Genomic DNA, 269010 nt, shown 5'->3' with positions numbered 1-269010 from the left:
AGCAAAAGTAAAAAAAAAAAACTGCTGAATCGGTCTTTTGGGTCTCGCTGTGGGGCATAGAGAGAAGTCACAGACGCTGAATATGGCATAAAAGGGGGGAAGGGAGGAACGGGCGGTCTGCTAACAGTGGAGCGAAATTATTGTTTCGACCACAATGCTGGTTCGAAATACATATTTCGGAGTAAACACTTTACTCTGAAAAATGTATATCACCCACTATTAAAAACCAAAGTGTCGGCACCTGTAGATTCGGTAGGTGCGAACCAGCTCATCCACTCAATGCACCACTCAACATGTTGAAGCAGAGGAAAAGGGAGCGGACAACTTCCCTAGGGGACAGTCCTCATCGGTATTTAAAAAAAAAAAAAAACTATAAACGGAAAGAAGGGAGACAGGAATGTTCTCTATATAAGAAAGACCCAGGCATATGGGCTTTTGATATCTATAGCCTAACTGTCCATTAATATTAGACAGCTATAGCCTTAAGCTTTGCTAAGGGTAGAGGGATCAGTTGCTGGAGAGATGTGCTCATTCAAGTTTGTCAGAGCTTGTTAGACTATGGATGGTTTGCTGAGCTAAGGATTAATTGGGTTGAAAGAATGGTTCAAATAGTTTATTGAACAAGCAAGATGTATTATTTTGGACAATATCAAAAAATTTTTTGCAAGGATCTTTGTAAGCCAGTCTGATGAAAATACCAAATCGCAAAAATCGGCACCTCATGCTGTTAACAAGCAGTTGCATCAAAAAGACATGTTCTGTAAAAGTGATACACACTCATATGTTGGGGAACAGATCTGGTCCCAAAATTCAAGGAACCTTAAAATTTCATGCTTGGAAGCATGCAGCAAGGAGGCATTCTCCGGGACTGAAGGGAGCCTTTTTGTTTGGATTTGAGCCATTTTTCAATCTGGAGTTTGAAAATAGCAGCGGTCCATTGAGCCTGTTTCGTCTTTAAATATCGACCCAGAGACAACAGTGGCCAAAGTGCAGGTAAATTCTACCTACGGAAGAGTACCATTCAATAAGTTCTATGTTGCTGTCAGCAGACGGGCAATGGCCTACATTTAGGATGCTCTCGGAGTAGTGCTTGTTGATTACCTTGAGCACGCTCCACAATCATATGCCACAATTGCGCACAATCAATAGTGAGATTTAGCGAAATAACCCTGATGAGGTGATGAAAGAAGTTGCATCATGTCACCCTTTTCCTCAGACAACGTACGAATACAGAATTTAATTGTAATGCCTACTATTATAGGTAGTAAGCATTACAATTTCCTACAAGGAAGGAGAAGATGCTTCAAATGGCATCTTCCCCTTTCCCAAATTTCAAAAGCACTTTCGTGGATACAATACTGTGTGTGTGTGTGTCAGGGTTTTAGGAGCATTAGTAACTAAGGCCATGTTGCTCCACGTATATTGTCTGTAAATTATATGTGTTCTGAGGTAGATTTTCTGTTTTGTTGGACGAAAAACACAAATTTCTGGGGTAGAAAACCATGCCACCCTCGCCTGAGACCGACTAACTCAGCCAAGTTGTGAAAAAGGCCCATAAAAATTCCTCACATCATCGACGGGACTCAAACTCAGGTCTTTTCCACCGGGTGTGGGGAGGACGGCGATTCTACCAACTGCTACACGAGGAGTACAATACTTTAAGCTGTCTTTTTTTTGCACCAATGAAACTATGGCTATGAGATGTCAGAGACTTGTGTCTGTAAAAATCGTGTATATTATGGTCACTTTGCCTGTTCTACTAGATGAAAAATCTGGATTTCCATGAGAGAAACTCTTCCACATGGAATACAAGGTCAGCGATCATAACTATTATGTTACCCCCCAAGGTTCTCCAATAAAGATTTCATTAAAAAAAAAAAGAGGTCATGTGTGCCATGAAAGACTGGTATGAAAGACTTGATTTTTGTGTAATAAAAAGTTTTTGAATACTATGGGATAAAGCACATTGTAGTTCAGAGAAACGTTGAAAAACTTTCAAGCTGTATTTATTTATAATAATTTTATAAACTTCATATCATATCAGGCCGCAGTGCAATACCATCGATACAAATACACTGACTACGATCATCATTCTTTCATACCATATCAAAAGGTTGCGTTAGAGTCTCGTTTTAGATGGAAGGCACCAGGGCCATGCAAAAGGGAGGATGCATTGGATGTGCCGCACCAGGACCCCCGATCTGGAGAGCCCCAATCGAGGGAGCCATTAGTCTCAATAAAAATAAACGAGGTCCTCCTTAACCCCTTTTGCATCTAGGCCCCCACGTACCCTTGCACTGCCCTGGAAGGAACTTTGATGGCATGTTTTAACTCTTTGGATAAATGAACATAGGAAAGGATCCATGTTTTTTTTTTTTTTTTTAATAGAAACTCGGGCTTTTCTTTTTCAAAAGAAGGAAAGACCATGGAAACATTTATATACTCGTATATATATATATATATATATATATATATATATATATATATATATATATATATATATATATATAAACACACTGAGTTGGTGTTGCATTAGCAACACCTAACTAATACCTCGTGGGCCACCTTTTGACCGTAATATAGCCTCATACGTATTCGCATGGAATCCTCAAGTGTCCTATGGTAGTGCTACCCAAGAGTTTTGCACAATGTGACAAGTAATGACCGTACATTTTCACGTTGACAGTCATGGTCCGATTCCAGTAGTTCAGAGAAACCTGCTCAAATGGGTTGAAATCAGAGGCCAGTTTGGCGACAATGGGAGGACAGAGTATTCGTTGTCATTTTCCTGAAACCAATTACCAGTCTGCCGTGCTTTGAGGAATGGCGTGCCCTCTTGTTAATAGATGCCTGGGCATTTGGCAGAACAGATGAAATTCTTCATAAAAGGAATCATCACCACAAAATTTGTTTCCAATGTAACTACAGTACTTCCATTATTCGCCAGAAAATGGTTTTCACCCTCTCTTTACCTCCTATGTATTAACTGGACATAATTCGCTTAATGAGAAACTTTACCAATTTAGACTTTCTAATATTGTCTCCTGTCGATGAGGGCTACCTGAATACCCCCCCCCCTCACGCTCTTTTTGAATTCCACCTTTATGAAGACCTAACGACAACAGTTCTAAACTTATCTCCTAGGTATGAGGAGCTACTCATTTGATTCTATCAATAATTTTCAGATCCTTCAAACCTTTTTCAATGCTGTTTTTAATCGTAGGGAGAACTTCAGCACACAACAGAAAAATAGAAGCAATCCCAGATCACTGTGAAACCAATAGCATGCTTGACTGTAGGCGCTAAACAATGTGGCATAATTTTTTCTACAGTTGATCGTTTCACACAAACTCTATGCTTAGATCCAAAAATTTAAAATTTAGTTTCATCCGTCCATAGTACGTTTTTTTTAGTCTTCAATTATCTAATGCTGACGGCTCTTAGCTCAAACTAACAGTTCCTTTCAAAAAGTCGAAAAAAAGTTCCAAAAGTTTTGAAAGATGTAAATATGGGTTTTCGGACTCCCTACAGGACTAAGAAGTCCTGCTTGTTTAAGACGAAGTGTCACAGGATATGTAGGAGTTTCTTTGTTCATATTGAACTCAACTCAGATTTCATGTGCAATAAGTCGTCGATTGCGTCAATGTTTTATTTTGTGCTTCCTTGTTATGCGTGGTCATCGAGATAATGGTTTTTCCTTTAAATTGCCAGTCTCCTTGAATCGTCGAATAGTATTTTGTACTCCTTTAAATGAAACACAGTTTTTTGCGAATACTTTTCATGGGATAACTTTCCGTGAAATTTTCGAAATTTGAAAAATTCATGAAAATTTGTTTCGAAACAGAGTTATAATAATACTTCTTTTTTCAACACTCAGTTTCTTATTCCTTGCCATATCACAAAACACACAAAGCTTTTACCAAACACTCTTTCTGAATGAAAGAATGTTTGGTGAAATGTACGATTTTAGAAGTTACAACTCTTCCTTCTCAATTTATATTATTGCAAAACATGCTAGAATCATCTACAATCTTCTATAAAATTGAAACAACACTCCCACTTTACAGAATATTCTAGAATCGTCCACAACTTTTACCGTATTCAGGATTCTTCTACAATGCCGTCCCAAGTGTGTAAAGGGTAAAGTGTAAAGTGTTAGCTGTCTGACGGCACCAGGGGTTTCCCCCCCCCCATCTACGCATTGTATACGATGTTTGTGCATCACAGTACTCTGTGGAGGCCAGAGATTTAAAAGTGTGTATGGAGTGAAATGTCGCGTAGTGTTATGTTCTGTTATTCTTCTGATCATTTAGCTGTTAGGCCCCTATTGGGACCCACAGTTGCCCACACTTTGCCACGAGGAGGCAGGTCAGGCACCCAGTAGATTTTTACGTACTCTGGCAGGCCTTGCCACCTAGTTTCCGAAGATAGATTTCGTTGCTGCCGCTCTATCCTGAGACTGATAGTGTCACTGATAATGTCACAGCGGCAGCCATTAAAAACGTCTTTACTACAGGAACTCATTATGAAACTAAAATTTTGTGTAAAGTTACCATTTACATCTTGTGAGTATGGACTTGGCACACCCAGGATTCTGAGCTGGATATCACCATTCTTCTCTTTCTTGGTGATTCCTCTCTCTCTCTCAGGGTAACTAGGGAATTTTTTTTTCATAAGCTCCAGGCTTCCTTGCACCATATGACTAATAATAATAATATCGCTCTTGAAGACACAGACATTGTGTACCGTAATAAATACCGAACTGCCTCTTGTGAACTCATCTCCACAGAATTCAATACATCTAAACTTAATGCTCGTATTAAATCAGTTATACCCATATCAGAATATTCTTCTTGTAGCTCTATATTTTTCCTTTGCAGGTTGTTTATTCCTCTGTTAGTTTTATTCGCATACTCAACTAAATATGCTGCACATGAATATTCTTCTATGATAAATTGTAAATCCGAATTAGACTTGAGCACTCTTAAATTTCAAGAATTGTAATTATTCATAAATTTCTCTTCTATCTTGCGTTTATGAAATACACGTGGTCGTTTGATACCAGCCCTCAAAATAATTAGATATTCTTCTTCTGATTGGCATTGATTTGATTTAAGGAATTGTTCGAAATTAACATGATTATCCAATTCTAATGAGTCGTGCATTTTACAATATTTTTTGCGATAAGCTAATCTTCGTTTTCTGTATAGAATATAACGCATCTATCATTTGGATTGCTTCTTCCATCCCACCTTCTCTTTCTTCTAATGGTGCAGAGGGTGCATTGTTCATCCATAATAATATATGTGCATGTGGACTTCTTCGATGTTGAAATTCAATGCGTTTAAAGAAATTCACAACATAATATTTCCCAAAAGGACTATAGGTTTTCGATTTTAAAATTTTGAGTATACTCTCAGCAATTTTATTAAAGTATATAGCACACGTTACTGGGTCTTCATTTATTAATGTAGCTCTTTCCATGTAAGGTAGATCCATGACTTCATTAGTTGTAATTTTTCGTTTATATCTGAATTTGTACGTTGACTCCAATAATATGCTGAATTGGGAATTGATTTTAGAAATGCCAAGTTAGACTCTAATGAATTGTTTATAAATTATTTCGATTCCAATACAGAATGAGCAATGTTAGCTGTTATTCCTACTATTTAAATGCGATTTGCAAATTTTCTGCGGTACGCATTCGCATAATTTTCATTGCCATACATAGCAAATGTTGGAGAGTTACTCCACGACGATCAGATCTACCAATTTCACTCGATACCATCATAAAGGGAGTAATTTTCAATCTAATTTTAAATTTTCATGCATGTCCCAGATATATAGCTGGATAAGAAAGTTCTTTTGCATGTATATCAAATATGAAACTTGTTGGAGATGATTTCTGACACGGTGCTTTACATAAATATTTATCTTCAGACCATAATAATGTTTGTTATTGAATTATCAATAGTTCATCATCATTGTTGACAGGTTCCACAATTTCATCTGAATGTTCCTGTTCACTATCATCATTTGTCCCCAAGAAATCGTCACTCACTTTTATGCCATAGAATTTATACAAAGGTGAATTTATCACATACCGTAACCATATTTTCACTATTTTCTTCTGCACACACACCTTGTAGATATGATGATTTACGTATGAGTCTTCGTTTTATATGTATATTAATGGCATAATCGTCATCTAATTCACAATGGAATTGATGAACCATCGTATTTACGTTAACTGGTACATTTATTACTTGTCTAATGATCCCATATTGTACATGTTCATAACGTAAACAGCGAATTTGCATAACGGGTAATCGTGGTGATATCAAACGCTCAGTTATAACACCCAGTGGAGGCAAATGAGTAGGATATGTTGGATATATAAATCCATTTGACTTGGCCATAGTTGGTATCCGTCCCTCTTTAATGAAGTATGACATGTATTACACGTCATGAAAGTACTCACGTCTTCTAAATGAAATTCATTTTGAAGTAATTTTGAAGTTAGAATTTCATTATGATTCGGAATAGTTTGAATTTCTAATTTCCTTTTCTTCCGTTCACGATGTTGCTTAATTATTTCAGCTCTAGTTTTTTTTTTTTTTTTGGTGCAGTTTGAGAACTCCCAGGCATAACGAAACACTCTTGTTGAATTTCATCGGGATTCACATTTCTGCCCAACTTTCCTTACTTTATTTCAGGATATTCCTTCGAACGCCGGGCTGTGGATTTGGGCACAGTCACTCGCGTATTAATAATTATGCTGATATAACGATTGTACTTGTTGTGTACAATCGAGTTTTCTTGGGCGCATGCGTTTTACTTGTGTCACTGCACGCAACAAAAAGTACAACCCATCCGCATTTGGTTTTGTGACGATTTCTAAGTAACGTAACGCTTTTTTCCAAATGGGGAGTATTGCGCTGAATTTACAGCCGAATTGGGGTATAGGTTTAAGTGAGAGGGGTTAAATTTTGCGCTAGTTCAATTAAGTTACTTTATGTGCATACTCGGTAAGTTAAGTTTGAGTAGGGGGAGAGACTGAAGGCTGCGGGAACAGATAGAGATAAGGGGACAATAGGGAAGGCGTCTCCATGAAGATCAGTGGGGACAGGCCCTACCAGCAGAAGAGGAGGAGGCAGGGGAGAGAGGACATGTGGACATGTGTTGTGTCTTATGTACGGCGGCACCTAAACGTTAGTTCAACTCCGCCATGATGCACCGTGATGAGTACAGAGCTCTGTGTAAGATACAAGTATGGTGTTATGTCTGCAAAGTGTGTATCTTGTTCTGTTGTTTTGTTCTATCTGGCCACTTAGCTACTAGGGAGCCGCGATCACCAGGATGGATGCTCCCTAGTACCCGTCCAAGTCACGAGGAGGCCGGCCACAACAATACGCGTACTGTCAAACGAAAGTGACTAAGGTAAGAATTCTACATCCACTGGGGGAAAAATCAATTCCAATGGATGCCAGCAAATTCCGTACCACTGGGAGCCCAAACCGGTGGTACCTTTCATTTACCAGCAGATAAACGAAAAAAAAAAATAAAATGAGAAAAAAAAATAATAAAAATAAATAAATAATAATAATAAAATAATAATAAAATAATAATAATACAATAATAATAAATAATAATAAATAATAATAACACAATAATAATAAATAATAATAATACAATAATAATAAATAATAATAATTAAAAATATATAATAATAATAATTAATAATAATAATAAAATAAAAAATAATAAAAATAAATAAATAAAAATAATAATTAAGAAAAGGATAAAAAATGATAATAATAAAAAATAAATAAATAAAAAATAAATAAATAAAAAATAATAAAAATAAATAAATAAAAATAATAATTAAGAAAAGGATAAAAAATGATAATAATAAAAAATAAATAAAATAATAATAATAAAAATAAATAAATAAAAATAATAATTAAGAAAAGGATAAAAAATGATAATAAAAAAAATAAATAAATAAAAAATAATAATTTAAAAAAAGATGAAAACAAAATAATAAAAAGGTAAAAAAACCGCCAATAATAATGAATTGAGCAGTGGTCATGTAGCTTAGTGATGGGGTGGCAATCAGCAGTAGTCGAGTCGTTAGAGGAGATGGGAACCATCCACTTTAAATCCCCATCCCCTGCCTGGGGATGGGATTTAAAGTGTACAGTGGATTTTAAAGTGGACCATCAGACATGAGGCTGATTTGGGACATATCCATCATCAGTGTAGTGTCACCATAGGCATCCTTCTCTTTGTTCATTGCCTTCTCTATTTAATAATGTAAAGTTTAGGTGTCATTTCTGGGTGTCCAGTCAGTAAGGATTTGTTGATAGGGGCACCATTCCCTTACTTAGGTTCCCTGCTGCTCTTTTCTTGCTCGTTTGGTGTGGGTCTATGGTCAGCTTTGTTAATCCCCTGCGTTGTTATGCAGCGCAATCAATGTCCTCCTCCTTGTGAAAAGATCTTCTGCGACCTTACTGAACGCGTTGTATTCTTCTTCCGTGTCCAGTAAAGGTGTTCCCAGTTATGGGGAAAGTATGTAGTCTTGGTTATCAGGATGCTTCGGAGACCCTCATAGTATTCACATTCATACATTATGTGTTGCCAAATCTCTAACTCTCCGCATCCACAATTTGGGTGGTCTGCAATTCTCATGTTATTTAGCTTGGTATTTATGGCACCATGGCCCGTCAGATGGTATGTAGTGCGTAATCCTAGAAAGAACCAATTTGGAGTTCTGGGGTAGACTCTGCTGACTTGAGATATGAATTTTCTTATGATTGATTTCTTCTTTACAGGAGTTGAACCATCCCTCTTGCCATGCCTGCCACGGGGGCAGAACCAGCCGCGTTTTTTCCTGTTTCCGATTATTCGCCGGATCTAATGTGTACTCTATGAACGTCGTTTGGATTCCTTTAGAGCGCATGTACATTATCGGACAACGCACCACCTTTAGATCAAGGGGAAGCATGCCCACCAGGGTCTGTAGGGCATGGGTGCTCACCGTACAGCAGGCACGAGTTATAGTTAGTAGAATATTTCTCTGGATGGTGTCAAGAATTCTTTTGTATCACATCCTTGGTAAACCATACTGGCGAGCCGTAGGTTATTGCCGGGATAAAAATCGCTTTGTAGTAGAGTGTCAGAGTTCTTTGTTTTAGTCCCCACTCTTTTCTAGTGATTCTTGCAATCATGGTCTCGTATTTTCTCCTTCTGGTAGAGGAGATGTGGCTCGAAGGATAAGCTTGAGTCTGAAATGGTTCCAAGATACTTTAGTTGCGTGCTAAGCTTGATGGTTGCGCCCTCAATTTTAATTTGCGGGGGCCGACGAGTGTCTAGTTTCCCTTTTAATAGGATTGAGCCGTCTTTGTTGGCGACATTGTCAATGAGTGCAGCTTAGTCCATTCCAGTAGCTTTTCCAGCACCCTGAATGCCTGGATTTCCAAACGGGCCCTTGAGTTCGTTTCCATGGTGAGGATGAAGTCATTTGCAAACGCTTGACTGTTTACCTCTCCCAGGTCCATCGAAAGGAAATCATCTAGAACTACATTCCACAGGAGTGGCCCCAGCACCAGACCCTACGGGCAGCCTTGGTGTATGGGTCTAGTTATTTTCTCATATGCTGTTATAACTTCCACTTTTCTATCATGTAGGTATGATCTTATGGTCTTGAGATTCATTGGTAGGCCTGCCTCCCAGAGTCTGCCGAGGACGCTCGGCCACCAAAAGGAGTCGAACTCCTGAAAAGTCAATTGAAAGCACCAGGAAGTATTTCTTGGAACACTGTTTTGTTGCTTGGATAAGGTTTTGGAGTACATCTACTGTTGATGAGCCTGGTTTGAAACCGTATTGTCTGCCAGAGGCGAGGTTTGCTGAGTTATAGTAGCTAGTAATTCTCATGTGTAGGAGTCTCTCGAACAGTTTGCTCACCGTGGAAAGCTGAGTCAGTCAGTCTGAGGCGTAGATAGCAGGGTTTTTCGTCCAGAAAAACAGACAAATTGACCATAGAACACATGCAATTAACAGCCATAAGGCACTCAACACTGCAAGTGAATTTAATTATTCGGGTGGCCTAAAAATAAATAATAGTTTTTTTTTTTTTGGCTTATAGGAGTCTAGCATATCTGATTTCTTGGTTCGATTTTTTATAATCAGCCTCAAGTTTGCAGTTTTCCAGCTAGTTGGAAATTTTCCTCCCATGAGGCAACAGTTGAATAGTTTGGGTAGGAGGTTTGGGGCTATTTCTACCACTTTCTTGATAATCTCTGACTCCAGCAAATCTGGGCCAGGACATTTTTCGTTTCTCATTTGCGCATTTGCAGCTTGAAGTTCGTCCATTGTAAATTGTGGTTCCATCCTCTGCATGGTATATGCATCGTTTGCCTGACAGTTGGTCTGTTGTTCAGGTGTCAGCATGCTCGGTGGCTCCCGTAGAACTGTATTCAGTATGTTAGTTGTTGAGTCCTCCCAGGTTGTTGTTATAATATCTTGTGGCGTCTTTGTTGCCATTTGAACCTCTTCCCCGGGAATTTGTTAGCGGTTATTTTAAAAACCACTCCCTACGGGTCTGTGTTCCGAGTTGTGAAGACTAGCCGTTACCAAGATGCCCTCTTGTTTTTTTTTTATCCTGTCAGTGTATCTGTTCCTGGCTTCTCTATAGCGCTGATGCGGATGCTCCACCTCTGCGGCTGGCATGATCTATGCACCTGCTAGAACCCTTTCTTTTTTGCTTGGACTATAGTGACATAGTGACATAGTGTTTTTTGACAAGCGGCACCGGTGCTTTCGCACAACTCCGCATTTGAATCTCTTGTGAAGTAAGACAGTACAGTACTGTCAAGGCCAGATAGCATATGTTAGTGTATGTTCATGTTTGCTTAGTGCGGGTTATGTTGTTCATCTGGCCGCTTGGCCTAGGGTCCATGGAACACCACAGACTGCTAGTTACCTTTACTGGCACTGGGAGCTGGACCAGGTATGTGGGAAGAGAACTCTGGCTGGCCAACCCTGGGGTTTGCCTGAGCTTCCCAGGGAGAGCCAAAAAAATAAATAAATAAAATAAAATAAAATAATAATAAAATATAAATAAATAAATAAATAAATAAATAAAAAATAAAAAAAAAATATATATATATATATAAATAATAATAAAAAAATAAATAAAATATAAATAATAATAAAAAAAATAAATAAAATATAAATAATAATAAAAAAAATAAATAAAATATAAATAATAATAAAAAATATATATAAATAATAATAAAAAAATAAAAAAATAAAATAAAATAAATAAATAAATAAATAAATATATAAAAAAATATATATATAAAAAATAAAATAAAAAAAAATAAATAAATAATAATAAAAAATAAATAAAATAAAATAAAAATAAAAAATAAAATAAAAATAATTTTTTTTTTTTTTTTTTTTTTTTTTGAAATAGGAGAAGGGGTGAGAGATTGAGGTGAAGAAAGAAGGTAAGCAGAAGAAAGAGGGCGAGTGGGCTCCCCCCTTTGGGGGGAGCCCACCCTACCTCAGGAAGAAGAGAAAAGATTGTGAGGTCAAGTGACCCACAAAGTCAGATTGCCTAATAGCATGACCCTGCATTTGATGTCAAATGCCAGTCCCACTCCCAGAGGAGTATTTATTTGAGTTCCTACACAAGTAGGAAAATCAGATATTGTCCTACAACTTGAAGAGAAGAGGTGCCGGCAAGTGAGTGGGTCCCACATTGGGCAAGGGGCCCAGTGTCAGCAATTTAATCTTCTTCATCCAAGGGTGGCTTGTAGGCAATGAGCAGTGTCCCACACTGGGTAGAGGACTTGGATAATCTTCTCTTAGGGGATGAGAGGAGGCACATGGATTCGTGAAGCTCGAGGATTGCTTGGAGTTCTTGTGTCTATTGTAGAAAAGTCCTTTTTGGGTTCGTGGGTTTGTCAGATAGTTTCCTTTGTGAACGTCGAGAGATTCCTGTTAGGTCAGGATAAAGATCACTATCCTGTTTGTGTTTTCTTTGATTCCAATCAGGATATGTTCTGTGAATTGAGTTTTGGGTTCATTATAAGATGGGGTGCGTAGAACAGTTTGCTGTAGGTGAATTTGGCGCATTTCAAATACAGTCTGGGCAAAAGTAGTGAAGGCTTTGTAGTTGGTTTCGTCAATTATGTAGAGATGTTCCTGCCCACTTGGTATATTTCCAGTTCTGGTAATTAGGAGACTTCTGGGTAAATCATAAAGAGGGCAATTATACATGAGGTGAATCCAGTCTTCATTGTCAAGACATGTGCAGAGAGGAGAATCGGTGAGACCCATGAAACTTGGCCCGAAACGATCCATGACCAGTGAGGAAGAACGAGATGAAGGCCTGGTGAGTACCACGGAGGAGGTTTTGGTGCAGTTATCATAACTTGTGGAAGAAATCTTTTAGTTGTTTCACCTTTGGTTGTTTGCTCCCAAGATCTTTGCCAATGCTGGAGGAGCTTAGAGTAAATCTGTTTCATTTCGTTTTTTGGATCATTAGCTAGATCGAGTGTTATATCCAGAATGGTGGTGGGAATTCCTCTCTTTATGCGGTATGCAAGGCCGCGACGAATAACCTCCAGGTCCAGAGGAAGAGTACCTGCTAAGACCTGCAGGGCAGGATTACTGACTGTGCGGCAAGCTCTAGTCACAGTGAGTAGGATACTGCGTTGAATTGTATGTAGCTTTGCTTTATTACGGGCAATGATGGCACGAGGGAACCATATGGCTGCACCATAGCACACAGCTGGTAAGAAGATGGTTTTGTAAAGTAGCATGAGAGTCCTCTTCTTGAAACCCCAGTCTGCTCTGCTAATTCTTACGATCATGGCAGTATAACGACGTATTTTGTTGGAGAGGTAATTAAGATGAGGTAAGAATGTTAATCGGGAGTCGAAGGTTACTCCTAGATATTTTAGTTCTGTTTTGAGTTGCAATGTCTGCCCAGAGATTTTAATTTGGGGCGGTCTTCTTATGTCCAAGGATCCTTTGAGGAGGATAGTCTTCGTTTTTTCCCTAGAGATGACTAACTTGTGGTTGTTTGCCCAATTTTGGAGGATCGTTAAGGCAGGGGAGGCAATTTGCTCAAGCTGAGTTCTAGAATCAGCTTTGATAAGGAGGATGAGGTCATCTGCATAGGCCATGCAGTCCACAGGACCTAGATCCATAAGAAGGAATTCATCTAGTAACAAGTTCCAGAAGTAGGGCCCAAGAATTTTTTTTTTTTTTGGACTTCTCTCCTCAGCCCCTGGAGCTCCGGAGTACACCAGGGCTTCACATTCGATGGCGGGGTCTTTCTTTTCATCGTTGCCTCTGCCGCTGTTGTAATCATTTGGGTTATTTTTCTTTGTAGGATGTCTGGGTTTCCCTGCAAGTCAGATTTTTTTGTGCCTCGGTCCATTTGCTTTAGCTATAATTTGCTCCTGAAACAACTGCCAATTTGCTTTTTTTATTGAAAATCTATTCATCTTCAGCCTGATGGTAGGTCACATGGTTCTGTCAATTTGGTATGTTATGGTGCGATGATCAGATGTGGTCCATTATGATCTTTTGTCCTGGAAGGATGCCTTGGATAGTCTGGAGGTATCTTATAGATTGTTGGATATCCTCCCCTGGCCTACGGTAGAGCGCGATTGCGTAGAGATTGCCGATGGATACAGGTCGCAGTTATCTCTGGATTGCGGATAACAACAACTGCCCCGGGTGTATCTTCTTCGGTGTGGATCACTTTTTAGGCTAGGGGGTATCCTCTTATCTGCTTGATATGTGTATATGGTTCTTGAAGCAGGATTACATCCGCGTTTTCCTCGTCCGCCTCATTGCGGACCTGCGCAACCACTGCTCTGGCTCTCTGTGCGTTTAAATGGTGCATTTTGCTAGTATTGGGGTCCCAACGTTCAAGGGGCGCCTGACAGCCTGAAACTTATACACATATGAAGAAAATTTTAAAGGGGGTTCCAAATTGCGATTGGCACCCGGGGGAGCCACTACCATAGAAATGCTTCTGGTTCTACCACATTCAGGAGTCTTCTACAACTTTCTGCAATGTTCTTGAATATTCTAGACATTTCTTAAATATTAAGTTTTTTTCATTTATATACATAGTAGAAAATATTTAATTATGGAATCTGACTCTGGATAAAGAAAGTTGTTCCATTAGAGGCATTGACAAAAATTTAAGTGTTTCATTTGAAGGAGTACAAACTACAATTCGACGAATCAAGGAGACTGATTGTTTAAAGGAAAAATCACGATAAGGACAATCCTGTATAATAAGGAAGCATGCGATTATACCATAACACTGATTTCTAAACGGAACTGACGACTTACGGCATCTGAAATCCGAGATGAGTTCAATAGGAACACAGAAACTGCAGTGTCTACATCCACTGAAAACTTCGTCTTAAAACACTATTTATTAGGGTCACCCAGAATGTTAATTCAACTACCCATGTATATTTTGTCTGTAAACTGCGTGTATTCTCTGGTCAATTTGCCTGTTTCGCTGGACAAAAAAAAATCCAGTTTCTGTGGGGAGGGTAAAACCTTGCTATCTACGCCTGAGACCGACTAACTCAGCCACGGAGTGAAAAAACAAATACATTTCCTCGCGTCATCTACGTGAGGAACTTCAATTTTCCTTTTCTTTAACTTTTCCTCGGGGTGTGGGGAGGACGGTGACGATAGCACTGTGCTACCGCACAAACTTCGTCTTAAACAAAAACAGGGCTTGATAGTCATGTAGCGTCGGAAAACCTTTATTAACACGGGAAAATCGAAAGAAACGGTCGACTTGGGCTAAGTGCTAACAAGCTGGGACAATTTAGGAGTGCATAAACGTATTGTGGAAGATCGAATCTAATTTTGAATAAATTAGATATATTCAAAATCTAATTTATTCAAAATATTAATTTGGATTAATATATTTTTAATTCTAAAAATTTGAAGATAAACACTACTCTCACATAAACTACTCTTGGATCCAAGAGTAGAATTTATGTGAGACGATCAACTGAAGAAAAAAAGTACTACATTGTTTACTGCCTACAGTCAAACACGGTGGTGGTGGTGGTTTCATCATGAACTGGGGTTGCTTTTGTTTTTTCCAGTGAGTGACATCGTCAGAAGTAAGGCATTTTAAAAATTGGAGGGTATAAAACATTCTTGAACGTAACGCAATATCCTCTGGGTTATAACTTTGTACAAGAAATTTTATATTACAACAAGACAATTACCCGAAGCACAGCTCTAATTTGTTCAGGGACTCTCCAGCAAGTAAACAACAGAAGGTCGTATTGAAAATTAATGGTGTGGTTTCCCCATTTGCGTGACTTAAACCCAGTCGAGCTTTTATGAGATCATCTAGGCCCTCAAGTCATTGAAGTTTGCCCATCTTCAAAAAAATTTTGACAAACTTTGCAGCTCGCTTGGAATAATGTTAGTTAAGACGCTATTATAAAATTAATCGTCAGAATAACATGTCTATGCAAGACAGTGGTACAATCTTGTGAGGAGGTTTTGATGAAAAATCATTTTAATCAGTTAATATTAATTATTTCAACATTTTTGCTGTAAATTTTTAAACTAATAAAAAAAATCCTTACGTAGGTGGTCATTTTTTATACCTTGTCATAGCTAATTTTAAAAAAACTTAACAAAAACTGTGTTTATACGCAGTGATTTCAAACTTTTAAGCGGAAGTGTATCTAAGACGCTATACAACGTGTTTCAGTTAAACGTTTCAGAACTTCTAAGAGGAGTAGGGTACATCCTGACAACTCGAAATCATATAGCAATGTGGGGTCGGAAATGCTTTCCTGAAGCGGTGTTGTACACAGAAGCACCATAAAAAGAAAAGAGACCGTAAGTGAGAAATCGTTTTAATAATACATGAAAAGAAGCAAAAGGTACATGGATTAAAGTAAGTGTTCGAAGTTTCTTCCACGGGCTACAATGCACGCCTCACATCTCCGACGCATGGACATCCGAACATTCTGGAATACTCCAGGCGAATTTCGAATTTCTTCGGCAGCTACTGCGATTCTTGCAACCAGCTCCTCAGCATTGTCAACAGGGGTGTCATAAACTAGCGATTTCATATGACCCCAGAAATAAAAATCAAGACATGATAGGTCGGGTGACCGAGCAGGCCAACGCACGGGACCACCACGTCCGATCCACTGTTGACCAAATGTGACATCCAGGTAGTTACGAACATCTCCGCTATAATGGGCAGGGGCTCCATCGTGTTGGAACCACATTGTCTGTTGCGTCGATGCAGAAATCTGTTCATCTCTCAAAAGTTGTGGCAATACTTGCTGCAGAAAGATCAAGTAGATAGGTCCGGTTAGACGACACGGTAACAGGTAAGGTCCGATGAGGTGATCTCCCATAATACCGGCCCATACATTGACCGAAAATCGAATCTGTGCTGCACGACGTCGTATTGCATGCGGGTTCTCGACCTCCCAGATATGGTCGTTATGCGTGTTGAAAATTCCTTCCCTTGTCTCATCGGAAAACAACACTTCAGCAGGAAAAAGGGGATTTGTAGCACATTTTCCAAGGTACCACTGTGCGGAAGCAATACGAGGTTGAAGAAACTTCGAACACTTACTTTAATCCATGTACCTTTTGCTTCTTTTCATGTATTATTAAAACGATTTCTCACTTACGGTCTCTTTTCTTTTTATGGTGCTTCTGTGTACAACACCGCTTCAGGAAAGCATTTCCAACCCCACATTGCTATATGATTTCGAGTTGTCAGGATGTACCCTACCCCTCTTAGAAGTTCTGAAACGTTTAACTGAAACACCCTGTATATGGCTTAGGTGGTGGATGCGCCTAAAACCCAACAACAACAAAAATCCTAAAATTCCTTAGCATTCTTACAAAATTCGAAACGAGCAATACAGGACGACAGGGCTTCTCTCTTGCACTTTGAGGAAAAGGCCTAGACCGCGACTTCAGCTTCACTTCTGCTCTTGCACTTTGAAGAAAAGGCCTAGACCGCGATTTCAGCCACAAGCTGAAGTTGGTGGCAGAAAAATGTTTCCTATTCAGACAAAACTTCGACATTAATGAGGTTTCAAGATTGGTGATCAGCTATCCCTTGGCAGATGAAGCACACTTTCACTATTACAGTATTTTGTAAGCAGTTTTTGCCGCATGTGTGTGAGAGAAAAATCCTTACACAAGGATTGAAGGATTACTTCACCTAGGATACATCTAAACCTAATAACACACAGGGGCGGACAAAAAAACTGCATCACCTTAAAAAAATAAGATTTGTAGTGAACCGTAAGGCCGCCGTAGCCTAGTGTTCAGGCGCACGGGTGTCTAAGTACACGTGCCTTAAGTGACCGGGGTTCAAGCCCGTGACTACTGAATACGGTGCTGTTTCTTGTATTCAATCTATCATGCAAACTCCTCTGACCGTTTGGTCGTCCCGGAGTATAAACAGAAAATTTATAAGATTTTGATTACTGTAATTTTGTTTGTCGCAAAACAAAGTATTGCGTCACATTACTGTTACTATTATATTACTATAACGCTTCTATTGCATCAGGCAGTAATTGTAAGGTGTTGCATCAGCCGTTTTTATAAATACGGCTGATTGAAAGGGTATACACGCTCATTAGTATCCTGTTTTGCAGAAGTGTAAGCATGACTCCATATGTTCAGTTGACACCAAGAGAAAAAAGTGTAGCTGTTGCTCTGTCCCAGAAGGGCTTTGTATGCGTGCTATCTCTGATAAAATAAGCTGCCACCAGTCAATAGTATCCCGGGAGCTGAAATTAAAGCGTGAAACAAGTCATGTGAAGAGAAGACCTGGATCAGGCCGTAAGAGAGTGACTGTTCCTTCCCAATATCGATATTTGAAATGGTTATGCCTTCATAATCGCCATGCTAGTGCTCCTGATCTAAAACTGTACATTGAGTTGGCCTCTGGTGTTGAAACAAGTATCCAAAGATGGTTTTCGGAATGTGGTCTGGATGCCTATCGGCCCAAGAAGAAGTCTTTGTTGACCCAACAAATGAGGAAAAAGCGACTTGCTTGTGCTAAAAAAAATGTTTCATGGACAAAAGAGCAATGGGATACAGTCATCTTTTCTGACGAATCGAAATTCAGCCTGCATAGCTCGGATGGGAAGCAATATATCAGAAGACGAAAATCAGAGTCATACCATCCTGACTGCATAACACTGACAGTAAAGTTCCCTGCCAGTCAGATGATCTTGGGATGCATAACAAGCAAAGGAGTGGGGCAAATTAAGTTTATTAACGGAACGGTGATTGCAGAAACCTACACTGCTATCTTGAAGGAGTGCCTAAAACCGGTTAATAGGGATCACCACACAGACGTCCAAAACTGCATTTTTCAACAGGACTCAGGTTAACTTACCAAATTTGCTGTGTGCTTGCCACACAGCAAATTTGGTAAGTTTTATGCTATTTAGATTTAATGATGAGTTTGTCTTCTTATCTCACAAGGCTTAAAACATACTTACACAAATGTTTTCTCTCGTTTTTCTCCCTTAAGGTGCAGCAGTCATACCTCAGAAAGGCTGGCATTACAGTGTTGGACTGGCCCTGCAACAGTCTACATCTGAACCCTATTGAAAATTGCTGGTACATAATGTTGTCTAAAATCTCTCAGAAGAAACCAACAAGTAAGATTCAGTTTCAGGAGCGCATTGTAAGGGTGTGATACCACGAAATGGGTAACCGTATATCCAGAAGTTGATTAACTCTATACCAGATCGTTGCAAGGCTGTAATTGTTGCTCGAGGAGGAACAACAAAATATTGAGGACTTATTTTGCTGAATTACAGTACATAATACTATTACGGTATTTTGTAATTTCAGTTTGTACGCTTAAATGCAATAAATGTATGTTTGGTTGTCATGATTGCCATTTGCATGATTTCTCATATTGCCATTAATTATGTATTTTACCCATTGGGAAGATATTTATGGCAATTAGATATATCAGGTAGACTCTTTTCGTTGGATTTAATTCACAGAGATATATATCCCATCTAACAAATGCATTTCAAACATTTCTGCAACCCACAATGCAGCGCAAAACTCATTATTTGCAAAATTCACAAGTGATGCAGTTTTTTTGTCCCCACTGTACAATACTAGACCATAAGTATTTGAATACTTCCATCATTGCAGTTTTTGGCAATGTTGTCAAAAATTCGAGAAAATTTTATCAGCTATTTTTTTTTTTTTTTTTTCGGCCTGACCACTGCACAAGGGGATAACCACATTTTTATCCCTGCTAGCAAAATTCCTGTCAATAATATATGACAAGACTCCGTGAGCTGCTTTTGTAGTCTATCTACACTGCTCAGAAACTTCATATCTAACTGCACGATTATCCCCAGATCTCTTTCCTTCTCTACTTCCCTGAGGGTGGTACCGCACATTTGGTATGTTATTCTGGGGTTACTGCTACCCATATGCAATACTTTGTATTTGTCAATGTTAAACTTCAGTTGCCACCTCTCAGCCCATCTGCCCAAATTTTCTGGACCTTTTACAGTAGCGTACTGTCATTAACAACCCTGCCAACCTTCGTGTGTCGTCTGCAAACTTGGACATTCAACATGATATACAAAATTTGTATATTCATCAATATCATTGACAAATATAGAAAACAACGATAGGCCGAACATCGAACTTTGGGGGACTCCACTAATAACATTAATCTACAAAGAGCAGTGTCCATTGATTACCACTGTCTGTCTTCTTCCACTCAGCAAACCTTTTATCCATAGCAGTAACTTGCCTTAATGTCCGAATGCTTTAATTTGTACAGCAGTCTTTTATGTGCAACAGTATCAAAAGCTTTCCTAAATCACCTTTACGAAGACATAAACTCTACCCTTTACCCTGACAGTACTTACATATTTGATTTAATTCCACTTCACTTCAGTGGTCACTGCCCTCTAGTGGTTCCTATACCTGCAGATTCTTAATGCATGAGTAATCACTACTGATAATCAGATCAAGAGTATTACTTCCTCTTTTGCCTCTCGAACATGCGGCTGTAGAATACAATTATCCAATAAGTCCATGAAATTCTTGCTAGTGTGCCAGCCAATAAATGTGAATTTACAAACAGGGAAATCAGTGAAACAGAGCGGACCAGTAAATCAGATTGTCTTATAATGGGATAAGACAATCTGATTTACTGGCCAACTCTATTTCCCTGTACAGTTTTTCGTTGTACTCATCAGAGTCATTAGGCATATAACACACTGGTATTCTCAACTTTGCTCTCCGAGTGCTTATGTTACACCAAACTGACTCAACATTGCACTGTCCACCCATGTCAACTGGATGCACTTCCTCAGAATTTATGTATTTCTTAATTAAGAGCATAACCCCTCCTCCCTTCCCATCCTGTCTATCCTTTCTGTACACATTGTACTCCCCAAATTCCAGTTCGGCATTCCTTATATCTGTGTGATACCACGACTCTGATACCTCAACAAAATGTTCTGAATAGCTTCTGCTTGTCTACGAAAATAAAATAATATAATATAATGGAGGTTCAGAACACACCCTCTACCTCACGGCTGATCAAGATCGACAGTGAATGCTGTGGTCAACAACCCTCTGGTTGGATACAGGAGGACTGAAAACGAGTATGCTGATCGGATAAGTCCAAATACCTGGTGTAACTTGCTGGTGGACGCGTTCGTGTGTGCCGCAAGTAACACAGTCCATGAGCCCATCGGGCATGATGCCAAGTATCCAGGTTGGAGGTGGTGGTTGCTTAACATAGGGTGTGTTCTAGTGGCAATAACTAGGATCCCTGGTGCATATGGACCAACATTTCAGGTTGGTCCACGAACGTTTCTGGTTCGTCCAGGTTATACCAGTCACATTTAGTGGACCAATATGATACATCCCCACCTTCTAGTGTTCAAATAAGTAGTGAAGTCTTTGTCAGAGACTTCTCGTGATCTGCCTAAGCTTGCTTAACATCCTCTGTGACTAATTAAGTCACAAAGGACGATTGCAGCAAATGATTGTAAATTATCGACTGATAATTTATATGCATTCCATGCGTTTTTATTTCCTACCACTGGTCACATTTAAGTCTTAGTCTTGAACAGTATCTCTTAGTTGGTATGAAAAACCTACTAGCTTCTATAGTTACTTCCCGGAATGCTTCCCATTTAGAATTTGTTATTGGTCGTATCATCAATTGGTCCGACTGCAAAGAATTTAAAAACTGTCTGAGACCACTGTTGTTGCTATAGGGTTTTATGCGCATCAACGAAAAATCCACATTGTGCCATATGAATTGCGAATGCTTCTTGGTCGATTTTCCTCTTTGCTGGACGAAAAACCCTAGGTTCCGGGAGAAAAAACATGCTACCCTAGCTTGAGACGGACTAAAACTGCCACGTTGTGAAAAAGACCCATAAATATTCTTTGAATAACTGAGATCACTCTAATCACCTTTACGAAAGTAAAAGCACTTCCCTTTGCGCTTAACAGTAGTTAATCCGACTTCAATACGCTGTTATTAGGGCCTTAGATTTTATGTATATTTTTTAATAAACAAAACTTCCTTGTGAATAATTATGTATCCAATATTATATAAAAAGCTATCAAAATCCAGTTAATTTATAACTTGATGTTATATAAACATAAGGAACATAAAATAAAAATGGTTGCTATGGCTTATTAGAAAAAAAAAAAAAAAACTTCAACGTGTCCAAATTTATTTTCTTATCTTATCTTTTGATTAATTTTATACAATGAAGATAAATATCTTTTAGAGAAACAAGCCTTTCAATTGGAAAAATCTTTTTATAAGGGACCAAAATGAGGAAAGACAGTTGCAAAATAGATGTGCGGAAATTTGCCTTTAGCCAGCATGTGGTTGATTGCTGGAACCAACTGCCATCGGTCGTTGTGGAACTTAAATAAATTCAAGGAAACACTGGACAAACTTTTGGAGCGAATGGATGAGTGAAATGGAGAGTTCTTTTTTTTTTTTTTTTTTTTTTTTTAGCTGATGCTGTATAAGATTGCTTTCTTGAATCATATATTCTCCTAATTCTAATGCTAATTCTAAAATAAAATTTATACTAAAAGTGCATAAACATTCAAGAGAATCCATATATTACCATTTACAAATTGCAGAGGAACTGCGTTTCATAGAAGCAGGAAACGAAACGAAAACTTGCACAAACGTCGCTCACAGCATTGTGAGTTTTGGAAGCTGCTTAGGAATAGGTATAAACCTATAACAGATATATTATACCTATAATATATTCTCAGGTAGCCCTAGCCCTGTCGTATTAAGGTCACCTGAGAATAACCTTATCTACCCACGTGTATATTTTCATAAACAGTGTGCGTTTTTTGGTCAGTTTTGTTGGACGAAAAACTGTTTCCAAGAAAAAAACCATGCAACTTCGTATGAGCCTGATTCACTCAGCCACGCTATGAAAAATTCTGGCGTCATTGACTAGATTCGAACCTGGACCGTCGATAGTATTCTTAAGGAGCTGTATCTAGTTTTTTAATAATAGCTGTTTAAAATGTTCTGTTTCGTCTCTACTTAATCTTGCATGTTCATTTTTAAAGTTTACTTAATTCTAGATCCTTCTTGTATGGCCGACCGGGCTAGCCGAGTGGGTAAAGTACCTGCCCGGCAACCCAAAGGTCGCGGGTTCGATTCTCGCCTCGGGCTTGGATCAAAGTACTGCAAAAACCTTGGGAGGTGCAATATGGCCACAGAAGCCGATGCGCCAACAACTACCAAATCAAAAAAAAATCAACCTTCTTGTATGATTGAATTATTCTATATAATTATTCTTTCTGTATAATTGAATTATACTGGAAGGCATAGATAGCAAGGTTTCCTCCCCGCCCCGGAAACTCGGGTTTTTCGTCAGCAAAAGAGGAAAATCGACAAGAGAATACAGTACACGCAATCCTCAAACATTTGGGCAAATTCAAATTATTATATTAGGGCCACCCGTAATTTCTTACATATACCCATTTATGTAAATTGTCAGTAAATTGCGTGTGCTCTCTGGTCGATTTGCCTGTTTTGCTGGACGTAAAAAACCCAAGTTTCTGGGAGAAAAACCTTGCTATTTACGCCTGAGACCGACTAACTCAGCCACAGAGTGAAAAAAGCTCACTAAAGTTCCTCGCGTCATCGACGGGATTCGAACCTAGGCAATACACTTGGGCAGATGAATTGATATTCCTGGTGGCCCTAGTGCGACATTTATTTATAATATGGCGATGCATGAAAAGAAATGGGTTCTCGATTTTCAGCTGGAGCATATCAAATGGTTGTGAAAACAATAACATTTATTTATTACTAATCAAATAATATTTTGTTATCAATTTACTAAATATATACATCATGAATTATTACTATTTTCTTTTCATATTTGTTACAATAAGAACGTGAAATACTACTTGTTATCTTTCAGTTATTATTAATATCCTAAAGGAAATCAGCAAAGTACACTTGTTGCCATTTGTTTATTTTATTAAATCATATGTGATCCGTGAAATACGCGTTGCACAGTGCAGAATTCAGGTACGCGCTAGAAGGGCCCCTTGCCCGGGGAGCCACTCTTTAATGGGGCGCCAAAAACAGAAAAACAATGCAGCAAAAAAAAAATAAATAAAATAATATATATATATATATATATATATATATCTTCAGTAAATGGCGCCGAAATATCTTTCTACACTATCTTTATGCATATAATAACACTCTTGCACATTAATCTATGTGCATTACATAATTTTCTGATTTTATTTCATTTTATTTTATTTCATTTTGGAATACAACTGTGCACATTTATTGGTATTTCGAATTACGGAATTTAAAGAATCTTGATGGAAAAGAATACATGGGAGGATATGTTGTTATTTATGGTGAATCGCGGCACGTCGCCTCAAGAGAGAGTAGCATGGGTTTTTCTCTCGGAAAATCGGGTTTTTTCGTCCAGAAAACAGCAAATCAACCACAAAACACAAAGCAATTTACAGCCATATTATATACGGCGCAATATGGCCTACATTGCTGGTGCACCTAAAACCCTATAACAACATACAGCCACATAAGACAAAACCATAGGTATATACACTGTGCTGCCACTTTATTAAGTAGACCCCTGCTGTGCACACAAATGGTTTCTCCCACAACGTGGGACAAACCATGCAAGTCACATGACCACAGTTGTGGATATAAATGCATCGGAACAACCTTTCTAGTATCAGTTAAGCGTACAAACCGTAGCAAGAATGGGGAAAAGGAGTGATCTAACGGACTTCCGACGTGGCATGGTAGTAGGTGCAAGACGTGCTGGACAAAGCATCTCTGAAACGGCAGTTCTCCTTAACTTTTCACGCACCACAGTTTCAAGGGTGTATTGGGAATGGTACAACGAACAGAAAACATCTTCTCAATGGCACTCCTGTGGAAGAAAATCGCTTGTTGATGAGAGAGGTCAGAGGAGGATGGCTAGAATTGTGCAAGAAAACAGACGGGCCACAATGTCGCACATCACGTCAGAATTCAACCTTGGTGTGCAGAACAAAATATCGCAACGGACCACTAGTCGTACTTTGTCGCGAATGGCTACAACAGCCGTTATCAATAAAGAACAAGAGAGCACGCCTCCTGTGGGCACAGAAACACCAGCATTGGACTATCGAGGATTGGAAAACAGTTGCTTGGTCTGACGAGTCGAAGTTCCTGGTGCATCATGTTGATGGAAGGCTCAGAATTTGGCGAAAACAACATGAGTCCACGGACCCGTCATGTCTGATGACTACTGTGCAAGGTGGTGGTGGTGGGGCCAGTGTTATGGTATGGGGAATGTTTTTTTCTTGGCACACGTTGGGTCCATTGATACCCATAGATTCACGTCTGAATGCCACATCGTACCTGAACATCGTTGATGACCAAGTGCATCCGTTCATGTTGACAGTTTATCTTCAGTCAGATGGTTACTTTTAGCAGGATAATGAGCCGGTGCACAAAGCCCGAATCACTATGGAATGGTTCCAGGAACATGACAATGACTTATCTTTGCTGCGGTGACCCGCTTAGTCCGCGGATCTCAATCTTATTGAACATCTTTGGGATGAGATGGAAAGGGCTGTTCGCTGCAGGACTAACGGACACCTCAGTCGAATCTCAAGGAACTGCGTGACACACTCATGTCTGCATGGTACTCCATTCCTGTACAATGTTTTCAGCATCTTGTTCAATCCATGCCTAGACGAATTCCGGCTGTTTTGAAGGCTAAAGGAGGCTCAACACGCTACTAGGTAGGTGTACCTAATAAAGTGGCAGCATAGTGTATATAAGTGAATTTTATGGTAAAGTTCCCAACTTCACCTTGATTGCTTTATTACAGCCTATAAAGCAATGAGCTAGTTAAAATGGGCAGTGCATTTTTTGTGGAAGCTTTCGGGCACGATCTCTCAATGCAAAACGGTCGATGTATGCAATCAAAGCCAGGCTTAAAACATTATTCCCTCAAATGTATTACGATTACATTTTAAGATTAATATATTAATTTTCTTAAAATCTTTATCATATAAAATCATTTTTCGAATTCATGCTAATTAACTTAATATAAATTAAAACTTAACAATCCGTTTTAAAAGGAACAATTTCTTAATAATGTTGACAAACATTACATCTACAGTCTAATAAAGGAAACAAGTTTTAAACAGAGAATTGTATTTTTATCATTCTTTAGTTAAAGGATCACAACGAGAGAATTACTTCTCTTCTTCACTAGAATAATCACTGGCTGAAACTGAAAAGGGTTAGGTTAGTTAAAAAACTCTGACTTTTCTAATCTAGTACCTCTCGCTTCGAACAACTCCTACAATGACTGAATGTAAAAGTGTCACCTGTTGTAATCTGTCACTGTCAACATTAATTTCATTTCCTCCGTTGCCGGTTCCTACCATGACACTTCGACAGTAATAAAAAAATTAAAAAAATTCGAAGGAATAAGGATCCGAAATATTTTTCTAGGGGTGGGGTGGCAGTATAACGATGATGATATAAATAAATTCTGATGAAGATAAACACGATCAAAAGATAGAACGTAAGACTGTACAAGACGTTAGCAGACATTAAGGTCTTCACAAGACCTTTTAAGATTTCTTTTTTGTGAACTTTTCTTACATAGTATTACTTCTGAATTGCTAGCAAAACAGTAAAATTTTTCATCACTTGTACTATCGTGTAATTTCACAGGGATTTAGAAAGACTTTTTCACCAGCAACAGCATTATTTTTTAAATATTTTAACTTTGGAGTTGCTCGCAAAACATGCTTTTTTGTTATTACATTAGCGCGTAAGGCACCATTGCCATTTGCAGAGCTGGCTCGAGCTATTAGTATTAATACTAGACATATAGTGTAAGGAAGCCATAAGCTTTTGCAGCATCAGCCAAAAATATTAATTAATTAAAAAGTAATAACAATAAAATGTTAAAATAAAATAAACTACCTATTTGATTCCCTCCTCATATGGATATCAGTATAGCTGACCTTGGAATTTCCCCAAGTTGTCAGAATCAACGACCCAGAGAGGCAAATTATTCCAGTTATCAACAACTCGCTGGCTAAAAGAAAACTTTCTGCAATCCACTCTAAACTTATTTGACTGTAACTTGATTTATGCCCCCTAGACTTTCTGAAAGTGACAAAGCCAAAGAAACCTATAGGTGAAAGGAAATCCAAAGAAGAAAAAATTAGTCAAGAAACACTTGTCATGATGAACCGAAGACGACAAATGAAGAGCAAGAAAAACATTGACAAGGAGAAAATTGAGTATACTGAGTTATGCAAAGCCATTAGAAAGAGACTTAGAGAGGACGTAAGAAAATTTAACAAGCATTAAGGGAAAACAAAGGATTTAAATCAGCAGCCATGAACAGTGATACAGAAAGACAAAGGATATTGAAACTGAAGAATAGCGATGGTGTAATTATAAATAGCAGAAGACTACTATAGAGTTATACAAGGAGCAAGGGAATGATGCCAGCAGTAGGGAGGATGGATCGCAAATTAGTAACACATACAACATACCTGATATCCTTCCTGATGAGGTAAAACATGCGTTGAAGAAAATGAAGAATCAGAAAGCCCCGGGGAAGATGAAGTTACTGTAGAGTTGTTAAAATTGGGAGGAAGAGACATGACACAAAAACTGGCAAAACTCTTCACAAAATGCATTAGAAAAGGGGTGACGACTAAGGAGTGAAATAATGCAATAATAGTTTTGCTGCATAAGAAAGGAGATAAATCAGAAATTGGAAATTATAGACCAATTAGCTTGTTATCCCACATCTACAAGTTGTTCACAAAGATCATTACTAACAGATTAGAAAGAATACTTAATGAGAATCAACCGAAAGAGCAAGCTGGTTTTAGGACAGGATTCTCAACTATGGATCACCTTCATGTAATGTTACAGCTAATGGAGAAAGCAATTGAATATAAAACACCATTATGCCTGGCATTTGTGGATTATGAAAAGGCATTTGACTCCATAGAGCATAAGGCAATGTTTCGGGCACTGGAAAGACAAGGCATAGATACCCCATATAGTGTGATTTTGAAGAAAATATTTGAGAATGCTACCTCCTTTATTAGACTAGACAAAGACAGTAGTAAATTTAAAATTGAGAATGGAATTCGACAAGGAGACACAATATCTCCGAAGTTGTTTACTGCTGCTCTTGAGGAAACTTTCAGAAGATTAGACTGGTCGCAGAAAGGAGTCAATGTGAATGGAGAGTACCTAAACCATTTACTATTTGCAGATGACATTGTGGCCATAAGCCACGATCCCAAAGAATTAGAGGAAAATCTTAATCAGTTATGCACAGTTAGTAAGGATTTTGGACTAAAAATGAATATGGCTAAAACAAAAGTAATGATGAACAAGTATGCCACAGAAAGGGATATAATGATTGAAGGAGCAGTAATTGAAAAGGTGGAGTCATATACTTATCTGGGACAAGTCATTAGCTGTAATTATGATAAATGGCTGTAAGTTAGGAGAAGAATAAATTTTGGATGGATAGCATTCAGGAAATATAGTCACATATTGAGGAACACTATACCAATTTTTCTGAAACGTAAAATAATAAACCAATGTATACTCCCTACCATGACTTATGGAAGTGAAACTTGGGCATTCACCAAAATAATGGAAGAGAAGCTGAGAACTACACAGCGAAGAATGGAACGAATTATATTGGGAATCAGACTGTTAGATAAGAAGAGAAAAACATGGATTAGGCAGCAAACTCAAGTAAAGGACATTCTTATCAAAACTAAAGAACTAAAATGGTCATGGGCAGGACACATAGCTCGAAGACATGATGACAGATGGACTAAAAAAATAAAAGAATGGTACCCAAGAGGAGCTAGAAAAAAACTTGGAAGACAACAACGGACATGGACAGATGAAATTCATGAGTTTGTGGGTAGAAAATGGATGGCCATTGCACAAAACAGAAGGAACTGAAAAGTTGCTGGAGAGGCCTTCATACTGCAGTGGATTGAAAATGGCTGATGATGATGATGATGAGTTAGGAATCATTACACATTTTTACAAATTTCGTTCTCATTCGTTTTGATTAGTGATGTTACTTCTAAGATGGCAAGTTTCCAAGATCTGTAGCCCGTATATTCGAAGTCTTTCCTCATATGGACGCCCTTCTGCTGATCTCACCAGATGTAGGTGCATTGTCCTTCTTTCAAGACTTTCGTTGTATTTCTTTTTTTTTAAGTGTGGTCTCCATACTTGAACATTGCATTCCAAGTGTGTTCTTACAATTACCAAACTAACTAACTGTATTTTAAGACCACCCGAATAATTAAATTCATCTGCCGTGTGTTATGTCTGTAAATTGCGTGTGTTCTCTGGTCGATTTGCCTGTTTTGCTGAACGAAAAACATGAGTTGCCGGGGGGGGGGGGGAAACCTTTTGCTATCTACGCAGCCACGGAGTGAAAAAAGCCCATTAAAGTTCCTCGCATCATCGCCGGAATTCGAACCCGGGCCTTTTCCACCCAGTGTGGGGAGGACAGAGACGATACCACTGTGCTACACGCGCAGGCTTACAATTATCGTGTACAGTGGGATTATGACGCCCCTCTTTCTACAAGAAAATATTCGATAAATCATCGATAGGACACTATGGGTCTTCCTTCCCGCCAGTCTGCACCTCTCGGAGAATTTTATATTCGACTGCATCATAACTCACAAATATTTTTCTTCCTTTACTGATTTAGTCATTTTGTTTAAGTGTGGTCTCCATAGTTGAACACAGCATTCCAAGTATGTCCTTATAATTACTGTGTACAGTAGGATTGTGACCTTCCTATCTCTAAAATCTTTTTTTTCTTCCTTCACTCATTTAGTTCAACTCCAAGTGTAGGGCATAACAACCCCACTGCTGTCAATTATCTGACTATCCGTGGAGTCTAAATTATCCTAAAGACGCTCTGCTTGGCGCTGACCTTGACATCATCTGCAAATTTGGACATTACACCCTTTATCCCTTCATCGATGTCATTTAAGAAAATCAAAAATAACAGTATTAAAAGCCGCATATAAATCAACCAAAAAGATTATATCCCATAAAAGATGTGTTTGGTGGAAAAACGAGTTAACTACAATGCGCATATTTGTACATCAAGAAAGGAGGACATATTAATAGCATGGGCATTGGGCAGCTGTTAGAGTAGATCAGCTTCAAAACGAATGTTTAGAGATTAAAACTGTTATACTAAAGAAATAATAAATACTAAACGCCAAAAATGGATTGAGTTTGTGACTACAAGCAGTCCTGATCCACGGGGATTATTGTATAAAATTTCACGTCACGAGCTGTATACCGCTGATATTTATGGGACAGTGACACGACATGATGAAGAAACCATTGGAAACCATCTACTGGGAACAGATTGTTCCCGGTAGATGACTCTGAAGAAGATTTGGAAATACATAGTAATATACGATTAGAGAATCGTAGTTATGTAACTAATATGAACAATGACCCTTTTACTATGGAAGAGATGAAACTAGTTTGAAATAAAGTTAAGATTAATAAGTGTCTTGGTAAGGACATGGTTGAAAAAAAATGTATAATGAAGTTTTTTGAAGTACTTCCACAGATTCTTTTGTTACTCTACAATAAATGTTTCTTGATGGCATTTTTCCTGAAACATGGAAAATTGCTCTTATAAAGCTGATCAGGAAACTTAATAAACCACTGTCAGTTTCTATGTCGTACCGATCAGTTATCCTTTTAGCCAATTTAAGAAAAATGTTAGAGCGCCTTTAGGCTTCAAGGACATGGTGTCACTCACAACATTTCAGAAAAATGTGACATGGGCCTTTATCCTCATCCGATACACCTTGTAGAGAAAATAAAGAAATTCACTTGATCTCTAATTATAATTTCATGATCTGACGGGGGCTATCCAGGAAGACTTTGTTAATTTATTATACAGCTATATTACTACCTATGGTTGCCTATGCAGGCTGGTGCGTGGTTCCATGGGTTGCTGTTGTTCGTTATACTACAAATGTTCAACGAATACAAAGAGCTATGCTTCTAGTTATAAACATAACTTGTAAATGTAAAACCATTTCAACCTCTGCATTACAAATACTAGCCGGGCTTTAGACTTACATGTTGTCTATTGTCTATCGGGGATTAAGTTACAGAATTAAAAAACAGATCTCCACAACCTATCTGGGTATTCAATTATGCTTACAGGCAGATCCAAAGTCTGAAAAGAAGTGTTGGAATGTCCTGGTTAATATATGGCAGGAAAGATGGGATTCTTCTATGGTTTGAATGGCGATACAGCAATTTGTACCTAATGTCATGTACCTGATGAATAAGAAAACATATAAATTGTTTTCTACGAGCATGTGTACATCATTTATAATAACAGATCATGGACTATTGAATTGTAAATTGCCGACCGGGCTAGCCGGGTAGGTAAAGTGCCTGCCTGGCAACCCAAAGGTCGCGGGCTCGAATCCCGCCTCGGGCTTGGATCAAAGTACTGCAAAAACTTTGGGAGGTGCATTATGGCCACAGAAGCCGATGCGTCAACAACTACCCAAAAAAAAAAAAAAAAAAAAAAAAAAAAAGAATTGTAAATTATTGTATTTAGGATTATATAACACTGTTCTATGTAATTGCCAATGGTGTAAAAGAAGACATTGATGACACTGATCTATGTCGTTATGAATGGTTTAAAAGAAGACTGGAAGCATGTTATACGAATGTGCTTGGTATGATGTCCTTCGTTTGGAACTACAGCGTAACAACAATGGCTTTTCTTCAGAGCACGAAGAAAACTTTCTGTCTTCATGTGCTTCTTTCCAGATACTACAGGAGTTTGCCTCTAAAGTATTTGCGTGTCTGCTCGGGTAGCATAGTGGTATCATCACCGTCCTTCCAACACTGGGTGGAAAAGGTCCGAGTTCGAATACCGTCGATGGCGCGAGGAATTTTAATGGGCTTTTTTCATTGGCTGAGTTAGTTGGTCTCAGGCGTAGATAGCAAGGTTTTTTTCCCTCAGAAACTGGTGTTTTTCGTCCAGCAAAACAGACAAATCGACCATAGAACACATGTAATTAACAGTCATAAGACGCATAGGGTGGCCTAATATAATAGTTTTTTTTTTTTTTTGTTTTTGTTGTTTTTAAGTATTTGCATGAAGGAAGCTTATGATCGCCAGAAGTCAACCTTAGATGTGTATGTGCAGAGCTACCCTCTCTACTTTACGTTTGATGTTTGTTGAATATTACATTCTGCAGGATCATAAATTTTTTTCTTTTTTTTACTTAACGTGTTCTAATTTGTTTATGATTGATTAGTACAGGGTTATTTAATATAGTAAGATATATTTTTATTCATTAGATGATTAGATTAGCATTGTGCACATGGTTCATATTTCTCTCTCTCTCTCTCTCTCTCTCTCTTGAGTGGGCCCCCAAAGCACACTGCTTCATTCACTGCTATGGAACTTCTTACATGGGTGAAGATTGCCTAAAGAAAGGCAATAAAGAGTCCACTACTGAAATTGACCCACCTTCCAGCGGTATGGTTGGGTACTCAGAAGCAGCTTTCCATGTGATTGCTGATTCTGGGTAGCCAAGTGGCCAGAACAACAACAACAACAGAACATGCAAAACACACACACAAACTACATTAAACACATATCTGAACCTTTTACAGTGGTGCTGTTGTTCACAAGGGCAAGAGGCAGAGTTGAATTGACGTTTTAGGAGCTATTCTTACAATAACACATGCATACATGTACAACCACCATCCATGCAATATTTCCATAACGAACAATTTGCATAAATATGCTTGTGTTCCAATGTCTTTTGAAAAAAATAGTGCATTTAAGAAATAACTGCACCATTTCGTAATAATAAATAATAAATACATTTGTTTTATATGAATATTGGTGCTAATTTTTCTGCGGCCAAATAATGCCATGCGCGAAATAAATATATATATAAAATAAGCTAAAACAAATAAATAAAATAGGATAAAATAAATAATTGATTACTATAATTACTATTTGCAATTTTTTAAAAAAAATTTTACAGACTTCTTAGAAATTTTTGGAATCCCAAAAACTGTACGTACATTTTCAATAAAAATATTTTAGAAGTAGAGAAACATTTACAAATGCCATTATTTTCTATGAGAGTCAAAAGTCTGTACACGTATTTGTATATAAATCTAATCAGAGACAATAGCGCCACATTATCATCACAGAACTAAACAATTTCTTATACTTTCTGATTTCTGATAAACTATTTCTAATTTAACTATTTCTGAATGTTAAACTATTATATATTAAAATACACGTTTTAAAGAGGTTAGAAAAAAATTAACAAAATATTTTATTAATAACATTCGAATTTGGGATACCTAACTTTAATATTACGCTCCAAATATTTCCCTCCCCCACACATACATGCACACCTTTCTGTATATGATATTCAGTTATCGTCAATGAGGATCATAAAAGAAGATCATGAAGAAGAAAACAAGTAAAACAAAAAAATATGAATTTTGATTGGTTGCTAACTGTTACCATCACTAGAGTTCAATTCTATTTCATGCATCGTTTGATTGTGTTTATCCAAGAAGAACTAGCCTACTTAAAATTCCACTCATGTGTGCCAGAGATACATTTCCTTGATCATCCAACTCCTGAAAATGTTTCTAGCCATGATGCATAAGAGAGATTCTCTAAACCTTTACTAAGTGGAACTTTACTACTGCAGAAGGTAACACTCTTTAATAATGGATTTGCCAAATTGTCCTTAAGAAAAAAAAAAAAAGTGCCTCAGGTGTAAAGGATTTTTTTAAGACTACTTTATATTCTTCATAATGCCTCGCTGATAATGGAGTATATTTTATATATTTCCGAAACAAATGCGCCATATAAGAGTTTTCTTAGTTACGAACAATATTCAGACACGAAAAAGGAAAATTGGCGAAGAAATATTACATTCGTCGACTGGTCAAAGTAAAAGTACAATCATGCACGCCCTCGTGGGTAGCACAGTTGGTAGGATCGCCTTCCTTCCCCCCCACCACGTGGAAAAGATCTGAGTTCAAGTCCTGTCGATGATGTGAGAAATTTTTATGGGCCTTTTTCACAGCGTGGTTGAGTTCGTCGGTCTCAGGCGAGGGCAGCATGGTTTTTTCTCCCGAAAACTCGGGGGTTTTTCGTCCAACATACAAAAAATCGACATCAGAATGCAAGCAATTTATAGACAATATACACCGAGCAATATGGCATCCTTAGTCGCTGATGCTCCTGAAATCCTGACTGCACGCCACGTGTTTGAATCCACGTGATACCACAAAACAATGTAGCATTTTTGTATTTCATCTTGTAAACTTCACCGTTGCACATAGCCGTCAGGGCATATGAAGAGAGAATTTTACTCTTTATTCATGTAAGAGCAGTGAATTTCATAAATCTCAGTTTCAGTTGCTCAAAATTTTGAAATACAGTATGATAAAAAAAAAAGACGTAATGATTTATTAAAAATACATTATATACAAAAATCATTTGGAATGAAAATACTGTATTGCAAATACTAAAGAATGTGTGTGCTAAATTTAAGTTTGTTTTGTTTTTCAAATCCTTGAAATGCGGTCATTTTAATTTTTAATTACAATCATTTCTCGACAGAATCGGGATGAGGTATTTCTGCTTCTTAAGAGGCTATTCAGAAGTGTGCATACCCCGCTTTCCTCCTCTTTAACTGGTTATATCATATGAACTTGTGCCACTAATTTTCTTAAATTTTGCGTAGAACATCGAGGGGGGGAGGGGGTTTGCTTTCTTGGTGTGCCTGGATACGATGTAGATGGCTAGGATCACTGCTATAAATTATGGAAAAGTGAAATGGTTTGGGAGGAGGTGAAGGGGTCCAGTGAGATTGTTTGCTTCGGTACCCGTGCTTGTCCTTGCTGTCAAAATGACCCTGCTCTTGCAACTCTCCCAAACAAATTGCACCCAAGGAAGGTGCCTCAGTTACTACAGTTTCTCCAACTCATTAAAAATGCTAAAATTAAGGACTATTTTTCTAATAAGACAATAAATAATTAATAATTAATTGATTACAGGAACCAAATTGATTACAGGAGAAATTGATTACAGGAACCAAACTAATGCATAGGACTGAATTGCTGAATAACAATTGCGCAAAAATTATTTTTTATAATAGTTGTGTTTTAAAATACATATCAGTCGCTTGGAAAATCTACACGTTGGTATCATCAATGAATTCGAATTCTCACTTCATGCTTTAATCTTTCATTTTTTTTTTCTTTTTTTTAATTTTCATTTTCATTTTTCTTGTTTTTTTATCTTCTTTTATTTTTTCATTTTTCTTTTAGACTTATTTTGTTTTGTTAAACCTAAGTGAAAATACCCAGAATTATGAAATTAATATTAAATTAAAATTAAGAAAAATATAACATACAAACTTAAATAAAAATTATTCTTATCATTATAATTTACCATATTGATATTACCCTGTAGTCGATTGATCCCAAAGAATTAGAGGAAAATCTTAATCAGTTATGCACAGCTAGTAAGGATTTTGGACTAAAGACGAATATGGCTAAAACAAAAGTAATGATGAACAAGTATGCCACAGAAAGGGAAATAATGATTGAAGGAGCAGTAATTGAAAAGGTGGAGTCATATACTTATCTGGGACAAGTTATTAGCTGTAATAATGATAAATGGCTGGAAGTCAAGAGAAGAATAAATTTTGGATGGATAGCATTCAGGAAATATAGTCACATACTGAAGAGCAAAATCCCAGTTTGTCTGAAACATAAAATAATGAACCAATGTATACTCCCCACCATGACTTATGGAAGTGAAACTTGGGCACTCACCAAAAGAATGGAAGAGAAGCTGAGAACTACACAGCGAAGAATGGAACGAATCATATTGGGAATCAGACTGTTAGATAAGAAGAGAAACACATGGATTAGGCAACAAACTCAAGTAAAGGACATTCTTATCAAAACTAAAGAACTAAAATGGTCTTGGGCAGGACACATAGCTCGAAGACATGATGACAGATGGACTAAGAAAATGACAGAATGGTATCCAAGAGGAGCTAGAAGAAAACCTGGAAGACAAAGGTGGAGATGGATAGATGAAATTCATGAGTTCGTGGGTAGTCAATGGATGGCCAGTGCTCAAAACAGAAGGAACTGAAAAGTTGCTGGAGAGGCCTTCATCCTGCAGTGGATTGAAAATGGCTGATGATGATGAGTCGAATGTTCAGGCGCGAGGGTGCAACAGCATGTGGATTGAATCACCGTGCTTCAAGTCTGATGACTACTAAATACGGGCTACTCATCCGACCGTACTCTTTGCCCTTGAGTATAAAGAGAAAACTTACGCGTATTAAGAAAACTTTAATCTCCCTTATTTCAATCTTAGGACATTGCCCATCTCCCTCTCCACCTCCTTACCCAAACCTTAACACTTCCCTCCATCTTGGAGGGTGGGTTGCCTCTTCAGGGGTGCCCTCCGTTCCTCACCTTACTAATTCATATCCTTGAGACTTGAACTGTCACCCCCCCGGGGCTCTCGTCAAATAAAAACTTCATATTTTTATGAGCAAGTCTTGGTAAGCTTAGCCGAAGCCAGGGTTCGCTCTGTCAGAGTTGAATCCCTAATTCCTGACCGTGTCCCCTGCGTACAGGAGACACAAACTAGGGGTCGGCAGTTTTCCACCATCCCCAGACTAAGTGGCCAGATGAACAACAGAACCCAACACTTCACTATATAAACCATACAACCCCTCTTGTGGACAGAATTTGCTGGCTTCTTCACTATCGTGAAGAATGGGATTTTTTATTTTTTTTTTACCTATTTTTTTTTTTTTTTTTTATGAAAACCCCAAACACGAGAGGTATTAGAACCTATAGTACTTATTACCATGCTTGGGTTGGAGGTTGAGAAGACGAGAGAATATATTTGTTGACATTAGACTAGACTGTAATTTTCAGGAAAGACATATGAAAGAAGGTTGTTCCAGAAAACGGCAGCTGAATGAATAAACGCGGAAGATGAAAAGTTCGTTCTGTGAATTTGAAGTTGGACAGTAAATGGATGTTGGCTGGTGGCGGCACGTGTTCGAACTGTTTTGACAGAGAGAGCGGGAATTATAGAAGACAAATTCAGAAGAACAATGGAAGTATCTGTAGAAAAAGCATGCAGCAGAAACAGTAAAAAAAAACGTCTATGAGACAGCGAGTGGAGAGACTCTGTTAGAGATGAGTCATTAACTAACCTAACTGCTCTCGTCTGAATGGAATCTAGAAGCCTGAGAGAGGTTTAGGGGGCACTGCTGCAGATGTGGGAACAATATTCCATGGTAGGGCGGATTTGCGATTTGTACAGAATGAACATCTGTTTGGAAGAAATGTAACGCCGAGAGCGAAAGAGAAAACCAAGTTTTTTAGATGCAGAGGGAACAATATTTGCAATGTGCTTGTGGCAAGAGAGATTAAAAGTCAAGGTAATCCCCAAAAGAGATATATCAACTTGCCTAGAAATCGGAGTGTCACCAAAGATAAGCATAGGAGCAGAAGAATCCTTTTGGCGAAATATAAGACAAAACTAAGTTTTAGAAGGAGTGAAATCAACTAAGTTGTCTTTGCCCCACTGGAGAATTACCTGGAGATCGGCATTTAAGGAATTGGTAACGGATATTCGAGAAGTTGAAGTTTATTGAGCAGTGCAAGGTTTCTCAAAATGGAAAGTGGAATGCAATGTACTATCATCGGCAAAACTATGGATAGGATATCCAGTCAATGGAAGAAGTCATTAATATACAAGAGGAAAAGAGTGGGGGAAAGAACTGAACCTTGGGGGACGACAGCATTAGTGGAGAACTTAGAAGACAGAGAACCATCTACAATCACCCTAAGTGAACGATTAGAGAGAAAACTGGATAACCAATTACAAAAATCAGTTGGCAAATCATAAGATGGAAGCCTGTTTAGAAGACCCTTATGCCAAACACGATCGAAAGCCTTTGATATGTCAAGAGCAACTGCTTGTGTTTCACCGAAATTTTCCATTGAATTTGTCCATAAATGGGTAACATAAGCCAGATATCACCAGTCGATCCACTGGTGATCCACTGGTAACATAAGCCAGATATCACCAGTGGATTGACGCTGACGGAATCCATACTGGTGATCGTTGATCAGACGCAGAGGTAGTTTAAGAGTTGGCGCTTAATTGATTTCTCCATTACTTTAGAAAGAGTAGAAGTAATTGCAATGGGACGATAATTGGATGAGATGGATTTGTCGCCCTTTTTAGGAACGGGCTGGATATGAGCAAATTTCCAAGCAGAAGGAAAAACACCTTTGGAATAAGATTGTGAAAAAAGACGGCAAAGAACAGGAGTAAGTTCAGGAGCACAGGTTTTGAGAACAAGTGGAGAAATACCATCGGGACTTGGTTCTTTCTTAGCATCAAGATTCTTCAAAATCCTTTTGGTATCTTTTTGACGGAAGACCACAGGAAGCATTGAATAGAGTGTGTTGGGAATGGCGGGAGGTGTTTTACCAAGATCATTAATACATGAGTTGGAAGAAAAAGGGGATGCTAGCAGGTTAGCTTTGTACCCCTGGCCCAAGTGACAACACAACCATCTGGTTTTGACAGAGGTGGGAGCAGTGATGGGCAAAAGTTGCAGCCAATATCTTTGGCAAGAGACCAGAATGCACGGCTACCATTAGGGCAAGAAGCAAGTTTTTTACTCTTAGCTTGTTCAATATCTAGTTTGGACTGATTAATAACTGCTTTACAATTGTTGCAGCTTTGGTGTAGGCAGAAAATGAAACTGAAAAATTGGAAACAAGCTAATTACGATATGCAACATTCTTCTCCTGAACGGCTTTAGCATATTTATTGGAAAAACCAAGGTTTAGATAAAGGACGAGATTTTGAAGTGGAGTGAGGGATAAAGGATTCCGTTCCTATAAGAATAATTTCACTGACACTATCTGAGCAAAAGTTGACATCAGAAGTTTTGAAACAATAGTCCGGCCAAGGAAAAGAAGAAAAGAAATCACACAGGTCATCCCATTTTGCATTCTTGTAATGCCAAACAACACGAGGTTGGGAATAGCCATGAGATAAAGGTTCCATTGGAGAAGAGACAATCACCAAGTTGTGATCTGAAGTGCCTAAAGGACCTCTCACTTCAACCGTGTACTTAGAAGGGTTGTTTGTGAGAAAAAGATCAAGCGTATTGGCTGTATGATTAGAACTGTCCGGTATTCTTGTAGGTAAATGAACAATCTGTGCTAGGTCATTAGTAATTGCAAAAGCCTCAGCATCTCGACCTGCTGCTGGGTCGGTGTGACTAGAAAACGGAAGCCAGCTGGAGTTGTGAACATTAAAATCACCAAGGAAAATTACTTCACTGTTAGGAAAGTTGGACTGGAGAAAGTCAAGTTGCAAAGAGAGGAAGTCAAAGAGCTCCAAGTGATTAGTGGAGTTGGGAGAACGGTAGAGACAACAGATGAATTTGACACAATGAGGTAGAGAGATTTTAAGGCAGAGAAAATCAAAGAGAGGAGATTCCAAATTACCAAGTCTCTTACAGGGAATATCGGAACGGACATATGCACAAGTACTGCGTTTCAGGCGAAAGAAATCATACAGCGAATAGTTTGGGCAACTGAGATGAGCAGTAGTTGAATCAACCGATAACTGAGATTCTGTCAGAAAAAGTACATGGGGTTTGGTAGACTGCAAGTGGAAATAGGCATTGTTGAGATTAGAATTGAGACCACGTATATTTGTGAAATGAACTAGGACGTGTTTGGGAGGTTTAGATCTTTTCGCAGATAAGCTTACTCTATTAGTTTGACAATTCATGGTGTATTCAATAGTAAGAAAAAGTGGATGGGACATGCTGTATGAAGTAATTAAATTTTTGGATAAGGCATACTACACATGGGAAGAATATACTGAGATCCTTGACTTAACGTGGCCTCGACAATGCCCACGCAATCACCCTACTCGGACTCCCTCCAGTTACTATCTGGCAGAGTAGAGGAAGCAAGATTATACACTAGATGATCCGGAAGCCTCCTAAAGAGTTACCAATAGGTTCAGTCCAGTGTAGTAACTAGCGGACAGACGGCGAACTCCGTTTTAGAACTGTACCCTCGAAATGTAAGGAAGATTGGATCTCGCCATGATGTCCATCAGAACCTCAACAGTCATCAGTCATACTACATGATGGAAGAGATGGGGAAAGGTTGACTGGAACTTAGCTCTGGAGACTAAACATGGGTTTCACCACTTCAAGCCCCCAATAAGCAAAGTGGTGGTATTGCACCGGTTGATGAGGGTCATCTACCACCTAGTATTGTCTGGTAACACAGATGGGCGGCATTCCTCTAAATTGTGTGGGCGCCATAGTTGGCAGTTCCTTGTATCTCTTCCATTCCTGGGCTGCTATGGCAGCACAGTATACGGCTGTGTGGATCTCCTCCAGTTTTGCACTATTATTTGCCGATTGAGGTGGTCTGTAACTCTACACAGAATTCTATTGGGTCTCTGCTCTGTCATCACTCGGGTCTTCGTGGGGTCCATTCCCTCGAATTCAGTTAGGGCCTTCTTTCACCCATCTTCTGTTCTGGATATCATGACTTCATCTGTTCTGGGTTGTATTTCTTTTTGCTCTTCCTCCTCCTCTCGTTCCATTTCTCTTGGCCAAATTGCATCATGGTATCAGTGCTGAACTCGTCAGTGATGTGGGTATCCGTTATATTTATTATCATTGCTCTTATATTATTTCTCCCTGATTAGAGGTTCCACCTAGTGACAGGTATTGCTACCAAATACACAGGGTGATTGTTGTTATGTCTGGTGTTACTCTTGGTCGAGGAACCTTAAAGTCTTTACCTCATTTACAGTAAAGTATTTACCTTATTTACCTTAAAATCTTTTTTTTTATTTGCGGAATACCCTGTTCTCTTTATTTCGTATAGTGTAATCAATTTTTATATTTTTTAGAAGGGGTGGTTAGCAGTTAGTGATCTGAGATGAGATGATAATTATGACTAATGTGAGTCAAAATTAAGGGTACACATAAAAAAAAAAAAAAAAACCCTTTAAAAATATTATTTACATAAAGGGAGTTTCTTGCTTGTTTTGTTACAGGAAAAAGTATACTTAGGTTCATATCCATCATGGTTGATATAACAAACCAAGATAAAGTAATAGCATTAGCATTTGCATTAGTAGGGGCATATGATGCAAGAAAGCAAGCTTATGCAGCATCAGCCAAAAAAAAAAAAAAAACACACTCCCATTTTACCCCTCCGTTTGTTCCAAGTACTTGTCCATTAGCATTAGTAGAGGCATTTGATGCAAGAAAGCAAGCTTATGCAGCTTCAGCCAAAAAAAAAAAAAAAAAAAAAAACCACTTCCACTTCACCCCTCTGTTCGTTCAAAATACCTGTCCAGCTGAGCCTTAAACTTATTTAGGCTATCAACTTCCACGACGAGAGATGGAAGTCTATTCCAGCAACCAACCACACGCTGGCTAAAGGCAAATTTTCTCACGTCTATCCTACATCTATCTTTCCTCAATTTGAATTTATGCCCTCTCAGGTGATTATTCTGAGCAAGAGAAAGAATCCCATCAGCATTGAGCATGCTCAAACCATTCAAGGCTTTATACACCTCTATCAGATCACCTCGCCGGTGCCTAGTCTCCAGACACTGTAATTTGCAAAACGTAAGCCTTTCTTCGTAAGAGCACCCCTTTGTTCCATTCACTAATCTTGTTGCCCTTCTCTCTACTCGTTCCAGCATCTCTACATCCTTCTTGAAATGTGGCCTCCAGACCTGTATACAGTACTCTAGGTGCGGTCTGACCATTGCCTTATACAAGGGAATAATCACCTCCTTATCCCTGCTAGAAAAATTCCTATATATCATCGACAATACACCATGAGCTACTCTTGCAGCCCGTCTGCACTGCTCAGAAAACTTCATATCTGCCTGCACAACCACCCCCAGGTCCCTTTCATTCTCTACCACTGTCAGTGTAGTACCACAGAGTTGATACGTTGCTCTGAGGTTGCTGTTTCCCATGTGTAGTACTTTACATTTGTCAATGTTAAACTTCATTTGCCACCTCTCAACCCATCTGCTTAACCTTTCCAGATCCTGTTGCAATAGCATAGTGTCAGTAGTGTCCTTGACAACCCTGCCTACCTTCGTATCGTCTGCAAACTTGGACATTAAGCTTGATATACCATCATCAGTATCATTTATAAATACAGAAAACAATAATGGACCCAATACAGAACCCTGAGGGACTCCACTAATAACATTAGTCCACGATGAGCAGTGTCCATTGATTACCACTCTCTGTCTTCTCCCCCTCAACCACCCCTTTATCCATAGCAGCAATTTGCCTCCAATGACACACTGCTCCAATTTGTGCAGCAGTCTTCCATGTGCAACAGTATCAAAAGCCTTTCTAAGATCCAAGTATATAATATCAAAGTTATTTCGTGCATCCAGTTCTTTTGTGACTGTCATAGTATCCAATCAAATTGGTCAGGCAAGACTTCCCCTTAACAAAACCATGCTGTGTCTGAGCTATAACTGAAGTCTTGTCTAGATGATCCTGCAGTGCTTCTTTAACCAGTGCCTCCATTAATTTTCCTGGAACAGAAGTTAAACTAACAGGTCTATAATTACTTGTCGCCCTTTGATCCTCCTTTGTGAATTGGGGTCACATTTGCACATCTCCAGTCCATGGGTACTTCCCCTGAGTCCATGGAAGCTCTCATAATTATGGCTAAGGGTTTGCTTACTTCCTTTGCTGCCTCCTTTAATATAACTGGATAGATCCCATCCAACCCAGGTGCCTTTCTTGTGTTTATCTTCAACAATTTCTCCTCCACTTTACTCTCAGTTATTACATGATTCTCTATCTTACTGCCAGAGTTGAATACACCTCTGGCATTCCCCTCGCTGAATAACTTCTCATGTGTGAATGTCGATGCAAAATATTCATTCAGTTTGTTAGCTACCTGAGCAGGATCATCAACAGTTGACCCATCGATATCAAGTGGACCAATCTGATTCATCCCCTTCCTTCTAGAGTTTACATAAGTAAAGAACTCTTTGCTGTTTTTCTTCGCATCCCTTGCCAAAGATTTCTCGTAATCTGCCTTCGCCTGCCTAACCTCCTTTGTAACTTGGTTACAAATCAACTTGTATCTATCATAGTCTTCTGTGTCACGTGTTAATTTGTATGTATCCCATGCATTTTTCTTCTCTGCCATATGTCTCATTAGTTCATCTGACATCCACTTAGGCCTAAACCTTGAACAATATTTCTTAGTTGGTATGTAAAGCCTAGTAGCTTCCAAGATAAGTTCTTTGAATGCTTCCCATTTTGAATTTGCTGTTGGTAACATCATCAGTTGGTCCCACTGTATAGAATTTAAATACTGTCTCAGTCCATCGTAGTCGCCTTTACGAAAGCAATAACCCTTGCCTTTACCCCTAATGGTAGTTACCTCTTTGAGTAAATCCCACTTCAGCACACTGTGATCACTGCCACCTAGTGGTTCATTTATCTGCAGATTCTTAATACATGAAGAATCACTACTGATAATCAGATCAAGAGTATTACTCCCTCTAGTTACCTCCCGAACATGCTGGTGTAGAAAACAATCATCCAATAAATCCACAAAAGCCTTGCTAGTGTGTGAGTGACCAGCCCCCACATTCCAGTCAATATCTGGGAAATTAAAATCCCCCATTATAAGACTCTCTGATTTACTGTCCCACTCTATTTCCCCGTACAGTTTCTTATTATACTCATCAGAGTCATTAGGCCTATAGTACACTCCTACTCTCAATTTTGATCTCCCAGTGCTTATTTCACACCAAACTGTCTCGACACTGCACTGTCCAGCAATGTCGACTGGCTTCACTTCCTTGGATTTTATGTATTTCTTAACTAATAGCATAACCCCTCCTCCCTTGCTATCCTGTCTATCCTTTCTGTAGACATTGTACTCCCCAAATTCCAGTTCTGCATTCCTTATATCTGTGTGACATCACGTCTCTGAAATCCCCACAATATCTGCCTTTGATGTTGTGAGCAATACCTCAAATTCATCAAATTTATTTACTAAACTCCTAGCATTGGTGTATACGCAAGTATACATGCACCTGTTCCTATTCTTCGCTACCCTAACATAACCCATGTGTTTACTTGTACCTTAATGACTCCCAGCAGTCTCTGAAATATACCCTGCATCTTGTTTTCCAGGCTGCGGCTCATTCCAATAGAAGCAGTGCAACAATCACTTTCACCTTTGCCAGTGGCTACTGTTAATCTATTAGTCCTTGTATCCCCCAATCTAGCAGTTTTCCGACCCACCTAACACTGCCTCGATAGCATCAGCAAACATTCTTGCACCCTTTCTATTTAAGTGTATCTCATCCCTGTAGAAACAGTCTCTCCTGTTAACAAGTACAGACCAGGCTGAAAAAAATTCTACCCCTTGAGCTTTGCACAATCCTTCCAGGGCCGAATTGATCGACAAGGCTCTCATCATATACTCCCTCCTATCGTGTCTGGGCAGAATTGCAGACACTTTCAAATTCAACCCTAATTCACGGCTTTTTTTCAACAGTGACCTGTACTTGTTAAGTAGTTCCCCCGGTCTCCTACTCTTAATATCATTAGTGCCAACGTGTACAACTATATCACGTTTTGTGCTCTTAAAAGATGATATCCACTCTACAACGTCATCAACCTTTGCCCCTGGCAGACATACCCTGGTCCTATTCCCCCTATCCTTTTTAGAAAGCATGTTTCCCGTTTCCCTGACAATAGAGTCACGAACACCTACTCAGCTCAGTTCAGCCTTAAATTTATTTAGGCTATCAACTTCCACAACAAAGGATGGAAATCTGTTCCACCAACCAACCAACCACCCGCTGGATAAAGGCACATCTATCCTGCATCTGTCTTTTCTCAATTGGAATTTATGCCCCTTCAAATGATTGTTCTGATCATAAAATAAAATAGTAAAATTTTATTTCAAAATTCAACTCTGGGATCCCTACCGGATTTTTTTGGCTAGGGGCTGCTTTACTGAATAAATGAAAAAAGAAAAAAAAAAACATAATGAACGGGGAATTATCCCAAGAGAAAGATTTAAACCAGAAAACCAAAAATTGGTATCCAACTTTTTTGTTGACGCACCCTCTCCACTTACCATTTTCTCGAAGAATATTATACCTGTTATATTTTTTCTACAAAATTTATGTCCCGTAAATCAAAGTTCAAGGAACTCAGTTTGGAAGCTTTAATGTTGGGTTGTTGTTGTGGTAGGATTTTAGGAGCATCGGCGACTAAGGCCATACTGTTCTGTGTATATTGTCTGTAAATGCGTTCTGAGGTCGATTTTCTGTTTGCTGTACCCCGAGTTTCTGGGAGAAAAAACCATGCTACTCTCGCTTGAGATCGACTAACTCAGCCACGCTGTGAAAGAGGTCCATAAAAATTCTTCACGTCATCAACGGGACCTGGCTTCTTTTGAGGTGTGGCGAGGACTGCGATTCTACCAACCGTGTTACCCACAACGGTTAATGTTTTGGAATGCTCGGTTCTCTCTGCAGGGATTGGGAGCCCGGGGAGATTGCCTTTTATTTGGATTGGCACTGATTCAATCGGAAGTCGGTGAGTTGCATGCGCTGGCCCCCAACTAAGGATTAAGATGACAGCTGAAGAATTAAGAAACACATGACTAACCGCAATAAAAATACCATATAGATATTAAATTTTATAAATAATTTTTAATAAAGCAGATTTCGCATGCGATCCTATCCCCTAAGACTAATTCGAGAGTACTCAGCGGTATGCGAACTACCAGAGAGTACCACTGCCCTAACTATTCTGACTTTCCATTTTCTTCAAAAGGTGTTATTTATCAAATAATTAATATTTGAATGCCAGCGCTCCAAACTACTTAAATACAATTATGGATATACTTTAAGCATCTCTGGATCTAACCTTCCAAAAAAAAAAAAAAAGAAAAAGAAAATCCACAAGATCTCTTTTTTTATTTCAGTAAGAAAAAATTTTAAAAAACGTTCAGGATATTCATTTCAAAACTACGTCAAGCACTTAATGAGGGTGATTTAAATAGGCAAGTCAAATTTACAATAACGTTTCTCCAGATAACAGAAAACAAGGTAAATTTACCTAATTTTGTTCTGTGATGAGACAATGTTCAAGATCACTTGGCATGTTATGTTAAAAAAAAAATTGTGTTGATTAGGACATTGACTCTAATATTGGAAAGAATTAGTATTATTATATTGCTAATTGTTAAACAGCTATATGAACTAACATTTTCAGCGGAAATGTTAGTCAGACACAGCTATTTATCAACATTAGAATATTCTATTTAAATTTAAGGTAAAGAACCCCCCCCCCCCAATGTAGGAATAGTCTGTGCGTGTAATACCGTGGTATCGTCACCGTCCTCCTCACGTCGAGTGGAAAAGGCCCCGGTTCGAATCCCGTCGATGACGAAGAACTTTTATGGGCTTTTTTTTTACTCCGTGCTGAGTTAGTCGGTCTCAGACGTAGATAGCGAGGTTTATTCCCGGAATCAGGGGTTTTTCGTCCAGAAAAGCAGGCAAATCGACCGGAAACACTCGCAATTTACAGATAATACACATGGGTAGATTAAATTACTTTCCGGGTGACCCTAATAAATAGTTTTCATGTAGGATGTCGCTGTGACACATTATTCCATCCGAAGTTAGGAAATTCTTACGTGAAAAGTTGGCAAGCAAGTGAATCGTCGAAGTGGCCCTATCAAGAAACCGCCCATGTCATCAGATTTAACTCCCTCAAAAGATTTCTTTTTCTTCTAAGGGCTATGTCTATTTCAGAAAACATCTTACTGTAGAGTACCTAAAAACAGCAATAACTGAATAAATTCGCCATGCTATGTTCTAAAGTTGGTACACAATTGAAAGAAAGACTGCTTGGTGCATTGTGGCTAAATTATATCATTTTGAAATTTAACATCCCTTTCTACTAGTATATCATTATACATTTGTATTACTTCAGGACTTTTGTTACTTTTGTTCCATTACAAAAATGGAACAAAAGTAACTTATTTTTAATCCTTCTGAAACCCAGTTCTGTTCTTACATAAAAGAATCTAGTACTCCTGTGTTTATCTTCAATGACACTCAGATTTTTAGACAAGGTCACATATCTCTATTAGAGATTAGATTTCCTGTCCCTGATTTAAAATCTCTCTTTTGACTTAAGCACCTCTCGAATACTGCCTCTTCTGCATCTAAAAAACTGGGATTTCTCTTTCGTTCTCCGTGTTACTTTTCTACTAAACAACTACTTACAAATTTCAAATCCGCCTTACCATGGAATATTGTTCCCACATATGGGGTAGTGCCCCCACAAACTCTCTCAAGCTTCTGATTTCATTCAACAGAGGGCAGTTCGCTTAATTAATGACCCGTCTCTTGCAAAGTTTCTCCATTCTCTCATATACGTTTTATTTCTGTTGCATGTCTTTTCTATATATACTTCCATGAGCACTGTTCTTCTGAATTAGCATCTATTAATTCCACCCCTACTCTCTTCCAAACCAATCCGAACACGTGCCGTAAACAGCAGCATCCGTTTACTGTCTGCCTTCATAGGCACAGAACCAATTTTTCTTCTTCTTTCTCACTTTTTCCTTCAACTTTCTTGTTTTGCAGCAACCTCCATTCGTATGTATTTCCTGAGAATTACGATTTACAGAAATTCAAGTTTGATGTCAAGAAATATCTTCATTCTCTACCTTCAACCAAGGTACAGTACTAAGTACTATGGTTCTAATACCTTTCGTGTTTGGAATTTTTTCATAAAAAAATAAAATATAGTTTTCACTACACAAATTATTGTGTAATAGTAGTAGTACTAGTAGTGGCATGTGATGCAAGAAAGCAAGTGTATGAGCTTATGCAGCATCAGCCAAAAAAAAAAAAAAAAAAAAAAATCAAAAAATCACATTATTCCCTCCAAATGCCTGTCCAGTTCCTCCTTAAATTTATTTAACCTATCAACTTCCACAGCGACAGATGGAAGTTTGTTCCAGCAATTAACCACCTGCTGGCTAAACGCAAATTCCTGCACATCTATTCTACATCTGTCTTTTCTTAATTTGAATTTATGCCCCCTTAGGTTCGTAATCTGGACAAGTGGAAGAATCCCATCAGAATTTAGCGTGCTCAACCCATTCAAGGCCTTATACACCTCAATCAGATCACCGCGCAGGTGCCTAGTCTCCAGCCACTGCAATTTGCAGAACTTGAGCCTCTCTTGGTAAGAGGATCCTTTCATTCCCCTCACCAATCTTGTTGCCCTTCTCTGTACACACTCAAGCAAATCTACATCCTTCCTAAAATGAGGCCTCCAGACCTGTACGCAGTACTCAAGGCGTGGCCTGACCATTGCCTTATACAGAGGGACAATCACCTGCTTCTCCCTGCTGGCAAAATTCCTATATATCATTGACAAAACCCCATGACCTGCCCTGGCAGCCTGTCTGCATTGCTCAGAAAACTTCATATCTGCTTGCACAATTACTCCCAGGTCTTTTTCATTTTCTACCACCTTAAGTGTAGTACCACACAGTTGGTACGTTTCTCTGGGGTTACTTCTACTCATATGCAGTACTTTGCATTTGTCAAGGTTAAACTTCAGTTGCCACTTCTTAGCCCATCTGCCCAAATTATCTAGATCCCGTTGCAGTAGCACACTGCCATTACTGCCATTAACAACCCTGCCAACTTTTGTATCATCTGCAAACTTCGACACTAAGCCTGATATACCTTCATCAATATCATTGATACATATACAAAACCACAGAGGACCCAACACCGAACCCTGTGGGACTCCACTAATAACATTAATCCACAAAGAGCAGCACACATTAATTACTATCCTCTGTCTTCTCCCACTCAACCATCCTTTTATTCCATTGTAGCAACTTACCCTTAATACCATTCTGCTCCAATTTGTACAGTAGTCTTCCATGCGCAAGTGTCAACAACTTTCTTGAAATCCAAGTATTTGATATTAAAATTATTTTTTACATTCAGTTCCTTTGTAACCACATCATAATATCCTATCAAATTTGTCAGACAAGACTTTCCCTTAACAAACCCATGCTGTGTCTGAATTATTGCTGCAGTTTTGTCTAGATGATCCTGCAATGCATCTTTAACCAGTGACTCCATTATTTTACCCGGAACAGAAGTTAAACTAACTGGTCTGTAATTACTCGTGTCACCCTTCGATCCACCTTTGTGAATTGGACACATTTGCACATCTCCAGTCAATGGGGACCTCCCCTGAGTCCAAGGATGCTCTCATAATTATGACTAAGGGTTTCCTTAGTTGCTTTGCCGCCTCCTTTAATATAACTGGATAGATCCCATCCACCCCAGGTGCCTTTCTTATGTTTAACTTCAACAATTTCTCCTCCACTTTGTTCTCAGTTATTACAAAATCATTAAGCACCCTGCTACAATTTGATAACCTTCTGCCATTTTCAAACATTAACTCCTCATGTGTGAATGTAGATGCAAAATACTCATTCAGTTTGTTTACTATCTGAGCAGGATCATCAACAATCGAACCATCGATATCAAGTGGACCAATCAGATTCATCCCCTTCCTTTTGGAGTTTTTCTTAGCATCTTTTGCCAAAGATTTCTCATAATCTGCCTTCACCTGCCTAACCTCCTTTGTGAATTGATTACAGACTAGCTTATATCTGCCATAGGCCTCTGAGTCGCGTGATAATTTATATGCATCCCATGCATTTTTCTTCTCTGTCACGAGTCTCATTAGTTCATTTGATAACCATTTAGGCCTAAACCTTCAACAATATTTCTTAATAGGTATGAAACTTTTAGTAGCATCCACGATTAATTCCTTGAATGCTTTCCACTTAGAATTTATTGTTGGTAACATTGTCAGTTGATCCCACTGTACAGAATTTAAAAACTGTCTCAGACCATTGTACTCACCTTTACGGAAGCAAAAACCCTTTCCTTTAACCCTGATGCTAATTATATCTTTAATCACATCAGTACACTGTGATCACTGCCACCTAGTGGTTTCTTTATCAATAAGTATTGAAGCATTGTAAGTAATATCAATAAGTATTGTATGTAATTGTTATTATTATTAGTCCTTTCCTTTTTTGGGGAGAGGGACTGAATTTATTAATTAATCTAATGTATATTAAATTATTTAACTTTTAAAATAAATAAATTTTATGTTTGTATTCCGGAAGGCCACATAGGTCCCGGAAAGTTTACAACCACGTTTATTGCCAAGTATGGCCATCTCGAAGCATAAACTGAAAATTTATTTTTTTAAATTTATCACAAAATACAAGAACAGCATCGTATTTATCAGTTACGCTGCTTTAACCGCAGTCAAATGCAAATACGTAAACTACTGTAATCTCATGTTTGTCAAATGGCTACGGAGGCCTTTTAAACTTGTTGGCAGGAAACTGCAATTCCTTTGTTCCAGTTACTTTGGAAATTTCTGAATCGGTATTTAATAAATTGCCTTGTATTATTACAAACTGACTTAACCCAGCGTAGTGCCAGGCAAATTTTAAAATACTTCCTTGTACATTGGGTTTTTTTTGAAGAATACTAAACTTATAATTATTAACTGCAATTAAAATAAAAATAGAATTAGTAATACCTTTACGTATAATACTTGAATTTTTAGTTATTACTAACGTCTTTCATTAAATTGCATTACTTTATAAAACCTCTTGATGGGCAGCATCTTCGGTGGAAACTTTTCCTGATGGAGGTCTGAGTCCGCCTAGCAATGATATAAATGTTTTTGAAAAGTCGAGATTTTTGAAATAACACGCATTCTCAAAGATATTTCAGAATACGTGTTATAAATGTTAAAAGTTAATACTCTTAACATATATAACAGTAAGGGTTAGTATGGTTATACATTTAGTATTATAATTATTGGGTAGAAAAGACCTCAGTTCGAATCCCTTCAATAACGCAAGGAATTTTTATGGATCTTTTTTACAACGTGGCAGAGTTAGTCAGTCTCAGACGAGGTAAAGTCACATTTCTCGACCAGCAAACCGACCACAGAAAACACAAGCAATTTACAGACATATTCTCTACGGCGCAATATGGACTTTAGTTGCTGATACACCTAAAACCCTATATTATCAACAACAACTATAATTATTATGCTATCGGCTCTTAAGTGTAACTTATTTCTACAAACATAAGTATATTATGTTTGTAGAAGTGTGTGTTCACGGACCAATTTGCATATTGTGTTGCCTGAAAAACATAGAATAACTTACAGGGCAAAAGCCTCATTCCCACAGCCTGGCCTTCGTGGGTAGCACAATTGGTAGAATCGCCGTCCCCCTCCACACTTCTTCTTCTTCCAGTCACATAGTTCCCTGATGAGGTGTTGTGGCCACCAACAAATTCCTCCAACTGCATCGATCATGTGCTATACGAGCGGTCTCGCAAAGTGTCACACCCAAAAGTTCATTGATCCCATCCTTCCATCTAGTTGCAGGCCTTCCTTTAACAGCATTTTTTGGAATTTGTTTTGTTATGGTCTCTGTGGCATCAGATAATGTGGTGATTGCACGTGGTGGAAAAGACCTCAGTTCGAGTCCCGTCGATGAACGTGAGGAATTTTTATGGGCCTTTTTCACAACGTGGCCGAGTTGGTTGATCTCAGGCGTGGGCAGCATGGTTTTTTTTCTCCTGGAAACTCGTCCAGCAAAACAGAAAATCGACCACAGAACACACCCAATTTACTGACAGAATGTACAGAGCAATATGGCCTTAGTCTCTGATGCTCGTGAAACAATACTACTACTACCCTCCGCCTGATATTGGCTAACTACAATTTCGATTGAAGAGGACTTCAGAAATTCCTCTAGTCGCACACGGAATCGAATGTAGACCTCTTCAAACGGGAAGTGACGAAACCACATACTGTCACAGAGGACCACAACTTCTATAATACTATGCAAAGTGGACATTTTAGTTTATCCGAATTTATGCTGGATTCGGTAATCGATTTGTCTGCGACATTTGTGATCCAAGTGGATCGCAGAATGCCATGGACGACGATTAAAAAGACACAAAAATAAGGGTCCAGTTTAACGTTCGTGATTGGTTTATTTAATCTGCAAATTCTCTTCTCGGCGACATGATTTTTTTTTTTATTGTTTTCTCATTTAGATCGCTTCGTTCCATTTTTCTGTCAAAAGAATCAAAGGATAGCCACAGAGAGAGAGAGAGAGAGAGAGAGAGAGAGAGAGAGAGAGAGAGAGAGAGAGAGAGACCACGTCTGAATTTGATCACATATTTGATTAATAAAAAATATATATGAACCTCTTTTATCTTTTACGCTACTGGCCGTTATTATTGTGTTTGTAATATGCTGATTTACGATATCGATTAATTTATATCAATTAAATAATTGATGCGTTTGAATGCATCAATTATTTAATTGAAATAATTTTTCTAATTTAAAAATGAACTCATTAGTATCATAAACTCGATTCCTGATTGGGACTTCTTCTCATGATACATGGTTATCTAGGCTGACGCGGGCTACAGTGCCCGGGTCCTCAATTTTTCAAGGGGGAACCGGCCGAATTTTCAATATTACGCTTAAGTAATCAAATTCATTTTTAATAATCGATAATCGATATAAACTTAAAATAATAAAAATGTTTTTATTTTATTAATTTTTTACCTTATTGATTTATTACATATTAGAATTGACTTGTTACTTTTTAACTCTCACATCTGAGTGGACGCACGCCCACTTTGCAACGGGGCCCGCGTTACGCATGCAAACACAAGAGGGGCTGCTCGTATTTTTTATAGGGACCCCCGTTATCTGTCGTCACCCATGCATTTATAGATGAAAAATTCGTGGCCAACATTGTGAACAAACATATAATTAAGAACGATCTTTATAATGTATAATAGTAATAAATTTATTATTATTATATATAAAGTGATGCTGACTTTAAAATAGATATTAGAATATCTATTTTAGCTCTAATAGATATTATAATATCTAAAATAGATATTAGAGTTAAAAAAAAAAGCTCTAATATCTATCGTAAAAATTAAGCATTTACTTCTAAGACTTCTTATTTTAAATACGTAAAACAACCGTAAGTAACAACAGCAAAAAGCTAAGATAAAAAAACTGTAACTTTTAAAATTTATTTTTTGAATGAAAAATCATGTTTAATAATATTTGCATGTAAGAAAATTGTTGCTAGGCGTGTAAGGCATGTAGCCTTTCATGTAAGAAAACTGCCTTTTTTGAAATGATAAGGAAAAAATTTTCTTCGATATACAGTTATAATAAAATACAGTTATTTTATTACTACTACCATTAGTGTAAATGCTAAATAAAATAAATCTTTATTTTTGTTTATTCTCTCACAAATTAACGTAAAGGAGGAGGAAGAGGAGGGTGAAGGTGGTCTGTTAAGTTAAGACATACTGCAGATGGGTGGGGAATACGGTAGTCACTAGAACAGCGGGTCTTAAACTTTAGTAGTCTGAGGACTCCTTTCATTTAATTATTTATTTTTCGTAACCTGTAAATATTATTTATAAAAAAACAAAAACTATGTCTATGTAATAATGGGCAGCGGGAGAGCCAAAGCTGTTGCTAGGCGGTGTTACCAGAAAGATGTGGGAGGATAAGTCAAAATCGCATTACGTAATTACTATTAACGTTAGTATGAGTAGTGTCAAGTGGTGGTAAAATGATGCAAGAAAACAAGCTTTTTATACAGCATCACCCTCCCCCCCAAAAATTTTCCCACATCATCTGACCACCCTCCTACAGAGGATAACAACTTTGTTCCCTTTCTTGATATCCAATAAAAAAAAGCAACGTTTTTTTCGAATCATTAGGAGGATAAGAGAGGGAGGGAAGTGTTAAACAATGTTTCCAATTGGTACTGTCAGCAAATCTTTTTTAAACTTTTTGTCCAAAAATAAAACATCCGGACATTGACGATTATAATTTACTCTTATACGGTACATTCACCTACTGGCAAGGGAATATTGTTTTATAGATCATATTGTGATCTGCAGTTAACATTACGTTTTATGTAATAATGCTAATGTGTTGCCCCAAGACTAGATTATTTTGGATTGGAATAACTGAGAAAGGGTCAAACAGTATACAAAAATTTAGTTATTAAAACTGAGCGAACCAGAAGGCTATAAAAGTGATTCTGTAAGTTATAAAAACCAAAGGAAATAGCTCAAAAAATTACAATAGCGATAATGGGCACAAGCATTTGATTCATAAAGTAAATAACGTGTTTTCGTTATTTTATTATTTGGGTAGAAGTAAATTTTTTATCCTTTTTTTTTTTTTTTTTTAATTTTTCTTTCTGTTGTCTTATATTCCATTATACTCCAGCTTATACTCTGTTAACTCCTAAAATTAGCTCTAAGCTCCGGGCTAAACAGCTTCGGTGAATTTTAAACAGTGAATCTGGAAAGAGAGAATGACCGGAAAAGCCTAAGAGCGAGATCGAAGATAAGAGATGAGCTTGACTAAGTGCGCTAACATCAACGTTACAAATCCGTGTTGCTTCTTCGCTGGAATAAACTGTAGTGCATGGAGAGGAACCGGATCGTGAAAGCCTCGTCTTCTGTTCCCTCCCTTTGTGCAGCCGTTGGATATGGCAGTAGATTTATTCTTGTCAAACATGGCTTTTTATCCCATCCCACTCTTGGCACTGAATGAAAATCAGAGACGCCCACTGATTTTGCATGAGTTCAATAGAAATTTCAGGAACCTTTGTTCAACATTAACACTTTGATCTCATCGATACGCATTTCTTTCCCACGCAATTAGTGAAGTGTGTTACTGGGAGGAGCATCTGTCGCGGCTGAGCCACCACTCGATATCCGCTGTCGCGTGTCAGTATCGCGCACGGGTTCCGTAGGACGACCCAAGGATGTTGATGGGCGCTGTCAGGGATAAAGGAGAATCCAAACTTCAACAGGTAATTACGTCTTTTGTAATACAGAAAATGATATAAATGCATGAGTATGTACTAACTAAGATGAAATTTCACTTTGTGTAATAATTTCAACGAAATATAAGCGATTTCCTTGATTATTTCTTGAATGAAAAGTGTTACTTACGATTACTTACATCCCTTCGGTTTCTCCTCTGACGTCACTCGCGTCAATTCTGGGGTGGGCCATAGTCAGCGATAATTGACGCCGCCATTTTTGACGAAGACTGACACATAGGTAAGCTGCCAGTCAACTGCCCAAATCTATTGGCACACTGACAATCTTGTTTCCTTTCCACATGCATGCTCTTAGTTAGTTTCATACATTTACTTAGCTTATTCTAATTTTTGAGTTTGCAGTAACATTGATTGAATATTTGTCCAAGTCGCCTTAGGGTGAATACAATAGGCTCTTGGATTTTGTAGGAAACCCCATTCCGTTAAGCGCTTTCTCTAGACTTGGACCCTTACGGACTTTGTTACTTAATGTGTACTTTGTTTTGGCACTGTGTCTAGATGTTAATTACCCCACAAGATGATTTCGTTTATAATTAACTCTGCAGATGTTTTTTTCTTTCTTTCTTACATTTTACTATATATATTGTCTATATAATAGTTAAATATTTAATTACAGGATATTGCTTCTTTGTTGACAAACTGAAGTTCCAATGTTTTTTGTGAAATGTGTCTCCATGATTAGTTATTCCAACAATTAAATGAAAGGGAATATATTTCTGTTATTATATTTGTTTGTAGGGAAAAGTTATTTATATTTAACGAGGCACTGCATTATACCAGTGCTTGAATTTCTACCAGAAAGGAGAAGTATATATTTCGGAGAAATGTATTAAATAAAAGCCATTATTATTTTTACAGGGCAAGCGTAAAATTCTTATGTTAATTTCTACAAAAAATTGTTGAAGTTATTTATTTAATTACACTTCACGCGATTGATTTCAAAATATATACTGAATAAAAAGAAATTATAAGAACAGTTTTTAATAGTATTTTGTTCATGTGGTTGGATATTTATCAAAAAGAAGTTTTCAAAATATAATTTGCCTTCAGTTAAAAAAAAAAAAAAAATAGCAGCAAAAAAAAAAACTAGACATCATAGAATGAGTCAAATTGCTATACGCATGGTTTCGTATTTCTTTATCGTAACGGAGAGGAAGAGGAGAGTTCTCTTTTTTCACAAATTCAAGTTAAATAATCATGAATTTTGTCCGAAAGATTTAAAGTATACTCGTGAGAAATAAATAATTGAACATTGCAGCGAACTATCTTTTGTTTGTTATATTTCTCTCTCTGCACGTATATGCAGACTAAATGTTCAGACATGCTAACACGTTAGTTTGGAAATAAGTGAACTACATTGTTAGAAATATTTATGGCTGTTTCACAGCCATATTATTTCACAGCTATAATTGTTCTTCTATAGTGTACAGATTAAAAACAGTTACTTTATTTTTTTGTGATAACGATATGCAGCATTCAATTTTCCAAAGAAAACTAAAAAGAAAAAGTTCACCTGTTGAAAAAAAATGTTAACTGATGATTTCTCAGTTCTGTTTATTCCCATTTTTGATAGTTATGAATATTTCAATCCAAGGCATCAAAAGAAAATAACAGAAATTTATTGTAAGATGAAAAAAAAAAAAAAAAATTAAAAGTGCAGGTTTGTTGAATTAAATACTGTAACGACCTAAACATGCAAGTTATATTACACAGGTTAAATTGTTAAATGTATTTAACTATTTTAAATAACAGTGCTACTTGTGCCTTATGATAAAATAATATTTTTTCCTTAAACCCACTTATGCATTTATTTATATGCCATGATCATTGTCTGAATTCAAAAAATCTGACAAGGAGGATCAAGAGAAAAAAAAGATTTAGCTCCAAGCTTCTCCAGTTCCATTATTGTCAATATAAAGCCCACCAGATAACTATTAATTTTTAAATAAAATTATAAATAATGGTGCTTAACTAATTGCTTATTCTTTTGGTTTTTATTTCCATGAAGAATATTTTTTTAATAATCTCAAATTGAACTTTATTTGTTAATATTTTAACAGAGGGTCATGATTCTCTGTAAGTTATTTCATGTTTTTCAGCCTTTACAACTTGCAAGTTGGCTTATAAATATGCATTTGTACAGCTAAATAAAAGACCATACAATCTTTATATCGTTAGCATATCATATGAATTGGTATTCTATGACCAAGCAGTCATTTTGCCAAAAATTTCCAAAACAACCATCTGTAGTTCAAGTTTTGCACAATTTATTTCTGAATATCAGAGAGTTTATTAATACCAATTGGAATTCTGGTGTTCAGCATAAGATTTCTCTAGATAAGTAAGAAATATCCTTAATGCTAATTTGTATTTTGGATTTCATTTTTTAAAGTTTGGTTTTATACATTTGAGCGGTAAAAGCAAATATTCTTGAGAAAAACCTCATTACTGCAGTTGAAAACTTGGTATTGATTGGAAAATACTGCTGTGACATATTTATGATGATGTCAAAGCAGTTTTGTGGCCTCATCTGTGAGGCCACAAAACTGCTGTGACATCATCATAAATTTGTATAATGCATTAACGATATGGAATTCCACTATGCAGTTACACACGAGGTCATCTTTTTATTGTTACATACTATAAGTATTCTGCGCGTTCATAATCAAATATCCTGAACTACAAAGGCAGGTTCAGGATATTTCCTAATGGAAACAATTGTGGGATCCTACTGATTATAATTTTTTTTTTATGCAGTTATTGCACAAATTCTTATTTTTTAATTTGTGTCATACCTAAAATTGTAGAATGCAGTGAGATGGCGATCATTCCCCTGTACCTCCCTTGCTCAGCCTTTGCGCTTAACTTCCTCAAAAAAAAAAAAAAAAAAATACACACACACACACACACGTGTATCAGTCTACATACTAAATTACCATTATTGCTTACATTAATGTAATATAAAACATATAAATACGAAAACATAAATATATGTCGGTTTCTGAATGATAATACAGATGTGACTGTTTTGAATTTAAAAAAAATGGTGGTGTAGTTTTGTATGGTGAAAATAAAATAAAAGGCAGATACCTAAAATGTCTAATACATATCAGGTATGTCTGCATATTTATATATATTTTTTTTTATTATTATTTTTGCCATTCAAAACTTCATAGCCAGTTTTAAACTTCAATTTAATTTTAACCGTTCCGAATCACACATATTTATAAGAATTTTTTAAAATTTATTTTGGTATATATGTAATTCTGTTGGTGTAACTTAGAAATACCCTGTGTGTGTGTGTGTGTGTATATATATAAAATGCAAAAATAATATATTTAATAGTAAAAATAAATAAAGAAAGCGATGACTTACTTAATGCTTAATATTTTCCAAAATTTTTAGATAATATTCCTTCCATTTTTACTTCTGTCTTTATTTGTTTTTTTTCCTCATTTCCTGCTTTTTTTTGCATATTGCTTTTATATATATAAGGTGATAACAAAATAAATATTAAGTTAAAGAAAGAAAGTGAGGTAAAGAGAGAGAGAGAAGATAACTAATACAAAGGGTACTAGGAAAGTTTTGCAATACAGCTTTGTTTATTTAATTTTTTCAAAGTAATTTCCTCTACATTCAATACACCTCTCCATCCTCAGAAACCAATCTTTAAACCAGTTCTGCCAAGTTTCACTAGGGAGTAAAGCACACTCGTTGTCCCAAGCCCGTAGAAGGTCCTCATCACTGGGAAACCGCCTCCCTTTTAGCTTCATTTTCACATGCGGGAACAGTGCAAAGTCGCAGGGAGCAAGGTCTGGACTGTAGGGAGGGTGCTCGAGAAGTTTCAGTCCTGTCGTGGTCAAATATTCGGTGCAGGCTTTGGCGCGGTGAGCTAGAGCATTATCGCGATGGAGGTACCAGGTGTCCATTCTTGACTTTGGCCGCAGGTTCTTCATAGATCCAATGACTTTAGGCAGGCATTGTTCAGTATACCACTTAGCTGTGACTGTCTTCTGCGTGTCCAAAACGACACGTTCCACAATTCCACTCGATTTGAAAAATACAGCTATCATTTTCTTCTTTACAGATCGGGATTTTCTGACAATTACGGGTGTGTCGTCATCATCAAAGACCCAAACTTTGTTTTGAGCCTTGGTCGGCAGATCGTAATAGTACAGCCAAGTCTCGTCACCTGTCACGATGTTGTTCTTTAGTCAGTTGATGCGGCACCCAGAGAGAACAAAGTTTCTTCACGTGCAAATGATCTTGCAGAATCGAACGAATTGCTGGTGCATTTAGGCCCAAAGTATCCTCTATCTGTTGGTAGGTCACTCGCCTGTTTTCGTCAAGCATTTTCCTCACAGCAGTAACGTTTTCCTCCGTAACTGACGTTCGTGGCCTTCCCAGCCTCTCAGAATCCTCCAGAGTGAAATTTCCCCTTTGGAATTCTCTATACCACCTGAATATCGTTGTACGATGTGGACAATCATCATCTAGTGCAAGAGTCATTTCTTCTAAGCACTGGTCTATGGTTAAACCACGCACGAAATTACACCGCAAAACTGTCCTTATCTCATTTCGTGACCACGATGCCATCGCAAGCACTTTACACTCTCACTACTAATGAATAACAGCCCATCGACTTGGCACGGCGGCTACTATGCACGTATGAACATGTCTCAACATGCAGCAACAAGCAGCTTCCTGTGATTCATTGTTGCATCATATTGCAAAACTTTCCTAGTACCCTTTGTAGAATATGCATAATAAGAAATATATAATTACAAAATTGATAAAATAAGGATGTTGTCACACAACTTACAAAACTGGCCTCTCATCTGTTGCCAACGGCCAGGATTGAAAGCAAAATAGACCTCACTAGACTATTCCCCCATTTTTCTACCTTTTTATTTTCACTTTCTTGTTATTCTATTCAACATATGTAAACACACACTCAAAGAGAAAGCATAGTAAATAGTGTAATAACAAATAATTGAAGTTATGATTTTGTCTGTAAAGGACAGCAGTATTTTGGAGGATGCAGAATAAATGCGTTACAGAAAAAAGAAATAAACAGTGTATTATACATTTTGAAGAACTGACAAATGCCACTTCTTCAAAGGGTGGGGAAAGAGGATTTAAAATATAATAAAGAAAAACAAATTACTGCTACATGTTTAAAGTATTTTATATATCTGATTGATGTCTTTCCCATCTGCATCACTTTCTATAATTTTAACAGTGATTTATGAATACAGGGTGTTTCAAAAATGATGGTCAATAATTTAAAGGTGAAAAGTACAAACTAAAATAAGCAAAAAAGTCCCAGCGAACATCGAGCCTCAAATGAACCGTTTTCAAGATAATGCACATTTTTATGTTAAGATCCGCCACTGACTATGGGAGCACTAGTTTAGCAAAAAGCTGTGAATCCTTTGCTAAGGGTGGTTTTATTAAACATAAGATAATACATTTTTAATTTTTGGTTTCAACATCACAGGATGTTACAGGATGTTACACCCTTTCCTCAACATCAGGTGCTATGCTTCTGGGCCTACCTGCTCGTACTCCATGTGTGAAGCGCCCATATTCTCTAAGGTGTTGATGTACCCTGATGAATGTGCACCTTCTGGGCTGCCTTTGGCAGGGAAATGCTTCTTGGTACAAATGTGCAGCCTTTAGTGCACTGCTGTTGGCTTTACCATACATGAAGTGCATGTCCGCATACTCTGTTGCTGTAACTTCTTTCCATGTTGACTATCCTTTGACGAGTAGTAGTATGCTTGCTACATCTCAGAGCATCGAGAGGGGGGAAATGGAGAGAATGAGCATAACATAACCTAAAAAAACAAGTCGGTGGATTTCAACTCTGTACAGTTCACCTTGTCAGTAGTGGATCCCAACTAGAAATGTGCAATATCTCGAAAATTATTCACTTAAGGACCCATATTTACTGCCCTTTTTTTGCATATTGTAGTCTGTACAGTTCACCTTTAAATTATTGACCATCACTTTTGAAACACCCTGTATAGTTATTGACAGATACATAGGAGCCGCTTTAATTTGCTGTGCATGGAAATGTGCAGTTTATGCAGAGCTGTCCAGGATAACAAACTGGCCAAGCAGGCAGTCACCTGCTCTTAGAGTTTGGAGTTAATCCACAAAAAAGAAAAAGAAAAAAAGAGATCTGCATAAACCACGATTTGAGTGCCTTCAACATAGTGTGCCACCAGGTACTCATCAAGCACCCAGTTCCACAGTGTGAGCCCCAGGACAACTCTGTGGACAGCCTCTTTCCATAGACCTAGTGTGGTCTATATAAGATGTTTTAATGGTAACCTGTCTTCAATTAAAATAGTTTTTCAGAAGACTGTACAAGTTACCAGTACAAAGGGATGCTCTAGCCCTGTGGAGAACACTGAAAAATAAAATGCAGCCATTTTTTTTTGTCTGTTTGCACTCCCCCCCATTTCTTTAAAAGTGAAATTGATATAAAATTAGTTATTTCACTTCTGTGTTATTTACAAAGCATGAGATCTCAAACAGGAGTTTTTTTTTTGTATAGACTATGCAGTGATGAAAAGGAGAATGTGTTTTAACCCAGGGGGTTAAAATAGCTTTAAAAAAGCCCAGGGGCATATGTAGTTATTTTTTACCCAGCCCTTTAGAGATTTTCAAGAATTTAATAGAGATATCATGGAGGGGAACTTTCCTTGAAAGCTACTGTGGGTGTCATCTGGGTGAATAAAACAGTTTTAGAACACACACACACACATCACAAAATTGGAATTATTCATTATGGCGTAACCTAACTAAATAATAATTTCTTTACCAATGAACAGTTATCTCAGTGACATTATCTCTTAAAGGGGAAGTTACTCAGCAGTACTTGGTCTACTAGGTGCCTCCGTAGCCAGGTGGGAAGGAGCAGCAGTGCGTAGCACACGCTTCTTGATTAGACCGGGGTTCGAGCCCGTCACCACCAAATACGGAGGATGCGGAAAGGTCATTCAGGGAATGACCACCGCATATCCCGGAGCAATATGGCCTTAGTTGCTAATGCTCCTAAAAACCAAATAACAACAACAACTTGGTCTACTAAATAGGAGAATCTAAAATTTTGGCATATTGATATTAGAAGGTTTGCATTTTTCATAAAAATATGATCAGATACATAAAAGGAGTATTCTGAATATTTTAGAACCAAAAAATCATTTTAGATGTGTTATCCAGAATTTCACTTTATTTTTAGTGTCCTAATACTCTTTTTTTTTTTTAATGCAAAGCTATCCCAATTATTAATATTTATCTTATGCTTCCCATCCTGCTGGTCAAGTAAAAATTCCTTCAATCACAGTTATATAGAAAGTGGATAATGATGTCTGTGTTCGATTACCACCACAGGCTGGAAGCATTTTATAAAGGTTTTTGCTCTTTATACTGTAGTTAGCCAGTCTCAAGTAAGATATGTGGGTTTCACTCTGCAGAAATGCAAACTCATGAATACATGAGCCAATTTACATGTAAAATAGACATTATTCCTGGAAGAGGTAGGGAGGGGAGTTAGAAGAAGAAGAACTTTGTCTGTATAGCAGACTGATCCTGTATAAAATGGATTTAAAAGTTACATAAAATCTTGATCCAGCAGTGGAAATTAGTGGAGAAACTGAAAGCCACACCTAAAAAGTATCATGTGGCAAATTCGTTGAAAACACATTTTTAAATAGCATCCTTAGCTTAGCTTTGTATGATTGAAGTTTATTTCAACACCCTTTTTTTAATTGCATGCAAGCTTGAATATGTGAAATCACTTATACAGCATTATTAAAAATTTCATATAATTTTAATATTACTTACACTTTTTATTTTTATTTTAAAAAGCTTTTATTCCATTTGTTAATATTTCACTTTTGTTTTCTCAAACCAGATGTCAACCAAAAATTACTTCAACCAGCTGTTTTTCACAAAACTTTTTTTTGCTTCTTCAATAGCACTTGAATTAGAACTAAACGGCAGCTCAAAAAAGGCCAAACAGGGTACATAAAGTTTATTGGAATAAAATTTCTAAATAGCTTTTGGAACATCTTTAATTGTGTTAAGATGGATTTGTTTCAACATTTTTCTTTTAATGGTATACACAGAAAAGAAAATTAGCATACTGTTGTACTTTTATAAGACTACATTCTCTGTAGTTCAAATAGTAGACATGATTCTGCAGTTTGTTCTGAGTTGCACGGATAATAAGTAAGCCATAATGCTTCCATTGCAGTGACATTATTTGAACTTTGGATTGTAATAGTGAAGTTATATTTAATCTCATATCCTCTTGAAAAATGTCTTCTGAATTGTTATAAGTTTGTTAAGAAGCTAATGAAATTTGATCATGCAACATGTAATCAAAGGTTCTGTTTATACAGCCAATTAACAATAGGCCAACACATTTTTTATGGCAGCATATGTTTGAATATGTAATGTGCTTACCTAGGATCAAGAATGCTATTACACAACAACATATACCATCAAAACTCTTGAATTGCTTCTCTAATATGAGTTATGCATTCTTTGTAAGCTCTCATGAGCTTGCAAAGAATGCAAGCACTCATTAGTTGAATTGGTGTAAATAATATTTTCCTCATAGACAAGTTTCAGGGGAAGTTGTGTGCCTGATAAACCTCAAAAAAGGAAAAAAAAAAGAAAAAAAGAGACATTGTTTTCATAAAAAATTAATGTTAACAGTAAATTAGAAGGAAATTGGTCTAGGTTTAGCAAGCATATTTATATTGTGTAAAATTTAAAACTTTGAATAGAAGATTTTTTAAATTGTTTCAATAAAAAAAAAAAGATTTTTCAGTATTTTTTTTTTTCAAATTTTTTTTTCCGATTTTTTTTTTTTTTTTTTTTTTTTAACAAAAACCCTCAAACGTGAGAGAGATAGTAGAACCTATAGTACTTAGTACTGTGCAAAGAAGACAGAAGATACTTATTCACAATAGAATTGAAGTTCTGTATATTGTAATTTTTGAGAAATACATATGAAGGAATTGTTCCAGAGAATAGAATTAGAAGGGATTATGAGGAAGAAGAAAAGTTGGTTTTGTGAGTTTGGGGTTGGACAGCAAATTGATGCTGACTGGTAGCATGTATTTGGATTGGGTAGGAAAAGAGCAGGAGAATTACACATGCCAGTTCAGAAGAATAGTGTCCATGGAAATATCAGTAAAAAATCATGCAGCAGATACATACTGAATGTCTATGGAGCAGAGGCTTTGTAAGAGACTGGTCATTAATTTACCTGATTGCCCTCTTTTGAACAGATTCTAGGAACTTGAAAGAGGTTTTGGAGACACCACTCCAGTTGTGTGGGAACCGTATTCCATGGTAGAGTGAATTTGTACAGATTCAATAGCTGTTTAGAAGAAAAGTAATGCTGAGAGTGAAAAAAGAAAACTCAGTTGTTTTTTTTTATGCTGAGGAAGAGGAAGTTATATCAGAGTAATATCTAATAGAAATATGCAATCTTGTCTAGAAATCTGTGTCACTGAAGATGAGCATAGGCATGTTCGAGAAAAAAGACAAGATGGAGTTTTAGAAGGATTGAAATTAACTGTTTTCTTCACCCCCATTGGAGATAATGAATATAAGAACAGTAATGTAAGTGCTGACCAGGCTAGCCAGGTGGGTAAAGTGCCTGCCTGGCAACCCAAAGGTCGTGGGTTCGAATCCCACCTCAGGCTTGGATCAGAGTAGAAAATGCAAAAACCTTGGAAGGTGCTATATGGCCATAGAAGCCGATGCGCCAGCAACTAACAAAAAAAAAAAAGTAATGTAAGATAATATACGAACAGTGAGAGGAGATGTATACAGCAACCATGAACTTGTAAAAGTAAAGGTTCAGAAAAGCAATTGAAGGGCATCTAAATCGAAAAGTTATGTATGTTTCAAAATTAAAGGATAGGAATTAAAAGTGATATACAGTGGAACTGCAAAACAGATTACTAATATTATCTGAAAATAAGAACATAAATATAGCAGAAGATAACATGAAATAGTATGAAAGTTTATGGGAAACCTCTGATCATGTAGTGGGTTATTGTAAAAGCAAAAATGATGGGTACATATCTGAATTTAGGTTGGAAACTGAGGAAAGAAAAACTATAAGGAGAAAAAAGAATAGTACCCACACACCAGTAAAGAAGAATTTGATTCATACAAATTAATACATAAGAAAGTGAAAAATAGTGTAAGAAAACATAGTAGGTGTCCAGAAGAAATGATACAAAGATTTATACAAAATAATAAGGTGAATAAAATAATATACAAAATCCAGAAGGCCTACAAAGTCCAGAAGGAATCTTGATCATAGACATGAAGTAAAGAAGGAACCTTGATTGTAGGTATGAAGTGAAGAAGGTGTCTTAATTATAGAAATGAGAAAGATGGAGGTATATTTTAAAAATCTACTAAATATTGAAGAGGGCAAGCTAAGTCATATAGACAATATACAGTGTGCAAACTCAATTAAAAAAAGGAAGAAAAAATACAAATGGTTCTTTACAGGATGAGGAATTGCTGAAGTGACTAAGAAATTAAAAAATGGGAATGCTTTTGGGTTTGATGAAATACCTGTTGTAGTGATAGATGATTACTCATTTAATAAATAAATTTTGGGAAGAGGAACAAATACCAAAAGATAGAATTCAGGAATAATAATAATAAAATTTCGAAAATTATGTAAAAAGGAAGACTGTATTCTATGCAATACATGAAGAAGAATTGTCACAAGAAAAAAGAATAAACAACAAGCAGACACAAAAAGGAAGTTCATATGTAGACAAAATTTATATATTAAGAAATAGAATAGTGAAGAATGGCAATCATATTGCTCACTGGCTGCAATAGTGGCATAACTCAAAAATCATAATTCTGAGATAATCGATGAGAAAAATTTGGCTTTTAAAATTCGTTTCTTTAGAAACGAAGAAATGTGATTGTTGAAATATTGTGATTGATCTCATCATACCCAGTGGTACTCAAAATTATGCTGGCTTGATCAACATTTTGTTATGGGTAATTAGAATTTAACCCCCCCCCCCCTCCTTTTGAGTTTTCCCACTATTGCACCAACAGACACTCAAAAATTTTTGACTTGAGTCTCCTAAAGATCGAAGGTAATTAGGATGAAGAACAAAAAAAAAAAAAAACATTAAACAAGAACTTTGTTTATATTCATAAACTCAGGAACATATATGAACTACATTTTAATTTTTTTTTAATCTTTGAGAACATAATTGTGGTAAAGAATAAATAAGAACAAGAAGTTAGTATGAAATTATTGGTGCAGTACAAACAAGCAAAAATTTGAAAGAATAGTGGCACAATCTTAGAAAAATTTAATTCTTCTGTAAATCAACTTTTAGACTTATAAAAATCGGCTTGACATTTGGGAATTGTGTTATTGCTCAACAAACATTGGAGGTCACTGTGCTTCTTTTTCAAAATCGAAATGGGACTCTTGTAGGCTTTTTTTCAATTCAAAATCTTCAAATGGCTCCAAAGGTTTTATTGTTTTACTAGCTTTAATATTAACTGATATATAATCGTCTTGTTTGTATGATGCTTCTATTAGAATGAGCAGAAGCCTGAAAAACAAGATGCATGGTATTTCAGAGACTGCTGGGAGCCATTGTGGTACAAGTAAACACATGGGTTGTGTTAGGGTAGCTAAGAATAGAAACAGGTGCAGGTATACTTGCGTGTACACCAATGCTAGGAGTTTAGTAAATAAATTTGATGAATTTGAGGTATTGCTCAAAACATCGAAGGCAGATATTGTTGGGATATCAGAGACGTGGTGTCACACAGATATAAGGGATGCGGAACTGCAATTTGGGGAGTACAACGTCTACAGAAAGGATAGACAGGATAGGAAGGGGGGAGGTGTTATGCTATTAGTTAAGAAACACATAAAAACCAAGGAAGTGAAGCCAGTCGACATCGCTGGACAGTGCAGTGTGGAGTCAGTTTGGTGTAACATAAGCATTGGGAGATCAAAATTGAGAGTAGGAGTGTGCTATAGGCCTAATGACTCTGATGAGTATAATAAGGAACTGTACAGGGAAATAGAGTGGGCCAGTAAATCAGAGTGTCTTATAATGGGAGATTTTAATTTCCGAGATATTGACTGGAATTTGGGGGCTGGATACTCACACACTAGCAGGGCTTTTGTGGATTTATTGGATGATTGTTTTCTACATCAGCATGTTTGGGAGGCAACTAGAGGGAGTAATACTCTTGATTTGATTATCAGCAGTGATTCTTCATGCATTAAGAATCTGCAGATAAATGAACCACTAGGTGGCAGTGATCACAGTGTGCTGAAGTGGGATTTACTCAAAGAGGTAACTACCATTAGGGGTAAAGGGAAGGGTTATTGCTTCCGTAAAGGCGACTACGATGGACTGAGACAGTATTTAAATTCTATACAGTGGGACCAACTGATGATGTTACCAACAGCAAATTCAAAATGGGAAGCATTCAAAGAACTTATCTTGGAAGCTACTAGGCTTTACATACCAACTAAGAAATATTGTTCAAGGTTTAGGCCAAAATGGATGTCAGATGAACTAATGAGGCATATGGCAGAGAAGAAAAATGCATGGGATACTTACAAATTAACACATGACACAGAAGCCTATGATAGATACAAGTTGATATGCAACCAAGTTACAAAGGAGGTTAGGCAGGCGAAGGCAGATTACGAGAAATCCTTGGCAAGGGATGCAAAGAAAAACAGCAAAGAGTTCTTTACTTATGTAAACTCTAGAAGGAAAGGGATGAATCAGATTGGTCCACTTGATATTGATGGGTCAAGTGTTGAGGATCCTGCTCAGGTGGCTAACAAACTAAATGAATATTTTGCATCGACATTCACACATGAGGAGTTATTCAGCGAGGGGAATGCCAGAGGTGTATTCAACTCTAGCAGTAAGTTACAGAATCTTGAAATAACTGGGAGTAAAGTGGAGGAGAAACTGTTGAAGATAAACACAAGAAAGGCACCCGGGGTGGATGGGATCTATCCAGTTATATTAAAGGAGGCAGCAAAGGAAGTAAGCAAACCCTTAGCCATAATTATGAGAGCTTCCTTGGACTCAGGGGAGGTACCCATAGACTGGAAATGTGCAAATGTGACCCCAATTCACAAAGGAGGATCAAAGGCTGACACAAGTAATTATAGACCTGTGAGCTTGACTTCTGTTCCAGGAAAATTAATGGAGGCACTGGTTAAAGACGCACTGCAGGATCATTTAGACAAGACTTCAGTTATAGCTCAGACACAGCATGGTTTTGTTAAGGGGAAGTCTTGCCTGACCAACTTGATTGGATACTATGATGCAGTCACAAAAGAACTGGATGCAGGGAATAACTTTGATATTATATACTTGGATCTTAGAAAGGCTTTTGATACTGTTGCACATGGAAGACTGCTACACAAATTGGAGCAGTGTGATATTGGAGGCAAATTGCTGCTATGGATAAAGGGGTGGTTGAGGGGGAGAAGACAGAGAGTGGTAATCAATGGACACTGCTCATTGTGGACTGATGTTATTAGTGGAGTCCCTCAGGGCTCAGTGTTGGGTCCATTATTGTTTTCTGTATTTATAAATGATATTGATGATGGTATATCGGGATTAATGTCCAAGTTTGCAGACGATACAAAGGTTGGCAGGGTTGTCAAGGACACTACTGACACTATGCTTCTGCAACAGGATCTGGAAAGGTTGAGCAGATGGGCTGAGAGGTGGCAAATGAAGTTTAACATTGACAAATGTAAAGTACTACACATGGGAAACAGCAACCCCAGAGCAACGTATCAACTCTATGGTACAACACTGACAGTGGTAGAGAATGAAAGGGACTTGGGGGTGGTTGTGCAGGCAGATATGAAGTTCTCTGAGCAGTGCAGACGGGCTGCAAGAGTAGCTCATGGAGTATTGTCAATGATATACAGGAATTTTTCCAGCAGGGATAAGGAGGTGATTATTCCATTGTATAAGGCGATGGTCAGGCCACACCTAGAGTAGAAATGAGGCCTTCAGGTCTGGAGGCCTCATTTCAAGAAGGATGTAGAGCTGCTGGAACGAGTACAGAGAAGGGCAACAAGATTAGTGAATGGAACAAAGGGGTGCTCTTACGAAGAAAGGCTTAAGTTTTGCAAATTACAGTGTCTGGAGACTAGGCACCAGCGAGGTGATCTGATAGAGGTGTATAAAGCCTTGAATGGTTTAAGCATGCTCAATGCTGATGGGATTCTTCCTCTAGCTCAGAATAATCACCTGAGAGGGCATAAATTCAAATTGAGGAAAGACAGATGTAGGATAGACGTGCGGAAATTTGCCTTTAGCCAGCGGGTGGTTGGTTGGTGGAACAGACTTCCATCCCTTGTGGTGGAGGTTGATAGCCTAAATAAGTTTAAGGCTCAGCTGGACAGGTATTTTGAACGAACAGAGGGGTGAAGTGGAAGTGTTTTTTTTTTTTTTTTTGGCTGATGCTGCATAAGCTTGCTTTCTTGCATCAAATGCCTCTACTAATGCTAATGCTAATGATGTTTTATAAAAGAAAGTCTAAATGCTGCTTTTCTACTTTAAAGATAGTAATGTCATTGAAGTTGAATTTCACTTCATTTCATCAGTATTTTCATTAAATTTCATAGAAGTGCATTGGGCCAAATCTTTCAGGTTATAAAAATTGTCACGACTCATTTCTGTCACCTTGAAAGGGCTTCCTGTCTTTTTGGCAGTTCTAGCTAATGTATTGTGATGGGACGAATACAGGACCAGACTTTAGCATCTTTTAATATTTTTCTATATTAGTGAGTGTGCACAGCCACCCTCTTTTTGCATTTGACTTACAACAAGACATCGTTGTGCTGTTGGAGACAAAGAAAAAGGGATGTGGAAACAAAATAATGGAAGAATACTACCATTTTTGGAGTGGAGTTGATAAGAGTGAAAGAGCAAAAGCAGGAGTTTCTATTGCAGTTAAAAAGAAATTGAGACCTAACATCAAAAATTGGCAATTTATTAATGAAAGAATGATCTCATTGGATTTGACAATGCATGAGAGAGAAATATGTATTTTGAGGATATATGCCCCGACTAGTGGCAGTGCTGATACCTTGAAGGATGAATTTTGGGAGGATCTGAGAGAACTAATAGAAAAAATCCCTAAGAACAAAGAGATATTTTTAATGGGAGGTTTCAATGCAAGAGTAGGAACTGAGCAAAACAGCAAAGTTATTGGAAGATTTGGAGAGAAAGAGAGGAACGACAATGGACAATGGACAATCTATTGTCCAATGGACAATAACAATGGACAATGGCTATTCAATCTTTACGAACAGTTCGACTTGATAATAAACAACACATTTTTCCAACACAAGGATATCCATAAATATACTTGGTAACAGGAGACAAGACAAATTAGATCAGTTATAGATTACATTATTTTAAAACATTCAGGGACATGTATTGAAGATGTCAGAGTTTACAGAGGAGCTGAATGTGGATCTGACCATTTCCTTGTTAAAACAACACTGAGGTGGAACTGGGTTAAGAAAATAAGAGTGGACAACCAACTATGCAGGGAAGGAGAAATGCTACTAGTGGATCAATTTAATGTGGAACTACTTCAGGATGACAGCATTAGAAACAACTTCACCAGGAGATTGGATGCTACAATTAACATAGAGATAGAAGGTAATACTGAAGAAATTTACGAATATTTAAAAAATACTGTAAAAAAAATAGCTCATGAAATCCCAGGTAAAAAGAAGAGCCAGGGACCAAAAAAGACCTGGATTACAGAGAAAGTAAAAGCTGCTGTAGAGGAAAAGAAACTTGCATATCAGAAATGGCTAGGTGAAAGGAATAATGCACATAGGAACATTTATGTTGAAAAGAAGAAAATAGTCAATCGGTTGGTAGTAGAAACAAAAAATAAAGAATGGGAAAGGAAGTGCAGGACTATTAATAGCAAATTGGGCTTCAAGCAATCAGTGGAATCGTGAAAGGTCCTTAAAGACTTGAGAAAACAATAAATACAATGCTGGTTTGCAATTAATACCTTTGAAAGATTGGATGAAGTACTATGAAGGACTTTTAAAAGAAGACCGGGAAGAGTTCAAGACGGTGGAGGATTTCAGTGTGGAAGACTTGGACTTAAAATCTGTTAGGGAAGTGGAACTCTTACTAAAGGAGGGAAGGAATGGCAAATCACCTGGACCTGGAGGAGTTTATATGGAACTTCTGAAATATGGAGGAAGTGGAGTGGCTGTTTTGATACAAAAACTGTTAAATGATATACTGAGAGGAGAAGAAATACTGAAAGAAATGACAACAGGATATGTTACATCAATTTATAAGAAGGGCGATCGGAAAAGCTGTTTAAATTACAAAGGAATATGCGTCCCGAACTTGCTGTTAACGATTCTTGGAAAATGGACCAGGAACCATTTAATAGCCCGAATCGAGGTGTCAGAAGAACAAAGAGATTTTTAAGCCGGGAGGTCATGTATAGACCATATCTCAGCAGTACGACAGATCCTTGAAAAATGTCAATCGAAAGGTAAAGAAATCTTTATGATTTTCATTGACCTTGAAAAGGCATATGACAGTGTTCCAAGAAAACTCTTGTGGGAAGCGCTGAAAGAGGCAAATATTGGTGGACAATTGATTAACATTATTGAGACAATTTACAGGAATGATAGATGCAGAATTAAAGTGGGATCAGCTTTGTCACCTGAATTCCACACTTCAAAAGGCTTATTACAAGGCTATTGCATGTCACCAACACTTTTCAAAATTTATATCGACATCTGCCTGAGATCCTGGTAAAAAAAATGCAATAAAATGGTATTGCCGATCAATAAGAACATCTATATTCACAATTTATTTTTGCGGATGATCAGATGGTGATAGTACAAGAAGACTTAGAAGGTGCAGACTATGCATGTTGTAATTTGTTTGAGGAATATTGTTTGACATGGGGTCTAAAAATCAGTTTTAGCAAGACTGAAATGTTGTCTTCAAGATCAGAACACATTCCAAATATTGAAGGTTTTAAAATCAAATAAGTCGATAAATTCAAATATTTGGGATCATCCCAAGCAGAGATCAATAAGAGAATTGCAGACGGCAGTAAGGCTATCAGCATGTTAAATTCTGTTCTATGGAGCAGAAATATTCTAAATAAAACAAAGAAACATATTTCAAACGATTGTACAAAGTCTTTTATTGTATGTAGCGGAAACCTGGACGTTGAATAGGCAAGGGGAAAACAAATTGCTCTCCACAGAAATGGATTTTTGGAGATGCTCAGCAAGAACTTCTAGAAGAGACAGAAAATGGAATGAAGACATAAGAGAAAGAAAATGGAAGTGAAAAAGAATATTATTGATACTATCAAAGAAAAGCGTTTTAACATGGTATGGACATGTAAAACGGATGCAAGACACCAGATATCCAGATATAGAATGGATACCTACAGGAAAAAGGAGAAGAGGAAGGAGGACATGGATGGATGGAGTATGGGAGTGCATGACAGCCTGAGGTTTAACTGAGCAACACACCTTGAACCACACTTTATGGTGAGAACAAATTCCTACCAAAATATAACTTGTAGGCTGAGGAAACTCATTGTAAATGGAAACACTCCTCTTGGTGTAATGGTTTTGATTCGAAAGTTCACCACAGCATACAAATAGGCTCTTATAATAAATTTGTTCTTCTGTTGTGCCCCCCACAGTTGTCTGAATAAAAGGTAATTTCAAGATCGTCAGATTGGCAAGAAGCTGCTTTCTCTTCTAAATATTTTAGTAGGCAAGATCCTATTTCAGTGGAACCTTTTCTGCCTTCACCTTCATGCTATATGTAGCAATTTACGTCTAGTCTTTTTTTTTTTTTTTTTTTTAAGCATCAATTCACCACGGCTTGAAGTTTTGCCTTCCATAACAGAACGGTCAATGATAAACTATTACAAGAAAAAAAAAAACACTAAGTGGCCCAAAACAACATGAACTATTTTGAGTACAATAGTGGCTCAACTAAAATAATGCCAACTGATATTATAAGCAAGAAGGTTCTATTACACTGCAATACTGGCACAACTGAAAAAGGGTCACTGTTGCACACAGACCGCGCTCCATTCAGTCCCAAGATCGGGGGCACACTGAAAAAGTGCCACTGTTGACGCTTCTCAATGCAGTAAAAACTAAACTGGCATAATGACACTTGTGCCAGTTAGCAAGGAAATATTGAACTCACTTTGTACTGTTATTGCATAAATGTAGAGTTCACCATCCCAACTTCATTAGTTGTATGAACTCAAAAATTAAGAATTTTTAGTTGTGCCACTATTGCAGCCAGTGTGCGATATGTTCAGCAAACATTTATCTATTTTGTAAAGGCTTTTTTCTGCACAAACAGAGAGGCAATGGGAAATATTTTAAAATAATAGAGAATACCACGAAAAATGATTAGAATAACTCGTATTAGGATTTTGCAGCAGCAGTCAGAGTGGAAGATAGAAATGCATATTGGTTCAAAATATCAACAGGAGTCAAACAAGCCTGTGCTGGGTAATGATAAAAGCAAATTCAGGCACATGGGATTCAGCTGGCCAGGAAATAGAAAATTAGGAGAACTAGAGTATGGTGATGGCATCATACTCAATGTTTCTTGAGGTTTGTCACAGACATTGTCAGGTATGACTAGCTAGGGCTTGCCACCTGGGAGTTTAAAACACTGATGGAACTGATATTCAGGTGATACTTGAGTCAAGTGAACCAAATTTTGGCAAAGTTAGGTCATTCTGCTACAATCAAATCCTCTACTTTGCACTTTCACAATGGTGGGACTGTTAATAAACATGAAAAGAAGAATTTGATTATACCACAGTGTGCAAGTCCTGAAATACTTACACTGATTTACACCTGAGTGGAGTTGACTACTCAGGTGTGAATCAGTGTATTGCCTGGTAACACTGCCCCTCTGTGTTACCAGGCAATACTAGGTGGTAGATGATTCTCATTAACCAGAGCAATACCACCACTTTTCTTATTGGAGGCTTGGAGTTCTGACAACAAAGTTCTGACAACAAACTTGGAGCAAAGTTCTGACAACCCCCCACAAACTCTTCCATCATGCAATACAATAGATGTCTTTTGAGGTTATATGATGGGCATCATGGTAAGATCAAGTCTTCCTTACATTTTTAGGGATACAGCTTAGGGGCAGACTGGCAACTTTTTTCCTACTGGGCTCTGGTACAACTGGTCCCATGCATGATTGAACAGCCAAATTAACAAAATTATGCTCATATATATTTCATGTTTTCATTATAAACTTTTATGTATGATTGATATGATGAAGACCAAAATATTTGCGTTAATAATATATAAAATTATAATAAATTATAATTAACCAAAAAGAGTAATTGCACTAAATATCAAAATGAACAAAATTCCTGTAATAATAGTTATGGCAAATGATGCAGAAAAGCAAGCTTATATAGCATTAGCCAAAAAAAACACATACACTTAAACATTATAATAATATATACTATAACAGAAATCTGTGATGAAAGCAATATAAAACAGATCATACACAACTATCTTGTGAACGATAATTTTCTAAATGAAAAATGATTCTAAATAGATTGAGAAATTCAATGAATCAGTCAACATAATTTAGAACATTTTAATGTTAATGAGTATTGAAAAAGAAATATTATGGGATATAATAAATGAAATTGGTATAACATACTAATTTTTTGGAAATTTATTTAGATTGGAACCTTGTTGGTACCTTATACCTTTTCATTTATTATTTCCGATAATATTTCTTTTTCAATACCCATTAACATTGAATGTTCGAAATGTTGTTGATTCATTGATCTCAATCTATTTAATCTCAGTCTAATTAAAGACATAACTACTGTCAAGGGTAAAGAGAAAGGCGTTTGCTTTTGTAAGGGTGACTACAGTTTCGCAAGTGTGTTTAAAAACTCCCAGAGAGTTTAAATTCTGTGCAGCAGGACCAATTGAAGACGTTACCAACATCTTCAGTTGGGAAGCATTCAGGGATGTAACCATAGAAACTACTAGGCTTTTCACACCAACAAAGTAATACTGTTCAAGTAATACTGTTCAAGACACCTAAATGGATGTCAGATGAACTATTGAGATATGTGGCAGAGAAGAATAGTGCATGGGATGCATATAAATTATTAGGTGATACAAAAGCCAATGATAGATATAAATTAATCTGTAACAAAGGAAGCTTGAAGTTGTCGAACCCATGTTTAGTCTCTAGAGCTAAGTTCCGGTCAACCCTTCCCCATCTCTTCCATCATGCAGTATGATTGATGACTTTTGAGGTTACGATGAACATCATGGCGAGATCCAATATTCCTTACATTTCGAGGGTACAGCTCTAAAACGGTGTTTGCAGACCAGCCGCTAGTTAGTTCACCGGACCGAACCTATTGATAACTCTCTAGGAGGCTTCCGAATCAGCTAGTGTATAATCTTGCTACCACTACTCTGCCAGATAGTGACTGGAGGGAGTCCGAGTAGCGTGCATGCGGGGAGCATTGTTGAGGCCACGTTATGCCAAGGATTTGGGTATATTCTTACCATGTGTACGCCATATCCTAAAATTTCATCACTTCATACAGCATGTCCCCCCCCACTTTTTCTTACTATTGAATACCCATGAATTGTCAAACTAATAGAGCAAGCTTATCTGCGAAAAGATCTAAACCTCCCAAACACTTCCTAATTCATTTCACAAATATACGTGGTCTCAATTCTAATCTCAATGATGTCCATTTCCACTTGCAGTCTGCCAAACCCCATTTACTTTTTCTAACAGAATCTCAGTTATCGGTTGATTCAACTACTGCTCATCTCAGATGCCCAAATTATTCATTGTATGATTCCTTTTGCCTCAAAGGTGGTACTTGTGCATATGTTCATTCTGATATTCCCTGTCAGAGACTTTGCAATTTGAAATCTCCTCTCTTTGATCTTCTCTGGCTTAAAATCTCTCTACCTCATTGTGTAAAATTCATCTGTTGTCTCTACCGTTCTCCCAACTCCTAATCACTTGGAGCTCTTTGCAACTTGACTTTCTCCAGTCCAAATTTCCTAACAGTGAGGTAATTTTCCTTGGTGATTTTAATGTTCACAACTCCAGCTGGCTTCTGTTTTCTAGTCACACCGACCAGCTGGTCGAGATTAGCATTAGCATTAGTAGAGGCATTTGATGCAAGAAAGCAAGCTTATGCAGCATCAGCCAGATGCTGCATAAGCATCTGGCGAGATGCTGAGGCTTTTGCAATTAATAATGACTTTGCACAGATTGTTTATTTACCTACAAGAATACCGGACAATCCTAATCATACAGCCAATATGCTTGATCTTTTTCTCACAAACAACCCTTCTAAGTACATGGTCGAAGTGAGAGGTCTTTTAGGCACTTCAGATCACAACTTGGTGATTGTCTCTTCTCCAATGAAGCCTTTATCTCATGGCTATTCCCAACCTCGTGTTGTTTGGCATTAAAAGAATGCAAAATGGGATGACCTGCGAGATTTCTTTTCTTTTCCTTGGTCGGACTATTGTTTCAAAACTTCTGATGTCACTGTTTGCTCAGATCGTGTCAGTGAAATTATTCTTGCAGGAATGGAATCCTTTATCCCACACTTCAATTTAAAATCTCATCCTTTATCTAAACCTTGGTTTTCCAATAAATGTGCTAAGGCTGTTCAAGAGAAGAATGTTGTATATCGTAATTGGTCGCCAAGCGTTCTGGTCTCTTGCCAAAGCTATTGACTGCAACTTTTGCCCATCTCTGCTCCCACCTCTGTCCAAACCAGATGGTTCTGTTGTCACTTCAGCCAAGGATAAAGCTGACCTGCTAGCATCCCATTTTTCTTCCAACTCATGTATTAATGATCTTGGTAAAACACCTCCCACCACTCCCAACACGCTCCATTCAATGCCTCCTGCGGTCTTCCGTCAAAAGGATGTCAGAAGGATTTTGACGAATCTTGATGCTAAGAAAGCTCCAGGTCCTGCTGGTATTTCTCGACTTGTTCTCAAAACCTGTGCTCCTGAACTTACTCCTATTCTTTGCTGCCTTTTTTCACTTTCTTATTCCAAAGGTGTTTTTCCTTCTGCTTGGAAATTTGCTCATATCCAGCCAGTTCCTAAAAAGGGTGACAAATCCTTCCCATCCAATTATCATCCCATTGCAATTAATTCTACTCTTTCTAAAGTAATGGAGAAATCAATTAACCACGAACTCTTAAACTACCTAGAAACCTTCCATCTGATCAACGATGGCCAGTATGGATTCCGTCAGTGTCAATCCCTTAGTGATATTCTGGCTTATGTTACACATTTATGGACTAATTCAATGGAAAAGTTCGGTGAAACACAAGTAGTTGCAATTGACATCTCAAAGGCTTTCGATCATGTTTGGCATAAAGGTCTTCTAAACAAGCTTCCATCTTATGGTTTGCCAACTGTTTTTTGTAATTGGTTATCCAGTTTTCTCTCTGATTTCTCACTGAAGGTAATGGTAGATGGCTCTCTGTCTTCTAACTTCTCCACTAATGCTGGTGTCCCCCAAGGTTCAGTTCTTTCCCCCACTCTTTTTCTCTTTTTTTTTTTTTTTTTTTGTGTATTAATGACCTTCTTCCATTGACTGGAAATCCTATCCATAGTTTTGCCAATGATAGCACATTGCATTCCACTTTCCATTTTGAGAAACCTTGCCCTGCTCAATCAGCTTCAACTTCTCGAAAATCTACTATCAATTCATTAAATGCCAATCTTCAGGTAATTCTCCAGTGCGGCAAAGACAGCTTAGTTGATTTCAACCCTTCTAAAACTCAAGTCTTGTCTTATATCTCGCAAAAATGGATTCTTCTGCTCCTATGCTCCTATCCTTTGGTCGCACTCCAATTTCTAGGCAAAATTATATATCTCTTTTGGGGATTACCCTGACTTCTAATCTCTCTTGGCACAAGCCCATTACAAATATTGCTTCCTCTGCATGTAAAAAACTTGGTTTTCTCTTTCGCTGTCGGTGTTACTTTTCTTCCAAACAGCTGTTCACTCTGTATAAATCGCAAATCCGCCCTGCCAATGAATATTGTTCCCACATCTGGGGTGGTGCACCCAAAACCTCTCTCAGGCTTCTTGATTCCATTCAGAAGAGGGCAGTTAGGTTAATTAATGATTCATCTCTAACAGTGTCTCTCCACTCGCGTCTCATGGTCATACTGTTTCTGCTGCAGATACTTCCATGGGTGCTGCCTCTTCTACAGATACTTCCATGGGCACTGTTCTTCTGAATTGGCTTCTATAATTCCTGCTCTCTCTCTTTGAAAACAGTTCAAACATGTGCAGCCACATGCCAACATTCATTTACTGTCCAACTTCAAACTCACAGAACCAACTTTTCATCTTCCTTGTTTATTCATTCAACTGCCGTTTTCCGGAACAACCTTCCTTCATACGTATTTCCTGAAAATTAGTCTACAGAAGTTCAAGTCCAATGTCAACAAATATCTTCTTTTGTCTTCTCAACCTCCAACTCGAACCAATAGTACTAAGTACTATTGGTTCTAATACCTCTTGTGTTTGGGGTTTACAAAAAAAAACAAAGGATTTTAGGCAAGCTAAGGCAGATTATGAGAAGTCTCTGGAAAAGAATGTAAAGAAAAACAGCAAAGACTTCTATACTTGTATTAACAGTAGAAAAAAGGGCTTGAATCAAATTGGGCCACTTGTTGTATATGGGTTAGCTGTTGATGACCCTGCTCCAGGTGTGGGAAAACTGAATAGGTATTTTGCATCTACATTTACACAAGAGAAATTCTTTAGGGATGGGGATGCCGAAGTTTATTAAATTATCTCCTCCACTTTGAGTAATTTAGTTCCTCTAACGAGGAACTTAATGACTCAAAGTGGAGGAGAAATTGTTGAAGATGGACATAAAAAAAAGGCACTTGGGGTGGATGAAATCTATCTAATTATGTTAAGGGAGGCGGCAAAGGAGGTAATCAAACCATTAGCCATAATTATGAGAGTGTCCTTGGATTCAGGGGAAGTCCCTATGTACTGGATATGTGTGACTGTACCCCAATTTATAAAGGGGAATCAAAAGGCAATGTGAGTAATTACAGATCTGTTAGCTTAACGTCTCTTGCAGAGAAAATAATGGAATCACTGGTTAAAAAAGTAATGCAGGACCATCTGGGCATGCATGCAGTTATACTGGTCTTGTCTAACCAACCATTGGTCATCGAATCATAGGTTACTGTGATTCTTTCAGTGACCATGGAACTATTAAAAATAATTTTGATATCATATACTTGGATTTCAGGAAGGCTTTTGTTACTGCTGCACATAAAAGACTGCTGTACAAACTGGAGCAATGTGGCATTAAGGGAAAGTTACTGCTATGGATAAAGGGATGGTTAAGTGGAAGAAGAGAGAGAGAGAGTAGCAATCAATGGGCACGCTCTTCATGGACTAATATTATTAGTGGAATTTCCCAGGGTTCAGTGCTGGGCTCATTGTTGTTTTCAATATTTATCAGTGATATTGATGAAGGTATATCAGGCTTACTGTTTAAGTTTGCAGTGATAAAATGGTTGGCAGGGTGGTTAACAATAGCCAATCAGGGTGAGCTACTGCAACAAGATGTAGGAAAATTAGGTTGATGGGCTGAGAAATGGCAGTTGAAGTTTAACATTGAAAAATGCAAGGTAGTACACATGGGTAGCAGTAACCCCAGAGTAACTTATCAGCTGTGTGGCACTACACTCAGGTTAGTGGAGAATGAAAAAGACCTGGAGATAATTGTGCAGCCAGACATGAAAATCTCTGAGCAGTGCTGCTAGGACAGCTCATGGGGTTTTGTCAATGATATACAGAAACTTTACTAGCAGGGATAAGGAGGTGATTATCCCTTTGTATAAGGCCATGATTAGGCTGGAGGCCTCATTTTAGTAAGGATATAGATCTGCTAGAATGGGCAGATCTATATCCTTCAGATATAGATCTGCCCATCTGCAGAGAAGGGCAGCCAGACTAGTGAAGGGAACAAAAGGGTGCTCTTATCTAGAAAGGTTTCAGTACTGCAAATTGGAGCATCTCAAAACTAGACACCTGCGGGGACGTGTTTAAATTATAGGATGTTAATGGCATTTTTCCATTTGCTGAGACTATACAATGAGGGGACATGAATTCAAGTTGAGGAAGGATGGTTGACAGATAGATGTGTAGAAGTTTGCCTTCAGCCAGCAAGTGATTGATTGTTGGAACAGCTTCTATCTGTTGTGGAAGTGGATGCATTGAATAAATTCTTGGAGGGTACGGTGGGTGAATTCTGTAGTGTATTTTTTTTTTTTTTTTTTGGCTGATGCTATATAAGCTTGCTTTCTTGCATTATTTGCTATTACTACTACTACGAATTATTTATTAATTTAGAAAACGAATTTTTAGAATTAGTTTTAATTTAGAAAATGATCATTCACAAGCTACATGTGAATGATCTGTTTTTATGTTACTTTTCTAATAGAAAATTGTTCCACTCTTCTTATAGAATTTTAATGTAATAAATGATAAGAAGCACAAAATATGTAAGAATAATAAAATACATTTGGAATTCTCTCTTATGTTTGCCTATAACATTGTCCCAATTTACTCTGAATGAAGTCTGGTGAATCTTATGGCCAGTCTTCTCCTGGTACGGCTCTAAAATGGTGTTCACAAGCAAGCCACTAGATAGATAATACACCAGACTGAACCTCTGGTAACTCATTAGGAGGCAGCTGGACCAGCTAGTGTATAATGACCATGCCTCTACTCTGCCAAATAGTGACTGGAGGGAATCTGAATAGTGTGTATGTGGGTGGTATGGCACTGTCAAGGAGCTGGGTATATTCTTTCTGTGTATAAGCCATATCCAAAAATTTCATTGTCATACAACAGGCTTCTCTCCACTCCACCTTATCTGTACTGCTGAATACATCATGAATAGTCAAACTAATAGAACAAACTTATCTGAGAAAAGATCTGAACCTCCCAAGCATTTCCATGTTCATTTCACAAATATGTGTGGTGTTAGTTCCAACTTCAGTGATTCCCATTTTCACTTACAGTCTGCCAAGCCACATGTAAATTTTTTTACTGAATCCCAATTATCGGTTGATTAAACTACTGTTGTTTGTTCTGATTACTTGCCGTATGAGTCCTTTTGTTTCAAAGGTGGTATTTGTGTCTATGTCTGCTTTGATATTCCCTGTCAGAGACTTAGTAATTTGGAATCTCTTCTTTTTGACCTTCTCTTGCTTAAAATCTCTCTATCCCATTCTGCAAAATTCATTTGTTGCCTCTCTCGATCTTCCAATTCTGCTAATCACTTGGAAGTCTTTGACTTCCTTTCTTTGAAACTCAACTTTTCTAACAGTGAGGTAATTTTCCTTGGTAATTTTAATGTTCACAACTTCAGCTGGCTTCAGTTTTCTAGTCATATGGAACCAGGTGGTAGAGATGCTGAGGCGGTTGCAGTTACTAATGACCTCGTTCAAATTGTTCATTTAGACAATCTTAACTCCACAGCCAACACATTTATCTTTTTTTTTGTGAACAACCCTTCCAAGTATATAATCAAGGTGAGCAGTCTTTAGGCACCTTAGATCACAACTTGGTGATGGTCTCTTCTCCAATGGAGCCTCTTTCTCGTGACCATTCTAAGCCTTGTGTTGCTAAGTATTACAAGACTGCAAAATGGAATGATATGCGAGATTTCTATTCTTTTCTTTGGTTGGATTACTGATGTTTAAAATGTGATATCAGTATTTGCTCTGATCGTGTCAATGATATTATACTTTTAGCGATGAAATCTTTTATTCCACACTCCATATTGAAATCTTGTCCTTTATCTAAACCTTGATTTTCCAATAAATGTGGTAAAGCTGTTCAAGATAAGAATGTTGCCTATTGCAATCGTCTTGCATCCAAATCGCCAAGTTAATTTTTTGCCTACACCCAAGCTTGCAAAAATTGTAAAGCAGTTACAAATTAATCAGGCCAAACTAGATTTGGAACTGGCCGAGTAGAAAAGATACTTCTTGTTACTCATTGTCCTATATCCTACTGGTAGTTGAACATTCTGGTCTCTTCCAAAGCTACTGGCCACAACTTTTGCCCATCTGTACTCTCACCTGTGTTAAAATCTGATGGTTCAATTGCCACCTTAGTTAAATATAAAGTTGACTTACTAGCATCGTACTTTTTTTCTAACCTATATACTGACAGTAAGCTACCTCCTACCTTCAAGGTACATGCCATGCAATGCCATTCAGCTTAATCAATCCAATCAAGGCTTTAAACACCTCAATCAGATCTCCTAGCATGCGCTGGTCCCAAAGGAACTAGTAATTGTTGGTGACTTTATTGTCAGGGAAACGGGGAACATGCTTTGTAAAAAGGATAGGTGGAACAGGACCAGGACCAGGGTATGTCTGCCAGGGGCAAAGGTTGATGATGTTGAAGGCAGATATCTACCTTCAGGGTACATGCCATGCAATGCCATTCAGTTTAATCAATCCAATCAAGGCTTTAAACACCTCAATCAGATCTCCTAGCATGTGCTGGTCCCAAAGGAACTAGTAATTGTTGGTGACTCTATTGTCAGGGAAACGGGGAACATGCTTTGTAAAAAGGATAGGTGGAACAGGACCAGGGTATGTCTGCCAGGGGCAAAGGTTGATGTTGTAGAGCAGATATCATCTTTTAAGGGCACAAAAGGTGATATAGTTGTACACGTTGGCACCAATGATATCAAGAGTAGGAGACTGGCAGAATTGCTTAACAAGTACAGGTCACTGTTGAAAAAAAGCAGTGAAATAGGGTTGAATTTGAAAGTGTCTGCAATTCTGCCCAGACACGATACGAGGGAGTATAGGATGAAAGTCTTGTTGATCAATTCGGCCCTGGAAAGATTGTGCAAGGCTCAAGGGGTAGAATTTTTTTCAGCCTGGACTGTACTTGTTAACAGGAGAGATTGTTTCTACAGGGATGGGATACACTTAAATAGAAAGGGTGCAAGAATATTTGCTGATGCTATTGAGGCAGTGTTAGGTGGGTCGGAAAACTGCTAGCTTGGGGGGAGACAAAGACGAATAGATTAACAGTAGCCACTGGCAGAGGTGAAAGAGATTCTTGCACTGCTTCTATTGGAATGAGCAGAAGCCTGAAAAACAAGATGCAGGATATTTCAGAGACTGCTGGGAGTTATTGCGGTACAAGTAAACACGTGGGTTGTGTTAGGGTAGCTAAGAATAGAAATAGGTGCATGTATAGTTGCGTGTACACCAATGCTAGGAGTTTAGTAAATAAATTTGATGAATTTGAGGTATTGCTCAAAACATCAAAGGCAGATATTGTTGGGATATCAGAGACGTGGTGTCACACAGATATAAGGAATGCAGAACTGGAATTTGGGGAGAACAACGTCTACAGAAAGGATAGACTGGATAGGAAGGGAGGAGGGGTTATGCTATTAGTTAAGAAATACATAAAATCCAAGGAAGTGAAGCCAGAGGACATCGCTGGACAGTGCAGTGTCGAGTCAGTTTGGTGTGACATAAGCATTGGGAGATCAAAATTGAGAGTAGGAGTGTGCTATAGGCCTAATGACTCTGATGAGTATAATAAGAAACTGTACAGGGAAATAGAGTGGGCCAGTAAATCAGAGAGTCTTATAATGGGAGATTTTAATTTCCCAGATATTGACTAGAATTTGGGGGATGGTCACTCACACACCAGCAAGGCTTTTGTGGATTTATTGGATGATTGTTTTCGACATCAGCATGTTCGGGAGGCAACTAGAGGGAGTAATACTCTTGATTTGATTATCAGCAGTGATTCTTCATGCATTAAGAATCTGCAGATAAATGAACCACTAGGTGGCAGTGATCACAGTGTGCTGAAGTGGGATTTACTCAAAGAGGTAACTACCATTAGGGGTAAAGGGAAGGGTTATTGCTTTCGTAAAGGTGACTACGATGGACTGAGACAGTATTTAAATTCTATACAGTGGGACCAACTGATGATGTTACCAACAGCAAATGCAAAATGGGAAGCATTCAAAGAACTTATCTTGGAAGCTACTAGGCTTTACATACCAACTAAGAAATATTGTTCAAGGTTTAGGCCTAAATGGATGTCAGATGAACTAATGAGGCATATGGCAGAGAAGAAACATGCATGGGATACATACAAATTAACACATGACACAGAAGCCTATGATAGATACAAGTTGATCTGTAACCAAGTTACAAAGGAGGTTAGGCAGGCGAAGGCAGATTACGAGAAATCTTTGGCAAGGGATGCAAAGAAAAACAGCAAAGAGTTCTTTACTTATGTAAACTCTAGAAGGAAGGGGATAAATCAGATTGGTCCACTTGATATCGATGGGTCAACTGTTGATGATCCTGCTCAGGTAGCTAACAAACTAAATGAATATTTTGCATCGACATTCACACATGAGGAGTTATTTAGCAAGGGGAAAGCCAGAGGTGTATTCAACTCTAGCAGTAAGCTAGAGAATCTTGTAATAACTGAGAGTAAAGTGGAGGAGAAATTGTTGAAGATAAACACAAGAAAGGCACCCGGGGTGGACGGGATCTATCCAGTTATATTAAAGGAGGCAGCAGAGGAAGTAAGCAAACCCTTAGCCATAATTATGAGAGCTTCCTTTTACTCACGGGAGGTACCCATAGACTGGAGATGTGTAAATGTGTCCCCAATTCACAAATGAGGATCAAAGGCTGACACAAGTAATTATAGATCTGTGAGTTTAACTTCTGTTCCAGGAAAATTAATGGAGGCACTAGTTAAAGAAGCACTGCAGGATCATTTAGACAAGACTTCAGTTATAGCTCAGACACAGCATGGTTTTGTTAAGGGGAAGTCTTGCCTGACCAATTTGATTGGATACTATGATGCAGTCACAAAGGAACTGGATGCAGGGAATAACTTTGATATTATATACTTAGATCTTAGAAAGGCTTTTGATACTGTTGCAGATGGAAGACTGCTGCACAAATTGGAGCAGTGTGGCATTGGAGGCAAATTGCTGTTGTGGATAAAGGGGTGGCTGAGGGGAAGAAGACAGAGAGTGGTAATCAATGGACACTGCTCGTTGTGGACTAATATTATTAGTGGAGTAACTCAGGGCTCAGTGTTGGGTCCATTATTGTTTTCTGTATTTATAAATGATATTGATGATGGTATATCAAGCTTAATGTCGAAGTTTGCAGACGATACAAAGGTAGGCAGGGTTGTAAAGGACACTACTGACACTATGCTGCTGCAACAGGATCTGGAAAGGTTGAGCAGATGGGCTGAGAGGTGGCAAATGAAGTTTAACATTGACAAAAGTAAAGTACTGCACATGGGAAACAGCAACCCCAGAGCAACGTATCAACTCTGTGGTGCTACACTGACAGTGGTAGAGAATGAAAGGGACCTGGGGGTGGTTGTGCAGGCAGATATGAAGTTCTCTGAGCAGTGCAGACGGGCTGCAAGAGTAGCTCATGGTGTATTGTCAATGATATATAGGAATTTTTCTAGCAGGGATAAGGAGGTGATTATTCCCTTGTATAACGCAATGGTCAGGCCACACACTTAGAGTACTGTATACAGGTCTGGAGGCCTCATTTCAAGAAGGATGTAGAGCTGCTGGAACGAGTACAGAGAAGTGCAACAAGATTAGTGAATGGAACAAATCGGTGCTCTTACGAAGAAAGGCTTAAGTTTTGCAAATTACAGTGTCTGGAGACTAGGCACCAGCGAGGTGATCTGATAGAGGTGTATAAAGCCTTGAATGGTTTGAGCATGCTCAATGTTGATGGGATTCTTCCTCTTGCTCAGAATAATCACCAGAGAGGGCATAAATTCAAATTGAGGAAGGATAGATGTGCGGAAATTTGCCTTTAGCCAGCGGGTGGTTGGTTGGTGGAACAGACTTCCATCCCTTGTTGTGGAAGTTGATAGCCTAAATAAGTTTAAGGCTCAGCTGGACTGGTATTTTGAACGAACAGAGGGGTGAAGTGGAAGTGGGTTTTTTTTTTTTTTTTGGCTGATGCTGCATAAGCTTGCTTTCTTGCATCAAATGCCTCTGCTAATGCTAATGCTAGCGGATACCTTCTCTCAAGACACTGCAATTTGCAGAACTGAAGCATTTATAGGTGAGCACCCTTTTGTTCCCTTCACCAATCTGTTTGTCCTTCATTGCACCCATTCTAGCAGATCTACATCCTTCCGAAAGTGAGGCCTCCAGACCTGTATATAATACTCAATAATCACTTCTTTATCCCTGCCAAAGTTTCTGTATATTATTGATGAGCTGTCCTGGCAGCATGTCTACACTGCTCAGAGAATTTCGTGTTTGACTGCACAATTACACCCAGGTCCTTTTTATATTCTGCTATTTGCTAGTACCACACAGTTGATAAGTTACTGCGGGGTTACTGCTACCCATGTGTATTTACCTTGCATTTTTCAACGTTAAACTTCAACTGCCATTTCTCATTCCATTGAACCAATTTTCCTAGATTTTGTTATAGTAACTCACACTGATGACTGTCATTAACCACCCTGCTAACCTTTGTATCATCTGCAAACTTAGACATTTAGCCTGATATACCTTCATCGTTATCATTGATAAATATTGAGAACAACAGTGAACCCAGCACAATACCCTCGGAAACTTCACTAATAACATTAGTACATGAAGAGCAGTGCCCATTGATAATCACTCTCTGTCTTCTTCCATTTAACCATCCCTTTATCCATAGTAGTAACTTGCCTTTAATGCCGTATTGCTCCAGTTTGTATAGCAGTCTTTTATGTGCAACAGTATCAAAAGTCTTTCGGAAATCTAAATATATGATGTCAAAATTATTTTTTGCCTAGCGTCTTGGTCACTGCATCATAGTAACCTATCAGATTGATTAGATAAGACTGCCCCTTGATAAATTCATGCTGCGATTGCAGTATAATTGCATGCCTACCCAAATGGTCCTGCATTACTTCTTTAACCAATGATTCCATAATTTTCCTGGGAACAGACGTTAAGTTAACAGTCTGTAATTACTCTGTTGCCTTTGAATCTCCCTTTATGAATTGGGGATACATTCACACATATCCAGTCCATAGGGACCTCCCCTGAACCTAAGGATGTTCTCATAATTATGGCTAATTGTTTGATTGTTTGCTGCCTGCTTAATATGATTAGATACATTCCATATGCCCCGGGTGCCTTTTTTATATCCATCTTCAACAATTTAGCATTAGCATTAGTAGAGGCATATGATGCAAGAAAGCAAGCTTATGCAGCATCAGCCAAAAAAAAAAAAAAAAAATGCTCCCATTTGACCCCTCCGTTTGTTCCAAATACCTGTCCAGCTCAGCCTTAAATTTATTTAGCCTATCAACTTCCACAACAAAGGATGGAAGTCTGTTTCACCAACCAACTACCCGCTGGCTAAAGGCAAATTTCCACACATCTGTCCCACAACTGTCTTTCCTCAATTTGAATTTATGCCCTATCAGGTGATTATTTTGAGCAAGAGGAAGAATCCCAACAGCATTGAGCATGCTCAAACCATTCAAGGCTTTATACACCTCAATCAGATCACCTCGCAGGTGCCTAGTTTCCAGACACTGTAATTTGCAAAACTTAAGCCTTTCTTCGTAAGTGCAACCCTTTGTTCCATTCACTAATCTTGTTGCCCTTCTCTGTACTCGTTCCAACAGCTCTACATCCTTCTTAAAATGAGGCCTCCAGACCTGTATACAGTACTCAAGGTGTGGCCCGACCATTGCCTTATACAAGGTGATAATCACCTCCTTATCCCTTCTAGAAAAATTCCTGTATATCATTGACAAGACACCATGAGCTACTCTTGCAGCACGTCTGCACTGCTCAGAAAACTTCATATCTGCCTGCACAATTACCCCAGGTCCTTTTTGTTCTCTACCACTTTCAGTGTAGTACCACAGAGTTGATACGTTACTCTGGGGTTACTGCTTCCCATATGTAGTACTTTACATTTGTCAATGTTAAACTTCATTTGCCACCACTCACCTCATCTGCTCAAATTTTCTAGATCCTGTTGCAGCAACGTACTGTCATTTGTGTCCTTAACCACCCTGCCAACCGTCGTATCGTCTGCAAACTTGGACATTAAGCTTGATATACCATCATCAATATCATTTATAAATTCAGAAAACAACAATGGACCCAACAGTGAACCCTGAGGGTCTCCACTAATAATATTAGTCCACGATGAGCAGTGTCCATTGAGCAGTTACCACTCTGTCTTCTCCCACTCAACCATCCCTTTATCCATAGCAGCAGTTTGCCTCCAATGCTACACTGCTCCAATTTGTTCAGCAGTCTTCCATGTGCAACAGTATCAAAAGCCTTTCTAAGATCCAAATATACGATATCAAATTTATTCCCTGCATCCAGTTCCTTTGTGACCACATTATAGTATCCGACCAAATTGGTCAGACAAGACTTTCCCTTAACAAAACCATGCTGTCTCCGAGCTATAACTGAAGCCTTGTCTAGATGATCCTGCAGTGCTTCTTTAACCAGTGCCTCCATTAATTTTCCTGGAATAGAAGTTAAACTAACAGGTCTGTAATTACTAGTGTCACCCTTTGATCCTCCTCTGTGAATTGGGGTCACATTTGCACATCTCCACTCCATGGCTACCTTTCCTGAGTCCAAAGAAGCTCTCATAATTATGGCTAAGGGTTTGCTTACTTCCTTTGTTGCCTCCTTTAATATAACTGGATAGATCCCATCCACCCCAGGCACCTTTTTTATGTTTATCTTCAACGATTTCTCCTCCACTTTCCTCTCAGTTATTACAAAATCATCTAGTTCACTGCCAGAGTTTAACTCACCTCTGGCATTCCCCTCCCCTACCTGAATAACTCCTCATGTGTGAATGTAGATGCAAAATACTCATTTAGTTTGTTAGCCATCTGAGCAGGATCATCAACAGTTGAACCATCAATATCCAGTGGATCAATCTGATTCATTCTTTTCCTTCTAGAGTTTACATATTTAAAGAACTCTTTGTTGTTTTTCTTTGCATTCTTTGCCAAAGATTTCTTATAATCTGCCTTTGCCTGCCTAATCTCCTTTGTGACTTGATTACAGACCAGCTTATATCTGTCATAGGCTTCCATGTCACCCATTAATTTATATGTATCCCATTGACTTTTCTTCTCTGCCATTGGTGAATAAATTTGATGAATTTGAGGTATTGCTCAAAACATCAAAGGCAGATATTGTTGTGATATCAGAGAAGCGTTGTCACACAGATATAGGGAATGCAGAACTGGAATTTGTGGAGTACAATGTGTGTCCAGAAGGATAGGAAGGGAGGAGGGGTTATGCTATTAGTTAAGAAACACATAAAATCCAAGGAAGTGAAGCCAGTCGACATCGCTGGACAGCGCAGTGTCAAGTCAGTTTGGTGTGACATAAGCATGGGAGATCAAAATTGAGAGTAGGAATGTGTTATAGGCCTAATGACTCGGATGAGTATAATAAGGAACTATACAGGGAAATAGAGTGGGCCAGTAAATCAGAGTCTTATAATGGGGAAATTTTAATTTCCCAGATATTGACTGGAATTTGGGGGCTGGTCACTCACACACTAGCAAGGCTTTTGTGGATTTATTGGATGATTGTTTTCTACATCAGCATGTTTGGGAGGCAACTAGAGGGAGTAAATACTCTTGATCTGATTATCAGTAGTGATTCTTCATGCATTAAGAATTTCTCCCCTCCAATTTCCTTTCATTTATCACAAAGTCATTTAGCTCCTCTTTAGAGTGTGATAAACTTTTGGTATTCTCTTCCCTATAGAATTCCTCATGTGCTAATTGAGATGCAAAATACATGTTCTATTTTTCTGCAACTTGAGCAGGTTCATCAACAGTTAATCCACGAACAATCCAAGTAGCCCAGTGCAATTCAAACCCTTCCTTCTACCGGTGATATAAGCCTAGAAGTTCTTGTGTTTTTCTTTGTATTTTTTGCCATAGACTTCCTATAATCTGCCTTAGCTTGCCTAACCTCCTTTTTGATTGATTACCGACTAATGTATATCTACCATAGGCTTTTGTATCACCTGATAATTTATATGCAGTCCATTTACTTTTCTTCTCTGCCACATGTTTCAATAGTTCATATTACATCCATTTAAGTTTAAGCTTTAAATATTATTTCTTTGTTGATATGAAAAGCCTAGTAGTTTCTTTGATTACTTCCCTGAATAATTCCCATTTAGAATTTGCTTTTGTTAACATCATCAGTTGGTTCCACTGCACACAATTTACAACTGCGATGTAAATTGTGATGCAAAATTTACAACTGCACACAATTTACAACACAATGATACCTCTGTAGTCACCCTTACAAAAGCAAAAGTCTCTCCCTTTACCCTTGACAGTAGTTATGTCTTTAATTAAATTCCTAGTACACTGTGATCGTTGCCACCCAGTGGGTCTTTTATTTGCAGATTCTTCATGTGTGAAGAATCTCTGCTGATAACCTGATCAAGAGTATTCCTTCCTCTTGTTGTCTCTCTAACATGCTGTTGTAGAATATACAGTTTACACAAGCTACTGTAGAAAACAGATATATCTCGGTGAGATATTATATCTTAAATGGATCACAAAACAGCTTTGTAAGGGAAAAAATCTTAGTTTGACTAATCAGGTAAACTGATGTAGTCACAAATGATTTGCCTGCAAGAAACAATTCTGACATTATATACTTAGACTTTAGCAAAACGTTTGACATAGTCTCACATGAGAGGTTGCTGTGTAACTGGAACATTTGATTGGTAACATCCTGGGATGGATTGAGGGATGACTGAAGGCAGAGGGGTTGTTATAAATGGCCACCAGTGAGAGTAGGCCAGGGTTGCAAGTGGTTCTGTGAAAAGTGGTTGGGTGAAGGTTTGGTGCCATTCTTGTTTCTGATTTTCTTGAATGGTGATTGAAAAGAGAATAAAGAGTATATTGCTGTACTTAATGGTAAGTAGGGTGGTATGAACAATGCAAAACTGGCTGAGCTCCTTTAGAATGATTCTTATAGACTTATGGATGGTGGAGAAATGAAAGTTATGTTTGAATACTGCCAGATGTAAAGATATACGTTTGAAAATTAACAAGCTGAGAGTAAGTCATGCACTTGGGAGGGGGGAAGCAGCAATGAGTGGTGTAAGAGAGAGAGAGAGAGAGAGAGAGAGAGAGAGAGAGAGAGCAAAGTTCTGTGATAATATTATACAAGAAGGCTACCATGCAGTTTAAGCCATTAACTGATACCATGGTATATATTGTACACTAAAAACAGAAATATTTAAATATTGTTAGAATTACACCAGTGTGAATTTTAGTATTCTGCCAGTTTGGTGTTCACTTCCAAACTGCATTTTTAATTATTTTTTTATTGGAAATATATAGCTTAAAAAATTCTTTATAACACAGTGTTCATCAAAAATTGCTCATTCTTGTCTTAATTTTCCACAGAGTTTTGTTTTCTTTTATTTCGTAGTTTTGATTCTCTAAGATTTGGCCATAAGGTAGTCAGGAATTTTTTTTTATGCATAACATGACTTGTTCCTAATTTTATTTCTTGAATCTTATACAATATAATGTTAGAATTTAAAGTAAAATAGTTTTCTTATTTGTGAACTACTACTTTCATTTTTTTCCCCCCCAAATAAGGTGATGTATAAAATTCACTAGTCTCGTGTTGAATTTGAATTTGGTGCTTTTGCTAGAGGGTTAACTAGGTGGCCATGAAGGAATGTGATGGTTGTTGCTTATCAGTGGGCTTATCTTTGCACCAAAGGAGAAAGAAGTTATTGTTCTGTTATACAAGTCAGTTGTGAGACGACATTTGGAATACTTTGTTCAAGTCTGAAGGCTGCACTAAAGAAAGACAGTGAGTTAGCATTAGCATTAGCATTAGTAGAGGCATATGATGCAAGAAAGCAAGCTTATATAGCATCAGCCAAAAAAAAAAACTCTTCCCATTTCACCCATCCATTCACTTCAAATGTTTGTCTAGTTCTGCCTTGAACTTATTTAAGTTGTTGACCTCCACTACAACAGATGGAAGTTTGTTCCAACTATCACCCACCCACTGGCTAAAGGCAAATTTCCACATATCTATTCTTCAATTGTCTTTCCTCAATTTGAATTTGTGTCCCTTCGGTTGAGTAATCTGAGCAAGAGGAAGAATCTCATCAGCATTCAGCTTGCTCAAACCAGTCAAGGCCATATATACCTCAATTAGATCACCTTCAAGTTTTTTTGACAAGGTTCAAAGATGAGTAACTCATCTGGTGAGAGTAGCAAAGGGACTTTAATGTGAGGAGAGATTACAAAGGACATCTCCAGGGGAGAACTGACATGTGTATAAGGTTACTGATGGGAAAGAGTAAAATGAATGATACCAGCATTTTCAAATAGGATACTATAATAAGGTGACATAAACATAAAAAACTATGTGGAAAAACCTAATAGAGTGAACTTCAGGTAGTTTACATTTAGTGTGTGTGCATGCTAGTGACCACTGCAATAAATTGCCTCCTTTAGTCTGACAAAATTTATGGGGCAGCTGAATCAGTACCTTTTTAGATGACAGGAAGAGTATGATGAGAATGGATATAGGTTGTATAAAACTATATATATATATATATACACACACTACTACTTTTTTTCTATTCTATTAATACAGCAAAAGCATAGCTTTCTTGCATCATTTGGATACTAATAATTCATAGTAATATGTTTTGTAGAAATACAGTGTTATGTATAAACAGAGAATTCCGTATAAGTGTGGCATTAGCATTAGTTAAGGCATATGATGCAAGATAGCGAACTTATACAGCATCAGCCAGAAAAAACAAAAAAAAAAATTCCCTTCCCATTTCACCCATCTGGTCACTCCAAATGTTTGAAAAAAAAAAGGTAAACTGCAGCCATTATCAATCCACTCACTACAGGATGGAAGTCTCCTCAACAATTTATGTTGACAGAAATGGACCATAATTTGCCACGCTGGTCCAGTTGGTCCAGTGCGGGTTGGCAGATTAACCATATTTAGCAATCGGGCTTGAACCCCGGTCTACTTAAAGAGCGTGTGCTACTGCGCTCCTGCTCTTCACCACTCAGCTATGGAGGCTGTTAATGTTTGTCTAGTTCAGCCTTAAATTTATTTAAGTTATGAACTTTCACAACAACAGATCTAAGTCTGTTCTAGCAATTCCACCTATTTATCAATGATATCATTGATAAATACACAAAACAACAATGGGGCCAGCACCGAACACTGGGGGACTCCACTAATAACATTAGTCCACAAAGAGCAGTGTCAATTTATTACTAGTCTCTGCCATTTCTTACTCAACCATCCCTTTATCCATTGCAGCAACTTACCCTTAATGCCATACTGCTCCAATTTGTACAGCAGTCTTCCGTGTGCAACAGTATCAAAAGCTTTTCTGAAATCCAGGTATATGATATCAAAATTATTTTTTTGCATCCAGTTCCTTTGTGACCACATCTTAGTATCCAATCAGATTGGTCAGAGAAGACTTTCCCTTAACAAACCCATGCTGTGTCTGAACTATTACTGCAGTTTTGTCTAGGTGATCCTGCATCACTTCTTTAACCAGTGACTCCAATTTTTTCCCCAGAATAGAAGTTAAACTAACAGGTCTATAATTATTTGTGTCACCCTTTGAACCCCCTTTGTGAATTGGGGATACATTTGCACATCTCCAGTCCGTGGGGACATCCCTTGAATCTAAGGATTCTCTCATAATTATGGCTAAGGGTTTGCTAACATCCCTGGCTGCCTCCTTCAATATAGCTGGATAGATTCCATCTGCCCAGGTGCTTTTTTTATGTTTAATTTCAACAATTTCTCCTCCACTTTGCTCTCCATTATTACAAAATAATTTAGCTCCCTGTTAAGAGTTTAGTAAACTTCTGTCCTCCTCTTCCTTATAGAATTCCTCATGTGTGAATGTAGATGCAAAATACTCATTCAGTTTGCCAGCTATCTCAGCAGGATCATCAACAGACGAACCACCAACATCAAGTGGACCAATCTGATTCATCCCCTTCTAGAGTTTATACAAGTAAAAAGTCTTTGTTGTTTTTCTTTGCATCCTTTGCCAAGGATTTCTCATAATCAGCCTTCGCTTGCCTAACCTCCTTTGTGACTTGATTACAGACTAGCTTATACCCCAGGGGCTCACATCTGGTGAGTATGGGCTTGGCACACCCAGGGTCCTCAGCTGGATATCATCATTCTTCTCTTTCTTGGTGATTCCTTTCTACATCACACGTTGTTGTGATGACTAATGCAGACATCACACCACAGCACCAGCAAATGACCAAGTACCATATATAGAGTTTTTGAGGCATATAAGAAGGGTCTGCACTTCTCAGTGGTCCAAAATCTGGAAGTCACAGATAAACAAATTGCTCCAAATCAAACAAGGGCCACAATTACGGAATTCTAGTTTCAGGCAAAAGAGACACGAAGAGGTTGTTACTTGCAAGGTTACACATAGGGCATACACACCTAACACATTTTGCTTCTCATGGGGGATGATCCTCCACTGTACTTGCATTGTTCATCACTGCTCACTGTTAAATGTATACTCCTAGATTGCACTTACATTTCCCATAAACGAAAATGTACTTTTCACTCTGTACTTTTTCTACAGATTCGGTAAGAATAATGTCACGATTGCAAGAGCTCTTACCCACGTTGTAAATAGAGTAGAATGGCAGTTATCCGGAATAATTTGAAAGGCTGATTTTCCTTTTTTCTTTTTTTATTTATTTATTATTTTTTTTATTAATGGTAGTAGTTGAGACATGTTTATTACATTACGAGAGTATTTTTATCTATTTTGTTTGTTTTTTTTACTTCGTATATCTGGTGAAATGTTGGATTAGGAAGCCATGAATGGTAGTTTAGTCATTCGCTTGCATGAACCCATATTTTGTAATCTTCGTTTCATATTATGTTTAGTTTAGCTCCAGATTTGGTAATAATGTCAGCCTGAAACTGTGCAATTTATTATTTTTCTAATTTTTTTACAGTAAAAAGTCAACAAAAAGAAATAGCACTAAAATGGACAGAAACAGGAATAATGTGATATAATCAGTAATATTGTTAAGGAACTTGAGATTTGGTAGCAAAAAAAAAACAAAGGTCATGACAAATGAAACAAAAAAACAATCGAACATTATTTTAAAAAGTCACTTTAAATTTTTTCTACTTAATTTTCAGTAAAATGCCTATCCAAATATACATCATGTGTATATGTGCAAAGTTTTATGTATAAGCTATTATTATTGGTTTTTCCCCCCCCCCCATTATATTTAAGGTCTTTTTCTTTTACCTTAATACATTATAACAGAATTTATTTAATCTTACCTTGCATTCAATTTCTGGGAAATTTGGTTATCTGGAAGAAGTCTGACATTATTCTGGATAATTGGCACCCTACTTTACTGCAAATCTTTGTTTCTTCAACCAAACGAAGCCAAATTATCACAGACATGGTGTCACTCAGATATAAGGACTGCAGAATTTCAATATGGGGAGTGCAATGCATACAGAAATGATGCACAGGACAGGAGAGAGAGAGGGGTTATGCTCTTAGTTAAGAAGCACATAAAAACTAAGGCAGTGCATCATCATCATCATCATCAGCCATTTTCAATCCACTGCAGGATGAAGGCCTCTCCAGCAACTTTCCAGTTCCTTCTGTTTTGAGCACTGGCCATCCATTTACTACTCAAAAACTCATGAATTTCATCTATCCATCTCTGCCTTTGTCTTCCAGGTTTTCTTCTAGCTCCTCTTGGGTACCATTCTGTTATTTTCTTAGTCCATCTGTCATCATGTCTTCTAGCTATGTGTCCTGCCCAAGACCATTTTAGTTCTTTAGTTTTGATAAGAATGTCCTTTACTTGAGTTTGCTGCCTAATCCATGTGTTTCTCTTCTTATCTAACAGTCTGATTCCCAATATAATTCGTTCCATTCTTCGCTGTGTAGTTCTTAGCTTCTCTTCCATTCTTTTGGTGAGTGCCCAAGTTTCACTTCCATAAGTCATGGTGGGGAGTATACATTGATTCATTATTTTACGTTTCAGACAAACTGGGATATTGCTCTTCAGTATGTGACTATATTTCCTGAATGCTATCCATCCAAAATTTATTCTTCTCTTGACTTCCAGCCATTTATCATTATTACAGCTAATAACTTGTCCCAGATAAGTATATGACTCCACCTTTTCAATTACTGCTCCTTCAATCATTATTTCCCTTTCCGTGGCATACTTGTTCATCATTACTTTTGTTTTAGCCATATTCATCTTTAGTCCAAAATCCTTACTAACTGTGCATAACTGATTAAGATTTTCCTCTAATTCTTTGGGATCGTGGCTTATGACCACAATGTCATCTGCAAATCGTAAATGGTTTAGGTACTCTCCGTTCACATTGACTCCTTTCTGCGACCAGTCTAATCTTCTGAAAGCTTCCTCAAGGGCAGCAGTAAACAGCTTCGGAGATATTGTGTCTCCTTGTCGAACTCCTTTCTCGATTTTAAATTTCCTACTGTCTTTGTCTAGTCTAATAAAGAATGTAGCACTCTCATATATTTTCTTCAAAATCATAATATATGGAGTATCTATGCCTTGTCTTTCCAGTGCCCCCAACATTGCCTTATGCTGTATGGAGTCAAATGCCTTTTCATAATCCACAATGCCAGGCATAATGGTGTTTTATATTCATTTGCTTTCTCCATTAGCTGTGATATTATGTGAAGGTGATCCATAGTTGAGAATCCTGTCCTAAAGCCAGCTTGCTTTTTCGGTTGATTCACATCAAGTATTCTTTCTAATCTGTTAGTAATGACTCTTGTGAACAACTTGTAGATATGGGATAACAAGCTAATTGGTCTATAATTTCCAATTTCTGATTTATCTCCTTTCTTATGCAGCAAAACTATGATTGCATTATTCCACTGCTTAGGCATCACACCTTTTCTAATGCACTTTGTGAAGAGCCTTGCCAGTTTTTGTGTTATGTCTCTTCCTTCCAATTTTAACAACTCTACAGTAACTTCATCTTCCCCCGGGGCTTTCCGATTCTTCATTTTCTTCAATGCATGTTCTACCTCATCAGGAAGAATATCGGGTATGTCATATGTGTTGCTACTTTGCAATCCATCTTCCCCACTGCTGGTATCATTCCCTCGCTCCTTGTATAATTCTCTATAGTAGTCTTCTGCTATTTGAATTATGCCTTCTCTGCTGTTTATAAGTACACCATCGCTATTCTTCAGTTTCTGTATTACTGCTCATGGCTGCTGATTTAAATCCTTTGTTTTCCCTTAATGCTTGGTCTACTTTTCTTGTGTTAAATCTTCTTATGTCCTCTCTGAGTCTCTTTCTAATGGCTTTGCATAACTCAGTATACTCAATTTTCTCCCTGTCAGTGTTTTTCTTGCTCTTCGTTTGTCGTCTTTGGTTCATCATGACAAGTGTTTCTTGACTAATTTTTTCTTCTTTGGATTTCTGTTTCCCTATAGGTTTCTTGGGCTTTATCACTTTCAGAAAGTTGTAATATTCCTCGTCGATATCTTGGTCCTGAGCAGTCTGCAGAAGCTCAAACTTGTTCTTAAGTTCCAGTACATACTGCTTTTTCTCCTCCTCTGTTATTTCAAAGACCTTTGTATTATTTACTCGAGTCAGTTTTTTCCTTTCCTTTCCTACATCTATATCAAGTGTACATCTTACCATTCTGTGATCACTTCCAACATTTACCTTATTCAGGACGGTAACATCATTCACAATATATCTTCTGTTAGTGAGGATGAAGTCGATTTCATTAGTTGTTAATCCATTTGGACTCTTCCATGTCCACTTTCTGTTCACCCTTTTCTTGAAAAAAGTGTTCATTACTGACATTCCTTGAGATTCTGCAAATTCCACAAGTCTTTCACCTCTTTTATTTCTTTCACCAATTCCAAAATTTCCTATAGTTCCTCTTTCTGCGCTGTTTTGCCTTTTTCCAACCTTAGCATTGAAGTCCCCCATAATAATAGTGTAGTGGGTTTTCTGCTCATCTAGAAGACTCTCAATTTCAGTGTACATTTCTTCAACCTCTTCATCATCATGGCTCGATATGGCATTGCATACAGACCAGTAAATGTGAGTGGCCAGTGCAATGTTGAGTCAGTTTGGTGTTGACAGAAGCACTGGGAAAACAAAAATGATAGTACAATGTGTTATATGCTTAATGACTGATGATTATAGTGGACAGCCATATACAGAGCGGGCCAGTAAATCAGAATGTCTTATAATGGGGATTTTAACTTTCCAGATAAATATTGACCAGAACTTGTGGTTGGTTGCTCACACTAGCAAGACTTGCAGGATTTATTGGATGACTGTTTTTTTACAGCAGCATATTAGAGGCAACAAGAGAGAGAGTAATACTCTTGATCTGATTATCAGCAGTGATTCTTTGTGCATTGAGAATCTTCAGATAGAAGAAACACTAAGTAGGTGTATTGATGTGGGATTTATTTAAAGATGTGACTACTATCAAGGGAAGGGTTTTTGGTTTCGTAAAGGAGACTGCAATGGTCCCAGACAGTTTTTAAATTCCAAACAGTGGGAACAACTAATGTTACCAACAACGAATTCTAAATGGGAAGCATTCAGAGAAATAATCATAGAAGCTACTACCCTTTTTATACCAAGAAATTCTATTCAAGGCTTGGACCTTAAATGGATGTCAGGTAAACTATGAGACATGTTGCAGAGATTAGAAAAGTGCACAGACTGCGTATAAATTATTGGGTGATACAGAATCCTGTGGTATATATATAAATTTGTCTGTAATCAAGTCACAAAGGAAGCGAGACACGATAAGGCAGATTATGAGAAGTCTGGCCAAGAACAGCAGCAGATACTTCAATGCTTATAGTAGAAGGAAGGAAGGAGTTGAATCACATTTGGTCACTTGATGTTAGTGGATTAACTTTTGATGATCCTGCTCTGGTTGCTAACAAATTGAATAGGTATTTTGCCTCTATTCACACATGAGGAATTCTTTAGGGAAAAGGATGCCAGAAGTTTATTAAATTCTATCTGGGAGCTAAATTATTTTTTAATAACAGCAAGGAAAGGGGAAGAAAAATTGTTAAACTCAAAAAAAGGCACCTGGCGTGAATGGGAGCTATCCAATTATATTAAAGGAGGTAGCAAAGACCATCTATACAGAAGTGCAGTTATACTTCAGTCACAGCATTTGTTCATTTAGGGGAGATGTCTGACTTTGTTCTGCATCATAGTAACCAATATTATTGGATATTATGATGTGGAACATAGGAACTGAATGCAAAAAATAATTTTGTCAGACTTGGATTTCAGGAAAGCTTTTGATACTGTTGCATATAAAAGATTGTTATACAAAATGGAGCATTGTGGCTTGTTACTTGTTATTTGTTTTTTTTTAGGAGCATTGGCGACTGGGGCCGTGTTGCTTCGGGGATGTGCGGTGGTTGTTCCCTGACCTTTCCGCATCCTCCATATTTGGTGGTCATGGGCTCAAGCTCCGGTCTGGTTGGGAGGCGTGTGCTGTGCACTGCTGCTCCTGGCTACGGAGGCGCCCAAGCATTGTGGCATTAAGGGAAAGTTACTGCTATAGATAAAGGGATGGTTGAGTGGGAGAAGACGGGGAGTGGTTGTCAGTGAACACTGTTCTTCGTGGACTTCAGGCAGTTCCTGGGTTTTTTCCACAGCATATCATCAACAAAATCGAAAATATGAACATTGATTGCAAAAAATGAATGTTACACATTTATAAATCCCACATTTCAAACCACGCTTTTAGCTATACAATACAGTGCATCCCACTTTACAATATTAATCCGTTCCAGAGACACCGTCGTATTGTGAAAATATAATGTGAACCCAATAACACATTGTTTTTTAGTTAATTGTTCCAAGATCTCAGAAGTTGAAATTTTTGTTATATAACTCAACTGTTTATCTCTCTAAAAGGCCATTTTTATAATTTAAATTGTATTAGTTACCAATTCAAATCATTAAAATGCACGACACTTTCGTCATCATATGTTCTGTTATAAGAATCAATTTTGAATGCCTTTGTGATATTTTTCTAAAGCACATTTCTGGAGGTCGCGACCATAAAACAGTAAAAATAATTTGCAGTTCCCGGTTTATTAGGCTTTTCTGTTAGTGCAATCAATTAAGGAGACAAAAAAAAAAAAAAAAAAAAAAAAATTCTATTACAGAAAACTAATTTTTCTTGAAAGAAAAATTAGTTTCTCTTATGGGAAGCAGTAATCCCAGAGTAACGTATCAACTCTGTGGTACTACACTGACAGTGGTAGAGAATGAAAAGGACCTGGGGGTAATTATGCAGGCAGAAATGAAGTTTTCTGAGCAGTGCAGACAGTCTGAAAGAGTAGCTCATGGTGTCTTGTCAATGATATACAGGAATTTTTCTGGCAGGGATAAGGAGGTGATTATCCCCTTGTATAAGGCAATGGTCAGGCTACATCTTGAGTACTGTATACAGGTCTGGAGGCCTCATTTTAAGAAGGATGTAGAGCTGTTGGAACAAGTACAGAGAAGGGCAACAAGATTAGTGAATGTAACAAAGGGTTGCTCTTATGAAGAAAGGCTTAAGTTTTGCAAATTACAGTGTCTGGAGACTAGGTACCTGCGAGGTGATCTGATTGAGGTGTATAAAGCCTTGAATGGTTTGAGCATGCACAATGCGGTTGGGATTCTTCCTCTTGCTCAGAATAATCGCCTGAGAGGAGATAAATTCAAATTGAGGAAAGATGGTTGTAGGATAGATGTGTGGAAGTTTGCCTTTAGCCAGCGGGTGGTTGATTGCTGGAACAAACTTCCATCTGTCGTTGTAGAAGTGGATAGCTTAAATAGATTCAAGGCAGAACTTGACAAACATTTGGAGCGAGTGGATAGGTGAAATAAGGGGGGGTTTGGCTGATGCTATATAAGCTTGCTTTCTTGCATCATGTGCCTTTGCTAATGCTAATGCTAATTACTTCTGACCCTTTTTTCTCTCTCTCTCTCTCTCTCTCTCTCTCTCTCTCTCTCTCTCTCAGGGTAACTTGGAAATTTTGTTTTGGCTGGTGCAGCATAAGCCTCAGGCTTCCTTGTACCATATGGCTAATAATAATAATAATATCTGCCATAGGCTTCTGTGTCACATGATAATTTATATGCATCCCACATATTTTTCTTCTCTGCCACGAGTCTCATTAGTTCATCTGACATCCATTTAGGTCTAAATCTTAAACAGTATTTCTTAGTTGGTATGAAAAGCCTAGTAGCTTCCAAGATTAATTCCTTGAAGGCTTCCCATTTATTATTAACTGTTTTTAACATCAGTTGATCCCACTGTATGGAATTTAAAAACTGTCTGAGACCACTGTAGTCACCTTTTATGAAAACAAAAACCCTTCCTTTTACCCTTGATGGTAGTTACATCTTTAAGTGAATCCCACATCAGTACACTGTGATCACTGTCACCTGGTGGTTCCTTTATCTGCAAATTCTTAATGCATGAATAATTACTGCTAATAATCAGATCAAGCATATTACTCCCTCTGGTTGCTCCTCAAACATGTTGCTGTAGAAAACAATCCTCCAATTAGCATTAGCATTAGCATTAGTAGAGGCATTTGATGCAAGAAAGCAAGCTTATGCAGCATCAGCCAAAAAAAAAAAAAAACCCACTTCCACTTCACCCCTCTGTTCGTTCAAAATACCTGTCCAGCTGAGCCTTAAACTTATTTAGGCTATCAACCTCCACCACAAGGGATGGAAGTCTGTTCCACCAACCAACCACCCGCTGGCTAAAGGCAAATTTCCGCACGTCTATCCTACATCTGTCTTTCCTCAATTTGAATTTATGCCCTCTCAGGTTATTTTTCTGAGCTAGAGGAAGAATCCCATCAGCATTGAGCATGCTTAAACCATTCAAGGCTTTATACACCTCTATCAGATCACCTCGCTGGTGCCTAGTCTCCAGACACTGTAATTTGCAAAACTTAAGCCTTTCTTCGTAAGAGCACCCCTTTGTTCCATTCACTAATCTTGTTGCCCTTCTCTGTACTCGTTCCAGCAGCTCTACATCCTTCTTGAAATGAGGCCTCCAGACCTGTATAGGCCTGGTCAGGCCACACCTAGTACTCTAGGTGTGGCCTGACCATTGCCTTATACAAGGGAATAATCACCTCCTTATCCCTGCTGGAAAAATTCCTGTATATCATTGACAATACTCCATGAGCTACTCTTGCAGCCCGTCTGCACTGCTCAGAGAACTTCATATCTGCCTGCACAACCACCCCCAAGTCCCTTTCATTCTCTACCACTGTCAGTGTAGTACCACAGAGTTGATACGTTGCTCTGGGGTTGCTGTTTCCCATGTGTAGTACTTTACATTTGTCAATGTTAAACTTCATTTGCCACCTCTCAGCCCATCTGCTCAACCTTTCCAGATCCTGTTGCAGCAGCATAGTGGCAGTAGTGTCCTTGTCAACCCTGCCAACCTTTGTATCGTCTGCAAACTTGGACATTAAGCCCGATATACCATCATCAATATCATTTATAAATACAGAAAACAATAATGGACCCAACACTGAGCCCTGAATGACTCCACTAATAACATCAGTCCACGATGAGCAGTGTCCATTGATTACCACTCTCTGTCTTCTCCCCCTCGACCACCCCTTTATCCATAGCAGCAATTTGCCTCCAATGTCACACTGCTCCAATTTGTGTAGCAGTCTTCCATGTGCAACAGTATCAAAAGCCTTTCTAAGATCCAAGTATATAATATCAAAGTTATTCCCTGCATCCAGTTCTTTTGTGACTGCATCATAGTATCCAATCAAGTTGGTCAGGCAAGACTTCCCCTTAACAAAACCATGCTGTGTCAGCTATAACTGAAGTCTTGTCTAAATGATCCTGCAGTGCTTCTTTAACCAGTGCCTCCATTAATTTTCCTTGAACAGAAGTTGAGCTCACAGGTCTATAATTACTTGTGTCAGCCTTTGATCCTCCTTTGTGAATTGGGGTCACATTTGCACATTTCCATTCTATGGGTACCTCCCCTGAGTCTAAGGAAGCTCTCATAATTATGGCTAAGGGTTTGCTTACTTCCTTTGCTGCCTCCTTTAATATAACTGGATAGATCCCATCCACCCCGGGTGCCTTTCTTGTGTTTATCTTCAACAGTTTTTATTGTGTTTATCTCCAATAAATCCCCAAAAGTCTTGCTTGTGTGCAAGTGACCAACCCACAAGTTGCAGTCAACATCTGGAAAGTTAAAATCTCCTATTACAAGACATTCTAATTTACTGGTCTAATCTATTTCTCTGCACAATTGTTCGTTGTACTCATCAGAGTCATTAGGCCTATAACACACTCCTACTCATTTTTCCTTTTCCATTTTCCAGTGCTTATGTCACACCAAACCAACTCAACATTGCACTGGCCACCATGTCAACTGGATGCACTTCCTTAGATTTTGTGTATTTCTTAAATAACATGCTAATACCTCCTTCCTTTCTGTACACATTCTACTCCCTTATTCCAATTCTGCACTGCTTATATCTGTGTTGACAATGTCTCTGATATCCCAACAATATCTGCCTTTGATGTTTTGGTCAGCACTTCAAATTCATCAAATTTATTTACTATACTTCTAGCATTGGTGTACATGCAAGTATACATGCACCTATTCATATTCTTTGTTACCGTAACACAGCCCATGTATTTACTTGTTCCATGATGACTCCCAGCAGCTCTTGAAATCCCCAGCTACCTGCTCTCTAGGCTGTTGCTCATTACAATAGAAGCAGTGCAAGAATCACTTTTGCCTCTGCCTGTGGCTACTGTTAACCTTTTAGTTTGTGTATCCCCCCCCAAGCTAGCAGTTTTCCGACCCACCTAACACTGCCTCAATAGCATCAGCAAATATTCTTGCATCCTTTCTATTTAAGTGTATCCCATCCTTGTAGAAGCAGTCTCTTCTGTTAGCAAGCACAGACCATGCTGAAAAAATTCTACCCCATGAGCCTTGCACAATCTCTCCAGGTCGGAATTGATTGACAAGGCTCTCACCATATACTCCCCCCCTATTGTGTCTGGGCAGTATTGCAGACACTTTCAAATTTAACCGTAACTTGCAACTTTTTTTCAACATTAACCTGTACTTGTTAAGTATATCTGCAGATCTCTTACTCTTATGGTCATTAGTGCCAATGTGTACAATAATATCACCTTTTGTGCCCTTAAAAGATGATATCTGCTCTACAACGCCATCAACTTTTGACCCTGGCAGACATACCCTGCTACTGTTTCACCTATCCTTTTTGCATAATATATTCTCCGTCTTCCTGTCAGTAGAGTCACCGACAATAACTAGGTGCTTTGGGACCAGTGCATTCTGCCTTGGAGATTGCCACCATGTTGCCTCATGCACAGGAGTGAGCTCTGGCATTGATTTGGGCAGCTTAGAGCTTGGTGGATCCCTCATATTAATTTTTTCTTCATGGACATCTACCCAACACCTCAAACTCTCATAGATGCCCATCAGGACGCTGAGTTGGCTCCTAATTTCTTCATAGTCTCTGCATCTAGCACACACAAAGACTTCCTCCTTGGCTAGATCATGTCCTGTTCTGTTCTTGCCAAAACTTTTTAACTAATCAAAGATCAGCAAACTATGAAATGCTTGTTCACTTACTCCTTCAAGTGTATGAAGAACTGGGTTTTAATATGAGCTTAAATTTAATTTTTTTTCTTTCAGAACTCAATTCTCCACTTCCAAATTTGGATGATGGCCAAATTGAACATGGGGAAATAAGTCACCAGGACATTTCTTGCATAAAAGGGCAGTATTGGTGTTTGTACATGTCACAGACATTCTCTCAGATATGCCAAGCTGTGCTTGCTAACTGGGAGTCTAGAACGCTGATGAAACTGATATTCTGTTGACACTCAAGTCACGTGGACCTAATTTCAGCGAAGTCTTGTTGGTCTGTACCTGCCAAATCCTCTGCTTGCACCTTCATGATGGTGGGACTGTTAGTAACCATGGGTATAACCCCCATGTGCAAGTCCTGAAATACAGCACCCTACACACTGTGGGTGACCACCGTGGGTTTGAAGTGGTGGAACCCATGTTTAGTCTCCAGAGCAAAGCTCTGGTAAATCCTCCCCCATCTCTTCCATAATGCAGTATGATTGATGCCTTTTGGGGTTGTGATGGACATCATGGCGAGAATCAACATCTTCCTTACATTTCGAGGGTACAGCTCTAAAACAGTGTTTACAGGCTAGCCGCTAGTTAGTACACTGGACCGAACCTATTGGTAACTCTCTAGGAGGCTTCTGGATCAGCTAATGTATATACTCGCTGCCTCTACTCTGCCAGATAGTGACTAGATGGAGTCCAAGTAGTTTGTATGTGGGAGCATTGTCGAGGCCACATTATGTCATGGATCTGGGTATGTACTTACCACATACATGCACACCATATCCAAAATTTCATTACTCCATGCAACATATCCCCCCCCACCTTTTATTACTACTGAATCACCATGAATTGTCAAACTAATAGAGCAAATTTATCCGCAAAAAGATCTAAACATCCCAAACACTTCCTCATTCATTTCCCAAATATACATAGTCTCACTTGTAATCTCAGTGGTGTCCATTTCCACTTAGTCTGCCAAACCCCATGTACATTTTCTGAATCTCAGTTATCGGTTGATTCCACCACTGCTCTTCTCAGTTGCCCGAATTATTTGTTGTGTGATTCTTTTCACTTTAAAGGTGGTACTTGTGCATATGTCCATTCTGATATTCCCTGTCAGAGACTTAGTAATTTGGAATCTTCTCTATTTGGGCCTAATTTCAGCAAAATTAAAAACTCTCTACCACTAAGGTTATTATTATATTAAAACCACTCTTATACCACTTGAAAATTAATGCTATAGTTTATTAGGCTGTTCACTGCAGGCTTCTAAGAACCCCGGATCCAGGATAAAAACTTGTCACTATCCTATTGGGCTAATAAGTTAATCCCTCTCCTATAAATTAACTGCTGGCAGGCCATGTGGTTGTATGCACACCCGGTTTCTGGGAGCATCGGCAAAAGGAGTCTGTCAGCAGGCAAGAATTTAATATTTTTGTAATCATCTTAGATTTCCTGTTTTCTGTTGTAACGGTAACTTAAAAAAAAAATTGAATAATTTACAACTAGTATTTGTAATGTTGTAATTATAATATTGGTAATTGTAACAGTAATATTGTAGTTGTAAATTGGTAACTGTAATTGTATTATTGGTAATTGTAATATTCTAAAATATTTGAATTTGTAACTCTATTTTTCTGTTCCCCCAACAGCTTTTTCTGATGAAGGGTATTGGTAAGATACCCAAAATGTCATATTAATGTATAGTAATGTAGGAAAACAGTCTAATAAACTATAGTATTAATTTTCATGTGGTATAAGAGTGGTTTTAATATAATAATAACCTTAATGGAAAACAACCATGTAGCATCTTTCCTTAACTATATTGACACTCTACCACATTCTGTCAAATTCATCTGTTGCTTCTGTCGTTCTTCAAAACTCCACTAATCATTTGAAACTCTTTGAAACTTGACTTTCTCCAGTCCAAGTTTCCTAACAGTGAGATAATTTTCCCCGGTAATTTTAAAGTTCACAATTCCAGCCTACTTCCGTTTTCTAGTCACATAGACCCAGCTGGTCAAGATGCTGAGGCTTTTGCAATTACTAATGACCTCGCACAGATTGTTCATTTACCTACCAGAATACCTCACAATCCTAACCAAAAAGCCAACACGCTTGACCTTTTTCTCACAAATAACACTTCTAAGTACACGGGATGGGCGAGGTGAGTGGTCCTCTTGGCACCTCAGATCACAACTTAGTGATGGTCTCTTCTCCAATGGAGCCTTTCTCATGGCCATTCCCAACCTTGTGTTGTTTGGCATTATAAGAATACAAAATAGGATGATCTGCGAGATTTCTTTTCTTCTTTTCATTGGTTGGATTACTGTTTCAAAACTTCTGATTTCAGTGTTTGCTCAGATCATGTCAGTGAAAGAAATTATTCTTGTAGGGATGGAATCCTTTATTCCACACTCCACCTTAAAATCTTGCTCTTCATCTAAACCTTGGTTTCCAATAAACATGCTAAGGCTGTTCAAGAGAAGAATGTTGCATATCGTAATTGGCTCATATCCAAATCTCCAGGTTCATTTTCTGCCTACACCAAAGCTCGCAACAATTGTAAAGCAGTTATTAATCAGTACAAACTAGATTTTGAACAGGCTAAGAGTAGAACACTTGCTTCTTGTCCAAATGGTAGTCAAGCATTCTGGTCTCTTGCCAAAGCTATTGGCCGCAACTTTTGCCCATCTCTGTTCCCACCTCTGTCTAAACCAGATGGTTCTATCGCCACTTCAGCCAAGGATAAAGCTATTGACCTGCTAGCATCCTATTTTTCTTCCAACTCGTGTATTGATGATCTTGGTAAACCACCTCTCACCCTCCCACCAGTATGCTCCATTAAATGCCTTCAATGGTCTTTCATCAAAAGGATGTCAGAAGGATTTTGAACAATCTTGATGCTAAGATAGCTCCAGGTCCTGATAGTATTCCTCCACTTGTTCTCAAAACCTGTGCTCCTGAACTTACTCATGTTCTGTGTGGCCTCTTTTTAATTTAGAAGGAAAAAACACCTTTATTTCAAAGGTGTTTTTTCCTTCTGCTTGGAAATTTGCTCATATCCAGCCAGTTCCTAAAAAAAGGGTGACAAATACCTCCCATCCAATTATCTTCCTGTTGCAATCACCTCTACACTTTCTACAGTAATGGAGAAATCAATTAATTGCCAACTCTTAAACTCTCTAGAAACCTTCCATCTGATCGCCAGTATGGATTCTATCAGTGTCAACCATTAGTGATGTTCTGGTTTATGTTATCCATCTTTGGACAGATGCAATGGAAAAGTTTAGTGAAACCCAAGCAGTTGCTCTTGACATTTCAAAGGCTTTTGATTGTGTTTGGCATAAAGATCTTCTAATAAGCTTCCATCTTATGGTTTGCCAACTGCTTTTTGTAATTGGGTATCCAGTTTTCTCTTTGACTGCTCACTGCGGGTGATGGTAGATAGCTCTCTGTCTTTTAACTTCTTCATTAATACTGATGTTCCCCAATGTTTAGTTCTTTCTCCCACTCTTTTCCTCTTGAATATTATTGACCCGAAATCCTATCCACAGTTTTGCTGATGATAGCACATTGCATTTCACCTTCCAGTTTGAGAACCCTTGCCCTGCTCAAACAGCTCCAACTTCTCAAATATCCACTACCAGTTCCTTAAATGCTGATCTCCAGGTAATTCTCCAGTGGGGTGAAGATAGTTGATTTCAATTTTTATAAAACTCAGCCCTGTCTTATATCTCTCAAAAAGGATTCTTCGGCTCCCATGCTTATCTTCAATGACACTCTGATTTCTAGGCAAGATCACATATCTCTATTGGGGATTACCCTGTCTTCTAATCTCTCTTGGCATAAGCACATTAGAAATATTGCTTCCTCTGCATCTAAAAAACTGGGCTTTCACTTTCACTCCTGGCATTACTTTTCTTACAAACAGCTGTTCACTGTACAAATTGCACATCTGCCCTACCATGGAATGATGCATTAGCATTAGTAGAGGCATATGATGCAAGAAAGCATGCTTATGCAGCATCAGCCAAAAAAAAAAAACCAAAAAAACCACTTCCATTTCACTCCTCCGTTCATTCGAAAAAAACTCTCTCGGACATCTAGACTCCATTCAAAAGAGGGCACTTAGATTAATTAATGACTCGTGTCTAACAGAGTCTCTTCACTCTGTCTCATTCACGTTCTGTTTCTGCAGCATGTCTTTTCTGTAGATACTTCCATAGGCACTGTTCTTCTGAATTGGCTTCTATAATTCCTGCGCTCTCTCTCTCTCTCTCTCTCTCTTACTCTTATAAAGCATTCCGAACGCCTGCCACAACCAATCAACATCCTTTTACTGTCCAAGTTGAAACTCACAGATCCAACTTTTCTTCCTCCTCATTTATTCATTCAACTTCTGTTTTCTGGAACAACCTTTCTTCATACATATTTCCTGACATCTACAATCTATAGAAGTTCAAGTCCAATGTCAACAAATATCTTCTCACCCTCCATCCCTTGCACGGTACTAAATGCTATAGGTTCTAATAGCTCTTGTGTTTGGGGTTTCATAAGAAAAAAAAAAGAAAATGAAGCATTTATAGTCTGAACATGCTTTCCGATTACTGATAGCCACTTATAAGGGAGGGAAGGAGGGCAATATGCAAGCAGAAGTCAGGGCTTAAAACATTCTTAGCTCAAAAATTTGTTTTGTTAAAGCAACAGATCAGCTTGAATCATATTACAGCTACTGCCTTCCAGAGAGGGGGGGGGATATGGATAATGATAATCCTTGAGATCAGACAGTATGGTTTCTTATGGAAAATGCCAAACTCTCTCCTTCAAAGTATCTCAGAGTTACTGAATTATAATCTATCCCGATGAAAGTGACCTGACATATTACCTGTTGGAATACAATTGTTCTCACATTTTGCAGGACTGTATTCTCTTCTTAAGTAAATACACTGTATTTTATTAATATTTCCTTTACATTGTTATTTGTATATCTTCATTTTGTTTTGTTCTTACTAACGAGAGCTATTCGCTCTCATTAGTAACATTTCATTCACCTATTGGAATGTAATTTTACTCACATATTGCATGGCTATTTTCTCTTCCTGAGTAAATACACTTGCTTTATTAATATTCCTTTTACATTGTTATATGTATATCTTCATTTTGTTTTGTTCTTACTAATCAGAGCTATTTGCTCTTTTTATTTTTGTTGAATGCTTGCTCTCACACTAATGAGAGATTAAATAAATGATTAAATAAAATGAAAAAATCAATCATCACATATGTTGTTAATGATTTTTAGCAGTCATTAAAGCAAAATATGTTTGATAGGTTTGCCTCTGTGTGAAATGATGTTGTAAAGTTGAATAAGAAAAGTTTGTGTAGAGATTAAAAACACCTCTTTGCTCTATTTCCTCTTTCAAATTGACTGTAGTTTTGAACACTTTGTTTTTGACATAACCTCCACAGAAATAGTCACATAGGTTTAAATCAGGCTTCAGAAGAGATGAAGTGAAATCTTCACCATGGACATCAGGAACTCTGTCGAGAATACTTTTTCCAAAATGATTAGTTAAAAAAATCCAACAATACCACTATATGAGGTCATTTTGCTGCAACCAGGTTTCAGTGTTATCAACCCATGGGTGTGCTGGAGCAGGCCCAGGGAAGCTCATGTGAGCCGCTTGTTAAATTTTTGGAGATATCTGAGCACCTTGTTAAAAAAAAAATCAGTTTGAGAAGATTTAGCAGACTAAAAAACTGGGGATGTCCCTTACCTAAAATTCTTCTCCAGTGAGTTCTTTATTAACATATTGGTGGCACACCCTCCTATAATCTATGAAAAAAACTCCAAAAAAACTATACTTTCTAAATCTCAGTAATGAGCATTTGTTTATTTACTTAACCAACTAAATGAAAATTAACTTTACTAGAACACTACATCGTATTTAAAATATGTAACTTATTCTCAATGTTGAAAATCTCACTGCAAAGCGCCAAATGTTTGTATTTCCCAATTTCAGTTAAAGATTGAGAACTTATAAGGATACCCTAATATGTGAGAATGTTATAATTTTTTCACTGTGCTATAGTCACATTATCAATGGTGAAACTGTCATACTGCCAGATCCACCATTGTTGGGGGGGGACAACAGCTTATTTAGTACAGGTGTTAAAAATCGTGTGGGCCTTGCAGCAATCAGATGTTGAGAGTGTGCGAATTTATAGTTTTGGATTCGTTCATAGTAATTATTATTATTATTATTATTATTATTATTATTATCAGCTATATGGTGCAAGGAAGTCTGAGGCTTATGCTGCACCAGCCAAAAAAAAAAAAAAAAATTGTGAATTACCTTGAGAGAAAGAGAGAGAAGTAGAAGGGAACCACCAAGAAAGATTAATGTTTTAGTATTAACAATGGCAAATGATGCAAAGAAGTAAACTCATGTAGTATAAAAAAAAAAAAAAACAATATTCACCTCATCTGTCCATTGCCTCTAATAACATGTCTAATTCTTCCTTAAATTTATTCAAATTTACAGATGATGTAAAGATGGGGAGGGTTGTTAATGATCAGTGCCAAGCACTCCAGGATGACCTGAACAGGATTTAGGAATGGTCTGAAAAGTGGTGACTATGTTTTAATACAGTAAAATGCAAAGTCTTACTCTGGAAGTTATGGGGCAGATATGAAGTTTTCTGAGCAGTGTAAACAGGTGGCCAGGAAAGCCCATGGCTTCCCTATCTCATGTAGAGATAGGGAGGTCATAGTAATTGCAAGACTGCATTTGGAATACTGTGTCTGAGTATGGAGACTCCATCTTAAAAAAGACATTGAGTTTCTTGCAAGAGTCCAAAGGTAGGCAACTTGCATGGTAAGATCGGCCAAAGGGTCAATGTACAAGGAAAGACTTCAGCCATGTGGGCTACAGAACTTGGCACCTAGCCACCTTAGAGAGGACCTCATTGAGGCTCTGAGAGGGGTTAGTAAAATGAATGAAAGCAGAATTTTCAGTTACAAAGAAGTCCAGAACTAGGGAGCATGAATTCAAATTACAAGAAAAGAGGTTTAGACTAGATTGTAGGAAGTTTTCTTTTAGTCAGCAAGTTGTTGATTACTGGAATAAGTTGTCTCTACTGGTAGTTGAGGCTGACAGTTTGAAGAAATTCAAAGGTCAACTGGATAGATACCTATGTGAGGATGGAAGTGCATAATATTTCTTTTTTTGGCCGGTGCCAAAAATGCCTGTGATTTCCTTGCACTACATGGCTAATACTAATACGGACTACCCACTTCCACAACACCAGATAGTTTCTTCCAACAATCAATTACTCTTTGACTGAAAGCAAATTTATGGACATCTATCCTACAGTCATCCTTTTATAGTGTGTGTGTGTGTGTGTAAGAGAGAGGAAGAGTAAGAATACTATCATCATTAATTTACTCAATTGATTTAAAGCCTTAAACATTTTAATAAACTCTCCTTACAAGTGCTTAGTTTCCAAGCACTGTAATTTGCAGAACCAAAGTCGTTTGTAGTAAGAGTACCCTTTTGTGTTCTTGACTAATCTGGTTGCTCATCTCTGGACCTGTTCCAACAGCTCCACAACTTTCTTAAAATGTGTCTCCCAGACCTACATGCAGAACTTAAATGTGGCCTAACCATTATTTTACCCCCATCCCTTGTATCTGCTGGCAAAGTTCCTGCATACGATTGACAGAACTCTAAGAGCTGTTCTAGTAGCCTGTCTGCACTGGCTAGAGAACTCCATGTCAGACTTTTTCTAGGTCTCTTTGCTTTTGTTCTCTGATACCTTGAATATGGTGTCACCTAATAATTTCTGGGATTACTGCTGCTCATATGTAAGACCTTGCATTTACCAATGTTAAGCTGCCCATCTCCCTAATTTTTATGTCTTGCAGCAATAGTTTGCCTTAATTCTTGTCATTAACCACCCTGTCAACCTTTGTATCAGCAAACTTAGACAATAAGTTTTATATGCCTTCATCAATATCATTAATAAATATAGAAAACAACAATGGGCCCAGCAGTAAGCCCTGGGGAACTCTACTAATGACATTAATCCGAGAAGACCAATGTATATTTATAACCGCCGTCTGTCCTTTGCCACTCAGCCATACTGTTATCCATAGCAGTAACTTGTCCCTAATGCTGCAATGTCCAATTTTTCAGCATTTTATATGGAATTGTGTCAAAGCTTTGCTGAAATCTAAATATATGATGTCAAAATTATTTTTTGCACACCGTTCTTTTGTTACTGTGCCATAGTAGCTAATCAAATTGGTCGGAAAGTATCCACTGCCCTTAACAAATCCATGCTATGATTTCTGTATAATTCCATTCCTATTAAAATGATCCTGCAATAATTCTTTAACCACTAATTCCATATTTTCCCAGAACAGAAGTCGAGCTTACATGTCTACAATGGCTCACATCACCCTTTGATCCTCTCTTTGTGAATAGGAGAGACATTTTCACACCTCCAGTCTACAGGAATCTCATTGAATACAAGGATACTATTGTATATGATATGACAATTAATATAAATGAAATTATAAATGGAGTTTAAGTGGAATTATAGCACACTAGATAAAGTGTATAGTTTTGCACAGGCTGCAATAATTAAAACAACAGACTTTCCAAGTACTCATTTTACTATATCCAATGGTATGTCAGATTCTCTGATAGATTTTACTGTATCCAGAGTTATGTCGGATTCTGTGTCGACAATATTTGATATTTGTCCAAGTGATGAGAAAATATCGTGATATTCTGTCTACGAAATTTGTCCAAGTGATCACAGAATATCACATGGGTTAGTTAAAGAGGTCAAAAACAAGGTTCTGTTTAAAGTTTAGTGGTTAATTTTATCTTTTGTGTGCAACGTTGCAAATTTTTCTTAGGTTTCCCCAGTAATGTTTGTCGCCTCACCACTTCAGGCAAATGGTATGGATGGAAGCTGTCATATCATTTCTTCTGTTCAAGAAGACAGTCTATTTCTTTAAATTACTTAACTGAATGCCATTGAGTATATTTTGTTGATGCATTACATACATCAGACTGTGTACAAAAATTTCTCTATACTTTAACTGTAGAATTTCCATATTTGTATTACTTTTTGACTGAAAAAAGTGATACAAATACTTTTTATGCTGAGGTTTGTGGTTAAGATGTCACAGTTTCCAAGTTGTGAACATTAATTCTAAATATGAATCTAGATCTTTTAAGTTTTCAGTTCCAAAACTGCATGGGCTGGAAAACTTTAGGAACTAAAGTGGCTTTGTGAATAAAATCACTTTATATTCAGTAAAGGTCACTACGTAATAGTGATCTTTATTGAAGTCGAATTGTGAAGTGCAGTATGAATACAACATATGGTTATATGATTTTTATATCCCTATATAAATGTGCTGTGAAACATTTCTTGAAGTGTTATTAAAAATAGTTTTAATTCAGAATTCTTTATAATTAGCATAATTCTGTTTTTATTTTTATTTTACACACCACATTTTACATATATTTTTGTCTTGTAAACAGTTTATGTGTGTGCCATTCAGATATGCAGGAGCCTTCTCCAGGCACAACTCAGAACATAGCAGGCATACCTCCAAATATACCAGCATATCAAGAGCCCACACACCCTATGATTGGACAGTGCAGTGATGTACCGGAGGTTGCCATTGGAGCAAGTCAGAGCATGGTGCCTCCAGGACCCAGTGCTCCATCGATGCTTGATCCACAAGCACAAGCACAGTTTGAAGCAGACAAAAGAGCCGTGTACAAGTGAGTAATCTTAGCAAGTTTAATGACTGGCATTCCAAGGTCAAGCAAAATTTATTAATACTGTATTTACAAAGACTTCTATCGAATGGCATTCTGAGGTAAACTGATTAACTGATGCTCTCTGGAGTGAATTTTTTTTTTTTTTTGTGAAATTTTGAAATTTTTGTGTATAAATGCTTTAAAATTTAATAAGTTCTTATTTTTATATTATTGTCCAGCATGAGTAAAATTGTTAAAAATCAAATCAGTATTTTATTATGTAAAAAATATTATATAAAGTAAATGAAACTGCTACGCAACAGAACTATAAAAATTGAAAATGTTTCTGGATGGATTCACCATGGAATTTAGTTGATTCCTTATTGAATCCTATCATCAGACTTAATCAAGAAAGATTTTGGCAGCTTTGGTACATCTAATTAATTATTGTGATGTAATCATGTTGCTTCCTTCTCAGCATTTAATAAATTAATTATGAACAAACATATTATGACTTTTACACCTATATTTAATTAATTCATTATGAATAACCATCCTATTTATGCCCCCTGTCTTATCTTTCTAAATATGAAAATTCCTGTACAATTAACTAACAAATTCTGTAATTGCTGTCTTGGTTTTATTTTACTCATGTATTTAAATCACATTCCAGGTCATTAAGTTAATTGGATTGGATCCAATTCCATTGGATCCTCTTCTTCCATTGGATCCTCTTCTTTATCTGCCAATTAATCAATTCGGCCTTGGAAAGATTGTGCAAGGCTCAAGGGGTAGAATTTTTTTCAGCCTGGTCTGTACTTGTTAACAGAAGGGACTGCTTCTACAGGGATGGGATACACTTAAATAGAAAGGGTGCAAGAATATTTGCTGATGCTATCGAGGTAGTGTTAGGTGGGTCGAAAAATGCTAGCTTGGGGGGGGCGATACAAGGACTAATAGATTTAACAGTAGCCACTGGCAGATGTAAAAGTGATTCTTGCACTGCTTTTTTTGGAATGAGCAAAAGCCTGGAAAACAAGATGCAGGATATTTCAGAGACTTCTGGGAGTCATTGCAGTACAAGTAAACACATGGGTTGTGTTAGGGTAGCTAAGAAAAAGAACAGGTGCATGTATACTTGCGTGTACACCAATGCTAGGAGTTTGGTAAATAAATTTGATGAATTTGAGGTATTGCTCAAAGCAGCAAAGGCAGATATTGTTGGGATATCAGAGACGTGGTGTCACACAGATATAAGGAATTCAGAACTGGAATTTGGGGAGTACAACGTCTACAGAAAGGATAGACAGGATAGGAAGGGAGGAGGGTTATGCTATTAGTTAAGAAACACATAAAATCCAAGGAAGTGAAGCCAGTCGACATTGCTGGACAGTTCAGTGTCGAGTCGGTTTGGTGTGACATAAGCATTGGGAGATCAAAATTGAGGGTAGGAGTGTGCGATAGGCCTAATGACTCTGATGAGTATAATAAGAAACTGTACAGGGAAATAGAGTGGGCCAGTAAATCAGAGAGTCTTATAATGGGGGATTTTAATTTCCCAGATATTGACTGGAATTTGTGGGTTGGTCACTCACACACTAGCAAGGCTTTTGTGGATTTATTGGATGATTTGTTTTCTACATCAGCATGGGCGGGAGGCAAAAAAAGGGAGTAATACTCTTGATTTGATTATCAGTATTGATTCTTCATGCATTAAGAATCTGCAGATAGAGGAACTACTAGGTGGCAGTGATCACAGTGCGCTGAAGTGGGATTTACTAAAAGAGGTAACTACCATCAGGAGTAAAGGGAAGGGTTATTGCTTTCTTAAAGGCGACTACGATGGTCTGAGACAGTATTTAAATTCTATACAGTGGGACCAACTGATGATGTTACCAACAGCAAATTCAAAATGGGAAGCATTCAAAGAACTTATCTTGGAAGCTACTAGGCTTTACATACCAATTAAGAAATATTAGCATTAGCATTAGCATTAGTAGAGGCATTTGATGCAAGAAAGCAAGCTTATGCAGCATCAGCCAAAAAAAAAAAAAAAAAAAAAAAAAGTAACATAAATAAATAAAAATAACCACTTCCACTTCACCCCTCTGTTCGTTCGAAATACCTGTCCAGCTGAGCCTTAAACTTATTTAGGCTATCAACTTCCACGACAAGGGATGGAAGTCTGTTCCACCCACCAACCACCCGCTGGCTAAAGGCAAATTTCCGCACATCTATCCTACATCTGTCTTTCCTCAATTTGAATTTATGCCCTCTCAGGTGATTTTTCTGAGCTAGAGGAAGAATCCCATCAGCATTGAGCATGCTCAAACCATTCAAGGCTTTGTACACCTCTATCAGATCACCCCGCTGGTGCCTAGTTTCCAGACACTGTAATTTGCAAAACTTAAGCCTTTCTTCGTAAGAGAACCCCTTTGTCCCATTCACCAATCTAGTTGCCCTTCTCTGTACTCGTTCCAGCAGCTCTACATCCTTCCTGAAATGAGGCCTCCAGGCCTGTATACAGTACTCTAGGTGTGGCCTGACCATTGCCTTATACAAGGGAATAATCACCTCCTTATCCCTGCTAGAAAAATTCCTATATATCATTGACAATACACCATGAGCTACTCTTGCAGCTCGTCTGCACTGCTCAGAGAACTTCATATCTGCCTGCACCACCACCACCCCCAGGTCCCTTTCATTCTCTACCACTGTCAGTGTAGTACCACAGAGTTGATACGTTGCTCTGGGGTTGCTGTTTCCCATATGTAGTACTTTACATTTGTCAATGTTAAACTTCATTTGCCACCTCGAAGCCCATCTGCTCAACCTTTCCAAATCCTGTTGCAGCAGCATAGTGTCAGTAGTGTCCTTGACAACCCTGCCAACCTTCGTATCGTCTGCAAACTTGGACATTAAGCCTGATATACCATCATCAATATCATTTATAAATACAGAAAACAATAAAGGCCCCAATACTGAACCCTGAGGGACTCAACTAATAACATTAGTCCACGATGAGCAGTGTCCATTGATTACCACTCTCTGTCTTCTCCCCCTCAACCACCCCTTTATCCATAGCAGCAACTTGCCTCCAATGCCACACTGCACCAATTTGTGCAGCAGTCTTCCATGTGCAACAGTATCAAAAGCCTTTCTAAGATCCAAGTATATAATATCAAAGTTATTCCCTGCATCCAGTTCTTTTGTGACTGCATCATAGTATCCAATCAAATTGGTCAGGCAAGACTTCCCCTTAACAAAACCATGCTGTGTCCTAGCTATAACTGAAGTCTTGTCTAGATGATCCTGCAGTGCTTCTTTCACCAGTGCCTCCATTAATTTTCCCGGAACAGAAGTTAAACTCACAGGTCTATAATTACTTGTGTCAGCCTTTGATCCCCCTTTGTGAATTGGGGTCACATTTGCACATCTCCAGTCAATGGGTACCTCCCCTGAGTCCAAGGAAGCTCTCATAATTATGGCTAAGGGTTTGCTTACCTCCTTTGCTGCCTCCTTTAATATAACTGGATAGATCCCATCCACCCCAGGTGCCTTTCTTGTGTTTATCTTCAACAATTTCTCCTCCACTTTGCTCTCAGTTATTACAAGATTCTCTAGCTTACTGCTAGAGTTGAATACACCTCTGGCATTCCCCTCGCTGAATAACTCCTCATGTGTGAATGTCGATGCAAAATATTCATTTAGTTTGTTAGCTACCCGAGCAGGGTCATCAACAGTTGACCCATCGATCTCAAGTGGACCAATCTGATTCATCCCCTTCCTTCTAGAGTTTACATAAGTAAAGAACTCTTTGCTGTTTTTCTTCGCATCCCTTGCCAAGGATCTCTCGTAATCTGCCTTCGCCTGCCTAACCTCCTTTGTAACTTGGTTACAGATCAACTTGTATCTATCATAGGCGTCCGTGTCACGTGTTAATTTGTATGTATCCCATGCATTTTTCTTCTCTGCCATATGCCTCATTAGTTCATCTGACAACCATTTAGGCCTAAACCTTGAACAATATTTCTTAGTTGGTATGTAAAGCCTAGTAGCTTCCACGATAAGTTCTTTGAATGCTTCCCATTTTGAATTTGCTGTTGGCAATATCATCAGTTGATCCCACTGTATAGAATTTAAATACTGTCTCAGTCCATTGTAGTCGCCTTTACGAAAGCAATACCCCTTCCCTTTACCCCTAATGGTAGTTACCTCTTTGAGTAACTCCCACTTCAGCACACTGTGATCACTGCCACCAAGTGGTTCATTTATCTGCAGATTCTTAATGCATGAAGAATCACTACTGATAATCAAATCAAGAGTATTACTCCCTCTAGTTGCCTCCCGAACATGCTGATGTAGAAAACAATCATCCAATAAATCCACAAAAGCCTTGCTACTGTGTGAGTGACCAGCCCCCAAATTCCAGTCAATATCTGGGAAATTAAAATCCCCCATTATAAGACTCTCTGATTTACTGGCCCACTCTATTTCTCCGAACAGTTTCTTATTATACTCATCAGAGTCATTAGGCCTATAGCACACTCCTACTCTCAGTTTTGATCTCCCAATGCTTATGTCACACCAAACTGACTCGACACTGCACTGTCCAGCGATGTCGACTGGCTTCACTTCCTTGGATTTTATGTGTTTTTTAACTAATAGCATAACCCCTCCTCCCTTCCTATCCTGTCTATCCTTTCTGTAGACATTGTACTCACCAAATTCCAGTTCTGCATTTCTTATATCTGTGTGACACCACGTCTCTGAAATCCCCACAATATCTGCCTTTGATGTTTTGAGCAATACCTCAAATTCATCAAATTTATTTACTAAACTCCTAGCATTGGTGTACACACAAGTATACATGCACCTGTTCTTTTTCTTAGCTACCCTAACACAACCCATGTGTTTACTTGTACCCCAATGATTCCCAGCAGTCTCTGAAATATCCTGCATCTTATTTTCCAGGCTGCAGCTCATTCCAATAGAAGCAGTGCAAGAATCACTTTCACCTCTGCCAGTGGCTACTGTTAATCTATTAGTCCTTGTATCCCCCCAATCTAGCAGTTTTCCGACCCACCTAACATTGCCTCGATAGCATCAGCAAACATTCTTGCACCCTTTCTATTTAAGTGTATCCCATCCCTGTAGAAGCAGTCTCTCCTGTTAACAAGTACAGACCAGGCTGAAAAAAATTCTACCCCTTGAGCCCTGCACAACCTTTTCAGGGCCGAATTGATTGACAGGGCTCTCATCATATACTCCCTCCTATCGTGTCTGGGCAGAATTGCAGACACTTTCAATTTCAACCCTAATTCACGGCTTTTTTTCATCAGTGACCTGTACTTGTCAAGTAATTCCGCCGGTCTCCTACTCTTAATGTCATTAGTGCCAACGTGTACAACTATATCACCTTTTGTGCCCTTATATTGTTCAAGGCTTAGGCCTAAATGGATGTCAGATGAACTAATGAGGCATATGGCAGAGAAGAAAAATGCATGGGATACATACAAATTAACACGTAACACAGAAGCCTATGATAGATATAAGTTGATCTGTAACCAAGTTACAAAGGAGGTTAGGCAGGCGAAGGCAGATTACGAGAAATATTTGGCAAGGGATGCAAAGAAAAACAGCAAAGAGTTCTTTACTTATGTAAACTCTAGAAGGAAGGGGATGAATCAGATTGGTCCACTTGATATCGATGGTTCAACTGTTGATGATCCTGCCCAGGCAGCTAACAAACTAAATGAATATTTTGCATCGACATTCACAAATGAGGAGTTATTCAGCGAAGGGAATGCCAGAGGTGTATTCAACTCTGGCAGTAAGCTAGATAATCTTGTAATAACTGAGAGTAAAGTGGAGGAGAAATTGTTGAAGATAAACACAAGAAAGGCACCCGGGGTGGATGGGATCTATCCAGTTATATTAAAGGAGGCAGCAAAGGAAGTAAGCAAACCCTTAGCCATAATTATGAGACCTTCCTTTTACTCACGGGAGGTACCCATAGACTGGAGATGTGTAAATGTGACCCCAATTCACAAATGAGGATCAAAGGCTGACACAGGTATGTGAATATTTTCCATTAATTTTCCTGGAACAGAAGTTAAACACGCAGGTGTGTGTTTAACTTCTGTTACAGGAAAATTAATGGAGGCACTGGTTAAAGAAGCACTGCAGGATCATCTAGACAAGACTTCAGTTATAGCTCGGACACAGCATGGTTTTGTTAAGGGAAAGTCTTGCCTGACCAATTTGATTGGATACTATTATGCAGTCACAAAAGAACTGGATGCAGGGAATAACTTTGATATTATATACTTGGATCTTAGAAAGGCTTTTGATACTGTTGCACATGGAAGACTGCTGCACAAATTGGAGCAGTGTGGTACTGGAGGCAAATTGCTGCTAAGGATAAAGGGGTGGTTGAGGGGGAGAACACAGAGAGTGGTAATCAATGGACACTGCTCATTGTGGAATAATGTTATTAGTGGAGTCCCTCAGGGTTCAGTGTTGGGTCCATTATTGTTTTCTGTATTTATAAATAATATTGATGATGTTATATATCAAGCTTAATGTCCAAGTTTGCAGACGATACAAAGTTTTGCAGGGTTGTTAAGGACACTACTGACGCTATGCTGCTGCAACAGGATCTGGAAAGGTTGAGCAGATGGGCTGAGAGGTGGCAAATGAAGTTTAACATTGACAAATGTAAAGTACTACATATGGGAAACAGCAACCCCAGAGCAATGTATCAACTCTGTGGTACTACACTGATAGTGGTAGAGAATGGAAAGGACCTGGGGGTAATTGTTCAGTCAGATCTGAAGTTCTCTGAGCAGTGCAGACGAGCTGCAAGAGTAGCTCATTGTGTCTTATCAATGATATACAGGAATTTTTCTAGCAGGGATAAGGAGGTGATTATTCCCTTGTAATAAGGCAATGGTCAGGCCACACCTTGAGTACTGTATACAGGTCTGAAGGCCTCATTTCAAGAAGGATGTAGAACTGCTGGAACGAGTACAGAGAAGGGCAACAAGATTAGTGAATGGAACAAAGGGTTGCTCTTACGAAGAAAGGCTTAAGTTTTGCAAATTATAGTGTCTGGAGACTAGGCACCGGTGAGGTGATCTGATAGAGGTGTATAAAGCCTTGAATGGTTTGAGCATGCTTAATGTTGATGGGATTCTTCCTCTTGCTCAGAATAATCACCAGAGAGGGCATAAATTCAAATTGAGGAAAGACAGATGTAGGATAGATGTGCGGAAATTTGCCTTTAGCCAGCGGGTGGTTGGTTGGTGGAACAGACTTCCATCCCTTGTCATGGAAGTTGATGGCCTAAATAAGTTTAAGGCTCAGCTGGACAGGTATTCCGAACGAACAGAGGGGTGAAGTGGAAGCGGTTATTTTTTTTTTTTTTTTTGGCTGATACTGCATAAGCTTGCTTTCTTGCATCATATGCCTCTACTAATGCTAATGCTAATGTTAGTCAGTAGTACAGAGTAGGAAGACCTCTGCTGGCCTCTAAGCAAAAGAATGATGGTTGATGATGTACAAAGCTGTTATAACAGGTTCTCATAACAGATAACTCACGATTGAGTTTTTCCCCCTTTTACATCCCCTCTTATTGCGTGTTGTCCGAACCCATAGCCTAGTGGTCAGGCACGCGGGTGCATAAGTACACGTGCCTTGAATGACTGGGGTTCAAGCCCGTGATTGCTGAATACGGTGCTGTTTCTTGTATTCTGTCTGTCTTGTGAACTCCTCTGACCGTTTGGTCGTCCTGGAGTATAAACAGAAAATTTATTTTAGCATTCGAACAAAGAGCTGAGCTAGCAACCAATTATCTCGACATAAGCGCAGCCTTTGATGCCGTGTCGATCCTGGCCTTGCTCCTCCTACTTAAGGAGAAATTTCACATTCGAGGTGATATGCTGTGCTTTTTGGAATCTCTTCTCTGTCACAGGGTACTTATTCTCTATCGGCAACAACACACCCTATCCTGCGACATTACTGCTGGAGTACCGCAGGGGGTGTCCTATCCGGTGTCCTGTTCACGGCTATCATCGTGCCCATTATTGCCTCAACGAATGGTTTCCTATGCTATGCCGATGACTTCAAACTGCTGACTCAAATTAACCCTGGCGACAACCCCGTTCAGCTCAGCAACAGGATCAATTCCCAACTTAAGGATCTAGAATTGTACCTGGCAAACTTCAATCTAAAAATCAACCCACTGAAGTCTGCTCAGGTTATATTCTCCCTTAAATCCATGCCGACAGTACTCAACGTTTCACTCGCAGGGGTACGAATACCAAACGTACCCTCGCACACAGACCTTGGCATTCTGTTTGACCAAAAGATGTCCTTTGTCAACCAGATCGACAAAATCAGTACCAGATTCTCTTGTCTACGGTGGATCTCAAAGCAGCAGCTGCTACACGTCCGACATCCTGTCACTGTTAAAAGGTTCATCACCTTCACCGTCTACCCCGCCATTTTCTATGGTGCAGAAATATGGGCCTCCGCTGCACATACAAACCTCAAGCGGGTGTACACCGCTGAATACTGGCTACTGAAATGGGCCAATAACAAGCTTCAGCTACCTCCCGCTACCACAACCACCATGATGGCACAAGCACTCGACATCCCGAGGATGAAGTTCCTGATCGTGGAAAAGAGGCTGGTCTTCACAGCCAAACTCATCACAGGCCAGATATCATCTCCGAATATTTGGAATGCTTGCTCTTGGAGGATTCCACAGCCAAGCCTAAGGTCGGTACCAGCACTCATGGCTCACCACAACAGGCTTGTACTCATTGAGAGATTTCTTCCCAAGCAGATGCTCACTGCCTCAACCGTGTGGACGCCGACATCGACAGCATAATAAGTAACAAGAAGGACAGACACAACTTTATCAAAGCCCTTGAACCCTGATATATTGCCAAGTTGTATTTATTTCTGTATTTGTGTCTAGCTCTGTGTTTTTATGTATTTGTATTTCTTTTGCATTTGTAATCGGTATTTTGTAGCCTTTTGTATGTGTTCTCTGTAGCCTTGTGTATTTGTACGTCGTACTTATCTTTTTCCTAACTGCTATATGTGAACCCCTGGTGCTCGTCGCTGCGATGGGATATTGTGCTGTAACTCTATTTCACAATAAAGATTTATTTATTTATTTCACCTACATTCAATAAGCAATGCTTACTGTTTTGTGAAAAAAAAAATTTTTTTTTTTTTTTTTTCAAAACTTTATTATTCTGTAAAATTTCAGTATCCAGATTTAGAATTAACTGTAGAATTTAGGTTTAACAGTTTACTGTAGTTAAATTCTTCAATATGCAAAGTAAAATTATTCAAAATCTTCATTTTTTGCTGTGTGTAAATATAATATAATTAAATAAGATGACTTTTTCACATGACAGAATTATAGTTTACAAGTTGACCTAACCTGGAATACTGCCAGGCAGACTTTAAATTAAAGTACTGCTTTTGAATTAGTAGTGGCAAATGATGCAAGGAAGTAAGGTTATACAGTATCAGCAAAAAAAAAAAAAGAAGAAAAAAAAAGCCTTATCTGTCCATCCCTCTAATAATTTATCTAATTCTTCTTTAAATTTATTCACATTATCCACTTCCACAACACCTTATGGTAGTTTATTCCAGCAATCATTCAATATGCGGGGTGATCATTTAATTTGCAGACTGGTGCAAGATTTTGTTTATTGCACAAACTTGCCATAACTGCCACTAGAGGCATTCTCCCCTGATCGCTACTGAGCAGACTGTGTGTGTGTGTGTGCCAGTACTTGTCGAGCTAGTGTTGCGTGAAGTTTTTTTTTTTTTTTTTTTAGCTGCATGTCACTGACAATCGTTTTAAAGCAAGTATCATGTCAGACATACAGATTGAACAGTGATTTGTTATTGTGTCAGATGGGGCTTAAATGCATCGGAAACAGTTAAAGAGATGAATGAAGCATATAGTAATGAGTGTCTTGCTAGGACAGCCGTATTCTGGTGTGAGGTAAATTGATTAATGCCAGGCCCCATAAGGCTAATATTGTGCAGGCAATGATCATATGTGCTGAGGTCCTGCCACATCCCCCTTATTCATCGGACTTAGCTCCATGTGATCTCTTCTTGTTTCCATGTCTGAAGAAAGCTCTGAAAGGCAAGCATTTCGTGTCCAACACAATGATGCTTGCAGAGCCACTACGGAAGCACTTTTCAGTCTTTTGAAAAATGGCTTGGAAGAAGCATTTAATGTGTGGGTATGACGATGGCAAAAGCATCTAAAGTTCAAGGGAGAGTATTTCGAGGAGACATCCACAGAAGACTCAGATGATGATGATTAAGATAAGATCTTGCACCAGTCTGCAAATTAAAGGATCATCCCTCCTAGTTCTATAACACATTGCAAATTAGTCATTTTACTTTATCTGAAAGTATATCAGATTTTGGGTAATTGACTTCTTTGTGATATTTGTGATCCAAGTGGATTTCAGAATTCCATGGAAGTTGGTTGTAAAGGTCAGAAATAAGATTTTAGTTTAACACCCAGTGGTTAGTTTATTTAATCAGTAAATTCTCTTTCTTCTGACATTTTTTAAAATTTATATATCTTATTTTCATCACTTTGTTAAAATTTTCTGTCAAAAGAATCAAGGAATAGTTAGGTGAAAATCAAAAAAAAAAAAAAAAAAAAAAAAATGAAGTGTGTCTAGATTTCACCACATATACCCAAAGTGATAAAAGTACACACAAACCTCTTTTATCCCCTATGCTATTGGTTTAACTCATTAAATTTTAGTTAATATAATAAGCTCAATTCTTGGTTGAGAATTTTCAAATAAATATGATTTATCTTTGATAAAATATATATTGCCACGACCAAAATCACAGAAATTAATATAATTTATTTTAACTAAATTAAGACAAACAGGAGCTTTTGGGGCGATGTGCCCCTTCTTCAGCTGGACATTATATAAACAAATATGTTACTTATGGAATATCAGTATAAGACTGGGTGTGATCATGTGTTAGATAGAGTAAGGTGAGTGCACGAGGCTGATGAAAGTTATATGGAAAGGAACAATAAATGAGTCACTGGGCAGAATCAGACACCTAGTGCTGGGAATGTAAGGTATGTATGCCAGCGCTCGTCGTATTGTAAAACAGTTGCCTCCATAATTGGGTGCATGCGTACACCCCTGTTATGGTTGAAGGCACTACTACATTTGGCTATGTGCAGCGATTCAAGCCATGATTGTTGGCAGTAATTACGTGAGTGTTCAACAATCTGGACATCACGTTGGGATCAAGGTTGTGTTGTTCAGACCCATAGTATTTGGCAACAGTGAATTGTTCAGAGTCGGCAGACTGGAGGGCACTTTCATGTTCTGGGACTCAATCTTGTAGCCTTCTGGTGGTTTCGCCTACATAGAAACTAGGATTGGTGTTTACAGAACCGCTACATAGGAAGGAGGGGATTGGTGTTTTGTCCCTAGAGATAAATGATTGTAGTTTCCTACCGGGAAGTTGTAAACATTTTATACGGTTGGCACATAAGATTCTGGAAAGGCATTCTGAAATGCCCGGGTAGTAAGGGATGTAGGCAGTTGACATTACTTCATTGTTGCAGGGTGGATTAGGTTTTGCAACAAGCTCACGAGCTTGTAAATTGCACTCGTCTAGGGGGAGTACCACTAAATTATTATATAATTGGCATTATTTTAAATTTAAATTGGAATTATTATTATTATTATAAATTGAATTTAAAGCTCTAAATTATTTGGGGACTTTTGGCTACGGTTTCTGTCTTGTTACCTTTACTTTTGATTTATTCCCCTCCCTGTTGATTTATTTTTCCCCTCCCTGTTGATTTATTTTGATTTATTTATTTTTTTATGATTCTCCTTCCCTGTTGATTTATTTTGATTTATTTATTTTTTATGATTCCCCCTCCCTGTTGATTTATTTTTTATGTTAACTTTCGCTCTACAGTTTTTTGCCATACTACTGGCTTATGATTTATTTTTATATTAATTATCGGTTATATCTGGGCATCATGTGGAGGATGTGCATTTTGCTACCTCTAATGATAGCTTAATATTTATTTATTTTCTTATTTTGTTATTACATTTTAACTTTTAAGCCATTATTTAAATATATATATATATATATATATATATATATATATATATTAATTTAAAAAATATATTTACTTATTTAAAAACAGATAAAATTACTGGTCAGGACAGATTAATGCCATCAGAGATGATTTAACATTTCATTTGCCTGAGAATATACAAATATTTATATAAATCAAAATATATAGTATAAAATGGAGGTGAATATCTGCAACCAGCAAAGGACCCTATCAGCCTCTATGTATAGCAAAGCCAATCAAAATCATAATAATTCCATATTTACAAAATACTAAAATACAGAAAAATACCAAATACCAAATTTTAACTGTTATTATTGAAATATCAAAAGGCACGTCATCATGGGGCTAGTGCCTCTCAATATATGCCATCAGTAACAACTTAAGCTATCTGTTTCTGCTAGTTATATGCCAGTTTAATCATATTATGATATACCGAATATAGTATAAATAATAGCAATAAGTGTAAATTAGATTATGCAAAGCTGAATTTTGAGTTGATATTATTTCATATTATAATCAGTTATATGAAATTATGTAATATGAAAATAACGGCAGATTGGCAAAAATAACTGCTAGCCCTACAGATAGCCAAAAATTTAAACATTATTAAAATATATACCAAGTGTTTCTGTTTCTTAAGAAAAATGAACAGGTGAATCTGTTACTAGTGAAAAGCAAAGTAAACCAATATCTAGGCAAAAGGAATAGGTGCAAGGATAAAATAGGACCTCAATCAAAGTTGTTATCGATGGCATATATTGAGAGGTGCTAGCCCCGTGATGACGTGCCTTTCGATGTAGGCCTATTTCAATAATAACTGTTAAAATTTGGTATTTTAGATTTTGTATTTTGTAAATATGGAATTATTATGATTTTTATTGGCTTTGCTATATATATAGAGGCTGATAGGGTCCTTTGTTGGTTGCAGATATTCATCTCCATTTTATGCTATATCTATTGAATTAAATAAATATTTGTGTGTGTATGTATATATATATATGTTTAATTGTAGATTGCCATCGATTAATGGCACTTCACATATAAGTATCATTGTTCATACAACCCTGCAATCAAGCCAGCCTAGACCAGGCTATCTTCATTTCATGTGGCCTATACATTTTAAGTATAACGCTATACGATAATGATTTTTCATAGCATTTTGCTAATGAAAACATTTTTATCTGTAGCAAGATAAATCCTAAATACTACATAATAATAATACTACATCTTAAAGACTGTACAAATATATAAAATGATATAACGTATTGCGATTACATCACGTGGCCGTCAATCCCCTACTTCATCGGGGGCTTTGAGTGGATTGACAGCCCTTTTCGATGTAATGCTTCATACTTACTCGTTTCTGTCTGTACCTATACCAGTTTTGCTATTTTAGTTTATATATTCAGGTTCATTTTCTTAAAATTATTTTATATTTGATTTTTATTTATTTAAATATTACTAGTTTATTTTTTATCGATCTCTTCAGCAAACTGTGATAGGGTACAAAAGCCCAATGAGTAAGTATTCTATATTGTAATGCTACTACTACTTACTTAGTGTTGTACTTCGGTGGAGGCCGTTGAGTAAAAAGGGGGGTTTCCCACCTTCTATTTTGCTTTTATGGGTGGTTATTTTTACAGTGCAGTCGCACTACTTAGTTAATTACTGTGTGCTGATGGCGCATTGGTCTAGATCCCCGATTTTCTTGCCAATGCATTCTATGGAGTTTTGTTGTTGGATGGATTATATAGGTTGTGTTGACTTCTAGACTGAATCTTATTTAAATGTGTATTTACATTATTTTTACATGTGTTTATATATATATATATATACAGGGTGATTCAGGAGGAATGGTGAATATTTTGGGAGGTTATATGTGTGTGTGTGTGTGTGTATATATATATATATATATATATACAGGGTGTTTCAGTTAAACGTTTCAGAACTTCTAAGAGGGGTAGGGTACATCCTGACAACTCAAAATCATATAGCAATGTGGGGTCGGAAATGCTTTCCTGAAGCGGTGTTGTACACAGAAGCACCATAAAGAAAAGAGACCGTAAGTGAGAAATCGTTTTAATAATACATGAAAAGAAGCAAAAGGTACATGGATTAAAGTAAGTGTTCGAAGTTTCTTCCACTGGCTACAATGCACGCCTCACATCTCCGACGCATGGACATCCGAACATTCTGGAATACTCCAGGCGAATTTCGAATTTCTTCGGCAGCTACTGCGATTCTTGCAACCAGCTCCTCAGCATTGTCAACAGGGGTGTCATAAACTAGCGATTTCATATGACCCCAGAAATAAAAATCAAGACATGATAGGTCGGGTGACCGAGCAGGCCAATGCACGGGACCACCACGTCCGATCTACTGTTGACCAAATGTGACATCCAGGTAGTTACGAACATCTCCGCTATAATGGGCAGGGGCTCCATCGTGTTGGAACCACATTGTCTGTTGCGTCGATGCAGAAATCTGTTCATCTCTCAAAAGTTGTGGCAATACTTGCTGCAGAAAGATCAAGTAGATAGGTCCGGTTAGACGACACGGTAACAGGTAAGGTCCGATGAGGTGATCTCCCATAATACCGGCCCATACATTGACCGAAAATCGAATCTGTGCTGCACGACGTCGTATTGCATGCGGGTTCTCAACCGCCCAGATATGGTCGTTATGTGTGTTGAAAATTCCTTCCCTTGTGAAGGATGCCTCATCGGAAAACAACACTTCAGCAGGAAAAAGGGGATTTGTAGCACATTTTCCAAGGTACCACTGTGTGAAAGCAATACGAGGTGCATAATCCTCCGGTTGCTGTGTCTGGACACGCTGCACGTGAAACGGATGCATGTCTTGTTCTCGGAGAATCCTCCAGACGCTGCAATGGGAAACCCCGACTGCGTTTGCTAGACTTCGTGTACTCGTTCTTGGAATCCCCTGTACATGCTGCAGCACATTCTGTTCGACGGCTGGAGTCCGTGCTGTTCTTACCCTGTCCCTGTCAGCTCTTTCAAATGAACCTCTCTCAGCTAACCTCTGGTGCAGTCTTGCAAAGAAATTATGACTGGGAATACGCCTCGTCGGATATCGTTCCGCGTACAAATGCTGTGCGGCTGGCCCACTACAATTTGCAGTCCCGTACGCCAAATGCATATCGGCTAACTCTGCGTTCGTGTAATCATCCATCCTACTAACTTGGCGTTCTTGTTCAAGAAATTCGAAATTCGCCTGGAGTATTCCAGAATGTTCGGATGTCCATGCGTCGGAGATGTGAGGCGTGCATTGTAGCCCGTGGAAGAAACTTCGAACACTTACTTTAATCCATGTACCTTTTGCTTCTTTTCATGTATTATTAAAACGATTTCTCACTTACGGTCTCTTTTCTTTATGGTGCTTCTGTGTACAACACCGCTTCAGGAAAGCATTTCTGACCCCACATTGCTATATGATTTCGAGTTGTCAGGATGTACCCTACCCCTCTTCGAAGTTGTGAAACGTTTAACTGAAACACCCTGTATATATATACATATACACAGGGTGATTCAGGATGAATGGTGAATATTTTGGGAGGTTATATGTGTGTGTATATATATATATATATATATATATATACAGGGTGTCTCAAAAATACGCGGCATAACTTCAGGAATGAGTTCCTCATATGTAGACAATAAAAATATTTTATATCAACATAGTTCCGGAAATGCTTGGTTCCCGAGTTATTAACCGGAATGTCTTATCTCCTGCAGGTGATTTCCTTCATCACAAGGTACTGACAGAATCTGGTGGTTTTCCATTCCGACCATGTACTCAAATCAAAACTTCCAAACAAACTCACAGGGTAGGCATACAGAAATTTTCTGGAAAACAACATGCCTGATTTCTTGGATGACACACCACTGATTATTCGTCAACAAGCACACTTCATGCACGATGGCACTCCTGCACATTTCAGCCACCTAGCCCGCAATTACCTGAATCGAAGGTTTCCTGGTCTGTGGATAGGTAGAGGTGGACCAACTGCCTGGCCTCCACGCTCATCTGATTTAAACCCACTAGATTTCTTCTTCTGGGGCCATTTAAAATCATTGGTGTATTTGACTCCGGTAGCTGATGTGGAAACTCTCCGCAATCGAATTGTGGCAGGTTGTGAGACAATACGAAACATGCCAGGAATTTGGCATCGTCTTTGCGAGTCCATGAGATGTTGATGTGAGGCCTGTATTCAGGCAGAAGGTGGACATTTTGAACAATTACTATAAGGTGATGTGAACAGTTAAGTGTCATAGACAGACCTTCAAAACTCGGAAACCAAGCATTTCCGGAACTATGTTGATATAAAATATTTTTATTGTCTACGTATGAGGAACTCATTCCCAAATTTGTGCCTGCCGTGTATTTTTGAGACACCCTGTATATGTGTGTGTGTGTGTGTGTGTGTATATATATATATATATATATATATCCAAGTATGTAAAAAGAAGAAAAAAAAAAAAAAAATATATATATATATATATATATACAGGTGAATATTTTGGGCGGTTATAGTATCGATTATTCTGAGTAAAAAGGTTCATATAAACATGTGTCCAATTCTCAAAGGATACAGAGATACAGCTGTTTGAAAGTGGCGAGCACAAAGCCATTATGAGAAGTATTAAAGAATGATAAATGACTCATTGTTTGTATTTATTGACTTTTTGAATGATATAAAACAGAAATAATGGACAAATTTTTTATAGTTCACAATAACTGTTCAAAAATCCCACCACCACCAACCTCAGTGCACTTTGCAACTCTTGTGGTAATATGATGTATTGTTCTTCTGAGGTCATCTTAGCATTCCTTTATAAGGGCAGTAGTATCCAAAATGTGAGCAATTAGTCTCTTGTATTCACCTTTTCTTTGTATACTGTGCTTTTTGTCCATCTCCCACAAACAAAAATCTAACGGAGTGAGGTCTTGGAGACCTTGGTGGGCAATGAATGGGTCCACCGCAGCCTATCCATCGTTCAGGGAATGGGTATAATGTGCAGGATCTCTGCCATGCTGAAAGTACATACCAATCCTTGTAGCCAAGGGAACATCCTTCAATAACAGTGGAAGTTTATTTTGCATAAATTCTAGGTAAACGGGCCCTGTAAGGTGATTTTGTAACATAACAGGCCCAATCAACTGATTTTTGATTATACCGCACCACAGAGAAGTGATGTTGAAGAAATTTGTTTCTACGTTTGGATGTGGTTTACATCTGATTTTCATGAGAGTTACTGGTGTTGATACCGTCGTGGATGAAAGTAGCTTTCTCACTAGTTCAATATATTGTGAACAAACACACATGTAAGAGTAGTTTGGATACTATATAATTGACTGGAACAATGAAGTGAGAAAAATTTTTACAAGTAGCTTCATCGCTGAACAGCATTAATGGAATTAATTGATGATTAGCATTTACCCACCGACAAAATTTCAATCACTGGGTGTCATCTCCTGGTTGAAGGTGTTTCACCCGCTGTATGTGAAATGGATACAAGCTGTGCTTACGTAATGTTTGCCATCTGTGGAACACCAATATGCATAGAAATTCTTTGTGTGCTAATAGTAGGACTACATTTTACCGACTGAAGAATGTGTTCTATTTCATCCACATTTTGTTCATTTGCATGTTCAGAAGAAATACAGTATGAACTCTAGGAACTGTACCAGTCTCATGCGGTTTGATGTAAACACTAGTAAATGCTCTTGAATCTGGTATTCTGCAGTTAGGAAACCGTCGATGGTATTCTTTACAAGCAGCAGTAGCACTTCCACCACAAAAACTGTAGACAAATACCATATCGGCACAATCAGCATGTGTGAAGATGTGCGGCATTCTTAACGACACTTCTAACACCAAACAACGTCGGGTTATAACTGCTTCTTGGTCACATCTGATTCAGGGATCTGTGTGCACCAGTTTCAAACAGCTGTATCTCCATATCCATTGAGAATTGGACACATGTTTATATGAACTTTTTTACTGAGAATAATCGATACTATAACCCCTCAAAATATTTACTATTCTTTCTGAATCACCCTGTATATGTTATCAATGATGGAACTTGAAACTAAAGGCCTTTTCACATATGATTTATCTTTATAGATGCAAAGCTTGAAGCCAATATATTGTGAACAAACACACGTGTAAGAGTAGTTTGGATAATGTATAATTGACTGGAACAATGAAATGAGAAAAATTTTTACAAATTTCCTAACCCTGCCTTTACCCAAATAAACTAATAGGCATTAACGTGTACTAATATAATTATGACGGCCTCCGTAGCCGAGTGGGCAGGAGCGGGAGTGCAGTAGCACACGCTCTTTGAGTAGACCGGGGTTCAAGCCCCTGACTGCTGAATACGGTCGATCTGCCAACCCGCACTGGACCAGCGTGGCAGATTATGGTCCATTTCCCTCAGCATGAATTGTTGAGGAGGCTTCCACCCTGCAGTGGGTTGATAATGGCTGCACTTTACTTTTTTTTTTTAATATAATTATAATTTTGTCACAGCTTTTATAATTAATAGTTTGCATAATGTATTTTATATGTTTTTGTAAACATGTGGCTTTATTTCATTGCAAAGTAGGTCATTAGTTTTCAGGGCACTTTGTAATAACTTTGTATTGGACAGTTTTTTTTTTTTTTTTTTTTTTTTTTCTAATAACAGTAGAATCTTGTTATTTGCTACACTGATATCCAGTAGTGATAAACAGCCAGCCATGTTACTGTTTATCACTACTAAGTATCATTTATTTAATTGCATTATTTCAGCTTATTACTGACAACTTATTATATTTTTAGGCATCCCTTGTTTCCTCTTCTTGCATTACTATTTGAAAAGTGTGAACTGGCTACTCAGAGTGCAGAAGTTCCTTCATCAGAAAGTTTTAATATGGATATTCAAGCATTTGTTCAACATCAGGAGAGAGATCGGAAACCATTCTTTAGTGATGATCCTGAAGTTGATGGTTTAGTAAGTAAATTTTGAATTTATTTATGTACAGTATATATTATAAAATTGTAAACTAGTGTATAGACACGTATAGTATCTTATGTAGGGCAGCTCCCAAGTACTAGTTCAACTCCACATGGTACAATGTGATGATACAGAAATTCTGCAAAAAGGCCAGAAATGTGTGTAGTACTGTGTTTGTGCTGTGCATGAGTTGTTTCGTTGTTTCTGACCACTTTGCTACCAGGATGGTGTGTCCTGGTACCCATGTATGACATGAGGAGACAGGCCACAACTGAGTGCGAACTGCAACAGACCTTGATTGTCACGTACTGAATGTCCAAACTATTTAAAAAATGAGCAAAAAAAATAATAAAAACAATAAATATAAAATAATAAAAATTATAAAAATAAATAAATTGAAATAAAATAAAGTAAAGAAATAATAAAAAATAGAGAATTGAAAGAAAACTATCAAAAAAGAAAAAAATAAATAAATCCCACACCAGTGCAAGGCTGGTGTGCTAGCAAGGAAAAACACAGTAGAGAAAAGAATAGCAGAAAAAGAAGAAGGAAGAATAAAAAGTGAAAAAGTAAACACTTGATAGATGGACAAAAGGAAAAGACATGAATTAAAAGGGGGCAGATAAAGATGAGATAAAGATTCTGCACCGGATAACCCATGCCAGTAGACAATCCTACCTCAAGACCAGCCTGAAGCCAGCAGGAGAGAGAAAAGACAGGAGAACACAGTGATTGTTCAGCATTCTTAACTAGCATATTTTTTATTTATTGTACTAGGCCGTCCCAGCCAGCTTTCCTGGCATCCCCACTGCTGTTCACAATACTGTACAGATAATTACAGACTTGCAGCACTAATTCCTGCTCCATTACAAGATATATATTGATGTGGTGGGTCAGAAAACTGCTAGCTTGGGGGGAGACAAAGAACAATAGTTTGACAGTAGCCACTGGCAGAGGTAATAGAGATTCTTGCACTGCTTCTATTAGAATGAGCAGAAGCCTGAAAAACAAGATGCATGGTATTTCAGAGACTGCTGGGAGCCATTGCGGTACAAGTAAACACATGGGTTGTGTTAGGGTAGCTAAGAATAGAAACAGGTGCAGGTATACTTGCGTGTACACCAATGCTAGGAGTTTAGTAAATAAATTTGATGAATTTGAGGTATTGCTCAAAACATCGAAGGCAGATATTGTTGGGATATCAGAGACGTGGTGTCACACAGATATAAGGGATGCAGAACTGCAATTTGGGGAGTACAACATCTACAGAAAGGATAGACAGGATAGGAAGGGGGGAGGGGTTATGCTATTAGTTAAGAAACACATAAAAACCAAGGAAGTGAAGCCAGTCGACATCGCTGGACAGTGCAGTGTTGAGTCAGTTTGGTGTGACATAAACATTGGGAGATCAAAATTGAGAGTAGGAGTGTGCTATAGGCCTAATGACTCTGATGAGTATAATAAGGAACTGTACAGGGAAATAGAGTGGGCCAGTAAATCAGAGAGTCTTATAATGGGAGATTTTAATTTCCCAGATATTGACTGGAATTTGGGGGCTGGTTACTCACACACTAGCAGGGCTTTTGTGGATTTATTGGATGATTGTTTTCTACATCAGCATGTTCGGGAGGCAACTAGAGGGAGTAATACTCTTGATTTGATTATCAGCAGTGATTCTTCATGCATTAAGAATCTGCAGATAAATGAACCACTAGGTGGCAGTGATCACAGTGTGCTGAAGTGGGATTTACTCAAAGAGGTAACTACCATTAGGGGTAAAGGGAAGGGTTATTGCTTCCGTAAAGGCGACTACAATGGACTGAGACAGTATTTAAATTCTATACAGTGGGACCAACTGATGATGTTACCAACAGCAAATTCAAAATGGGAAGCATTCAAAGAACTTATCTTGGAAGCTACTAGGCTTTACATACCAACTAAGAAATATTGTTCAAGGTTTAGGCCAAAATGGATGTCAGATGAACTAATGAGGCATATGGCAGAAAAGAAAAATGCATGGGATACATACAAATTAACACATGACACAGAAGCCTATGATAGATACAAGTTGATATGCAACCAAGTTACAAAGGAGGTTAGGCAGGCGAAGGCAGATTACGAGAAATCCTTGGCAAGGGATGCAAAGAAAAACAGCAAAGAGTTCTTTACTTATGTAAACTCTAGAAGGAAGGGGATGAATCAGATTGGTCCACTTGATATTGATGGGTCAACTGTTGATGATCCTGCTCAGGTAGCTAACAAACTAAATGAATATTTTGCATCGACATTCACACATGAGGAGTTTTTCAGCGAGGGGAATGCCAGAGGTGTATTCAACTCTAGCAGTAAGCTACAGAATCTTGAAATAACTGGGAGTAAAGTGGAGGAGAAACTGTTGAAGATAAACACAAGAAAGGCACCCGGGGTGGATGGGATCTATCCAGTTATATTAAAGGAGGCAGAAAAGGAAGTAAGCAAACCCTTAGCCATAATTATGAGAGCTTCCTTGGACTCAGGGGAGGTACCCATAGACTGGAAATGTGCAAATGTGACCCCAATTCACAAAGGAGGATCAAAGGCTGACACAAGTAATTATAGACCTGTGAGCTTAACTTCTGTTCCAGGAAAATTAATGGAGGCACTGGTTAAAGAAGCACTGCAGGATCATTTAGACAAGACTTCAGTTATAGCTCAGACACAGCATGGTTTTGTTAAGGGGAAGTCTTGCCTGACCAACTTGATTGGATACTATGATGCAGTCACAAAAGAACTGGATGCAGGGAATAACTTTGATATTATATACTTGGATCTTAGAAAGGCTTTTGATACTGTTGCACATGGAAGACTGCTACACAAATTGGAGCAGTGTGACATTGGAGGCAAATTGCTGCTATGGATAAAGGGGTGGTTGAGGGGGAGAAGACAGAGAGTGGTAATCAATGGACACTGCTCATCGTGGACTGATGTTATTAGTGGAGTCCCTCAGGGCTCAGTGTTGGGTCCATTATTGTTTTCTGTATTTATAAATGATATTTATGATGGTATATCGGGCTTAATGTCCAAGTTTGCAGACGATACAAAGGTTGGCAGGGTTGTCAAGGACACTACTGACACTATGCTGCTGCAACAGGATCTGGAAAGGTTGAGCAGATGGGCTGAGAGGTGGCAAGTGAAGTTTAACATTGACAAATGTAAAGTACTACACATGGGAAACAGCAACCCCAGAGCAACGTATCAACTCTGTGGTACTACACTGACAGTGGTAGAGAATGAAAGGGACTTGGGGGTGGTTGTGCAGGGAGATATGAAGTTCTCTGAGCAGTGCAGACGGGCTGCAAGAGTAGCTCATGGAGTATTGTCAATGATATACAGGAATTTTTCCAGCAGGGATAATGAGGTGATTATTCCATTGTATAAGGCGATGGTCAGGCCACACCTAGAGTACTGTATACAGGTCTGGAGGCCTCATTTCAAGAAGGATGTAGAGCTGCTGGAACGAGTACAGAGAAGGGCAACAAGATTAGTGAATGGAACAAAGGGGTGCTCTTACGAAGAAAGGCTTAAGTTTTGCAAATTACAGTGTCTGGAGACTAGGCACCAGCGAGGTGATCTGATAGAGGTGTATAAAGCCTTGAATGGTTTAAGCATGCTCAATGCTGATGGGGTTCTTCCTCTAGCTCAGAAAAATCACCTGAGAGGGCATAAATTCAAATTGAGGAAAGACAGATGTAGGATAGACGTGCGGAAATTTACCTTTAGCCAGCGGGTGGTTGGATGGTGGAACAGACTTCCATCCCTTGTGGTGGAGGTTGATAGCCTAAATAAGTTTAAGGCTCAGCTGGACAGGTATTTTGAACGAACAGAGGGGTGAAGTGGAAGCGGGTTTTTTTTTTTTTTTTTGGCTGATGCTGCATAAGCTTGCTTTCTTGCATCAAATGCCTCTACTAATGCTAATGCTAATAATAAGGCATTGAAGCCCATTACATTGAAGTTCATGTAATGTGAATTTGGAGTTGCTGCCACAAAAAGTAGCTAGTGACAAATTGCAGTCAATCTCACTGTGATGTCCAGTCTGGAAAAAAGTCTTTTTAATAAATGAAATACAGACTTAAAAGACCAAACCAATCATTGATGAAATGCATATCTCGAAGCACCTATCTTCGTCAAACACTCAGACTTGAAATATCACTCAGTGATGCACCTGACCTCCTTGAATACTCTGACTTGAAAGACCATTCAGCGATGAAATGTGGGCTAACTAGGAATGAACTGGCTTATTTGTACTAGCCCTCTTTAATCATAATCTTGAATAGTGATTGTCTACCAGCTGCCAAAGCTCGTGCCTGCAATACCAGGAACGACATCGTTCAGCTATTGTCCGCAGCACAAAGAACTGGTTTGCAGTAATCTATCATATAGTGTAATAACATTAATTATGGTGCTTATTGTGAAGGGTGGCCACTAAAATCTCTTTGCAGTGAAATCACAGAATAGTGTATGCTGCCCTCCATTCCCATATTCTGTTAGACATTGATTTCAATGCCGAAGGCTGAAAACAATGTCTAACATAGTTTAAGGCTATAATAAAATCAGCCCCTGATAGATATTTTTAGATGTTTCATAATTGAGAAATCTTTTGCTTTAGAATGCTGCAAAGTGTATTGTTCCATGTTGTCACGTTGGGGTTTCGAGGCAGCCATATCTAAAGTCTTATACTCTGCAATAATAATTTTAATAAATGAGCATCACATTGCAAATCTTTTACCAGTTTCTTTTTGACAGGCACAGTGAGCCAGAACAAGGATAACAAATTTACCTTTCTCAGACTGCTGTCATGTCATGCCATAAAGGCATCTCTAATCCAATGTCTTGAATTCTCACAGCCTATTGTTCCTTGGCACCCCCAGTATTCCTTACTTAATTTTATTGTTGCCATGCTCCATTAATCCTTACTAATTATATTATTGAAAAGCCAATTCCTTAATTCTCCTATGTTTTTCTCATTAATTTCTGTTTAAAGCAACCTGGTTAAACTTCTTAATGTAAAAAACTTATTTTATTATTATTATTATTATTTTATTTTTTTTTTTTCAAGTCTGTTTCACTCCATATTGCAAAGTTACTGTTACTATCTGTCAGAGTGCACTCCAGTGCATGATCTGCTAATTCAGATTCTTTGGTGTTCCCTTTAGTTATGTTTTTGTTTTGTTCATCAATGCATGTTTCAAATCTTCTTCTTCCATTCTTACCTATGTATGTATATCTTTCCACATTCACATTTATTTTTGTGTTTTGTGTGCCTTCTAATTAAGATCTGGTGTTGAATAAACTGGGAAGTTTGAATAAACTTCCCAGCTTAAAGATCACCTCAAGACTACTTTTTGCAGATTCTTTTTGTTTTTTCATCAAGATCTTTTGTTTGTTTATGCTATTGTTTATGTTGTTCAAATATTTTTTATGGTCTAGTTGATGTGCCTTGGGTATCCATTATTTAATAAATCCTTTAATAGTGTCGATTTCTTCAGTTTTCCTGTCATTATCACAAATTTTCAAACATCTGCTCATTAAAGTTTTGATAATACCTATTTTAACTTTGTGTGGGTGATTAGATGCATAGTTTATGTATATTGGCCTGAATCCATCGGCTTCCTGTACACCTGCAAACCTAGTTTGTCTTTCTGTTTAGTCACTAAGACATCTTAGTTGTGAACTTAGCCTGTTCAGTTACTAGGACATCCTAAAGATTAGCATTGCCTTTACAACATGATGTCAGCAGTGTGAGAAAGGCAAATTTTTAATCCTCATTCTGACATTGTGCATGCAAACAAGGACCTGGCAAAGGGTTTTATCTTAATAAATGGGCAATATGTTGTTCATTTATTAATATTATTTATCATGAATTTAAAGTGTTAGTATAGTTTATTACTTGATGGCTATCAACTACAAAGAAAAAGTCTCATTTAAAGACATGATTAAAGTGGCCATACTTTATCCTAGTCCACTTCATCCTCCAGTGAAAGTGTTATTGAGATATTCTCAAATTGGGAAAGCATAATGTGCTGCTGCGCCATATTTCCAGATTGCATGTTGATTCAAGACTCTCTTTTGCCCAGTTGCAGAATGAACCACATCTGAAGTGTGTTCAGATATACTATGTGATTTAAACCTCTGTCAAAAAAAGTAAAGCAATTAAGTGACCAATAAAAGCAAATAACAAACATTTCGAGTGAATGTTCAGTGACATGAACATCTATTGAAAGGATTAAATTTTCACTATTTACACTATGGAACTACAGCATTGCCATGATTGTTTGAAATTGTGATGAGTTAGAATTACTGGTTTTTGTTCTTTTGTTTTAAATCTGAATCTTAAAAAAAAAAAAAAAATCAAAAATCTAAACCTCAGCATTGGTTAGTATGAATTATTGATATGTGACCTCAAATAGCAGACAATGCCATTTCAAGTTTATGGGTATAAAAGTAATATACCCATAAGTGCTGAATTCTTATTTTAACAAAAGAAATATTGAGATAAATACCTCAGATAACATAACAATATATTTTTACTACTGCTGTGTATAAAATTTACACAGCAGTCCTTTAAAATAAATTTCCAATAGTTGACTTCTCAGAAGAATCGAGTAATCAAACAATCAAATTTAGTTAATAAGATTAATAATTAAAGTTAAATAAATGTATAGCTATGAATATTTACACTCTTTGTGACACTATCAGTCTCACTTACCATATTAACAAAACTTCTGAAGGCAACTATCAAGTTCAATGGGAACAGAATCAAAGCTTATAGAGAGAGAAAAATTTCTTTCTCTATGAGCTAATTTCTTTCAAATCTTTGAAAGAAATTAGCATTAGTAGAGGCATATAATGCAAGAAAGCAAGCTTATGCAGCATAAACCAAAAAAAAAAAAACCACTCCCATTTCACCCCTCCATTCGTTTCAAATACCTGTAAAGCTCAGACTTAAATTTATTTAGGCTATCAACTTCCACAACAAAAGATGGAAGTTCTGTTCCACCAATCAAATACCCACTGGCTAAATGGGCGCCTCCATAGCCAGGTGGGAAGGAGCAGCAGTGCGTAGCACACGCTTCTTGATTAGACCGGGGTTCGAGCCCATGACCACCAAATACAGAGGATGTGGAAAGGTCAGGGAATGATCACCGCATATCCCGGAGCAATATGGCCTTAGTTGCTAATGCTCCAAATAACAAACAAACTGGCTAAAGGCAAATTTCCGCACATCTATCCTACAACTGTCTTTCCCCAAATTGAATTTATGTTTGTTTGTTATTTGGTTTTTAGGAGCATTAGCAACTAAGGCCATATTGCTCCGGGGATATGCGGTGGTCATTCCCTGACCTTTCCGCATCATCCGTATATGGTGGTCACAGGCTCGAACACTGGTCTAATCAAGAAGCGTGTGCTACGCACTGCTGCTACTGCCCAATTTGAATTTATGCCTCTCAGGTGATTATACTGAGCAATAGGAAGAATCCCATCAGCATGGAGCATGCCCAAACCATTCAAGGCTTGAGCATGACACTCCAGACACTGTAATCTGCAAAACTTAAGCCTTTCTTCGTAAGAGCAACTCTTTGTTCCATTCACTAATCTTGTTGCCCTTCTCTGTACTCGTTCCAACAGCTCTACATCCTTTTAAAATGAGGCCTCCAGACCTGTATACAGTACTCAAGGTGTGGCCTGACCATTGCCTTATACAAGGTGTGGCCTGACCATTGCCTTACACAAGGGGATAATCACCTCCTTATCCCTGCTAGAAAAATTCCTGTATATCATTGACAAGACACCATGAGTTACTCTTGCAGACTGTCTGCACTGCTCAGAAAACTTCATATCTGTCTGCACAATTACCCCCAGGTCCTTTTCATTCTCTACCACTGTCAGTGTAGTACCACAGAGTTGATACATTACTCTGGGGTTACTGCTTCCCATATGTAGTACTTTACATTTGTCAGTGTTAAACTTCTTTTGCACCTCTCAGCCCATCTGCTCAACTTTTCTAGATCCTGTTGCAGCAGCGTACTGTCATTAGTGTCCTTAACAACCCTGCCAATCTTCGTATCATCTGCAAACTTGGATATTAAGCTTGATATATAATATCATCAATATCATTTACAAATACAGAAAACAACAACAGACCCAACACTAAACCCTGAGCCACTAATAACATTAGTCTACAAAGAGCAGTGTCCATTGACTACCACCCTCTGTCTTCTCCCACTCAACCATCCCTTTATCCATAGCAGCAATTTGCCTCCAATACTACACTGCTCCAATTTGTGCAGCAGTCTTCCATGTGCAACAGTATCAAAAGCCTTTCTAAGATCCAAGTATATAATATCAAAGTTATTCCCTGCATCCAGTTCTTTTGTGACTGCATCATAGTATCCAATCAAATTGGTCAGGCAAGACTTCCCCTTAACAAAACCATGCTGTGTCTGAGCTATAACTGAAGTCTTGTCTAGATGATCCTGCAGTGCTTCTTTAACCAGTGCCTCCATTAATTTCCCTGGAACAGAAGTTAAACTAACAGGTGTATAATTACTTGTATTGCCCTTTGATTCTCCTTTGTGAATTGGGATCACATTTGCACATCTCTAGTCCATGGGTACCTCCCCCGAGTCCAAGGAAGCTCTCATAATTATGGCTAAGGGTTTGTGTACTTCCTTTGCTGCCTCCTTTAATACAACTGGATAGATTCCATCCACTCCAAGTGCCTTTCTTATGTTTATCTTCAACAATTTCTCCTCCACTTTACTCTCAGTTATTAAAAAATCATCTAGTTCACTGCCAGAATTTAATACACCTCTGGCATTCCCTTCTCTGAATAACTCCTCATGTGTGAATGTAGATGCAAAATGCATTTATTTATATTTTTAGCCATCTGAGCAGGATCATCAACAGTTGAACCATCAATATCCAGTGGACCAATCTGATTCATCCCTTTCCTTCTAGAGTTTACACAGGTAAAGAACTCTTTGCTGTTTTTCTTTACATCCTATGCCAAAGATTTCTCATAATCTGCCTTTACCTGCCTAATCTCCTTTGTGACTTGGTTACAGACCAGTTTATATCTATCCTTTTTTTTTTTTTTTTTTTTGTTAGTTGTTGGCACATAGGCTTCTGTGGCCATAATGCACCTCCTAAGGTTTCTGCATTGCTCTGATCCAAGCCCGAGGCAGGATTCGAACCCACAACCTTTGGGTTGCCAGACAGGCACTTTACCCACCCGGCTAGCCCGGTCTGCCTTATATCTATCATAGGCTTCCATGTCACCCATTAATTTATATGTATCTCATGCATTTTTATTCTCTGCCACATGTCTCATTAGTTCATCTGACATCCATTTAGGCCTAAACCTAGAACGATATTTCTTTGTTGGTATGTAAAACCTAGTAGCTTCCAAGATTAATTAGCATTAGCATTAGCATTAGTAGAGCCATTTGATGCAAGAAAGCAAGCTTATGCAGCATCAGCCAAAAAAAAAAAAAAAAAAAAAACCCACTTCCACTTCACCCCTCTGTTCGTTCAAAATACCTGTCCAGCTGAGCCTTAAACTTATTTAGGCTATCAACTTCCACTACAAGGGATGGAAGTCTGTTCCACCAACCAACCACCCGCTGGCTAAAGGCAAATTTCCGCACGTCTATCCTACATCTGTCTTTCCTCAATTTGAATTTATGCCCTCTCAGGTGATTATTCTGAGCTAGAGGAAGAATCCCATCAGCATTGAGCATGCTCAAACCATTCAAGGCTTTATACACCTCTATCAGATCACCTCGCTGGTGCCTAGTCTCCAGACACTGTAATTTGCAAAACTTAAGCCTTTCTTCGTAAGAGCACCCCTTTGTTCCATTCACTAATCTTGTTGCCCTTCTCTGTACTCGTTCCAGCAGCTCTACATCCTTCTTGAAATGAGGCCTCCAGACCTGTATACAGTACTCTAGGTGTGGCCTGACCATTGCCTTATACAAGGGAATAATCACCTCCTTATCCCTGCTGGAAAAATTCCTGTATATCATTGACAATACTCCATGAGCTACTCTTGCAGCCCGTCTGCACTGCTCAGAGAACTTCATATCTCCCTGCACAACCACCCCCAAGTCCCTTTCATTCTCTACCACTGTCAGTGTAGTACCACAGAGTTGATACGTTGCTCTGGGGTTGCTGTTTCCCATGTGTAGTACTTTACATTTGTCAATGTTAAACTTCATTTGCCACCTCTCAGCCCATCTGCTCAAACTTTCCAGATCCTGTTGCAGCAGCATAGTGTCAGTAGTGTCCTTGACAACCCTGCCAACCTTTGTATCGTCTGCAAACTTGGACATTAAGCTTGATATACCATCATCGATATCATTTATAAATACAGAAAACAATAATGGACCCAACACTGAGCCCTGAGGGACTCCACTAATAACATTAGTCCACGATGAGCAGTGTCCATTGATTACCACTCTCTGTCTTCTCCCCCTCAACCACCCCTTTATCCATAGCAGCAACTTGCCTCCAATGTCACACTGCTCCAATTTGTGTAGCAGTCTTCCATGTGCAACAGTATCAAAAGCCTTTCTAAGATCCAAGTATATAATATCAAAGCTATTCCCTGCATCCAGTTCTTTTGTGACTGCATCATAGTACCCAATCAAATTGGTCAGGCAAGACTTCCCCTTAACAAAACCATGCTGTGTCTGAGCTATAACTGAAGTCTTGTCTAAATGATCCTGCAGTGCTTCTTTAACCAGTGCCTCCATTAATTTTCCTGGCACAGAAGTTAAACTCACAGGTCTATAATTACTTGTGTCAGCCTTTGATCCTCCTTTGTGAATTGGGGTCACATTTGCACATCTCCAGTCCATGGTACCTGGTACCTCCACTGAGTCCAAGGAAGCTCTCATAATTATGGCTAAGGGTTTGCTTACTTCCTTTGCTGCCTCCTTTAATATAACTGGATAGATCCCATCCACCCCGGGTGCCTTTCTTGTGTTTATCTTCAACAGTTTCTCCTCCACTTTACTCCCAGTTATTTCAAGATTCTGTAGCTTACTGCTAGAGTTGAATACACCTCTGGCATTCCCCTCGCTGAATAACTCCTCATGTGTGAATGTCGATGCAAAATATTCATTTAGTTTGTTAGCTACCTGAGCAGGATCATCAACAGTTGACCCATCAATATCAAGTGGACCAATCTGATTCATCCCCTTCCTTCTAGAGTTTACATAAGTAAAGAACTCTTTGCTGTTTTTCTTTGCATCCCTTGCCAAGGATTTCTCGTAATCTGCCTTCGCCTGCCTAACCTCCTTTGTAACTTGGTTGCATATCAACTTGTATCTATCATAGGCTTCTGTGTCATGTGTTAATTTGTAAGTATCCCATGCATTTTTCTTCTCTGCCATATGCCTCATTAGTTCATCTGACATCCATTTTGGCCTAAACCTTGAACAATATTTCTTAGTTGGTATGTAAAGCCTAGTAGCTTCCAAGATAAGTTCTTTGAATGCTTCCCATTTTGAATTTGCTGTTGGTAACATCATCAGTTGGTCCCACTGTATAGAATTTAAATACTGTCTCAGTCCATTGTAGTCGCCTTTACGGAAGCAATAACCCTTCCCTTTACCCCTAATGGTAGTTACCTCTTTGAGTAAATCCCACTTCAGCACACTGTGATCACTGCCACCTAGTGGTTCATTTATCTGCAGATTCTTAATGCATGAAGAATCACTGCTGATAATCAAATCAAGAGTATTACTCCCTCTAGTTGCCTCCCGAACATGCTGATATAGAAAACAATCATCCAATAAATCCACAAAAGCTCTGCTAGTGTGTGAGTGACCAGCCCCCAAATTCCAGTCAATATCTGGGAAATTAAAATCTCCCATTATAAGACTCTCTGATTTACTGGCCCACTCTATTTCACTGTACAGTTTCTTATTATACTCATCAGAGTCATTAGGCCTATAGCACACTCCTACTCTCAATTTTGATCTCCCAATGCTTATGTCACACCAAACTGACTCAACACTGCACTGTCCAGCGATGTCGACTGGCTTCACTTCCTTGGTTTTTATGTGTTTCTTAACTAATAGCATAACCTCTCCCCCCTTCCTATCCTGTCTATCCTTTCTGTGGACGTTGTACTCCCCAAATTCCAGTTCTGCATCCCTTATATCTGTGTGACACCACGTCTCTGATATCCCAACAATATCTGCCTTTGATATTTTGAGCAATACCTCAAATTCATCAAATTTATTTACTAAACTCCTAGCATTGGTGTACACGCAAGTATACCTGCACCTGTTTCTATTCTTAGCTACCCTAACACAACCCATGTGTTTACTTGTACCGCAGTGGCTCCCAGCAGTCTCTGAAATATCATGCATCTGTTTTTTTCAGGCTTGTGCTCATTCTAATAGAAGCAGTGCAAGAATCTCTTTCACCTCTGCCAGTGGCTCCTGTCAATCTATTGGTCTTTGTCTCCCCCCAAGCTAGCAGTTTTCCGACCCACCTAACACTGCCTCGATAGCATCAGCAAATATTCTTGCACCCTTTCTATTTAAGTGTATCCCATCCCTGTAGAAGCAATCTCTCCTGTTAACAAGTACAGTCCAGGCTGAAAAAAAATTCTACCCCTTGAGCCTTGCACAATCTTTCCAGGGCCGAATTGATCGACAAGGCTCTCATCATATACTCCCTCCTATCGTGTCTGGGCAGAATTGCAGACACTTTCAATTTCAACCCTAATTCTCGGCTTTTGTTCAACAGTGACCTGTACTTGTTAAGTAATTCTGCCGGTCTCCTATTCTTAATATCATTAGTGCCAACGTGTACAACTATATCACCTTTTGTGCCCTAAAAGATGATATTCGCTCTACAACGTCATCAACCTTTGCCCCTGGCAGACATACCCTGCCTTATAATTCTTTGAATGCCTCCCATTTTGAATTTGCTGTTGGTAACATCATCAGTTGGTCCCACTGCATAGAATTTACATACTGTCTCAGACCACAGTAGTCGCCTTTATGAAAGCAAAAACCCTTCCCTTTATCCCCGATGGTAGTTGAGCACACTGTGATCACTGCCACCTAGTGGTTCCTTTATCTGGAAATTCTTAATGCATGAAGAATCACTACTGATAATCAGATCAAGAGTATTACTACCTCTAGTTGCCTTCTGAACTGCTGATGTAGAATACAATCATCCAATAAATCCACAAAAGTCTTGCTAGTGTGTGAGTGACGAAACCACAAATTCCAGTCAGTATTCGGTAAAATTAAAATTCCCCCATTATAAGACTCTCTGATTTACTGGCCCACTCTATTTCCCTGTACAGTTTCTTATTATACTTATCAGAGTCATTAGGCATATAACACACTCTTAATTTTGATCTCCCAGTGCTTATGTCACACCAAACTGACTCGACACTGCTGCACTGTCGACTCTCTGCACTTTCTTGGATTTTATGTTTCTTAACTAATAGCATAACCCCTCCTCCCTTCCTATCCTGTCTATCCTTCCTGTACACATTTTACTCCCCAAATTTCAGTTCTGCATTCCTTATATCTGTGTGACACCACGTCTCTGATATCCCAACAATATCTGCCTTTGATGTTTTGACCAACACCTCAAATTCATCAAATTTATTTACGAAACTCCTAGCATTGGTGTATACGCAAGTATACATGCACCTGTTCCTATTCTTCGCTACCCTAACATAACATAACCCATGTGTTTACTTGTACCTTAATGACTCCCAGCAGTCTCTGAAATATACCCTGCATCTTGTTTTCCAGGCTGCTGCTCATTCCAATAGAAGCAGTGCAAGAATCACTTTCACCTCTGCCAGTGGCTACTGTTAATCTATTAGTCCTTGTATCCCCCTCCCCAAGCTAGCAGTTTTCCGACCCACTTAACACTGCCTCGATAGCATCAACAAATATTCTTGCAGGAAAATGCTCAGGAATGCCTTCATTCAGGAAGACTTTAGTGCATTCATGAAAGCAGAAGAAAAATATAGATACACAAATGAAAATAAAGACCAATCTGCAGAAGAAAATTTCCAAACTCCAGGAACAACAGAGTACCCACATCCAAAAACATTGAGATATCCCCGAGAAGAACCACCATCCTCCTCACGGGCAGAGTTTTTTAACCAGTTCAGATAATAACAGCACAGACCACCAAGTACAACCAGAAATATCCCAAAGTTCACAAGAGGCCCACATAACAGCTGTGATCAGCAAAAGCTATACCCAAGAAGAGGATTATGATGGTACACGTCAGGTAAGAGCTTCTGATTCGAATTCCATGTTTAGTAACCCTTTCCCTAAAGTAATCAACCTGAGTAATAGAGTTCTTTCTTTCCTCCCCTTGAATTATAAATCCTAAACTTAGGTCTTAATTTTGCACTAACCCCCGCAAAAATTCCATATCTAGATTTCTTGCCCACTTGAATAACAGTTTCCAAAATATAAAAGCACCAGGAACAAAATACTCAGCGTCACTCGAAATTGTGAATGTTCTACATAAAAACAAATATGATTAAGTGTTCAAAAAATACAGTAATCTATCAGCAGCCCACAGAAAAACCTTCTCCCAACTAAATCAGACAGCAACATACATATTACAAAAGCAGATAAAGGGAACACCGTTGTAGTAATTAATAATATAGATTACAATAGTAAACTACTCATCATACTAGCTGATAATAATACTTACTCTATAAGCAAAAAATAACCTACCAATAGTATTGCTAATAAGATAAAGACAAAACTAAGATTCCTAAAATCAGAAAACAAAATAGAAGAAAGCTAATTCAAGAACCTACTTCCTGATAACCCTAAACCCCTAACTTGATTCAGTAACATAAATGTCTACAAAGAAGGATGCCCCATTAGACCCATTGTCAGTGGGGAAAACCCACTCTGGACACAATGGAGCACAGTGGCTAGTTTTTTTTTTTTTTTTATGAAAACCCCAAACACGAAAGGCCTCAAAAACCTATAGTACTTGGTACCGTGCATGGGTTGAAGGAGAAGTATGGGGAGAGGGGGATGCCGGAAACTTTGCTCTAGAGACTAAACATGGGTTTCACCACTTCAAGTTAGTATAATTACCCCAATTCTTTCAATTAACCCAAGAACATACACTTCGTTAACCACCAATCTGTTAATTTAATTTAATGTAGACAACATTTTTATCAATATCCCTTTATATGAAACAAAAACCATAATACAACAGCAAATTTTTTGTGTTCAGCCCTACCCTGAACACAAAAGATATCCTGGATTTAATTGATCTTTCATTTCTCTCTCCCCCCCCCCCCCCCACCTCTCCAGCAGAAATCTTCACGAGTGCATTTGATGACATAACCTTAGACAATTTTCCTGTAAAACCCAAATACTGGGGTAGGTATGTCGATAATATTCTACCCATTTGGCCACATGGGTTAGAGGAATTAAACAACTATCTAAATACTGTACATCCATGCATAAAATTTAAAATAGAAATAGAGAAAGACAGTAGTATACCATTCTTAAATTTCTTGTTAAAGAAGCATAATAACTGTCTTAATAGAAGTATGCAGAAAACAACAGACACAATATCTATAATGGGAAAGCAAGAAACACAAAGTCTATAATAGATTATATTATCATTAATGAAAATTTAAATGACAAAATTTGACACAATAGAGTATTCAGAGGCAGTGAAATTGACAGTGATCACTATTTAATAGAAAGCACTTTCAAAATAAAAAGAAATTATCTTAATAAAAAGAAGAAAATACCAACAAAAACTACTAAGAAATTAAAAATACATTTGTTGGAAGATGAAAGCACTAAATTCCTGTATGAAAGTTGATTGAAAGATAAACTCAAATCAGATAAAAGTGATAATAGGGTTGTTAACGACAGTAAAGTCAGTATGCTACCCCAACTGGATATATATTAGTTGGAAAAATGGGCTGAGAAGTGGTAACTGAAGTTTAACATTGACAAATGCAAAGTACTGCATATGGGTAGCAATAACTGAAGAGAAACGTACCAACTGTGTGGTACTATACTCAGGGAAGTGGAAAGTGAAAAACACCTGGGAGTAATAGTGCAGTCAAATATGAAGTTCGCTGAGCAGTGTAGACAGGCTGCCAGGGTAGGTCATGGAGTCTTGTCAATGATATATATAGAAATTTTGCTTGCAGGGACAGGGAGGTGATTATCCCGTTATACAAGGCAATGGTCAGGCCACACGTAGAGTACTGTGTAAGGTCTGGAGGCCTCATTTTAGGAAGGATGTAGAGTTGCTAGAATGAGTACAAAGAAGGGCAACAAGATTGGTGAGGGGAGCAAAGTCATGCTCTTACCAAGAATGGCTTAAGTTCTGCAAATTTCATCGCCTGTACAGTAGGCACCTGCGAGGTGATCTGATTGAGGTGTATAAGGCCTTGAATGGGTTGAGCAAGTTGAATGCTGGATGGGATTCTTCCTCTTGCTCAGACTAAGAAGTTGAGGGGGCACAGTTTCAAATTGAGGAAAGATAGTTGTAGAATAGATGTGTGGAAATTTGCCTTTAGGCAGCAGGTAATTGATTGGTGGAACAGGCTCCATCTTTTGTTTTGGAAGCTAATAGCCTAAATAAATTTAAGGCTGAGCTGGACAGGCATTTGGAACGAATGGAGGGGTGAAATGGGACGGGGTTTTTTTGGCTGATGCTGCATAAGTTTGCTTTCTTGCATCGTATGCCTCTACTAATGCTAATGGGGTATCAAGAGAGCCTCATATTCTGTAAGTTACAGTGTTTGGAAACAATTTCTGGGAACTGATTGAGATCTGTAAATCATTAAAAGGTTGAGTAAACTAAAGCTTAGATCATTTTTACACTTAGGCATATGACATACACAAAAAGTCATGAATTTAGAGGGGATAAATGTAGAACACATCCAAAAATTTTCCTTTAGTCAAAGAGTGGCTGTTGGAATAAACTTTCATCTACCCTTGTAGACATTATAATTTATCTAAATTTAATGAGAGATTGGCAGATACTTGAAAGAAGCATACATCTAAACTAACAGTTGCAAATAATACAATTTCTGATGAAGTCAATGAAATAATAAAACTATCATTAACTTTAAGAACATATCTTTGTTTTAATAATAAAACAAAGGTTTGTTTGATATGATATGCCATTTGGTTCATATTTCCTCCAGTGGAATCAGAAGACCAAAGATATGCCACAAAAACATGACTTGGCTCTAATCCTCTTGCATCCATCCTTTTCACTCTTAGTTCCAGTAAAGCCAAAATTTCTGTTCTCCTAAGTGGGAAGCATTCAAGGAATTAATCATGGATGCTACTAAAAGTTTCATACCTATTAAGAAATATTGTTCAAGGTTTAGGCATAAATGGTTATCAAATGAACTAATGAGGCTCATGATAGAAAGTAAAATGCATGGGATGCATATAAATTATCAGGCGACACAGAAGTCTATGGCAGCTATAAGCTAGTCTGTAATCAAGTCACAAAGGAGATTAGGCAAGTGAAGGCAGATTGCAAGAAATCTTTGGCAAAGGATACTAAGAAAAACAGCAAGGACTTCTTTACTTATATAAACTCTAAAAGGGAGGGAATGAATCAGATTGGTCCACCTGATATCGATGGTTCGACTGTTGATGATCCTGCTCAGATAGCTAACAAATTGAATGAGTATTTTGCATCTACATTCACACATGAGGAGTTATTAAGGTTTGAAAATGGCAGAAGGTTATCAAATTGTAGCAGGGTGCTTAATGATTTTTTAATAACTGAGAGGAAAGTGGAGGAGAAATTGTTGAAGTTAAACATAAGAAATGTACATGGGGTGGATGGGATCTATCCAGTTATATTAAAGGAGGTGGCAAAGGAAGTAAGCGAACCCTTAGCCATAATTATGAGAGCATCCTTGGACTCAAGGGAGGTACCCATGGAGGTGGAGATGTTCAAATGTATCCCCAATTCACAAAGGGGGGGGGGATCGAAGGGTGACATGAGTAATTACAGACCAGTTAGTTTAACTTCTGTTCCGGGTAAAATAATGGAGTCACTGGTTAAAGATGCATTGCAGGATCATCTAGACAAGACTGCAGCAATAATTCAGACACATCATGGGTTTGTTAAGGGAAAGTCTTGTCTGACAAATTTGATAGAATATTATGATGTGGTTACAAAGGAACTGGATGCAAAAAATAATTTTGATGTCATATTTTTGGATTTCAGGAAAGCTTTTAACACTGTTGTGCATGGAAGACTATTGTACAAATTGGAGCAGAATGGTATTAAGGGTAAGTTGCTACAATGGATAAAAGAATGGTTGAGTGGGAGAAGACAGAGGGTGGAAATTAATGGGTGCTGCTCTTCGTGGACTAATGTTATTAGTGGAGTCCCACTGGGTTCGGTGTTGGGTCCTGTGTTGTTTTGTATAATTATCAATGATATTGAAGAAGGTATATCAGGCTTAGTGTCGAAGTTTGCAGATGATACAAAGGTTGGCAGGGTTGTTAATGACAGTAATGGCAGTGTGCTACTGCAACAGGATCTAGATAATTTGGGCAGATGGGTTAAGAAGTGGCAACTGAAGTTTAACCTTAACAAATGCAAAGTACTGCATATGAGTAGAAGTAACCCCAAAGAAACGTACCAACTGTGTGATACTACACTTAACGTGGTAGAAAATGAAAAAGACCTGGGAGTAATTGTGCAGTCAGATATGAAGTTTTCTGAGCAATGCAGACAGGCTGCCTGGGTAGGTCATGGGGTTTTTGTCAATGATATATAGGAATTTTGCTAGCAGGGAAAAGGAGGTGATTGTCCCTCTGTATAAGGCAATGGTCAGGCCATGCCTTGAGTACTGCGTACAGGTCTGGAGGCCTCATTTTAGGGAGGATGTAGATTTGCTTGAGCATGTACAGAGAAGGGCAACAAGACTGGTGAGGGGAATGAAGGGATCCTCTTACCAAGAGAGGTTTAAGTTCTGCAAATTGCAGTGGCTGGAGACTAGGCACCTGCGCAGTGATCTGATTGAGGTGTATAAGGCCTTGAATGGATTGAGCACGCTGAATTCTGATGGGATCCTTCCACTTGTTCAGATTACGAACCTAAGGAGTCATAAATTCAAATTAAGAAAAGACAGATGTAGAATAGATGAGCAGAAATTTGCCTTTAGCCAGCGGGTGGTTAATTGCTGGAACAAACTTCCATCTGTCGTTGTGGAAGTTGATCGGTTAAATAAATTTAAGGAGGAACTGGACAGGCATTTGGAGGGAATGGTGTGATTTTTTTTTTTTTTTTTTGGCTGATGCTGCTTAAGCTCATATACTTGCTTTCTTGCATCACATGCCACTACTACTACTACCACCACCACCACCACCACCACCACTACTACTACTATTATCCACAGAGGAACTTACAAACTGTGTGATACTACACTTAGGGTGGTAGAAAATGAAAAAGACCTGTGAGTAATCGTGCAGTCAGATATGAAGTTTTCTGAGCAATGCAGACAGGCTGCCAGGGAAGGTCATAGGATTTTTTCATTGACATACAGGAATTTTGCTAGCAGGGAAAATGAGGTGTCATCCCTTTGTATAAGGCAATGGTTAGGCCATGCCTTGAGTACTGCGTACAGGTCTGTAGGTCTCATTTTAAGAAGGATGTAGATTTCATTGAGTGTGTACAGAGAAGGGCAACAAGATTGGTGAGGGTGATGAAGGGGTCCTCTTACCAAGAGAAGCTTAAATTCTGCAAATTGCAGTGGCTGGAGACTAGGCACCTGCGAGGTGAGCTGATTGAGGTCTATAAGGCCTTGAATGGCTTCAGCATGCTGAATTCTGATGGGATTCTTCTGCTTGGCCAGATTACAAACCTAAGGGGGCATAAATTCAAATTGAGGAAAGACAACTGTAGAATAGATGTGCAGGAATTTGCCTTTAGCCAGCAGGTGGTTAATTGCTGGAACAAACTTCCACCTGTCGTTGTGGAAGTTAATAGCTTAAATAAATTCAAGGAGAAACTGGATAAACTTTTAGAGGGAATGGTTGTGTGAATTTTTTTTTGGCTGATGCTACATAAGCTTCTGTTATCATATGCCTCTGTTACTATTACTCCTCTCCTATAGTGCATTTCTTGTAGGGTTTTTCACATGGTGCAGTTACTAATGCCAAGTGTTATTCTTGTATTACACTCACTGGTAAAAATATTATTGGAATGGATGGAAAAATGAAGTGGATGGTTTTTTTAGCTAGTGCTGTATAAGCTTGTTTTCTTGCATCATTGTACCACTACTGATACTAATTACTAAAATAGAAACTCTCATATTCTGCATTTTGTTGGATGAGAAAATCAGAAAAGAATGCTGTAATAAATGGCATAACAATACTATTGTTACACTTACTATTAAGTGCAATAACATAACAATTGCAGGTGGTGGGGGGGAGGGATAAATTTGAGAATCTGGCTGACAGCAGCATATGCTGCCAAAACCTTTTGTGCATTTGTATTTTTATATTCTTATACTATTTTTATCCAATTTTATCTGTCTATTTATATATTTTATATTTATATTCATTTTTCTTATCTGTTTAGTCAGTATCCTAATGCACATATTTATGATTAATCTAAACTTTCAAGGCTTTTTAAGTAATACTGATGTAATAGGTTGCAACAGAAAGATGAATCTGAAAATTTAGTGACTTGTCATTTACTGTTTTTTGGTCAACCAGTGTACTAAATGTAAATTGATTATTAGTGTCTTGATTTCAGTTATAGTAATGCTTTAGATTTCTGAAAGAATTTCAGTTGAATTAAATGTATTTTTTACAATAAATCACATTAGCAAAATGATTAAAAAAATTAATTTGCTGATGTGATTTATTGTAATAACCTTCTAATGTCAAATAATATAGTTCTCACTTTTTTCATTAAAATGAAAAGTTCATGTTTCTCTTGTAGATGGTTAAAGCTATTCAGGTGTTAAGGATTCACCTGCTAGAACTGGAAAAAGTTCAAGAACTATGCAAAGATTTCTGTAGCAGATATATTTCTTGTTTGAAAAACAAGATGCAGAGTGAGAATTTACTACGACCAGATTATCCCGGTTTAAGTAATAATGTTTCAAATTCTGGTTCTAGTACGCCTTCCAATGGAAGTAATTCTCAACATCCAGTTCAGGTAAGAAATATTCTTTTTTCACTATTGTTACACTGGTGTTTCACTGACAGTTTTTTCACTGTTGTTTTAAACTAGTTGATAATATTTTATTATCCTTTTTCTTACGTCTTAGAGTAATAGTATTGTTAAAAAATAATATAGATATGCTATCAAATTTTTGTGCCCGAATATATTTAAACACAACCAAAATCTGGTGAAGATGATTCAGTTTGTTGAAGACCATCTGATGCTTTCACTATTCAAATAATTGCCCCTGCAGAAAAATTAATCATGGGTGATCAATATCAAAGTTTCAGAAGTTGCTAAAGAGAAAAAGATGCATATGTCCATTGTAACACTGAAAAGATCATGGGCTGCTATGTTTAAAATCACCACAAGATGGGTCCCATGAAGCTTGACTCTACATATTGTCAGTATTACATTGAGTTATCCACTGAGTTTTTGTCTCTTTTCAGTGCCAACATAGAGATTTATTTCTAGGGTTGTTACTAGTGGTGAGATATGGGTTCACCGCCCAGATCCTATGACAAAAATTCAGTGAAAAGAATGGAAGCACACGGCATAGCATCGCCCACTTCAAAAAATTCTGTGTACAACCATAGGCAAGATTATGACCATGATCTTTTTGTGATTGTGAAGAAATATTATTAGTTATTTACCTAAAGGCTATGATGTTTGGTGATTTACTGTGCTCAAGTAAAGGTTCTTCATGCCAGTGCATTCACAAGTGTTCCATTTAAAAAAAAATGTCATTATGCAGCCAAAACCTACCCTATAGCCCAGACTTAGCCCTCAGTGATTATTCAGCAGAAGTCTATTTCTAGCATTTCAATTTACCAAATTTATTTCTAAGTATATATAGCTTCTGTTGTATGCAAGAAGTTTCAAATAAAATTGAATTATGGGAATTTTAGGTAAATTTTGTGGAAAGAAACATAAGAGGATTTCACATTATACTACAGTCACCCCCCTCAAAAGTTTATTTCCATTTCGGGATATCACTGGTATGTTGTAGTCCACATTTTTATTATATTTTCTATAAGGTTTTGCTTTGCAGAATTCTCTATTGTTTATTAAGTTTCTTTCTTGTAAACTTTTTTTTTTTTTTTTTTTTTGTGTTTATGTGACAGTATTTTTTAAAACTCATCCATTATTTATTTTCCTATTAATGCCAACCACACTGTTTTCTTCAATGTCTTTAGTCTGTTACAAGTAATGGTGCAATGAATAATCTTGTACTTCAGTCCGGTGTAACACAGAATGCTGTGTCAATGACTACCCTAAATCAAGGGCAGATTGTTTCAGGAGGAACAGTTTACCAGATGGTACAGACACCACAGGGTATAGTTGCTCAACCTATTCAGGTAAGATTATTAATAATCTGTAACACTTAAGTTGTAATTTAATTGCATTTATTTCTTGATGGATGAAGCTAAACAATCACTATACAGCAGGCCCTTGTTATAACGCTGTTCACTCTACGCTGATTTACTATAATGCTGTTCTTATATTATAAACAGCATACAGATTGCATTTTTGGCATATTTAACGAAAATATTTCATCTCATGGAGTCAATAGCTTGGAAATGAATAGCAAAACAGCATTAAAACATTTCCCAGCCTGACTTGAGAAATTGTCCCTCGTTCAGTTAAATTTTCTCGCACGCTAATTTTGTTGCAGTACAGTGACTTATTACGTAGTTCTGAGATCAACATTTTAAAAAATGATCAAGTATATTGCTTGTAATATTTGCGTTATATGCATTTATCCGAAGTCTAATCATCACTCAGTACAGCATTAGACAACATGAGTAACGGACAGTTTACTCGAACATTGAATCATAATTAATGCAACCAACACAGTTACATTTTCGAAGAGTTAATAATGGCAGATAAGAATGAAAAAGCAACAACGTCTGGATGCAGTATGAAGACTACAAATGTAAGAAAAAGACTGAATTTGAAAATTAAATTAGATGTTTTGAAGCAAATCGATTCTGGTCAATGACAAGCAAATGTGTGCCATAATTTAGGACTGCAGGTTTAACTGTAAGAACAATTATAAAAATAAAGAATTAATTTTATCAGCGGGAAAGACAGTTATTCCACTGCAAGCAACTAGGGCTAGGCCGGCTGTTAGGATTGAAATGGAGAGACTTTAACTAATTTTATTGAAGATAATATCCAAAGCAGAATTCAGTTAAGTTAAATATTATTAAAAAAAAGAGAGAGAGAGAGAGAGAGAGATTAGCCTATATGATGATCTGAAGAAAGCTCACCTAAAAAAAGAAAAAAAGTGGAACCATTTAAAACTAGCAAGGGCTGGTTGAATAGATTTAAAATATAGGGAGAAGCCGCAAGTGCAGATCAAGGAGCCAAAACTTTCAAAAAAGGACTTGTTAAAATTATTGAAGAGGGGTATTATGTGTTATACTTCTCAACAAGTTTTTAACATAGATAAAGCAGGATTTTTTTTGGAAATGAATGCCTAAAAGAAGTTTCATATTGAAAGAAGAAAAAAACATGCCAGGTTTTAAAGCGGCGAAGGATCGGTTGACTTTACTGTTGGGTGGTAACGCTGCGGGGGATTTAAAATTAAAACCCCTTTTAGTTTACCAGGAAGAGGGCCAAATTACAACCCAAAATCAACACATTTTTCACGATTAAATTCATCAATTAAATGAAATCAATTTAGATCAATTAAATTCATGAGTTTAATTGGAATTTTAAGTTTAATTTTGATACGTAAGTAGTTACCACATAATTATATACGTATGTAATGCAGAATATTTTATATGTACAAATATTTTGACCGACATTTGTGCATCTTTTCACTACCGTTTATTATTGATTAGGAAATATCCTATGGCACTGACCGCAACTCACAAATACACATGTTACCTTATGGGAATGCGGTGCTCGCTTAGCATGGATTCACTTAGCGCTCTGTTTTTCCGGAACAAATTATCAGCCTTAAGCGGGGGTCACCTGTATATGTCATCCATTAGTAAAAGTGGCTTTACTCTAGCTAGAAAGAACTTAAATGTTTGGAGCATTTTTTTTAAAATTTAAATTACACAAATATAATGTCATAAATGATGTATTGGTTTTTCAGACATCTAAGATAAAAAACATCTAATTTTATCTTAGATGTTTTTCAGACATCTAAGATAAAATAAAAGGACAGTAATTTCTTTTTTAAAATAGTCAACATCTGCACAGCACTGTGCTACAAATTACTTCTTAAACTGGAATAAGCTGGAATTTAAATTGCATTTTTTTGTTGTTTTCCTTCAAAAGAATTTTAAAGAATAAGCAGCTTACTGTGTGACCTCCATATATCTATCTTTTTTTCCCACTGTGACATTAAACAAACTATGGGGTGATTCAAGTTTCATGCAACAGTTTTGTATATAAATGCTTTTATCAATAATTCAAAATTTTGAGTTGTGCGAATTTTGATCATCCTATAGTTGAAGTCCTACTGTAATGATAAAAAAAACTCAAAAAAAAAAAAAAAAAAAAAAGCATCATTTAAATGGCCGTTTAGGCCAATTAAACTGTTTCAGTGATAATTAAATTTCTGATGGTGGTGGTGCATTGGCATGCATACATTGAAATTGAATAGTTGCTAATATCTGTGATTTTTAACCCTTTTGCACATGAATTCTTGGAATGCACGCTGCCTTGTAGAGGTGAATTTCTGAACACATGTGCTGTAGGTAGTGAGTTTCCAGTGTCACTGGGCTCTGTAGAGTGAGTTTCTTTGTAGAGTTTTGAAGTTTGGTAAATATGACCACTTTGTACATATATGCTTTTAAATATTAATTTGTTCTTATTTTGATTTGACTGCCCAACTAGAGTGGAACTGTTATTAAAAATCAAATCATGCTAACAAAAATTGTGAAAAAAAAACCCCAAAAAACCTTAAAAAAATAAAAAGTTAATTGCTACTTTTTGATTAAGCAATATCCTTCTATTTATTTTTGTATCACCCGATTCACTTTCATCAAATTTCTAAATCAGAAATCCAGAATATTTGATTTCCACTTTTGTAAACCCAAATTGGATAATAGTATGAAGCTAACAGATAACAGATGTGAGCTTTTCTTCTGATTTTAAAAGCTGTGTTATGGCTGTCTATTATAATGTATCTACACTCACACACACTGGTCAAAAGATTATAAACCTCTGTTAAGTGTCTAGTAGGGCCACCTTGTGCATGAATTATAGCTTGTACATATCATGCCATGGATTCTAGGCATCTGAGAGAGTTAGCTCCAGATTTCACCATTCTTCCATCAGGATATTTGTCAGCTGTTGTGTTGGTGTTCTGGTTAATCAAGAACTGTGAAGTGAAAACCAAAATTGCCCTTTCCAATATATCCCAGATTTTCTCAAGACGTTGCAAAACTTGGAAATGTTCCTCAAACTATTCAGATATAATTTTTACATGGTGGATAATTGCATTGAAGTCTTGAAAGAATCCATTGCATTTCAGATAAAAATTAAGCTTTGCTGGGTGAAGTTGGTTTGATACAACAGAAAGATATTCGTTGTAGATAATACAAACTTCTAACAGTATGAGTGGACACAGCTTGTATCAACAGAACATACCCTATATCATTATGCTATCTCCAGCCACTTTAGTGGTGGACATGAGACAATATGGATGTATGGCTTCATGGGGGTTCATGCCATACTTTGTGAAAGTATGGCATGAACCCCCATGAAGTGCAAAAAAATGTAAATTGAAACTGATCAGACCACATGATCTTTTTTCACCATTCTATAGTCCAATCTTGGTGGCACCCTTAAATGATTCAGTTTTTTACAGAAAGAAGTGGTTTTTTTATAGGAACAAGATTATCAAATCTTAAATTCTTCAAACTCACATCTGCTGCATTGTTCAGTTGGAAATGGTCTTTCTTTTGTCTATTTCCGGTCATTTGTTGTGCACCAGACTTTCTATTCTGATGCACAATTCACATTACATTCCTGCAGTCTTTTCTTGGACCACTGACTGTCTGCTGCATTTCTTTCTTTTAGAGCAGCATTCTTGTTTCATTTTCCACTCATTGTATACTTTTGAGATGGCTTTTGACACACCAGTGATTTCCTTTGTTGTTCTGAATTGTGGCTCCTGCCAAACATCCAACAATAGCACCCTTTAGAAAATCAGAAAGATCACCTGGATTCTCCAAGATCAGATCGACTAAGAAATTCCAGGAAAACTAGCAGTACTCTGGTGCCAAGGAATTTGTGATCATACCATATGACAACTTACAGTTGTGTGCTGTTTGTTTAATTATCTCTTGATGATAGTTGCAAAAGGATTCCAATTTTTTGGCCAGTGACTACACATTTGTACTGCAGGGAGTGCACACATGGAAAAGTATATAGTCATACTCCAGAGAAAAAGTATATATGTCACTCCATACTCCACACATGTCAAATCTATATTTGTCCCCTACTCCCAAGGATGAGGGAAGCATGGTGCAAAAGAGCAGTTTTGGGTACATCCGGTAGTTAGTCTTAATAGTAATCAAAATAATAATAGTAATCAAACATAACCAACCACCCCATGCACTTGGTAGCAATACCTGTCACAAGGTGAGGGGAAAAAAAGTACCATAAAGGAGAAAAAGTTTTTTTTAAAAAATAATAATAACAATAATTTACACCAGACTATCGATTGATCTATAGTCTCTTGTACATGGTAAATAAATTATTATTATTGTTATTTATTATTTACTTTTACTATTATTTTATCTTGCATATATCTTTGCATTGAAAAGATTTTCAAATGTTCTGATTAATCTAATTAAACATTTAGGCCATGCTCTAAATGTTTGAGAATATCACTAATGGGAAGGGGATGGCAAATCAGTTTGATGTATAATTATAAACTTTTAATTTAGCAGTAAGTTTAGTTGAAATTTTGATGTAAATTTCAGTATTATCTTTCTATCTTTGATTCTGTTAAATGTATATTTTTAAAAGAAAATTAAGGTGAATTATTTCAGCCCAAATTAAAATGACTATATGTGAAGTTGTGTGTTCCATCTTTAACTAAATTTTAATGTAACATGTATTTATTATGCATCTGAATTTCAGAATCGCCTTGAGGTCCCATAAAATTTTCCCATTGAGTTAAAATACATTCATCAAAGATTGCTTGCATAATTGAGTGCAGTATATGACAGGAGCATAAACTTTTTCTCTACAATCATATTATGTTTATCTAGCTACATGTGCCGGTGTATAAATTTAATACTCTTCTAGAACTGTAATAAAACCAACCATGTCATAAAGTAAGCTTATGTCAGTATATACAAACATTTAAAAATTCAATTAAAATTAAATCTCCAATTCACTTCTCATTGCCATTTAGTTATATAGTCAAAAAAGTTTTTTCAGTTTGTGTTAGTAATTTATCTGTTGTTAATATCTTTTAGTTGGTTGTACATATATGTTTCTCAACAACCAGTTCTACTATTTGATGGCTGTTTCATTTTCTATTATGTTCAACACTAAAAAAATCATTGGATTTTTTTTTAAAATTCAGAAATAATTTTTTTCCGTGTTTTTAATTCCCATTCTCTGAGACTGCAATTTTCTTTCTGTTATGTGAGTAAATATATTGGCTGTTCAGGATGACAATATGGCCTATTGCAATTGGCTTGTCTCCAAATCTGCAGCTTGCATCATTTTCTGCTTACATTAAAGCTTGAAACATTTCTAAACAGGTTATCGATAAACTCAAATTTGATTTTAAAAAGGTTAAGAGTAGGGAAATTTCTTCTTATCAAAATGGTAGTCAAGCCTTCTAGTCTTTTGCAAAGCTGTTGGCCACAGCTTTTGTAGATCTGTGCAACTTCCACCTCTGTTACATCCTAATGGTTCTCTTGCATCTTCATCTAAAGCTAATGCTGACTTATTAGCAATTGCGCTTTTTCCTTTTGCATTAATGACTTTGGAAATCTCCTCCCAGAGGAATCAAGTGGAATGAATACATTCCATTTAACACCTCTGATCTTCTTTTTGCATCAAATCCAGCCATATCATAAAAAGGGATATAAATCTCTCCTATTCAGTTAGTGTTCTGTTGCATTTGCCTCTGCTTTTTCCAATATAGCAGAGAAATCCATCAACCACGAACTGTTGCAATATCTTATAACATTCCAGCTGATTAACAGTTATCAATATGGATTTGGTCAGTGTCGATCCACTTGAGATACCTTGGCTTATGCTATTCATCTTTGCATATTCCACTGAAAAGTTTAGAGAAACTCACGCAGTTATCTTGATATTTCTAAAGCTTTCACTCACGTTCAGCATAAAGGGTTACCTTCCATTTTCCCAAAGAAAAAAATGGATAACCAATCCATTTTTTTCTCTGATCACTCTTGCATATGATTGTAGGTGGGTGGCACTTTGTATTCTAACTTCTCAATTAATACTTAAGTTATTCAAGGTCGTGTGCTTCCACTGACTCTTTCCTTCTATTCTGACCTTTTATTGATTGGAAATTCTATTAAAAAATCCTTTCCTTCTATTAATGACCTTTGATTGATTTGAAATCCTATCCGTAGTTTTGTTGATGATAGCATGCTGCATTCCACTTTTTAATTCAACAAATCCTCTCTGCTCAAACTACTACAACTGCTAGAATATTCACAACCAGTTTCTTAAATTCTGATCTCCAAGTAATTTTCCAGTTGAACAAAGAAAGCTTAGTTAATTTTAATCCATCTGAAACTCAGTCCTGTCTTATTTTTCCCCAAAGAAGGGTCTGCTACTCCCATACTCATTTTCAACATCACCCAGATTTCTAAACAAAGCATAATCTTTATTGGAGACCCTGATTTCTAACATTCCAGCAACCTTTCCAGGCATAAGCATATCATAAATATTGCTTTCCCTTCATAAAAAAAAAAACTAAGTTTTCTCTTTGCCTTTGTTATTACTTTTCTTTTAAACAGTTACTGACTGCACAAATCATAAATCTGCCTTTCCATGGATTTCATATCTGGCATGGTGCCCCCAAAACCTCTCAGGAACTCCTAAAATCTATCCAGACGAGGATAGCCAAATTAATTAAAAATTCCTGACATATCCAAAACTGTCTTTCCCTGTCACACAGAAGTTCAGTTCCTACTGTGTATGCTTCCTACAGATATTTCCATGAACACAATTCTTTTGAATTAGTATTAGTAGAGTCAAATAATGCAAGAAAGCAAGCTTATAAAGTCAGCTAAAAAACAAAAAACCTTCCCACCTCGTCTGTACATCCCCTCTAATAAATTTTCTGATTCTTCCTTGAATTTATTCAAACTACTCAGTTACACGGAAGTTTATTCCACCAATCAACCAATCAACCATCCAGTGGCTGAAGGCAAACTTCTGCACATTAGTCCTGCAACCATTCTTCCAGTGTTTGAATTTATGCCCCCCACCATGTGTGTGGTCTGAGTAAGAAGAAGAATGCCATCAGCATTGAGGTTACTCAATTCACTCAAATCACTTGAACACCTCAATCATATCATCTTGCAGATGGGGCCTCACAACCAGTGTGCAGTACTCAAGATATGGCCTAACCATTGCCTTTACAATGGGATAATTATCTCCTTATTCCTTCTAACAAAGTTCCTGTATATCAGGGGTGGCCAACTTAATTTGTGATGCGATCTACTTTATTTCTTCAAAATGTGCCGTGATCTACCATTTCAAGAATTTCATTGCACATCGTTAAAAAAGTTAATCGACACATTGAAAAATGTTTTTTATAAATTTTAAAATTAAATACAATTCAGAATTCTTATTTTAAATTCATATGTATTTAAATTTTTAATTTATGTGAAATTTGTGTCTTCATGTCATCTGCCAAGCTTTGAAATTCGGGGATATACTGTGATAAGGCCAACCATAAAGAATCTTCTGTATGCAAGTCCGTAAGAGTAGAGCGATTCTTCATCTTTGTTTGTTTCAAATATGAAAAGGCCGATTCACATAGATATGTGGAACCAAAACAGGAATTTAAAAGTTCACTGCATTTTTTTTACATTTGAGTACTTTTCTTGGCAAACATTTCCAAAAGTCTTTTTCCGATGATCTGGCTTTTAGGAAGATATAGTTTCGCAATGTAATAATTTCATTTTCAAATAATATTTTCCCCATGTTAAAAATCTCTGCGATTTTTTCTGCAATTTGTTTCGTATCTAAGTCGACATTAAATGGATAAGAAATATATTGAACAATGTTTTCAATTGTTTTAAAATCACTGAATCTGGTTTCAAAATCATCCACAACTTTCTCAATTTCAGAAACATATTTCTCACTATTTAATTCAAAAATAGGATATTTTTGCAAAATGATCGAATTTTTTTTTCTTTGAGATCCTTATGCCAAAAATTGATATTTATATGCAGAAATACTACTAATCATGTCACCCACATTTTTATTTTTTCCTTGTAATTCCAAATTCAGATCACTTAATTTACTGGTAAAATCTGCCAAAAAAGCCAGATCACACAACCACTCCGTATCTTGTAGCTGCTGATAATCATCTCCCCTTTGATTAAAAATTTTTTTAAATTTCATTCAACAAATTTCGAAATCTCTGTACAAACTTACTCTGACTCGGCCACCTCACATCTGTGTGTAATATCAGATCTGGTTCATTTTCATCGAGTTGCATTTTGAAAAGTCTCCTTTGAAGAGATTGTCCTCTGATGGAATTAACGATTTTGAAAGCTGTGTCCATAACACTTTTAGTATTTAATCTTTTGCTGGCTAACATATGTTGGTGAATGATACAGTGGTAATTCAAAAGATCTGGGAATTCGTCATCCCTTTGGTAGCACAATGCGATGAATCCATTAAGGTGCCCCGTCATTACTTTAGCTGCATCTGTTGTTATTGAGATGAGCTTAAATAGTGGTAATAAAATTTTTGAATGTGTTAAGTATATCAAAACCTCTAGTTCATTCTTTTAACGAAACCATACCTATCAGTTCTTCTCTAGTGCTAGAATCATCGAAAACCATATGAATAAAAATGAGCTATTGAGCTGTATGTCCATAGCACTTTTAGTATTTAAAGAGAAGCTGTTCTTTCTAAAAATGCGTCTTTGATGAATTGACCATCAGAAAATAGTTTGCATTTTTTTCAAGATGACCACTTCAAATGATGCTACAGTTACTGCTTTAGATTGTAAATTGGGTGTTATAAAGAAATTTTGTTGTGCAAATAATCTGGATTTAAGTTCTTTTAATTTATTTTTTCTAAAGTCATTAGGCGGAAATTCTGATTGGTATTTACCATGGTGTGCGTTGAAGTGCCTTTCTAAATTTCCTTTTTTGGGTATAGCTGCGGAAGCATTGCAAATCAAACAACAACATTTTTCTTTTATCATTACAAAAAAGTATTCTCATTATTCTCAGTATAAAAAGTAGTTTTCACTCTTGATGAAAATTATGCATTTTACTCTTTTTCGTAGTACAGTATTCATTTTAAATCAAAGGGTATTAAATTAACGTATAAGTACCATCCAGTTATTAATATTAAGTAATCTAAATAAGAATTCGACACATACACTACACTCCCCATAACGTAACTGCGTGATTCACTAGACATAACAATAATAACATTTAAATTTTGACTAATCTATTTTTTATATATATTTAAAATTCGTCGTGATTGACCAAAATCAAAGCTGCGATCGACTTGTTGGCCACCCCTGCTGTATATCATTGGCAAAATCCCAAGAGCTGTCTGCAATTCTCAGAGAACTTCATATCTGATTGTAAATTACCCCCAGATTTTTTTACATAAGCAGTACAGCAGGCCCCCGTTATAACGCGGTTCGCTTTATGCTGATTCGCTATAACACTGTTCTTATATTATAACCTGTATCTGACTATAACGCTGTCACAGATCACTATAATGCTCTTTTACAGATTGCATTTTTGGCATATTTAATGCAATCTTTTCATTTAATGGAGTTGATAGCTTGAAAATGAATAGCAAAACAGCATTAAAACATTTCCCACGCCGACTTGAGAAATTTTCCTACACTCAGTGAAATTTTCTCGCACACTAATTTAATTGCAGTACAGTGACTTGTTATGTAGTTCCAAGATCAACATTTTAAAAAATGATCAAGTATATTGTTTGTAATATTTGCGTTATATGCATTTATCCGAAGTCTAGTCATCACTCAGTACAGTATTAGACATAGTGCATAACGGACAGTTTACTTGAACATTGTATCGTAATTAATGCAACCAACACAGTTACATTTTTGAAGAGTTAATAATGGCCGATAAGAATGAAAAAGCAACAACATCTGGGTGCAGTACAAAGACTATAAATGTAAGAAAAATACTGAATTTGAAAATTAAATTAGACATTTTGAAGCGAATCGATTCCCGTCAACGACAAGTGGATGCGTGCCATAATTTAGGACTTGCAAGTTTAACTGTAAGAACAATTATAAAAAAATAAAGAATTAATTTTAGCAGTGGGAAAGATAGCTGTTCCACTGCAAGCAACTAGGGCTAGGCCGGCTATTAGGATTGAAATGGAAAGACTTTAACTAATTTTATTGAAGATAATATCCAATGCAGAATTCAGTTAAGTTAAATATTATTAAAAAAAAAAGAGAGAGAGAGAGAGATTAGCCAATATGATGATCTGAAGAAAACTCACCTAAAAAAAAAAAAAAATGTGGAACCATTTAAAACTAGTAAGGGCTGGTTGAATAGATTTAAAATCCAGGGAGAAGTCGCAAGTGCAGAAGGAGCCGAAACTGTCAAAAAAGAACTTGTTAAAATTATCGAAGAGGGGTATTATGTGTTATACTTCTCAACAAGTTTTTAACATAGATGAAGCAGGACTTTTGTGAAAACGAATGCCTAAAAGAAGTTTCATATTGAAAGAAGTAAAAAACATGCCAGGTAAAGAAGAAAAAAACATTCCAGGTTTCAAAGTGGCGAAGGATCAGTTGACTTTATTGTTAGGTGGTAACGCTGCGGGGGATTTAAAATTAATACCCCTTTTAGTTTATTTGGAAGAGGGCCAAAGTTCAACCCAAAATAGACACATTTTTCATGATTAAATTCATCAATTAAATTAAATCAATTAAAATCAATTTAGATCAATTAAATTCATGATTTTAATTGGAATTTTAAGTTTAATTTTGATACCATATAAGTAGTTACCATATAATTATATACGTATGTAATGCAGAATATTTTATATGTACAAATATTTGAATATTAAATATTTTGACCGACATTTGTACATCTTTTCACTACCGTTTATTATTGATTAGGAAATATCCTATGGCACCGACCGCAACTCACAAACACATATGTTACCTTGTGGGAATGCGGCGCTTGCTTAGCATGGAGTCACTTAGCGCTCTGTTTTTCCAGAATGAATTATCAGCATTAAGCGGGGATCACCTGTGTACTGGGTGCCTCTGTAGCCAGGTGGGCAGGAGCAGCAGTGCGTAGCACATGCTTCTTGATTAGACCGGGGTTCGAGCCCGTGACCACCAAATATGGAGGATGCGGAAAGGTCGGGGAATGACCACCGCATATCCCCGGAGCAATATGGCCTTAGTTGCTAATGCTCCTAAAAACCAAATAACAACAACAACCTATGTACTGAGTGTAGTATCACACAATTGGTATGTTAATCTGGGATTACTGCTACCCATATACAGTACAGGAAACCCTTGTATAACACGGTAGTTTGGTTCCTACAAAATCTCGTGTAATGCAAAACTGTGTTATATGTGACTAAGAACAAGTATAAAAAGGGGGATTACATTCAAAAAGCTAACAAAAATACGCCATTTTTTTTATATACCTATCGGAAACTTAATTTTTATAGTAGTAATAACTTAATATTTTAACTTTATTTTTATAATAGTAGTAACTTAAATAGTAATAAATGAACAAACATCTTACCTTACAAACTGTGATACTTGTATATCAGATAATGTACGTTCATTTAATTTTCTTCCTCTTCATTGCTGTTAAGCACAATCTCTTCTACAGCATCTAGATTTCGTGTACCTTCTGCTCTCTTTAAAAGTCACGAACTGCACTCTTCGAAGTCACAGTTATTTTTTATGGTCTCAAAAAAGCACAAGTTCAATAGCGCAGAACCTAACCCAGGGATCTCCCAACAAAATACAGTGCACCCCTGCTTTATAAATGATATGTGAAAATCGGAAGAATATTTTCCAGTTAGTAAAATAAAAATAAATTTACGCTTACATATATAGCTTAATTAATACATACTGTAATATGTACATACTAAATAATTGATATTTCTGTTCACTGACTTTTTTTTTTTGGTTGTAAAATTTACAACAGTAAAAATGATAAGCAATTAATAACAAAGAACATGGCATGCAGAAGTTGCAACAAACACGATATGGAGTAATGAGTTTCTAAAATTTTTTATATGATTGAATATTTCACGGAAGGGGAAACAAGTTTCACCACAATAACACGAAAACCCACAGAATTCCATCTGTTGGTACTATAGCAAATGCAAGAAGATAGAGTTTACTACCCATTTATAATTGATTACACTAACAGAAAAGACCAATAAACTCAAGTGCAAATTGTTTTTATTGTTTTATGGTAGTGACCTCCAGAAATGTGCTTTAGAAAAATATCACAAATGCGATAATGACTAGCGAGTCGACAGCAGAGATTCACAAAAAGGAATGGAAATGTTGAAAATTACATCTAACATAATAGCAGGGTTTTCCCAGCACAAAAGCTCAAAAATACCGTGTTATGCGAGATTTCCAGCAATTCTCAAATTGTGTTAGAGCAAAACCTTACTTGTTGTAGAAGTAAGTTGCCTGTACTTGTATTTGTCAATGTCAACTGCCATTTCTCAGCCCATCTGCCTAATTTTTCTACATCTTTTTGCAGGCTTACTTTGGTTACTGTCATTAACCATCATAACTGGATATATCTTATCCACCCCACGTGCCTTTTTTTACATTTAGCTTCAACAATTTCTCCTCTATTTTCTCCTCAGTTATCTCAAAATCATTCTGCTCCCTGTGATAATTTGACTCACTTCTAGCAACCCTATCTCTATAAAATTCTTCGTGTGAATGTTGATGCAAAATGCCCATTCAGTTTGTCTGCAACCTGAGCAGAATCATTAACAATTGATCCATTCAAATCTAATGGCAGTGTGATTCAACCTCTTCCTTGTATTGTTTACATAAAGAAGTCTGCTCTTTTCTTTGCATACTTTTCCAGAGACTCCTTGTAATCTGCCTTAGCTTTCCTAACCTCCTCCTTTGTAGCTTGGTTGCAGAATGTAGGCATCTGTATCACCTGATAATTTATATGCATCCTATACATATAAATATTATCAGGTGATACAGATGATACCTAATTTATATTATCAGGCATACAAATTTTATAAATTATGAATATAAATTATCATGTGATATCTAATTTATATGGAATGCATTTTTCTTCACTGCTATGAGTATCATCAAGTCACCTGACATCCATTTAGGTCTGTGCTTTGAATTGTATCTCTTAGTTTTTATAAAAAGCCTAGTAGCTTCTATGATAATGTCCTCGAATACTTTGTATTTAGAATTTGGTGTTAGTTACTTCATCAGTTGATCCTATTGCATAGAATTTAAAAACTCTCTGTGACCGATTTAATAGCCTTATAGTGCAAGGATGCCATGGGCTTTTGCTGCACTGGCAAATAAAAATAAGCAGATAAGAAAATACGAATTATTTGCTTCCCTCCTCACATAGGTAATTATCTAGTTGACCTTTGAATGTTATTCAAACTGTTAGTCTCAACTACCTGTGAAAGCAACCTGTTCCAGCAATCAATGATTTACTGGCTAAAAGAAAACTTCCTACAATCCAATCTAAGCATCTTCCCCTTTAATTTGAATTTATGCCTTTGAGTTTTGGAATTCTGTAATAACAGTGAAAATTTCACTTCATTCATTTTACTAACCCCTCTTGGAGCCTTTTAAATCTCAATCAGATCACCTCTGAGGTGCTTGGTTACCAAGCTCTGTAGCCCACTTATATGAAGTCCTTCCTCATATGGTCACCCTTTTGTCGATCTCACAGTGCAAGTTTGGACCCGTTCTTGGATCCTTTCAAGAAGTTCTATCCATTCGACACTGCTCAGAAAACTTCATATCTGTCCGTATTGTAACTCCCAGATCCCTTTCTTCCTCTGTTGTTTTTAATTCAATTCCACTAAGTGTATAATTTATTTTGGAGTAGCTATTCCCCAAGTATAAGACCTTGCATTTTGCTGCATTAAAACACAGCTGCCACTTTTCTGACCATACTTGCAGCCTTTTCAAGTCATCCTGAATGAGCACTGTTTGGTACGGATCATTAACTATTCAACCAATCTTTATGTCGTCAGCAAATTTTATCATCAAGCCTTCTCATCCCATCGTCAATGTCATTTATGAAAACGAGAAACAAGAGTGGTCCAAGAACTGATCCTTGGGGGACCCCACTTCTGACTTTACACCAATCTGAAGAATATCCATTAACCACAACCCTCTGCCTTCTGTCCTGCAGCCACCCAGCAGTCCATCATAGAATTTTTCCAGTAATCTCAACAAGTTCCAGCATATACAATAACCTCTCATGAAGGACTGAGTCAAATGCCTTGCTAAAATCCAAATAAACTATGCAGAAATTGTTCCCTGCATCCAGCTCATGAGTAACTGTGTCAGAATAGCTTACTAAGTTAGTTAAACATGATTTTCCCTTAACAGAACTGAATTGTGTGTTATTCAGAATGCCATATCGGTCTAAATGTCCCTGGATTGCACTCTTAATCATTGTTTCTAAGATTTTTCCTACACTAAAGTCAGACTAACTGGTCTGTAGTTACTAATTTCACTCTTAGAACTGCCTTTATGTATTGGTGATATGTTAGTACTTCTCCAGTCCAAAGGAGTCTCTCCCAAGTCCAAAGATGCTCTCATAATTAACTTCAGTGGTTGAATACGCTCTCTGGCCTCCTTCCAAATTACTGGGTATATGCCATCAATTCCAGGAGTTTTACTTGCCTCTATGCTTGAAAGTTTTTCTAATAAACAGTCATCTGTAATTTTGAAATCACTAATTTCATATGACTTAGCCTCACTTGTATATCTTGTTCTCAGCATGAAGGTCTTTCTTCAGTAAAGACAGATGCACAGTACCTGTTCAATTCATCCGTAACATCAGCTGGGTTATACTTTCCTACAACCCAGTGCACAAGGCTCCGATCTGATTTGCTTTTTCCTTCTTTGTCATCAAGCCTGATGACAAGAAAGAAAAAAATTGATCATGTCCACCTAGTGGGTCTTTTGTTTGTAGATTCTTAATGTATGAAGGGTTACTGCTCACAAGCAGATCAAGAGTATTCCTTTTTCTTGTTCTCTCTCTAACATTCTGGTGTAGGAAACAGTTATCCAATAAATCCTCAAAAGTATTGCTGCTATGTGAGTGATCAATACACAAGGTCCAATCAATATCTGGAAAGTTAAAGTTACCCATTATAAGGCATTCTGAGTTACTGGTTCGCTCTATATGTTTGTACAGTTGTTCATTATACCCATCATAGTCATTAGGCCTATAGCACACTCCTACCCCTGATAGAGTGTAAATTGATATTTCTTTGACTTCCCCTTGACATATGCATGGAAGAAGGATGCTATAATGATATTGTTTTCAAAAAGAAATCCATTAGGAATAGTAATATTATGCATTTTTCAAAAATAATTGCTTCATAATTTGCATGTTCTGTTCAACCTCAAAATTAGATGCTTATAGCATGGAAATTTATGAATATTTGTGGACATTTTTCTTGGTCAGTAATTCTGTTAACACTGCAAAGTTAAATATATTGGTAATGTCAAATTAAGAAACAAATTGTAATCTTAGTAGCTGCATGCTGATTTTCACACCCAACACTTAGAAACTTAAAACAGAAGTTGCAAAGCCTGGGTATTCAAAAGTAGAGAAATGAAATGAAATACTGAATATATATTGCTGTTTTTTTTGTGAAAATTATTCATTGTAAAGAAAGGAAACAGACATGCTCAACATTGCTGATCTGGGCATTTACAATAAATTTTTTTTATGAACTGGGAGTTGGGATTGGAGAAAGGGAAGTTGCTGAAACTACTTGAAATTTATAAACAGCTTCTGTAGTGTAAATAGCTGTTTGGCAGTATTAGCATTAGTAGAGGCATCTGATGCAAGAAAGCAAGCTTATGCAGCATCAGCCAAAAAAAAAAAAATAAATAAAATAAATAAATAAAAAAATAACCACTTCCACTTCACCCCTCTGTTCGTTCGAAATACCTGTCCAGCTGAGCCTTAAACTTATTTAGGCTATCAACTTTTGGTCCTTGAGGTTGTCACAGACATTCTCTCAGATATGCCAGACAAGCTGTTCTTGTTACCTGGGAGTCTAAAACGCTGATGGAACTGATATTCGGGTGACACTCAAGTCAAGTGGACCCAATTTCGGCGAAGTCCGGACGGTCTATGACAGCCAAATCCTCTGCTTGCACCTTCACGATGGTGGGACTGTTAGTAATCCTGGGTATAACTTTCATGCACAAGTACATGGTGGGTGACCACCCAGGTGTGAACCAATGTAAGCAGGGGTCGAGGTGTGGCGCCCACACCACATGGAGGAACGCCGCCCCTCTATGTTACCAGGCAGTACTAGGTGGTAGATGACTCTCATCAACCGGTGAAATACCACCACTTTGCTTATTGGAGGCTTGAAGTGGTGGAACCCATGTTTAGTCTCTAGAGCTAAGTTCCGGCCAACCCTTCCCTATCTCTTCCATCACGCAGTATGATTGATGATTTTTGAGGTTATGATGAATGTCGTGGCGAGATCCAATATTCCTTACATTTCGAGGGTACAGCTCTAAAACGGTGTTCGCAGGCCGGCCGCTAGATAGTACACCGGACCAAACCTATTGGTAACTCTCTAGGAGGCTTCCGGATCAGCTAGTGTATAATCTTGCTACCTCTACTCTGCCAGATAGTGACTGGAGGGAGTCCGAGTAGTGTGTATGCGGGGAGCATTGTCGAGGCCACGTTATGTCAAGGATCTGGGTATATTCTGACCACATGTACGCCATATCCAAAAATTTCATTACTTCATACAGCATGTCCCACCCACTTTTTCTTACTATTGAATACACCATGAATTGTCAAAATAATAGAGCAAGCTTATCTGCGAAAAGACCTAAACCTCCCAAGGACTTCCTAATTCATTTCACAAATATACGTGGTCTCAATTCCAATCTCAACGATGTACATTTCCACTTGCAGTCTTCCAAACCCCATGTACTTTTTCTGACTGAATCTCAGTTATCAGTTGATTCAACTACTGCTCATCTCAGATGTCCAAATTATTTGCTGTATGATTCCTTTCGCCTCAAAGGTGGTACTTGTGCATATGTCCGTTCTGATATTCCCTGTCAGAGACTTGGCAATTTGGAATCTCCTCTCTTTGATCTTCTCTGGCTTAAAATCTCTCTACCTCATTGTGTAAAATTCATCTGTTGTCTCTACCGTTCTCCCAACTCCACTAATCACTTGGAGCTCTTTGACTTCCTCTCTTTGCAACTTGACTTTCTCCAGTCCAACTTTCCTAACAGTGAGGTAATTTTCCTTGGTGATTTTAACGTTCACAACTCCAGCTGGCTTCCATTTTCTAGTCACACCGACCCAGCAGGTCGAGATGCTGAGGCTTTTGCAATTACTAATGACCTAGCACAGATTGTTCATTTACCTACAAGAATACCGGACAATCCTAATCATACAGCCAATACGCTTGATCTTTTTCTCACAAACAACCCTTCTAAGTACAAGGTTGAAGTGAGAGGTCCTTTAGGCACTTCAGATCACAACTTGGTGATTGTCTCTTCTCCAATGGAACCTTTATCTCATGGCTATTCCCAACCTCGTATTGTTTGGCATTACAAGAATGCAAAATGGGATGACCTGCGAGACTTCTTTTCTTCTTTTCCTTGGTCGGATTACTGTTTCAAAACTTCTGATGTCAACGTTTGCTCAGATCGTGTCAGTGAAATTATTCTTGCAGGAATGGAATCCTTTATCCCACACTCCACTTTAAAATCTCGTCCTTTATCTAAACCTTGGTTTTCCAATAAATGTGCTAAGGCTGTCCAAGAGAAGAATGTTGCATATCGTAATTGGCTTGTTTCTAATTCTTCAGTTTCATTTTCTGCCTACACCAAAGCTCGCAACAATTGTAAAGCAGTTATTAATCAGTCCAAACTAGAGTTTGAACAGGCTAAGAGTAGAAAACTTGCTTCTTGCCCTAATGGTAGCCGAGCATTCTGGTCTCTTGCCAAAGCTATTGGCCGCAACTTTTGCCCATCTCTGCTCCCACCTCTGTCCAAACCAGATGGTTCTGTTGTCACTTCAGCCAAGGATAAAACTGACCTGCTAGCATCCCATTTTCTTTCCAGCTCATGTATTAATGATCTTGGTAAAACACCTCCCACCATTCCTAACACGCTCCATTCAATGCCTCCTGTGGTCTTCCGTCAAAAGGATATCAGAAGGATTTTGATGAATCTTGATGCTAAGAAAGCTCCAGGTCCTGATGGTATTTCTCCACTTGTTCTCAAAACCTGTGCTCCTGAACTTACTCCTATTCTTTGCCGCCTTTTTTCACTTTCTTATTCCAAAGGTGTTTTTCCTTCTGCTTGGAAATTTGCTCATATCCAGCCAGTTCCTAAAAAGGGTGACAAATCCCTCCCATCCAATTATCGTCCCATTGCAATTAATTCTACTCTTTCTAAAGTAATGGAGAAATCAATTAACCACCAACTCTTAAACTACCTAGAAACCTTCCGTCTGATCAACGATTGCCAGTATGGATTCCGTCAGTGTCGATCCACTGGTGATATTCTGGCCTATGTTACCCATTTATGGACTAATTCAATGGAAAGGTTCGGTGAAACACAAGTAGTTGCTCTTGACATCTCAAAGGCTTTTGATCGTGTTTGGCATAAAGGTCTTCTAAACAAGCTTCCATCTTATGGTTTGCCAACTGTTTTTAGTAATTGGGTATCCAGTTTTCTCTCTGATCGCTCACTGAGGGTGATGGTAGATGGCTCTCTGTCTTCTGACTTCTCCACTAATGCCGGTGTCCCCCAAGGTTCAGTTCTTTCCCCCACTCTTTTCCTCTTGAATATCAATGACCTTCTTCCATTGACTGGAAATCCTATCCATAGTTTTGCCGATGATAGCACATTGCATTCAACTTTCCATTTTGAGAAACCTTGTCCAGCTCAATCAGCTTCAAGTTCTCGAAAATCTGCTGCCAATTCCTTAAATGCCGATCTTCAGGTAATTCTCCAGTGGGGCAAAGACAACTTAGTTGATTTCAACCCTTCTAAAACTCAATCTTGTCTTATATCTCGCAAAAAGGATTCTTCTGCTCCTATGCTTATCTTTAGTGACACTCTGATTTCTAGGCAAAATGATATAACTCTTTTGGGGATTACCCTGACTTCTAATCTCTCTTGGCACAAGCAAATTACAAATATTGCTTCCTCTGCATTTAAAAAACTTGGTTTTCTCTTTCGCTCTCGGCGTTACTTTTCTTCCAAACAGCTGCTCACTCTGTATAAATCGCAAATCCGCCCTGCCATGGAATATTGTTCCCACATCTGGGGTGGTGCCCCCAAAACCTCTCTCAGGCTTCTTGATTCCATTCAGAAGAGGGCAGTTAGGTTAATTAATGATTCATCTCTAACAGAGTCTCTCCACTCGCTTTCTCATAGACGCACTGTTTCTGCTGCATGCCTCTTCTACAGATACTTCCATGGGCACTGTTCTTCTGAATTGGCTTCTATAATTCCCGCTCTCTCTTTCAAAATAGTCCAAACACGTGCCGCCACCAGCCAACATCCATTTACTGTCCAACTTCAAACCCACAGAACCAACTTTTCATCTTCCTCATTTATTCATTCAACTGCCGTTTTCTGGAACAACCTTCCTTCATACGTATTTCCTGAAAATCACAATCTACAGAAGTTCAAGTCCAATATCAACAAATATTTTCTTTCGTCTTCTCAACCTCCAACCCAAGCACGGTACTAAGTACTATAGGTTCTAATACCTCTCGTGTTTGGGGTTCTCATAAAAAAAAAAAAAAAAACTTTCACGACAAGGGATGGAAGTCTATTCCACCACCAACCACCTGCTGGCTAGAGGCAAATTTCCTCACGTCTATCCTACATCTGTCTTTTCTCAATTTGAGAAAATGGTATGGTAAATTTTGGTAGAATTCTAGAATTGAGTGTCCTGTTTATCATTGGTGCCTTTGCTAGAATGGTATTCTCTCTCTCTCTCTCTCTCTCTCTCTCTCTCTCTCTCTCTCTGCCAGGTTACTTGTGTTGTTATTTTGTTAGTTTAGGAAGTTGACTTTTGCATGGTGCATTGTCATGCTCACTAAACAAAACATTATAGTTTCAGCAAAGTTAATTTCATAGGGGTTCAAGTATATTCAAAATTTTCAAGTATTTTCAATAGGTTTTATTAGAGTATATGATTATTTAATAGTATTAAAATTATAGATGTGAGAAAGCCTAATGTAGCTGCTTTCAGAAAAATGGTTGCCTCTTTAGTTGTATAATTACAGTAATCATAGTATGCTACTTCAAGAAGATCTAGTTAAACTAAACAGGTGGACTGAAAAGTGCCAATTGATAAATGCAAAGTACTGCATGTGAGTAGCAGTGATCCCAGAATAACATACTGTTTGGGTAGTTGATAAGGAAAAAGTTCTAGGGTTAATTTATGCAGTCTGACATAATCCCTGAGCAGTAAACAGGCTGCTGGAACAGCCTGTGGGGTCCTGCCAACGAAATAAATGAAATGAAATACAGGAAAAGTGAAAGGATATACAGGAACATTGCTAGCAGAGGCAAAGAGATAATTATCTCATTTTACAAAGCAGTGGTTAGAACAAATGTGGAATATTGCATACAGGTTCGGAAACCTCATTTTAAGAAGGATAATAAGTCTATCAGAAAGAATGCAGAGAGGAGCAATAAGATTAGTTGGGGGGGGCACCAAAAGATATTCTTACCAAGAAAGACTAGGTTTTTGTAAATAGCAGTTACACACGAATATAAATTTAATTTGAAAAAAAAAAAAAAAAAAAAGGATGGCTGCAGAATAGATATAGGAAATTGCATTCAGCCAAAGAGTAACTGATTATTGGAATAAACTTCCTTCTAGTGATGTGGGAGTGGGTAGTTTGAATAAATTTAAAGAAGATGCAGAAGGTAATTATTAATTTTTTTGAAATTGTTATTGTTATTTTTTGGATGGTTCATTGCTTCCTTCCATCATGTTGCCCATACTATTATTAATTTATTTCTTCATTTCATTTATCAGACTCCTCTGTAAATCTATATAAGTTCTCCAACTCTACAATTCTAGGTGGAAACTTATTCCAGTTGTTGACCAAAGATATTTTAAGGTAAATTGACATATGTGTAACCTATTTTTTGAAATTAATCCTCTACTGAGAATATTGGTGTAAATGTCCAGCAAAATGACTTAAAAATGAAAATAACTATTAAAATGACTTCAATGTGGATTTTAGTTTTCATTCATTATTGACTTCAGTTTCAATCTGCATCATTCATTGTTTTGTTATTGAAGAAGTTTGTCAATGAAAATATCAGTGAACATACTTTCTTAATCTGAGTTTCATAATTATATGCAACTGTTAAAATGAGGTTTTAGTGATTATTATAATCCCTTGCATCCAGTTGTAGAATCTTCATGTTTTATAGCAATATCTCCAATTTATTATGAGCACTGGCTTCACATTTTATTGGAGCATCTGGCTGGCATCCAGTTGTCAAAGAACATGAGCTTTTCATTTCAAAAATAAGAGCAGATGCACATGTCTAAAGTGTTCCAGAGAGGGGGGGGGGAGGTATTTTAAAAAAAATTATTAAATATACATTTTCATTATACAAAATGGATTTTTCACTGTTGTGGTCACAGTAAATTGATGTTAAAGGCGGCATTAAGAAGTTAACAGTTTTGAATTATTTCTTGTTGGTTTTTAGGGTTATAAAATGGGTCTCTCTTTTTTTTTTTTTTTGAGAATGTGACTGCTTTATGAAAAAAAATTTATGCACACACTGTTGGGTTAAATATATTAGTTTTCAATTTTAGTTTTTTTGATAATTTGATCGTAAATCAGGATTTGACCAGTCAACAGAGCCCATTTTATTGTTTTTCAGATCATTTGTAGCATAAACAGGTATAATTGATTTTTTTAATGTTGATTCCATAATACGACAAATCAAAGGACACTAAAAAGAAATTGTTTGCAAAATTTGTGAAGTTAAACATTTGGGTGAATAGGGTTTTTTTTTTTTTTGAAGATTTGGAATATATGCAGTACATATTACAGAATTTTTTCCATACAATCCTGCATCCATAAAGTAGATAGTGTTGTAAAGACAGCAATACAGTTACTGAAAAAGTGGTTCAGGAAGTACCACAAAATTCTGAAAATTACCTATGATCTCTGTAAGAAAATTATAAATGATCTCTACACAGGCTGAATCACTTAAATTTCCACATTTCCATTTTGTTTTACCTGTGCACCATGCTGCTAACAAAACATCTTTAATGACATGTTAAGGAATAAAATAATTTTTTAAAAAATTAACCTCTTGCTATTGATCTAGTAGTTTTTTTGATCTATTGATCTAGTCTTTCATAGTTTTAATGAATAGCAAATGTCTCCATTTGCCATTCTATTCGATTTCATTCGAAAAAAAGTCGACATCTCCTCCTAGCATCAGAAGTTGGAGTTGAACCTTTGAATCTCAATCATAATTGCAAATCATCTTTACAATACTGCATTACTTATCACAACCATTGCCTTAAGATATCTTTTCTCATCATCAAGACAAATAATGAAATTTTCATGTTCAAAAGGTTGAGGTCAGTGGTCGTTTTCTGGCATTTAGATGATTTCTGATATAGGAGATTTGACTGCATCAATACTGAATGCATAATTTTGGAACACTACCAAAACAAGAGATTATGCCAACAAATAGTTTCATGTGGGCCACCAGAAATGGTGTGCTGCCAAAAGATCAATTACATGTCTCAGGAAAATATTGTTTTTATATTGCAAGATAATGGGTTTTATATTGCAAGATAATGCCTACCTACCGGTAATTGGATTTTTTCTTTGAAACATTTAATTGAATTTCTTGTAATATTGCATGGCGGAGGCAGCCTTTTGCATTCTGATCCACAGTCTTCAGTAAGCTAGTTTACACCAGAGATATGTATTAATCCCCCCCCCCACTATCAGTTGGTTATAATCCAGAAGGTCAGGAAGCCTAATATGAACTAAACATTTATCTGTTAATCATATCATGTTTTTCAAAGCCCATGACACAAAATCACTTGCTGTTCTTTCACCAAAGTAATATTTAGTTGAAAATATGTAATTGCAGTTTGCTTGTAACATGAACTTGCTTATTCAGAGATTGATATGAATCCATACTTTTTACTTATTCATAAGAACACAAATACAAGTGTACAGAAAAAACTGATTATTCCCTAACATAAATACAGGGTTCATTCTATAAATCATGAGCAACACCAAATATTTACCAAAATTTTGCATTCATTGAAATTTTATTACGCATTTAAAAGTAGTCAGTGCACCTCTAAATGGTACCAACAGTTGTATCCATGTCCAAACTGTTGCTGTCAGTCACCAGATAAACATGAAGAATGTGACGATGCAGAGTATGTGTATAGTGGAGCAAGTAAGATGACCCACTTCACTTAATCCAGTTCTTATTTTACATAAAAACTTTGTTAGACATGAGAAAATTATAACAGAAATTACTATTGTCTTATAAACTTATAAAACTTAATTGTTACAACATTCAAATGTTTCTTTCTCAAGATCTACTATATCTATAAAAGAGAACAAATGCTTTCTATATTAATTTCTTTGAACTTATAGACATAACAAATCAAACTATAATGCATCTGAATAAATTAAACCATAAAATAAACTTTTCAAAAAACCATTCGGCTTGTTAAGAAAAGTCTAAATAAATCCCTAGATACATAAAATTGGAATAATTAAATTAAACATAATTAGGAGCGATATATCTGAAAGACAGACATCTAGTTTCATATGTCTGTCTTAATTTCAGCTGTCTCTCTTAAGAGGCATACCTGAAATTATATAAATTACATTTATTTAGTTTTAGGTATCTCTTAATTATGTTTTAGTGTAATTATTCCAATTTTGCTTATCTATAGTTTTATTTAGATTTTTTTCCCTAAGTTCAATGGTTTTTGCAAAGTTTGTTTTATGATTTAATTTATTCAGATGCATTATGGTTTAAGTTGTTATGCAATGGTCGTAACTCAAAGAAATTTATGTAGGAAACATTTTTTCTATTTTACATATATAGTGGGCCTTGGGAAAGGAGCATTTGCCCAGTGTTCCAATTGGCATTAGCATTAGTAGAGGCATATGATGCAAGAAAGCAACCTTACATTATTTAAGCTATCAACTTCCACAACAGATGAAAGTTCGTTCTAACAATCAACCACTCGCTAGCTAAAGGCAAATTTCTGCAGATCTATTTTACAACTGTCTTTCCTCAGTTTGAATTTATATCCCCTCAGGTGTGTAATCTGAGCAATAGGAAGAATTTCACCAGCATTAAGCTTGTTTAAACCTTTCAAGACCTTATAGACCTAATCAGATCACCTTGCAGGTGCCTAGTCTCCAGATGCTCCAATTTGCAGAACTTAAGCCTTTCTTAATAAGAGCAAAGCTTGTTGCCCTTCTTGGTACTCATTTCAGCAGCTCTATATCCTTCTTAAAATGAGGCCTCCAGACCTGTATGCAGCACCCAGGTGTGACATGACCATTGTCTTACACAAGGGGATAATCACCTCCTTATCCCTTCTAGCTAAATTCCTGTGTAATTGACAAGACCCTATGAGCTACTCTTGCAGCCCATCTGCACTGTTCAGAAAACTTCATATCTGACTGCACAGTTACCCCAAGTCTTTTTCATTCTCCACTACCCCGAGTGTAGTACCACACAGTTGGTATGTTACGCTTGGGTTTCTGCTACCCATATGCAGTAATTTGCACTTGTCAATGTTAACCTTCAGTTGCCACCTCTCAGCCCATCTGCTCAACTTTCCTAGATCCTTTTGCAGTAGCATACTGTCATTAACGACCCTACCAACCTTCGTATTGTCTGCAAACTTGGACATTAAGCCTGATATACCTTCATCAATATCATTGATAAATACAGAAAACATTAATGGGCCCAACACAGAACTCTGGGGGGACTTCACTAATAACATTAGTCCATGAAGAGCAGTGTCTATTGATTACTGCTCTCTGTCTTCTCCCACTCAACCATCCCTTTATCCATAGCAGCAACTTGCCCTTAATGCCATACTGCTCCAATTTGTACAGTAGTCTTCCATGTGCAACAGTATCAAAAGCTTTCTTGAAATCCAAGTATATGATATCAAAATTATTTTTGGCATTCAGTTCCTTTGTGACCATATCATGGTATCCAATCAGATTGGTCAGACAAGACATCCCCTTAACAAACCCATGCTGTGTCTGAGCTATAACTGCAGTCTTGTCTAGACGATCCTGCAGTGCTTCTTTAACCAGTGACTCCATTTCCTTATTTTTTCTTATTTTCCCGGAAAGGGGAAAATAAGGAAAATAATAATTAAGAACTTCATATGAGAAGTAATAGCATATTGGTGGCAGCATCAGGAATGCAATATTACTGTATTGGAGAGTTGTGCAATGATTGTTATTTTTGAGAGGAGTGAACATTATTATTTTTTTTGCTTGTTTGTCTGCTGATTTCTGGTGCATGTGTAATCTGTTGGGTACCATTTAGAAGTGCGTGATGAATCAATTGCCTATAACAAATTTTTCATGAATGCAATAATTTCAAAATAGTTTTATGTTACCATCATTTATCAAACCACTTATGTAACTTTGTTTCTGTTACTATATAACAGAAATGATGTCTCCTAAGGAGTGATTCTTCATAGCTCTGAAAGCTTACCAAGGAATAATTCTTTCCATTTAAAATAGTAATCTTGTTTGCAAATTCAGAAATGATAAGCATGATAAATTAATATTGATAATATTCCTTTTCTGTGGCTGCATAAGTTATGTTAACAGGGAAGAATATATTTGCATTTCCTTTACATATATTTACATCACAAGGAAAGAGTAAGAAGTATTATGTTTCTGTAATTTGCATCAAAACTACTGCACTCATATTATGCTCAGTTGATGAGTGTATAGACTTTACCTCATGTTTTAACATATAGTAATAAATATTTTAGATTCAGAGTACCCATGTCCAGCCATCAGTAACTACAGCACATGTCATTCATGGTAGCACTCCTTTATCTCAGATTGGAGCCAGCCCCACTGCAGTTGCTCAGGAACCAAGAGTCCAGCCTATTGGTTAGTAAGCTATGCATGTTATCATTAAAAAGTTTTGCCTGATGTTTATGTTTGTAGATAGAAATTGATTAATGCTTGCCCTTATATAAGTAACAAAATTTCTTAATGAAATGCTTCTTTGCAAAGTTTGTGCACCCCCTTTTTTTTCTGTCTGCTATCAATCAAAAAATGTGATCATCACCACAGCTTGCTTTTTTGTGATACAGCCTGTTAAATAAAATAGATTATATCAAACTCTATAGGCATTTTACTAAATTATTATTTATGCTCAGCTTTTGTGAGATTTCATTATCCCAGTTCTTGCAAATTAATATAGATTAACCTTGCAATTAATATAGATAATAAGTTGCATGCAGTTTATGATTAGATTTTTTTTTTTTTTTGTTTATATCGCATGCTTATTTATTTTTGATTGGTGTCATTGCACTGTTGGCATTAAGTAATATGCATTCTTCACCACTTCATTGAAAAATCCATATCGTCTAGAAACAGAGCAATTCTTACATAAAAAAAAAAATCATATGCAAAGTATTTATGAAGCATACTGGCTGTGGTGTATGGTAACATGATTATTCACAGGTATACACATTGTAAAATAGTGAAAATCTGCATGCGCCCCACAAAAAGAATGGCCCATTTTTAACTAAGTAGTGTGTGTGTGGCTGCCAAAACAAATATTGTTAATGCTTCTTTTGCTCTATGTCCTGGAGCATAAACAGAAACTGCATGGATATATCATGTATTGAAAATGTTTCCTTTATACAACCCCCCCCCCCCTGCATACACTAGCATATTTTTTATAATGCAAAGAACCTGATAATAAAATTTTGTAAGAAACTGACAATTCAGGTTAACAACACCCTAATGATGGTACAGGGATCAAAAATTATTAGCTTTTGATAAATTTTAGTATTCATCTTCTGACATCTACTTGTGAAATCTAGACTTATATACACTGTGTCACCGAATGTGTATGGTCCAGTTCTCAGTGTTATTTGAATGGTTTAGTTGAAAAAATAAAGCTTTGTGTATTTTGAAGCTGTATCTTAGGATGGTCAACATGACCTTTATCTATTTCTCAATGTTATGAACAGGGTGATATTCAGTACTCTGATATGTGGAAATCACTTTTGAGAAAAAGTAAAATCTCATGAGAGTATAATGGGTTTGTCACCTGTCACTCATTTGGAAAAGTCTGGTTCAAATAACATCAGAGTTTAGAAGAATTCCTGAAGGTCTTTTTACTCAGGGCTACATTTAGCTGATTTTAGGTAGAGGAAGTAGCTTTCCCCCCATGTAATATTTATTTTTCAGCCCACTTACAGATTGGGTCTTCAGCCCAAACTTGTAATGATTACACATAGAACCATATCAGTTCAGTGCACTATGACAGAGTAGTCAGTGTGCCAAGAACTTTTAAAAGCATGCAAACAAGAAAAAGTAAAGGCCAAGTTGATCACTCTAAATATACAGCTTTATTTTTCCAGCTGAACTCAAACAACTTGGAGCATCTATACATATTTTAGAGCATCAAAGAAAGGGCAATTCACAGTGCAACCATTCCTAAGAATCTGATTTCTTCAAAGAATTCCTCAGAACTCCTTCAAAAACTGGATCAAATATAACACAACCAGTGGGACTAAGTGAGCTTAAACATGAGCTCGGTATTCACTAATTTCCTCCCCCTTCTTGAAGTTCGATCTGTTTTAAGCTGTAATTACTCTGAAAGTGCTCTTGATACTCCTCACTTGAGCATACAATGGTCTAGCTATTACTAACTGGAAGATGGATTTTATAATAGGAGAGGGACAGAAGAGAAAGTTTTATAATTACAGTTAGAAGTGAACATGGTGCCAGAAGATGGCAGATCTATTCTTGTTGGAGGCAACAGAAGAAGTCATCAAACCAAGTAGTGATTTCAACTGGTAGTACCAAAATATTTTTTTGTTTTCATAAGAGCATTACTTTTCTACAATATTTAAATCGGATAGATGTTTACCTTGTTTAATTTCAAGTTTATCATTGTATGACAGAAAGGTTTCTTTATGTAAATAAATTATTTATCTTATTTATTGCAAATAAATGCTAACAAATATGCTGGACTAGAAACTGGAGCCAATTTTGCTGCAGCTCAACTTTGCCATACTTCATCCAGTAGAGAAGAGAAGAGAAGTATTGCTATGCATATGCCTGGGTTATTTGCTGAATGGACTCAGTGAGAGCCAAATTTAAAGTGGCACATCACTTTGTTCTTGACTTACAATTATGATTATATAACATTTAATCATTTATAACATTGGTTATAAATATAAAGTGAATTCAAATTGGTAATAAACAAAATAAATATAAATCAGTAATAAACAAAAGAAATATTAATAATAAATGTAAAAAAACGTATTTTATTTTTTTTAGCCTGGCTATTCCAAGGCCCAGTGGCATTTTATAGCCAGCCATCGCTGATTAAACCTTTATCTATTATATTGAGAATATAATAGATAAAGGTTATAATAATAGATATAATAGAATATAATTGAAACAGAATCCTTGGATTCAAATGAAGTCCATATCATTTCCTGATTGCAAAGTCTCTCCTATTTACAAAGGAGGGTTCAAGGGTGAAATGAATAACTAAGGACCTGTAATTTTAACTTCTCTGCCAGGAAAGATTATGGAATCTTTAATTAAGAATACAAATACAAATGTAAATGATCTATATCTTAAAAAGCTAATGAACTTTTTAAAATATAGATCAAAATGGAACTCAAAATAACTGGTGACTTTAGTACTGAAAAAGAAAGATGCTTGGGATGATTATAAATTATCAGGGAATCTTGATTCGTACAGTAAATGTAAATTAATCTGTAATAAAGTTACTTGGGAGGCTAGGCATGTTGAGGGAGAGGAATCCTTAGCTAAAAATTAAGAGGAATCCTTAGCTAAAAATTTTAAAAAAATTATGAGGAATCCTTAACTAAAAATTAAAAGAACAGTAGCAGAGAACTAGGGAACTCTTTGCAAAGTTCAAACTTTGGACCAAAATGGATATCAAGTGAGCTTAGTGGCCAAGAAGAAAAATAGATAGGATGATTGTAAATTGTCACAGGATACAGAGTCCTACAGTAAGTATAAACTAGTCTTTAATCAAGTTACTTGGAGCAGAGGTAGGCAGATAAACTACCTCTGGCTAAGAATGCAAAGAGTAGCAAGGAATTCTTTAAAAATGTTAACACTAAAGGGAAAGGGTTGAATCATGTTGGTCCACTGGATATAAAGGCGATAACTGTTGATGATTCTGTACAGATTGCTGATAAACTGAATTAATATTTTGCATCTGCACTCACACATCAAGTTTTTAGAGATAGGGTTAGCAGAAGTCTATCTAATATGAATTGGGAGTTAAATAATTTTATAATAACAGAAAGGAAGGTGGAAGAAGAAATTGCTGCAGCTAAAAGGGAACAGAGTACCCGAGGTTGATGAAATTTATCCAATTATATTAAATGAATCTGTAAAAGATGTAATTAAACCTTTTGGCTATAATAATATTTAGAACATGCTTAGATTCAGAAGTCCCCAGGTTGCAAATGTGCAAATGTATCTCCTATTCACAAGGGAAGTTTAAAGGGTGAATTGGGTAACTACAGACTTGTAAGTTTGACCTCTGTGCCAGGGGAAAATAATGGGATAAATTGTTAAAGAAGTAATGCAAGATCATATTGTTAGGAATGGAACAATAAGGCAATTACAGAATGGATTTATTAAAGGTGACTAATCTTATTAGCTGTTATGAGATCATTACAAAGGAACTGGATGCAAAGAATAATTTTGACATGATATACTCAACAAAGCCTTTGATACTGTATCGTGTATGATTGTTGTATAACTTGGAGCAATGTGGAATTAGGGGAAAGTTACTATTATGGATAAAGAGATGGCAAGTGTTAAGAGACCAAGAGAAGTTATAAATAGCCACTGCCCTTCATTGATTAATGTGTTGAGTGGAGTACCAAATGGGCCAGTGTTGAGCTCCTTATTGTTTCTACTATTTATTAGTGATGTTGATGTAATATTTACAATATTAATGTCTAAGTTTACTGATGACACAAAGGTGGACACAGTGGTTAATTTCAGTAATTTGGTATGCTACATTAAGATTTAAACAGAACAGATGAGCTGAAAAGTGGTAACTGATATTTCATATTAATAAATGCAATGTACTGAATTCATATAATATATGAATTCCAGAATAATATAGCATTTGGGTAGCACCAAACTGAAGGTAGTTGATAAGGCCTAGAGGTAATGATAATAAGCTTGTTGATAAGGCCTAGAGGTAATTATACAGTTTGGCATGAAATTCTCCGAGCAGTTTAAACAGGCTGCTAGAACAGCCCATGGGGTTCTGTTAGTGAAATACAGGAATTTTCTCAGCAGGGACAAATAGGTGATTATCCCATTGTATAAGGCAATGGTTAAGCTACATCTGGAAACTGCATACAGCTTTGATAGACCCATTTTAGGAAGGATGCAGAGGAGATTAACAAGATTAATCAGAGACACAAAAGATACTCCTACCCAGAAAGACTTCAGTTCTACAAATTGCATTATCTAAATTAATCACCTGGAAACTAGTCACCTGCAAGGAGACTTGGCTAAAGTGTTTAAAGCTTTAAAAGGATTAAGTAAAAAAATGTTAATGCCATCTTTCAGATGGTTTGCACTTGCATGTGCAAACCATCTGAAAGTTGTGTGCACATGCACACAGACACAAACACAAGAGGGTTGGATGGTTGTTTTTTTTTTTTTTTTTTATAGTGCACTGGCAGCTAAGGCTATAATTCATCAAGTCTGCTCACAGTGAAACATCAATTTAAATTTAAAAAGAATGGTTGAAGAAGACATGGTGTAGAAGTTTGCATTTGCATCCAGCTAAATCAGATTGTTGGAATAAACTTCCACCTTGTTGTTGGATGCCAAAATCTTGTTGAAGAAGTGGGTAATTTGAATAAATTTTAAAAAGTTTTGGATAAATGATTGTTGATTGTGAATGAGGAAATGAAGTATATGTGTGTTTTTTTTTTTGGCTGATGTATAAGCTTTGCTTCCTTGCATCATGTTGCCAGTACTAATACTAGTATTAATACTGATATTAAGACTGTTATACAAGATCATCTGAACAGGAATGAAATGATAAGGGAAAGGGAATCACAGCATGACTTTGTTATGGGGAGATTACATTTAACTAATCTGATTAGCTACTATGTCACAAAAGAACTGGATGCAAAAAATAATTTTGACATAATTTACTTAGATTTCAATAAAGTTTTTGATACAGTACCACGTGAATGATTGTTGTATGAGGTGCTACCCAAAAGTTCTCGAAATGTATTTATAAAGTAAATTAGACTTACCCTGGGTCTTATTTGCCACCATCACCTTCAAAGTAGTCCCCTTGAGGGTGTAAATGCCGATCCCAGCACTTCTCCCATGATTTGAATGCATCCTGAAAGTCTTTCTTTGTCATAGTGTTCAGTACCGCCTGCGATTCGGTTTGGATATCCTCTACACTGTCAAATCTTTGACCGTCTTGATTTTCAGCTTGATTTTCATTCTCGAGAAGAGGAAGAAGTTGCAGGGTGCTAAGTGTGGAAAATAAGGGGGGTGGGGATGATTGTCATGTTGTTGGATGCCAAAAATTGTGCCACAGTGAGAGATGTGTGGCCAGACTCATCGTCATGATGAAGGACCCAATTCTTTGTGCACCACTTCTCTGCTCTGGATGTTTCCTCCTGACCCTTAACCACCTCAGGACATCACAGTAGAACTTTGCATTGATGCTCTGGCCAGGAGGGACAAATTCCTTATTAGCATTAGCATTAGTAGAGGCATTTGATGCAAGAAAGCAAGCTTATGCAGCATCAGCCAAAAAAAAACCCACTTCCACTTCACCCCTCTGTTCGTTCAAAAATGCCGACCGGGCTAGCCGAGTGGGTAAAGTACCTGCCTGGCAACCCAAAGGTCGCGGGTTCGATTCCCGCCTCGGGCTTGGATCAAAGTACTGCAAAAACCTTGGGAGGTGCAATATGGCCACAGAAGTCGATGCGCCAACAACTACTAAATCAAAATCAAAATCAATTGTTCAAAATACCTGTCCAGCTGAGCCTTAAACTTATTTAGGCTATCAACCTCCACCACAAAGGATGGCAGTCTGTTCCACCAACCAACCACCCGCTGGCTAAAGGCAAATTTCCGCACGTCTATCCTACATCTGTCTTTCCTCAATTTGAATTTATGCCCTCTCAGGTGATTTTTCTGAGCTAGAGGAAGAATCCCATCAGCATTGAGCATGCTTAAACCATTCAAGGCTTTATACACCTCTATCAGATCACCTCGCTGGTGCCTAGTCTCCAGACACTGTAATTTGCAAAACTTAAGCCTTTCTTCGTAAGAGCACCCCTTTGTTCCATTCACTAATCTTGTTGCCCTTCTCTGTGCTCGTTCCAGCAGCTCTACATCCTTCTTGAAATGAGGCCTCCAGACCTGTATACAGTACTCTAGGTGTGGCCTGACCATTGCCTTGTACAATGGAATAATCACCTCCTTATCCCTGCTGGAAAAATTCCTGTATATCATTGACAATACTCCATGAGCTACTCTTGCAGCCCGTCTGCACTGATCAGAGAACTTCATATCTGCCTGCACAATCACCCCCAAGTCCCTTTCATTCTCTACCACTGTCAGTGTAGTACCACAGAGTTGATACGTTGCTCTGGGGTTGCTGTTTCCCATGTGTAGTACTTTACATTTGTCAATGTTAAACTTCATTTGCCACCTCTCAGCCCATCTGCTCAACCTTTCCAGATCCTGTTGCAGCAGTGTAGTGTCAGTAGTGTCCTTGACAACCCTGCCAACCTTTGTATCGTCTGCAAACTTGGACATTAAGCCCGATATACCATCATAAATATCATTTATAAATACAGAAAACAATAATGGACCCAACACTGAGCCCTGAGGGACTCCACTAATAACATCAGTCCACGATGAGCAGTGTCCATTGATTACCACTCTCTGTCTTCTCCCACTCAACCACCCCTTTATCCATAGCAGCAATTTGCCTCCAATTATGGATAATCCATAATTATGCATAATCCATAATTATGCATCCAGCAATTATGGATAATCCCGTCAGTGTCCAAAAAACAGATCAACATGGACTTCACATTGCAGGCTGTCTTTGGTCGGGACGAAGATGAGCTCTTCCACTGGGATAATTGTTGCTTGGTTTCTGGGTCATACCCATATACTCAACTCTTGTCACCAGTGACGACCATAGAAAGGAAGTTTTGATCACTCCTGGCCTGTTTTTGAAGATCTCTGCTAACTTTCATGCGATACTGCATTTGGCCTTCACTCAGTAACTGTGGCACGAACTTGGCCGCAGTCCTTCTCATGTTCAACTTGTCTGACAAAATCCGCTGATGCGAGCTGTACGATAGGCCTACAATGCCACAAATGTCGTGGATGGTCTGCCTGCAGCCTTCACAGATCGCTGACCGAACTGTTATGACATTTTGTGGGGTGGTACTCAATGATGGATGCCCAGAGCGATTGTTGTCATTACCTGACATTCAACTGTTTTTAAAATGGTTAAACCAGTATTAGGTCTGCGTCTGGCCTAAAGCATTGTCACCAAAATCTTGTTTCAACTTCTTATGGATTTCTGCTGCTTTATTAGTGGACATAGTTATGCGGTTCCCATGGTTCCCCACAAATCCGTGTTAAGTACTCTGTTAACATTACAAATCCAGTCAGTTTGGGTTGTGTGAGTAGTGTGTTGTTTGACTGGCCTCTTCATTACTGGGAGGCGCGATCACCAGGAAGGAGCCTCCCAGCATCCGTCCACTGGCATGAGGAGCCGGACCAGGGAGTTAAAAGACATCTGACGGGCTGTTCACACTCCTGCAGGAGCGAGAGTGGGGAGGGCCAAGGAAAGAGCAGAGAAGAGACAAGAAAGTGGAAGACAGGGAAGACAGCGGGGATGACAGAGCATAAGCATCGCCCCAGGCAAAAAGGAGCAGGAAGAGTGCTAGGTGCAGTTGTGGGAGTCCTGGAGAAGGACTGTGGGTAGGGAGAATAGAATGGGTAAAGTTCAAATTAAAGAGTCCGGAATCGTCACAATGCAGAATCATGGAGCGGCGTCGACAGGGTTTGCCACGATTTGCAGTTTCATGTCTGGAAGTTTCCGGTGCTGGATATCAGTTGCTGTATCGAGGAGGTTATCCAGGAGTAGTGTTAGGGAGTTGCAGGTGATGCTAGCGATGACGAAAGACCTCGTTGGCATAACTGGTCAGTGCACAGAAGGCATCGTTAGATTCCAATAACTTGGTTTCTGGCCGAAGTGATGAGGTCTAGGAGTAGTTGCGTTCTTAGGTCTAAGTATACATTGCACGAGTGCATCACGTGGTCCCAGTCTTCAGGTTCTCCGCAGGTACAGAGGGCATCCTCAACTAGGCCGATTTCTAGAAGGCATCTCTTGAAGGGCCCATGGCCAGTTAATAGGAAGGAAGTGTAGATGTTAGGGAAGAACCAAGTGGAACATTGTTTGTTGATGTAGGTTACCTCAGGAAGGAAAAGTTTAGTAGTTGCACCAGTTGGGGAGTTATTCCAGTGGATTTGCCATAGGTTTATCAATTCTAGCCACACATGTTTATGTTCCTGTTTGATATCGGTATTGGTACAGATTTGAATAGCGAGGAATTCAGCTTCCTTATTCTTCTTAATAGCATGAGAGAGTCCGATAAAAGTGACATGGAGGTCCAAGGGTAGGTAGCATGTTAGTACCTGTAGGGCGGCAGTTGATGTTGTTCTACATGTGCGGGTAATTTGTAGTAACATAAGTCGTTGAATTTGCTGAATTTGACGTTGTGCATGCACTATAGTCATTCTGTGGTACCATACTGCATCCCATATGTGAAAATTGGTATGAATACTGCTGAATATAGAAGGCGTTGAGTTGGCCCTTTAAGACTCCAGTCCTTGTGGGTAAAGTGTGCTAACATAGTGATGTAATTTTTTATCTTTTCTTTGATTGCTTGGATATGGGGGATGAAAGTTCTCCTGTCGTCCAAAATAGGTACTTCACTGATTGGTAGTTTTTCAGTGGGCTGCTGTTAAAACGTATGGTAGGAGGTCTGGAGAAGTCCAGTTTGCCTTTCAATAGAAGAGTTTTGCTCTTCTCAGTGGAGACTGAGAGTTTATTTTCCATGGCCCATACAGCCAGAGCAGAGAGGAACAACTGCAGCCTCGGTTTCTATGGTGGCACAGGTGGACCCTTGTTGATGATAACCATGTCGTGGGCATAAGAAAGCTGAGTAGTTTGTGGGTGGTCCCTCAGGAGCCAGTCGTCGAGTATCATATTCCATACGGCTGGCCCCAGGATGGAGCTCTGGGGACAGCCTTGGGTCAGATGTTGGGTGATGCAGTGATATTTTGTTTTGATGCTGACCTTGTGGTTAGAGAAGTAGCTTTTAAGGCAGTGGTAGAAATTCCAGGTACAGTTAGCATTAGCATTAGCATTAGCATTAGTAGAGGCATTTGATGCAAGAAAGCAAGCTTATGCAGCATCAGCCAAAAAAAAAAAAAAACCCACTTCCACTTCACCCCTCTGTTCGTTCAAAATACCTGTCCAGCTGAGCCTTAAACTTATTTAGGCTATCAACCTCCACCACAAGGGATGGCAGTCTGTTCCACCAACCAACCACCCGCTGGCTAAAGGCAAATTTCCGCATGTCTATCCTACATCTGTCTTTCCTCAATTTGAATTTATGCCCTCTCAGGTGATTTTTCTGAGCTAGAGGAAGAATCCCATCAGCATTGAGCATGCTTAAACCATTCAAGGCTTTATACACCTCTATCAGATCACCTCGCTGGTGCCTAGTCTCCAGACACTGTAATTTGCAAAACTTCAGCCTTTCTTCGTAAGAGCACCCCTTTGTTCCATTCACTAATCTTGTTGCCCTTCTCTGTACTCGTTCCAGCAGCTCTACATCCTTCTTGAAATGAGGCCTCCAGACCTGTATACAGTACTCTAGGTGTGGCCTGACCATTGCCTTATACAATGGAATAATCACCTCCTTATCCCTGCTGGAAAAATTCCTGTATATCATTGACAATACTCCATGAGCTACTCTTGCAGCCCGTCTGCACTGCTCAGAGAACTTCATATCTGCCTGCACAATCACCCCCAAGTCCCTTTCATTCTCTACCACTGTCAGTGTAGTACCACAGGGTTGATACGTTGCTCTGGGGTTGCTTTTTCCCATGTGTAGTACTTTACATTTGTCAATGTTAAACTTCATTTGCCACCTCTCAGCCCATCTGCTCAACCTTTCCAGATCCTGTTGCAGCAGCATAGTGTCAGTAGTGTCCTTGACAACCCTGCCAACCTTTGTATCATCTGCAAACTTGGACATTAAGCTTGATATACCATCATCAATATCATTTATAAATACAGAAAACAATAATGGACCCAACACTGAGCCCTGAGGGACTCCACTAATAACATTAGTCGACGATGAGCAGTGTCCATTGATTACCACTCTCTGTCTTCTCCCCCTCAACCACCCCTTTATCCATAGCAGCAATTTGCCTCCAATGTCACACTGCTCCAATTTGTGTAGCAGTCTTCCATGTGCAACAGTATCAAAAGCCTTTCTAAGATCCAAGTATATAATATCAAAGTTATTCCCTGCATCCAGTTCTTTTGTGACTGCATCATAGTATCCAATCAAGTTGGTCAGGCAAGACTTCCCCTTAACAAAACCATGCTGTGTCTGAGCTATAACTGAAGTCTTGTCTAAATGATCCTGCAGTGCTTCTTTAACCAGTGCCTCCATTAATTTTCCTGGAACAGAAGTTAAGCTCACAGGTCTATAATTACTTGTGTCAGCCTTTGATCCTCCTTTGTGAATTGGGGTCACATTTGCACATTTCCAGTCTATGGGTACCTCCCCTGAGTCCAAGGAAGCTCTCATAATTATGGCTAAGGGTTTGCTTACTTCCTTTGCTGCCTCCTTTAATATAACTGGATAGATCCCATCCACCCCGGGTGCCTTTCTTGTGTTTATCTTCAACAGTTTCTCCTCCACTTTACTCGCAGTTATTTCAAGATTCTGTAGCTTACTGCTAGAGTTGAATACACCTCTGGCATTCCCCTTGCTGAATAACTCCTCATGTGTGAATGTCGATGCAAAATATTCATTTAGTTTGTTAGCTACCTGAGCAGGATCATCAACAGTTGACCCACCAATATCAAGTGGACCAATCTGATTTATCCCCTTCCTTCTAGAGTTTACATAAGTAAAGAACTCTTTGCTGTTTTTCTTTGCATCCCTTGCCAAGGATTTCTCATAATCTGCCTTCGCCTGCCTAACCTCCTTTGTAACTTGGTTGCATATCAACTTGTATCTATCATAGGCTTCTGTGTCATGTGTTAATTTGTAAGTATCCCATGCATTTTTCTTCTCTGCCATATGCCTCATTAGTTCATCTGACATCCATTTTGGCCTAAACCTTGAACAATATTTCTTAGTTGGTATGTAAAGCCTAGTAGCTTCCAAGATAAGTTCTTTGAATGCTTCCCATTTTGAATTTGCTGTTGGTAACATCATCAGTGCCACCAACTGTATAGTTGGTCCCACTGTATAGAATTTAAATACTGTCTCAGTCCATCGTAGTCGCCTTTACGGAAGCAATAACCCTTCCCTTTACCCCTAATGGTAGTTACCTCTTTCAGTAAATCCCACTTCAGCACACTGTGATCACTGCCACCTAGTGGCTCATTTATCTGCAGATTCTTAATGCATGAAGAATCACTGCTGATAATCAAATCAAGAGTATTACTCCCTCTAGTTGCCTCCCGAACATGCTGATGTAGAAAACAATCATCCAATAAATCCACAAAAGCCCTGCTAGTGTGTGAGTAACCAGCCCCCAAATTCCAGTCATTATCTGGGAAATTAAAATCTCCCATTATAAGACTCTTTGATTTACTGGCCCACTCTATTTCCCTGTACAGTTCCTTATTATACTCATCAGAGTCATTAGGCCTTTTAGAGACTCTGGCCCTCTGAAGAATGCCCAGCCACCACACTGTGTCAAAAACTCCTTTGATGCATAAGTTTCATCTGACTGTTCTGCCACTTTGAGGGTTTTAGATAGAGCATCAATTGTGGAGCACCCTTGTTTGAATCCAAATTGAAGCGAGGATGGCAAACCATTGGCTTCATATCGGGGTTGGAAGCGGGAGAGCAGCAGTCTCTCAAAAACCTTGCCGAGAATGGGAAGCAGCGCAATCGGGCGGTATGCCTTGAGGTACCTGTGGGATCCTTAGGTAAGAGCCTCAGGTTAGCATGCTTCCAACGTGATGGAAAGTTGTCCTCACTCAGACAGGAGTTGAAGAGCTGAAGAAGTATCAGTAGAGCTGTGGCCCAGAGACGTTGCACAGTCTCGCGTTCAATAAAATCCAGACTAGGAGCTTTACCTTTTTTGATTTTTTTTTAATTGCTGCATCGACTTCCTCCTCTGTGAATGGTTCCTCCATAATGTCTGGCTGGAAGCTGGAATTTTGTGCTGCAATCTTCCTGTGGAGATTGCAGCACAAAGTGTCAGAGTTGGTGTTGTCCTGATGTATTAGTTCATCCAGAATCCGGTTGATTGTATCTTCCCAGTGTGTAGTCTCAGATGAGTCATCAGAGCGGACAAAGTTTATGACATCCATGGATCCCAGCTTATTCCTCACGAGTTTGTGGACTAAACCCCACGGATTCCGGTTCCCCTCAGTCTCGACAAGGGAATGCCAGGAACTCTGCTTGGCATGATAAATTTTGTTAGTATATTCATGGTAGACTGCTTTGAATCGGTCTCTATACTGTTCTACAATGTGAGCAGGTTCAGTCCTTCACTTGCGTTGGTACTCTTTGTGAGCATGCTTCAGAGAATTGCTGAGGTTAGTGAGGTTCCTTCGACCACCATGGTACATATCTTGCCTGGAACATTTTTTCATGGAAGCCTCAGAAGCTTTGAGAAGCAGACTCTGCACAAAGTCTGTTTTCAGTACACTGTTCATTGATTGGTAGGAGTTGCTTGCTGGGTTCTGAAGAACATCTTGAATTACATTGTCAAACCGGTCCCAGTTCGCTGTTTTACTAGAAAATCTTGCAATATCCTGGATAGACACTTGATGAGGGATGGCAGAATCGGTGATGAGGCAATAGTCGCTAGTAGTGGCCGTGTCATGCACCTGCCATCGAAGGAGTCTATTGTGAAGAGAAGTAGTCAGTGTGATGTCCAGGTTAGACTCTCCAGTTTCCAAAGAGTAGGTGATTGGTTGTCCAGGTCTGTTGATGATTTCAAGGCCACACGAGGCAATAAATTCATCTAACGTGTCTCCTCTTGCGTCGGTAGAGGTGTTGAACCATTGTTTCGACCGGGCATTTGAATCTGCTGCTATAATGACATCAGTGTTCTCCAGGAGGTCAAGAGCTTGTTCCAGTCGAGCTATTTGCAGGAGGATATCTGTACCAAATTGGAAGTATGCTGTTAAGACCGTAATATGGCCGAAGCTGCCTTCTATTGTAGCTCCAGCTAGGTGGGGAGTGCAAAGTGATTCTATCTGTGTTACTACTAGGTCTGGATTTCAGATGATGATAGCAGTGAGGTGCAATTGGTTTGTTGTCTGGATTTTCCTGAAAGCCAGGGGGTAACCAGAGACCCTTCCACGGATGCAGTAGGGTTGTTCCTGAAGGAGAAGGATATCTAGATTCAACTCATCCATTATAGGATGAAGCTGTGTTGCCATTGAGATGGATTTTTGGCCATTGATCTGGGCTATACGAAGTCTGGGAGAGAGGGGAGGTTGAGCATCCTATTTTCCATAGTTAGTCTTATTGTGTACTATATCTGCTGCGCTTCTATATACAAGGCACGCTCCATCCCGCACAGAGTGATCGTATGGTTTGTTGATTGCTTTGAAATTTGAGCATTTAGAAGGTGAGGCTTTGTTGGGACAGTCCTTGTAGACGGCCCTGCGTCAGCACAATGCCCACATATTGGCTGTTTTTTTAGACACTTAGCGCAGAGGTGTGCCCATAACCAAGACATTTGTAGCATTTCAGGACTGGTACAAAATCTCTGAATCTGTGGGATGACCAGCCCAGTATCCTGGCTGTGTAGGAATCTTCTTATCCTGGGGGGGGGGGCGCACTTCTATAACCCAGTTAAGTTGACCACGGGTCCATGTATTGGTGGAAAATGGAATTTTCATTTCCTTAAGGGCTTCTTTATTGTTAAAAAGGAAACAAAACTTGATGCAAGCACGTTGTTCTCTCACATCAGGGGGGGGGGCACTTCTATAACCCAGTTAAGTTGACCACGGGTCCATGTATTGGTGGAAAATTGAATTTTCATTTCCTTAAGGGCTTCTTTATTGTTAAAAAGGAAACAAAACTTGATGCAAGCACGTTGCTCTCTGACATCAGCCATCGCAACAATCTCAAACTACACAAAACACACCGCCAAAGAACTGCACATAAATATTCAATGACTATCTAGCCCGAGCCACGTGGCACACTGATTCACAGAGGATGCATGCAGTGTTACCTAGCTCCACAAGTCCGTACTAGATGTAGTTCCCGTGCAACATTCAAATTTTGGGAACATTTGGGTAGCACCTCGTATAAACTGGAGCAGAGTAGCAAGGGAGGTTAAGTGGTTGGAGAGAGAGAATAGTTAGAAATGAGTGCTGCTCTTCTTGGATTAATGTCGCTAGTGGGGTTCCACAAGGTTCAGTGCTGAGTCCCCTTTTTGTTTCTAATATTTATTAATGATATTGATATAGATATTTCAAGTTTAATGTTCAATTCTAGTGATGATACAAAGGTGGGCATGGCATGCTACTTCAACAAGACACAGAAAAATTATTTGGACGAGCTGAAAAATGGCAGCTGAAGTATTACACTGGAAAATGCAAGGTCTTGAATTTGGATAGCAGTAATCCTGGGATAATATACCAGTTGGATAGTTACTAGCTCAAGATAGATGATAACACAAAAGACAAAACTGTCTCATAAAGTAGTGCAGATAAATTCAACTAGGACAACTCATGGGGGTTCTATTTGTGATATTCAAGAATTTTGCCAGCACAGAGAAATGAATGAACCCTACTGTCACCCTATTTTGTTAGGGTGGTTATACATGTGACGAAGGTGGCGTTCTGACTTATTGTCTGTGTCGGGAATGCACCTCAATTTGCTCACTAGCTGTGGACACACAGAAATCAGCTGACTAGTATGACTTCTCAGTACTACTCGGCAATTGAGTAGTACTGAGAAGTACAACTCAATTGCTGAATGGTAATCCCTTTATCTCTTAATTTGTGCTTCCTACAGCACAAATTCTCAAATAACCTATATTGCCTAAAGGCCAGAGGTGTGAATATGGGTGGCAGTAAATATATGTTATATAGCAAGTCTGTTGCACGCATGCTTTATTCTGCTTCTTAATTCGGTGCTTTCATGTAAACTTGAATGTGTTTTTCATTCTTCTGCTGCTTTTTATATTGCACGTTTCATTTTTCATATCATTGTTTTTAAGAAGAAAAAAATATATATTTTACCGTGGACAATTGGGTAATCAGAACAAAATGGCCGAGGAATGATGACAATAATGTTCCTACAGATACTTCAGAAGCTAATAAGGTAAGAAATATAGCATGTGAAAATTTGGACACTAACGTTACTTCAAGTGTATTGCAATTTCTGGTAGAGAGCTATCATATTCCAAATCAAAAAGGAATGAAAAAGAATAGAAAATATCATGAGAAATTTATGAAGTACAGCTTCACTAACAGTGTTGTTGATGAGCAATGTCCTATATGTGCAATATGTTATGAAAAACTGGCTAATAAAAGCATGAAACCTATTAAATTAAAAAGACACTTACATATGAAACATCCAGATCTAATGAAAAGACTGAATCCTTTTCAAAAAAAAACCCTGATGTCATACAAAGGCTGACATCTTTCATGAAGAAACATACAGCAGTTCCTTGTAAAGCTTTAAGAGCATCGTTGGAAGTTTCATATTTAATAGGAAAAAATTTGAAATCACACACTATTGCTGAATCTCTTGTTCTTCCTGCTGCATTTAAAAAGGATTTCAATTATGCATGGAGAAAAGTGCAGCAATGATTTAATAACTATTCTTCTGTCCAGAGATATAGTCTCGTGGCATATTACAGTTATCACGGACAATGTAAAATTCAATTTATTAAACTGATTGAGGGAAAACACAATTTTTGTGGTACAAAAATTGGATTTTCTCTCAAGTGTAAGATGAATCAACAGATATTTCAAATCTTGCTCAACTTATTGTATATGTCGGATACTGGCTATGAGGGAGATAATTTGGAGCATTTTCTATTTTGCAAAGCTTTGGAAGGAAGAATGATGGGCGAGAAGATTTTTGATGTTATAAATATTTTCTTTCAAACAAATAATCTAACATAGAACAACTGCTTTGCGATTTATATTGATGATGTGGCTGCATTTACAGGATAAAATAAAGGTTTAAAAGGTAAAGTAAAGGAAATTGCTCCAAATATAGTTTTTAATCATTGCATTATACATAGCATTAGCATTAGCATTAGCATTAGCAGAGGCATATGATGCAAGAAAGCAAGCTTATTCAGCATCAGCCAAAAAAAACAAAAAAAAAAAAAAAAAAAACCCACTCCCATTTCACCCCTCCGTTCGTTCGAAATACCTGTCCAGTTGAGCTTTAAATTTGTTTAGGCTATCAACTTCAACAACCAGTGATGGAAGTCGGTTCCACCAACCAACCACCCGCTGGCCAAAGGCAAATTTCCGCACATCTATCCGACATCCGTCCTTCCTCAATTTGAATTTATGCCCTCTGAGGTGATTATTCTGAGAAAGATGAAGAATCCCATTGGCATTGAGCATGCTCAAACCATTCAAAGCCTTATACACCTCTATCAGATCACCTCGCCGGTGCCTAGTCTCCAGACTCTGTAATTTGCAAAACTTAAGCCTTTCTTCGTAAGAGCAACCCTTTGTTCCATTTACTAATCTTGTTGCCCTTCTCTGTACCCGTTCCAGCAGCTCTACATCCTTCTTGAAATGAGGCCTCCAGACCTGTATACAGTACTCAAGATGTGGCCTTACCATTGCCTTATACAATGGAATAATCACCTCCTTATCCCTGCTAGAAAAATTCCTGTATATCATTGACAAGACACCATGAGCTACTCTTGCAGCTCGTCTGCACTGCTCAGAGAACTTCATATCTGCCTGCACAATTACCCCCAGGTCCTTTTCATTCTCCACCACTGTCAGTGTAGTACCGCAGAGTTGATACGTTGCTCTGGGGTTACTGTTTCCCATATGCAGCACTTTACATTTGTCGATGTTAAACCTCATTTGCCACCTCTCAGCCCATCTGTTCAACCTGTCCAGATCCTGTTGCAGCAGCATAGCGTCAGTATTGTCCTTAACGACCCTGCCAACCTTTGTATCATCTGCAAACTTGGACATTAAACTTGATATCCCATCATCAATATCATTCATAAACACCGAAAACAACAACGGACCCAACACTGAACCTTGAGGAACTCCACTAATAACATTAGTCCACGTTGAGCAGTGTCCATTGATTACCACTCTCTGTCTTCTGCCACTCAACCATCCCCTTATCCATAGCAGCAATTTGCCTCCAATGCCACACTGCTCCAATTTGTGCAGCAGTCTTCCATGTGCAACAGTATCAAAAGCCTTTCTAAGATCCAAATATATAATATCAAAGTTATTCCCTGCATCCAGTTCTTTTGTGACTACATCATAGTATCCAATCAAATTGGTCAGGCAAGACCTGCCCTTAACAAAACCATGCTGCGTCTGAGCTATAACTGAATTCTTGTCTAGATGATCCTGCAGTGCTTCTTTAACCAGTGCCTCCATTAATTTACCTGGAACAGAAGTTAAACTAACAGGTCTATAATTACTTGTGTCAGCCTTTGAACCTCCTTTGTGAATTGGGGTCACATTTGCACATCTCCAGTCCATAGGTACCTCCCCTGAGTCCAAGGAAGCTCTCATAATTATGGCTAAGGGTTTGCTTACTTCCTTTGCTGCCTCCTTTAATATAACTGGATAGATCCCATCCACCCCAGGTGCCTTTTTTATGTTTATCCCCAACAATCTCTCCTCCACTTTCCTCTCAGTTATTACAAAATCATCCAGCTCACTGCCAATGTTTACTTTACCTACATCATTCTCCTTCCTGAATAACTCCTCATGCGTGAATGTAGATGCAAAATACTCGTTTAGATTGTTAGCCACCTGAGCAGGATCCTCAACTGTTGAACCATCAATATCCAGTGGACCAATCTGATTCATCCCTTTCCTTTTCGAGTTCAAGTATGTAAAGAACTCTTTTCTGTTTTTCTTTGCATCCTTTGCCAAGGATTTTTCATAGTCTGCCTTTGCCTGCCTAATCTCCTTTGTTAGTAATGAAGTAAATGCAGACTGATTTGCATGAAGTTTTTAAAGATGCAGTAAGTGTGATCAACTTTATTAAAAGTAGAAGCCTAAATAGCAGACTTTTCACTATACTTTGTAATGAAATGTGATCCGCTTATGAAATGCTTCTTTTATATATGAAAGTGAGGTGATTGTCCAGTGATAAAGTGTTGCGACATCTTTTTGACCTCAAACATGAAATTTTATTGTTTTTATCCAATAAAAATCGGAACCTTGCTCAATACTTTACAAATCAAAAATGGCTTGGAAAACTTAGTTACCTTGTTGACATATTTGAAAAACTTAATGATTTAAATTTAAGTGTTCTAGAACAAGAAACAAATATACTCAGTGATAAAATAGAAGCTTTCAAAAAGAAGCTTAATCTTTGGTAAACTGAATTTGATTGTAATAATACTGAAATGTTCCCATGTTTTTTAGATTTTGTTAATAGCAATAATATTGACATTTTACAATTTAGGGATATCATTGCCACCCACCTAACAATGTTAATTAAGAATTTTAACAAACAATTTGATGTACAATTTAGGGATATCATTGCCACCCACATAACAATGCTAATTAAGCATTAGCATTAGTAGAGGCATATGATGCCAGAAAGCAAGCTTATGCAGCATCAGCCAAAAAAAAATATTCCCATTTCACCCCTCTGTTCGTTCGAAATACCTGTCCAGCGAGTCTTAAATTTATTTAGGCTATCAACTTCCACAAGGGATGGAAGTCTGTTCCACCAACCAACTACCCACTGGCTAAAGGCAAATGTCCGCACATCTATCCTACATCTGTCTTTCCTCAATTTTAATTTATGAGCTATCAGGTGATTATTCTGAGCAAGAGGAAGAATCCCATCAGCATTGAGCATGCTCAAACCATTCAAGGCTTTATACACCTCTATCAGATCACCTTCCCAGTGCCTAGTCTTCAGACACTGTAATTTGCAAAACTTAAGCCTTTCTTTGTAAGAACAACTCTTTGTTCCATTCACTAATCTTGTTGCCTTTCTCTGTACTCGTTCCAGCAGCTCTACATCCTTCTTGAAATGAGGCCCTCCAGACCTGTATACAGTACTGAAGGCGTGGCCTGACCATTGCCTTATAGAAGGGAATAACTACCTCCTTATCCCTGCAAGAAAAATTCCTGTATATCATTGACATTGGAATTTTAACAAACGATTTAATGTATGAGCTTCGATAAGATCGAAGATCTTATCGACCTGTTGTCTCACAAAGCATTATGTGCTTATTTCAAGACTAAAACTTGTCAAAAATTTTGGCTTTCTCTTTGAGACTAGCATTACTTGAAGCACATGATGAAAGAAAGCAAGCTTATACAGCATCATCCAAAAAATAATAATAATAATAAAAAAAAAAAACTTCCCATTTCACCCATCTTGTCATTCCAAATGTTTGTCTAGTTCAGCCTTAAATTTATTTAAGCTATCAACTTCCACAACAACAGATGGAAGGCTGTTCCAGAAATTAACCACCTGCTGGCTAAAGGCAAAGTTCTGCACATCTATTCCCTACAACTTCTTTCCTCAATTTGAATCTATGCCCCCTCAGGTTCTTAATCTCAGCAAATGAAAGTATCCCATCAGCATTGAGCCTGCTCAAACCATTCATGACTTTGTACACCTCAATCTTGTACACACTCCTAAAATGAGGTCTCCAGACCAGTACTCAAGGTGTGGCCTGACACATTGCCTAATACAAAGGAATGTTCACCTCCTTGTCTCTGCTAGCAAAATTCCTATATATCATCTACAAAACTCCATGACCTGCTCTGGCAGCCCATCTTCACTGCTGAGAGAACTTCATATCTGCACAATTACCCCCAGGTCTTTTTTATTCTCCACCTCTCTGAATGTAGTACCACACAGTTGGTATGTTTCTCTTGGGTTTACTGCTACCCATATGCAGTACTTTGCATTTGTCAATATTAAACTTCAGTTGCCACTTCTCAGCCCATCTACCTAACTTTTCTAGTTCCTGTTGCAGTAGCATGCTGTCTTTACTATCAGTAACAACCCTGCCAACCATTGTATCATCTGCACACTTGGACATTAAGCCTGATATACTTTCATCGATACCATTATTAAATACACAAACCAACAATGGGCTTAGCACCGAACCCTGGGGGACTCCACTAATAACATTAGTCCACGCAGAGCAGTGTCCATTTATTACCACCTTCTGCCATCTCCCACTCAACCATCCCTTTATCCATTGCAGCAACTTGCCCTTAATGCCATACCACTCCAATTTGTACAGCAGTCTTCCATGTGCAACAGTATCAAAAGCTTTCCTGAAATCCAAGTATATGATATCAAAATTATTTTTTCCTTCCAGTTCCTTTGTGACCACATCATAGTATCCAATCAAATTGGTCAGACAAGACTTCCCCTTAACAAACCCATGCTGTGTCTGAACTATTACTGCAGTCTTGTGTAGGTGATCCTGCATCACTTCTTTAACTCCATTATTTTCTCCAGAACAGAAGTTAAACTAACAGGTCTCTAATTATTTGTGTCACCCTTTGACCCCCTTTGCGAATTCGGGATATATTTGTACATCTCCAGTCCATAGGGACCTCCCCTGAATCTAAGGATGCTCTCATAATTATGGCTTAAGGTTTGCTTACTTCCCTCCCTACCTACCTCAATATAACTGTATAGATTTCATTTGCCCCAGGTGCCATTTTTATGTTTAACTTCAATAATTTCTCCTCCACTTTGTTCTTCGTTATTACAAAATCATTTAGCTCCCTGTCAGAGTTTAGTAAACTTCTGTCCTCCCCTTCCTTACAGAATTCCTCATGTGTGAATGTAGATGCAAAATACTCATTCAGTTTGTCAGCTATCTGAGCAGGATCATCAACAGTCGAACCACCAAGATCAAGTGGACCAATCTGATTCACCCTCTTCATTCTAGAGTTTACATAAGTAAAGAAGTATGGAAATACTCAAGTCTCTGAGTATCCAGAATTATTGAAAATGGCGATACAAACATGCTACCTTTCGGGTCTACATATTTATATGAGGTTGGTTTCTCAAAATTAACAGCTATAAGAACAAAACAGCATTCCAGACTTGATCCAGAAGATGACATAGGAGTAGCAATTTCAAATATTGCAGAAAATGTGAACCAAATATTATCGGTTATCCAGGCTCATCCTTCTTATTTGTATTTTTGTTTTGTAATTGTTCATTGTTTATTGTTTTGTAATCTTAGTTGAAGAATAAGAAAATATTTGTTGTTTGTGCTGTATTCAATATTCAATGATTATTTTAATGCATAACTACTGTATAATTATTTTAATGTATAAAAATTAAAAGGAAAAAAAATTTTTATTCCTTTCTCAGTGCTTGAATAAAATTTGTTACTACATAATTTACAAAATTATTCACGTCATTTTCTTTTCTAAAAATCTGGTCATCCTACCTCGGGGTTTACATTGAGGGGTTGTGTCAATTTTATATTTAATAAAGGGTGTCGTGAGCGAAATAAGTTTGCACGTTACAGGGTTAGGCCACAACTTGTATATTACATGCAAATGTGAGTCTCCATTTTAGAACAATGTGAACCTGTTGAAATGGTATGGAGAAGAGCAACAAAGTTGGTTAAGGATATAGTGTGGCATTCCTATAAAGAGAAAATTGTGTTCTTTAAGTTAGTGTTTGGAAATAAAGCATCTCTGAGTTGATTTGATCAGGGTGTTTAAAGCTGTTAAGCTGTTTAAAAGGTTAATTAAACTAAATTCTGATGACATCTTAACATTTCTTCGTGTGACACACACACACTCTTATAAATTTAAAAATCTTCCTTTATTCAAAGAGGAATTGACAACTCCCACTTGTGGTTGTGGAGTATTTAAAGAGATATTAAACAAGTAGTTAAAAGAAAGAAGTAAAATGGGGAAAGGTGACATTGTTTTCCACATGGGAAAAAAGGTTGAAAGTTTGGCCGTACGTTTAGTGGTATGACAGTTCAACTGAAATATGGGAAAATAGATTCATTCACAGGATTCTAATTGTAATTAGAACTAGAAAAAAAGCCTTGAGTGTCAGGGATCATATCAAAAATATTTTTTGAAACAACTGACTCTGTTTATATAGCAGGCACCAATTTTAATTACAATAAAAGTATCTGCACCACCCTATTATGGAGTTTGCTGTCCCACAATATGACGAGCACAACTGATACACTTGGAATATTGTTGCTAATATACTTTGTTTATTGCTGCCAGATCCTGATTAGTTTTTTTTTTTTTTTTTAGCATCACCATTGTCCTGGTTTACTGCTTGTCATGTAACAAAACTGCTATTTGTGTTGTCTTGTATTATACATAAGTGTGTTGACAAAGTGGTGCCCTGCCTTGAAAGCTTCTTATTTATGTTTGTGATTTTAATTTATTTTATCCTCACTTATTTTCCATGATTTCATGATTTTAACTTATTTTATCTGCATATTTTTATTCTTTTTTTTTATTGCTTTTAGTATATTAGTTATTTACTGACTATTTTTAATTCAATTTTACTTATTTTTGTATATTTATTTTAATAAAGTTTATATGGTTGTTTGAAGTAATTATAATTCTAATAAGTTGAAAGAGAGGCATTACAGGGCCATTCATTTTAAGAATGGAATGCAAGGTATGGGATGCTGTATTACTCTGTTATGATTACTGCATTTATTGACTGATTTCACCTCAGTACATACACTTAATTCAAATTGGCAGTTTAAAGATTACACTAAATCTTATTGTCAGTTATAGTTAACACATTTGCTGCTGGAACACAAGCTTGCACTTCATGTCCATCCAATTGTGGCCAATAAGTGAGTGCTGTGAAAGGAAAGGTATATGAAATGCAGAACTGCTCAATATTGACACACTGTTTGAACTGTGGGCTATTCACATTATGGCTGGGATTAACATCAACCACACTGTCTAGCTTAGCATTGATCATGGTTCTGCAGAGAGCGCTATAAAAGCTGTATACTTGGTTCACAGTTTCATATGTTTTTTGCTTATGTTAAAGTTATTTTATCTAGTTTAGTATTTTCTGCAAGAAGAAAAGATAAAACTTTTTGAAGATTATGCTTGCTGAATTTTAATTCTTTAGTTTTCAAGTGAAGCTGAATTCTATTCAAGTGATGTGGATTCTGAACCTTCTTCAGGATCTGCATCACTTGAATAGAATCCACAGCCCTAGACATCAGGACTGTAAAGGAAGAGGGAGGGATAGTATGTTAAAGCTGATTACATTGAATCTGCTTTTTATAATATGTCATCTGATACTGAAATAGAATTCCATTCGAGTGATATGGATTCTGAATCTCATTAAAATGCAAGGCATATAGAAAGGACTCTTGCAAATATAAGCTGCAGCAAAAAACAAACTGTTAAACTGGCACTAATGACTTTTGGAAATATTGACTTATGTAATTAGAATTGATACAGGCAACCAAAAATCCTAATTCTGTGAGCTATGTGATTACAGGGTGGTCATGATTTACATGTGGGTTTACATTCCTGGAATGTGTACATAAACAAAGATTTGTACACAAAGACCCATTGTCGCATAGAAATATGTTAAATTTCAGGGAATGAATTCCATAAATGCATAAATAGTTACCAACATAATAATTTTTTGGCTTATTTTATGGATAAATTAAAACTAATACTTTTTTTATAAATAACATAAATTAAGATAAAAATTAATGAAATTTGTAACAAAAATTTGTATGTATTATGAGAAAAAATGATTTTCATAAAAAATTCAACTGAAAATTACCTGCATAGTATAGTAAAAACATATAAGTACCCTGGAAATTAGGAAATAAACGTATGAACATAAAAAACAAATTAAAAAATTAAAATGTAAAGCATTAGACTTTACCTTAAATCTAATTTAAAAATATCACTCACCACAATGTTTTGATTTCTTCAGTTAGAGTCGGTTTTTGTGCCTGGTTTCTGGTTTTTTTTTTTTTTTTTTTGCCCCTGTGTGAACATACAGTGCATTATTTTAATTTTTACACATATAATTTCCACTTGTTGGAAAAGATTTTACAGCTCTGGTGAACACTAAGTTTTTATTTATATTTAGCTGTTTTATTGACTTAATTGTTATATTAAATTATTTTCTATAAGTAGCTTTATAGTTCTAGTCAAGCTCCTTGGTTTATTTTTAATTTAGATAGCGATTTTAAAAGTTAATACTTAGTGTCTGTAGATTTTACCATTCGTAACTTCCCACCATTGTTATATGATACAAAATAGTGTAATGTATATCCCAAACTTGATAGCGTAAGGTTTAACGTAAAACTAGATACGTTACTAGTGAAATATGTAGCACTGTATTAGAAATCTGTTAGCTTAGTATGGTATTATCAATTAATCAGTAAAATTTATTAATCTTATTAAATTTAATTGTTAATTAAATTGTACTTAAACGGAATCATGAAACCAGACTAGAGCAGCAAAGCAATGAGAACAAAGTAGCGATAGTACTGTGGCTCGGGGGAGAACTGAAGGGGATGATTCTCCAACGAATCACAGTCTAAAAAAATGCACGAAATGTTGAAATGTTTGCAGACCTGTCTAGAAGAGGACATGATCTAGCCAAGAAGGATGTCTTTGTGTGTGCTAGGTGCAGGGACTGTGTGCCAACTCAGCATTCTGATGGGAGTCTATGAGAGCTTCAGGTGTAGGGTAGATGCCCTAGAAGAAATTAATATGAGGGGCCCGTCAAGCTCTCAGCTAAACTCAAAGTCACAGCTCACTCCTGTGCATCAGGCAAAACAGCGGCAATCTCCAAGGCAGAATGCTTGGTCCCACAGAAGCTAGTTATTGTTGGTGATTCTATTGTCAGGGAGACTGGGAATATATTATGCAAAAAAGGTAGGTGGAACAGAACCAGGGTATGTCTGCCAGGGGCAAAAGTTGATGACATTGTAGATCAGATATCATCTTTTAAGGGCACAAAAGGCACATTGGCACTAATGACCTTAAGAGTAAGAGATCTGCAGATTTACTTAACAAGTACAGGTCAATGTTGAAAAAAAGTCACGAGTCAGAGTTAAATTTGAAAGTGTCTGCAATTCTGCCCAGACACAATAGTAGGGAGTATATGATGAGAGCCATGTCAGTCAATTCGGCCATGGAGAGATTGTGCAAGACTCGTGGAATAGAATTTTTTTCAGCATGGTCTGTGCTTGCTAACAGGAGAGACTTGCTTCTTCAGGGATGGGATACACTTAAATATAAAGTGTGGAAGAATATTTGCTGATGCTATCGAGGCAGTGTTAGGTGGGCAGAAAAACTGCTAGATTGGGGGGGATTCACAGACTAAAAGGTTAACGGTAGCCACAGGCAGAGGTAAAAGTGATTCTTGCACTGCTCTGTTGTAATGAGCAGCAGCCTAGAGAGAGAGAGAGAGAGAACGTTGCTGGGGACTTCAAGAACTACTGGGAGTCATCATGGAACAAGTAAATACATGAGCTGTATTAGGGCAACTAAGAATAAGAACAGGTGCATGTATACCTGCATGTACACCAATGCTAGAAGTATAGTAAATAAATTTGATGAATTTGAATTTGAAGTGCTGATCAAGGCATCAAAGGCAGATATTGTTGGGATATCAGAGCCACAGTGTCACACAGATATAAGCAGTGCAGAATTGAGATTTGCGGAGTACAAGGTGTACAGAAAGGATAGGAAGGGAGAAGGGGTTATGCCGTTATTTAAGAAACATAAAATCTAAGGAAGTGCATCCAGTTGGCATGGGTGGACAGTGCAATATTGAGTGAGTTTGTGTGACGTAAACACTGGGAAAGGGAAAATTAGAGTATGAGTGTGTTATAGGCCTAATGACTCTGATAAGTACAACAAACAGTTGTGCAGAGAAATAGTGGGCCAGTAAATCAGAATGTCTTGTAATGGGGGATTATAACTTTCCAGATATTGACTGGAACTTGTGGATTGGTCACTTGCACACTAGCAAGACTTTTGTGGATTTATTGGATGACTGGTTTCAACAGCAACATGTTCAAGGGGCAACCAGAGGGAGTAATACCCTTGATCTGATTATCAGCAGTAATTATTCATGCATTCAGAATTTGCAGATAAAGGAACCACTAGGTGACCGTGATCACAGTGTATTGATGTGGGATTTACTTAAAGATGTAACTACCGTCAAGGGTAAAGGGAAGGGTTTTTGTTTTCACAAAGTGGTCTCAGATAGCTTTTAAATTCTATACAGTGGGATCAACTGATGATGTTAAAAAGAGCAAATTCTAAATGGCAACCATTCAAGGAATTAATCTTGGAAGCTACTAGGCTTTTCATACCAACTAAGAAATACTGTTCAAGATTTAGTTCATCTGACATCCTAAATGGATGTCAGATGAACTAACGAGGCTCGTGGCAGAAAAGAAAAATGCGTGGGATACATATAAATTATCAGGTGACACAGAAGCTTATGGCAGATATAAGCTAGTCTGTAATCAAGTCACAAAGGAGGTTGTGCACCGAAGGCTGATTACAAGAAATCCTTGACAAAGGATGCAAAGAAAAAACAGACTTCTTTACTTATGTAAAACTCTAGAAGGAAGGGGATGAATCAGATTGGTCCACTTGATATTGGTGGTTCGACTGATGATGATTCTGCTCATATAGCTGACAAACTGAATGACTATTTTGCATTTACATTCACACATGAGGAATTCTGTAAGGAAGGGGAAAACAGAAGCTTACTAAACTCTGACGGGGAGTTAAATGATTTTGTAATAACGGAGAGAAAAGTGGAGAGAAATTGTTGAAATTAAACATAAAAAAAGGCACCTGGGGCAGATGAAATCTATTCAGTTATATTGAGGTAGGTAGGGAGGGAAGTAAGCAAACCCTAAGCCATAATTATGAGAGCATCCTTAGATTCAGGTCCCCATGGACTGGAGATGTAAATATATATCCCGAATTCACAAAGGGGGTTCAAAGGGTGACACAAATAATTAGAGACCTGTTAGTTTAACTTCTGTTTCGGACCGCAGCACTATTTCCATGTTCTTTTGCATACACAATAACTTTTTGTTTCAATGCGGCTTCGTAGTGCATTCTTTTTGACATTTTAATGTGCAATGAAGGGATCAAAATGAACGAAATACAGTAACTCCACTTCTTACGTACTTTCGAAGATACAAACAAAACTTCCTAGTTTTTGCTGAGTGAGCTCCACTGTAATGAAATAACGGTGGCTTCACATTTCGAAAGCATGTGAAATCAACCATGCCACTTTATTCTCCAATGGAATTGGAGAATGCAAACTTGGAGGTGGGGTTTCACTTAAAAACAAAACATGTGGTGCCATGTGCAAAGCTCAGGAAAATTCGAAAAAAAAAACTGTAATTGTACGACGCCATTGATTCTAAGACGCACCCCATTTTTAGAGACATTTATAGGGGGAAAAGTGTGTCTTAGAATCGAAGAAATGTGGTAACAATATTTAGATTTGAACTAATCTATTTTTTATATATATTTAAAATTTGTTGTGATCGACTGGTAGATTGCAATCGACTTGTTGGCCACCCTTGATATATAGGAATTTTGCTAGCAGAGACAAGGAGGTGATTATCCATTTGTATAAGGCAATGGTCGGGCCAAACCTTGAGTACTGCATATAGGTCTGGAGGGCTCATTTTAGGAAGGATGTAGAGTTGCTAGAACGAGTACAGAGAAGGGCAACAAGGTTGGTGAGAGGAACAAAGAGATGCTCTTACCAAGAGAGGCTTAAATTCTGCAAATTGCAGTATCCGGAGACTAGGCACCTTTGAGGTGATCTGATTGAGGTATATAAGGGCTTGAATAGTTTGAGCAGGCTTAATGCTAATGGGATACTTCTGCTTGCTCAGATTAAGAACCTGAGGGAGCATAGGTTCACTGAGGAAACACAGTTGTAGAATAGATGTGTGGAAACTTGCCTTTAGCGAGCGGATAGTTGATTGCTGGAACAGATTTCCATCTGTTGTTGTGGAAGTTGATAGCTTAAATAAATTTAAGGCTGAACTAAACAAACATTTGGAGTGACTGGATAGGTGAATTGGGAAAGTTTTTTTGTTTTTTTTTGGACAATGCTGTAAAAACTTGCTTTCTTGCATCATATGCCTCAACTAATGCTAAGGGTGCATTATTTATAAATTTTGCAAAATAAGCCCACATAAGTCAGGCTTGCACTGTACTTTATATTGAGATACAATAGACAAGTAGCTTAACGCTATCTAACCAAGTCATTTTCTTTATACATGTGATGTAAGTTGTGGAAGAACAGTCATTGGGAGCTCCAATAGATGATTGTTTGATGAATATTAATTGCAAGAAGGAAATTCATTTGAATATATTTCAGACACAGAAAATCCAATAAATAAGTATGAAGAAAGGATTGCATGGATTAGGTAATACTTGTTGAAAAAAAGCTGTGAATTAGGGTTGAATTTGAAAGTGTCTGCAATTCTGCCCAGACACGATAGGAGGGAGTATATGACGAGAGCCATGTCGATCGATTCGGCCCTGGAAGGATTGTGCAGGGCTCAAGGGGTAGAATTTTTTTCAGCCTGTTCTGTACTTGTTAACAGGAGAGACTGCTTCTACAGGGATGGGATACACTTAAATAGAAAGGGTGCAAGAATGTTTGCTGATGCTATCGAGGCAGTGTTAGGTGGGTCGGAAAACTGCTAGATTGGGGAATACAAGGACTAATAGATTAACAGTAGCCACTGGCAGAGGTGAAAGTGATTCTTGCACTGCTTCTATTGGAATGAGCCGCAGCCTGGAAAATAAGATGCAGGATATTTCAGAGACTGCTGGGAATCATTGGGGTATAAATAAACACATAGGTTGTGTTAGGGTAGCTAAGAAAAAGAACCGGTGCATGTATACTTGCGTGTACACCAGTGCTAGGAGTTTAGTAAATAAATTTGATGAATTTGAGGTATTGCTCAAAACATCAAAGGCAGATATTGTGGGTATTTCAGAGACGTGGTGTCACACAGATATAAGGAATGCAGAACTGGAATTTGGGGAGTACAATGTCTACAGAAAGGATAGACAGGGTAGGTAGGGAGGGAGGAGGGGTTATGCTATTAGTTAAGAAATACATAAAATCCAAGGAAGTGAAGCCAGTCGACATTGCTGGACAGTGCAGTGTCGAGTCAGTTTGGTGTGACATAAGCATTGGGAGATCAAAATTGAGAGTAGGAGTGTGCTATAGGCCTAATGATTCTGATGAGTATAATAAGAAACTGTACGGGGAAATAGAGTGGGCCAGCAAATCAGAGAGTCTTATAATGGGGGATTTTAATGTCCCAGATATTGACTGGAATTTGGGGGCTGGTCACTCACACACTAGCAAGGCTTTTGTTGATTTATTGGATGATTGTTTTCTACATCAGCATGTTCGGAAGGCAACTAGAGGGAGAAATACTCTTGATTTGATTATCAGTAGTGATTCTTCATGCATTAAGAATCTGCAGGTAAATGAACCACTAGGTGGCAGTGATCACAGTGTGCCGAAGTAGGATTTACTCAAAGAGGTAACTACCATTAGGAGTAAAGGGAAGGGTTATTGCTTTCGTAAAGGCGACTACAATGGACTGAGACAGTATTTAAATTCTATACAGTGGGACCAACTGATGATGTTACCAACAACAAATTCAAAATGGGAAGCATTCAAAGAACTTATCTTGGAAGCTACTAGGCTTTACATACCAACTAAGAAATATTGTTCAAGGTTTAGGCCTAAATGGATGTCAGATGAACTAATGAGACATATGGCAGAGAAGAAAAATGCACGGGATACATACAAATTAACATGTGACACAGAAGCCTATGATAGATACAAGTTGATCTGTAACCAAGTTACAAAGGAGGTTAGCAGGCGAAGGCAGATTACGAGAAATCTTTGGCAAGGGATGCAAAGAAAAACAGCAAAGAGTTCTTTACTTGTGTAAACTCTAGAAAAAAAGGGGATGAATCAGATTGGTCCACTTGATATCGATGGGTCAACTGTTGATGATCCTACTCAGGTAGCTGACAAACTAAATGAATATTTTGCATCGACATTCACACATGAGGAATTATTCAGCGAGGGGAATGCCAGAGGTGTATTCAACTCTAGCAGTAAGCTAGAGAATCTTGTAATAACTGAGAGTAAAGTGGAGGAGAAATTGTTGAAGATAAATACAAGATAGGCACATGGGGTGGATGGGATCTATCCAGTTATATTAAAGGAGGCAGCAAAGGAAATAAGCAAATCCTTAGCCATAATTATGAGAGCTTCCTTGGACTCAGAGGAAGTACCCATGGACTGGAGATGTGCAAATGTGACCCCAATTCACAAAGGAGGATCAAAGGGTGAAACAAGTAATTATAGACCTGTTAATTTAACTTCTGTTCCTGGAAAATTAATGGAGGCACTGGTTAAAGAAGCACTGCAGGATCATCTAGACAAGACTTCAGTTATAGCTCAGACACAGCATGGTTTTGTTAAGGGGAAGTCTTGCCTGACCAATTTGATTGGATACTATGATGCAGTCAGAAAATAACTGGATGCAGGGAATAACTTTGATATTATATACTTGAATCTTAGAAAGGCTTTTGATACTGTTGCACATGGAAGACTGCTGCACAAATTGGAGCAGTGTGGCATTGGAGGCAAATTGCTGCTATGGATAAAGGGGTGGTTGAGGGGGAGAAGACAGAGAGTGGTAATCAATGGACACTGCTCTTCGTGGACTAATGTTATTAGTGGAGTCCCTCGGGGTTGAGTATTGGGTCCATTATTGTTTTCTGTATTTATAAATGATATTGATGATAGTATATCAAGCTTAATGTCCAAGTTTGCACACGATACGAAGGTTGGCAGGGTTGTCAAGGACACTACTGACACTATGCTGCTGCAACAGGATCTGGAAAGGTTGAGCAGATGGGCTGAGAGGTGGCAAATGAAGTTTAACATTGACAAATGTAAAGTACTACACATGGGAAACAGCAACCCCAGAGCAACGTATCAACTCTGTGGTACTACACTGACAGTGGTAGAGAATGAAAGGGACCTGGGGGTGGTTGTGCAGGCAGATATGAAGTTTTCTGAGCAGTGCAGAGGGGCTGCAAGAGTAGCTCATGGTGTATTGTCATTGATATATAGGAATTTTTCTAGAAGGGATAAGGAGGTGATTATTCCCTTGTATAAGGCAATGGTCTGGCCACACCTAGAGTACTGTATACAGGTCTGGAGGCCTCATTTCAAGAAGGATGTAGAGATGCTGGGACGAGTACAGAGAAGGGCAACAAGATTAGTGAATGGAACAAAGGGGTGCTCTTACGAAGAAAGGCTTAAGTTTTGCAAATTACAGTGTCTGGAGACTAGGCATCGGCGAGGTGATCTGATAGAGGTGTATAAAGCCTTGAATGGTTTGAGCATGCTCAATGCTGATGGGATTCTTCCTCTTGCTCAGAATAATCACCTGAGTGGGCATAAATTCAAATTGAGAAAAGACAGATGTAGGATAGACGTGAGGAAATTTGCCTTTAGCTAGTGGGTGGTTGGTTGGTGGAATAGACTTCCATCCCTTGTCGTGGAAGTTGATAGCCTAAATAAGTTTAAGGCTCAGCTGGACAGGTATTTCGAACGAACAGAGGGGTGAAGTGGAAGTGGTTATTTTTTATTTATTTATTATTATTATATATATATTTTTTTTTTTGGCTGATGCCGCATAAGCTTGCTTTCTTGCATCAAATGCCTCTACTAATGCTAATGCTACTGAATGCCATAATATTGAAGTGTGTGTGTGTGTGTGTGTGTGTGTGTGTGTGTGTGTGTGTGTGTGTGTGTGTGTGTGTGTGTGTGTGTGTTATAAGCTTGCTTTCTTGTATCATATGCCTCAACTAATGCTAAGGGTGCATTATTTAAAAATCTTGCAAAATAAGCCCACATAAGTCAGGACTGCACTGTACTTTATATTGAGATACCATAGACAAGTAGCTTAACGCTATCTAACCAAGTCATTTTCTTTATACATGTGATGTAAGTTGTGGAAGAACAGTCATTGGGAGCTCCAATAGACGATTGTTTGATGAATATTAATTGCAAGAAGGAAATTCATTTGAATGTATTTCAGACACAGAAAATCCAATAAATGAGTATGAAGAAAGGATTGCATGGATTAGGTAATACTGAATGCCATAATATTGAAGTGTGTGTGTGTGTGTGTGTGTGTGTGTGTGTGTGTGTGTGTGTGTGTGTGTGTGTGTGTGTGTGTGTTATATAAGCTTGCTTTCTTGCATCATGCGCCCTTGCTAATGCTAAATTCTTACTACAGTAAAGACTTCAACATTTGACTTTGACAGTAGGCAGTACCATACCAAACTTATGCCTCCAACAGGTGAACAAATGAAAAACATAAATAAAGATTACATTGGTAGTGATCATAAGAACATGGCTCAACAGAGCAAGGTATAAAAGGTGAGGGTGGGGTTACATGATATATTATATGGGGGGGAAACTATTAAAAGGTTGATTGACAGATGAAATACGAGCCAGCTGTGAGTAAGTACTGATGATACAGGTAAATAAAACAGATGCTAATTAAATAACACTAACCAATATCAAATGAATAAAAATAATGCATAATATATAAATTATTGGCATTTTTTTAATGCAAAACAGTATATAAGTTAATTTAATTCTAAATTCACACAATAGTGTCAGACCTTGACAATATAGTTGATAATGGTAGCTTGAACTGTATGTTTAATATATTGTTGCATATAATAATTTGAACCATACAGCTTGGCATTATATGCAACAATATTAAATATATACCCATATTTCACAATATTAAAGGAAGGGATCTCTTTCAGCTCCAAGGACTCCGTTAAATAACAGTGGGGATGAAGATGATGATCTGCTAAGTAAGAAAAAGCAGAAGAGAGGTGTTCTTCCTAAGCATGCCACAAGCATTATGAGATCATGGCTCTTCCAGCATATTGTGGTAAGTTAAAAATGTATAACTGATATTGTGTTGAGATTATCCAATTCATCTATGGAAGATTTTTTTTTTTTCCTATATTGAAAATGTTTTTTATTTGGTTAGAATATTAGTATCAGCAAAATTATACAAGGGAGCAAGCTTATGCACCACCAATCAATATGGTAGACAGAAATTATTAAAGTTTTTTCCTTGAGAAATTTTGACCATAATGAAGTTGGTTAGGTTTACTTCCATTTATTATTTCCCAGCCATGGAGACAGGAAAATGGAACTGTTGCATTTAGTCCATTTATCTTTTGTAAAGTAAATCATTTAATTCTCATTAACATTATCAGCAAATGTCTAAATTACTAACCTATTGTATAGTTATTTAAAAACCCAATCACTGAATGCAATTCTTGTGGCTTCTGTTTTTAGTAGTTATATTTTAAGAATGTTTACACACTGAAAGGACATTGTTTTAGCTTGATTATGTGTATGGCTTAATTTTTATTATCTTTTCTCTTCTGCCACATACCATATTACTTGGATTCAGCCATAGTATTTGTTCCTGAATTTTTATAGTTTTACATGCCAGTGAGAAAAATGCAAAAAAGAAAAGCACTGAATGTATATTATTAGGTTGAATGTATTATTATTAGTATTAGTTCATTAGATACAGTGAACCATATTTGATGAAATTTTAGAATCTCTTTCAAATAAACAAAAAAACACAGGTCTGAATTATTCTATAACTGTCTTAGATACCAAGGTGAAAGTATCTAAATAGTTGTGATATGCTCAACATCGGATCCTCTCAGAGGATCCATTCTGAGTGATCATCTTGTGGCATCAGTGAACATTTGTGGAGCTGCTTTGTACAATTAGCATTAGTAGAGGCATACAATGCAAGAATGCAAGCTTATGCAGCATCAGCTAAAAAAAAAAAAACATCCTCCCATTTCACCCCCTCCATTTGTTCCAAATGCCTGTCCAGCTCAGCCTTAAATTTATTTAGGCTATCGACTTCCACAACAAAAGATGGAGTCTGTTCCACCAATCAACTACCCGCTGGCTAAAGGCAAATTTCCGCACATCTGTTCTACAACTGTCTTTCCTCAATTTGAATCTGTGCTCCCTCAGGTTCTTAATCTGAGCAAAGGGAAGAATTCCATCAGCATTCAGCTTGCTCAACCCATTCAAGGCCTTATATATCTCAATCAGATCACCTCACAGGTGCCTACTCTCAAGGCACTGCAATTTGCAGGACTTAAACCTTTCTTTAACCTTTGTTTTCCTCACGAGTCTTGTTGCCCTTCTTTGTACTCATTCTAGCAACTCTATATCCTTCCTAAAATGAGGCCTCCAGACCTGTACACAGTACTCTAGGTATGGCCTGACCATTGCCTTGTATAAATGGGAATAATCACATCCCTGTCCCTGCTATAAAAATACCTATATATCATTGGCAAGACTCCATGACCTGCCCTGGCAGCCCATCTGCACTCCTCAGCAAACTTCATATTTCAGTGCACAGTTACCCCCAGGTCCTTTTCGCTTTCCACTTCCCTGAGTGTAGTACCACACAGTTGGTAGGTTTCTCTTCGGTTTTTGCTACCCATATGCAGTATTTCACATTTGTCAATGTTAAACTTCAATTGCCACTTCTCAGCCCATTTACCCAACTTATCTAGATCCAGTTGGAGTAGCATACCGTCTTTACTGTTGTTAACATCCCTGCCAACCTTTGTATCATCTGCAAACTTCGACACTAAGCCTGATATACCTTCATCAATATCATTGATAAATATACAAAACAACAATGGGCCCAACACTGAACCATGGGGAACTCAACTAATAACATTTGTCCATGAAGAGCAGTGTCCATTGTTACCACTCTCTGTCATCTCCCACTCAACCATCCCTTTATCCAGTGTAGCAACATACCCTTAATGACATACCTCTCCAATTTGTACAGCAGTCTTCCATGTGCAACAGTATCAAAAGCTTTCTTGAAATCCAAGTATATGATATCAAAATTATTTTTGGCATTCAGTTCCTTTGTGACCATATCATAGTATCCAATCAAATTGGTCAGACAAGACCTCTTTAACCAGTTTCTTTAACCAGTGATTCCATTATTTTCTCTGTAACACAAGTTAAACTAACAGGTCTGTAGTTACTTGTGTCACCTTTTGAACCCCCTTTTTTGAATTGGTGATACATTTGCACACCTCCAGTCCATGGGGCCTTCCCTGAGTCCAAGGAAGCTCTCATAATTAGCTGCACTCCTCAGCATTTATCAGGCTAAGGGTTTGCTTACTTCCTTTGCTGCCTCCTTTAATATAACTGGATAGATCCCATTCACCCCAGGTGCTTTTTGTATGTTTAACTTCAACAATTTCTCTTCCACTTAGCTCCCTGTTAGAGTTTGGTAAAGTTCTAGCACTCCCCGCAATGAATAACTCCTCATGTGTGAATGCTGATGCAGAATAATCATTAGTTTATCAGCTACCTGAGCATGATCATCAATAGCTAACCCATCTATGTTAAGTGGTTCAATCTGATTAATCCCTTTCCTTCTAGAGTTTATATAAGTAAAGAACTCTTTGCTGTTTTTCTTTGCATCCTTTGCCAAGGATTTCTCGTAATCTGCCTTTGCCTGTCTTACCTTATCAGAGACGTGGTGTCACACAGATATAAGGAATGCCGAACTGGAATTTGGGGAGTACAATGTGTACAGAAAGGATAGACAGGATAGGAAGGGAGGAGGTGTTATGCTGTTAATTAAGAAAAACATAAAATCAAAAGAAGTGCATCCAGTTGATATAGATGAACAGTGCACTGTTGAGTCAGTTTGGTGTGACATAAGCACTGCAAAAGCAAAAATAAGAGTAGGAGTGTGTTATAGGCCTAATGACTTGAATGAGTACAATGAACAATTGTACAGAGAAATAGAGTGGGCTAGTAAATCGGAATGTCTTTTAATGGGGGATTTTAACTTCCCAGATATTGACTGAAACTTGTGGGTTGGTCACTCACACACTAGTCAGACTTTTGTGGATTTATTGGATGATTGTTTTTTACAGCAGCATGTTCGAGAGGCAACCAGAAAAAGTAATACTCTTGATCTGGTTATCAGCAGTGATCATTCATGTATTAGGAATTTGCAGATAAAAGAACCACTAGGTGGCAGTGATCACAGTGTACTGACGTGGGATTTACTTAAAGATTTAATTACCATCAGGGGTAAAGGAAAGGGTTTTTGCTTCCGTAAAGGCGAGTACAGTGGTCTCCGACAGTTTTTAAATTCTGTACAGTGGGATCAACTGAAGATGTTACCAACAGTAAATTCTAAGTGGGAAGCATTCAAGGAATTAATCGTGGAAGCTACTAAAAGTTTCATACCGATTAAGAAATATTGTTCAGGGTTTAGGCCTAAATGGTTGTCAAATGAACTAATGAGACTCGTAACAGAGAAGAAAAATGCGTGGGATGCATATAAATTATCAAGTGACTCAGAAGCCTATGGCAGATATAAGTTAGTCTGTAATCAGGTCACAAAGGAGGTTCGGCAGGCGAAGGCAGATTACGAGAAATCCTTGGCAAAAGATGCTAAGAAAAACAGCAAGGATTTCTTTACTTATATAAACTCTAAAAGGAAGGGGATGAATCAGGTTGGTTCACTTGACATCGATGGTTCGACTGTTGATGATCCTGCTCAGATAGCAAACAAACTGAATGAGTATTTTGCATCTACATTCACACGTGAGGAATTATTAAGGTTTGAAAATGGCAGAAGGTTATCAAATTGTAGCAGGATACTTAATGATTTTGTAATAACTGAGAGCAAAGTGGAAGAGAAATTGTTGAAGTTAAACGTAAGAAAAGCACCTGGGGTGGATGGGATCTATCCAGTTATATTAAAGGAGGCAGCAAAGCAACTAAGCAAACCCTTAGCCATAATTATGAGAGCGTCCTTGGACTCAGGGGAGGTTCCCACGGACTGGAGATGTGCAAATGTATACCCAATTCACAAAGGGGGATCGAAGGGTGACACGAGTAATTACAGACCAGTTAGTTTAACTTCTGTTCCTGGTAAAATAAATGTTCCTGGTTAAAGATGCATTGCAGGATCATCTAGACAAAACTGCAGCAATAATTCAGACACAACATGGGTTTGTTAAGGGAAAGTCTTGTCTGACAAATTTAATAGGATATTATGATGTGCTTACAAAGGAACTGGATGCAAAAAATAATTTTGATATCATATATTTGGATTTCAGGAAAGCTTTTGACACTGTTGCACATGGAAGACTGTTGTACAAATTGGAGCAGAATGGTATTAAGGGTAAGTTGCTACAATGGATAAAAGGATGGTTAAGTGGGAGAAGACAGAGGGTGGTAATCAATGGGTGCTGCTCTTCTTGGACTAATGTTATTAGTGGGGTCCCACAGGGTTCGGTGTTAGGTCCACTGTTGTTTTGTATATTTATCAATGATATTGATGAAGGTATATCAGGCTTAATGTCAAAGTTTGCAGATGATACAAAGGTTGGCAGGGTTGTTAATGACAGTAATGGCAGTGTGCTACTGCAACAGGATCTAGATAATTTGGGCAGATGGGCTAAGAAGTGGCAACTGAAGTTTAACCTTGACAAATGCAAAGTACTGCATATGGGTAGAAGTAACCCCAGAGAAACGTACCAACTGTGTGGTACTACACTTAAGGTGGTAGAAAATGAAAAAGACCTGGGAGTAATTGTGCAGGCAGATTGAAGTTTTCTGAGCAATGCAGACAGGCTGCCAGGGCAGGTCATGGGGTTTTGTCAATGATATATAGGAATTTTGCTAGCAGGGAAAAGGAGGTGATTATCCCTCTGTATAAGGCAATGGTCAGGCCACACCTTGAGTACTGCGTACAGGTCTGGAGGCCTCATTTTAGGAAGGATGTAGATTTACTTGAGCGTGTACAGAGAAGGGCAACAAGATTGGTGAGGGGAATGAAGGGATCCTCTTATCAAGAGAGGCTTAAGTTCTGCAAATTGCAGTGGCTGGAGACTAGGCACCTGCGCGGTGATCTGATTGAGGTGTATAAGGCCTTGAATGGGTTCAGCATGCTGAATTCTGATGGGATCCTTCCACTTGTTCAGATTACGAACCTAAGGGGGCATAAATTCAAATTAAGAAAGGACAGATGTAGAATAGATGTGCAGAAATTTGCCTTTACCCAGCGGGTGGTTAATTGCTGGAACAAACTTCCATCTGTCGTTGTGGAAGTTGATAGGTTGAATAAATTTAAGGAGGAACTGGACAGGCATTTGGAGGGAATGGTGTGATATTTTTTTTTTTTTTTTTGGCTGATGCTGCATAAGCTCATACACTTGCTTTCTTGCATCACATGCTACTACTACTACTACTATTACTACCACTACTACTACCTCCTTTGTGACTTGATTACAGACTAGTTTATATCTGCCATTGGCTTCTGTGTCACCTGATACTTTATATGCATCCCATACATTTTTCTTCTCTGCCACATGTCTCATTAGTTCATCTGACATCCATTTAGGTCTAAACCTTAAACAGTATTTCTTAGAATGAAAAGCCTAGTAGCCTCCAAAATTAAGTCCCTGAAGGCTTCCCATTTAGAATTCAACATTGGTAACATCAGTTGATCCCACTGTACAGAACTTAAAAACTGTCTGAGACCCCTGTAGTCACCTTTAAGAAAGCAATAGCCTTTCCCTTTAGCCTTGATGGTAGTTACATCTTTAAGTAATTCCCACATCAGTACATTGTGATCACTGTCACCCAGTTGTGCCTTTATCTGCAAATTCGTAATGCATGAATAATTACTGCTGATAATCAGATCAAGAGTATTACTCCCTCTGGTTGCCTGTCGAACATGCTGCTGTAGAAAACAGTCATCCACAAAAGTCTTACTAGTGTGCTAGTGACCAAACCACAAGTTCCATTCGATATCTGGAAAATTAAAATCCCCAATTATAAGACATTCTGATTTACTGGCCCACTCTATTTCTCCACCCAATTGCTCCTCATACTCATCAGATTCATTAGGCCTATAACACACACCTATTCTCATTTTTTATTTCCCAGTGCTTATGTCACACCAAACAGACTCAACGTTGCATTGTCCACCCATGCCAAAAAAAGGGTGTTCAAAAGGTGACACAAGTAACTATAGAAACACATAAAATCCTTAGATTTTATGTGTTTCTTAACTGACTGCATAATTCCTCCTCCTTTCCTGTCCTGTCTATCCTTTCTGTACACATTGTTCTCCCCAAATTCCAATTATGCACTGCTTATGTCTGTTGGCACAACGTCTCTGATATCACAACAATATCTGCCTTTGATGTCTTGACTAGCACTTCAAGCTCATCAAATTTATTAACTATACTCCTAGCATTGGTGTACATGCAAGTATACATGCACCTGTTTCTAGTCTTAGTTACCCTAACACAGCCCATGTATTTATTTGTTCCAGTATGACTCCTAGCAGTCCTGGAAATCTCCATTGCCTTGCTTTCCAGGCTGCTGCTCATTCTAATAGAAGCAGTGCAAGAATAACTTTTGCTTATGCCTGCAGCCACTATTAACCTTTTAGTCTGTGTATCCCCTCCAAGCTAGCAGTTTTCCGACCCACCTAACACTGCCTCGATAGCATCAGCAAATATTCTTGCACCCCCTTTCTGTTTAAGTGTACCCCATCCCTGTAGAAGCAGTCTCTCCTGTCAACAAGCACAGACCAGGCTGAAAAAAATTCTACCCCCTTGAGCCTTGCACAACCTCTCCAGGGCCGAATTGATTGACAAGGCTCTCATCATATACTCCCTCCTATCGTGTTTGAGCAGAATTGCAGACACTTTCACATTCAACCCTAATGACTTTTTTTCAACGTTGACCTGTACTTGTTGAGTAAATCTGCAGATCTCTTACTCTTAATGTCATTGGTTCCAATGTGTACAACAATATCACCTTTTGTGCCCTTAAAAGATGATATCTGCTCTGTGACATCATCAACTTTTGTCCCTGGCAGACATACCCTGGACCTCTTCCACCTATCCTGCTTTCATAGTATATTCAAACTAATAGAGCAAGCTTATCTGCAAAAAGATCTAAACCTCCCAAGGACTTCCTAATTCATTTCACAAATATACGTGGTCTCAATTCTAATCTCAACGATGTCCATTTCCACTTGCAGTCTGCCAAACTCCATGTACTTTTTCTGACAGAATCTCAGTTATCGGTTGATCCAACTACTGCTCATCTCAGATGCCCAAATTATTCACTGTATGATTCCTTTCGCCTCAAAGGTGGTACTTGTGCATATGTCTGTTCTGATATTCCCTGTCAGAGACTTGGCAATTTGGAATCTCCTCTCTTTGATCTTCTCTGGCTGAAAATCTCTCTACCTCATTGTGCCAAATTCATCTGTTGTTTCTACCGTTCTCCCAACTCCACTAATCACTTGTAGCTCTTAGACTTCCTCTCTTTGCAACTTGACTTTCTCCAGTCCAACTTTCCTAACAGTGAGGTAATTTTCCTTGGTGATTTTAATGTTCGCAACTCCAGCTGGGTTCCGTTTTCTAGTCACACCGACCCAGCAGGTCGAGATGCTGAGGCTTTTGCAATTACTAATGACCTAGCACAGATTGTTCATTTACCTACAAGAATACCAGACAATCCTAATCATACAGCCAATACGCTTGATCTTTTTCTCACAAACAACCCTTCTAAGTACACGGTCGAAGTGAGAGGTCCTTTAGGCACTTCAGATCACAACTTGGTGATTGTCTCTTCTCCAATGGAACCTTTATCTCATGGCTATTCCCAACCTCGTGTTGTTTGGCATTACAAGAATGCAAAATGGGATGACCTGCGAGACTTCTTTTCTTCTTTTCCTTGGTCGGATTACTGTTTGAAAACTTCTGATGTTAACGTTTGCTCAGATCGTGTCAGTGAAATTATTCTTGCAGGAATGGAATCCTTTATCCCACACTCCACTTTAAAATCTCGTCCTTTATCTAAACCTTGGTTTTCCAATAAATGTGCTAAGGCTGTTCAAGAGAAGAATGTTGCATATCGTAATAATTGGCTTGTTTCTAATTCTTCAGTTTCGTTTTCTGCTTACGCCAAAGCTCGCAACAATTGTAAAGCAGTTATTAATCAGTTCAAACTAGAGTTTGAACAGGCTAAGAGTAGAAAACTTGCTTCTTGCCCTAATGGTAGCCGAGCATTCTGGTCTCTTGCCAAAGCTATTGGCCGCAACTTTTGCCCATCTCTGCTCCCACCTCTGTCCAAACCAGATGGTTCTGTTGTCACTTCAGCCAAGGATAAAACTGACCTGCTAGCATCCCATTTTTCTTCCAGCTCATGTATTAATGATCTTGGTAAAACACCTCCCACCATTCCCAACATGCTCCATTCAATGCCTCCTGTGGTCTTCCATCAAAAGGATATCAGAAGGATTTTGATGAATCTTGATGCTAAGAAAGCTCCAGGTCCTGATGGTATTTCTCCACTTGTTCTCAAAACCTGTGCTCCTGAACTTACTCCTATTCTTTGCTGCCTTTTTTCACTTTCTTATTCCAAAGGTGTTTTTCCTTCTGCTTGGAAATTTGCTCATATCCAGCCAGTTCCTAAAAAAGGGTTACAAATCCCTCCCATCTAATTATCATCCCATTGGAATTACTTCTACTCTTTCTAAAGTAATGGAGAAATCAATTAACCGCCAACTCTTAAACTACCTAGAAACCTTCCGTCTGATCAACGATCGCCAGTATGGATTCCGTCAGTGTCGATCCACTGGTGATATTCTGGCTTATGTTACCCATTTATGGACTAATTCAATGGAAAGGTTCGGTGAAACACAAGTAGTTGCTTTTGACATCTCAAAGGCTTTTGATCGTGTTTGGCATAAAGGTCTTCTAAACAAGCTTCCATCTTATGGTTTGCCAACTGTTTTTAGTAATTGGTTATCCAGTTTTCTCTGTGATCGCTCACTGAGGGTGATGGTAGATGGCTCTCGGTCTTCTAACTTCTCCACTAATGCCGGTGTCCCCCAAGGTTCAGTTCTTTCCCCCACTCTTTTCCTCTTGTATATCAATGACCTTCTTCCATTGACTGGAAATCCTATCCATAGTTCTGCCGATGATAGCACATTGCATTCAACTTTCCATTTTGAGAAACCTTGTCCTCCTCAATCAGCTTCAACTTCTCGAAAATCTGCTACCAATTCCTTAAATACCGATCTTCAGGTAATTCTCCAGTTGGGCAAAGACAACTTAGTTGATTTCAACCCTTCTAAAACTCAGTCTTGTCTTATATCTCGCAAAAAGGATTCTTCTGCTCCTATGCTTATCTTTAGTGACACTCCGATTTCTAGGCAAAATGATATATTTCTCTTGCACAAGCACATTACAAATATTGCTTCCTCTGCATCTAAAAAACTTGGTTTTCTCTTTCGCTCTCAGCGTTACTTTTCTTCCAAACAGCTGCTCACTCTGTATAAATCGCAAATCCGCCCTGCCATGGAATATTGTTCCCACATCTGGGGTGGTGCCCCCAAAACCTCTCTCAGGCTTCTTGATTCCATTCAGAAGAGGGCAGTTAGGTTAATTAATGATTCATCTCTAACAGAGTCTCTCCACTCGTTTTCTCATAGACGCACTGTTTCTGCTGCATGCCTCTTCTACAGATACTTCCATTGGCACTGTTCTTCTGAATTGGCTTCTATAATTCCCGCTCTCTCTTTCAAAACAGTCCGAACACGTGCCGCCACCAGCCAACATCCATTTACTGTCCAACTTCAAACCCACAGAACCAACTTTTCATCTTCCTCATTTATTCATTCAACTGCCGTTTTCTGGAACAGCCTTCCTTCATACACATTTCCTGAAAATTACAATCTACAGAAGTTCAAGTCCAATGTCAACAAATATCTTCTTTCGTCTTCTCAACCTCCAACCCAAGCATGGTACTAAGTACTATAGGTTCTAATACCTCTCATGTTTGGGGTTCACATAAAAAAAAAAAAAAAAAAAAAAAAAATATTCCCCGTCTCCCTTACAGTAGTGTCAACAATAATAACTAGTTCCTTTGGGACCAGTGCATTCTGCCTTGGAGATTGCCTCTATGTTGCCTGATGCATAGGAGTGAGCTCTGCCATTGAACTGGGCAGCTGCGAGCTTGATGGGCCCCCTCATATTAATTTCTTTGAGGGCATTTACCCTATAACTCAAGCTCTCATAGATGCCCATCAGAACTTTTGAGTTGGTGCCTAATTCCTTGACACTCTAGACACCTAGTGCACACAAAGGTATACTCCTTGGCTAGATTATGTCCTGTTTTAGAAAGGTCGGCAAACATTTCACATTTCACACATTTTTTGACTGTGATGCATTGAAGAATCACCACCTTCATTTCTCCCCCAGTGTTACTGCACTCTTGCTAGTCTGTGATCTTTGCTTCACAGCTCTAATCTGGTCATGATTTCCATTTAAATACAATTTAATTAATGATGGAAATTTAATAAGATTAATAATATTTTTGATTAATTGATAATACTATAATAACTAACAGATTCCTAATTGAGTGCTTCATATTACATTATCTAGTTTTACTTTATACCTTATGCTATCAGTTCGAGATATATATACATTATGCTGCTATTTCTTATTGACTACAATATGGCGGCTAGTTCAACAATATTGGCACCAACACCGGGAGTCGTAACTTCCAAAAATCGCTGGTTAAATTCAAAATAAGAAGCTGATGAGTGCTACTAAACCTATTTAGTATCTCTGTAAAACCTTAGCATTAGCATTAGTAGAGGCATATGATGCAAGAAAGCAAGCTTATGCAGCATCAGCCAAAAAAAAAAAAAAAAAAAAAAAAAATTTCCACTTCATCCCTCCGTTCGTTCGAAATACTTGTCCAGCTGAGCGTTAAATTTATTTAGGCTATCAACTTCCATAACAAGGGATGGAAGTCTGTTCCACCAACGAACTAACCGCTGGCTAAAGAAAAATTTCCGCACATCTATCCTACATCTGTCTTTCCTCAGTTTGAATTTATGCCCTCCGAGGTGATTATTCTGAGCAAGAGGAAGAATTCCATCAGCATTGAGCATGCTCAAACCATTCAGGGCTGTATACACCTCTATCAGATATCCTCGCCGGTGCCTAGTCTCCAGACACTGTAATTTGCAAAACTTAAGCCTTTCTTCGTAAGAGCAACCCTTTGTTCCATTCACTAATCTTGTTGCCCGTTCCAGCAGCTCTACATCCTTTTTGAAATGAGGCCTCCAGACCTGTATACAGTACTCTAGGTGGCCTGACCATTGCCTTATACAAGGGAATAATCACCTCCTTATCCCTGCTAGAAAAATTCCCGTATATCATTGACAATACACCATGAGCTACTCTTGTAGCCTGTCTGCACTGCTCAGAGAACTTCATATCTGCCTGCACAACCACCCCCAGGTCCTTTTCATTCTCTGCCACTGTCAGTGTAGTACCAGAGAGTTGATACGTTGCTCTGTGGTTGCTAGGCACCTCCGTAGCCGGGTGGGAAGGAGCAGCAGTGCGTAGCACACGCTTCTTGATTAGACCGTGGTTCGAGCCTGTCACCACCAAATACGGAGGATGCGGAAAGGTCAGGGAATGACCACCGTATATCCCGGAGCAATATGGCCTTAGTTGCTAATGCTCCTAAAAAAAAAAAAAAAAAAAAACCTGGGGTTGCTGTTTCCCATATGTAGTACTTTACATTTGTCAATGTTAAACTTCATTTGCCACCTCTCAGCCCATCTGCTCAACCTTTCCAGATCCTGTTGCAGCAGCATATCGTCAGTAGTGTCCTTAACAACCCTGCCAACCTTTCTTTCATCTGCAAACTTGGACATTAAGCTTGATATACCATCATCAATATCATTTATAAATACAGAAAACAACAATGGACCCAACACTGAACCCCGAGGGACTCCACTAATAACATTAGTCCACGATGAGCAGTGTCCATTGATTACCACTCTCTGTCTTCTCCCCCTCAACTACTCCTTTATCCATAGCAGCAATTTGCCTCCAATGCCACACTGCTCCAATTTGTGCAGCAGTCTTCCATGTGCAACAGTATCAAAAGCCTTTCTAAGATTCAAGTATATAATATCAAAGTTATTCCCTGCATCCAGCTCTTTTGTGACTGCATCATTGTATCCAAACAAATTGGTCAGGCAAGGCTTCCCCTTAACAAAACTATGCTGTGTCCGAGTTTTAACTGAAGTCTTGTCTAGATGATCCTGCAGTGCTTCTTTAACCAGTGCCTCCATTAATTTTCCTGGAACAGAAGTTAAACTCATAGGTCTATAATTACTTGTGTCAGCCTTTGATCCTCCTTTGTGAATTGGGGTCACATTTGCACTTCTCCAGTCTATGGGTACCTCCCCTGAGTCCAAGGAAGCTCTCATAATTACGGCTAAGGGTTTGCTTACTTCCTCTGCTGCCTCCTTTAATATAACTGGATAGATCCCATCCACCACAGGTGCCTTTCTTGTGTTTATCTTCAACAATTTCTCCTCCACTTTACTCTCAGTTATTACAAGATTATCTAGCTTACTGCCAGAGTTGAATACACCTCTGGCATTCCCCTTGCTGAATAATTCCTCATGTGTGAATGTCGATGCAAAATATTCATTTAGTTTGTTAGTTACCTGAGCAGGATCATCGACAGTTGAACCATTGATATCAAGTGGACCAATCTGATTCATCCCCTTCCTTCTAGAGTTTACATAAGAAAAGAACTCTTTGCTGTTTTTCTTTGCATCCTTTGCCAAAGATTTCTCATAATCTGCCTTTGCCTGCCTAACCTCCTTTGTGACTTGGTTACAGATCAACTTATATCTATCATAGGCTTCTGTGTCACGTGTTAATTTATATGTATCCCATGCATTTTTCTTCTCTGCCATGTGTCTCATTAGTTCCTCTGACATCCATTTAGGCCTAAACCTTCAACAATATTTCTTAGTTGGTATGTAAAGCCTAGTAGCTTCCAAGATAAGTTCTTTGAATGCTTCCCATTTTGAGTTTGCTGTTGGTAACATCATCAGTTGGTCCAACTATATAGAATTTAAATACTATCTCAGACCATCGTAGTCGCCTTTACGAAAGCAATAACCCTTCCCTTTACCCCTGATGGTAGTTACCTCTTTGAGTAAATCCCACTTCAGCACACTGTGATCGCTGCCACCTAGTGGTTCCTTTATCTGCAGATTCTTAATGCATGAAGAATCACTACTGATAATCAAATCAAGAGTATTACTCCCTCTTGTTGCCTCCCGAACATGCCGAAAACAATCATCCAATAAATCCACAAAAGCCTTGCTAGTGTGTGAGTGACCAACCCACAAATTCCAGTCAATATCTGGGAAATTAAAATTCCCCATTATAAGACTCTCTGATTTTCTGGCCCACTCTATTTCCCAGTATAGTTTCTTATTATACTCATCAGAGTCATTAGGCCTATAGCACACTCCTACTCTCAATTTTGATCTCCCAATGCTTATGTCACACCAAACTGACTCGACACTGCACTGTCCAGCAATGTCGTCTGGCTTCACTTCCTTGGATTTTATGTATTTCTTAACTAATAGCATAACCCCTCCTCCTTTCCTATCCTGTCTATCCTTTCTGTAGATATTGTACTCCCCAAATTCTAGTTCTGAATTCCTTATATCTGTGTGACACCACGTCTCTGATATCCCAACAGTATCCACCTTTGATGCTTTGAGCAATACCCCAAATTCATCAAATATATTTACCAAACTCTTAGCATTGGTGTACATGCAAGTATACATGCACCTGTTCCTATTCTTAGCTACCCTAACACAACCCATGTGTTTACTTGTACCGCAATGACTCCCAGCAGTCTCTGAAATATCCTGCATCTTGTTTTCCAGGCTTCTGCTCATTCCAATAGAAGCAGTGCTAGAATCGCTTTCACCTCTGCTAGTGGCTACTGTTAATCTGTTAGTCTTTGTATCCCCCCCCCAAGCTAGCAGTTTTCCGACCCACCTAACACTGCCTCGATAGCATCAGCAAATATTCTTGCACCCTTTCTATTTAAGTGTATCCCATCCCTGTAGAAGCAGTCTCTCCTGTTAACAACAGGAGAGACTGTTAACATACTACATTAACATAATGTAGTATGTTAATTAACGAAGAATATGGTAAAAATTAAAAGTACTTATCCCTTTACAGCAGCCAAAAATCCACCGACTGTTCTCTTCTGCAACTAGAGCACCCTCTGAAATTATAGAATCTTTTTCAAACAAAAAAAAAAAAAAAACTCAGAAGTCTGAATTATTCTATAACTGCCGTAAATACCAAGATAAAAGTATGTAATAAGTTGTGATAGGCTCAACATTGGATCCTCTCAGAATCCAGGAATCTAAATATCAGTAATTACTTGTTATCTGCTGCAATCCATACTGAGTGATAGTCTTGTGGCATCAGTAAACATTTGTGGAGCTGCTTTGTACAATGATGATTAAACTGAGTTGCATAATATTTTTGTAAAGATTTTCTTCCCGAAACTACCAGTTAAAAATTCTGTGCCTGAAAATTTAACTCGTATAAATCATATGAGAATAGAAAATTTTTATTTTAGTCTTTTTAATTTTTATAATTTTTATTAGTCTTTTTTTTTTAGTCTGTTTTAAATTAATTTTGACTTTTAATTGGTGTACAATAAAAATATTCATAAGATATGTATACTTTTAAACACAGAATATTCAAAAGTCCTTATTGATTTTTGATAGGATGCATGAAAATATCATTCAACAATTAACATGCATTGTGCAATAGAAGTATGCTGCATATGATCTTCCACTATTGTATTAGTATTAGTCACATGGTGCAAGAAAGCCTATGGCTTATGCTGCACCAGCCAAAAAAAAAAAAAAAAACGAATAAAACAGTGATATAAAAAAAACCAAACTAATAATTAATAAAATAAAAGGAACTTAAACCTATCATCTTATGCATTTCCCTCACCCGAAGGTACTATCCAGATGACCTTTGAATTTTCCCAACCTCTACTACCCATGTAGGCAACTTATTCCAGTAATTTATAACTCGCTGGCTAAAATAAAACTTCTTGCAGTCCAATCTAAACATTTCCCCCTTAACTTGAATTTATGTCCCCTAGTTCTAGCATCATTTATAATCTTGAAAATTTCGTCCTCGTTCATTTTACTGATGCCTCTCAGAGCCTTAAACACCTCAATCAAATCTCCTCTAAGGTGTCTAGTTTCCAAACTCTGTAACCCACATATTCAAAGTCATTTTTCATAAGGATGCCCTTTTGCCGATCTCACCAGGCGAGTTACCCGTCTTTGCACCCTTTCAAGAAGCTCGATGTCTTTCTTTAGGTGCGGTCTCCATACTTGAACACAGTATTCCAAGTGTGGTCTAACAAAAGCCTTATATAAATGGGATTATCACGTCCCTATCTTTACTTGCAAAAGTTCGATAGATCATCGATATTACACCATGGGCCTTCCTTGCAACCTGTTTACAATGCTCAGAGAATTTCATGTCTGACCGTATTGTAACACCCAAGTCCCTTTCCTCCAGTACTGGGTTTAGTTGAACTCCACCAAGTGAATAAGTTATTTTGGGATTACTGTTTCCCAGATGTAATACCTTACACTTTGTTGGATTAAAGCATAGCTGCCATTTTTCTGACCATTCCTGAAGTCTATCTAGGTCTCTCTGAAGAAGCTCAGCTTGACAGTGATCATTAGCTACTCTACCAATTTTAACATCATCTGCAATTTAGACATCACGAGCTCTATCCCTTCATCAATGTCGTTTATGAAAATTAAAAACAACAGTGGTCCTAACACTGATCCTTGGAGAACCCCACTTCTTACATCAACCCAATCTGAGGAATAACCATTTATCACAACCCTCTGCCTCCTGCCCTGAAGCCATCTTGATATCCATCTAAGGATTTTCCCAGTGATTTCAACCTGTTCCAGCTTATAAAGCAACCGCTCATGTGGGACTGAGTCAAAAGCTTTGCTGAAATCTAAATAAACAATGTCGAAATTATTCCCTAAATCCAGCTCACGAGTGACCCTTTCAAAATAGCAAACCAGATTTGTTAAACATGATTTTCCCTTTACAAAACCATGCTGAGTATCCTTGAAAATTTCAATTCTATCCAAATGATCCTGAATTCCACCCTTGATCATTGCCTCCATGATTTTCCCTACCATTGAAGTCAGACTGACAGGTTGATAATTTCTCACTTTCCTCTTAGAACCACCCTTATGTATGGGAGATACATTGGCACTTTTCCAATTCCAACGGAATCTCCCCAGAGTCTAGTGATGCTCACATAATTAGCGTCAATAGTTCAATGCACTCACTTGCCACCTCTCTTAAGATTATAGGGTATATTCCATCAACTCCAGGAGCCTTACTGGCCTGTAGGCTCGAAAGTGTTTTCATTAAATAATCTTGCGAAATTTCAATATCATTAATTACATATTTTTCAACTTCGCTCCCACAATTTCCCATTGCCACAAAAGGTTTTTCTTCTGTAAATATCAAGGCAAAATAACTGTTGAGTTCATCTGCAACGGCAGCTGGTGTATTTGATACTATCCCCTTTCCCTTATGTAAAGGTCTGATCTGGTTTGGCCTGCTCTTCTTAGCATGTATATATGTGAAGAATTCCTTATCTCCCCTCTTTGCTCTGTTTGCTAGTGATTTCTCATAAACTGCCTTTGCCTGTCGAACCTTTTCTGTGGCTCTATTACAGATCATTGTGCTTGTGTGATCGGCAGTTAGATCCCTGCTGTGGTCTAATGCACAGGCAGTTTAAGGCTTAAACTTATTAGGGTAGTTGGAAAATCCTAGTGTTATGAAGGATTATGTAAATGAACATCTTCCTGTAATATACAGGTCTAACTGAAAGGCCTGGGTAATAATTTTTCAAAGTGGTGGTTTTTTAAAAAAATTTGTCCTAGTGTGTTGGAATATTTCAAGGAAAAAAAAAAAAGGTCTTGTTACTTCTGAATAATGCACTAGATCACTTTCACAACTTGGAGATATGCAATCCTCTCTCAAAGTAAAAATTGAATTCTTACCTCCAAATATGATGGCGCTCTTTCAAACAATGGACGACCAAGGATTCATTGCTGTTTTCAAGCCCATGTTACTGCAAGAACTCAGTGGCTTGCCTATTCAGAGCTATTGATGTAAAGGGTAAAGAGGCTATTAAAGATTATTGGAAGAACTATGACATTATGAACAGCATTGAGAATATTGGAAAGATGTTTCCTTGAAGTGTTTGAAAGGTGTTTGGAAAAAAGGAAGTCCTGGAGTAGATCATGGTTTGGCAGACTGTGACATTACCCAAATAGTTTGCCAATGAAATTGTCACTCAGGCTAGAAAAGCTGTATTTAATGAAGTTGATATAACCAATGTACATGAGCTGTTGAATTCTAATGGAAAGAGTTTGAGCATAGAAGAACTCAAGGAACCAACAGAAATTATACAAAAAAAGATGATCAAGAAGTTGTTCTTGATAGAATGCTCCCAAAAAAAAATTCTTTCTGACACTTTAAACAAAAATTCAAATGCATTAGAAATTCTAGGGGAGGGTGTTATGAATGGTACCAGTTGCTGCATCATTCTTAATGAGAAATGCAAGATAGCTGTGCAGCCCACTCAAGATGCCTTCTTTAAGAATCATCCATTGTTACCAATACAAGAAGTAGAATTGCAACCTATACCATCACTGTTTATGGACTTTTTAAAGGAGGGCCTCGATCTAAGTTGTGGTCTTCAGTGAATTCTAACACCTCATCCCCCATAATAATCATCACTAGTGGGTGAACGTATAAATTTGGAAAACAAAATCGGTACCCAAGGCCTGAATTGTTGTCTTGATTGTAAATATTTATAATTTCAAATATGTTACATTAATTTCCACAAAAATATTTTATTTTTCAGCACCCATACCCAACAGAAGATGAAAAAAGACAGATTGCTGCTCAGACCAGTTTAACACTCCTACAGGTTAATAACTGGTAAGATGTTTACATACTTACATTATACATTATTTTTCTCTATGAAAATAAATTTTTTATCTTTTAAAATTATGTCTTCAGTAGGATTAATCAGTTCTTTTTATTGCTGAGTTTATTTAGTAAGTTTTATATACAATTAAAAATTCGTTGATTAACACACATTGACCTCACTTAGCTTTCAACTTTATTCAATACATTTATTCACTACCTTGTGCCAAGTGGTGTACTGAAGAAAAACCTCTGATTCAAAACAACTTTTGTTATGTGAAAATAAAACTCCTGTTGGTAGGCAGTGTAGACTTACTGTATTAATCAGATATAGAAGTGGAATACTACTTCAACATAGGTATTATTGAAATAGTTTGAGAGAAAATGGTCACACTGAGTTCATTTTTTTGTCTTTACTGCTGCAGAACAGTGTTGCCCCTCCTCTGACTGATGTTAGAAATTACATCATTTTCCATGAGTCAACCTAAAGTAACATAATTTTTAATTGAATAACATCACCTAGTAAAGACAGAAAAGTGAATGCAGCATGAGCATTTTCTTTCAAACTATTTCAATACCTGCAATGAAATAGTATCCCCACTTCTGTATTTGATTAATGCACTAGGTCTATGCTGCCTACCAATATGGATTTTATTTTCACATGATGAAAGTTATGTTTACAATCGGAAGTTTTTCTCTGAATACCATTTGGCTCCTTGTTTATGTTCAATACGTTTATTCACCGTCAGTGCAGGATCATTAATTGAGACTACCTGTTGTCTGATGATGATACCAAATAGTTTTAAAACAGTGCCTTCAAATTTTTAATGAATAATAGATTCACCTACTGGATGATGTTATTCAATTAAAAACAATATTAGCTACTTTAAGTTAACATGTGGATAACGTAGTCATTTCTAAAGAGCCGTAAACCCAAGTTCTGTCACTGTTACAGGAGAAGGAAACACTGTCCTCTAGCAGTAAAGACAGAAAAATTAACAATGTGATCATTTTATTTTAAGCTATTTCAATACCTGCATTTAAATAGTACTCCACTTTTATATTTGATTAATGTGCCATTTAGACTGTGTATTTCAGAATTTTTACAAAATATTCTAATACTTATGCTACTATAACTGAAACTTTCAGGTTGTACTTTCAGAAATATGGAGTATCATTATCAAAGTTTAAAACCTTGGATGTTTTTAAAATATTTTTTTCAGATTGTTTTCTATATAAAATATATGAACTCTCTCCTTTTCTATTCATTATCAAATGTAGGTTTATTAATGCCCGCCGACGGATACTACAACCAATGTTAGATGCCAGTAATCCTGACACAAATCACAAAGCCAAAAAGACAAAAACACAATCCACACGTCCAGTACAAAGGTTTTGGCCAGAAAACATTGCCTCTATTCAACCACAGATTCCAAATCAACACCAGAACCAACCTAATCTCAGTCCTAGTGCCAGTCAAGATCATATACAAGGAAGCAGTCAAATGGATTCTCAGGCAGGAACTTCAGGTAAAGGTTTTCCACTTTTCACATAGTTTTAATCTGAAATTAAAAAGGGTGGTCATTCTTATGCAGTTGTATGAAAATTAATCCAATCCACGTGTTTATTGGTATGTTGAATATTAAACCACATTTTTTCTTCTATTGCTGTCACATACTTATATTTTCTTATGAGTAACCTTTCACTGGTTGGTTCACAAGTGGTAAGTCCATTTTTTCTATTTGTGAAAAACAAAAACATTAGGTTCAGTTGAAAAATCACATTACACTGAAAATAATTTTTTCTCAATATAGATTTATTGTGGAATTAACAAATTTATATTTGCCAAAAAAAAAAGTACAAAATTTAAAAAAAATTAAATTAATTAATTTTTTAAACAATTTATTGTCAAACAATTACATTTTTCACAATTACACAATTTTCAAAATTCAAGGCTGCTGTCTTCATCTGAAGAATCATTTTCATTGGTAGGTGCCCCCATCAGAATGGTTTGAAAGAATGGGCGATGCACTAGTGGTATGAATTTTAGTAAATCAAGCAAGTCTCTTTTCTTCAGTGCTGAAATCTTTCTTCCCTCTGTATACAGCAAAGGCTGTTTAACAATTCCAAGGGAAAGTGGCCTGCTTCATAATTTCATCACCATAATATCATGAACTTTGAAATGGTCAATCTTGTTGAATATCGTCCTTATTGGAGTCTTTTTCAGCTTTGTAAGAGCTTTCTCAAGTGATGCTGTGGAGAGAAAGTCCGTCTGTTCAATCTGACTTACAATGAATTTCTGCATTCTTCTTACTTTGGCCATTATTGCCTACCAATCATTAAGGATGCAAGTGGTTTTCTTCTTTGCTGATAATTGCACTGAGCCAAAATCTCTGTTGTTAGGCAGAAATGAATGCCCAGATTCAAGAAATTTCTGCTCAATAATTTCAGCATTAATATAATTCCTCTGCACATATTTCATTAGCGATAATGCTATTTTAATGTTTTGGTTTTGGCTGCTGCACGTATCTGAAAAGATTGTCTTTTCTGGGAACAGTACTGTTGGAAGGGCTTTAGCAAGCAAAGGAATATTTCTTGTAATCCTCTTGCAGCTTGAGTTTCTTCCCATACATAGAAATAACCCAAGTTATTTGTTAAATCATGGATTCCCACGTTATAGGCATACATGTTTCTTTTGTAGTATGCATCAGATACCGACAATACTGGAAAAGGAAGTGCATTTTGTCGATCTACAGAGCATGTGAAAAGATTTTCACTAGCATTGGCTGAGTCTTTTTTCATACACTGTCTTGCTTTCTCAGCTTCCCTTAAGTGAGGTTCATGGAAAGTCTCAAGCTCATGCTTCTCTGCAGCTTATAGACTAGTATCAGTGACTTTAATTTTAAATTCATCACACTTCTTGCATGTATCCTTTCTGGCCAAGTGAAAGTGCAGATTGTGTTGAATGTTAAAAGCATGTCAGTAGAAACATTATTTTGCAGGAGGCAATTGTTTTTGTAGGCACTTTTCCTTGTTACATTTTACATGCATGTGTGCAAAATCTTACATTTTGTGCACATCCAAATTTTCATAGATATTTTCTGTTGGAGTTGTGTGACCATGTGTAATGAGATTTCTCAGTCTGGAAGCTTTCAGTGTGTTCTCTAATAAACTTTGCAGTCTCAGTAGGAATTTTTCTGGCATTTTCTTTCTTCCCTCTTAAGTCCTCTCCTGGTGACCTAACTACCCATAACTTTGTCACTTACTGTTAAAGTATCCAAGAAAAATTTCTTACAAATTTTAAAAATGTCTTTAGAAATGGTCAAATTATATTTATTCATATGTGTTCATGCAGGCCTTGTTCACTCACATACATGAGCTCTTATAGAATTTATAAGGTGGCTGCATAGAAAAGCATTTTGCTTGCCAAACTCACTAATTTCCCAAAACTTTTTGTGTAAGAGGGCCTTCTGTTCAACACTTATCTTACTCCAGCAGTTTTTCTTATACTCACAGTCAATATTCACAAATACTTTGGCTTGCACTGCATTGTCACTTCTGTTAACATAGCATTACCACAGTTACATTACTTCTTAACCACTGTTTTACGATAGTTTTCAGATTTCCCAAAGTCTTTTCCTTGATATAATTGCATTATCTAAGCCACTTTCCATAATTAAATAACATTAAACTGTAATAGAACAGAGCAAGAGAGAAAAAGAAGCAGAAGAGGTTTACAACAGGTCAAGATGCAGGGCTAAGTAAACTTGCACCACTAGTTCTTCAACTGTTTGGCATTTTCATTCACAGTGTCAGCTTTATGCTGCTCCCAGTGTTGTAAAAATTGACAATTTGGGACTTACACCACTTGTGAATTAACCGGCTCATATAATAATTAAAAATAAATATTGTGTCCTCCACATGTATTGGGCCACCTCATTCCTGGGTAGTAATGATTAATTCTGGAGATCATATGACAGGTAGATGGAACAGAATAGGACTTAGATATTTTTACAAGCGTTCTGATAGTAGTTTGTTGCATTGCAAGCATGCCTATTTACCAGATAGAAAAAAGAGCAGGGTGCTCAAAATTAGCTGTTTAAACATACACCAATGAAAGACAGAAAGTAATATTACCATTCATCCCAAGCCAAGTAGGCCATCATTAATGCGCCCGAAGAGATGTCAACTGTTGAAACGGATAATGAGAAGAAAGCACAAGGGCATCATTAATGAGTCACCTTGAGAGAAATGTGTTGAAACACACTTCATAGAAGAGGTCACCCAACAAATTGAAAACACTTCACAGAATAGGTCACCGTGGTTGCACAACTGCTTGTAAAATTAACCTATCTTCGAGCAGTGCACATCATCACCTGCTCATGCTGTCTAGGCATTAGTTGTATGCACCTGGATATGGCATATGTGTGCCCAAAGAATGTTTTGCTCAGATTTTGTTTCATCAATGGTGACGTTCAGTAGTGGTAGTGTGGGCCTGTTTTGCATGGACTTAATATTCTGGTTGTTATTAATGAAACTATGAATACAGCTGTCTGTTGTGACATACTGATTAGCTTCCTTATCTGCATTGTGGGTTCTTTGAGGGGCGACTTTATTTATATCAACACAATGAAACTCTGTGTCAGTACAATGCTGGTTTGAGGAGAATAATGTAGTGAACCTGTCATTCCCAGCCCAGAGTCCAGATCTGGATCCAGTGTGAACACTTTTGGGATGTTCTGGTATAGCATTTGATAATAACTATTCACTTCTACAAATATATAAAAATATACAAAACCATTTTTAAATATTTAAATTATTGATAAGTAAATTTTTAAAAGAGCAATTTTGATACTCTTTGATATTGATCACACAGCTTCCTGCTGACAATAAAGAGTACATATTCAATTTCTGACCTACCTGTATAAAATTTTCCAAAGCATTTTACCATCTGGCATTTGTAAGTAACTCTGAACTCTAAACAATTTTGTTGTTTTTTTTTTTTTTTTAATTCCAAACTAAAGAGGTCACCCAACAAATGAAAAACACTTCATAGAATAGGTCACCTAGTGTTGGGCCCATTGTTGTTTTGTATATTTATCAATGATATTTATGAAGGTATATCGGGTTTAATGTCCAAGTTTGCAGGTGATAAAAAGGTTGGCAGGGTTGGTAATGACAGTATGCTACTCCAACTGGATCTAGATAAGTTGGGTAAATGGGCTGAGAAGTGGCAACTGAAGTTTAACATTGACAAATGCAAAGTACTGCATATGGGTAGCAATAACTGAAGAGAAACATACCAACTGTGTGGTACTACACTCAGGGAAGTGGAAAGTGAAAAAGACCTGGGGGTAATTGTGCAGTCAGATATGAAGTTTGCTGAGCAGTGCAGATGGGATGCCAGGGCAGATCATTGGGTATTGCCAATGGTATACAGGAATTTTGCTAGTAGAGAAAAGGAGATGATTATCCCTTAGTATAAGGCATGGTTAGGCCAGGGCCTTGAGTACTGCATACAGGTCTGGAAGCCTCATTTTAGGAAGGATGTAGAGTTGCTAGAACGAGTACAAAGAAGGGCAACAAGATTGGTGAGGGGAACAAAGGGGTGCTCGTACCAAGAAAGGCTTAAATTCTGCAAATTGCAGCACCTGGAGAGTAGGCACCTGCGAGGAGATCTGATTGAAGTGTATAAGGCCTTGAATGGGTTGAGCAAGCTGAATTCTGATGGAATTCTTCCTCTTGCTCAGACTATGAACCAGAAGGGGCACAGTTTCAAATTGAGAAAAGATAGTTGTAGAATAGATGTGCGGAAATTTGCCTTTAGCCAGTGAGTAGTTGATTGGTGGAACAGGCTTCCATCTTTTGTTGTGGAAGGTAATAAGCTAAATAAATATAAGGCTGAGCTGGACAGGCATTTGGAACGAATGGAGGGGTGAAATGGTTTTTTTTTTTTTTTTGGCTGATGCTGCATAAGCTTGCTTTCTTGCATCATATGCCTCTACTAATGCTAAATCTATATCTGATATGTATTGTGTTTCTCGTATGTGTATCTGATTTTTTTAAAGTAAAATTACTACACAATTTTTATAATTCACAATTTAAAATAAATGTTATTATAGCTTATTAAAATAAACATTTAAAAAGAACTAAAGTATTTTTTAATTTGTGGTATAGGTGTAAGTGGTAATCATCAATGCAATCATTATGGCTCATCCCCAGGGACAGGACAGTCTTCTCCTAATGGAAGCCTTAGCCAAAACTGTTCAGATGTAGGTGATGATAAAGTACACTCTGTAGGAAGTGTTGGAGACCTCAGTCTGAGCAGTAATAGTACAGATGATGGTAAAAATAGCAAGTGATTGCCATTGCTGATTAAAACACCATTGAAGTAGAAAATGTATATTTATATCTCAGTCCATTAATTGGGACAAGTGGAATCGCCAGTGTGTTGTTTATACTTCCTCAGCAGTTACTGAACTCGGTTCATTTGTATATCATTTGCTTTCTATGAAATGCTACAATGGTAAGTTGCCTCACCAGTTAGTTGATGGTGGACCCATCCTAGAATCTCTTTCTTTGTACAGAAATGGTATGTTGTTATTGTGTAAAATAGAGCATGTAAAATATCATCTCCCATTTCTATCCCTCACTTTTATAGCATTAGGTATGTAATACTCTTAAGTATTATCTTGATAAAAGATAACACATTTTCTTGTATATTAAGGATTCACATCCTTGTTTAAGCATATTAAGTTTTGGATGCCAGTGTATATCATCCAAGTATACACAAAAACACACACATAACTAAAAAGTGAAAAAAAAAAAAAAATCTGGTATTAGTTCCTTATGTCACTTTTTGATATATAAATAATTTCTTATTAATGTTTGATAATGACTACAGAACCTTCAAGAAACCAAAAAAAAAAAACCCTGTTATTTTCTGGAAATAATCTATAGAAATGTGATCAGAATATCTTAGTTTAAAAAATGTTGTTTATTATTTTTATAGAAAATAATTGCACTGTATTTAAATTAATTTTCTGTATATATGCAATATAAATCAAATATACAGAGGGCTAGAACTTAGTAAATTCAAGTACAACACATCCAACTTGTGTTTAATGATAGATGATTAAGAATATTGATTTTTAAAGCACTTTTTGCTAATTTTTATGTTTTCTGCAAGGTTATGCTGATAAACTAAACACTACAAGACATAATATGTTATGGATTGGTAATACACTATAACAAAATCTGCAAGGTTATGAATTCTTCTCTAGGAAATCAAAAATAAAATGGAACAACTGTTCCAACTGTTCATTCATTAACCTATCAGTGGTCATGTTCCATTTTGTATCATTAAAAGAATATTCCACATTGAATATTTCCTCCATCCTCATAACTTAAGTGATCGCATGCACTAATGTTCATAAATCGGTCTTTGAAATGTCTATCATTAAGTCCCCCCCCCCTTCAGATCATTAATATCATAAACCCTGTAAAAATAAAATGTATTCAATGATGCCTTCCATTTTTTTTATTTTTATTGTAACCTAACTGGTTAAACATTCATTCTGGTCAAACATACATTCATTCACTTTAATTTTTTTCACTTAATAACCGTATAACTACTGTAAAAATAAAACAACTTATTCATAATGGCAATAATTATTTTTAAAAAAGTTGTAATATACTTGGTCTTGTGGGCTTCCTCCTCCTCCATTTGTTACAACCTTTAGAGGCACCTCCGTAGCCAGGTGGGAAGGAGCAGCAGTGCGTACCACACGCTTCTTGATTAGACCGGGGTTCGAGCCCGTCACCACCAAATACGGAGGATGCGGGAAGGTCAGGGAATGACCACCGCATATCCTGGAGCAATATGGCCTTAGTTGCTAATGCTCCTAAAAACCAAATAACAAACAAACTAACAAACAAACAACCTTTAGAAGTCTATAATGCAGTTCATCGTAAATATTTCTTCTTGAATCCTTTCCTTCTTCCTTGTCAGATACAAATGTAAGAAAGGATACTTAAAAAATTATGAAATAGCTAAAGCTGTTTGGTCTAGTTGATATTTGTGTAGGGAAAACACTATGGGCTTATGTCTCACAGCAAAATGAACTTCACCTTTTAGGTGAGTTGCTTGGGTTATTCTGCTACTTTCTTAAAAAGCAAAACATCAGTCTGTGTCTGAATTTCTTATTCTACCAGATAGCAGGTAGGTTCTAGGCATTCACTCACTCAGCAGTCACTAGAGACCACCTGCAAGGGTCAAAAGATGAGCTTTGTTCTGCTCTGAAACGGCGCCTCCGTAGCCAGGTGGGAAGGAGCAGCAGTGCATAGCACACGCTTCTTGATTAGACCGGGGTTCGAGCCCGTCACCACCAAATACGGAGGATGTGGAAAGGTCAGGGAATGACCACCGCATATCCCGGAGCAATATGGCCTTAGTTGCTAATGCTCCTAAAAACCAAAATAACTAACTAACTAACTAACTGCTCTGAAACATAAGACCATAGCATTTTCATATGCAGTTTAAATTCTGCAGGCCACACACACACACACACACATGGAATGGTCCTTTTCATAAGTGGAAGAAAGATGTAGTAATACTATTTTCAAATACTTGCATAAAATAATCAATTTTTTACCCTTGTTTGCAGCATAATTTTATACTTTATTCTTGAGCATAAAATTTCTTTACATTTACAAAACTGAATTGGTTATCGAGTTGTATTTTCTCATAGGAAACAATAAATAACTCTATCCCATAAATCTATTGGGAATATGAGAACAGACAATTATTTATCCAGACTGGAAAAATTAGAATTAGATTCTCTCTGAAAAATTTATATTGATTTACATTGCATGGAACTACCCTAAGGGGGATTTGAAATGTTAAATGAATGATTGAGCTTTCTGTGAAAAATAGCTATTTTGTAGTAGATGACTTTTGGTTCAATGTACTGTGTTAATATCTGAAACAATGGTATATAGCAGTAATTACCTCTCATAGATGGGACTTGATAAGTATTAAGTGAAAGTTCAATCATTTTCTGAGACATTTAATGCCATTTTCAGTGACAGATCATAATTTTGCTGAATGATTCTAAATATCTCAGCAAACTTGGCCACTCTCTTCCTGACAGTAAATGGTTTTATATTGGAGGGAAGGGGAGGGGAGACAGTAAATAATTATATATTGTGGAATCATATCAGTTCCTCCCTTCCCACATGCCTGCTGATGGGTTAATGCTTACTTTTGTCATCTTATCATTCAGTAATTTATTAATTTAAAATTAAAGTGTATTTACAGTCAAAAATTCTGTAAGGTATGCTCTCTATATACAAAACCTGCTATACTGAAACAGTTTACAGGCATATGCTCTTTTACTGCACAAACTGACAAATACAAATTTTGAAGTTTTCAATATGTGACAGAATTTCTGGTTTTAATAAATATATGGTTGTTAGTGAGATAAGTGGATGAATTTTCAGTATTTATTTATTTATATTTGTTTTGATGCAGTGTTTGGTCACAGCTATAAATAAACTGCATTATATTTTGTTAACACCGATATCATAAATGCAAATAAGATAAGGTGGTAATTTTTCATCACAGTGTTCATGCATACAGATATATGTTATAGACAAAAGCTTAAAACTCGACAAAGGTCAGTGCAGTATTTCAGTTAATTTACTGCGTATAGACATGATGCATTTGTGCTAACATGTGTGTCTGTAAATTTTCCCGAAGTACGAGGCTTAAGCCATAAATTTTTATTAAGTGTTTCCTGTTAACTGACTTTCTCTTAACCAACATTCTGTCAACAGTATTATTAGACAGTATTGGATATCTGCTATCATATTCATGTGGTGCATGCTGCTTCTCTGAATATAATGACATAATTTATTTTTATTACACCCTGCATTGTATATTTTATTCTATTGTACATTTTATTATTTTTTTTAATATATGTACATTTTATTTTACTGTGTATGTGGCATATTTCTTTGCACATTTTGAATTTTTATTACCTGTGCATATTGTGATTAAACATTCTTATGCATCCTTGGTGGTATGTTAATGATATAGTATATGCTATATCAATAACATACCATTTAAAGTTGGCAGGAGTGTGGGGGGATTATAAATTATATAGATCAGTCCACTGTTTCTTCATTAAGAAAATTAAATAAGAAAGCACATAAAACAAAATTATATCACTGAGAAAATAAGTACCAGTTATAATATATGTATATGAAATAAACTTTATATACATGGTATTCAACAGATTCTTAATTGCTCTTTTAAAGTAAAAAGTAATTAAGAATGGCAATCACAATTTATAAATATTGCAGAACAGCTCTGTGGTTAAGAATTATAACAAAGGAAGTCAAAAGCAAGTTAATAAAATAGATGTGATAAGTGCATTAGAAAACAATAATGGTCAAACCCTATCTTTACTCACTTTCTTTGTCCTCTTTAACATTTAAATCATTATTGTTCAGCTTATATTGAATTTTTTGGGACTGAAAATTAAAAATATAAAATTGAAAGAGATTTTTAAATTTTAACATTTAGTGGTCTGTCTGAAAGTTGTAGTCGTCTCTCTGTCTGTCTGAAAGTTGTAGTATAGTAAGAGGGAACTTTCAGATGTGTTCACCTCTTACTATCACTCTCCTGGTCACTTGTGTCTGTTTCCCCATGCCACCACTGGGTTTCCATTGCTTCCTTTAACATTAGCATTTAATTTTAAAAAAAAAAAATTAAAAACTTATTTAAATTTTTGTTCCTGCAAAAAAACAAACAAAAAAAACAATGGATACAAAAAATGACTAACTTACTTGCTACAATCAAACTAACTGAAACAAAAAAACTCAAACTACTGATAATTAACATAGCAGATATGTGTATATATGTGAACTGTTGCCAAGAAAAATTAAGGCTGATCTTTAGAATAGGATCCCCTCTCCAGACTGCCTCAGTCTGCACATTATAGCCTTAGTTGCTAATGCACCAATAAAATCCAATCCAATCCAAGCCTCAGTCTTAGGTTGTTTATCCCCCTTCCTGCTGTTTTAAAATAGGAAAACGAGTACCCAATTTAAAAACAGTGCCCTTAAACACTCTCTAACACTAACCATAGCAGGTTAGGCATGTCAATCACTGCCTTTTTCCTCTTTCTTCTCGTTGCTATTTTGGAAGGGCGCCTCCGTAGCCAGGTGGGAAGGAGCAACAGTGCGTAGCACACGCTTCTTGATTAGACCGGGGTTCGAGCCCGTCACCACCGAATGCGGAAAGGTCAGGGAATGACCACCGCATATTCCCGGAGCAATATGGCCTTAGTTGCTAATGCTCCTAAAAACCAAACAACCAAGCTATTTTGGAAGGGGGACCCTGTTATAAAGTTTTACCAAAATTAAATACAGTATATTATTTAAAAAAGTATGTATATTCTTCTTTTTTTTCTTTTTTTTTTTTTTGTAGAATAGATAAATTTGAAGTCTTTTCAAGGCATTTTCATTCAAATTTTGTCTGTTTTATAAAAAATGGATGAAAGCCCTATTATAGAAATAATTGTTAATTATAGACAGATAAGACCAAGTAATAGTCAAATATTTGTCTTACAATTCTGGAGGTGCACTGTTTTTCTGCACTTCTTTGCATACTTGATTCTATGTCAGTTAGAGAGAACTCAAGACTATTGGGAGATGAAAGTTGTCTCCTGCTCTTTTGGTGAATGACATTATCTAAGGAATGTTTATTGAATTACTGCACTGTACAGATTCCACAAACATTCCTGTTTATCGTTGCTACTATCTGCTAATGCCTCAATAATGTATCCTTTTTCTTATTCAAATATATGTTTTTAGAGATATTCAGACTGTCATTATTGTTGTGTGAAGAGTTATGTTTTGCTGCACAATAAAGGTCCTTTTTTTCACAGATAGTGTGCTGAAGTTTGAACAAAGTCTTTAGCATAGGCATCTCCATTTACTCCAATTTGCTTTTTATGATGCACATAACTTAAACATAACTTAAACTTGTTATGACTAAACTATGTTATGAATTTTGCTTAACAGAACTCTTCAGCTGTGATGAACTGGAATCTTTCTGCTGAGAGGATTATTGTTTGGTCTCAGGGTTAGGAATTATTCTAAAGTTGTCCATTTTTCTTCTTTTGTGTCATTTAATTCTCATCTTTACTGTAAAATTGTGTGAACAGATTATACTATTTCTAGAGTACATTTTAGAACTCATTGGGATTAGGACTTGTGTTCTATTAAAAAAATAAAAGAAAACAAGAGATACTTGAACAGCATCATGACAACTTGTTTTCATGCTTTGTCTATAACATATAAAAGTTGCAATATATCAGAGATGATATTATAATATAAAATAATCATGTTTTTTTTAATTGTTTTTTAGAAGGATAATTTAGGATTCTAAAAATTTTTTCCTGTTACATGATGATTTAAATTAAGCTAAATATTTTCAGCTCTGAAAGGTTTTTAAATTTAGTTTTATTTCATTTGGCATATCACAAGTTGTTATTTGTATTTGAGTAAATAATGGTGTAATTAGTGATTTATTTTGATGTTAAGTTTTTTGTGTTTATTATAATTGGTGTGAAGTTTAAGATAAATACTGAAAAAAAAATCTTTGTACTGTGTGTTGCATAATTAAGTAATTCTTTACTTGCATGTTCAGGTGTGTATTTTTGGGGAGAGGTGATAGGGTTTAGGTTTCAGAATTTTACAGGTTTTTTTTCAGAAAAATATAAATTGGTGTAGTTTATGGGAATCAGAAAAGAAATCATGTTGTTATATTGCATTTTGATACTTTTAGATGATTGTTATAGTCAAAAAGTTAAAGGCAGTCTTAATTTACTGACTTGTTATTTTTTTATTTTATTTAGTATCTAGAATTTTAATGAAGTTTGCCATCTGATTTTTAGTTGCTATTTGAGTTCTCTCAAATAGCAGCTAGCATGTCTCTCAGAAAAATAAAGTAATACAATTTTTCCCTTTTTTTTACTTGTAAAATGGCATGCAGTAAACAAATCATTAACTGAAGGTGCTTTACTTTTTTTCCCCTTGGATAAACAGTGATGACATAAGAGCATGAAACTTTTAAACTCTATCTTATGAAGCTTTTTTATTTTAAAGTTTATTTCAGTATATTTCCTTTTCTTGGTTCATGAGTGGTTTTTTTTTTTTTTTTTCTTCTCTCAAATTTTATTGAATAATGGAAGTAACATTTATTTGTTCATTCTTCAGCTGAATCTGCTAATTCATCAGTCTTCTATCTTTTACCTCCCTGTACCTATTATTTCAATGATCTATCATATCTTGCCAATAATTTTATTTAGGTTGGCATCCATTAATTGAACATTTTTGTTTTCATAATCATAATCTTCCCATTTGTAATTAAACACCATATTCACCAATCTTTTCTAGTTATTTTTATTCTTATTTTATGTTCAGGTACAATATTCCAGGGTCCCACTCATCCTTTATTTAAAATCAGTTTTGTGGAACTCTTTTCCACAAAACCGATTTTTAAGTTGCAACATATCTATATGCCTTACTTAATCTGTAACCCTTTTCACCCTATATTTCTTATTTTGTTGATGGCTTATAAAATAAATAGCTGTAAAATAGGGAGATCACTTTTGCCATCTGTTCCCCTTTATTTAACATCATTGTCTAGAAAATTGCTTCTTGTGTTGTCTAAATGACAGTTGTATTTTCTACTAAAAATTAAAAAAAACAAGAAATCCTTCAATTACTGTTCCATGTTAAATTATTGAATACTACAAATCAAAATATCTGAGCTCTCTGTATGTTGAGGTTTCCAAGTAATTTTCATCTGAAGTGTGCCCTCATCAGGGCACCTGCAGTAAGTGGCTGCTGCAGTGCCTACTTATTACTGGTGCCCTTATGTGAGGCATACTTTGCTTACTGCCTCAGATAACTCTGCAAAATACAATCCTGTTTATTTATAATAGCTAAATTACACAGTATAAATATATGAAAAATATAATTTACCCTACTGTAAACAGAATAATTCCTTGAAATTAATTATATAAAAGGCTTAAATTGCAAATTTTAATATCCTTTTCTTTTCTTTTCTTTGATTCTTGTAAATTCTTGATTAAAAGTTCTGATGATAAAATTTAGAGATATTTCTAAGTGTGTGGGTTCAAATAATTAATCATCTTTCAATTTTTTTTTAATCATCTGTTTGAAGTTGTTTGCATTATAAATTTAGATTTACTTGTGTATTTACCATTAATTTTTCTTCTGATTCTGTTTGTTTATTTTACTTAACAACGATTAAAGAAACCCACATTTCTTTAATTGTGTTAAGTAAAAAATTTTTCTCCATTGATAACCCCTGTTATCAATGAAGAACTTTCATCATAATCTGCAATAAAGGGTTACAGCTTATTTTAGAGTTTAGTATTATTTCCGAAATTGTGGTGAAATATAAGACTTAAGTATAAGTAAAGAACAAATATTGCCAAATTATGATCAAAGGTCTGCATTAGAAAATACCTAAGTCACCACAGTCTGTATTTGTAAGAATGTTGCTCATTGCAGTTCAGATCCCTTTTTGGCTTAAAGTTAATAAAAACATCAAGTAAATTATGTAATCATAATATTTACTTGATGCATTCAGTATAATATATGATTGATTTTTTAAGTGTCATACGTCAGGTTTCAGGGAACTTACAAAAATGCAAAACTAAAGTGATTAGCAATTTCCTTAATAACATATCCATACATATTATTAAGGAAATCACTCAATGTGCACTGACTGCTCATAAAGATTAAAAATGCAAAGCACTAAAATTTGATTAAATTCTTTAATAGTACTCTTTCTTATCATTCTTTAATAGTTAAAATTACATTTAGTTAGATATGTTATATTTAGTCTTTCATTCAGTCTAGTTTTATCAGTGAATGGATATTGAATATTAGTAATTTTGTTGCAGTAAAAAGAATTTTATCCAAAAAAACTGATTTCGGCTGTACAAAGTCTAACATGGTTCTTGATTTCTAGATGTGTGATTTTAAATTTGATTTATTGCATCAGTTCAGCAGACATTGCACATTGCTAAATGCTAATTAACTTAACCATGAATTTTTAGTATAATTATGTTTCATTTGAATTACTTTTGGTTTTTTTTTTAATGAAAGGAATTTTTGGATTTTTTCTTAAACCATAAAATCTTTTAAATGGTTGTTGTTTTAATGACAACAATCACTTAAGTGATAACAACAATCACTTAAAGTTAAGTTATATCAACAATCACTTAAAAGAATTTTAAGTGATCGTTGATATTCATAAGGAACAATATTCTTCATAATCTTGAAAATAACACTAAACTCAATGATAAGTTACAAAATTTCCTTAAAAAAAAGAAAGAAAAGAAAGAAAAAGTAATATGACAAGGTTCTTCTGCTGATCTCTTGGTTACATGCATTCCAAATTGCATATAAGCAGTGTATAAACTAGTTGAAACAAACAATATAGCTTGGGAAACCACTCGATTATAGCTACTTCTGTAGCAACCTAAAGACGTGCTGCATTACGAACTGTATTGGCTCGTTTATTAAAATGGTGTATACCCAGCCAACATTAAAAGGAGATTGTATTTGATATATCAATTTATATAATAAACTTTAAAAAATGTTAAATAAATAATAAACTTTTAAAAATGATATCAGTTACTTTAGGTCACTTTAGGATAATGTAGTCATTTCTAGAGCTGTATGCCCAAGCCGTGTCACAGGAGGGGGAAACATTGCCCCCTGGCAGTAAAGACATATTTGCTTATGGTTAAGAACTTATATGACAAATGAAATTAAGTGGAGAAAAGATTTTAAAAATTCAACATCTCACTCAGTTACTACTAATTTATAATAATACTGAATGAGTGTGCAGGTCAGTTTCATAAAAATTTAAGTCAGTTTGAACTGTATCATCTTAATACATGAGAGCAGATTTTAATTTTCTATTGAGCATTTAACAGTATTTAAAGCATAAGATTTTAATTTGTGCATTATAAATAAACTCTATTTTTTATGTAATAACTATTTATTTGGCTGTAGTTTTGTTAATATCCAAGATCTCTCTCTTCATGCAATTTGAAAAAAAAAAAAATTAATTAGGTTGGATTCTGTGTGTGTGTGTGTGTGTGTGTGTGTGTGTGTGTGTGTGTGTGTGTGTGTGTGTGTGTGTGTGTGTGTGTGTGTGTGTGTGTGCATTTTTTTTTTTTTTTTGAATAACATAGGAAAGTAATATGTTCATGTGTTTAAAAATTCAACATCTTACTCAGTTACTACTAATTTATAATAATACTGAATGAGTGTGCAGGTCAGTTTCATAAAAATTGAAGTCAGTTTGAACTGTATCAAAAATTACTAAAAGAATAGTATTTTATTTTGAGTCTGTTAATTTGTAGAGTACAACTTTTGATGTTCTGTTAAGAGTACCTTAGCAGTAAATTATTTGAGCACATTGAGCTTTTTTTTATAAACTTCAGATGAAAATTGTGCACATGATCACTGCTGTATATACATGATGTTCAGTACATTTTCTTTAGCCTGAAGATGAGAGTTGACAGTTATTGTACAGTTTATCTATTATGTACAGATATCAATGTATAGGAGGTTTATCTTAAAAACTGTAATTAATGTGGTTCATTACATCTTTATGAACATAAAGGAAACCTTGTTTCTGTTAAAATGTAATAAGTTAAATTTTCAGATGTACAAATAGGAGGATTCAGTAAGGAATGAATCCTGATGCACATTGATTACTAAAATTGTATCATGATTATAGACAAATTCTTTTGTAAATACATGATTATTATCAGATACTGTGGTGGTTCTTATACAAGGAAGAAAACTGTTGCACTATGCATATCAGTGGAATTTGATGAGAATTTTTTTTAATTGATGAATGTGAGATTCTTATTGGATGAAGGACTATGTATTATAGTATTAGTGACTGAAAAATTTTATAAAGTAATTCTCATCCATTTAATGTATTGTTTATTTAATAATACTAATGTTTTTATGATTTCTTCATCATCCTCTAAAGATCCTTCCTAATACCAACTATAAGCAAATCAGGAAAGTAGCTTTAATGTATTCCTTAATGTATAGTTTTCAGATCATGAGAAAGAAACTGAAGGAAAGTCTTCTGGCCATTAATCAGAATTGACTAGAAAATGACTATCCAAAAAATGTTATCTGCTAGATCAGCTTTCCAGTAATTTTCAAACAGTTATATCTGAATTTTTACTTAATTAAATGCACAATGCTCTACATTGTGCCCGACATGATAGCCAGTGCCATGGGTGAATGCCAATTTATCTAGACCAGCATTTCCCAATCAGTGGCTCCCAATCTCTTCAGCTTCTTCAAGAAGGATTTGATAATGGTATCTTTTTCACTTTCCTGGTTCTGTAGTTCTTCCCATTATTTTCCTTTTTTTTTTTTTTTTTTTTAATTATTAGAATATTTAAAAAGAAAACTTGGTAGATATGACTTGATTATGGGTTGTTAGAAAAAAAAAAAAACTATTCTCATGGGATTAATTTAAATCAAGAATTACCATTGCGTTGTGAAAAAAGTTAAATTTCTAATCTTTTTTTTTTTTTTTTTTACTTTTTTTATGTGAAAAAGCATTTTCAGCTTATCCTGTACTAAAGTCAAAATGCCACAGTGGCCTCAATTCAGTATCGTATTTCAGATTATATCACTCCTCTATCAAGCTGAAAAATGCTGTCTTCAGAAAAAGCCCAGAACACTGTGTCATTAGTTTTAGCTATGGTTTGTTGGTAAAATCTATGTGGGTGTCAAATGAACTGATGAGACTAGTGGCAGAGAAATGAATTATAAATTATTTTACAAACTCGTCTAGTAAATAAGTACAAACTAGTTTGCAATCAAATCACTATGGGGTTAGGCAAGCTATGGCAGATTTATAGGATGTCTTTGGCTAAGAAATCAAAGAAAAGTAGCAAAGAATTCTTTGCTTATGTTAACACTAGAAGAAAAGGGATAAATCATATTCATCCACTAGATATGGATATGCATCAGTAACTATTGGTGATCCTGTTCATGTTGTTGATAAAATGATTAAGTTTATCAACAACTTGAACCTGGGAGCCAAGTGATTTGTGATTACTAAGAGGAAAGTGAAAGAGAAAAAATAGAGCCAAAAGTAAATAAGCAACTGAGGAAATCTATCATTTGTATTGAAAGAAGCATCAAGAGAGAGAGAGAGAGAGAGAGAGAGAGAGAGAGAGAGAGAGAGAGAGAGAGAGAGAGAGAGAGAGAGAGAGGGAGGGAGGGAGGTATGCAAACTTTTGGTGGCCCAGGGGGCTAGATAGTGATCACAGCTGGTACCAATAGCATATTTAATGTGTTGCCACTTGAGAGAGAGAGAGAGAGAGAGAGAGAGAGACCTGCTGCTGTAAGATTGCCTTCTGGAAAATAATAGTCACTGATTAAAGAAGTAATGCAGAGTCATCTAGACAAAACAGTTATATGGCAATTACAGGGTATGTTAAGGGTAGATTTTGTCTAGCATTCTAATTAGCTGTTATGATACAGTGACAAAGGAACTAGATGAAAAAAATAATAATTTTGACATTATTTATTTAGATTGTAGAAAAGCTTTTGATACTGTTCTGCATAAAAGACTGTTATACAAATTGGAGCAGTATGGCATTAGAGGCAAGTTACTGCTATGGATAAAGGACTGGTTGAGTGGAAGAAGACAGTGTTATTAATGGGCATTGCTCATCTTGGACTAATGTTATTACTGGAGTACTCCAGGGTCCAGTGACAGGCCCAGGCCCATTGTTGTTTTCTATATTTATTAATGATATTGATGAAGGCTTATCAGGGCATGTCTAAGTTTGCAGATGATACAAAGGTTGGCAAGGTGGCTAATGACAGTAATCAAGGTATGCTACTGCAACAAGATCGAGACAAATTAGACAGTTGGGCTGCATTTGAAATTTAACATTGAAAAATGCAAGATGTTTCAAATAGATAGCAGTAATCCCAGAGTAATGTACCAACTCTGCAGTATTACACCCAGGGTAGTGGAGAATGAAAGCAACCTTGATGGGTAATTGTGTAGTCAGAGAAATTATCTGAGCAGTGCAGAGGCTTCTAGGACGGCTCATGGGGGTTTTGTCAATGATATACAGGAATATTTCAAGGAAGTGATTATCCCATTATATAAGGTGCTAGTTAGGTCACATCTTGAACACTGCATTGAGGTGGGGAAGCCTGATTTTAGGAAGAATGTAGATCTTTTGGAATGGAAGAGAACAGCAAACTGCAATGCCTGGAAACTGCATTTTAATTTACTTAATCCATTTAAGGCTTTAAATGTATTAAGTAATCTAAATGCTAGTGACATCCTTACTCTTTTTCAGATGACACATAATGGGATATAAATTTAAATTGAAAAAGGATTAAAAACTGGCATACTAAATGGAAATTTTTGACCAAAGGCCCAAGGGGGTACTCCCCACCTGTACAGAGGAATGAAAGTTAAAAGCCCAGTATACTGTTATGTCATCAGTTAAAATTTGATGGCATTCATAGTATCACTTTGTCATTGCCAATGAGTGCAGCAAGCTACAAAAGTTTGCTGTGAAGGATGTCACTGGAGCATCCATTACAGCAAACTTTTATGCTATAAAAAATAAAACAAGATTTTTAATTATTGATAAAACAGCATCAATTAATATTAGTAGTGGAAAAAATTGCAATAAATTACAATATCAAAAAACAATCAACTGATCTGTCTGTCTAATCACCTCTAATAATCTAACTCTTCCTTAAATGTATACAAATACCCACTTACACAACACCAGATGGCAGTTTGTTCTAGCAATCACTGGAATAAACTGCCATCTGGCTGAAAGCAAAGTCTCACGCATCTATCCTACGACCATACTTTATTGGTTTCAGTTTGTCCTCTTATGTGTGTTGTACAAGAAAGAGTAGGGATTCCATCAGAATTTTGTTTACTCAATCCATTCAAATGCTTAAACACCTCAATCAGATTGCACAGGTGTCTAATTTTCAAGTGCTGCAATTTGCAGAACTGAGCATTTCTTGGTAAGAGTTGTTTTATTTCCCTCACTAATCTTGTTACCCTTCTCTGCACCCATTCCAACTGATCAACATCCTAAAACAAGGCTTCCAGATTTAAGATTTAGCCAACCATTGCCTTATACAATGGGATAATCCCCTCCATTTATCTCACTGGCAAAGTTTCTGTCATTGACAAAACTTCATGAGTTTTCTAGCAACCTCTCTGCCCTCACAAGTGTGGAATTGGGTGGTGCCTTGTAGTACAAGAACCAGCAGCCTTTCGAAATTGTAGCCTCACCTTGGAAATGCACTTCATCTTTGAAGCACCTGTATATAGAATGCAGTATTGGCTCTCTTCCCCCTTAAAGTATGAATTGCTTGTGAATCACACCATTTGTTGAAAAACACGATCAGCATCATCTTGATCCACACTTTTGTAAGCAAAAATAAAATTTTTGCTCATTGGTGATGAATTTGAAATCCACTGCATGCTGTGACACTTTGTTTCTGGATTGTACTTAAACATCCTACACTCATCTCCAGTGACAATACAATTGAGGAAATTAGGATTGTCTTAACAAGTCTGAATGAAACCTTCACATGATGAAACTCTTCATTGCTTCTGTGACATGCACAAATTTTTCACATACCTTTTCACTAGCCCTCGTGGGAAGCACAGTTGGTAGGATTGCTGTCCTCTCCATACTGGGTGGAAAAGACCTGAGTTCGAGTTCCGTCAATGACATAAAGAATTTTTATGGGCCTTTTTCACAAGTGGCTGAGTTAGTCAGTCTAGGGTGAAGGTAGCATGGTTTTTTCTCCTGGAAACTCAGGTTTTTCATCCAGCAAACAGAAAATCGACCTCAGAACTCCAATTTACAGACAATATACAACGGAGCAATATGGCCTTAGTTGCCGATGCTCCTAAAAAACCACCGACAATCTCTTCCCTAAATCTTCGTGCAGAATTTGTCGAATTGTCTCTATTCCTATCCAACTCAGCCATCATTCTGGGTCAAATGACAATCCTTGCCAAAATTTCATGAAATTTTGTAACAGCCCACCTCATTTCGATAGCTTAACAGACACCCACTTCTCGAGTCATAATGAACATCTTCACATCTGTCTTTGAACCACTTATATCATTCAAACTTGCTGGTATGATGTTTCATCACCAAAAATAGTTTTTAACATTTCATATGTTTCTGTTGTAGATTTTCCCAGTTCAAATATTCATTACTTATTGCATAATTGTAACATGGAACTTTAATGCTACTAACAAAACTGGTTGCTACTTCTAATCTGTCTGCCTACTGTACAATATCTGTACCACAATCTGTTGGAGAAAGTTTGAATTACAAAATACCACTTCCATTTATTTGAATTCATTGAACATGACTGCAATAGAACCAGGCCAGAAACTTTATTGCCACACCCCGTATGTATAATATACAGCTGTTGGAGAAACTTAAGAAAATGCAGATTTTGTTCTGTTGCCAGAAATAATTTGGCATGGCACAAAATTCACAAGACAAACAGGAAAGTAGGACCATTTGTCCATGAATAAAACTGCAAATTCAAGTTAAATGTAGATAGTAAAAATCTATTGTAGATTGAAACTCCCAGAAACATTCCATGAAATGACACATGGTATTCAAACCACTGCTTGAAAAGCACTGTTGTATAACTTTGTCATCTTTCACCATCATGGAGTACAGATGAATGTTCAGGATAGCTATGTACCTCAAACTAGTGTGGCAATGGTCATCTTGGTGAAATTATACCAGCCCTACACTATGGTGAATTGCTGAAGCCCTTGACTGTTGAATGCATGCACTCCAGAAGATATTTTGGAAGATTCCACAATGGTTACATTCACTGACATTCCAGTGTAAAAAGTCTGGATTTCAATCCCTTTGAGACAGAATCATTAATAAAATGAGGAAACATTAATAAATATTTAAAACAAGACTGGGTGAATGGAACTTGTGGATTAATATTATTAATGGAGTGCCCCAGGGTTTAGTCCTGTGCCCATTGTTGTTTTTGATATTTATTAATGATACCCCCCTATTGATGAAGGTATATTAGGTTTAATGTCTAAGTTTGCAGATGATACAAAGGTTGGCATGGTGGTTAATTACAGTAATTTAGGTAAGCTACTGCAACAAGATCTAGAAAAATTAGGCTGATGGACTGAGAAATGGTAGTTGAAGTATGACAAATGCAGGGTACTGCATATGGGTAGCACTAATCCCAGATTAGCATACCAACTGTGGTATTACACTGAGTATAGTGCAAAATGAAAAGACCTGGGGTTATTGTACAGTCAGATATAAAGTTCTCTGAGCAGTACAGGGAAGCTCAGCTCCTGGGGTTTTGTGAATGATGTACAGGAAACTTGCTAGTGGGGATAAGGAGGGGCTTATCCCTTTGTACAAGGCCATGGTTAGGTTACATCTTGACTGTTGTATACAGGTCTGGAGGCCTCATTTTAGGAAGCATGTAGATCTGCATTGGAAAGGGAAGGACAGTGAGATTGGTGAATGGAACTCTTACCAAAATGCCATTCGTCCTCTTGCTGAGACTACACATGAAAGAGCATAAATTCAAATTGAGAAAGGATGGTTGCCTTTAGCCAGTGAGTAGTTGATTGTTGGAACTAACTTCCGTATATTGTTGTGGAAGTGGGTACTTTTCCGACGCCTGAGACCCACTAAAACTGAAAAAGCCCATTAAAGTTCCTCGCGTCATCGACGAGATTTGAACCCGGGTTCGAATCTTTTCTTATTAAAAGTAGTCTGTGCTACACGCGCACACTACTTTTAATAAGAAGAAAGTATGCAAGACTCGTCCACAAGGATTTATAAATGTTTGTGCCTTGTATATGTCCTCGTAGGTAGCACAGTTACTAGAATCGCCGTCCTTCCCACACGGTGGAAATGACCTGAGTTCGAGTGCCTTCATGACGCGAGGAATTTTTATAGGCTTTTTTCACAAAGTTCTGAGTTAGTTGGTCTTAGGCGAGGTAGCCCATTTTTTTTTTTTTTTTTATCCCGGAAACTCAGGTTTTTCGTCCAGCAAACAGAAAATCGACCACAGAACACAAGCAATTTACAGACAATGCACACGGAACAATATGGCCTTAGTTGCTGACTCTCCTAAAACTCAATGACAACAACTGCGTTGTATATAAAACTTTGGAGGATGCGTGCATGGCTATCCTTATTTGAGGTGGGATTGCTGGAAATTTTATGTATAGGACATGAAGACGTGTTGGGTCTTATGTAGGGTGGCACCTAAACGTTAGTTCAATTCTGCCATTGTACACTGCGATAAATACAGAATGCTGTAAAATGACCAGAAATTAGTATCGTGCGCGCGTGTGTGTTGTTTTCTTGTTTCTGGCCTCATCTACTATGGAGCAACGATAATTAAAATCCTAGTACCCTTCCACACCACGAGGAGGCTGGCCACAGCAATTCGCGCGGTGTAAAAAGAAAGTGATAAGGCAAGAATCACGCACAAGCTCTAGTTAAAGTCAATTCCAGTGGAAGCCACTGGTTCCCGTACCACTGGAAGCCAACAACGATACATAACACTGCACTTACAAAATCCATACACTTTTAAATCTCTGCCCTTTTACAGTGAACTGTTACACCCACAATGAAAGAAATGCGATGGGGAAACCCCTGGTGCCGTTTGACATCAATATACTTTACACTTTACCACTGGGAGCCCAAACCAGTGGTACCAGATAAAGAAAGTAAATAAAATGAAAAAAATAAAAAATAACGTAAAATAAAAATGGGAGAAGGAAAGAAAAAAAAAAGAAAGTAAAATAAATGAATGTCGAACATACCCTTTAAACTTATTGTATTGACCCTTGCTTTTATTTTCTAGTTCTATCCTAAACTGAGGAGGAGGGTTCTCCTTGACAGCTTACTGGTTCGCCACTTGTCCCTCGTTTGGAGACGTCTGGGTTCGAGTCCCTTCATTGACTGGAGGAATTTCTAAAGTCCTTCAATTGAGGATGTAGTTAGCCAGTCTCAGGCAGAGGGAGTATGGTTTTCTTTATGAGTTATTCTCGTTTGTTCAGCCCTTGAAGGCACCCTTCTACAGGTATAATATGGGTCACGCATGGGGAGAGTTACAATAATAATCATTATTATTATCCTAGATTGAAGGGGATTTCCATCATAATATAGTGGTTTCGCTACTTGTCATACGTTTGGAGAGATCTGGGTTCGAATTCTATCGACAAATGGAGGGATTTCTCAAGTCCTCTTCAACCGAGGCAGCAGCTAGTCGATCTCAGGGTGGTTTCCAGCTCGTGCAAATCGTCCTGTGAACACACACTTCCATAGAGAAAATACATAAGACGTGTTGGGTCTTATGTAGGGTGGCACCTAAACGTTAGGTGGGATATGCCCGGGGATCGTTAAAAAAATAATAATCGTAGTTTGAGAGGCAGAATCCTATCTCTTTTCAGGTGGTATTCTGCAGGCAACATTGATTTTATGTTGCCTGCTTTGTCGTTCTAGATAACCAATCATCGAGATCCTGACCATGGGTCCCAGAATTTACTCTGTAGGGATACACATGTGAAACTACACTAGAAATTGATTGGAATCTGGTTATTAACTAATACAAACCAGTCAAAAGAGTAGCCATTAATAAGATAGTATAGTTGAAGGGGACGATGGACAGTTCTAAGACGACGAGTAATGCTTCCCCAATCCTAGATTGAGGGTGTGTCAGATACCTCCTCAAAGAATCAGATGCCTCTTCAAAGTCAATCAATATATCCTGAGCATACTTGTGGGTTGAATTTTGAATCCTCAGAACTCTTTCTTTTACTGTATCCATATTGGATGGCTTTTTTTTGTTCCAGGCTAAGTTCCACACCAGTAGTCCCAGTTATTTCTAGAACGTATAAAATGATTTTTAATATTGCGGTCTCTATAACTTAGGGAACATGTTATTTCTCAAATGAAGCAGATTCACATGAAGCAAATGAAACAGATGAAAATGTTTGATGAATAAACATGGCTGTTGGACGAATCCTGATGTACCCGAAGAAAAGTCGTACATGAAAATTTCAGCAGGGTTGTACTTTGTAAAATACTCGTACTGACACTAACCACCATGTCACATTTATTTTTCGCCTTGTCCATTATCTCACCAAATGCACAAGTACAGCATCCCTGTTCCCCACTCTGTCGCATGGTGCGAACGTTAGAAGCTGTTACTGAGTTTTCCATTTCATGAGAAGGGTAGGAGTAACTACGAGTTTTATTCCTCTCCAGTGTTATTGATGCACTTGTCCCAACGATGGATCAGTTTATCAATACCAGTACTGAAGAAGTCCGTGCACACACGCAGTAACAGCATCTCACCGCCTGATGAACTTCCTATTCCATGGTGAAATGCTTTCCTGAAAGGTGTTTTTTCAGATGGCCGAACAAATAGAAGTCTGAAGGCGCTAAGTCTGGGCTGTACGGGCGGATGTGACAGAGTTTCCCAACGATTACGGCGCAACCACTCACGAGTGGTGTGGGCAGTGTATGGCATTGCGTTATCGTGCAACAAAATCATGAGGCTTGTCAGGAGTCCTGGTCGTTTGCGTCGATTGTTGGCTTTCAGTTTTTCCAACGTTGCACAGTAAAGCTGTGCATTGATTGTTCCCCTCTTCGGCAAGAAATCCACCAACAGAACGCCTTGGCGATTCCAAACACTGTGGCCATGAATTTCGGACACTGGGAACAGTTTTGAATTTTTTGCACACAGGAGATTGTGGTTGTTTCCAGGTCATGGAGTCTTGTTTGCTCTCCGGGGCAAAGTGATGAACCCACGTTTCGTCTGCTGTGACTATGCGAGCGAGAAAATGCTTTCCTTAGTCGCTGTATCGCAACAGGTTCTCCAGACACATCCCCATGCGTTTTGCTTTGTCCTCCTCTGACAATTGTCGGGGCACGCAGCGGCAGCACATCTTTCAAAAACAAGGACATCGTGAACAATTTTGTGAACAGTCGACTTACTCACGTTCACTATTTATGCAATTTCACGCAGTTTCACTCGATTATTTTCAAGAACGATGCCCTTAATGAGCGAAATGTTGTCTTCTGTCTTGGTCGATGAAGGCCTGCCCGGCCGATGTCGATCTTCAATGTCAACACGGCCCGCTTTAAATTCATTGCACCAAAAATACATCTGCTTCTTTGTCATCACCTTTTCGCCATACACAGCAACCAGTTCACGGTGAAAGTCACTTGGTGAAGACCATTTTGCTTGCAAAAAGTGAATAACTTCACGAACACCTGTTTTGGACAGCACTCACATGGTAGCCGCCATTTTGCAACTGGAATCTGCTGTGAGGCGATAGTACCACAACACTGCACTGGTGGTCTTTTTCGAACATTATTAACGAGTCTATCTGTCGACCGCGTTTCATCTCATTCCCTTTCACCATTATTAAGAAAAAAAAATGTGTTACCTTACTTTTCGGAAACCCCTCGTAATAAAGTGGCAGTTCAGCGTGTTTCAACTCTAATTCGAAGTTCTTGTTAGGTTTTGGGAGCATTGGCGACTAAGGCCATGTTCGTTCGTGTGTATTGTCTGCAAATTGCGTGCGTTCCAAGGTCGATTTTCTGTTTGCTGGACGAAAAGCCCTAGTTTCAGGGAGAAAAAACCATGCTACCATCGCATGAGAGGGTAGCATGGTTTTTTCAGCCTCGTTGTGAAAAAGACCCACAAAATTCCTTCCGCCATCAACGGGATTCAAACTCAGGTCTTTTCCACCCGGTGTGGGGTGGACGGCGGTACTACCAACTGTGCTGTCCTGCCCACAAGGGCCTAAATCGAAAGCTCAGATTTGTAATTATGGTCTTTCAACAAGTCCTATACCCAATGTAACAGGGATTTACACGGTGTGACAATAAAGTTCCCAGACCGATGGTGCTGCGGTCATGTTCGATGAGTTTGAAAATGGGAGGAAGTGGTATGTTGTAGTTCAAACTTCTACCACCATCTGTTGGAGAAATTGTCCAGTATACTGATAGGTTGCAAGTAACAGCCAGTTTCGTTTCGTTAGTAGCAATAATATTCCGTGTCACGATTTTGAAATGGAGCAACGAACGAATATCAAATTTTGCTTTAAACTGGGAAAATCTGCAACAATTTTACCATTTCATACGTTTGTATGAAATATTAAAAAACTGCTTATGGTAATGAAACGGTAAGTCGTACCAGTGTTTTTGAATGCTATAAGCGGTTTAAAAACGGACGTAGGGATGTTCGCAATGACTTAAGAAGTCGGTCCATTAGCGCTTCGAAATGAGGACAGAGTTGCAAAAGTTCGGGAAATTGTAGCAAAGGATCGTCAACCCTCAGAATGATGGTTGATGAGTTGGATATGAATAAGGAGACAATTCTTCAAATTCTGCATGAAGATTAGGAAAAAGGAAGGTCTGTGTAAAATTTGTGCCGCACAGCTTCATGAATCAGCAGAAGCGATGAAGAGTGTCATCACACGAAAACTTCATCCGGACTTGTCAAGGGAATGGTAATTTTTCTTGATACCATTTTCAGTGGAGATGAGTGGTGGGTGTTTCAGTACGACTCAGAGAAGAAGTATAGCATGCAGTGTATTAAAAATCCTCACCATGGCCAAAAGTTTTGTTTACAGAAGTGCTGGATCAAGATGAAGCTGATCATGTCTATCAATAACAGGATGTGATTCACAAGCAATTTGTATCTGAAGGAGAGAGTGTCAACGCTCTATTCTACATACAGGTGCTTCAAAGGCCAATGAAGCGTTTTTCCAGGTCAGGCCTCAATTTCGAGAGAAAGGCAGCTGGTTGCACGACAATGCCCTTGCCCGTTTCGCACATGTTGTGATGACATTTCTGATGAAACAGGGCATTGTACAGATTAACCATCCGCCGTACTTTCCGTCAGCTGTAAAAAGGCAAATATTTTCATTTTTTTTTTTTAGCCCTTTTACTTGCTTTCAAGAAGTAATTTCGCCACATAGTGCCGAATATTTTTTTCAGTGACCTGTACAACTAAAGGATATGGCGATAGCTTTTACTTTCGTTTTCAATCATCCCAGGGGTGCGGTTGCCGTAATAGGACACCACAGTGACGTCACCCGTTCTCCTGTGAGCGGACAAGAGCGTCGATCACGTAAGATCCTAAGATCGGAGTAGATGGTTATACGAGTAGAAACTAGAGAACAAGACACAGCACGTCTTGAGTAATCAGAACTTTATAAACACATTAATATAACATATCATTTATAGGTGTTAAATTCCACGAGTTTGTAGTCACAAGTGTAGTGCTTTTGCGGAGGTATATATATATTTGAGAAAGGGAAAAATATGGTGAGACACACACAGTTAACTTGGTGTGAAACATGACAGGAAGAGAAGGGCAGTGGGTTCTTTGCCGATTTTTGTCATTGTGTAAGAAGAAGTCAATAATAATTACTAGGAAAATATGAGAAAAGAACCATATTGACGTCTGATACAGCTCTTCCCCCCCCCCCAAGGCGGTGCAGAATATTTTCGGGTAAGTCAACCCTTATTGTTTAATAACAAACTGTATTAAATTGCATAAAGCCGAACCTACCATCTACATACGTTTTGATCAATCATCTATAAGACATCTCTCCTCACATACAGGGTGTTTCAGTTAAACGTTTCAGAACTTCTAAGAGGGGTAGGGTACATCCTGACAACTCGAAATCATATAGCAATGTGGGGTCGGAAATGCTTTCCTGAAGCGGTGTTGTACACAGAAGCACCATAAAGAAAAGAGACCGTAAGTGAGAAATCGTTTTAATAATACATGAAAAGAAGCAAAAGGTACATGGATTAAAGTAAGTGTTCGAAGTTTCTTCCACGGGCTACAATGCACGCCTCACATCTCCGACGCATGGACATCCGAACATTCTGGAACACTCCAGGCGAATTTCGAATTTCTTCGGCAGCTACTGCGATTCTTGCAACCAGCTCCTCAGCATTGTCAACAGGGGTGTCATAAACTAGCGATATCATATGACCGTGAAAATTCCTTCACAAGGGAAGGAATTTTCAACACGCATAACGACCATATCTGGGCGGTCGAGAACCCGCATGCAATACGACGTCGTGCAGCACAGATTCGATTTTCAGTCAATGTATGGGCCGGTATTATGGGAGATCACCTCATCGGACCTTCCCTGTTACCGTGTCGTCTAACCGGACCTATCTACTTGATCTTTCTGCAGCAAGTATTGCCACAACTTTTGAGAGATGAACAGATTTCTGCATCGACGCAACAGACAATGTGGTTCCAACACGATGGAGCCCCTGCCCATTATAGCGGAGATGTTCGTAACTACCTGGATGTCACATTTGGTCAACAGTGGATTGGACGTGGTGGTCCCGTGCGTTGGCCTGCTCGGTCACCCGACCTATCATGTCTTGATTTTTATTTCTGGGGTCATATGAAATCACTAGTTTATGACACCCCTGTTGACAATGCTGAGGAGCTGGTTGCAAGAATCGCAGTAGCTGCCGAAGAAATTCGAAATTCGCCTGGAGTGTTCCAGAATGTTCGGATGTCCATGCGTCGGATGTGTGAGGCGTGCATTGTAGCCCGTGGAAGAAACTTCGAACACTTACTTTAATCCATGTACGTTTTGCTTCTTTTCATGTATTATTAAAACGATTTCTCACTTACGGTCTCTTTTCTTTTTATGGTGCTTCTGTGTACAACACCGCTTCAGGAAAGCATTTCCGACCCCACATTGCTATATGATTTCGAGTTGTCAGGATGTACCCTACCCCTCTTAGAAGTTCTGAAACGTTTAACTGAAACACCCTGTATACAGTATATATAAATATACCCCGACAATTGTATTATTTTCTTAGAACTCAGTTTAATAGATAATGCAACTTATTAATTTAATTGTCAAATATTAGTTACACTATTAAGTTAATATAATTCCCTGTTCTAGTATTTGAACAAGGTTATGTTATGACAAACACAAATTATTTTGTACTTGCTAGAGAATTAGTGTAAAAGTCACATGAAGAACATTACAAAACTATAACATTGCTAAAGTAAGATACTGCTTGTATCCAGTTAGTTTATCTAACAATTATATACCAATTAATCTAACTTATGTACCAGTTATATTGTACTCATTTGTATACATATATGTTAAATAAACCTTGTTTGTTTGTTAATATTTATGTCATGACCATTCTTTCTAATTACATGCAATTCACTGAACAAAGGAGAACCATTAAAGGCGGGCTCAAAGGCCAATATACAAAAAAACCTTTGAGTTGAACACAACGCAATTCTGTTGCTGCGAGTACGCTCACTGTGACATGTTGAGTGAGACTTGAGGGCACAGGATTTGGTCCTAATTTAAACTGCTAGAGAGATCATTTAAAACCCAGGTTTTTCTGAATTCACATGATGTTGTGCGGTCTTGCTGAAGCGAGTGATTCACGAGTACATTGATAGGCAAGCGCATAATATGACGGAAAAACTCTGTGAACACAGCACACCTTCCTCTCTTCTGACCTCTTCCCCTTTCTGAGGTACAAACTGCCCTCAAAGGAAAGAGATTTGACTTTTAAACCTTCCTGTGAAGAATATCTGAATGTCAAGCGACATACAGTGGCGGACAAAAAACCTGCATCACCTTAAAAAAAGTAACATTTGTAGTGAAACGTATAAGATATTGTTTTATTACAGTCATTTTGTTTGTCGCAAAGCAAAGATATTGCGTCAGATAAAAACTTCTATTGCATCCGCAGCAATTGCATCAGCCGTTTCTATAAATACGGCGTTGGAAGGGTATACAGGCTCATTAGTATCCTGTTTTTCCGAGGTGTAAGCATGGCTCCATATGTTTAGTCGACACCAAGAAAAAAAGGTGTAGCTGTTGCTCTGTCCCAGGAAGGGCTTTCTACGCGAGCTATCGCTGATAAAATAGCCTGCTACCAGTCAACAGTATCCCGGGTGCTGAAATTAAAGCGTGAAACCGGGTGATGTGAAGAGAAGACCTGGATCAGGTCGTAAGAGAGTGACTACGCCTTCCCAAGATCGAAATTTGAAATGGCTATGCCTTCGTAATCGCCATGCTAGTGCTCCTTATCTAAAACTGGACTTTGAGATGGCCTCTGATGTTGAAACAAGTGCACGAACTGGTTCTTTTCCACCACCACTCAGGCAAGGGGGAGGTTGCCCCTGGTCGCCTTCCTCTTGCCATCCCTCTTTTCCCTCTGTGGGGCATGGGCCTGCTCCACTGATTTGGGGGTCATCTTCTCTATGGACCCCTTATCTCTGTCTTTTCCCCCAGCCTTCAGTCTCCCTCCCCCTTCTCTAACTTATAACCAGCATCTGAACCATCTCTAAATTGCCTGAGCCCTACACCCAAAAACTTAATAACAACATCAGTTGCATAATCAGTAATCCTTTTGGCTGACCCCTATCTGTAGCCTTTTTTTTTTTTTTAGGTCCTAGCCACTGAAATCTCAAGAAATTAGGTGGCAGGACCTGCCAGAGTAAATAACTACAATACTAGTGTACCTGGTCTGCCTCCACGGGGCAGACTGTGGACAACGTTGGAACCCTTTAGAGGCCCAGCGGCTAAATGACCAGAGAAACAACGGTTCACGACACTACACATATACAAAATCCATACACTTTAAACCTCTGGCTTTGACAGTGTTCTGTTTCACACCCAAAATGTATACTACGCGGAGATGGGGGAAACCCCCTGGTGCCGTTTGACACTAAACACACTCTACACTCTACACTCTGTCCAAAGACTACAGTCTTTGGATAGTTCGGAATGTGGTCTGCATGCCTATCGGTCCAAGAGGAAGCTTTTGTTGACCCAACAAATGAGGAAGAAGTGACTTGCTTGGGCTAAAACGCACGTTTCATGGACAAAAGAGCATTGGGACACCGTCATCTTTTCTGACGAATCGAAATTCAACCTGCATGGCTCGGATGGGAAGCGATATGTCACAAGATGAAAATCGGTGGCATACCATCCTGACTGCATAACACCGACTGTAAAGTTCCCCGCCGGTCAGATGGTCTGGGGATGCATAACAAGCAAAGGGGTGGGGCGAATTAAGTTTATTAACGGAACGGTGAATGGAAAAACCTACACTGCTATCTTGGAGGAGTGCTTGAAACCCGTTATTAGGGATCACCACACAGACGTCCAAAACTGCATTTTTCAACAGGACTCATCACTTAAACACACAACAATATTAGTAAGTTTTATGCTATTTAGATTTAACGATGAGTTTGTCTTCTTGTCTCACAAAGCTTAAAAAATACTTATACCAATGTTTTCCCTCGTTTTTTTCCCATAAGGTGCAGTCATAGCTCAGAAATTCTGGCATTACAGTGTTGGACTGGCCCGGCAGCAGTGCAGATTTGAAGCCTATTGAAAATTGCTGGTACATAATGTCGTCTAAAATTGCTCAGAAGAAGTCAACAAGTAAGATTCAGCTGTAGGAGCGCATTGTAAGGTGTGGTACCCAGAGGCGGATTTAACGGCAGGCGCACCGGGCGCGCGCCCTGGGCCCCGACTTCTGAAGGGCCCCTCAAAACCCCAACTTTACACTTTTTTTCTAATGACACCAAGTTTGGTTTCATATGTGCAATTTTAATTACGTACAAGTTTACAATCGGCAGTAAAACCTGATAGTATTTTTATATTCGCTTATTTTCATTATTTCATTACTACGCTTCATACTATACACATACTACGCTCTATACACATACTATACACACAAATGCTACAGGTGCTGCCGCTTTGGTCACACGTCCCACACCTGTAAGCAAACAAAGCCTACCCGTGGCCATTTTTAAAAACCTCCATTTTAGTTAAGTGGATTACTATTAACCACAATCACCTCTCCATCCCCTTTTCTTCAAATGTATCATATAAGCTTATCACTTCGAGTGTGCCAGATGGAAGGGCATTCATCTACAAAGAAATTTTCCGGTAACCTGATCACAGAAGCAGTTGTTTTTGGGTTTCACCAACGTAACAACCGAGGATCGAGACCACCTCGGGTAAAATTAAAAATAAATTGAATAATAAATTGTGAAAAATACTTTGAACAGCTAAGTTATGAGGCGTCACCATATTGTGCCTCTCAATTAAGTGATTCAATGAATGGTGGATTTCTCTGCTTTGCTGGATAGAAATTTAAAAATACTAAATCCGGGAACAGTCAATTTCGAGTCAGTTATTAATCAATGTATTCTACTTTTAAAAATAAGTTTCACAAGCTCGAGATGAAGGCACACTCGTCCGTATGGTTCTTTCACCATCTAAAGGTCTATCCGAGCAATTATTTGTAGGACAATTCGATATAAATTTGATCAGCACAAACATCCCCATAATAAGGATTTTGTGCAAAAGTACGAGGTTAGGAATAACTTCATAGTAACTCCATAATCATACGTGTTCTCCTCCAATCTCTTACTTAAAATTAGACACCATCCTTTCAAGGATTTAGACCAGATGGCCTGTTCTGTTCCGATATTCCAATAATTAAATTTTAATTTCGTTCTCCGTTTCAGTTCCATTTTACAGGCAAAGTCATAATCCGTGTTGACCAGTTTGTTTTTTCTTGAGACTTTTGAGTAGTTATTATTTCAGCTGGGTTGGTTACCAACCATAAAATTAGACACAATCCTCTTAAAACAGTAATTCTATCAAATTACCAAACCATAGGGGTTCCCTCCAACCGTCCCCATGCTCCTCCAGCTGCCGACAGCTTCCAACTTCCGGATAATCCTCTTAGAACAGCCATTTACTTCTATCAAGTTCCTTAACCATGGGGCCGTTTACTTCTATCAAGTTCCCTAACCTTATTGACCCCATGTCCCTCCATCTGAGGACTGCTTCAAAATTAGCAGTCCCCTTCGGAGAAACCAATTGTTTCTATCAAGATCCCTAACCGATAAGCCTTGCCCGCCTCCTACCCCATGCTCCTCCAGCTGCGGACTACTTAAGAAGTTGCAAACAGTCGTTTAGCCATTTCTGTAAAGCTTCCTAAACTCGGCCATTAAAAAGGATTTCGACTAAGCTGAGTTCTGTTTGAAAAAAAAAGGACGGTCTACTACCTCTTTCCAGATCAACCATCCGCTCAGACAGTCTTTCTTCCATTCCAATGGTCCTTCAAGCTAGAATACTCCACAGCTGGTACCAAACTGAAACAAGTCGTTTCAATTTGGAACAAGCTTTTTAGTTCGTTA

General features: G+C 37.6%; 1 protein-coding gene across 1 annotated transcript; it reads left to right on the top strand.

Moving 5' to 3' along the window:
- Positions 1–55106: 55106 nt before the first annotated feature.
- LOC150080121 (homeobox protein PKNOX2-like) lies at positions 55107–240935 on the top strand. The gene is made up of 11 exons (XM_090380620.1): positions 55107–55130; positions 114528–114773; positions 133778–133949; positions 154968–155180; positions 156149–156163; positions 156389–156550; positions 182696–182819; positions 216349–216479; positions 234509–234585; positions 235855–236102; positions 240751–240935. Exons 2-11 carry the CDS (start codon positions 114550–114552, stop codon positions 240933–240935), a joined length of 1551 nt encoding a protein of 516 aa, XP_090236746.1. The 5' UTR covers positions 55107–55130; positions 114528–114549.
- Positions 240936–269010: the final 28075 nt, after the last annotated feature.

The sequence above is a fragment of the Mastigoproctus giganteus genome, chromosome 9, assembly GCF_048544385.1.
Source record: "Mastigoproctus giganteus isolate SK-2022 chromosome 9, ASM4854438v1, whole genome shotgun sequence".
NCBI classification, from domain to species: domain Eukaryota; kingdom Metazoa; phylum Arthropoda; class Arachnida; order Uropygi; family Thelyphonidae; genus Mastigoproctus; species Mastigoproctus giganteus.
The sequence above is the reverse complement of the archived record's forward strand: the minus strand, read 5'-3'. Positions and strand labels throughout refer to the sequence as shown.

What these genes read in the sequence shown, in the direction of transcription:
- LOC150080121 (XM_090380620.1), top strand. Translation starts at nt 114,550, where the DNA reads ATGCAGGAGCCTTCTCCAGGCACAACTCAGAACATAGCAGGCATACCT. An exon ending in GGCTCTTCCAGCATATTGTG is followed by an intron (nt 216,480 to 234,508) that starts GTAAGTTAAAAA and finishes TTTATTTTTCAG; the next exon opens with CACCCATACCCAACAGAAGA. An exon ending in CTCCTACAGGTTAATAACTG is followed by an intron (nt 234,586 to 235,854) that starts GTAAGATGTTTA and finishes TATCAAATGTAG; the next exon opens with GTTTATTAATGCCCGCCGAC.